This window comes from Balaenoptera borealis (genome assembly GCF_965194805.1).
Source record: "Balaenoptera borealis genome assembly, chromosome: 16".
Classification (NCBI taxonomy): domain Eukaryota; kingdom Metazoa; phylum Chordata; class Mammalia; order Artiodactyla; family Balaenopteridae; genus Balaenoptera; species Balaenoptera borealis.
Genome location: NC_138872.1, coordinates 50,996,621 through 51,270,180, shown reverse-complemented (window position 1 = coordinate 51,270,180; position 273,560 = coordinate 50,996,621). Strand labels below are relative to the sequence as shown.

General features: G+C 55.9%; 14 protein-coding genes and 1 long non-coding RNA gene across 52 annotated transcripts in view; 8 read left to right on the top strand and 7 right to left on the bottom strand.

Annotated features, from left to right (window-relative positions):
* The window catches only part of CRAMP1 (cramped chromatin regulator homolog 1), a 59,271-nt gene extending 58,570 nt beyond the window's left edge, over positions 1-701 (bottom strand). The window contains exon 1 of the mRNA XM_082362891.1: positions 437-701. The gene's annotated coding sequence lies outside the window, so the exon portion shown is untranslated. The remainder of the gene's footprint in view (positions 1-436) is intronic.
* Positions 702-837: 136 nt separating this feature from the next.
* IFT140 (intraflagellar transport 140) lies at positions 838-72,511 on the top strand. Of its 10 annotated transcripts, XM_082362881.1 has the most exons (32): positions 838-2,446; positions 3,203-3,261; positions 5,341-5,375; positions 6,130-6,199; positions 6,287-6,464; positions 8,817-9,038; positions 15,068-15,189; positions 15,321-15,463; positions 17,008-17,183; positions 18,094-18,185; positions 18,774-18,880; positions 19,564-19,709; positions 22,702-22,905; positions 23,039-23,111; positions 25,013-25,104; positions 29,967-30,094; positions 31,660-31,777; positions 34,130-34,260; positions 34,670-34,838; positions 35,936-36,067; positions 39,756-39,955; positions 58,662-58,839; positions 59,403-59,593; positions 59,884-59,979; positions 60,180-60,312; positions 60,388-60,531; positions 60,891-61,280; positions 64,252-64,458; positions 64,638-64,850; positions 64,922-65,088; positions 66,185-66,326; positions 71,729-72,511. In XM_082362881.1, the coding sequence occupies exons 5-32, from the start codon at positions 6,318-6,320 to the stop codon at positions 71,933-71,935; spliced, it is 4,470 nt and encodes a 1,489-aa protein (XP_082219007.1). In that variant the 5' UTR covers positions 838-2,446; positions 3,203-3,261; positions 5,341-5,375; positions 6,130-6,199; positions 6,287-6,317; the 3' UTR covers positions 71,936-72,511. The 10 variants fall into 10 exon arrangements, with proteins under 10 accessions (XP_082219007.1, XP_082219000.1, XP_082219004.1 ...); XM_082362874.1 differs by lacking the exons at positions 5,341-5,375; positions 6,130-6,199 and having other exon boundaries at positions 60,891-61,019; positions 61,098-61,280; XM_082362878.1 differs by lacking the exon at positions 5,341-5,375.
* On the top strand, positions 39,962-42,008 carry LOC309614503. The gene is made up of 2 exons (XR_014236202.1): positions 39,962-41,028; positions 41,232-42,008. It is a non-coding gene; the product is annotated as an uncharacterized lncRNA (long non-coding RNA).
* Positions 42,011-55,900, bottom strand: TMEM204 (transmembrane protein 204). Its single transcript, XM_082362938.1, has 3 exons — positions 55,033-55,900; positions 50,433-50,588; positions 42,011-42,744 (listed from the first exon to the last, which is right to left on the bottom strand). The coding sequence occupies exons 1-3, from the start codon at positions 55,307-55,309 to the stop codon at positions 42,500-42,502; spliced, it is 678 nt and encodes a 225-aa protein (XP_082219064.1). The 5' UTR covers positions 55,310-55,900; the 3' UTR covers positions 42,011-42,499.
* A 96-nt stretch (positions 72,512-72,607) lies between the features above and the next one.
* TELO2 (telomere maintenance 2) lies at positions 72,608-85,820 on the bottom strand. Of its 8 annotated transcripts, none has more exons than XM_082362897.1 (22): positions 85,687-85,820; positions 84,662-84,997; positions 83,871-84,148; positions 82,272-82,340; positions 81,846-81,914; positions 81,485-81,632; positions 80,007-80,109; positions 79,767-79,922; positions 79,440-79,581; positions 79,209-79,345; positions 78,631-78,710; positions 78,309-78,410; positions 78,003-78,091; positions 77,819-77,910; positions 77,507-77,623; positions 77,325-77,396; positions 75,964-76,128; positions 75,439-75,530; positions 74,730-74,829; positions 74,488-74,552; positions 74,155-74,270; positions 72,809-73,055 (listed from the first exon to the last, which is right to left on the bottom strand). In XM_082362897.1, the coding sequence occupies exons 2-22, from the start codon at positions 84,994-84,996 to the stop codon at positions 72,949-72,951; spliced, it is 2,634 nt and encodes an 877-aa protein (XP_082219023.1). In that variant the 5' UTR covers position 84,997; positions 85,687-85,820; the 3' UTR covers positions 72,809-72,948. The 8 variants fall into 8 exon arrangements, 6 of the variants coding, with proteins under 6 accessions (XP_082219022.1, XP_082219026.1, XP_082219021.1 ...); XM_082362899.1 differs by having other exon boundaries at positions 79,767-79,835; XM_082362896.1 differs by lacking the exon at positions 74,155-74,270 and having other exon boundaries at positions 72,608-73,055; positions 79,767-79,835.
* A 5,912-nt stretch (positions 85,821-91,732) lies between these two features.
* Positions 91,733-115,470, top strand: CLCN7 (chloride voltage-gated channel 7). Of its 9 annotated transcripts, none has more exons than XM_082359846.1 (25): positions 91,733-91,967; positions 99,029-99,100; positions 102,021-102,092; positions 102,187-102,252; positions 102,644-102,776; positions 103,009-103,118; positions 103,773-103,853; positions 104,740-104,802; positions 104,914-104,997; positions 105,502-105,595; positions 105,860-105,924; positions 106,318-106,434; positions 107,120-107,170; positions 107,382-107,572; positions 108,167-108,305; positions 109,112-109,205; positions 110,355-110,524; positions 111,797-111,848; positions 112,088-112,215; positions 112,402-112,487; positions 112,732-112,861; positions 113,426-113,485; positions 113,589-113,765; positions 114,029-114,109; positions 114,259-114,495. In XM_082359846.1, the coding sequence occupies exons 1-25, from the start codon at positions 91,815-91,817 to the stop codon at positions 114,343-114,345; spliced, it is 2,556 nt and encodes an 851-aa protein (XP_082215972.1). In that variant the 5' UTR covers positions 91,733-91,814; the 3' UTR covers positions 114,346-114,495. The 9 variants fall into 9 exon arrangements, 8 of the variants coding, with proteins under 8 accessions (XP_082215972.1, XP_082215969.1, XP_082215973.1 ...); XM_082359843.1 differs by having other exon boundaries at positions 91,734-91,967; positions 112,732-112,777; XM_082359847.1 differs by having other exon boundaries at positions 91,734-91,967; positions 107,120-107,174; positions 107,512-107,572.
* An 89-nt stretch (positions 115,471-115,559) lies between these two features.
* On the top strand, positions 115,560-124,804 carry CCDC154 (coiled-coil domain containing 154; the record flags this gene model as incomplete). The annotated part of the gene is given in 21 exon segments (XM_082359850.1): positions 115,560-117,134; positions 117,249-117,468; positions 117,557-117,679; positions 117,681-117,732; positions 117,920-117,966; positions 118,293-118,388; positions 118,739-118,862; positions 120,559-120,660; positions 120,733-120,861; positions 120,941-121,065; positions 121,415-121,541; positions 121,620-121,757; positions 122,787-122,816; positions 122,820-122,906; positions 122,981-123,057; positions 123,447-123,564; positions 123,997-124,083; positions 124,373-124,560; positions 124,678-124,756; positions 124,760-124,771; positions 124,775-124,804. Coding segments are annotated over 21 exon segments (2,001 nt in total). The 5' UTR covers positions 115,560-117,124.
* Positions 124,805-125,474: 670 nt separating this feature from the next.
* Positions 125,475-129,116, bottom strand: PERCC1 (proline and glutamate rich with coiled coil 1; the record flags this gene model as incomplete). Its single annotated transcript, XM_082359848.1, has 2 exons — positions 127,616-129,116; positions 125,475-126,321 (listed from the first exon to the last, which is right to left on the bottom strand). The coding sequence occupies exon 2, from the start codon at positions 126,276-126,278 to the stop codon at positions 125,475-125,477; it is 804 nt and encodes a 267-aa protein (XP_082215974.1). The 5' UTR covers positions 126,279-126,321; positions 127,616-129,116.
* Positions 129,117-134,078: 4,962 nt separating this feature from the next.
* Positions 134,079-135,147, top strand: UQCC4 (ubiquinol-cytochrome c reductase complex assembly factor 4). The gene is made up of 2 exons (XM_082359849.1): positions 134,079-134,228; positions 134,305-135,147. Exons 1-2 carry the CDS (start codon positions 134,197-134,199, stop codon positions 134,678-134,680), a joined length of 408 nt encoding a protein of 135 aa, XP_082215975.1. The 5' UTR covers positions 134,079-134,196; the 3' UTR covers positions 134,681-135,147.
* A 2,922-nt stretch (positions 135,148-138,069) lies between these two features.
* On the top strand, positions 138,070-183,121 carry UNKL (unk like zinc finger). 9 transcript variants are annotated; one of them, XM_082361068.1, is made up of 16 exons: positions 138,070-138,196; positions 139,481-139,690; positions 150,259-150,435; positions 150,782-150,915; positions 153,715-153,850; positions 155,288-155,405; positions 156,808-156,892; positions 157,437-157,522; positions 164,082-164,144; positions 170,209-170,386; positions 177,726-177,818; positions 178,638-178,865; positions 179,468-179,670; positions 179,757-180,014; positions 180,688-181,091; positions 181,358-181,462. In XM_082361068.1, the coding sequence occupies exons 1-15, from the start codon at positions 138,120-138,122 to the stop codon at positions 180,841-180,843; spliced, it is 2,202 nt and encodes a 733-aa protein (XP_082217194.1). In that variant the 5' UTR covers positions 138,070-138,119; the 3' UTR covers positions 180,844-181,091; positions 181,358-181,462. The 9 variants fall into 9 exon arrangements, with proteins under 9 accessions (XP_082217194.1, XP_082217195.1, XP_082217196.1 ...); XM_082361074.1 differs by having other exon boundaries at positions 138,119-138,196; positions 139,584-139,690; XM_082361069.1 differs by lacking the exon at positions 180,688-181,091 and having other exon boundaries at positions 181,358-183,121.
* Positions 183,099-200,395, bottom strand: GNPTG (N-acetylglucosamine-1-phosphate transferase subunit gamma). The gene is made up of 11 exons (XM_082361082.1): positions 200,264-200,395; positions 200,078-200,135; positions 199,926-199,993; positions 184,467-184,521; positions 184,315-184,398; positions 184,139-184,232; positions 183,957-184,071; positions 183,789-183,871; positions 183,578-183,709; positions 183,420-183,501; positions 183,099-183,325 (listed from the first exon to the last, which is right to left on the bottom strand). Exons 1-11 carry the CDS (start codon positions 200,313-200,315, stop codon positions 183,228-183,230), a joined length of 921 nt encoding a protein of 306 aa, XP_082217208.1. The 5' UTR covers positions 200,316-200,395; the 3' UTR covers positions 183,099-183,227.
* On the top strand, positions 200,396-203,006 carry TSR3 (TSR3 ribosome maturation factor). Of its 2 annotated transcripts, none has more exons than XM_082361084.1 (6): positions 200,396-200,584; positions 200,685-200,904; positions 201,263-201,456; positions 201,941-202,117; positions 202,292-202,355; positions 202,820-203,006. In XM_082361084.1, the coding sequence occupies exons 1-6, from the start codon at positions 200,473-200,475 to the stop codon at positions 202,839-202,841; spliced, it is 789 nt and encodes a 262-aa protein (XP_082217210.1). In that variant the 5' UTR covers positions 200,396-200,472; the 3' UTR covers positions 202,842-203,006. The 2 variants fall into 2 exon arrangements, with proteins under 2 accessions (XP_082217210.1, XP_082217209.1); XM_082361083.1 differs by having other exon boundaries at positions 200,397-200,584; positions 202,633-203,006.
* BAIAP3 (BAI1 associated protein 3) lies at positions 202,790-218,747 on the bottom strand. 3 transcript variants are annotated; one of them, XM_082361065.1, is made up of 34 exons: positions 218,661-218,747; positions 212,703-212,843; positions 212,362-212,449; positions 212,129-212,209; positions 211,701-211,808; positions 211,117-211,176; positions 210,919-210,985; positions 210,615-210,810; positions 210,322-210,366; positions 210,116-210,193; positions 209,902-210,004; positions 209,483-209,590; positions 209,295-209,390; positions 209,060-209,163; positions 208,700-208,820; positions 208,090-208,214; positions 207,906-207,996; positions 207,708-207,764; positions 207,500-207,597; positions 207,345-207,396; positions 207,126-207,256; positions 206,851-206,974; positions 206,629-206,772; positions 206,444-206,536; positions 206,148-206,339; positions 206,000-206,068; positions 205,823-205,902; positions 205,646-205,754; positions 205,158-205,229; positions 204,933-205,013; positions 204,728-204,848; positions 204,512-204,635; positions 204,225-204,430; positions 202,790-204,121 (listed from the first exon to the last, which is right to left on the bottom strand). In XM_082361065.1, the coding sequence occupies exons 2-34, from the start codon at positions 212,831-212,833 to the stop codon at positions 204,018-204,020; spliced, it is 3,459 nt and encodes a 1,152-aa protein (XP_082217191.1). In that variant the 5' UTR covers positions 212,834-212,843; positions 218,661-218,747; the 3' UTR covers positions 202,790-204,017. The 3 variants fall into 3 exon arrangements, with proteins under 3 accessions (XP_082217191.1, XP_082217193.1, XP_082217192.1); XM_082361067.1 differs by lacking the exon at positions 218,661-218,747 and adding an exon at positions 216,935-217,069; XM_082361066.1 differs by lacking the exon at positions 218,661-218,747 and adding an exon at positions 216,704-216,904.
* A 4,758-nt stretch (positions 218,748-223,505) lies between these two features.
* On the bottom strand, positions 223,506-239,058 carry UBE2I (ubiquitin conjugating enzyme E2 I). Of its 3 annotated transcripts, none has more exons than XM_082361087.1 (7): positions 239,036-239,058; positions 232,738-232,813; positions 232,483-232,566; positions 231,452-231,524; positions 226,852-226,961; positions 226,648-226,727; positions 223,506-224,131 (listed from the first exon to the last, which is right to left on the bottom strand). In XM_082361087.1, exons 2-7 carry the CDS (start codon positions 232,801-232,803, stop codon positions 224,068-224,070), a joined length of 477 nt encoding a protein of 158 aa, XP_082217213.1. In that variant the 5' UTR covers positions 232,804-232,813; positions 239,036-239,058; the 3' UTR covers positions 223,506-224,067. The 3 variants fall into 3 exon arrangements, with proteins under 3 accessions (XP_082217213.1, XP_082217211.1, XP_082217212.1); XM_082361085.1 differs by lacking the exon at positions 239,036-239,058 and adding an exon at positions 238,625-238,780; XM_082361086.1 differs by lacking the exon at positions 239,036-239,058 and adding an exon at positions 236,507-238,186.
* Positions 239,059-245,021: 5,963 nt separating this feature from the next.
* On the top strand, positions 245,022-270,498 carry LOC309613152 (tryptase-like; the record flags this gene model as incomplete). Its single annotated transcript, XM_082359708.1, is given in 9 exon segments — positions 245,022-245,113; positions 261,806-261,981; positions 264,485-264,672; positions 265,128-265,189; positions 265,407-265,512; positions 265,614-266,141; positions 268,580-268,753; positions 268,854-268,952; positions 268,954-270,498. Coding segments are annotated over 9 exon segments (1,515 nt in total). The 3' UTR covers positions 269,044-270,498.
* Positions 270,499-273,560: the final 3,062 nt, after the last annotated feature.

Below are 273,560 nucleotides of genomic sequence, written 5' to 3'. Positions count from 1 at the left end.
AACTGAATACAAAAGAACGTTGCTTTTCAGAATTAAAAGGATATTAACACATTTCAGAGTTTTCCCTGAAGGGAAAAGGAAAACATGGAGATGGAATCCTTTTACCGAATACCTCCAACCCTACTTCCTGACCGTACACACAGGTGGGATCACCTCAAACCCAATCCCGGCTGGACACCATTAGCCACATTCCGTGAAAGGAAAAGCAAAACCTTCCCTCTCCGGCGGATTTCTGGCTGCACACAAAGAGCGCTGTCAACGCAACACTTCTGAGTCCGAGCTCCCGCTAGCCGCCCCGACAAAGCACCGCGTACGTAACCACCGCCGCCAGGGCTTAGGCCACTTCTCCCTCAGCCCCGCTCCGGCTGGGAGCCGGGCCTCGCCGTGACAGCCGGTTGGGGCGGCCCACCGCACCCGAGCCGCAGCCTCCCGTCACCTTTTTCATCAAAGCCTCGCAGCAGCCTGGATTCCCGGGCCCCCCGGGGTCCTGTCGGGCAGCCCCGGCCCGCAAGCGCCAGTTGCTGAGAGGCCGCAACGCCGGTGTGGTCCTCCCGCCTTGGAAGCAGTCGCCGAGCGGTCCTCGCCCCGGCACGTCCCCTCCGCTGCCGGCGTGCGGCTGACGGGGCTGCGGGCGCCGGTGCTGCGGCCGCTCAGCCTCACAGAGGCCCAGCCCGCGGCGCACAGGAGCAGTTCCGGCTACGGCGGCCGGCGAAGTCCGCGGGACCGACGCGAGGGGCGGGGCCGGGGTGGCGGGAGCGCGGGGCGGGGCGGGGCGACGCGCGCGGGACCGAGCACGCCGAGGTTTCCAGCGGGCGCGCCCCCTCAGGGGCGCTCCCATTGGTCGGCGGCGGGAGCGCGCGCTTGCACGCACGGACGCTGGGCGGGGTCGGAGGGCGGGCCCGCAAAGCGGGTAATGTTGTGACGCCAGTCTCGCGGCAGTGCGGACTGGTACGTCTCTCCGGATTGGTGAATCGACAGCCAATAGAGTGAGAGCCTAGGCTGTGATTGGCCCGGGCCGTGTTGACGGATGCGTGAGAAGAAAACGCCGCCTGAGCTCAGAGTCTTGAATCCGGCGCGAACCGGGTTTTTAACTAAAAAGTGTAAAAGTGTAACTGAGGCAGATAAACACACCCTTTATTGGCTTGAATGCATGCTTTTAAAGTTCCTTAGCGTTGCGGCTGGTGCTGGGCACTTAGGTTGTTTTTCTTCGTTTAAGGAGAAAAAGGAGTGTTTTAAATTCTAGTGTTCATGGCCCCTGATAAGAGCGATGGTGTTTAAGGGTACAAACTTGTAAGGAGTAGTATCTAATGCACGGTATAATGGATACAGACAATAATATTGTACTATATGTAATGTGATAAGTATCTCTACATGCTACTCATATAATATACAAATGTATCAAAGCAACGTTCTGTATACCTTAAACTTACGCAATGTTAAATGTCAAATTTATTCAATAAAATTCTAGTGTTTATGAAAATGGGGGTTTTTTAAATAGAATTTTCCTTGTATGTGTGTGATCCAGCGCCTAGCTCCTCCGATTAGGTAGTACCTACATTTTCCTATTATTTTTTTATTTGTTTAACAGTGTGGACCTTTTTGCTTCTTTTTGCTATAGTAAGTTTTTTAAATAAATGACATTACTTTTTTTTTTTCCAAAATTAGTTTAACCCACCAGACCGTTATAGGCCAGGGCAGCACGTTGCTAATGCCTTAGGGAATGCAGTCCGCCGCGAGGGTTAGAAACCAGGTTAGTTTCTAACCGGATGAACTCGTATCGTTGGCTACTATTTTCTCTCCAATGGCGTCCATAAGGCCCCCAAAGCACTGAGCGCATGTCATAAGTTAACAGCTTCAAGGAACCATATTGAATCAACTGGCTTTACTCATAAATTCTTTTGAACGACACCCTCCTCGAGACAAAAAAGACAAAGCAGAGTCTAGCAAACCTTTTAGGGTCCAAAAGACCCAGCAATAAGATTAACCAGAGAAGAAAGAATCTTAAAGATGGCGTTCCGTTTCTTTCCCAGTCTCTCTGCTGCCTTCCTCCACCTGACTGACCTACGCGGTTGGAAACGTAACTACAGGTGCGGGTCCCTAGCCGGCCGTGTATTCCTATCATATCTAGAAGAATTTATCAGCTTCCCTTCTCTGCGCGGAAAGGCATATCCTGGCCTCTTGGCCCCCCTCTACGAGCTAGCGTTTTTAAGTCTAGATAGCGGCCGCGAAGTGGGTAAATTGCCCTGCAGCACCGCGGAGCTCGTCACCCGCTGGAAGAATCCTGCCCTCGGCTCCGCACGAACATTCCCGATCGTCTTCGGCTCTTTCCGGCCTCTCGTGGAGCTTCGGGCGGCCTCGGCGTCCTCTAGCTCAGCTTCGGCTGTATCCGCCTTGGGCTCGCAGCCGTTGTCCCGGCAACGCGCGGCGGCGCTGCGGCCCAGCCAAGGTGAGTGCGGTCCCCGGCCCCGGGCCCAGGAGCAGAGGATCTGGGGGCCAGGAGCCGGGAAGGAGGGCGACGACGAGGCGGGGCCGGGGAGGGGCTCGGGAGGCCGGGGCGGCTCGCGGTGTCGGGCGGTTCCGGGGGCCTGGAGCCTGGGGCCGGGAGGAGGGCAACGCCGAAGTGCGCGGGACCCCCTTCGCGCGCCCTCCCGGATTATTTTCGTCCAGAGATCCTGCTTGGGCCGAGCGCCCGAGCTTGTGGCTGGTCAGGCTGAGGCTTGGGGGTGCGGGGCGGGCGTCCGAACGGTCAGCGCGAGACAAGGACCACCTCCGGCGCAGACAGGTCTGACTGAGGGCCGCGTGGCTGTGCGAGGCCCGGAGGAGCTGACCCGGTGGCGAGGAGGCGGCTCCGGAGGCGCTCGCGGTAACACTGGGCCTGGGAGGGAATCAGAAAACCACCTTTTCTGCGCTGTCAGTCCTGCGGCCAGGGGAACCGCACGCATGGTCCAAACCAGAGATGGCGTTCCTTCTTGTCCATGGGATGCAGCTATGACCCTGCACTGCCAAGGCCCCGGGGGCTGTGGTGGGGGCGGTGGTGAGGCTTTTCGGGGTGGCCCCTAGTGCCCACACCTCTCCACTCTGCCGCCATTGCCTCTAAGTCCTCTGGTTCCCTCCCGCAGCATCTCCAAGCAGTAATGCAACTGAAGTGATCCTTAGTACCACGAGCCGCTCAATTGAAAGACCTTAACATTTTCTTTCCCAGAAGGTGGTTTAACGGAGGCGTAAAAACCTTGCACCGCTGGAGGTGAGAGGATCAAATCGGTGAGAACAAATGGAATTTTTTTCTTTTCCCCAAAATTTATATATTGCCAAATCGCCTTATGTTCTAGAGACCCTGAGTTTGTTTTAAGGAACAAAACAAACTTGTGTTTCTGAACTGATGCCATTAATAGATGCCATTAGGTCACTATTTTATTGTTAGTCATCTCTTCTCATTATGTTTTTTTTTTTTAATTAATTTATTTGGTTGTGCCGGGTCTTAATTGTGGCAAGCGGGCTCCTTAGTTGTGGCATGCAGACTCTTAGTTGTGGCATGCATGTGGGACCTAGTTCCCCGACCAGGGATTGAACTCGGGCCCCCTGCATTGGGAGTGCAGAGTGTTAACCAATGCACCACCAGGAAGTCCCCCTCCTTATGTTTACATTGGTAACTTCTTTTGTAATTATGCAGGTAATATTTATTCATTGTAGAAAAATGTTAAAACACAGGTGAAAGGAATGATGAGCAATCACATATACACTGTAAAAAAATAGACTCATTCACCCTGGACTTCACCCACCCTGGATTTAACCCCCTTTTTACAACTGTTCCAGGGCTGGGGATGCTCCGATGGCCCCTCACCCTGTGGGGCAGATAATCTGGTAGGGAGTGGAGGATGGTCAGTCAAACACACATTTACAGTAAACTCTGAATGCAGCAGTGGAGAAATGCAGGGTTCTATGAGGACTCTGGGCAGAAGCACTGGACAACCTAGAAATCAAGTCCAAGAGCTCAATGGTGGAAAAGAGGCTTCTTGAGTACCCAAAGCAGGGGTGTCGGGGAGAGAGCTTCTGGGAAAGCCCCAGGCAGGAAGAAAGTAATTTAAAGATCTTTCAGCATACTTGCTTTTTACAAAGTTATGTTTGAAATAAAAGATAGAGGAAATCAGGTTTAACTTTTTCAAGTGCTGTTATAATTCTTTCTCTATCATTACAACAAAATTAATATGTTACTCATTTTTCCAAGGCATATTTTCAGAAAGTAAACTTTTTAAACATGAATAAGAATTTCCCATAGCCCAGAATTTAGACCCTTGATTGGATGCAACACATTAAAACTCACTTTAAAAGGTTTCCTTGCTGCATTAAACTGCCCAGTTTTTAACCTGGTGTGTCTCGTTGTCAGTGGCTCTGTGTGAACATTTGCATGAAGTCTTTACTCAAGGAAGCCAGAGCCCTGACCAGTGTGCATGCCCCTAAGTGATGTGTGCAGGACCCAGATCCTGCCCTCTCCCCTGACTCCAGCCCCACATCCCCCTGCTCCTCTGGCCAGTGTCCAGCTGCTCCACTAGGAGTGCTGAATGGGTTGCTCTTCAGCTTGTGGTGGGTATATATCAGGGTATATATTCGTAAGAGAAAGATAAACATTTGAAATGTGACTGTTCATTTCTACCCACCTGCCTTCTAGCTTCTGGAAGAACAGGGTTTCCCTCTTTAGACCCAATCTGAGCCTTCATGGCTTCCTCTGATACAACTATTGTATTGCTAAAAGCAAATGGCATAGTCCATTCCCTACTCTAATGATAGAATTTTGCAGGTGCTGGATAACTTTTTTGCACAATTTTTTTGTTGTGGTTAAATATACATAATATAAGATTTACTATTTTAACCGTTTGTAAGTGTACAGTTCAGCAGCGGCATTAAGTACATTCACGTTGTTGTGCAGTCATCACCACCATCCATCTCCAGAATTTTTTTCATCTTCCCAAACTGAAACCTTGTATACAATAAACTCTAATACCCCATCCCTGCCTGCAGCAGGCCCTGTCAACTACCAACCTACTTTCTGTCTCTATGAATTTGATGACTCTAAGTACATTATATAAGTGAATCATACAGTATTTGTTCTTTTGTGTCTGGCTTATTTCACTTCTTCTAGGTTCATCTATGTTGTAACATGTGTCAGAATTTCATTCCATTTTAAGGCTGAATAATACTCCATTGTATGAATATACCACATTTTGTTTATTCATTCATTTGTCGATAGACATTTGGGTTGTGTCCACCTTTTTACTATGAATAACACTGCTATGAATATTGTGTTCAAATATCTGTTCAGATCCCTGCTTTCAATTCTTTTAGGTATATATCCAGAACTGGAATTGCTGAATTATATGGTAATTCTATGTTTGATATTTAGAGACCCACCATACTGTTTTCTACAGCATCTGTACCATTTTACACTCCTACCAAAAGTGCACAAAGGTTCCAATTGCTCCACATCCTCACCAAAACTTTTTACTTTCTGTTTTTCTGATAATAGCCATCCTAATGGGGATGAAGTTGAATAATTTTAAATGATAGCAAACCAACTCACAAATAGGCTTTTCTCTGCTAGTTAGCTTCCCCAAACTGACTGTAGGATGTGAAAAAGTGTGCAGTAGTCAGACTGTCATTCCATTCACCTTCCTACCCTTCCCACAAAGGGACAATATGCACATCTTTTCCAGGAAAGAAAGAAAGATGTTTAGTTCATGTAACTGATGAAGTTCATCTTCTCCCCAGTTGCTCTGGCTTTGCTTCTTTGACTCCCTAGCAAATGAATCCTTTTGCTCCTGACACCTCAGAGGAAGGCAGGGACAGCCTTGGTTTTCTATCAGAAATTGGGTGCTAGGTTTTTCTGTACATTTCTCTTCTGTGAAGCAGTTTGCTTTTTTTGTTTGTTTGTTTGTTTGTTTGGAAATGTTGCTTAACGGGGAGCTATAGAAATATAAGTTGTCCTTATTATGATTGGGATAAAAATGATCAAGGTTTACACATGTAGTCTAGTCCACGGGGCTTTTCTTTATTGTTTTGATGGCAGTATGTGTTATTCTTTTCCATCGTTCCAGGTCTAATCCCTTGCCTCTAATTGTATATTTTTCCTGTTAGAGACCTCTTCCACATAAAATTGCCTGTATTGGTCTGAAGGGGTGCTGATAAGTTGCCGAATGTCTTGTAGGTTTGTGATGCTTCTTTTTCCTAATTCTATATATAGTAGTTTTGTTTTGTTCAAGACCAACAGGACTTGGTTGTCTTTTCCCTCCAGGTTTCAGCCCTGACCAGGCCTGCATTTCGTCATGGCCCTCTACTTTGACCACCGCATAGAAGCCCCAGATGCAGTTGGGTCTCCCTCCCACATCAGTTGGCACCCTGTTCACCCATTCCTGGCAGTCGCTTCCATTAGCACAGCCTCAGGAGGCAGTGTGGATATATATCAGGAGCAAGTGAGTGCGGAAAGCAGCAATTCTGACTGCAGTAGCTTCTGGCTTTTGTCTCTCTTTTGTTTGTGTTTGTGTGTGTTTCTCACTGAGGTCCAAACTCCCAATATTATAAAAGCCCTATTATGTGAATAACTCTTTTACCCCTGCTATTTAGTTTTGGGGACATATTTAGGAATGCTCAAGGCAGAATCCACAGTCAATTCACGGTCACCAGCAGGGTTGTCTGTCCATCCTTCTCCAGCCTCCCGTTGGCCATTCGAAACTATTTGTTTCCTGGAGCTGCCATAACAAATTACCACAAACTGGGTGACTTAAAACAACAGAAATTTATTCTCTCATAGTTCTGGAGGCCAGAAGTCTCCAACAACAGGTTAGCAGGGCCCTGCCCTCTCCGAAGGCTCTAGTGGAGGATTTGTTCCGTGCTTCATATTAGCTTCCAGTGTAGCCAGCAGTCCTTGGTGCTCCTCGGCTGGGACCTGTATCACTCCAGCCTCTCCCTCCATCCTCACACAGCCACCTGCTCTGTGTGGCCATGTCTCTTTCCTCCTCACATAAGGGCACCAGTCGTACTGGACTAGGGCCCACTCTAATGACCTTGTCTTAACTTGATCATCTGCAAAGACCCTATTTTCAGATAAGGTCACATCACAAGTACCAGGGGTTAGGACTTCAACACATCTTTTTGGGGTGCACAATTCAATTCATAACAAACTTTCTAGACGCTCCTCCTACTTCACCAAGAAAGATGGATTTCCTTTCCCACTCCCTCCTCTGCCCTCTGCAGTCTCGATGTCACCCCTGAAATTTCACCCAAGCAGCCACACTCATCAGCGATGGCTACATAACGTGTCCTGCTGTCCCTGCCCCCCACACATTCCACCCTCCTGTAGGTCCTCCGGAGAGCACCCCCGAGGGTCTTCCTCACCCGGCCCCCTTCATCCAGGCCACCCCCTTCCCCGCCGGGCCCTCCAGCCTTCCCCCCGTCCCAGACAAGCCTGCCGTTGGCCCCCCTCAGAGCACATCCAGGCCTCTTCTCCCTCTTATTTCCTCCTCCTGGGGTTGCATTACCATCTATCAGTGGATGACTTACAAGCCTGCGGCTCCAGCCCACCAGTCCCCCCCAACCCCTTAGCAAGCCCTCCCCTCACGCTCCACAAAGGGCAAACCCTCCTGGTATGCTCATCTTGGTCTCATCCCAGGTGTGGGTCAGTATTTGGCCCCAGTGCCAAGCACAGTGTCGCCAACTATTTCAGAGTAGATGCCTCCCTTCTGGGAGTCAGACAGCTCTCCAATATGTATCATAAAATTTTCTTTAGAGTAAATATTATTAAATCCAAAATAATAGCAATTTTAGATTTTTTTTTCTGCACCGTGCAACTTGTGGGATCTTAGTTCCCCAACCAGGGATTGAACCTGGGCCACGGCAGTGAAAGTGCCAAGTCCTAACCACTGGACCACCAGGGAATTCCCTAGATAAAATTTTAAATTTTAGAAAAAATATACTGTTACAAAACAAAGTGTACTTCCTGTGTTTCTGATTGGCACAAGGAGACCATTAGGATTTCAAAATAATGATTTATTGGATGATAATGAGGTCACAGATGTAGCAGGTGTAACTGAGTTTGCTAGGAAGAGCCCAGTAGAAGTACTGAGAACAAACTGAATTAATCTCTGAAAACACGTTTATACCTTAAACCTACTGCCTTAGAAAATTCTAGAAAACACAAGAATATACCAGCATGTATTCAATTAGCTGTCACAGCAATGACATCATCACACATCACAGAGCTCCGGAAAACTGCACTGTACACTCATGAGAGAACGAGAGTTAACAGGGCAGATCATGTCTTCATATCATCCTGAACATGACTTTGGCATCGCAGACCGCAAAAACATTCTCGGGTCACCTCACTACACTTTGAGAACCTTGGGTCAACACACTTCACCCACTGGCCCACAGCTTCTTTTTGTAAATAAAGTTTTATTGAACTCCCTGGCGGTCCAGTGGTTAGGACTCAGAGCTTCCACTGCAGGGGGCCCAGGTTTGATCCCTGGTCAGGGAACTAAGATCCCGCAAGCCACACGGCATGGCCAAAAAAATAAATAAATAAAAATAGACGGAAAAAATTTTTAATAAAGTTTTATTGATAAACTGGTCCATGGGGTCAGTTGAATGTTTACGCTTTCATAGTTCAGCCGAGGCAAGATGGGTGTTTCTATGAAAATTAAATAGAATATTTCCTTAACAAACTGCTCATTATGTCCTCTAGCTGATGTCATTCCACTGATGAGGCAGAAATTCTTAGAGTAGCGGCCACTCCCCGTAAAATAAAGAATTTACCTCGTGTGTCACAGGGTGAGTGCGTGCCAGACACGCATATCGAGAGGTCGTTCCGGGTCACCTCCCTCTGCTGGCACCCGACGCGGCTGATCCTGGCTATTGGCTGGGAGACCGGAGAAGTGGTCATATTTAATAAGCAAGACAAGGAGCAGCATGCGGTCCCCCTGACGCAAATCGCCGACATCACCGTCCTCAACTGGAGCCCCAACGGGAACTGCCTGGTGTCGGGGGATAGGGTGAGCAGACATGCTGAGACACTGACTTCAGATCTCTGCATTGCCCTGTCCATGCTCTTAGGGACCAAATTATTAGAAACTTGGCAGTTGCCGAGTTCAACTGATTTTGTCGGCTGTCATGGCAGCTTTTGTTTTATATTGGGAGGAAGGTTTGAATGTTATATTCTACCATCTCACTCTGTGGCAAAAGTTTGTAATTTTTTAAATGAACGTTTCTAGGTACGTACATTCACAAAGATGGGGTGGTGCTTCATGTACCCCCAAACCCCACCTTCCCTGAGCACACCGCTTCGTTGCCTAGGAGTCCCTGGTGCTGATCATCTGGCCCAGGGCTTCCTAAGCAGGTCAGTTTGCCCCCAGGGGACACTTTGCTGTGTGTGGGGAGACTTTTTGTTGTCACAGTGGTGGTGGTGGGGTTGCTTTCTACTGGCATCTGGTGGGTGGAGGCCAGAGATACTGCTCAACATCCTCCGATGCTCAGGGCAGACCCCACAGCAGAGAATTACCAGCTCAAGAAGTCAACAGTACACAGGCTGAGAAACCTGGTCTAGACCTGTTTGATTCAAAAATGACAGCAGAAATTGTACCATGTGTTTATTTATTTTACATGTTTAAGGTAATACATTTACATGTTTCAAAGTTCAAAAAATACGAAAAGGTATATACTGTAAAGACTCTCCAGCCCCACCCCATCCACTCCCTCCCCTTCCCTACCCTCCAGCACCTACAGCTTCTTCAAGTCTCTCCAGCGCTCCTTCAGTACACACAGGAACACACAATGCATTCTCTCCCCGACTTCCAATTTTGAAAAATTTCAAACCTTTAGGGGAGTTGAAAGAACAGTACGAACAACACCCTTGTACCCTTCCCGTGAATTCAGTAGCTGTTAATGTTTTGACACATTTGCTCTCTCTGTATATCTGTATTTTTTCCCCACGTATTTGAGAGTTTGTCACAGACATCATACTTCATCCGTAAATGCTTTGGCATCGATCTCCTAGGAGCATAACCACGTGTGCTGTCACACTCAGGAGGGTGAAGCCCATGAACTGGTTTCCACTGCTGTGCCATCGGTGTGACAGCTTCTCCTGCTGTCCCAGTAACGTCTGTGCTGATTTTGTCCGTACCCAGAAGCCAGCCAAGCACCACGCTTTGCGTTTGGCCGTCATTTCTCTTTGGTCTCCTTTCATCAGAACTGGTCCCTGGTCTTGTCTTTTCTTTCTTCTCTCTCTTTTTTTTTTTTTTTTTTTTTGGTCTTTCATGACATCAACATTTTGAGGGGTCCAGGCTAGTTCCGTTGTAGAATGTCCCTTGGTTTAGATCTGTGTGGTTGTCTCCTCATGACTGCCTTTAGGTTAAACTTCTTGGCTGGGAGCTTCACACAGAGGGCGTCGTCTCTTTCCTATCTTCCTCAGTCCTTTTCACATGAGGGCAGTGCCCAGTGCACCCTGTTCTGTTTCTGGCTTTTCACCTGACACCGCGTCTTCCAGGTCTTTCCATGGTGGTGCACGGCGAACCTCCTTGCTCTCTTTTAACCTGCCCTTCATTACACCAACGTGTTATCATTTACTTCCCCAGCCTCTGTGGATAAATGGTCTCCAGTCCTTTGCTAGACAGTGACACAGTGGCTGGCCTCATGCTTTTGTCCTTTTGCACGTGTGAAAGTTTAGAGAGATTCCTGGAGGTGGGATCCAGGGCATGCGCTTGTGGTTTGGTGAGTGTCCCTACACCTCCCTCCATGGGGCTTGACCAGCTCCCACCAACCCACAAGCGTATCGTATCCAAGCTCAGAATTTTGCCTGGAAAAGTGCTATCTTGGTCGTGTTCTAGTTTGTGTTTCTCTTCCTCTTGAGAGTGAATATTACTTAGAAGAGCCATTTATACTTCCTTTCTGTTCATATCGCTCATCCACTGTTCTGTTTATCCTTTTGTCTGGATTTTTCTAGTCTATTCCCACCTAATGGCATTGCTCTGCCCCCAGATTCCTACTTCTTTGGTGATCTTTCCCACCTCCTTGCTCAGAAAATCCCCTAGAGGAATAAAAGAATTCAGGGTCATTGAATGCCATCATTCTCATCTTGCCTTTATTAAGAAGCAACTAACAGAGTAGATGACTCAGGCATGAAACAAAGCCCAGCTTGGCACTGACCAATTCTTGGAGTCAGGATTTAAGAACAAAAATACCTAGCACTTCTCTAAGAAAATCTACAACTGTGCTGGTCCTAATTTCATACTGGACTCAGGCAGGCAGAAAAGTAATAACAAATGAACAGACACGCTCAGAGCACTGACCTCTGAGACACCTGCTCGTAGGCTTGGCCCAGGGTCTTTTCCACTCTCCCACCAGAGACCCGGTTTGATTACCGTGAGACCGACCAAACCTGCTGAAGCAGGAAGACACATGTAATCTGCAGCCCTCAGAGTGTCCCGCGGTCTCCAGGGACAGGAGCAGAGCTGGCTTCCGACATCCGGAACCACAAGTGAGGTGTCTGCTGCCAGCGTCCACCTCTCAGGGCCCCTTCCTGCACAGCCGTCTCTCTCCTGTGCCATCCGTCCAGGAGGCTGCTGGAAACAAAGGAATCCACCCGCTCCAGTTTCACCCCAGAGATGACCTACCCTTCCTCCTCTGTCCCAAGTCCAGCTCAGGCCAGGTGCCGCCTGTGCAGCCACCCTTGGACCTGGGGCAGTGGGGAGATCTCTGGAAGAGGACACCAGGCGGACACTTGGTCGGTGAAGAAGCGGGGAGGACAATGCATGTCCAGGGCTCATCTCCCTCGCACTCTCCTGCTGGACAAGAGCTGAGGGCGAGGAGCAAGTGCACCTACACATGGGAAAGGGCAAGTCGCTTCCTGATCTCTGAGATAAACCATTAGTGAGCCAGCTGTGTGAAGTGACAATGTGTCCCAACAGTCGTATCTGGAGCCCTAACTTCACACTAGTCCCTTAGTACGTTCACCTCCTGCTCTGCACGGGACTGGTTTCCCACCTGAGGGTGAGACGCTCTCACTTTTCCTTCAAGTCTTACTGGATAAAGTTATTTGAATGAAGTGACCTGGAAGGAATGGCAGCGAGTAAAGAGACCACTCTGAACACAAAGGATCCCCCCCGTCAGGAGTACTAAGAGGTGCAAAAACCATTTAGAATTTAGGGGCAATGAGCAGGAGGCCCCGAAGAGGCATCTGCTTTGCCATCTTCTACTTGGCGTCTGCGTGTCTACCTGGTTACAGGAGACCTGAGGTGACCTCCTGTGGCTTCCCCTCCTCGTGTGTGTGTGTGTGTGTGTGTGTGTGTGTGTGTCCTTGTGTCAGAACAGGGGTCTGCAGTCGTCTGACTGAGCAGAAACCACTGCTCCAGGAGCTCCAAACGTTTCCATCCTTCAACTTCTTCCCCAGCACAACAGTCGGGGGATCTGGACGGGCCGAGTGCTCGAGTTTGTGTTCAGGAGCCCAGTGAGCTGTCAGCTGGAAGCTCGTGTATACTAATAAAACAGAGAATCATTTACTGTATTAAAAATTAAGTGCTGGACGGGAGTTCCCTGGCAGTCCGGTGGTTAGGACTCAGCATTTTCACTGCAGGGTCCTGTGTTCAATCCCTGTTTGGAGAGCTAAGGTCCCGCAAGCTGCGCAGCCGGGCCAAAAAGAAAAAAAAAGAAAAATTAAGTGCTGGGCGATTGCACTTGCAGGGCAGAGCAGAAGGCCATCTCCACAGAGGCCGTGTGTGCCTAGAACACACAGCAGGGCCCAACTGCTGGCTCCTCTAGGGAGGAGGCTAGGTGACGGGGAAGGAAGCCTTCCCATTTCTGCCTTTATGTGTGTGTTTCACTGTGCAAGCATTATTTTTTTTAATGTTATTTTAAGAGTAATTTGTAAACACAAAAAAACCAATAATGTTTTTATTCTTTTTTTTTTATAAATTTATTTATTTTATGTATTTATTTTTGGCTGTGTTGGGTCTTTGTTGCTGCACACGGGCTTTCTCTAGTTGCGGCGAGCGGGGGCTACTCTTCGTTGCAGTGCGTGGGCTTCTCACTGCGGTGGCTTCTCTCGTTGTGGAGCACGGGCTCTAGGTGCGCGGACTCAGTAATTGTGGCACACAGGCTCAGTAGTTGTGGTGCACGCGCTTAGTTGCTCTGCGGCATGTGGGATCTTCCTAGACCAGGGATTGAACCCGTGTCCCCTGCATTGGCAGGCGGATTCTCAACCACTGCGCCACCAGGGAAGCCCCAGTGTTTTTATTCTTATCTTTATAAAGCTGGCAAAGTCAAGAAGAATGTGTATAATAATATATGATTCAAATTCTATATATACTCATGTTACATACTATTTCTGATCTTATATACTTTTCTTAGAGGTCCACTGTACAAGTTGCTTTTTAAGGCCCACATTTTTTTTTTTTTTGGCCGTGCCACACAGCATGCAGGATCTTAGTTCCCTGACTAGGGATCGAACCCGTGTCCCCTGCAGTGGAAGCGTGGAGTCTTAACCACTGGGCTTCCAGGAACGTCCCAAGGCCCACATTATTTGAAAATCATATTCTTATATACAGTAAAGCAATGTTACCCAGCATTGGGGTAATGAAAGCGGCTTGAAAGAAGTGTGGGAAGATGACCTCACTGTCTGCTAAAACACCCACTGACCGTGAGCAGGAAACAGGCCTTGAGGACTGCTCGGGCAATGCAGCAAAGCGGCCTCAGGGTTCGAGGGAAGCACTGCCATTTGGCAAAGCTTAGCTTGTCACAGCCAGAAGCCCTCCTGGAAAATTGCTCCTGGACCAAGTCGTCTCCCTGGCAACTTGAACTTTTCTAGCAGTTGTCTGAGCCATTAATTTGAGATTTTGATGACTTTGATGTTGAACATATCGTACAGCTGGCACCCAGATCTTGGTTTCTGTTGGTTTCTTCCAATAAAAGGAACCAGGGCTCCTTGGAGAAATGGCTGATCCTCGGGCTGGGGCAGGACGGCAAGCCCGGAGGATCTGTAGGCCAGGACGTGAGGAGGTGCTCACAAACCCACAGTGATGGGTGCATCGAAGGGACAACAGAGCCGGAGGAAAGAGCTTCTGATGGCGGAGCTGGAACAATTTGAGTATCTAAACAAACAAGGGAATATTGGGTCATAACCCAGAGTAGAAAATAAATATCCATGTGTCCATCCATGCGTCCATATTGATGTAAATCTATGATTTAATAAATCAGTAAATGGTGGACAAGAGGCATATCTCTCCAGATGATCTAGGAGGTGAGACATAACTCCCCTTCCTCTGTGTGGGCTGCACACAGCGACTTCCTTCCAGGCAGGACAGGATGGAAGGAAGGAGGAACTCCCCAGTGAGGGAGGTCACAGACATGACCTCAGCAGACAGGTCACGCCGAGGGCAGGGAACCCTGATCCGACGTGTAGACAGCAGCACTTGACCTCTGGTCTTCCTCTCAAACCCACCACCCCGACAACAATGAGAAAAACAGACAAATCCCGCCGGAGGGACATTCTACAAAACCCCTGATCGGTCCTCCTCAACAGTGTCCAGGCGTCCAGAACAGGGGCATCTGAGCCACCGTCCCAGCCCAGGGGGGCCCAAGGAGACATGGCGACCAGATGTCTGTGGGGCCTGGACAGGGTCCCAGGGCAGGAAGAACTGAGGAGAGGTGAATGAAATACCAACTTTAATTAGTATCATGCACCACAGTAATGTAGGGTCAGTAATAGGAGAAGCTAGGTGTGAGGTATGGGACTTCTCTGAACTCTTTGCCACTTTTCCTTAAATCTGAATCTATTCCAAAATTAAAGATTTGTTTTAAAAACTGAACACGTGACACTTGTTATTTCCAGGGAGTATAGATGGGAAGGGGCACAGAGAGGAGTTTCTGGTTCCTTCATTGAACACTAGAATCGTTTTGAGTTTTTCATGGTGCACATATAGTAGTAGTATAATTTTAAAAGAAAAAAAGGAGTAAGCCTATGCTCTGTTGCACAGTGTTACCCTCACCCTCCACCAGTCACTTGCTAAGAATGTGACCTTGGGTTTTCCAGCTTGGTGTACTGCTCTTATGGAAGTTGGACCAAAGGGGTCGAGTACAAGGGGCACCGCTGCTGAAACACGAGTATGGAAAACACCTCACTCACTGCATCTTCCGGCTCCCCTCTCCCGGCGAGTAAGTAGAGCTCGGGTGGTGGCTGGCGGGGCCGGGGATTTGGCTCCTCCTGACACTGGAGGGGTCTCCTCTGTGGTTATACCACCTTCGTCCAGGGAGCAACGAGGAATCTCTGTCACATTTGCTCTTAGGGACCTCGTTCAGTTGGCGAAGGCAGCTGTGAGTGGTGATGAGAAAGCCCTGGACAAGTTTAACTGGAGGAAGAGTGGCTTTGGAAGTTTCCTGAAAATGGGACCTCAAGAGGGACTCTCATTCTTTGTCACCTTGACCGATGGTAAGACGCTCAGGTTGGGGTCTGGGGACACTGCAGTGTTTCGGAGTGTCTGGGAGATTATAAGTGAATGGATGGCGTTTCTGCATAAAATTGCAGGCTGTGCGCCACTCCCAGATGGATGCCTTAGCTGGCTTGTGCAAGTGTTTATCCAGGATCCAAAGGGTGGCTTCACCTTGACCTGATAGAGACAAATTGAGCTTTATTTGCGTTTGAAGGTTTCTCAGGAGGAAGCTGTCCAGGATGTGCAGCCCCAGATGAATCGATGCCAGGGGCACCCGGCGTGGTCTCCAAGCCAGCAGCCAGGCTCAGCTCTGGGGTGGGTGTGACCGGGGCACGCTGGACCAGCAGCCCTGGCAGGGCCGGGCCGTCCGTGCTGATTTAACATGGCTTCCCCACTGTGTGCTAGGAGGCAGGCGGCGGCCAGTAGATGCAGTGTGAGGTTCAGAGAGATAGAGGGTCTCGTACACTCACAAGACGTTCGTGAGTGCCTTCCCCCATGGGAAAGGGGCCCTTCCTGGGGTGATGGGGTTTGAGGACTGTGAGGCCAGGCAGCTTAACCGTGACAGGTGACAGCTGGGAGGGGCTGGGGCATTTGTCAGTTTAAAAGTAGAGAGACTTGGCATTTCAGGAGGGGAGTTGGAGGGACCCAACGTGGGCACTGTGGGTGTGGTGGGGGCCCTGAGGGAGGAAGGAGACGGTGGCAACTGGAGGCCTGGCTCTGCAGGGGGTGTCAGCACTGCCCCTGGTCAGCAGCCGTGCAACTGGGGCAGATGATCCCATGTCTTTGTGCCTTAGCTTCCGAACACGTACAGTGGGGATCAGGATAGTACCTGCCTCCAGAGCCTCTGCACACGGAGCCCGCACACATCTGTGCTCAGTAAATGCTAGTTACTGTTATGATTAGCCTCCAGACAACCTTGAACCTTTAAGCTTAATAAGAACTCAAGTTGTCCACTGGGAGTGAGATGGTAGGCGGCGTGAAGGGTGAGGAGGCTCCCAAGAGCAGCAGAATGAACCCAATCCCGAGAACTCACAGGAGGTGCTGCCACCGTGCTCAGAAGCCTGAAAGCAGAACCAAGAGACAGCTCGGGGGCAAGAGGAGCGTATCCAGGCTGGGAGGGGCCCTGGGGCCGAGGCGAGGGCCTGGGGAAGGCAAGAGGGTACAAGCCAGACGCCGGCCAGTGATACCCGGTACCTGGGATGGAGGGTGCAGGCCGAGGCTCCGGGGAGGGTCATAGTTAAGGCCCTGGCAGACGGGTGATGGATGTGTACCTAGGGGACTGAGATGACCAGAGCATGGAGGCTGTGCATCAGGAGGGTGGTCAGTGTGAGCGCTGGACAGTGGTGGAGGGAGGATGGCAGACACAGAGGTCCAGGCTGGACTGACCCAGAGATGGCAGACGCAGGGATCATGTGCCAGTGTTTTTAAAATGGCTTATTTGTAAATGGTTATGATGAAGATGTTTATGTTGAAAGTGTCCCTAAGTAGGTAGAATGGCTTCCAGGGAGTGTCCAGCCTCCATGGACACATCGCTTTCCCACAGGGACCGTGCACTACGTGGACGAGAAGGGCAGGACGGCCCGGGTGGCGTCCACGGACAGCTCCATTCAGACGCTGTTCTACCTGGAGAAGAGGGAGGTGCTGGTGGCAGTCACCGAGAGCCTGCTGCTGTGTCTGTTCACGGTGATGCCCGAGGGCGTGGCCGAGGAGGTGATGAAGGTGAGGAGGTGATGGGGGGGTGCCCCAGGGGGTCTCCAGCCTCTCTTGCCCACCTCACACACCCCTTCGTTTTGGTTGAGGAGTCTGTGTTTCAGGGCCACCACCAGAGCTTTAGCACCTTATTTATTGTGCACCATTGCGGTCACAGGTTGGGGAGACACCAGGCGACGGGGCCTCCCAGAGCCACAGGAGGTAGGGGGCTGTGGCGGGGACGCCTGGCTATGTGCAGACCTTGAGGGTTGTCACCAGTGTTCCCTCTGTGACACTACCGCTGGCCCACACATATGCATTGCTTTATCCGAGGGGTGTGTGACAATCACAACTCTGGACGCCCTGCCATCCGCATGGGTGCCTCGCCCCGGGCCGGGACACTCACTCGTGGGAGGACGCCAGGAGGCCTGGAGCGTTGGGTGTTGGTCAGGCAGCGCGTGCAGCTCCCTGAGAACTGCATGCCGCTCTCCTGCCACTTTCTTGGTTTACACCCAAGGATTCTGTGGTTCTCAGAGGACTCCGAACCTTCCCTAAGATGCTCTGGTCGATGCAGAAAAGTCGGTGTTCAGGGGTCCTTTGTGCACCTCTGTCTACACAGCAGTTGAAATGTGGTCACTGAGTCCTGTGAACCTGGGTTCAATCCCCCCTCAGCCCCTTGCTGGCAGGTTTTCTCTGCACACAGGCTGTGACAAGCTGCCTCACCCCACGCGGGGCACCCCTGTCATTAACTACGTAATGTGCAGTGGTCACTGCTTTGGCCTGAAAGGCTGGGGCTGCCCTTCCAAGTGTCCACAGCCACCCTCACTTCCTCCGCTTGGTGAGTCTGCGGGGAGTCACTGCCAAACAGAGAGTCCAGCCGCTGAACAGGGACCTGGTCTCGACGAGGGCGACGTGCTCCTTTCGGGTTGTTGTTGTGCAGGTAAAGCTGAGTGGAAATACGGGTCGCCGGGCAAACGTCGCCCTGATCAACGGCAGCCTTCTTGTGACCGCCACTGGGGAGGCGGTCCTCAGGTGAGATCCCAACTCTGCAGAGAGCACTGGGGTTGAAAATTCTGTCCCACACAGTCTCTTGAGTACACTTTGTATTGGAGTGTAACATGCATATAGAAAAATGCACAAATTATGATGAAGTGTTACTAATTGGGCACATCCATGTAACCAGCCCTGAGATGGAAGAACAGAACATATCAGAGACCCCAGGCGTTTCGCCCGCCCCTGCAGGGGTCACGCTGTCCTGACGTCTGCCTGCCTTTTTGATCCCCATGTAGATGGAATCCTGTGTCATGTTCTCTTGGGTCCGGCTGCTTTAGCTCATGTGACATTCAGGGGTTCTCCCTGGTTGGGTGCTTGGAATTCCTTTGTTCTCATCGTGACCTGGTGTCACACAGGAACCCTCTTTTATTAACAACTGCTCCCTTTGTTATGAACAACACGTAACATAGACAACGTAACAACGACATGCTTTTCTTCTCAGAGTCCAAAGGGCCGTGTCTCTTTCCTGATTTTTAAAGTTTGCTCTGCGAGTTGAACAAGACCCTCACAGCTGAGGGAAGCCCACTAACACAGTCCCCCCGTGGGACTTTCCTCCTTGCCTTGTAGATTCTGGGATTTAGAACGAGGAGAGAATTACGTACTGAGTCCAGAGGAGAAGTTTGGTTTTGAAAAAGGAGAGAATATAAACTGTGTTTCTTACTGTAAAGTCAAAGGTGAGACTTCCCAGTGTCAGAGGGAGAGCCCACCTCAGGCTTTGCTCTGGGCTGCGCAGTGATGACGTGGAACTCAGGGCTGTTCTAAGAACCATACCTCAGTTACAACTATGTCAGTCACTCGAGTACAGTCAGCCAAGAGCAAATAAGAGGCAGGAAAGCTGTGTTGTCCCACGTAGCGGTCAAGGAGTTTGGTCAGGAATGTGACCAGCCTGGCTGCGTGAATTGGTATCTGTTCCTCCTGAAACCTCAAGAAAAAGTCAGTGTGAGAAATATTAAATATATATGTGTACATGGATGTGCGTATGTGTACACACACGCACACACAAATATGACAGAAAGAATAGGAGATGCACCAGAGCAGCACTTTCGTGCCCGCTGAGTGCTAAGGGCTGTCTGGCATTGGGAAAGCAGCCCTGAACACAGGCAGGCAGGCTCCTCTCTCATGGGAGAAACCAGAGAGCAAGCAGCATCACCCCCCCAATCCCCCGTCCACACATGTACACACTGTGTCACTGCGAGTAGTGAACTCCTGCTAAGGAAGTCACGGCCAGGTAAGAGGCTGGGCAGTTCCTGGACAGAGGGCCGACGGGCTGGTATTTTAGAGAGGGTGGTCAGAGAAGGGAGCTTGCTGCTGTTTTTATTCCTTTTCAACTCAATGTGAACTTTCTTTTAACCTACAGGTCTTCTGGCAGCAGGTACCGATAAAGGGCGCGTAGCCATGTGGAGAAAAGTGCCAGGCCCCCAGAGCAGCCAAGGGGTGGAGGGCAAAGACAGGTGGACCCTTCAGATCCCCACTGAGCTCGAAGGAAACATCATGCAGATAAAGGTACGCCTCGACGGGGCACTGGGTGCACTCATTTTCTGCAGAAGTGGAGGCAGTAATTGCTCTGAACCTATTTTTGTCAGTTATTCAAATTAAGATAAAAAATAACAACAGTAAAATATTTTTAAAGGCCTTTTGGGTTTCAGAACTACAGATAAGGGACTGTGGATCTGTAGTAATCTATATCTTTTTAAATCTGTCTACCCGTCCATTTATCTCTATCATCTATTTATCTTATTTATTTATTTATTTGGCTGTGCCGCACGACTTGCGGAATCTTAGTTCCCCGACCAGGGATTGAACCTGCACCACAGCAGTGGAAGCGCCAAGTCCTAACCGCTGGACCGCCAGGGAATTCCCGCCCCAGCTTCCTCTTAATGCTCCAAACCTCCACTGTTTTCTGGTCATCCTGAGGCTTGAACTTGCCCATATTCTGTTTCAAACAAAGTCATTCTGTTGGGGAGCTTGCTGTTCTCGTGGACTGCCTTTCCCCTCAGGAAAAGATTTCTGAGTCACTGCTCCACAGCCTGGTAGTGGGGAGAGAAGCTGGCTTTCTGGGGTGACACCCTGCTTTGGGAGCTGGGAGCTGGGCACAGGAGCCTCTGGTCCCGGATGGCCTCTCCCAGAGAGGAGCAAGCTGGAGCGAGGGCCTGGGGGCCCAACGTGGTCTGGCTCCCGCTCCTGATGCAGAGCCTCCCTCCAACCCACCTGGACCTGGCCTCTGTGCCGGAGCTGGGGGAGTGAGAGATGCTGGCAGCCACCCCTCCCAGGAAAATGCCGGAGGAGAGGGAGCCCCGGTTTCTTGGCCAAACCTGCCTGCCGAGCTCACCTGCCACAGACTCTGCTCTTCTTACCAGACTTAGTAGACTTTCTTCAATAAGTCTTTCTTCATTTACTCTGTGCCCAATTCCCAGAGAAGTACATGGTTGTGTTTTCATAATTTTCACCAGTTATGCCTGTTATGTCCTCGGGGCTCCTCACCTGCCTTTCTGGAACTTGCCTCTCAGATCTGCTCTGTGTGAATTTTTTTTTGTTGTTTTTTTTTGTTTTAATTTTTGGCTGCACCAAGTGGCATGCAGGATCTTAGTTCCTCGATCAGGGATCGAACCCACGCCCCTTACAGTGGAAGTGCGACATCTTAACCACCGGACCGCCAGGGAAGTCCCTGAATTTTTTAAGATAAAGTTTACTTAATCTATACTAATCAGGAAATGAAAACTTACATGGTAAACAGTTTAGGGATACCTTAGAGCAATTTTGGGAATTACTTTTAGATCCTCATCTCAGGTCATAAATAAACATAGTTTCTGGATGAATTAACGAGTTAAATATTTTTAAAAGTTAGGTCAGGGACTTCCCTTGCGGTCCAGTGGTTAAGACTTCGCCTTCCAATGGAGGGGGTGTGGGTTCGATCCCTGGTTGGGGAGCTGAGATCCCACATGCCTTGCAGCCAAAAAACCAAAACATAAAACAGAAGCAATATTGTAACAAATTCAATAAAGACTTTAAAAATGGTCCATCTGTTAAAAACTGAAAATAAAATTTTAAAAATTAAAAGTTGGGTCAGAATAACTGGCTAAAAACACAGAATATAATCAGATCTGTAGAGAAAGTGTAACTTTCTTAGATTTTAAGTAATAAAAGCAGTTGCAAAAGCAGAGGGACAAGGTTGAGTCCATAAGAACATGTCACACCGGGCAATGTGAACAGGAAGGCTGGGATGAAAGGAAAACTGAGCTGGGTAAATATTCACTTTAAAGGGTTAATCTCTAAAACACCAAATTTTCCCAATTTTCAATGCATAATTTTTTTCTTCATTTGAATACCAATCCCAGTTGATGTGTACATTGAAAGTATTTTTGTTTTTTTGTGGGAGAAGAAAGGTGCTGTTTTAAACTGATGGCTCATCTTACCTTTAGTGATATCTTAGAATAAAGGACATGAAGAAAACTCACATTTATAAGAAAAATATTAAGAATGCCAATGGAGGGAATTCCCTGGTGGTCCAGTGGTTAGGAGTCAGTGCTTTCACTGTGGGAGCCCGGGTTCGATCCCTGGTCGGGGAACTAAGAGCCTGCATGCTGCACTGTGCGGCTGAAAAGAAAAGAATGTAAATGGATAAGTGATGAAGGAGAGTGCAGATAATTTACCTAAGGGTGGTTAGTAGAATCCATGGAAAACGTGTAACCTCAGTGATAATGAAAGCAATGCCCATTTTAAATAATAGTAAGAGCCACACTAACTTTCTTGAAAAACGTAAAAGAAAAATTGACTCAATAGACCATGTTCCTCAAAGAGAAGCCTCAATCTTGTAATTATTTCTTTCCAAATAAATCTACAAATTACATATTTATCCAGTGAAAATAAGGAGTTTCCCCCCCCCCCGGGGGAATTCAACACAATAATTCTAAACTCATTTGGGAGAGCAAATGGCCAAGAAAAAAATTTAAAAAGAATCAGACCATTTCTGTATCCTATACCAGAATATATCTGAAAGGTACAGCAATTAACACAGCATGCTTACTCAGGAATGGATAAATATATCAGTGCAGTGAAGTTGGAAATCCAGAAACGGATTTGTATGGATTTGGAAGTTTAATATGAAATTATGAAAGTGGTACTTGGCATCACTAGAGGAAGTCTGGATAGTTCACTACAGTGTGTAAATTTGCTTTCCATTTATAAAACATAGATGCCCCTAAGTTCATGTCAGTAAAGTAAACTCTAGAAGATGCTCAACCAGTCAGGATAGACATGAGCGAGAACAACCACACAAGTTTACCCCCTGGATCTAAACTCTGAGTGTTGTTATTTTAAAGTTTTTCTACAAATTACACGTTTTATACTTACAAATTTTTAAAATCATGTTTTTAAACAAGAAGAAGAAATAGTGCTTGGAAATTGTTTATGAATCCTCGTACTTATAACGTTGCCCTGACTGCACCTCTCCTTTCTGTTCGCACCTTGGGTTCTGTCTCTCAACGTGGGAATGAAGTGGGGCTCCAGGAAGAGCCTCCTGGCAGTGAACAGCATCAGCTCCGTGCTCATCCTCCGCGAGCAGGCCATGTCGTCCCACTTCCACCAGCAGGTGGCCGCAGTGCAGGTCTCCCCGAGCCTACTCAGCGTGTCCTTCCTGTCCACGGGGGTGATGCACAGCCTGCGTACAGACATGTACATCAGCGGAGTGTTCGCCACCAAGGTCACTGCCAGGGTGACCGTGGGCTTGGGCGGGATCATCGATGTAGACAGAAGACCTGGTCAGTTGTTAGGGTCATTCAGGACAACGAGGCCCAGACGGCCGGTTGCTTTTTAATTTCCGTGGTTCTTTGTAGGATGCTGTTGCCGTCTGGAATGGAAAACAGGTGGTGATCTTTGAGCCTTCTGGAGCCACATTACGAAGTGCAGGTAGGAGTCTTTTCAGCCCCACGAAGGGGACTCACATCTAATGGGGGTGGGTGCTGGTGCCTGTGGGGTGGGCAAAGGGCAGGCCCAGGGCCATGGGGAGACCCTCATGTCAGTTCTCGTGCCTGGGCCTGCGTTTCCAGAGCAAGTGCTGCCACTCTAGCCCTGTGCGGCCAGGGCCTCCCCGGCCTCCCTATAGAAGCCAGTTGAGGTAGTTAAGTGCAGCCAGATCTGGGGCCAGCAGCCCTCCTGGGCTCCAGGACGATGAAACAGCTCAGAAATAAGTCGGCATGAGTGTGAAGAACCACAGTGCTTTCTGGGGAAAGGAGTGCTACACACCTGACTTCTGAACTTCCTAGAGCACGCACAGCAGTGAGCCCGTGGGGTCTCGACCAAGGCCAACCTCTGTCTGAAAATTTCAGGGTGGATCTTCAGAGCCGTTCCACCCGTCCCATCCATCGCTCCGACTCTTTGTTTCACTTTATCTTCTGCTCTTTAGCACATGTCTGTATGAGTTACAGGGCTGCTGTAACAAGGACCACAAAACGAGTGGCTGTTTAGGAGTTATTCTCTCACAGTTCTTGAGGCCAGATGTCCAAAATTAGTTTCACTGGCCAAAATCAAGGTGCTGGCAGAGCCCCAGAGGCTCTAGGGAAGACTCTGCTCCTTGCTTCTTACAGCTTTTGGTGGCTGCCAGCAATCCTTGGCTTGGGGTCGCATCATTCCAGTCTCTGCCTCCACTGTCACGTTGTTCCTGTCTAAAAATCTCCCTCCCTCTTATAGAGACACTTGTGATTTCATTTGGGACCCATCTGCATAATCCAAGATAATCTCCCCATCTCAAGACCTTAACATCTTTGGCCATATAAGCTAATATTCATGGGTTTCAGGGATTAGGACCTGATCTCTTTGGGGACATCTTCCCACCAAGCACAGTGACCATCAGGACGTGCTCCTCGGCAAGATCTCCTTCTGCACAGTTCTTACCTTCACCCATCCTGACCTAGGCCCTCCCACCTCACAGGGGGACTCGTCATTGCACTGTTCCCAGGGTGATGCCCCCACGTGCTTGTTTGAATACCTCACACCTCCCTGGGGATGTTTTTCCACAGGTTATCACCTCTCTCCCTCATATTATTCCCTCACTTTTTTTTCCTCCTCTAACACTTCGTCACCTAAAGTTCCCTTAGAACACTTTTCCCACCCTGCCCTGTATCGTGCTGATAATTCACGTCTTCGCCTCTCTTCTACCATAGACCCCTTGAGGGGCAAGGGTGAACTTATCCTCCCAAGAGGATAGCACAACAGGTGCTGAGATATTTTGTTTTGTGTGTGTCATCATCTTCCTAACTAGATAAGAACCTGTCTAGAGCCAGAGACTAGAGCTTGTGGTCTCCAGAGTTCCACATAAGATAAGCAGAGGCTTGAACAATCATGCTGTCATAGATGCTGTGCTACTGGAAGCACCACTGCTAGATGGGAGAAAAGAGGAGAGACCACCAGTGACTGGTGAGGGCAGGGTGCCCAGCACTGAGTCCCCACACCTGGCTGTCACTGGCAGGTGTGGCCCTGGCAGGTCCTTGTGTCTCAGAGCCTCACTTTCCTCATCTGCAAGATAAAGAAAACACACCTTTCACAAGGCTATTGTGGGGGCCAAGGAAAATTAGGGAACACACATGAGGACACTTCTTGACTATACCGCAGCTCCGCCCCTTCTACCCGTCTCACCATGGTTCCTTCTTTACATCCTTAGTTGTAGAAGATCTTTTCTGCTAGGTTTCAGTCTTTCTCATCAATAGTTGCCCTACAAAAAGTTCTAGTTTTAGTGTGAGAATGCTTCTTAAACTCTAAGGAGCTATGACAAGACTAGCTGCTGCTGTCCTGACCTTTATCTTTAATTTTAGGTACCTTCCTGTGTGAGTCTCCAGTGTTAGCCATGCACGAAGAAAACGTTTATACAGTGGAGCCAAACCGAGTCCAAGTTCGAACCTGGCAGGTAAATTGCCGCTCTAGAGTGAGTGGCCTGTGACGTTAAAGACGATTAGAGCAGAGTTTAAAATGCCATCTCTAAATCAAGCCAGAGCTTTCTTAATGACTACACTCAGCCACATCAGATTGCCCCAACTAGGTGCTTGGTTGTAAAAATGGATTGTCGGATAGCCGCTCCATCGACAGCTCTTGTGACTTCAGAAGTCAGGAAGTGAGGCAGTGGCCTTTTGCAGTGAAAAGGACTACATGGCTGGACCTTGAGTGCATGGGGGTGTGAAATGGGAGGAAATTTTGCTGTGTTTAATGCGCATCTTGAGGGCTGAGGGGTCATCAGTTCAGGACATATCTTTAGGCAGACCTTTCCCTGCACGTGTCTGAGGGTGAGGCCAGGATGGGAGCAATGTGTGCCTCCAGGATGACAGGCCTTTAACACACCATTCTGTTCCCTCCGGGTGGTGTGCAGTAAGGAAACCCTGCCCATATCCCGCGCACACTTGCTGGACCCCCAGGGCTGACATGGTGTATTAGTTTCCTGAGCCTGCCATAACCAATGACCACAAACTTAGTGGCTTAAAACAATAGAAATTTATTTTCCTTGCAGTTCGGGAGGCCAGAAGTCCTAAATGTAGGTGTGGGCAAGGTTGGCTCCTTCTGTGGCTCTGAGGGCGAATTTGTCCCATGCCCCTTCCAGCTTTTGGTGTTGCTGGCATTCCTTGCATTCCTCAGCCTGTAAACAGATCACTCCAGTCTTTGCTTCCATCTTTACATGGCCTTCTCCCTGTATCTTAGAAGAACACTTACCCTTGGATTTAGGGTCCACCCTAATCCAGAGTTGTCTCCTTTTGAGATCCTTAATTATATCTGCAAAGACCCTTTTTCCAAGATACATCCAAGTGGATGTATCTTTCAGGGGCTACCATTCAGCCCAGTACATGCAACAGTGTTCTGCATCATGGTTGAGGACATTTGTTATGGTACTGGTTTTAGCTCTCAGTATGACTGCTTTGTCCAGCTCTGAGTTCTTTCCTAGGGTCCAGCATTTGATTTCCCAGGGCTGCCATGTCCGTGTCCTTGTACCTCACAGCCTGCACTTCCACTCTTGCATTCAGCAATTCCTGAAAGAGCTTCCATGCAGTTCTACTTTCTAGCAGGAGGGTCAGACAGTAAAGGAGCACACTGAAGTGTGGAGGTGGGTGGGAAGTATTGCAGGGGGTGGCATTGGAATAGAGACCTGACAAGTCAGGGAAGCGCCCGAAGCCCCACTCGCCTCCTGGGGCAAAGTGCAGGTGGAGGGAGCTGGGGCCTGGTGAGATACCTGCCCTGCTTCAGGTCAAAAGGGAGGCAGAGAGGCTGGAGGGAAGGAGGGATGGGCCTTGCATACTGCTGATAGTTGTGTAGGGGCATCAGCTGTGGACATAAAGCCGAGGCAGGGAGGGGCCCTCCTAACAAAAGATGAGGGAGCAGCTGGGTTATCAGAGGGGTGACCTGCGGAGCTGGAGAGTAGAGGCATGCAAGGAAAGAAGGAAAGGTCTGCAGGGAAGGGGCGAAAGGCATACTGGGAAAGAAGGATAGGCCTGCTGGAAAATGGGGGAATGGCATGCTGGGAAAGAATGATAGGTCTGATGGGAAGGAGCGAAAAGCATGCTGGGAAGGGGCAAGAGGCATACTGGGAAAGGGGTGAAAGGCATACTGGGAAAGGGGCAAAAGGCATAATGGGAAAGGGGCAATAAGGCATAATGGAAGAGAATGAAAGACCTGCTGGGAAAGGGCGAAAGGCATGCTGGGAAAGAAGGATAGGCCTGCTGGAGAAGGGGGCAAGGCATACTGGGAAAGAATGATAGGCCTGATGGGAAGGAGCAAAAGGCATGCTGGGAAAGAGGTGAAAGGTATACTGGGAGAGAATGATAGGCCTGTAGGAAGGGGTGAAATGCATACTGGGAAAGAAGCAAAGGCCTGCTGGGAAGGGGCAAAAGGCATGCTGGGGAAGGGGTGAAAGGCATACTGGGAAAGAATGATAGGCCTGCTGGGAAGTGGTGAAAGGCATACTGGGAAAGGGGGAAAAAATCAGCTGGAAATCATGGAGGGAACTTAGGAGCGTCTGACTGCAGACAGTCTAGAGTTTAGACTTTTTTGTTGATTTTTAGCTTAAGGAATATGTGACCATTGTGATTAGTAAAGTAATGCCAGCCTGTGAAAGGAATCCATTAGCACCTCTCCTCTCGTCGGAAAGGTGGAGTGTGTCTCCAGACCTTTCTCCCTGCCCGTGCATCCATGACACACAAACTGCAGTTGTTGCTGGTTTGTGTGGTGATGGGACAGCCGTTATGTACCTCATGGTTCTTGCAGAAGCTTCCTCCAGGCGGGAGCGCAGAGCCCCGCTGGTTCCTGTGCTTCCTGCGGGGCACTGCGAGGAGAGGTGGGAAGCTGAGCGGGGGCTAGTGTCTGACAGACACCCGTGGAGGCAAAGCCTCGGGGGACCAGGTGCAAGTTGGAAGGCAGGAGGTGTGGAGCCCGAGTGACACGGTGCGTTTTGGCTTGTTTTTTTCTTGGTTTTGTGTTTTCTTCCTAGAAGATCACTTCTGTGTGGGAAGGACTAGGGCAGCTGGTGAGCAGTGAAGGCGGGTAGGAGAGGCCACAGGTGAGAGGTCCGGGGGCTTGGAGCGGGGCAGTGGGCAGGGAGCCAGGCCAGAGTCTGCAGTTAGGGGCGTGGTGAGCAACTGGCATAGGAGGGAGGAACTGTGGACATTCTAGTTGTCTAGTTTGCGGGTCTGTGCTAATTGTGGAGCCTTAAGGTGGAAAGTACAGAAGCAGAGCAGGGCTGGGGGGGAAGGGTGCAAGTGTGAGGTGCCTCGGACACCCTTCAGAGATGTCCCGGTGTTACCTGAAAACCAGGTTCGCCTCTCGGTGGGTGTCAGCCAATAGACACAAGCAAGCTAAGATCGGGAGAAGGAAGGATTTATTATTACTTGCAGCCAGTAAGGAGAACACGGGGGATATTTCCCAAAACAGTGTCCCCCTGAACAGCAAAATTGGGGAAGTTTTAAGCTAAGGGTACAAGCATATTCACAAAGGAGTTTCAGCAGAGGAGAATTCAGGGTAGAATTGGGGCAAAGGTCAACAGAGTCCAAGCTCTTGTTGATTGAAGTCAGTGGGTAGGAGCCTTATTTCCTGCAGAACTCAAAGGTGTATTATTATGTATATCCCTTGAGGAACCAGGACCTGCCCCAAAGCTGCTCCTCCCTTGTTTCTGCATTCCCTCCCTAAGATCATGAATTACTGAGGCCTGTTCTAGGACCAGCACCATGGCCAGGCTTAGATCACAAAATGGCTTGGGCTAAAATGGGTCCTCTTATGTCAAGAAAACCAGTCCTGGTTGTCTTTCTCCAGGAACCTTCCCCCCAGCCTATATGTTTACACCAGAGCCAGCTGGAAACACTGCTCTGGAGGCAGGAGCCCGGGCCGCGCTCTGAAGCAGGGGATGGGAATTGGGACATATCATTGAGGCAATGTGGAAGGAGAGGAGGTCAGGTTTGCACTGCGTACAGTGTGTCAGGAGCGGCAGAGGAGAGGTCGAGCAGAGGAGGCTGAGACCCTCGCTCTGTCCTCACCAGTGAGCTGTCGCCTGTGACTGTTGTTTGCTTGTTGCACAAACATACACTAACCTCCCTGCTGGGTGCATCAACATGAAGATCAGATTCCTCAGCTTGGAACTCACCCCCATGCTGTTTATCCCTCACCCTGAGTTTCCTGGACAGGTTGTGCAGCTTCCTGGCCTGCTCCCCAAGTCTCTGTGCCTGGCACTAGGAGTCTACTAAGTCCTGTTGGGAACCCCCCACCCCGTCCCCGGTCGTCCAGCCGGCTCCCCGCTCCCCCTGCACTGGAACCAGGCCTCCACCTGCCTCCCGCTCACTGTTGGGGTGCCCTGCTCCCAGCCCAGCGCCATGCCAGACAGACACTCACTGGGCACTGCTTGAATTGAGCCAGGAGCCTCTCTCAGCTCCAAGGACAAGGGTCAGTCCATGCACAAGACACACGAAAGCCTAAGCTCTGTGCAGGCCTGACTGTGGTCACTCTTTCCAAAATGCTATTAAAGTAAGAGTGACACTTTAAAACATAAGTGATTTGAAATCACTTGTGGCTCAAAACCCTCCAGAGTCTTCCAACTTCACGTAGAACAAAATCTGACTCTCCACCTTGGCCTGCACTGATTACCCACTTGGCCTCTGCTCACTGCCCACCTCGGGGGCCACCCCTTGGCCACCACATCCCTTCCTGCTCTGCTGGCTCCTCCTTGTCCTGGAAAGCTGGGCTCAGCTCTCCAATAGGTGGCTCCTTCTCCCCAGTCTCAGTTCAGGTTTGCCCCCCAGACAAGACCCATTTCTCAGGCATTTACTGACGTATGATGTACACACAGGAAAGCGAGCATGTTGTGTGTGCAGCTCAGTGAGTTTTCACAGATGGATGTATCCGTGCCGCGACCACCATCCCTTCCGCTCACGGCCTCCCCCGGAGGTGACCACTTAGAGGACACTAGCCACACAGTCAGTTTCATTGGGGCTTTAACATAAGAACTTGCAGGCAGCACCTCCTGGACCAACCCAAGCAGGTGGAATTCAATGTCTTGCCACCTTGATAGTTTTGTTTTAGCATCCTGTCCGTCACCTGTCTACACTTGCTCAGGTTGAGTTACGTGTGTACTTGCTTGTTGACCTGGCTGCTATCTGTCTCCCCCTCTGAAAGTAAGCATCAGGGATCCCCCGAGGGCAGGGCCTCATCCTCCCCTCCCCGTGTGGGGTGAGACTCCAGCAGAGGGCAGGGCCCTGTGAATAAAGCCTCCCTGAATTCCCTGTTCCCTCCTTTTTTCTTCAGGGGACTGTGAAACAACTCCTGCCGTTTTCCGAGACAGAGGGGAACCCATGCTTCTTTGACATCTGTGGAAATTTCCTGGTTGTAGGGACAGACTTGGCTCACTTTAAAAGCTTTGATCTATCCCGAAGGTACAGTTTTTGTCCATATAAAGGTGTTATATTTTTAAAATTAGTCAGGAGGCAGTGTGGTGGGTAGAAAATGGAAAGGAGGCAGCAAACTGCTTATGTTCTCATTTCAACATTAATGTGCAACTTGCTTTTTTGAAATGCCTTATGTCTTGATTTAAATTCTTCATCTTTGCATGAAGGGGAAGGGACCAGCATCACTATGTGATGGACACATGACACAGGGCATTTGTCAAAATCCATAGAACTTTACAGCTCAAAGTGAGCCTTAATGTCTGCAAATTAAAAAAATCAGTTCAGGGGATCCCAGGATGGAATGCAGACGAGGCAGGACAACCCACCATTCGTGAGTGTGTGGAACTGCCTCCCTGGGAACCAGGTGCTGCCTGGGTCACCCTGGGACCGAGCGGGACCGTGAGACTAAGGGCTAAGGGGCCGCACGCGGCATGTGCTCTGCAGACGAAGTCAGTTCCCACGGGGCTCGGGGAGCAGTACCCACACTGCCGTCCAGGCTGGACGTGAGCAGCCGAGGGATGGGATGGGGGCCCGAGGGAGCCAGCTTCTCACCTGGGTGGGAGGTTCCAGATCAGCAGGGGTGGAGGCTGGAGTGACCCCTGTGCTGGTGCATCCAAGGTGGAGATGTGAGTCTGAAGCAGAGTGCAGCTTCACGTAGATGCAGGTGCATGCGTATAAAGATACCATGGCTATGAGGATACACAGCAGTCAGTATACACACAGCCTGGCCCTGTCAGCCGTGGGGGCCTGGGGGCAATGACACCCCAAGAGCAACGAGCACATTCCGTGCCCGGATCTGGGTCTCTAAGTCCTCCTGCAGTAAAGGGAACTGATCTCCTCGGAGAAATGATGCTGGGACCGATACTGGGACTGAAGCAGGAAATACACCAAATGAGCCTGGAGACTCTGTCCCAGCCCGGAGGGGCCCAGGGAGACGAGACAATTAAATGTCAAGTGGGGCCTGGACAGGGGCCTAGGACAGGCAGAGGACACTATGAGAAAAGTACGGAAATGTGAATAAAGCAAAAAAAAATCATGATGAGATACCTCTACAAGCCAGTGTTGTTTCTAATGGCAACAAACTGAAACAACTAAACAGGAGATTAGTTAAATAAATTTTAGTTTGTCCACACAGTGGAAAAGCACACAGCTGTAATGAAGTATGGGCAGCAGAGACCCCGGCCGCTGTGCTGTGGGGCCGATGAAGCATCCTTAATAAGCTGCTCCTGTGTGAGACAGGGACAAAATACGTATTTGTGTTTGTTCACAGAAACAGAACTTTAAAACCTCACCCACCAAATAGCAGATTGTTATGTTGTACAGCTGAAACTAAGATAACGTGTGTGTCAATTATACCTTGACAAAAAAAATGTGAAAATAAAAAATCATCCTATGTTCTGAGCTCAGCCCATTTCCCGGGTCTCACATTACCGAAGTGAGAGCAGTTGGGCCTAAGCGGAGCTCAGTCCTCTGGGCCCAGGTTCCAGGCCGCTAGGAGAAGGGGCGCCTGCCATCCCACGGCAGTGCCACTGAGACCGCATCCCTCCCCACAGAGAGGCGAAGGTGCACTGCAGCTGCAAGAGCCTGGCAGGGCTGGTCCCCGGCGTGGGGGGCATGGCCTCCCTCAGGTGCAACGCCAGCGGCAGCAAGATCAGCATCCTCCTCAGCAAGGTGGGTCCCCTCGTGCGCACGGCTCCTCCCACCCCTCCAGCTGGCCCTTCTGCGCCCCACACCCCGTGCCCTTGACGTCCCCTCCTCCCCGGGCGGGCGGAGTGGTGGGGGAGCTTTCTGTCTGGCCTCTCCTCTCGCCTGGGGCCACCCTTCACCTCCCCACCTTCCTTCACTCCCTGTTTCGTCAGCAGCAGTGGTTTCTGCTTTGCAGAGACCCTCACCTCTTCCCTTTTCTGCCTCTTTCCATCACCCGACTAAATTCTCTGGGCACCAGGGGTGACGACTGTGGAAGGACCTTGGAGCCTCTTGCTTAGAGAGACACACGATGTGGGTGTGAAGGAGGCAGGTGGCTGGGTCGCCTGTTCTGGAGGAGCTAGTGCCTTCCCACCCGGCAGTGTCTGTTCATGCTCTCCTCATGCATTCACTCACACATTCATTTGCTCACTCATTCATTCACTCATTCACTCACTCATTCACTCATTCGCTCACTTATTTATTCACTCATTCTCTCACTCGTTCATTCAAGAGTGGATTGCTGGTTGCCCTCCATGTACCACACACTTTGCTGGCCACTGGAAACACAAACTGATCGGTTAAATGGGGGAATCGGCCCCTCCCCTCGGATAAGCAGACTCGAGTAAATTTTTACAACCCTGGTGAGAGCTGAGAGGAGAGGTGCAGAACTGGAGGTCAGTGGTAGGTGGAACAGCTCTCAAGAGTTCCGGAGGCTTCCAGGGGAGGTGGAGGTTGAGCCCAGGTGTGGGCTCGCCGGGTGGGCAAGTGATGGGGGCACAGCCCCGCCAAGGCGTCAGAGTGCGACCCCGTGGCAGAAGCATGGCTTCGCCAAGGTCTCCGGTCACTGGCAGAGGGGGAAGCCCAGGCTGAGTGGTCCGTGGGCTATCACAAGGTGGAAGATCCCTTGGGGCCCATCACAGCCATACTTGGCTGTAGGGCAGGGAAGGACAGTGGCTGAGAGGAGCTGGGTGAGGAGCCTTTGGGGGACGGAGGGGGGTCCTGTCTGGTTGTTGAGTTAAGGCATTTGAAGGGCGGCCTGTGGGCAGTTAGACACAAGCCTGAGTCTCAGCTGGGAGGTCTGGCTGGAGGTGGGGGTCCTACCAGCCGGAGGCCCAGGGTGGACCCGGGGAGGCTGAGGGAGGGGAAGCAGCTGAGCTGATGGGGAGAGACAGGCAGGCACCGCACACCAGGCAGTCCCGGGTCACTCATTCCTTCAGTGGCCAGGACGCTGCCCAGGTGTCCATGCACAGGCAGGAGATGCCCACACAGGAGGTAGGCAGGGTATCGGGACGTGGTGCTGGGCAGTCCTGGGAAGGGCCTTTTCCTTGGTGCTGGGTGTGGACGCTGGTGAGAAGCGCGGACTGCTGAGTGACCATTGTCTCCAGAGGCCTGATTCTAAAGAGCAGAGCGAGCTTGAGGGAGCTCAACGCTCAGACCAGGGTCGGGAATGCTCGCCCTGGTGAAAGAAAAAATCAAAGAAAGAAAAGTTGAGCTAGGTTAAGGGGGCTTGCAGTGAAAGATAGCTCCCCTGCCCCACTGGCACTCCCCAGGGGAGGAGAGGCTGGGAGAAGCAGGAGGAGGAGGACGGGATGGAGCCCCTCTCCTTGCAGACCGGGGCGGGGTGGGGGTGGAGTCTGGGGTGGAGACTGAGTCCTGGCCCATCTTAACATGTCCCAGACGCTTCGTTGTTTGTCATTTTGCTTAGGGAATTGTGATGACTAGAAGCTTGCATTTTTATTTAGTCAAACCTATTGATGATTTTTAATTTGTGATTTCTTCCATTGCTCTTAAGCTTACAGTATTTTCTTTTGTCTAAGATATTGGTAATTTTTCATTTTCTTGCCTCTCTTTTCTTAAGCACATCCCTTTACCATCCCGGTATCTGTGGGAATAAAGGTTTAACTGTCTACGTGAGTTCTTGGCATTTTCCTCCAACAACCAAGCTGGTTCCCTTTTCTCAGCTTTTCTGAAGCTTCTCTATGGCGTTTACTTCATTTTTATTCACCTGCGTGAGAATTAGTTTATCAGAATCTCGGTCCCTCCTTGTCCCCATGGTTAATCCATCTCAGGTAAGATGACATCACGCTCACATCTGTATTAAGAACAGCTAGACAGCCATAGTCGACCTGCACAGTCCGAGAATTTGTCTTCAGTTTTCTGAAATTAGAAAGTAGTAAATCCATAGCCATTTCAGCAGGATGAACGTAAGCTGACGTTCGAATTACAAACGCTGGAGGCCCGCTCGTGGGAGGGGCCGGATGGATGACCCGGGCATCTCTTCCAGGCGTGTGGCTGTCAGTGGGCAGGTACCCTGAGCTCCAACTCTCTCTTCCCCAGGCTGACAACAGCCCCGATTCCAGAATCTGCTTCTACGACGTGGAAATGGACACAGTGACCATCCTCGACTTCAAGAGGGGACAGATAGATCAGAGAGAGACGTTGTCCTTTAATGGACAGGAGACAAAGAAGTAAGATTGTGGTTTGGGAGGATTTTGTTGGAAAAAATGTTGAAAACGATGTTCAGTTACTTGTTGGCTTCGAGGCAGGTTGTTGCTAAGTTTACTTCACACTTGGAAGAGCTCAGAGATCACGAGTGGTGGAAACCAGAGGTGAAATAGAAACAAACTCCCCTGGTCAGTCGGGGTGGATTTGAGTCTCTAATCTGTTTTCCAGGTTCTAAGGTTCTGGAGTCATGGGGTCAGAACTCGAGCTTCTGAAAGGGCTGCAACTCGAGTGTCCACAAGGGCAGCCTGAGTCTTAGGGCACAGAGGGCCCGTCAGCGTCTCTGTTGGCGTGGAGAGTGTTTCTGAAAACACAGTGGTCTTTCTTCAGGGCATTGATGTACCACGTGTGTGAGGGTCCGTCTCTCTCTTTCAGAAGCCAGGCCCTCGCGGATGAGAGGCTGACGAATCTCGTGCCCGTGAGCCACTTCTGGGATCAGAGTGAGCCCAGGCTGTTTGTGTGTGAAGCCGTGCAGGAAGTGCCGGGCGCCCCGCTGCAGTCAACAGACAGGAAGGCCCTGGGCGAGGCCAGCACGGGCCCCACGGTACCACACGCTGTCGCCTTTGTGTTTAGATTGGTGGGGACGTGGCAGGCTCTGTCTTCCCAACAGGTCCACAGGGAAGTCCTGGGGAATGGATTCAGGAGAGCGAGCGCCCACCCCCAGGATGCCGGGGGACACCTCTCCCCTCTGGGTTGACACTGAGAGCTGGCCCCACCCTCTGTCACGTGCCATTTTTTCTCGGCGGTTCAGAGCTCTTTATCAAAACAGTTAATGTGAACTTACCCCTTGATGTCAGCTCGTCCTGTGGGGTCCAGTTACTGAGGCTGACTCCTCAGTCATCCCCCGAACAATTGGCCCCCTTGCCCCTGTCTCCACCCCAACCCCCAGCTTTGCAGGGCCTCCCTCCCCAAAGCTGGTGACTCTCGGGCCCAGGACTCCAACACTTTCCAAGTCTTGGGTCCTGCAGGACACCCAGTGATAGCTGAGAAAGCCCGGGGGCTGCATGCGCCTCTCTGTGACCCAGTGGGATCTTTCGTAGGGTCCTCAGTAGGTCAGCAAAGGCCGGCCGGCCCTAGAGCTTCAGGTGACTTGTGTCCCTGCCAAAGGGACTTCCCTCCAGGACGTGAGAGGCTGGAGCCCCTGAGGCTACGCAGGCACTCACACAGCAGGGCAGCCACCAGCCCCTCAGCCTCCGCGTCTCCTGGGCAGAAGGTCTGTGGCCGAGTCCTGCAGGACAGGGTCCCGCCGAGCACCGGCCTCTCTGCTGTCCCTCCCTGAGAGCAGAGCAGAGTCTCCATGTCAAAGTCAAGAAACTGAAGGGGCTACTCTTGAAACACGGGAGCTCCTGAGCTTCACTCACCAGCGCGGGTGGAAGGGTTAGTCTTCACCACAAGGTCAGCGAGATGGGTCTAGTGGTTCCCAGGCCGGACGAGGTGCGTCCTCCAGGAGGGGAGTCAGAGAAGAGCGGAGCCTGGTGTGGTTGCTGTGTGCCCCGAGGAGGAAGGGGGTTATCTGTGTGCCCGTGTGTTGGCCCCTCTACTTTCTTTGTGTTTTATGTAAATATCCCAGCAGTGAAAATGGGATTGGGCGAGATTCAAGAAAGTTATTGCCAAACTAAGACAGAACGTCTCCCTCTGCAGGCAGACGTGCTGGTCCTGTCCTTCTTCGTCTCTGAAGAGCACGGCTTCCTGTTGCAGGACAGCTTCCTCCGGCCTCCCGTCTTCCAGACGCTCCTGGGAATCCAAGTGCCCCATTATTACTTCACGAGAAAGGTGGGAGCCTCCACATGCGCAGCCGTGTCTCAGGCCCTCCTCCCCACCGGGGCTCTTTCGTTAAACAAGCAAACCGTGTGCCCTGATTTGTCGCCTGAGATTCCCGCAGATCCGAGGTCTCTGTGTGGGGAAAGGCAGGCAGGCAGCAGTACTGCTGAGGGTTGTCCCTTCCGGCGTCCCCCAAAGGCACCGTACCCTTCCACTTTCCTGTCTTCTTTTTTAAAATTCTAGCTGGTTTTTTAAAAGTACGTATTCCTATATTTACTGTAGGAAATTCAGAAGCTTCAAATAAAGAAATAAAGACCAAGGATGCTGCAAATCTCCGTGGTCGCAGCCCCCAGAGATGGTCACTGGGAAAGGCTGGCGGACAGCCTTTCAGGAGAGGTTTTGTCCTTTGCCCACGTGTGTGTGCGTTACATACACTGGTTGTTTTTATTTTTTTTATTTTTATTTATTTTTTTGATGTGGACCGTTTTTAAAGTCTTCATTGAATTTGTTACACTATTGCTTCTGCTTTATGTTTTGGTGTTTTGGCCCTGAGGCATGTGGGATCTTAGCTCTCCCACCAGGGATCGAACCCGCACCCCCTGCATTGGAAGGCGAAGTCCCAACCACTGGACCACCAGGGAAGTCCCATGGGTGTGTTTTTAAATTTTTGATCAAACAGGGTTGTTTTCAGCACATGCCACCCACCCCCTCCCCCCACCGCCAACAAGGGTATTTTGGATGAGTTATTTGCCTTCCCTGGGACCTGGTCTCCACGTCCACGTGGTTCCTCCTAGACCTGAAATCAGCCATCCTCTGCCCTGAGATACTGTGCTGATCACAGGGGTGGGTGCATCTGTGGGGTAGGGGTGGCGGAATGTCCAGACCAGTTGAAACACTGGCTGAGCCACCTGTTCTCAGCTGGGCGCCAACACCGCCTACACAAAGGAGGCACGGCTGCGCTGGGACCTGAAGGCTGCAGCCTGTCGTTCGTGCCTTCCGTTCTGCAGAACTGCGAATGCGCTGGCCGCTGCTGCTCCTATTCTCATAAAATCTGCAGACTCCTCCCCTTCGTCAGCTCTTTGGGCTCCCCTGCCGCGTCTTTCTTTACTGTCATGTCGGAAGAAGGACTGAAGTATGTAGACTTTTACTGGGATTTTTTTGGCTCTTAGCGTAGGGTGATTTAAAATCAACCCTAAACATGAACTCTGTATTTTCTGCAGTTAGCAAGTGTTCCTTTTTTAGCCAGAGGTAAGGGCAGACCCCAGAGGACCCCCAGAGATGGCGGACATGCCATCTGAGCTTGGCTATCTCTGCTGGCTCCGGAGCTGAGGCCCCTTGCCTGTGTGAACGGCTGTCTGCTCAGAAGCCAGGACGCAGGTCTCCCCGGGCCCCTCCCAGGGTTATTACTGACCTGAAGAGGTTTGGCAGGAAGGCCCAGGGTGGGCTGTCTGCTCTTTGTTCTGTGACTGTCATGGGCGAGCCGTGTGGGTCTGTGGGTCTCAGGCTGTGCTGATGCCCTCGTGCAACGTGCCCCCCTGAGACCACAGGCCAGGGTTGCCCCTGGGAACAGCATCCCCAGCCATCGAGGTCGGCAGCGAATAGTCTTTTCTGCACTTTGACTTGTGATCCGATGCAGTGAACTTTGTGAGGCTGTGTGGTTTCGATTCCAGGAGCCCCTGCGCTCTGTCCATGCAGGTTTTCTGAGTTCCCTCTTTTGAATAGACCAGTGCCTCCAGACAAGCATTTTTCTGAATTTCATTCTTATTTAGTGCTTTTATACGTTTTCATTTCTCTTTGATTTGAGACTCAAAACGTAGAGACAGCCTTTGAGCTCCTTCTCTTGGGCGTCTCCCACGTCTTCACGCCTGGGCTTGTTTCCCGCAGTCTGAGTGCCGTCCTCCCCTCCGCCAGCCCCTCGGCTCTCTTCCCCCCGAGCATCCAGTCGGAGCTGCTGGCCCAGCAGAGGCCTGGGTGATGCTCCTCCCTGTTACCTGAGCTTTGCAGTTGCCCCAAGATGTGGTTTTCTTTGTTTTAAGCGACAGCTGTCTGTGTGCTGACACCTCCCGCCTCGCATGCTCCAGCTTTGTCGGGGGCCTGGCACGGCGTCAGCTCCTCGTTGGGGCAGCACGAACAGTCTTGTCTCCTGATGCTTGCGGTGAGGAAGTATTTCACTTACCTGTGTTTGCAACACAGGAAGTCTTATTCATTTGATCTCTCAGTGCGGCAGAGGAGAGGCCACGCAGCCTGTTTCCCTGAAGCGCCTGGCGTCCCGAGGTTCCTGTCCCCACACTCAAGGGTGTGATGTCAGTCGAACAGCCCTGGGCCCCCAGGTCCCACGTGTGTCCAGGGCAGGTGGCTCATCCCCTCGAGAGCAGAACACAAGGCGAGTGCTGGCGGGGGCACCGTGAGCCGTGACCGCGGGCGCACTTGTTTCTGTGAGAATTCCCGCATGTGCTCACGGGGAGCAGGGCTCTAATGAGGACGGGGCATCAGACCCACAGCAAGGCTGACGGAGGTCAGGCTGCTGTCTCGTGATCTGTGAAACCACAGCAGACAGCAAGTACCCCCATGGTTTTTGTGTCCACGTTTTCTGAAGGTTTCCCACTCAGTGCAAAATCAGCCCAAACTTGAGGACTCAGCTTCCTGCCGGATGTGACCCAGCCACTCGGCCACGAACCCTGACCAGGGCTGCTCCGGGCCTCTGCTTATGCTCTGCTCTGTGCCTGGAGGGTCTCCCTGTCCACACCTGGGTCTGATGAATCCTACCAGGGTTTCAAGGCCCAGATCAAGCGCCCCCAAAGTCGGGGGCTACAGTTGAACTTCAGAAGGATCCGTGACACAGGAGCTGCTGGGAACTGAGTCAGAGGCAGGTGGTGAAGGAGTCAGAGTCACAGCAGATACGAAACTGCCAGGGCGGGGGAGTGGGGTCCAAGGAGGTGGATCATGACCCCTCTTTACACGGGGGAGCCTGTGTAATCAGACGAATGGACGCTGCAGAGAGAGAGCAAGCCAGGTGGGAGACCGAGGGGGGGTGTGCAGGTCCAGCCCAGGGGCGAGTGGAGGGCATGGAACCCCGTCTAGCTGGGAGGAGGGAAGTGGACTTGAGGATTTGTGGCCGGAGCTGGCGCAGAAGGCATGGTCCAGACAGTGCACTAAACTGTGCTTGTGCTGGGACCACAGGATTTCCTTCCTCTGCCTGCATGGGGGGTGTGGCGGGGGGCCTGCACTAGGTGAAGGTTCTCCTGAGAAGCACCAGCAGAGGGCTCACCACCACTAATCCAGGTTACGTTTTGGAAACTTCTACTTGCAGTGATGCTGGCGTCGATTTTAATACCCTCTGCACACGTACACAGGTCTGACTTGATAGTAAAAGCTCTTTCTAGGAATTTTACAAACGGCCCTGGGAGGTAGGGATTTTCGCGCCTGTTCACGGCTCTTGAGCAGCTGATGTTAGTGCCTTAGCGGCTGGCAGGTCCCTGTGCGTCGACAACCTGCGTCATCCGCTGTCTGAAGCCAGAGCCCCAAGTTCTGGTAGCTTCAAGGGGCCTGCAGACATGTGTTGTGTTTGCCGAGAGCATTGCTGAATATGGGGTCTGTGTGCAGAGGGTGCCCGCAGCTGACGAGTACCCCCAGGGAGAGGCCCGGGGTGGGCCCTGGCTTTGCAGGGATCCACAAATAAACAGTGCCCTTTGTCGTTCAGCCAGGAGAAGTGGACCTCGAGGACCAGGTGGACTCCGGGTCCCAGCGCATCCCCCAGACGGTGGGCAGGAGGCCCCTGCGGGACTTCGTGGGTCTAGAGGACTGTGACAAGCCCACGCGGGACGCCATGCTCAACTTCACCTTCTTCCTGGCTGTCGGGGACATGGACGAAGCCTTCCGGTCCATCAAGCTCATCAAGAGGTGAGGGTTCTGCTCGCGAGGTGTGCGGCGCCCAGCTCCCTGCGGCCCTCCTTCAGGTCTCTTCCCTCCCCGCGAGTCTCATCGTCGCTGACTCTTCTTGGCATTCCTGGTGTCTCATGGGTTTTCTCTCAAGGAGATGCTGGTGCTGGTGGAAACCCGGTTGTATATGGGCACCTGGCTGGCCTCGCGATGCTCGGTGTCTCGTGGGCTGTGATTTAGTTGTTTTGATTTACTTTACAGTGGACACTTCCTAGTTGAAAGTTCTACAGTTGCTAAATATTTATAACATCTGTCTGTCCAGGAATAATTGCACTAAACAGAAAAGTGTTTTTTGTTTTTGGCTGCGTTGGTCTTCGTTGCTGCGCACGGGCTTTCTCTAGTTGCGGTGAACAGGGGCTACTCTTCCTTGCGGTGCGTAGGCTTCTCATTGCAGTGGCTTCTCTTGTTGCGGAGCACGGGCTCTAGGCGCACAAGCTTCAGTAGTTGTGGCACACAGGCTCAGTAGTTGTGGCTCACAGGCTCTAGAGCGCAGGCTCAGTAGTTGTGGCACACGGGGCTTAGTTGCTCTGCAGCATGTGGGATCTTCCCGGATGAGGGCTTGAACCCGTGTCCCCTGCATTGGCAGGCAAATTCTTAACCACTGTGCCACGAGGGAAGCCCTAAACAGAAAAGGTTTTGATAGTAAACTCTCAAAACGGCAGGCAAAATGCAATTAAAATTGCTCTAACTTGTCAATCAAGGGCTACCTATAAGCAGCTTCCTCTCTGTGCCTGTGAGAATTCAGAGCTTCTCAGGAGCATTTGACAGATTTTAATCGCCAAAGAGTAGGAAAACTATTGAAGGGTGAAATTCAAGTGGGAAGAGGAGGACGGGAGTTAGGGCACCCCAGCAGCCCTTGTCTGCAGTGATGGGTCTGTAACCCAGAAGCACCTTCCGAGCAGCCTGAGACCTGGTCTTGGTCCACAGCAGAGGGGCTTTTCCCTGCTGCAGGTGGGCAAGAGGCTCTTGATCAGGGAAGTGAAGAGTGGCTGGAGGCACTTTCCGTTTCATAGGAACTCGATCACAGACCGTAGGTGAGCACGTGGCCCATGCAGTATATGTAGTCGTGTACGTAACACTGCTGAGACTGTACAGCTTGAGGTGCCCGGGGGAGGAAGGGCAGCCCTTTGGGTCCCCTAGTGTGCTGGCTGTACCTCTGCCCTGAGCTGCGCTTACGTCCGTGGTCAGCCCAGACGTGCTTTTAAGTCATTCTCCGTTGCTTTATGTTTTTTTAAAGCAACAACCGGATCTACCTCTTGCTCTGACTAAAGACAAATTCCTGGGGCAGCGTGGCCTTCGAATTCCAGACTGGTCACCGCACATCGTCTGGGAGGTGGAGGCAGCAAAGCTAAATGTTTCTTAGAGGGTTGGCCTAGTGTGGGGGCAGCAGCCAGACAGTGACCACCCCCACGCTGCGGACTTTGCACGGTGTCCACCACCGCCCCTCGTTTCCTGGGCCGGAAGATGCGTTTCCCACCGCCAGGTGGCACGGGAACAAGCAGCTGCGCTCTCGGGGGACTGTCCTTGCAGGTGTGGCCGGGCAACCCAGCCCGGTCCCGGGGGACGTGGGCTGGTTTTGAGCCCCTGAGGCAGCTCTTAGGTGCTTGTGTTCAGCCTGGGGCTTAGTCCCTGCTACGGAGTCAGGTCCAGGGCTGCTGGCACCAGGTTGGTGCTGGGAAGGTCTTCTGTAGCCCACCAAGTTTGGCTGGATGCATTGAAGACTTTTCTAGGGAAAAAAGTGAATCAATCTCTGAAATTTAAGCCAATAGACTTTTTCCCTCATACTGCGCCAACTGTGGACCTGCCGTTGTCCAGCCAGCGCTTAGAGTCTGTAGAAACAGGGACTTCTGAACGGAAACATGAGTGAGCCATGAGTGGTCCCCAGCGCTCTGCCCCCGGGCCTATAAAATGTGTCAACCCTTCTCTGACTGCTGACCCACAAAGCTGCAGAAGAATAAGCCATATTCCTTCACCACGTGGCAGTGTAATGGATAAAACACAATTTTTAAACCGTGGTAAGAGGTTTGTGTTTTATTTTAACTTAGGAAGATAATCTGGAGTAAATGGACATCACTAACACAATCCTGTTGTAAAACCGTAACCATCTGACTGTAAATTCTGAGTCCCTGGAGGAAGATCACGGACAGTTCAGAACTCTTCCCTGTGTTCTGCTTTATCAAAGTAAATATGACCCAGGACGCCCCTCTTGGCAGATACAGAATAAATTATTCCCGGGCCAGGGCGGAGAGCGAGGCGGCTGCCATCCCGGACGTGCCTCTCCGGAGCTGGTCTCCAGGACAGGACATGCGCGAGCGTGAAGCGGGCCGTGGCGGGGTTGGGGGGGTGGGGGTGGGACGCAGCCGGTATGTGGTCACGCCCTGTGTTCGTGTATAACGTAGTGAATTTGTGTCGTACATGTGCTCTCATGGGAAGCCGCGCAGGCAGCGCCCTGCTTCCCAGATGGTCCCTGCGGTGGACGGAGCCCCGAGCGGCCTCCCGCCGCCCTCAGCACGGCGACTCCACGTAGTCGTTGTCCAGCCCGCGGCGGAAGCGTGCGGTCAGGGAGCGGCTGATGACGATGACGCGGGGGGCCATGCAGTCCTCCCTCCTGTGCAGGACGTTCCAGATGAGCATGGCTGCGGCCAGGGTGGCCAGCAGGCAGGCCCCGATGTTCAGGTAGCAAGACCAGGACAGGCTGGTGTACGGGCCGATTCTGTAGAACGTCACCAGCCCGATGACCAGAACAAAACCTGCGGATGAAGGACAGGGTGAGACAGGGAGCGGAGGAGGCTGCGGGTCCAGCCGTGGGGCCACTCCCACTTCTCCTCCCACCCAACCCTGTCCTCCTGGGTCTGAGAGCCCAGCTCCACTTGGTGCTGGTGCCTTGGGGTCGAGCTGAATTTTATGGGACTTTTGGGTCTGGTGGCTGTTGGGGGGGGCGTCTGCTCAATCCTGACCCCGGATGGTCATAGGGGCTCACGTGCTTCCTGTGACCTGGCAGGTGTCAGGCCACTTCCTTGGCCGCCCTCCCCATGGAGGTGACGGTGACACCCACTTCCTCACCCCGAACAGTCCAGCAGTAACTCCGTGGAAGGTCCGCTCTGGCTTATAAACGCCTAATTCATTCAAAGTGAAAGCAAACACAGATATTTTCTAAGTCTTACCTTGAAACAACTCAGATTTGTATTTAACTTAGTTTGAATTCCTGTTTTTAAGAGTTTTCTTATTCTTAATGTTTGCTTCCAGAGGAAATATTTTCTTTTAAAACCTGAGATGGCAGAGGGCCTGCACATTCGGGGTGGGGGGAGTGGGGGGAGTGGGGGGGGGAGCCGGACTGTGGCTGAATAGACTCGGCTGGTTCTAGAATGTCCCCCTCACCCACCCGGTCCCCTGCGGGTCTCCCTCCGTCCCTTCCTCTCTCCAGGTGACACGGGGGGTCCAGGACTGTGCACAGCGTCCTGTGTGGACTCAGTTAAGGCGGCCATGTCCCCTCTCGGTCAGCTGTTAATACCGTCACATCATCACTTCCATAGTTGTATCTTTAAGGAGCTCCAAAGACTTGATTTTATTAGTTCTTACAATAGGAAAACCAGGATTTCTCACCCAAGATCTGTCAGCTAGGCTAACAGGGCACTGATGTTTGAAAGAGTTCAGGTCTGAATCTGGGCTGGAAGCCCTGACGGCTGGGACGAGGCAGAGGGCTCGCTCCCCTCGCCCCATCCTGCCCCGTCCTTCTGAGTCTTGTTGAAAGAAGGCACAACAAGCTCCCTGGCTGGCAAAAAATGCCCAAAGACGTAGTGAAAACAAGGGAACACATAAAGTACTTTCATTTGCATTACACAAAACACAGGTCCTAATTCCTTCCCTCACGCAAAACTCGGTGGCACAAAATCGTGGGCAGAGGATGTACTCCTAGCTGGGAGAGAGGAATGCCAGAAGTTTCTTTTTGCCAGTGTGCATGACAAACAGAATTAGTTATTTTTAACAGAAAGGAAGTATCGAGAAGCTTTCCATGTATAAAAAGCTCCACAAAGTACCATAGAGGATTAGCACAGGGATTAGTCACCATCACCATTGTTTAGGACACAACCGGGGCAGTTAAGTGTTTAATTCATACTTTCTGGAAGGCGCAGAAATGCTTCCAGAATGCCTGTGTTTCTAGAAAACTCCAGCCTCTGCCCCAGCACTAAGTCATGACACAGCTATTAGAATCGTCAGCGGGCATCACTGCTGCCCTTTGCTCCGGGGCCACGCCAGGTCGTACATGATCTGGTTTCCTGAGGAAAGCCAGGAGGCCACAGGGAGTGGGGGACCAGCATGAACAGACGTGCAGATGTCACAGTGCAGGGCAGGTGGAGGGGCTGCAGCAGGCAGTTCGGCCTGGCCAGAGCCCAGGGCAGGAGACGAGACAAGTCCAGGAGGGGCTGGGAGTCCTGTCTGGACCACGCTGGGCCCCCGAGGGCCTTTGTCCTCCTCGGGCATGTTGGGTTCCAAGAAACGGACTCACCCTGGTCGCCACAGCAGAGGGCAGGGCTCCCTGGGCAACCTAGCCAAGGAGTTTGATGATCTCAGGGGAGTGGGGTCGGAGGAGCAACAGGCCACATGGACCAGCCTCCTGGCCTCAGCACAGATCTGCAGCGTCGTCCATCAGAAGGGAACGGGCGAAGGAACTGGGCCTCCGCACAGCCTCCAGGGCCATCGGCTGTCTGACATGGGGTTGGTTTGCGTCACTGAGAACAGAAGACCTTGAATTTACTGCAAGGCCGTCCAGTGGAGACTTGGCAATTGTGAGACCCCGACCTGGACAGGGCCTGACTGAGGAAAGCACGGGGCACGCCAGCAGGGCACACGCGTGGCCCTGGGACCTGCGACCCACTCCCAGGACTGTGCCCGAGTGAGACCCTGCTTGTCACAGGTCACAGGAAACATGACCGGGACCCCACATCAGAGCATCTGAAATGCGCATCCTCGGAGACGAGGTGCTGGGCCACGGGCCGCGGGGCGGACACGGCTGCTCTGTGCTTGGTTCAGACAGGCCCGGCCAACGGGCGGCCACCACTGACCGGGGCCGGAGACAGCACATATGGGCTTCTCGGTGTCACTTGTGTGTCTCCTGAGTCCTTTGTACATAAGGTTCATAGTAAGACAGTTAGAATATTCTAGAAGTGCAACTAACTTTACAGTCTTCTATTAACAAGCACTTCCTAAAGCGTGTCACGACTCTGGCCACGTGCCTCTCGTTGCCACGTTCCCACGGCTGTGCTGGTCGCCCTGTGGAGGCTGTAGAGGACACGCTTTAGCGTCTCCCGGCCCTCAAGACACGCCTGGCCTTGAGTCTGCTCACGCTGCGCGCTGGTCCCCCTACCTTTCCTGGCGCCGCCATCCTGAGCTCCATCTGCCTGGTGGGAGGGCGCCTCCTGTCCTCCTGTCCTGGCCCCTGAGTGCTCAGTTGGGCAGTCACCCACCCATTGATCCAGGTCTCCCCGTTTAGGATGAGGGCTGTGGGGGTGGGGGTGGGGGAGGCGCTGCGCCCTCCAGGCGGGGAACACCCACCCACTTGCCAGCGTCAGGGCTACTTATGGTTCTTAAGATCACATCGTCCGTTTTTTTTGGAAACAGGGCAGGCTGTTGCTTTGTTGCCGTCCTACTCAGCTTATTAACTTCCTCCGTATGTTTAGCTGTACGGCCTACAATGGAGAAGACTGTTTCTTATGTCACAAGATGAAAGAAGTGTGAATTCACATGTGAACAGACAGCCGGGCACAGCCGGGCACAGCCACCCACGTCTGCAAGCACAGCGGGAAGAGTGGTGGGGGTGACAGGCCGGGGGAGCGCGGAGCCTCTTGGAGGGACTTTTTACAGAGTGAAATGAACAGGCCAAGTCCCCCATCTCGTGCTTTGTCTTGAAAACGATTTCTCTAGCATCCAGCAGTGAGCGGTGTGGACGGGTTTCAAGCATCGAGGTGCTCCTTCTCCAGCCAGCGTTGCTCAGAGGCTGCACCTTCTTGCTGGTTGGTTTTTTTCCCAAGAGAAGTAGGAAGGAGAAGTCTAGTTCTGTACCGCAGTGTAAAAAAAGGTTAACAAAATTTACATCGATGTGACTTTACTCTGTGTCAAGACCAGTGTTGGCTTTTGCTTTATCTTAGTTCAACTTGGAACACGTACAGTCAGAGAAGGGATATGCTTCCCTAACATCAAAAAAAAATACATTTGTTCCTGAAGCAGGAAAATACAAAGAACTGACTGGAACAGTGGGCCCAGGTGCTGGGCCGTGGGTGGATGTCACAGTGGGGCTGGCTCAGGGACACGTGGACTCTGCCCTGGGCCAGTGGGGGCGGTGTGGCCTGAGCAGATGCATGGGACGCGGGGACCAAGCATGCGCCACGCGGCAATGGCAGAAAGCCACAGAGATGCGGAGAGGCAGCGGCTGCCTGCGCTGGCCGTGTGGGCACATCCTCCTGAAATCAAACTGGCCTTTTACTTTGATAAGGTTCTCTCGCCACAGCCAGCCTGAAGTGCGGTTTCTCCATTCTCCTGACGTTCAGGTCCCCATTCTCGTGAATTTTTCAGTGACATCGCTGTTTGTACAGAAACGAATCTAAGGGGAGAGTTTTTAGCAAATGCACGGACTTCTGCACGTGGAGTCAATTCCGTCCTCATGAACTTGTGTTTCCAAAGCAAATAGCCCCTTTCTGTGAGCCGGCGGCTGTGGCGCTGTGGTTCACAGTGCCCTCTCCTCTCTTCCTTCCTGCTGGCTTCCCAGGGCTCCACCGGCGGTCACAGGCCTTCCTCTGGAGTGGCCATCAAGCACACGCAGGGCCCACGGGTGGGAAGAGCATGTGGCTGAGCCCTGAGCCCTCAAGTAGCACACCTGCCTCAGCATCCACGGGGCAGCGCTGGCCAAGGCCCCGGAGCGTGTACAGGGCACTCGAGGCTCAGCTGTGAGCAGCAGAAGGTGGGGACAAGTGCCTCCCCCTTAGGGAGAGAGTCTAGGAAAGGAGAAGGCGACACTCTCCCCAGGGTGCGGGGCCAGGACTGGGCTTGGGAAGTGGGCTCAGAAGACAGGAAAGCGAAGCGTCTGGCCCAAGCCAAGTGCTGCTTTATAGTAAAGCACAGAAAGTGGTACGTTCCTATGAGCAGGTTTGCGAGAACAGCATGATCCCCACCAGCTCACGAGTAGCCAAGACAGACACCGTGCATCACCCCGACTGACCTTTCGGATGGTAAAGTCAGCCTTCTCACGGCGCGGAGTAAGCGGCCCTTAGGGTGTAAGTTTTTCATCATAAGAAAAAGTCTTAGGATTTCCAGAAGTGGAGAGGGGAAGCCTGCAGACGTGAAGCCCACAAGGTCCACGAAATGCCGCTCTTGAAATCATCCTCCTGGGTCTGAGGAGGGGTGGGCCAGGCTGGGGCTGGCGGACAGCTGCTGCGACCCCAGCGAACACAGTGCTTTCACAGGGTGTTCAGCTTATGGGTGGGGGTGGAATAAGGGACTGAAAGGAGTTTTTTCAACTTTAAGGTAAATTAAAATTACACTTGGAAAATTCTGCAAAGAAATTGCAAACTATTGCATGCGGTGGCCTGAGTTCAATAGAGCAAACCCGGTGAAACGGCTGGTAGTCACATTGTTGCCCTGCAAGAGCAGCGTTTCCTGGGTTCTCCCTGGCGTCTGGGACTGGGTCCTTTGGAGCCACAGCCCTGAGCAGCAGGGGCTGCCCTTTCACAGACCCAGGCTGGGCATCATGCAAGCGTGGTGGAAACGGCCAGAAACGGCCGTGGGATGAATGGGCGAGCGGCTGGCCTCCTGTCTCCTCCCGCTGGGGTGTTGCTCTCCGGCTGGTCCCGGCCTCCCGGGGAATCCGTGTGCTTCCCCCTTTCACGAGCACCTCTCTCCCCCCACCCACCCTCTGGCCCCAGCACTGGGGACTCAAGGTTCCCTTGCATAACAGGTACCAGCAGGCATTTCCCCCTCCTGGGACAGGATATCCTGGCGCCCTTCAGTCTCTCCCTGACTGTTTAAAACAGACCAGAGCACAGGAAAAAACCTAACTCTAAAATTAGCAGTGTGATAGAAGAAAGGCACAGAGCTGTGTTCTGTACTGTTTGTCAATGAAACAAGTCTAAACAGGGCCAAATGCATTTCCTTTTTGGGCACAGCAGACCCACTGTGGGTAACCGTCGGACACCATGGGGAGAGGGGGCCTGCGGAGGCAGAGGGACCATCTGAAGTGCCGCAGGTGCTGCTTGGGGCTTCTGGCTTTTTCCGTGGGCCTCTGCCTGTCTGACGGTTTTTGGACAGAGCCTGGTCCAACCTTTCCAGAGGCTGTGCTGGCCTGGAAATACTCAGGAAAGCAGCATGTGCCCCCAGCCCCCACTTGGCCAGGACAGCCCCTGAACCCCAGACCTTCGGCAGTGCCCCCCAACCCCCACCGATTGATGCAAGACAGTTTGATTTTAGTTAATGGGGGTTCCCCCGTTTCCATTTTTTTGGTGTGTTATTTGAAAACAACAATATTTTGTTCTGAAACAAGAGTTTACAGGAAGTAAGATGTCAGTTTTGACACCAAACCCACAATATTTTTTCTAATAATTCTAAGTAAGTGTCTCAAAGAAGTTTCTTAAGAAATGCAATGACAGATTTGATCATCCTGCTAGGAGAAGTTACTTTCAGAATCAAGAGCTGTTACTTTTATTCCTTTAATGCCACTAAAATATCTGTTTCTAATCCAGCTTTTCCAATCACATTGCAAAATCTTCCACTTCCTTCTTGAAGGGATGGAATTTCAGATGATCCCACGTGAGAGAGGTGGGTGGTTTCAGTGAGGCGGGGAAACTGCTTGATTTACAGCCCTAAGGTCAGCAGAGGGCAGGTGGGTGATTTTCCTACATGTGTGGCATTGGAACGTCCGTGTTTTTCCTCACAGTCCTAGAGGAGGGAGGAGGTGGAGGTCCGAGGTCCCGCTTCATGTACCTGGTTAACTCTCAGAATTGCCCCGGGCAGGGTGGGCATTACCCCATTTTGCAGTTGGGTGAACTGAGGTGTGGCTTTGCCCCGTTCACATGGCTGGTAAGCCGTAGGGCCGGACACAGTTCTGTTCTCCTGACATCAAAGCCTGCGCTCTTTCCTAGGCCCTGGCGACGCCCTCCGGCCTGCCCGGCCACAGGGAAGTGACTGGCCTTCTGTGAACAGGGCCTGTTTCCGAGTCCCACCCGGCACTTTCCAGCACGAGTGCTGCCAGCCTGTCAGCCGCATTCTGGAAATTGCGTTTCTCCAGGATGATGAGGGCCGGGATCCATTATTCCCCAAGTGATTCACTCGTACTTCCTGCCGTTCCTCCCGCCGCATGTGTTGGAACTGCACCCTCATGGTTGGGACACTGCCTTCTCCACTGAGCTGGAGAGGCAGGCGGTGGGCTGGTGACGTCCTGGCCCTTCCTCTGTCCCATCAGCCACCCGTCTGACCTTCCCCATAGGCAGCAGGAAACCTGAGCTCCCAGGTTCCTGTGATCATTAAACCTGGGCCAGTGAGACAGGCAGAGGGAGAGGGGAAACCAGCACAGACGCCCCTATGCTCCCTGGGGTGCCGGGTGGACACTTTGGGGCTTCCGTGGCCGTTGTGCAGAGCCTCCTGGAACAGTCCCATTCATCATCCACGGTGCTGCCACACTCGCCCTGTGAAGACTACAGTGTGCCCAGGCCCTGCCCCATTTCACCCTGCAGTCGCCCCCAGAGGCCAAGGCGGCTTCTGGATTGTTCGCTGATGGCCAAGGCCTCGCTGCTCTCCCCCACACTGCCCCCATCACGCTCGTCTGGCCCTGGTGTTGCATGTGCGTCCCTGTGTGCTTGGCGGGGTCCTCCACGCTTTGTCTGTGCTTCTTACAGGAGGGCCCTGCACACCCCAGCCGGGCCCCAGGAAGCTGCATTTATAACCGAGCGTGCAGGTCGCCAGCTGGGAACCATGTGTGCCCAGAACTCCCCGTCTGCTAACCGTTAGCCAGGAAGGCCATGGTGGCAGGCAAGGGGTCAGAAGGGCGCCTCCCTCTGCCCATGTGCCCAAGTGCCCACAGCAGGCTGCTGCACCCTCATGGGAGGAGCGTGAACCCAGGCCTCCTGCCACACAGGCTGCAGAGGGGCAAAGAAAACACCAGATGCCAAAGACTTTGGAAAGCAAAGCAGGTCACCGTGAGCCTCAGCACCTTGTCTTAGATGGGAAGGGCCAGGAGGCCTTGAGCAAACAGACACAAACCCATCTGGTTGCACCTCAGCGTTCCGCCCCTGTGTGTATTTCTGTTTTGCTGCTGCCCACAGTGATGGGTGGGGTGGGAGCGTGACCCACAGGGGTCGCCATGACTTTAGAAGCCACAGCCAACCTGCCAGCCCTGACAAGAGCTGGGGATGCGGCTGCTCAGCCTGGCGGGGGCCCGGGCGAGGATACTTACTTGCCAGCTGGAACGCAGCGGCCATGGCCTCCTCCCAGCACTGGGAATCGGGCGACATCAGGGGCAGGCCCGTCAGTCCCAGGACGAAGGTGAGCTGGCCCGCGGCAAGTGCCGCCGTGGCCACCAGGTTGCAGGCTCGCATCATGTCGAACTGCACTGTGAGGGGCCGGAGGGAGAGAAGCAGGCGGTCAGCACGGGCGAGGCCGCTCAAGACCGGGCTGCCTGCCCCTCCCGGGACTCCTCCCTCCATCTCACCGAGTCTCACCACTCCCTTCCCAGCCCCCACCTGCCCCTGGTCTCTGAGCGAGGCATTTGGAGGCTGTGCACACAGGGCAGAGGGAGGATGGGGCAGCCCGATGCTTGGACTGCAAAGGTGGGGGCCGTGGAGGTGTCATCGAGAGGCCATCAGGGGAGTCAACTTTCCCACCCATGTGCTGGAGGGCAAAGCCGTCCGCCGTGAAGTCAGGCCCCTTCCCCGTGGTCCTTCCATGCTGTAAAAGTGGCCCCCGCCCCCAGGCTTCAGGTGCAGCGCTGTCTGATTCATGCTCTGCGGGCAGGCGGCATTCACATTTAGCGCTTGTGGAGTCCAGAGTCTTGTGGGGGCGTTGTGCCGCTTCCTGCCACGGAGAGTCAGCTCCTCCTGCCCAGGGGTCTCGACCTGCTTCCCCCTGGCCTCCCTCCTGCTGTCTGGAGCTTGAGGGGTCTCACCCTTCCCAGATCCCAGGCCTGGCTCTGGACTGTGGTGCAGGGGCCCCGGGCTGCTGCGAAGTCAGAGCAGCCCTGAGGGTGGAGGGGCAGAGGGCTTCTGGGAGGAGAGCCTGGCACCGAGAGCCAAGGAGCATTCCCAGGCAGACAGATGGACGGACAGCGCCTCTGCCAGGGCTTGACGCTGCCCGTGACACTCTCGCCCGCTCCTTGCGCGGCCGCACACGCTCCGTGGGCCTCACTGCCGGGTGACCGAGCGCTCATGTTCTGGGTTCTGTAGTCTTCAAAGTTACCACAAAACATAGCTGCAGTCGCTGGGAACCCTGACCCTTTAAAACTCAGGGAGACGAGGAGCCAGGGGTGGGCGGTGCAGCCTGGTGAGCGCAGGGCTTCTGGCAGTGGTGTGGCAGCAGCTCTGGAGCAACTCGGAGAAAGGACAGAGGCTGGGCCGGAGAACAGAGCGGGCTCCCCGCACACGGGCTCAGACCCCTCCTCTCCCACAAGGCTGGGGCGGCAGGGCTGCTAGCGCTTGTGATTTGCAGAAACCTTCCTGGCTGCTCACGAGGTCTTCTCGGGTCCCCATGACCACACGTGGGAGCAGGAGGACACGTGGCTCCTCTGTCAGCACGGGGGCTCCGGTTGCTCGGGCCACAGACTCTGGAACACCAGCTGGCTTCCCGTGGAGGCTGCTGTTCATCACACTCTTCCTGCCTTTTTCACGCTGTTTTCTTTGCAACAATTTTTACCCTTCAAACGCCCGTACAGAAGGTCCTGCTACTCTAAGAGGTCATAGAGTTTGGACGTGGAGGTGGCCTCAGAGACGAGGGCTGTTAAAACGTGATGGGTGTTCACAACACAGGGCGGAACCGGGATCCACTCTGGGCCCAGGAATGTCCTTCCGGTTCCGGGGCCCAGCCTTGCAGGTGAGGAAAGACGTGCACCAACGGGCTGGCCATGCCGGGAGTGTCTGCGCTGCAGTGTGTTGGTGCTGGCACCACGAGGCCCTGCCCTCCCGGTGGCCCCGGCGGCTCTGAGCGCTCAGCCCCATGCCACACACCCTGGCAGCAATCCACCCTCCAAGCAGTCGAGCTGGGCCGCTGCCTAGTACCCAGGTGCCTGAGGCTGTAAAGGCTGAGGCGGCAGACTCTCCCCTTGGCCATGCCCCTTTTCCCAGCCACCCAGAGGGGACCAGTCCTCACTAGCACCCACCAAGCCTGGACATTTGACGGGTCCTCACACTTGCTGTGTGCGCGGCCTGGGCAGCAGCACTGGGTTTTGAGGAGCCATGAGAACGTGGCTGTGAGTGTCTGCCGGCTGGGCAGTCGTTGTGCCCCTTCCCACCCCAGTGCCCTGTGAGGCTGCCTCCCAGGAGACAGAGAGCAGCGGTCACCACAGGAGATTTAATTACGTGTTTGTTCATGTCCCCGCTGGCTTCAGGGAAAGGACACAGGTGCCCGACAAAATGCACAAAACTTGGAGAGATGAAAAGTGGCAGAGAGAACGGGGGCCAGAAAGCAAGACTGACTCCCGACCTGGGCTGTGAGGTACCCCCAGACCCCCACCTGATGAGTAACAAAAGTCACGGCCGCCGCACACGCCCAGTGAGCCAGTGTGGGGGAAGGGCCCTGTCCTCGAGGACGGGACCTGGTGTGACATGGGGCCAGCTGGAGGGCCTGCCCCAGGGTTGTCCCCTGACCCAGCATGCTCGGGACACCCTCACTACAGCTTGTTACGTTGGGGGACGGTGGTGTTGGCCCGATGCGCCAAGTGGCTGTGGCTCGGCTCTGTGGGCTCTGCCAGGACTTGGGCACAGAGCTGGCAGGAGCGTGGCTGCTGTCCCCGAGAGCTGCCCTGGCCACCTGCATCATGTCTGGAATCTCTAGGGTGAAGCAACACGAGTCTCGCCACCTCGGTACCCCCACACGGGGCTCGGGATGGACAGACGGAGGTGATGCTGTGGTCAAGGCCGCCCACTCCTCCTCCCTGTCCCTAGCCCGGCTGGAGGCTGGACCATCGGGGGCAAAGCCTGGGCTGGGGTTTTGCATGAGAGCTGATGAGACCGGGAGCTGGTTTGATTGAAGGGGGCAGCCCAGAAACCCAGCCAGAAGCCCCCAGCTCCGGAACCCCCGGGGCAGCAGTGCTCGGTCCCCAGGAGCTGGTGAGACATCTGCCAGCCCCTCTCCCTGGTCTCAGCCTCATTCACGAGAAGCTCCAAATACGTTTCCCTTGTTCTGGGAAAACCTCTGATGCTCAGGGCATCATTAAAGGTCAACTGCCACAGATGACGTGTTATGGCAGGAGGATGTTTTAAAAGTTGTTCAGGGGGCTTATCAGGTGGTCAGGGAGGGACAGCAAACAAGGGCAGGTGAGCGGGGTGCTGGGGACAGGCGGCAGGGTGGCTGTGTGGTCTGGAGGCAGAGAGCGTCCCGGCCCGTGTCTTCTTGGCGTGACCTGACCCGACCTGGCTCAGCAAGGGGGCGGGGGGACGGATGCCCGGAGGGGGCACCTGTGGGGCATTGGAGGCCTTGAGCCCAGGGCAGGGGCTGGGCTGACGTGGGACCTCCCCCCGGGGTGGAGGGTTGCTCTGTTGCGGAGGGGGGGGGGCGTGCGCAATGCACTTGTGGGGTGGGAGAGGCGTGGCCTGCGCGGAGCCCATGCTAGAGCCCCGGTCACTGGCTTTCACTGCTCCTCAGGACAGACCCAGAGCCCAGAGGGACCAGTCTGACCGGCAGGTCACAGTGACCCAAGTTCAGCTGACCTACCCAGCCCCCCCCAGGCCTCTGGTCTGAGAGCTCACAGAAGCTCATTGATTCATTCAGGCTCTTTGCCCTTTTTAAGGGAGGTTGTGGCTCTCTGCTTGCAAAGGCGGGGGCGGGCTGGCAAGCCAGCCACTCCCGATGGAAGACACCCCCAGGCTGTGCTGCGTGGGGGTCCACGTGCAAAGACGGGGTCGCGTCCCCTCAGGGACCTGAGCAGAGCCACATGCCTCCTGCAGCCTCAGTCTCTTTGCCTGTGAAGTGGAGGCAACATCCCCCCACTCCCATTCCCTCGTGGGTCAGGGTTCTGAGGGCCGTCATGCCTGAGTTGAGTGAGGCGTGCCCTCTGGAGCAGCCAGCAGAGGCCTGGCTGGAGCCACGTTTTCCTGAGGACAAGTGTCGTATTCAGAACAGGTGATGAGGTCTACGTGTTAGACTCTTGTCTGCAGTTTTAAAGGGTCGTCACTGGGGAGACCTTTGCCCATCGGCTGCTGTTGCCGTGTGTCTACACATTAGGTGACAAGCGTTTTCATATTTATGAACCTTCCGTCCCGTACACTCAAACCCTACCCCGCTTTCAAAGTCAAGTTCCCACCTTTCAGAGCTGTAATGGATCCTGTGCCGGACGTGACCAACCAGACAGGACCACTGGGCAGAGGGAGCCAGTCCCCTGCTCACAGGAGTCGGCTCTTCTCTGCCGTCTGAAGGCCATCAGTCTCCCACTCTCTCCTGGGCATCCCACCTACAGCCAGTCCCTGGAGGGTCTCCCTCTGTGCTGCCCACTGCCTTAACAACCCTGACAACTGTGGAATGAAGTCCAAACCCAGCCGCATGTTTTTAAGCTTCTTGTTTATTTTACTCATTAACAGTCTTTATTTTCCACCAGGAAAAACGTATTTTCCTTGCTTTGGTTAATGTATCCGTACTGTAGCTATGCATGACGGCAGAGAAAAAGCCCCCTCCCGCACAGGAAGAATTCTGTCCCAAAGGGGCCGGGGCAGGGTGGGCTTGGAGCTTGGGGCTCGCTTGTGTCCCCAAGAGCCAAGGTCGCCCCTGTGAGCAGAGCACCCATCACCCGTCAGCAGATGTGCCCGCATCCACAGCCGCTTTAAAGGAGGAAGGAAAATAAGCAGACTTACGTTTGACGGTGCCTCGCGACTCCTGGAAGCCCGCCGCCTCGGAGCCCCAGCCCAGGGCCTCGCAGTCCCTCATGTCCGCCTGCCCGGGCCTGGCCCCCGGGCTCGGCCCTCCCCTGGCCCTGTCCAGCCAGCAGGACCGCCACAGCCCCACGCTCCGCCTGCGCCCATCCTCCAGCGTCTGGTACACCCAGTTGGGGGTGAAGGCCGCTGCGTTGTTGAGAATGAGAGAGACGAGGGCCACCAGCACGGCCGTGGCCACCACTTTCTGGACAGTCATCGCGGACTGCAGTGCCGTCCCCTTGTCGTGGAGAAAGTCCCAGTCCCAGTCGGTCAGCTGCTGTCACCAGGGGTGGCTAGAGGACATCACCGCTCATGCTTGGAGGCGTCAGGAAGGCCCATGCGACAGGTGCGGGGGCGCCCGCCTCGCGGCCCTCCTTACCCTCCTTCCTGCACCTGGAGCAGGGCCAGGCCTGAGCTGAAGCCTTCGGAGCTGCCCATCCCGGGGAGGAAGCAGGGGCACCAGCGAGAGTCCAGAGTCGTGAGCGCGCCGTCTTCCTGGGAGGAGGAGGAGGCGAAGAGAACAGAAATCACTGGCGAGGCAGGCAGCAACGCGGGGTGCCCGGGCCTCACTCTCAGGACCAGTGCGGAGCGGGGCTCTGAGCAGGGCCGCTGGGAGCAGCGCAAGTGAGCCACTGGGGCCTCCGCTGCCTGAGCCCCTGCCCGGTGCCTCCGCCACCGAACAGCTGGTCCTGGAAAGCAAAAGGGTTGCTGCAGGGATGCGCGTGCGTGTGTGAGTGAGTGTGTGTGTGCCTCGCGCCTGCGTTTTCCCCCTGTCTCTCAGCAGAGAGGAAATGGTTGTTTTTGAGGCTGTTTTTGGTGAGCTGGAGGGCGTAGCCAACTGCAACAAATAGCAGCCAGACACTAACAGGATGTGTTTCCTGATAGGAAAAGCAGGGGGGCCTTCTTCTGGAGGCCTGCTCCGGGACCCTCCCCCGCCCTACCCACCTTCCCTGGAAGTGGAGGCCAGGGATGCTGGCCTGGCAGGCCCACAGGCCCCGCTGTCTGTCTCGACCCGGTGGCTCAGGGCGGGCAGGGCGCTGGTGACCAGTCGCCCACCTTGGGGACTGGGCGTCCCCCAGCCATCGGTCATTCCCCCAGCACATGGGTGCCACGCACCCATAGGTGCACAGCAGAGAAGGGCCAGTGTGGTGGGGAGGCCCCCTGGACTCCTCCACCTCCCAGCTGAGACCCTCACCCATGCTTGGAGACCTACCAGAGCAGGCCGTCGTCCTTGAGGTTCAAGAGGCTGGGTTCTGGACGAGCCGTGCACCCGGCAAGACCTGAGGGCCTGGGCCCTGTCTGCTGCTGACGGGGTGCGTGGGCAGTAAGGGCCCAGGTCCTGCACTGGGTGCCCTGCCCTGTGTCGCATAAGCCGTCAGGCTGAGGGGCGCTCAGAGAGCTAGTCATCTGCTCTGCTCAGATCCTCTGGGCTGCGACTCATTCAGCTGGGCCTGTGCTAAAACCAAACTGGTCGGCCCTGGAAGTCCCCGCCCCAAGTTTACATTCCTAAAAGGCAGGGGGTCTTTGGAGAATCAAGGTTCTCAAGAAACATCTGTCCATCAGTTCCGGGAGGAATTTTATGTCCTTTGGATTTTTCCCACCAGAGCTTGTAGCAAACATGTCAGCTGAGTTCTTGCCACTTTCCCTCTTCCCTCGGCTGTGCTGGAAGCAGGGCTGCCCCCCTGCTCCCCCTGCTCTCACTCCAGCCGCCCTGTGGGTGGGGAGGCACCTGGGGGTCTGTCAGCTCAGAAGACCCTGTGGGAGGGCAGCCCCTCTGAGGACTAGGGCTGGGGCTCCTGTGCACACAGTGCAGTAGATGGCCTCGAAAAGGAAGTTTTCCTCAAAGTTTCCATTAAAAGAGCATCAATTTCCCTCCTTAACTCATTAGAATCGCTTATCCTGAGCCAGTCTTTAAGTGGCTAATATCCGCTGAAAAGCAAGCAGGGGGTTTCAGGAACCGTAGCCCCTGCTTTGCTTGTCCTGGGAACAGCCCTTGGGCCAGCGCCATCCAGCTCTCTCCCGGGCTGGGCGGGGAGCAGGCCGGGCCACCTGCTGGGGCTCCTATCGGACCAGCCCCCAGCCTCGGGCTCGGGTGGAGTGGACAGCTGGGCTGGAGAGGGGGAGGGTGGCCGGCCTGGGAGCAGACCTTGAGTCAGGATGACCAAGTCCTTCAAGGACCCCCTCATCCATCGTGTGCCACCCCAGGGGCCCTTCCTGTTCTCCGCGGTCCAGGTCTTTGGCCCTGTCAAGGCCTCCCCTGCTCCTTCACGCGGACAAGCAGCAGTGTCATCTTAAGAGCAGAGACACACGGGAGGTTTGGACACAGTGTGTGTGCCACTTGGTGGGACGTGAAGCTGGGAGTGGTCAACCACTGCTCCGCCCCACCAGGGTCTCCACAGAGCAGCCCAAGAGGAGGGGCCTCTGGCTCGCTCTGGGAGCTTCTCAGAGGACAAGTCTTTCCCAAGAGTCGGGCCGCTCGGAGCCCATCTGCCCCTCACTTGACAGGGTGCAGATGCTACCGGACAGCAGGAAGCGCTCACGGCTCTGGTGGGGACTAGGCGGGTGTCCACATGGACTTTCGATTGGATGCACAGACCCCAGGACTCACATGGGGTAAAGCTGCCCATGGAGAGGCTGTCGGGAGTGGCTGGCACCCTGCTTCCGCGCTGATCGCCCAAGGGCTCCTTGAGAATGGACGGGTGGAGTCCGCAGTGACTCACGCATCCTGAGGGCCACCAGCCGCTCGCATCCCAGAAGTTACTTACTGGTCTGTTCTCCTCAGGGCTCTGGGGTCATCAGGGGACGGAGCCCCAGGAGGAGGGGCCCCAGAGCATCCTCCCTCCTGCCAGCGTCTTTTCTCAGGGAGGCCATCCTGGGTCTGAGGTTGTCCTGAGACCTGCTAGGGGGCGGGCAGGAGCCCCCATCAGCATTGGAGGGAGGGAGATGCTAGAAACCTCCAAACAAGGAAGGAAGACCCCGGCCCGAGCCTGTGCCAGAGGTGTCAGAAGGCAGCTCTGCAGGCCCGTCCCCGGGACCCCCGCCTCCATTCAGCACACGGCAAGGCCCACCTGGGTGTCATGCTTGTCCTCGTGGGAGTTGGGGGACCCCACTCCCCGCCTGACCCAGGGGCTCTGTGTGAGGGTGGAGGGAGCACTAGGAGTTCAGCCTGGCACAGAGGTGCCGGGTGCGGCGGGGGGGAGAAGCAAGTGTTCACTGAGGGGCACGGTGGGGCCTGGCAGCCTGCACAAGACACTCTCCAGGGTCTTCACAGGACCCCTTGCGGCCGAGGGAGGGAGCCTGCGCAAGGAGCAGGCACCAGGGCCAGCCGTGAGAGGTACACCAGCCCCTGCACCCCCGGCACACGGGTGTCTCACCCGTTTTCTTCCCGGGAGAGTATGTGGGCCCCAGTTTGCCACGTTGCTCTGTGGGTGAAGCTGTTGGGCTCGCACGCGGCCCCCTTCTCAGAGACCATGTGTCCAGCCAGGTCCCCGTGCTGCCTGGCACGGGTCTTGCTGGGGCCCGAGTCGTGAGAGCGGCAGCTCATTGGAGCCACGTGTCCTCCACTGCAGCAAGGCTGTCTGGGAGAACATGGCGCGCATGTGCGTGAAGACCCAGCGGCTGGATGTCGCCAAGGTGTGCCTGGGGCACATGGGCCATGCGCGCGGAGCCCGAGCGCTGCGGGAGGCTGAGCAGGAGCCAGAGCCAGAGGCCAGGGTGGCTGTGTTGGCCATACAGCTGGGCATGCTGGTGAGTGGGCACCACCCCGATGGGCAGGCCAGCCTCCCACGCACAGTGTGTGCTTGTCCAGGCCCTTGGGTTGCAGGGAACAGAAACCCCCTCAAACAAGCTGAGGCCAAAATGGGGGTGGGGGGGAGGGAGCCCCCTGCAGAGCCCCCGAGGCCACCCCGCTCCACGCCGGTCCTCTCCCTGCCTCCTGCGTGTTCGCGGAGCTCACGGCCCCTTGTACCCCTGTGGCCCAGAGAGGCCGATGGAAGTCGCGGGAGATGCAGGCCGAGTGGCCGGGCACTGTCGATAGGGGGGACAGTCGGGAGCAGACACCTATGGGTCTGATGGGGTCTGGGTGGAGCTCAGACCCCCTGGCTGACGGGCAGGCCTGCCCTCTCCAGTGTCATCTTGACCATCCCCGCCCATGCCCCAAAGTGTCCATTCCACCCAGGGTGTGTTGTGGTCTCAGTCATGGGTGGGTTGATGGCCCGGCCGCCCTGCCGCCCACCACGGTGGATCCCTGGTGACTTTCAGCTGCCGTTGGGGTCATCGTCGGTGCCGACAGGCAAACTTCCTTCCCTCAGGAGGACGCAGAGCATCTGTACAAGAAATGCGGGCGCTACGATCTCCTCAATAGGCTCCTGCAGGCCTCGGGCCAGTGGCAGAGGGCCATTGAGGTGGCTGAGCGACACGACCGCGTGCACCTGCGCACCACCTACTACAACTACGCCCGGCACCTGGAGGCCAGCGGGGACTGCAGCCTGGCCCTCAGCTAGTGAGCACGGGCGGGCAGCCAGGACCTCTTGTCTCTGCTGCCCCAGTGAGGGGGCCTCAGAGGTTCTCAGAGGAAGATCCGGGCCAGCTCCATCTCAGTGGGAGGCCTTCGGGGGGGGCCTGAGCTCTGTGCTTTAGGAGGAACTGCCAGGCCCTGGGTCTCTAGGCCGCAGCGCTGGTCGGGCCTGTGCCCCCCGGACAGTGCTAGTGGTGGAGCCCTTAGTCGGGTGCACAGGCCATAGAGCTGCAAGCTGAACCAGGGAGCGAGTGGCACTTTCTCTTCTCCCACAGCTACGAGAAATCAGACACACACCGCTTCGAGGTGCCACGGATGCTGGCGGAGGACCTGCAGGCCCTGGAGCTGTACATCAACAAGATGAAGGACAAGTGAGTGGCCAGGCCCGGGAGGTCTTCCCCCCAGAGCCTCACACGTCAGCTGGTCCTCAGGGCACCGGGCGGGGGCCTCCCCTGGGGACCTCACTCGGGCTCGTCCACCCAGCGTTCATGTCTCCTGGCTGCTGGTGTGGGACCCAGGGCTCACTTCCGGCGGGAGAGGAGCCTGAGGGAGCGCATGCGGCTCCTCGCAGGACCCTGTGGAGGTGGTGGGCCCAGTACCTGGAGAGCCAGGCCGAGATGGACGCTGCGCTTCGCTACTACGAACTGGCGCACGACTACTTCTCCCTGGTCCGCGTTTACTGCTTCCAGGGCAACATCCAGAAGGTAGGAGCCCCGGAGGGAGGCAGGCTGCTTGGCAGAGCGGGCTGCACGCAAAGCCCCTGTCCCTGGTGTCTCTAGGCCGCAGAGATAGCCAGCGAGACCGGGAACTGGGCGGCCTCCTACCACCTGGCCCGCCAGTACGAGAGCCAGGATGAGGTGCGGCAGGCCGTGCACTTCTACACGCGCGCCCAGGCCTTCAACAATGCCATCCGCCTTTGCAAGGTGAGCGCCCAGCCCCTGCCAGTGCCGCCGGGTGGGGGAGGCTGCTTCCCACCTTCTGTTGAGAGAGTTTCAAACAGAAGGTTAGAGACTCATGTCGTGAGTGTCATACCCCTACCCAGGCAGATGTCTACCTCTCACGCCTCACTCTGCCCAAGTGCGCTCGGGGATGCTCCCTGCTATCCAGGCTCCTGAGCAGCAGGGAGGCTGTTCACGCCTCGTACTCAGTAGACCTACCTAGGAAGCTGCCGGACGCTCTGCATCCATAAAAGTGTTCCAGCCCAGGGTCCCACTTCAGGAAAAGTCGAAAAGGCGGAGAGCCCTCATGTCAGGTAGTTCCCCAACGTTCTGTGCTCCCACAGGAGCACGGCCTGGATGACCAGCTTATGAACTTGGCCCTGCTGAGCTCCCCCAAGGACATGATCGAGGCCGCACGCTACTACGAGGAGAAGGGCGAGCAGATGGACCAGGCGGTCATGCTGTACCACAAGGTGAGGCCACCCGCCCCAGACCCCGGGCACAGTGGGGCGCCCAGACGGTGCTGCTCAGAGCTCCCCCACTGTCCACAGGCCGGCCACTTCTCCAAGGCCCTGGAGCTGGCCTTCGCCACACAGCAGTTTGTGGCCCTGCAGCTCGTGGCAGAGGACCTGGACGAGAAGTCAGACCCCGCCCTCCTGGCCCGCTGCTCCGACTTCTTCCTGGAGCACAGTCAGTACGAGAAAGCGGTGGAGCTGCTGCTGGCCGCCAAGAAGGTACGGGCCCTGCGGGCGGGCGGCCACCCTCACCAACCACGCTCACCAGGAAGGCCAGGCCGGCCTGTGCGGGACTCGCCGCCTGTTTCCAGTCATAGCCAAGGAGTCCACTTTCTTCTCTGTGTGTGTTGTAAAGGGCACATAACGTGAAAGTTACCATCTTAGGGGTTTTTGAGTGTACAGCTCAGTGGTGTTAAGCACATTCACGTGTTCATGCAGCTGATCTCCAAGATCCTACTGGTCTCGCAGAACTCAAACTCTTCTGGCCCCTGGCACGCGCCCTCCGCCTTTCTGTCTCTCTGAGTGTGAGTCTAGGGACGTGTGTCAGTGGAGTTGCTTGTCTTTGCGACTGGCTTCTCGCCCGAGCATAGTGTCCCCCAGGCCGTCCACGCTGCAGCGCGTTTTGGAAGGTCCCTGCTGTTTGAGACTGAACCGTATTCCTCTGCACGGACAGACCACACCTGGCTTGTCCAGCATCCACAGGTGGACGTTCGGGTTGCTTTTTTTTTTGGCCACACCAGCATGGCTTGTGGGATCTAGTTCCCCAACCAGGGATGGAACCTGGGCCCTCGGCAGTGAGAGCACAGAGTCCTAACCGCCAGGGAATTCTCTCTACCTTTTGACTGTTGTGAATAAGTGTGAATGTGCGAACATCTCTTCAAGACCCTGCTTTCAGTTCTTTGGGGAATTTATCCAGAGAGGCAAGTGCTGGGTCACATGGTAACTCTGCTCTAACATTTTGTGGAACCGCCATACTGTTTCCACGGCGGCTGAACCGTTTGATGCTCCCACCAGCAGAGCACCAGGGTCCCAGTTTCTCCACATCCTCCCCAACACTCCCTGTCTTCTAGTTTCTGATAGTAGCTGTCTTAATGGTTATGTGCACTAACCTTCCTTAAGGAGAAAAATTCCCCTTGATGGAAACTGAATGGAGATGTAGAAAATGGTTAGTCACCCAGAATCAGCCTGTCCTAATTGGAAGATCTTTTTTCCTGCAGCCAGAATCACGCGTGCAGTGTGGTCTCTCATTATGAGTGATAGGAGAATTCCTGAGCAAGTGAAAAGGCACACACACCACGTACTTGGTTAGAGAGACCTACTGACTGGCCTCCCTAAGGCCGCTTCAGACTGACTCTGACCCCAGAAAAAATACCACAGGGCTTCCTCTAGTTAGATAAGTGGATTCTGTAGTTTTACAGTGAAAACCAGATAAGCCAGAAGAGCCGAGAAAAATCTGAAAAGAAGAGTATAGCAAGAGGTGATTAAACCTCCCAGATCATAAACTATATCAGTGCTAGAATAATTGGGGTTTGGTGCGTGATTGGGCCTATAGATCAGTAGGAAATACTAGAAAATCCAGAAATAGAGCCACATACAGGTGCACATTTACATGTGGTGAAGGAGCATCTCACAACAGTGGGGATGAGCCCTTTGGTGAATGGGATTGACACAGCCAGGTGGCCACTTGGGAAAAGTGAAGTTAAATCCTTCTCACCTGCTGCGTCTGAGGAAACTGCAGGCAGGTCAGAGATCTAAGTGCATAGGGAGGCGGCCCAGTGCCACCAGAAGCCACATGTGTCTCGTATGACCTTGAAAGAGGGAAGACATTTTCTAAATACCACTCAAAACCCAACAGCCATAGTGGGAAAGACTGATCAATTTGACCAAATACAAATTTGAAAATAGCACATGGAAAACAGCATAAACAAAGCAAACATGAATAATAAAATGGGAAAAAATGTATTCTACCTATATCCCAAAAGGCCAATCTTCTTAATATGTATAGAGTTTCTATAAACCAATAAGAAATCTACCAGCAACTCAAGAGGAAGGACGAAGAATATGGTCAGTTTGTTTTAAAAAGGAAATCTGGATGGTTCCTGAATGTCCGATACACAGCCTCACTCATCGTCAGGGGAATACAGATCAGACGCGAGGAGATGCCATTGTTTGTGAATTAGGCTAGTAAAGTGAAAAGGCTAGAAAACCCGCCAGGTTCTAGTGGGAAACAGTTGTGCTCAGGCTGCGGGTGGGAACATGGCAGCGGCGCCTGCCACAGATGACGAGCACATCTTCCTTGGTCCAGCGCTTCCTATCGTCAGAAGTCATGCTAACAACACACTTATACACGCGTAAGTGGCATAGGCACAAGGGCCGCTGCACCTGCAGGACCGCCCCTCCGAGTCTGGGCAGGATGCCCTGCAGGTTGCCGGCACAGCCGTCAGCAGCATCTCCAAGACATAGTTCTCTTTCTTCCCAAGACACATTCTTTTTTTTAAATCCACAAAGGGCTGGTTTATTTTATTTTTTTAATTTATTTAATTTATTTTTGGCTGCATTGAGTCTTCGTTGTTGCGCACGGGGTTTCTCCAGTTGGGCGAGCAGGGGCTACTCTTCGTTGCGGTGCGCGGGCTTCTCATTGCGGTGTCTTCTCGTTGCGGAGCACGGGCCTAGGCACGCGGGCTTCAGTAGTTGTGGCTCGCGGGCTCTAGAGCGCTCTGGCTTCAGTAGTTGCAGCGCGTGGGCTCAGTAGTTGTGGTGCACGGGCTTAGTTGCTCCACGGCGTGTGGGATCTTCCCAGACCAGGGCTCGATCCCATGTCCCCTGCATTGGCAGGCAGATTCTTAACCACTGCACCACCAAGAAAGCCCCCCAAGACACATTCTTAAGTGAAGAATATACAATTTTTCTTGAATTTTTAAGGAAAGTTAATTAAACTCCTTACTTTGAAAACTTGAAAAGAATTATAGAAGAAAATTAGTTTCTGGTCTCTTTTTCCTCCCACAATGAATATAACATTCTTCTGGGCTGCACGTTTCCTTGGTTGCCTCTACAGTATCAATAGCAAGAGAAGGTCACGTGCCCCCACCTGGCCGCACTGTTCCCCCCCACCCCATCCCAGGTGGCGGGGAGGTGTGGCTCTCCCCCAGGCCACAGGTGACTGCCCCTTGGTTTCTGTGGCCCTTCCCAGTATCACGAAGCCCTGCAGCTCTGCCTGGAGCAGAACTTGACCATCACTGAGGAGATGGCCGAAAAGATGACGGTGTCCAAGGGCTGCAAGGAGCTGTCTGAAGAGTCCCGGCGTGAGCTGCTGGAGCAGATTGCCAGCTGCTGCATGCGCCAGGGCAACTACCACCTGGCCACCAAGAAGTACACGCAGGCAGGGGACAGGCTGAAGGTGAGTGCGGCCCGGCACATGGGTGCCCCGTGGGATGAGCTTCCAGGCAGGGCTCCGAGGGCGCCTGCCAAGACCTTGCAGCCCAGAGCTCGCTTGTCCTGAAGACACACCTGCAGCGTCGGGCGGGAGCTCTGTCCACCTTGCCAGGAAGGGGCCAGCCCGGCTCTTTCTCTGTCCAGGCCATGAGAGCACTGCTCAAGTCTGGGGACACTGAGAAAATCGTGTTCTTTGCGGGCGTCTCGAGGCAAAAGGAGATCTACATCATGGCAGCCAACTACCTGCAGTCCCTGGACTGGCAGAAGGACCCGGAGATCATGAAGAGCATCATCAGCTTCTACACCAAGGGCCGGGCCCTGGACCTCCTGGCCGGCTTCTACGATGCCTGTGCCCAGGTACCGACCCCCCACTTCCAGGGGCCCCGGGTGGGTGGGGGACCCATGGGTCCTGACGCCTCCTCGTGCAGGTAGAGATCGATGAGTACCAGAACTACGACAAGGCCCACGGGGCGCTGACTGAGGCCTACAAGTGCCTGTCCAAGGCCAAGGCCAGGATCCCACTGGACCAGGAGGCCAGGCTGGCGCAGCTGCAGAGCAAAATGGCACTGATGAAGCGCTTCATGCAGGCCCGCAGGTGCGTCAGCCGTGGGGCAGCACGGCACTTCCAGTGGACGTTCTTCTAAGGAACGCCTTGGACAGCTGGACGGGAAGGGCAGGGTGTGCCGTTGCTCTATGCACGTCGGGGCTCCTCTGGTTCCCGCAGAACCAGGCTGACTCTTGGGAGGTTGTTCCAGAAACAGCCGAGACCTTTGAGGGAGGAAAGTGGTGGTCGGGGGAGGCAGGTTGGTGTCAGGAGAGGCTGTGTCTGAGGGGAGCCCGGGGCCTGCTCAGGTGCATGCAGGGGTCCGGCAGGTGGTTCTGGGGAGGGGGCCCGTGGGGTGGAGGCTCGGGCAGCACGCCGCCTGTTTTAGGACAGGCCATAAATCCAAATGTGTCCGGGACCTCAGTTTTTACTTATTGGCAGCTCGTCCAGTGCTTCCAAGACCCTCGTGTGGGCAGCAGGGCTCAGCTTCTGCCTAAACCAATGAAAGCACTTTGCTTATCTGAGCAGAGGCTTTCCAAAGACTTCCAAAAACATTTTGAATGCTGTTTATGGAGTGGGGCTCTTTGAAGGGTGCTCCCCCACTCGGATGTGTAGGTTCAGGAACGTCAGGGCTGCAGGAGGGAGGGGGCTCAGCCACAGGGCAGGGTGCTTGGACAGAGGGAGGGGAATGCGGGGGCCAGAGGGCCGGCCTGTGGGGGACTCACAGGACCTCCTGGTCCCACCCCCGCCTGCACGCACCGCACCAGGCACTGCGGAGACCCTGGGCGTCACTGTGCTGGCCTTTGCCTGGGCTGCCCTCCCTGACTGCTTCCCCACAGTGACTCACCCCCTCCATGCCCTCGCCCCTCTGCCCCAGGTCACGCTCCAGGCTGCTCCCTGGGCGGGACTGGCATTGACAGGCCGTGCCCTCCAGAGTCTAGTGCAGCACCAGTATCAGCCCTGCGAGCGGTCAGTACATTTTGTTAAAACAAATTAGTGAATTTATGAATTGACTTAATAAAGAATTAATTTAGTTCACGGGAATTACCTTCTCAAAAGCTGCATCCTCCAGGCCGAGAGCCTGCCCTAACCCCTGACGTGCAGCCGTGCCCTGGGTTGGGGCTCAGAATGTCCGTGCTCCCAGCAGGACATACACCGAGGACCCCAAGGAGTCGGTCAGGCAGTGCAAGCTGCTCCTGGAGGAGCCAGACCTGGACAGCACCGTCCGCGTCGGGGATGTATACGGCTTCCTGGTAGAGCGCCACGTGCAGATGGAGGACCTGCAGACGGTGAGGCCGCACCTGGGGCTGATGGGGTTGCGGGTGATGGGGGTATCCCGGCTGCAGAGCCCCCTGCGGAGCTCGCAGTGGGGGAGGCACCTCCCCACGTTTCGATTTTCTTTTTGATTTTTCAGCCTTTCTTATTTTGAAATAATTTCAAACTGAGAAATTACAAGAATAATAGAACCCAGTCCTTTACCAGATTCACATTTTTTTAACGTTTTGCCACATTTATGTATTCATTATATGTTTTAAATTTTCTATTTTATACATAAAATGGGTATTTTCTGAGCCATTTGACAGGCACAGACATCCTTTCCTGCCCCTTCACTCCTCAGTTTGCTAATAACACTTGGGGTGCCCACCTCCTGGAGTTGAGAGAGTGTATGTAAGATGGGTGTCACTTCCTTAAATGTAGGATAGAATGTGTAAGTGAACCCGCTGGTCCTGGAGCTTTCTTTGTGGAAGGGTTTTGATAATTCAGTTTAACAGAGCAGTTCTCAAACATTTTGGTCTTGGGACCCCTTTACGCTGGGGAAGTTATTGAGGACCCTAAGAGCTTTCATTTATGTGGGTTATATCTACCAATATTTACTGTATTAGAAAATAAACTAATAAATTTGTAAAATATGTTAATTTACTTAAAAATAAAATAAACCCACTACACGGTAACATAGGTAACATTTTCATTTAAAATAACAGTATTTTTCAAAACAAAGACATCTAGTGAGAAAAGTAACTTTGTTTTACATTGTTGCAAATCTCTTTAATGTCTGACATAATACAGGACAGCCAGACTCTCCGTGTCTGCTTCTGCATTCACTGTGGCAAAATAAGTTGTTTTCACTGAAATATGAAATCTGTGATGAAAACGCAGCTTCACCCCAATGTGTAGGTGAGAAGGGGAGGACCTTGTAGCAGCCCTGTCAAGTATTCGCGGGTCTTAGACACCACACCACGCTCCACAAGTGGTGTTTGCTAAGTTAGTTGCAATGAGCAATCTGAAACCATGTCAGCGTGCTTTTTGTACTTGTTACCTTAAAACCCGTTGGTCTATCTTGCATCTTTTACACATACGTGATTTTGTAACATTATGGTGGTCGTTTGGAAAATACTGGTTCACTGGGTTGTGCAAATGTCAAAACATTTCATTACACACATCAGAGAAATCCTGTTGGCTAACATCACCAGCGATCTCATCAGGAAAGTCCAAGTGTTGGGTGGACATGCAGCTGGTGGTGGCTGCGATGTAGGTGGGTGTGTGGTGGTGTCTCACTGTGGCTGTAACGCACCCTGTCCGCGTGGCTGGCGGCGAGCCCCTGCTCAGGTCCCCTCCTGCGAGTGCTCACACCGTTCCCCTCGCTTCACTGCGTGTTTGTCTTCTTATTGTTGAGTGTGGCCTGGACGTTGTCTGCATCAGATGTGTGAGCTGCCGTGTTTTCTCCCCGTCTGTAGGGAGTTCCCTTTCATTCCTTGCCCTCCCCCTCCTTCTGGACTCCAGCCACTTGTATATATTGGCCCCTGGCTCAACTGATTCTCCTTTTCCCAGAATTTTTCCTGTTTTCATTTGGGGCGGTTGCTTTGCTGTTGCTGCAAGTTGACTGTCTTCCTTCTGCAGAGTCCGCTCTGCTGTTCCTCCGTCCGTAGTTTCACCTCCAGTGGGTCTGAACCGGCTCTCCTCCCTCCGTCTCCTGTGTCTCTTTACTCTGCTACTCTTTCCTCTGCCTTACTGAGCACGTGAAATATTTACTACTGTAAAGTCCTCGGCTCCCGTGTCAATTCCAGATGTCCCTATTGGTCGATTCTTCTCTTTGTTATGGTTCATATTTTCCTGCTTTGCAGGTCTGCAATTATTTATTGGATTCCAGACACTGTAAATGTTTTAGGTTGTCAAGTGATGGAGTCTGTGTGTGTGTTCTTTTCAATATTGTTGAGTTTTCTTCTGGGATGAGGGTAAGTTACTTGGAAACAAATTTGATCCTTTTGTGACTGTATTTGGGAAATCTGTAATTATTTTTCCTTCAAATATTTTTTTTCTGCCTTATTCTCTCTTTCTGGGCCTCCAGTTAAGTGTTAGGCCTTTTCATATTAAGTGGATACACATTTGTAATTGATGTTCATTGTTATTGATCTTTTCTTCCTATTACTTGAATTAGGTAACATGACTATCTTCAAATATACTGACTCTTCTTTGGCTATCTTCAATCCGCTGTTAACCTGTCCAGCAAATTTTTCATTGTAGATTTTGTATTTTTCAGTTCTAGAATTTATACTTAGTTCTTTTTCTTTTTATTTTTCTGCTAAAATTTCCTATTTATTGATTCATTAAGAATGAACACTTTATACTTTTTTTTTTTAAATTTATTTATTTATTTATTTTTGGCTGTGTTGGGTCTTCGTTTCTGCGCGAGGGCCTTCTCTAGTTGTGGCAAGCGGGGGCCACTCTTCATCGCGGTGCGCAGGCCTCTCACTGTTGCGGCCTCTCCTGTTGCCGAGCACAGGCTCCAGACGTGCAGGCTCAGTAGTTGTGGCTCACGGGCCCAGTTGCTCCGTGGCATGTGGGATCTTCCCAGACCAGGGCTCGAACCCATGTCCCCTGCATTGGCAGGCAGACTCTCAACCACTGTGCCACCAGGGAAACCCAACACTTTATACTCTTGAGCATAGTTGTAATTGCTGCTCCAAAGTCTGTGGCGCTAATTCAAACATCTGGATCATGTTGAGTTGGTCTCCATTATTTGTCTTTTCTCTTGAGTATAGGTGAGGTTTTCCTGTTTCTTTTTATGTCTAGCAGTTTTTTGTATCCCGGACATTGTGGATAACACATTGTAGAGACCCTGGCTTCTGCTATGTCCTCTTTCTGTCCTGTTTTCCTTAGGCAGCCACCTTTGTTGAGCTCAGAGTGTAAGCCCCCCCACCGTGGTGGGCGGCAGCGGGGCTCTCTGCTCAGTACATGGCTTTGCTCAGGCTCCTTGGCGTATGGCCGGTCCCCACCACATGCAGAGTCAAGGTCAAGCAGAGGTCAGGGCAGAGCCCACACTCGGAATCTGTCCGCTCCACGACTGTCTTCACCGTTTCCTCACATGCCAGCTGCTGTGGTGGATGCAGTTCTGATTCTGGTTCTTTTGGCCAGTAAGGGTGTGGTTTCTTTGTGCCTTTTACTTCCCCCAGTGGCCCTGACTGGGCCTCCCCGAGGCAGAAGTTACAACAAGCAGAAAACTCACCCAAGTGTTGGCTCCCCCAGCCCACCTGCCCACGGTTGTTCTCCAGAGCCTTTTGCATTTTGCCCAGTTTTTTTTTACATGAGTCCTTGTTACCTTAAAAGTGAGTTTTTTTTACGTGAGTCCTTGTTGTTTGGGAGGGGGGCTGTTCTAATGTGAGTTACCCTGCCCTCACCAGAAGCCTCTGTCCTCGTTCTTTTCGGTCTTAGTCCTCTAGTAACCAGCAGCAGAACCCCACCTGGCTGCATTTTCCCTTCATGTTCTAAAGGGCAGCACACAGACTGTGCTATAGTCCACGTGCTCTGCCCACGGCCTGTCCCTCACAGGTAGTTCCTGGTGAGGCTGCAGTGACCCCGAGGGACCCCCGCCTTCCTTTCCCAAGTGCTGGCAAACCCAGGATTGACAACTCATTCAGAAGAGTTGCCAGTGGGCCAGGCCGGCCTCCCGGGGTGCAGTTCCCAGTTTCCCAGGAAAGCCAAGCATCTGTGGCCCAGGTCTGGGGGGTCAGCACCATGAACTCAGACTTCCCGGCCCACTTGCTCACATCCTCCCGGCCCTGCCACTTCCACTCACCGACCCCTTTTGTTGTTGGGGAAACAGCTCTAAAGTGAATCCCAACAGGTTCCCTCTTTTTTGGAGAATAAAGCAAAAGTGGACTGCGGAGATGCTCAGACCACTGAATCCTCAAAATTAACAGAAAAATCACATTTCAAGTATTTCACCAAATTCTTTGTTGTCTCAAGCCTTGTTTGAAGCCCGTAGGATTTAGTAACTTTAAATTTTAAAAAATCTATAAATAAATTGAGAAAGGATAGGCCTGCATGAGTTTCCTCCCCGGGTGGGGGCAGGGGGCACAGAAGCCCCCGCTGCTGCTCCGGGGTCTCCCCGTCCCTGGGACGTCCCTCCCGCTCGGTCGTCATGGCCCCATCCTGAGTCCAGTCCTGACAGACTGCCGACCCTCCTTCTGGAGACGCTGTTTCCCTTGACCCCAGTGCACCTCTAGGCCCGGCTGTGTCGTTCCCCGCCCCCAGGTGTTCTCTCTGGCTTCCCCGCCGTCTCCCACCCCCTCCCCTCTGCGTAGGCTCCCCCACCCAAACCCCACAGCTGCCCAACTCCCTCCACCCTTGCTGGGCTGGGCTTCTCACCAAAGCGCCCACTGGCCTGGCTTGGTCCTCCTTGTACCTGTGTCCTGTGTGCCCAGCACGGCACCTGGCTCACAGCTGGCCCTCAGCAGACACCAAGGGGCGTCCCCTGGTGCCTGGATGTCTCCTTCCGTCGCTGGAGGGCTCCTGGGCACTTGCACACTGCATCCCCCATCCCTCCAAACACCCTATTTTATCTTTATGATCTTTATTGTTTATATCAGACAGTTATATCTGTCTGAAATAAGATCATTCTAAAATTTTATCATCTTTAAGAAATGCTAAGATGTGATTATTTCCTCATAAAGTCAAAAAGCTCCTTGAAATTTTGTTCATATTCTGAATTGATAGTGTACCCGCAGAAGCCACGTGAGGCCCTGTTCCAGCTCCTTGTGCTTGCACATGACCCTCCATGTGGGTGCAGGCAGGTAGAGCAAGTGTAAGCACACCCGTCCTGCCTCAGACCCCACCCCGAGCTGCTGTGCAGCCCCCGTGCCCCCCCCTACATATTCCCACTGGTAGGACCAGAGGAAGTCCTACAGGAAAACCACTGACAATCCCATAGTTCACCAGCCCCAGGCCAAGGACCACACACACATGAGACTCACTAACCACAGGCCAATTAACTGGGGTAAACTGGAGGCCTGGTCAAAATACACAAGACAAACCATCTGTATGTTGCTGCCGGCCCTCCGGCCCAACAAGCACACACCCCAGAGTGAATGAAACAGACGGGAGACATGAATCCATCCTTCCCTCGAGGTCTCCCTGTGTGCATCCAGGGTGGGCGGACCCTCCGGGGAGCGTGGTCCCCAGGCACACAGGGTCCTGGTAACAGGCTGCCCATGGGACTCCCTGGGGGAGCTCACAGCACTGACCACCGGAGCCTGAGCCTCGCTGCCCACAGATGCCACCAACGCTTGGGAAGGCCAAGAGGCCACCTGAGCCCCTTCACCAAAGGTGTCCCTCCCCTGTTCACTCTGCCCCCGGGCTGGGCCCCTTGTTCCCACTGTGCGCTGACCAGTCACGGCTGTTGTGTGTGACCCAGGCCTACAAGTACCTGGAGGAGATGCGGAAGAGCGTGCCCTCCACCAACGTATCGTACTACGTGAGCCAGCGCACTGTGGACGCCGTGCACCAGGGCTTGGGCATCCCTCTGATGTGCACCATGCCGGAGCAGATGCGCCACAACAGCGTGGAGGATCACAAGGAGATGGACGAGGAGGTGATGGAGGAGGTGGAGAATGGCCCCTGAAGGCCTGCTGCTGCCCAGGCTCTTCTGGGACTTACCAGTCATTGTCAGTAGCAGGAGCCCGACGTACCTGGTGAAAGTTTTGTGTCTGAGTCCGTAGGCAGAGCTGTGGGAAGATGCGCTAGCCTCCGAGGGGCATCAGGGGGAGGGTCTCTAAGCCACCCCTTCTGAGTCCCTGGCCCCTGCAGGGTTTTGTTTTAGCCCCTCGGCAGTCAAGGGAGTTGGTTCATTTTTCCCATGACATTCCCCCAAGTACAAGGTGTAAAGCCTAAGAAACTGAGGGTGTCCCCATATTCCCGCCCCCCCCCCTCCTGGCACCCACACAGGTTGCCCGGCAGTGCATCTGACTGGTTCCCACAGGACACCCCGTCCTGACCACAGGGAGCCAATGGTTGGCACTGGGCTGCAGCCAGAGGCTCTGTCTGTCTAGGCCGCGCCCTTTCCGTCACCAGCTCCCACCGTAAGGGGCCATCAGGGACAGCACCATGATGAGGGCGGGGGGGCTGTCTCATGCTTTCCCACCCCCAGCTCCACCCACCAGCTGCCGAAATTCTCCAAATAAAGTCTGTTTTCTCAGAGGCCCGTGTCCCCTTCCTGCCCCCATTTCCATGTCTCCCCTTCAGGGGACCGTGTGTGGACACCAGGCTCCCTGCAGGAGTGAAAACCACAAAGAGCTCCTGCACCTCTTTTATTCTTCCTTTTCTGTTGTTCTTAAAGTCCCTGGCCTTTAGGTGAGGAAGGGCTGGGGGCACATCGCTAAGAAGCCCCCAGGCCCAGTGGCCCCAGCTCTGCAGTCTGCAGGCTGCACGGAGGCACTGGGCTGAGCAGCTGTCCTGGAGCCCAAGCCTCAGAGGCCACGTCCCAGTCCCAGTCCGTGGCGGGCAGAACCCGAGGCCCTGATGCAGAGTCTTCGCTGAGCCGCAGACACTCCAGGCTGTACCAGCTGCACCTCCGCCCCACGTGCTGGCCCCCAGCCCGCACTCTTCCAGCGGGACATGCCTCCTGGGGGTCGGGGGCTAAGGAGAGGAGAGCGGGAGGAGCTTGTCTCGGAGCTTCTCCAGAAGCAGTAGTGCCTTCACTGCCAGCAGCCTGCAGTCCTCGTCTGGGTCCTTCTCGGCCACGTCTGCAAAGACAGAAATGGAAGCGTGGGCAGCATCACAGCACTGAGCGGGCCAGCCCTCTTCAGCTGCTCTCATTTGAGGCCTCCTGAATGAGCCCCGCGTGGCACCAGAACCTCCTCAGACACCGGCAAAGGGCTCCTTAGCACCTGGAGCTGGGAGCCCGGCCGGGGAGGCACCTGCACCCGCAGCACAAGGCCCCGAGCCGTCCCGACATACCGAATGCAGATGTGCTCAGACGCCCATGTGCGGGGGCTGGCCTGCAGGAGCCTAGGAAGCTCATGGGCTGCCTCGCCGGACAGCGTTGGCAGAAAGGGAGAGAAAGGCCACCATCAGAACCACCGGGCCTGCCAGGGTGGATGCAGATGAGCCGCGAGCCCTGAGGGTGGACACGGGCACGGTGGCTCTGAGGGCCGTGGCTCAAGTGCCCACAGGTGGGGGTACTACTGGCCACAGAGCCTTTTTAAAAAGAGCACACGTGGGCTTCCCTGGTGGCGCAGTGGTTGAGAGTCTGCCTGCCAATGCAGGGGACACGGGTTCGAGCCCTAGTCTGCGAGGATCCCACATGCCGCGGAGCAACTGGGCCCGTGAGCCACAACTACTGAGCCTGCGCGTCTGGAGCTTGTGCTCCGCAACAAGAGAGGCCACGACAGTGAGAGGCCCACGCACCGCGATGAAGAGTGGCCCCTGCTTGCCGCAACTAGAGAAGGCCCTCGCACAGAAACGAAGACCCAACACAGCCAAAAATAAATACATAAAAAAAACCCCACATGTGTGTGGGGAAGGGGTGGCCGCCAGAGAAAATGTGGCAAAATGTCAATCACCACTGTAACTTTGCTGAGGATGGAACTTTCCAGCATATACAGGTGCCACCCCCACGTCTGGGCGCCTTCCCTGCAGGACTCCCCAAAGTCAAAGTGACCTGACAGCAGCCATGTCCCCACCCCCACACTGAGGACACTCAGAACACAAACGGGAGCCACATGACGCTCATGCTGGGCTGGGGACTGGGCCACGCTGCCCACGAGCTGACAGCCCCCCGGCCCCTCCAGGCTGCACCAGCCTCCCGCCGCCTGGCCACAGTGACCCCGGCCTAGCAATCACCTCCCAGCCAGGACCGGGCCTCCAGCAGCTCGTCCAGCAGGTCTGCCAGCAGCCGCTCAGCCGGAACGCTGAGGAGGACGGCGGAGACAGCAGACAGCAAGCCCCGCCGCACATAGCTGCAGAGAAGGCAAGAGACTGAGCCGTGAGGAGCCGCAGCCTGGCGCCCTCCACCCAGGCCAGGGAAGCCCCGCCGGCCATTCCTGCTGCAGGAGCGCCCAGCCAGGCTGCCTCTTGGCCACCCCAGAAGCCGCCACCCACCTCCCACTGTCCACTTTCCAGCAGGATTCAGGACCCCCACCCCACCCAACTCCCCTCAGCCCTGTAGCTACTCACGCGTCACCATGGAAACGAAGGGCCCACACGAACTCCAGCAGGGCCTTGCCCATGGGCACAGCCACCTGAAACAGCACAAGCCAGTAGGCAGGGGTCCTGGCACACAGCAGTCCCCACCTTAGACCCCATCCTCAGGTCCAAACACTCCTGTCCCAAGGCAAGGCCCACAAGGGGACAGAACATGGCGCAGACCCCACAGGAGGTGAGCCATCAGATGCCAGGGGAACGGGGTCCCAGCTCACCGTGGTGTTCACAGCCAGGTACATCAGGGCCCCTAAGGTGTGGGCCAGTCTCCCAAGAACCAACTGGTCACCTCCCAAAAGGTCGAAAGTCACAAGAGGCCTACAACACAGAACCCAGCGAATGGTGCAGGACAGGTACTCAGGGCTGGCTCCCCAACCTCGTGGGCCACCAAGGGCACCCCAAGCCCCTGGACTCCCCTCCTCACTGCCTGTCCCCACGTGGCGCCCAGAGCCACAAGGAGAAGGCGTTGGACAGACTCCCCGTCACTTTGCAAGGCCGCCTGGTCAAGCCCGGGCCTGGATCAGGAAGCAGGACCGCTGCCTGCAGGGCCTCTGCAGCAAAGGGCTCCAGGCCCTTCCCTCTGTCCACAGAGCCTTGCACCCATGTGGCGATGGCTGGGGCATATCTGCACCCCGCTCGGGCTGAGGCAGGACAAGGATGCACACGGGGGCGGCAGGCCACGCCGGGTCGAGGCACCAGAGTGAGGCTCTGGCCCCGGCCCCACCATGAACCCAGCATCCGGAGGTGACGGAGACCCTGACGCCTAATGCCCTTATGTCACTTGACTTAAGCTACGAACAATCACAGCCAAGTTCCTGACCACCCTGAGCCCAAATCCCACCTTAGCCCCCACCCTAGGGACCCTCCCGCCCACGGGTGCCAGGGCTCCTGTTCCCCAAATCACAGGCCTCCAGAAAACTCGCTCACCTGTCAAAATGTTGAAGGAGAGGGAAGAAGAAGTAGCCAGCCACCGAGTTGAATTCGTTGGGGCCAACGGCTGGTGCCCGCCCCACAGAGCCCTGCCAAACACACGTGCTCGCAGGGCACAGGGCACAGCCCCGCCAGGGGACCTCACACCAGGGACACTTGGGGACACTTGGGAGGGGTGGTCCTGAGCACCAGAGGAGCGGGCACCACCCCCCACCCCCGGTGACGACTGAGAATGTCTCCAGACATGGCCCAACATCCCAGGGGAGCACGTTCAGCCCCGGCCTAGAGGGACCCCAATGACCCAGCACATGCCGGGCCAGTTGTTGCCGACAGAGAACCCTCAGGGCTGTTTTCACACCCACATCTGCATTCATGTTTTAAAGTCACTTCAACATGATGCCCTAACAGCATGTGTCACATCACTCAATTTGTACCAAAAACCCTCCCTTCACAGGACACTGTGATCGCTGTCCCCTCGGGGCAGAAGTCCCGCCCAAGAGGCCACCCCAGGGCCTGGCTGACCTTGGAAAACCGCCGGGTCTTGCGTCTGACGCGCTCCTCCACCACCGCCCGCCAGGCCGGGACCACAGCACCACCAGGCTGGGAGCCGGGGTCTGGGGAGCCCCGCTGGGGAGCCTTCCCAAGGCGCCCCGGCCGAGACAGCTCCTGGGCGGCCAGAGTCAGGACCTAGAAGAGAGGAGACACCCGGGGCAGCCGCCATCCCACTGGGGAAGGATGACATTTTCCAAATTTCAAGGTGAATCGGGTGCCCTCGAAGGCCCCGGCAGTCCTTGGCGGGGAGGTTCTGGGAACCCCATGCAAGTCAGTTCAAGTCCCTCAGGCTCACTTCACTTTGTGGGGGCACAGGAAGGAGGTGGGCGTGCCCCCTGCTGACGAGCCCGAAACCTTTGGTCACTTCTCCCAAAGCCCATCCAATCCCGCCACTCCCACCTCTCAGGAAAAGGGAAGGAACCCCGGCCCAGGCCATATGTGGACGGAGCCGGACCCAGAGGCCACACATGCGACCTTGTTTTTAGGAAGCACCCAGGACAGGCAGATGCACAGACAGAGCAGACTGACTGTGGGGCTGGGGGTGGGGGAGGGAGCATCTTGGGTTCTTTTGAGGGTGATGTGGGACGTCCTGAAAGCAGGTGGACGTGATGGTCACACGACGTCGGGAAAGTACCAAACGCCCCTGAACTGTATACACGGAAACGCTGAACTTTTTTTCAGCTTTGTCTTAGTCTCTGTGTCACTGTGACGAACACACGTGGTGTGATGTTCACCATGGTAATCATTGTTCAGTGCGGCTCAGCGGCACCAGGTAAACTCATGGTGCCGCTGTCACCACCAGCACCCCCAGAACCTTCTCATCCTCCCAAACTGAACCTCTGTCCCATTAAACCCTGACTCCCCACCCCTGCCCCAGCCCCTGGCACCCACCATCCACTCTCTTTCTCTGTGAATCTGATGGCTGCAGGGACCTCACGTAAGTGGAATTGTACGCTATTTGTCGTTTTGCGTCTGGCTTATTTCACTGAGCATGGTGTCATAATTTCGTTCCTTTTTAAGACCAAGTAATATTCCACTGTGTGAACCCACCACATTCTGCTTATCTTAAGACTGAATTTTACGGTGTGTGCATCATACCTCAGTAACGCTGTTATCTAAAACAAAGAATGCAGCCCCCGAAGCCCACGCTCTGTCAAGAAAACATCAGACAGACGCTGGTCCCAGCCTCTCAGGTCTGGCAACAAGGGGCTTGGGGAGGCCTGTGGTCCCATCCCTGTAGATTCTGGCAAATGCCTGCTCCCCCTCCAGGGGCTTTGCACCAGGTCTGCCAGTCCAGCCCTGATGAGTGGGACAGAGGCCCAGGCACTTACGTCCAGAATGTCCATGCGCTGCCGGAGGCTGTAGTTGAGGGCGTAGAACTGCGCGGTCAGGTACTCCGCCACCTAGGCCAGGCAGACAAGAGGCCTCTGAGGGCCACGATCCCGGAGACAGGGCTCCAGCACAGCCCCTGCTGGGGGCATGACCCGGGCTCCACTCAGCCGCGGGAACTCACCCGAGCCGGGTCTGTGACTGTGACGGCCACCAGGGTCCTCTGGCGCAGCCCCTCGAACCCTGCCACGGCCGTCTTCTCCTCCAGGTGCAGCAGCACCTTGGCCAGCTCCACGCTCACCTGCGCACGGGGTCGGGTGCTCGACAGAAGGGGCTTGTCTCGAGGAGCCTGGGCTGCGCCCTCCGCCCCCCACCCCAGCAGAGGCCCCGCTGCCAAGGCCCATGTGGGCCACATGGGGCTCCCTGAAGACACATGCCCTTGCCAAGCCATCATCCACCTCCTGCGACCGTGACAGCCCAGCCCTCATGCGCTCACCTCCTGAGTGGCAGCCGGGCTCCTGAAGATCAGCCCCTCGAGGGCCCGCAGGGCCGCCTCCCAGCGCTCCCAGTCCTCGGACCCGGTCAGAGCTGCCCAGAACCCACATGGTGCCTGAGTGAGGCGGAGCCGGCGGGCAGGGTAGGCAGCATGCAGGGGACCCGGGGCGGGGGCGGGGGCGCACCTTCCAAACAGCCCCGCACGTACGAGGGTGCCTTGCTGCTTCTCTGCTCCCTGTCTACCGACATGTCGTAGGGGACAAACTCATCATCGCTGAGGAAGAAGCACAGACACGCAGACCTGCCTGTCACCCGGGACTCACCCCCAGTCCCTGAAGCTTCGGGAATGGCTGCCGGGCTGAGAGCCCCGTGGGCTGATTTCCGGGTGGGAGGAGGACTCGTGAGGCAGAGGGAACCGGTGCCGCAAGGCCCACACCCTGAGGCGGGTCCCGCCAGGACCCTCGCACTCTCCCCCGTGGGGCTGCCCCCACCTGTCCAGCTCGGAGTCGGAGCCCTCAGGCCCAACCTGGGGGCCGCTGCGGTCCACAGTCTCTCTGTCAGGAGTCTCTCCACTGACCGGAGCGAAAGACGGGCTTTGGGGACAGAGAAGGATCCCTCAGGGGTGCCCCACAAGTCTCTCATCCCAGAACCCATGCTTCCCGAGGAAGCGCTCTCACCGCCCCCGCCCTCATCTTAGCTTCTGCCTCAGCGATAGCAGGACAGGAGTAACAGGTGTGCAGCAGCCACCCCACCTGGCCCACCATGCCCAGAGCGCCAGATGGGGACCAGGGACCAGGGCACGGAGACCCTCACCCCGCCTCCGAGGGGCCGTCAGCCGTGGGCTGGGGCATGGCCAAAGCCAGCATCTCGCGGGTCAGCTCATCCTCTTCATACTGCAACGCAGATGAGCTGGAGTTGGCTGGGACGGGAGCAGCAGGAGTGGTACAGCTGGGCCCCTGCGAGGCCCTCCCATCACAGCCCGCTGTCTGTGCTTCTGGCCTCTGGCAGCCAACGGTCTTTCAAGAGCAACTGTCCAGGTTTCCCCCTCTGCAGAGGGTGGCACTGGTGGGGCTGAAGGCTGGAGGGCCTGGGAATCCCCCAGACACAGAGCAGATGTGGCACCGTCTCCAAGGACATCCCAGAGGGCTCGGCAGACGGAGGGGAGGCCTGAGAGCCCCGTCTAGAGAATCCACCTGGGGACATGTGCTCAGGCGCCAGCTAAGGGGCTGCGCCTCCACTCCCCTCCCAGCCGCGGCCTCAGCAGGGCCACCAGGGCCAACTCGACACCAAGCACAGATGCTCCGTGGTCCTAGACACAGGCAGGCACGGTGACATTGGGGCAGGAGTGTCGGCAGCTCAGGAAGAGCACGGCGGGCGCAGCCCTTGCTCACCTGGAACTTCAGGGGAGGCCCCTCGGGGTGGATCCGGGCGCTGGCCACCTCAGCCACGATCATGCCCAAGCGGCGCACGGGGGGCAGGCTGCTGTCCAGGCGGCTCTTCACTCCCTCCATGAGGCTGGCCAACAACTCTGGAAGCACCGACGCGCATGGGCTGAGCTGGGTGGGGGGGGAATGGGGCTCCGGGGGGGGGCAGTGGGGATGGGGCACCCACCGCGTGCTCACCGTCCTGGCTGTCCCGGAGCTCTGCCTCCCCCAGGTGCGCCAGGCAGATGAGGATGGCCTTGCTGACGTAGCACTGCTGCACCAGGGGCATGTGGCGGATGGCGCTGCTGCTGCCCCACGTCTCCAGGAGCTCCTTCAGCGCCTGGTGGGTGGTAGGCCCAGCCTGGCAGACAGCCCCCGCCTCCCCAACGCATCCCGGGACCTCGTGGGCCTTGGTGCCCATGTCCCCACAGCCCCAGAGAGGCTCCGGCCAGCGCCCTCCACCCCAGGCAGGAACGCTCTCCCGACGGGGACTGAGGGTCCCTTACCTGCACAGGCAGCGCTTACCTGCATGAGGAGCGAGCGCCGCTGGCTGTCCATGGCCAGGTAGCCCAGCAGGCTCTGCAGCATGGGCATCTGCAACAGAGCCGGCATCCTCTCACCGTCTGCCAGGCAGACACCGCCCGCCCGGCCTGGGGAGCCCAGGGGCGGGACGGGTCTGGGCTGAAGGACAGCAACATGTCTGGGCAGCTGAGCACTGCTCCAGCCCCGCCTGCTGCAGCTACCACCCCCGGCCGGCACCCTCACCGTGCAGCTGTACTGTAGGAACAGCAGCTTCCGGGTCATCACAAACTGGGCCTTCTTACTCTTTGTCACCAGGTTCCCCAGCAGCCGTGAGAGGACTTCAGGCCTGTGAGGCACAGCAGTGGGGAGAGGGAAAAGCACAACTCCGAATCCCATGGATCCGCACTGGACCCCCGGGCTCCGCGCTAACCACCAGGGAGCTGGGCAGGTGCTTCAGCCCTGAGTCAGTCCTGAGTCTCCCTCCTCCCAGTAAATGTGGAAACCAGGGAGCCCAGCAACTGGACACAAGAGGACATCCTTGCCTGCCCCGACCAGTCCAGGTGAAATGCTCCGCCTAGACCAGGGCAGCCAGCTTTGTCTGTGAAGGGCCAGGCTGACAGGCCATCAGGCTCTGTAGAGACATGGTAGCCGAGAGCAGCGATGGCAGGTAGGTACACGGTTGAGTGTGACTGTTTGCTGATAAGACTTTACTTACAAAAACACAGTGAGCCACATTCGACCCAAAGGCCGTAGTCTGCAGATCCCAATCTAGACTGAGAGACCCCTGCTTCCTTTAGTGAGTGAGAGCTCAACACACCCTCCCGCCAGCACGGAAGCAGGTGAGGCTGTGTTCCCCTCCTCATCCCTCAAATCAAAGACGTGAAGGTTAAAAGAAAAAGAAAAAACAAGAAAACTGATAAAGTCGAGGAGAAAGACCCAGGCAAAGTGACCTACAGCCCTGGGGCAGACAGCACGACAGCCCCGGTGAGAGAAGGCTGAGCCCTACCCAGTGACCCACGGTATGCTGGGCTCACACAGCAGTTAGGACGTCTCAGCGAAGCCAAACCAGTGGTGCGGCCAGGACAGACCCGGGCCTGTGTTAAGGTGGGGGCGCCCCCTCACGAGGACCCTTCACACAGGCGAGTAAAAGACTCGAGCAGATGGTTCGTGATGCCTTCAAGACACACACACTCAGCCAGAATCAAAGAAATGTGAAGTCAAACAGGGAGGAAACATCTTTGGCAGAGAAACAGGCCCTTCGTGCCGGGAGACGGTCTGAAGACACGTGGATGACAACCAAGCGACCCAGCACTGCCCTTTCAGGAACGTGGCCCGCAGACCCCCTTGCTCACAGACACAGAGGTGGACAGGTACACAGGAAAGTCATCACAGCCACCAGGTGGGAGGAAGCTGCATTCCCCGCACACCCTTCTGCATGATTTGGGTTTTTTGAGAACAGGGACCCTCAGGCTGCAGAGAAGCCGCAGCCTCCGTCTCGGTCCAGCCAGGTGAGGACTGAGGGGCCCAGCCCAGCCGTCAGGAGTGGGAAAGATGGGCGTTTGCACGGCCAAACTCTACGAAATGACCGGCCACCAGACAGAGGGGCCACTGCCCACGTGCCATGAGTGTTGACCCCACATAGGCAGGAGTCGTTTGGATCCCCACCGCCCGCCCTCCTGGGGGAGAAGCGTTTGCAGCAGGAAGGATGCCTTACTTCTTACCCTGGGGCGGCCTCCACGAACCCCTTCAGCACGGCCTCCATGGCCCAGTCGGGCACGCGCTCCACCAGGCACCAGCAGACCCGCTGCCAGAGGCAGCTGCCCTGGGTAAGCACCGTCAGCCGGGGCACAAGCACGCCCAGAACCTCCTCTGAGGGGAAGCACACAGGGGCACTGAGCCTGGGGGCCATGGGGTGTCCAGTGTCTGCAGCCCACAGGCCCACCTGTCACAGAGCCAGGCCCCCACCCAGGGGTCCAGCAGGGCCAGACCCAGGCAAGGGGACCTCAGCAACTCCCCGCAAGGGATCCACACAGCCCACCCCTCCCGGGACGTGCCGCAGCTTCTCCCACGACGAACACTCACTCTGTCTCCCGTGGACGCAGGCTTTCCCCAGGACCTGAGACAGGAAGGAGACGGAGCAGTCCAGGCCACCTGGGACAGGAAGGAGACGGTGGTAAGGCCATCAACGCACACCTGGCCGAGCAGAGACAGACCTTGTTCCAGGCGGATCCCACGTTGTAAAACTGCCAACTTGTTCAGTCTAATTCCGACTTCACCAGCACTGTTTCCAGCTCAAAGAGCCAATGAAAATAACCATTTAAAAAGCATTATGTTCACAGTGATCCTATAAAGCAGGGACCACTGCGGGGCGCCGGGAGGTGTCAGCACCAGAGGGGCCCAGTGAAGAGGAGGAGCTCTAAGCACCACAGGGAGGAAATGAGGATGGAGGAACAAGGAGAGGGTGGGCGGCGGCAGCAGCCCCAGAAGAGCCAGGGTGATGGGACTGACCAGGAGACAGATGGCCCTGCACATGATGCAAATGCAGTATCTGAGATCTAAAGATGGGCGTTTGGGATCCTGCCAAGACAGAATTCAACGCAGCCACTCACAGGATGAAGGGGACATTGCTCCAGAGGCATTCAGAACACTCAGGCAGGCGGCCCCTCCCAGCCAGAGCAGGGGCTGGGCAGCCCTGCTGGAACCCCGCTTGGACGCTTGGGCTGGAGAAATGCAGGCGCACGCCTCCGCCTGCGTGGTTCCCTCACCCGAGACAGTAATGCTCAGGGACACATTAGGGGGAGCAGAGGGTGTGCAGACACAAGGGGGCTCCACAGAGCAGCACAGGCCTCACCCCTGCGGCCCCCTGCCGAGTGCCACCTGGCCGCCTCCCGGGGCAGCCACTAGCTGTGTGCGGTTAACCGTGGGCAGACAGGCGACCCCTCGTGACCCACGTCCACGAGGGCAGAACGGTCTGCGAGATGTGGGCACAACTCCAGCCCCAAGGACACAACACTTAGGTCTATTTCTCTCAACACACGTGAGGACCACCGGCCTGCATCAGCCACCACTCTGAGCGCCGGGTCGGCAGTGCGCACAAGCCCCGGCCCGCAGCTCACTCCGGGGAAGGGGGGGACGTCGGACAACAGGGCGGGGCCCCTCTGAGCACCTTAGAGGATGGCCGATTCCAGGGAGAGGACAAGCCAGCAGCTGCGACACTAAACAGGGTGATCAGGAAGGCGGCCCTGAGAAGAGGCACTCGAGGCCAGAGCACGAGGTGCCCCAAGCAGGAATGCCCGCCAGTCCAGAGCTGGGAGGAGGCGGGAGCAGAGATGCTGGAAGGTCCTGAGTGTGACTCATGGTAACAGCATCATGCAGTTGCTCAGCTCAGACAAGACAGGAGGGCACGTGGGAGGCTGTGGTAAGAATCCAGGCAAGATGAGGGGCTCGGGCCAGGGTGGGGGCAGTGCAGGGGCCAGGGCCGCAGGGAAGGCAGGGCCTCACTGGGGGAAAGGACGGTGGCTCGGACAGCCCGCCCGCTGTTCACCACCTGACACCCACCCCCACTCAGGCTGCCACGGCCCCCGGCTTCTCCCAGCTCTTGGAACACACACGTGGGGAAGCCATGTCCCTGATGCTCCAGAGACCATGATTAGTGGAGAGGGTGGGCAGGAAGCCGCTCCCATGGACCCCAGGTGCAGAGAGCTCCCTCAGAGTTGGCCCCCAGCACCGCCTCCAGACACCAGAGCATGAGGTCCTCCACCCACGATGACAAGGCCACGGGCACCGCAGCCGGCAGCCACCTTGGACGAACCCTCTTCACAGTAACAGCTTTTTGGTTTCCAGACTGTGGACGTTCCCTTATTCTGAGTGAGGGGCCGGGCGGTGAGCAGCCCCACCTGGACATCCAACCAAGGACTGCAGGGCTTACGGGTCAGCTCCACCTCCAAGGCAGCAGAGTTGTGGGTGAAACTTCACGGCTGGGTGGCTGCCGCCCCAGACATGCGATAACGTCTGACTGGACGATGGCACTGCCCAGAGATGGCAAAGTCCCCGGAGCCCTGGGAGGGGACGATGGCCTGAGGAGGCTGTTAGAAGAGGGGCCCTCACCTCGGAGAGAGTCCACGACCACCTGCAGCACCCGCAGGACTTCCTCGCCCAGCAGAGGGAAGTAGTTCTGAGGGAAGAATGTGGCCAGGTTCTCCCGCTGCAGACGGTTGCCCAGGAGATCGGGCAGGCCCACCACCTTGGTGAGAAGCGTCTCCTGGAGCAGGGGGAAGGCTGGCCCTGCCTGCTGCCGACACTGCCCCTCCATCACAGCGGCCATCCTGCCCACGCTCAGGAACCTGGCCAGCAGCCGTGCCATCTTCATCAGACGGAAGCTGGGGCTGAACCGAGAGCAGGTGTAAACAGCCTCGCTTCCTAGGGGGGGCATGAAAGCCTGCTGGCCCCACGCAGCTTCCCCACCTTGGAATCACCGGACCCACCAACTTCCACAGCAACTGCTGAAAACCCAGCTTCCCAATGACACAGCTTCCCCGCAAGGACCGTGGTGTGCTTGATGTTGAGGGAATGAGTTTGCTGGGGTGCCTCACACAGAGCTGGGGGCCACAGAGTGAAGGGGCCCCAGGAGGATGGCCACGCCCACTGCCTACCTAGACCACCTAAGCCCTGATGCAAACACTCCTGCTGCCCCCTGGCCCACACGGCAGGACTGAGGGCTAGGGCCTTCCCATCGCAGGAGATTAACGCAACCCGCTTTTAGTTCAGTGCTCTGACGTGCACAGGTTTTATTCCCTCACCTTTCAGGATGCCAAACTCTCACAGAATTCGGAGAACGCGTTGGTTCGAAATCCTTCAGGTGTTAAAGCGACCCCATAATCAGAGCCGGCCCAGCTCACCTGGCAGCACCCTCGATGGACTCCATCAGCACCAGGAAGGCTTGGTCAGCTGGGCCCTCTAGGAAGAAGCTGGCCCACAGCTCCTCCATTTGGCCGTCAGGCAGCAGCTCCAGCCAGTCGGGGCTCAGCTTGCCGACCAGACATCTGAGAAAGGTGGAAAAGTGGATCCTGGCAAACTCCTCCTGCTCCTCAGGGAGGGCTGAATTCTCCGTTTCACCAAGATAGCGCTTCAGGGACCCCAGGGTGCAGAAGATGCGGCCCCCATCCTCAGAAGATGAAAGGATGTGAACAGCCTCCCAGACGGTGAGCCGGACGGCAGAGACCTCAGGATCCATCCTGGAGTTCACAGGAAAGGCATGTGAGAAAGGAAGTCCAGGGAGCTGTCATCATCCACGTGGGACTCAGTCTCGGATAAGGAAGCACTTTTCACATACTCTCAGAAAGCCCCCTCTCCCGCCCTCGAGGAGGGAAGGTTTCATGGTCCAAGGCTTCCATGGTGCCCTCTGCAGTAGGGCAACCACGCCCCAGGTACCCATGTCTGGAGACATCTTAGATGTCATAATCGGAGGTGCTACTCTGCCTCTAGTGGGTGGCTGAGGCCAGGGATGCTGGTAAACATCCCATATACCCCATTACGCAGGACAGCCCCCACAACAGGAGTATCCAAACCCAAATGTCAAGGGAGCTGAGGTTGGGAAACTCATCAGCACTTCTAACTCCCTGACGCATCCACCTGTGGTTCACCTTGCCAAGCTCCCTTCCTTCCCAGAAACCAAAACCATCTGCAGGTAGCATTTACTTCGGGTCGGGCGCCCCTGCAGCACACGCGCCATTAAGTAGTCACCTGTCTGTCACCAGTGCACCCAGCCACTAGATCGGGATGCACTAGGGGCCAAAGAAGTGTCCCCACCGGCCTGGGCCTCCTCGCCCAGGCCGGTCCACGCGGGCTCCTTCTCGGGGCGTTGGAGACCGGCTAGCGATCGCCCGGCCCCGCGCCCGCTCCCCAGCGTGCGCCCGGAGCCCACCTAGTGGCGCGGCGGGCAGCGGTCCTCGGGGGACGGGATGGAGTGTCAGGGCGGGCGGGGACCTCCGGACGGGCAGCGGTCACAGGGAGGCGCGCACCCGCCGGGTCTACAGAGTCTCCAAGGCGCGCTGCGGCCCCGCTCGCTCCGCCAATACAGACCCGTCGCCGATTCGCCACAGCCCCCGAGGCCCCGCTCTGCGCTCGGTTCGCGGCCCAGCTCACGCGGCCGCAGAGCAAAAGTTCCCGGGGCCCTGGTAGAGCTGGTGCTGAATTTTTTGAGCCTGTGGCGCCTGTACCTAGGGGCAGCTGGTGACGAAGCTGCGGCGAACCTGCAAGCCGGAAGACGCGCGGGACGGGCGGCTGTATCTGCGCCTGCGCTGGGGCGGGGGCGGGGCACATGGGGGCGGGGCCCGAGTGGGCGTGGTTCCTGGTGGGCGGGGCAATGTGCTTTGGGCTTGCGCGGCGCGTGGCTTGGAGTCCAGCACTTCTGCGCCCGCCTGCCTTCCCTCAGCCTCTGCGTCGAGTTTTCCCGGAGTGACCTCTTCCCGCCCTTCCCCCGCTCGCGAGCCCCCATCTCTCCTGAGCTCACACGTGCGCGCCTCCACAAACTCCTACTGAGCACCAAACGCGTGTGCGGCCTCGCCGCCCGCCCAGAGGTATGGCCCGCTCTCCGCAGGCCGCGACCTTTGCAGGGAAACGCGCCACAGACTAGGATGAAGTCGCAACTGGGGTGATTTCGGGTATTGATGGGTGTCCTGGGACAGGTACTGCACCGTTCAGCACGGTAGCCACCAGCCACCGGGTCAGTTCCTCGGTTGCACTGTCCACGTGTCAAGGGCTCGATAGCCACCTGACACAATGCACAGCGTAGATATAGGACCTTCCGTCTTGGCAGAACGTCCTATGGCGACCTTGGGGAGCGATCTGGGAAGACTTCTCAAGGAGGTACTATTTCAGCCCAGAAGGCCGTTGAGGTGACATGGAAAACATTTATTCACTCAATATACATTAACTAATTGACTGCTGAGGCAGCAAGCACTCTTCCAGGGCACAGAATGAAGCAAAGTTCCTGTTCACACGTCAAGGGGGCAAATAAAGTACACATACAATATATCAGATGGCAGATAATGGTAAGAAAAATTAGGGAGGTTAAGAAAATGAGTGACCAAGAGCGGTCTCCTTTTAAAAGCTCCACCCTGGGTGCAGTTAGGAGAATGGACGGTAGGGGGCAACCGCGGATGCAGAAAGCCCGGAGGGGCGTCTGGTGCGTGGACAAGGGTGGGCCAGGTGGTAAGAAGGAGCTGACCTGGGCTGGACCGGATGGGTTGGACGTGGGTGCGAGGGAGCGAGGAGCGGAGGATGATGCCTTGCTGGGACTCTCCGAGAACTCCTCCCAGGCCGCTCCTGGACTAGAGCCCTCACTACCGTTTCCTACTACAGCTTCCTCCCTTCTCTATTCCCCACATTTTCCTGAATCCTGTTACCCAGTAACTTCTCAAGAGATCGTGCACAGAGGATAAATTTCTTAAGCCTTTGCATATCTGAAAAATGCCTTTATTCTTTGCTCCACGTAGATTCACATTTGAGCTAGATGCACAATTTTATCAGCGCTATGCTCTAACCATCTGGGCTAACCAGCCACTCTGACTGCTCAGTTTTAAATGAAAATCACTTTGCTGCTCTGTCTTTGGCAGCCAGCTTTGCTGCTGAGGTGGCCCACAGTCCTCTGGAGAAAGTCCCAATCCTTCGCACGTGACCAGGTTTTTCTCTCTGGACACATTTAGGATCTTCTCATCTGTGGTGTCTGACACTTGGCAAGATGAGCTTTGGAGTCAGGCCCCATTCCTTGACCTGGCGCTCTCTGCCACGTGGTCTTGAAATGATGGGTGCCCTTGTCTGCAGCACCTTCCTGTATTATCTTCCTAAAATTTCCTCCACTATATCCTGTAGTCTCACTCTCTAAGTTTCTTTTCATTGGATTGATCTCAATCCAATGTTTTCTCTCTTCTATCTCTTTGCCTTTTTGCCTTCTTTCTGACAAATTGCTTTAACTTCACCTTTTAGCTTTTCTGTTATACTTATCTATTTATTTGCATTTTATTTTATTTTTTTATTTAGTCATTTTATTACTTTTTTGATTTTTGGGAAAATCATAATTTTCATTTCCAAGAGCAACTTCTTCCTTTCTGATTATTTCTTTTTTCATAGCATCCGTTTCTTGCCTTGTGTTTTTTTGTTGTTGTTTTGTTTGTTTGTTTTGGCTGGGCCGCGAGGCATGCGGCATCTTAATTCCCTGACCAGGGATCAAACCCGCGCCCCCTGCAGTGGAAGTGCCAAGTCTTAACCACTGGACCGCCAGGGAAGTCCCCGTTTCTTGCCTTGTGGACACAAAGCTTTTCTTGTCTCTCTGAGAGTATTATTTAGAATGCCTTTGAGCCTTTCCTTGGCCCTCTGCACGTCTCCCAGTTTCTCTTCTGTTTGGGCAGATTTCTGTCTCACCTGTGGATGGGATTTTGTTTGGTGGGGTGCAGGGAAGCTCTTGCCCACGCTGTCAGTAAGTGCAGGTTTTCTGCCGGGGCTAAAGAAGCTCCCTCCCCTCTCCAGCCTGGGGGCAGGTGCCTGGCTTTGGCTGCTGCTTTCCAGAAGCTGGCAGAACCCTCAGACTCCCACAGTCCAATAGGTAGACATTTATTTCAATACCTTGTTGTTAGCATTACCCTTAAAATGAGTGAATTTTATGATATGTATGCTTTCCACTAAATTCTTTTTTAAAAAGAATGGATGATGAAAAAGATTGAAAGGAAAGCCCCGGTCTCTGTGCCCGGGGGCCTGCAGACCTGGAGTCTTTCTCCAGTGCAATGCTGTCCAATCCAACTATGACGTGAGTTCCATATTTAATTTTAAGTATTTTATAGCCATACTAAAAAAAGTAAAAAGAAACAGGTGAAGTTTATTTATTTATTTATTTGGCTGCTTTGGGTCTTAGTTGCAGCATGCAGGCTTCTCTCTAGTTGAGGCGCGTGGGCTCCAGAGCGCACGGGCTCAGTAGTTGCATTGCATGGGTCCCAGAGTGCATGAGCTTAGTTGCCCCACGGCGTGTGGGATCTTAGTTTCCCAACCAGGGATTGAACCCACGCCCCCTGCATTGGAAGGCAGGTTCTTAACCACTGGACCACCAGGGAAGTCCTGAAGTTAATTTTATTTATTTTTTATTTTTTAAAATAAATTTATTTGTTTATTTATTTATTAATTTATTTTTGACTGAGTTGGGTCTTTGCTGCTGCACGCAGGCTTTCTCTAGTTGGGGCGAGCAGGGGCTACTCTTTGTTGCAGTGCGCGGGCTTCTCATTGTGGTGGCTTCTCTTGTTGCGGAGCATGGGCTCTAGGCGTGCAGGCTTCAGTACTTGTGGCGTGCGGGCTCAGTAGCTGTGGTGCACGGGCTTAGTTGCTCCGCGGCATGTGGGATCGTCCCAGACCAGGGCTCGAACCCGTGTCCCCTGCATTGGCAGGCGGATTCTTAACCACTGCGCCACCAGGGAAGTCCCCAACCCATTTTAAAAGTGAGGAAACAGGGACTTCCCTCGTGGTTCTGTGATTAAGAATCCACCTGCCAATTCAGGGGACGCGGGTTCGAGCCCTGGTCCAGGAAGATCCCACATGCCGTGGAGCAACTAAGCCCGTGCGTGCCACAACTACTGAGCTCACGTGCTGCAACTACTGAAGCCTGCGTGCCTAGAGCCCCGTGCTCCGCAACAAGAGAAGCCACCACAATGAGAAGCCTGCGCACCACAACGAAGAGTAGCCTCCGCTCGCCAACTAGAGGAAGCCCCGCGTGCGGCAACGAAGACCCAATGCAGCCAAAAATAAATAAATTAATTTTTTTAAAAGTTGGAAAAGATAACTTTTTTTAAAAAAGTGAGGAAACAAACTAGAGAGGTCTGACAGAACCGCGAGGGGCCTGGTTTCAGCTCTGCATCGAGGAGGTGGCTGGAGGGCACTACTCCATGGGGAGGGGCCTGAAGTCAGTCCCTGGGGCCTCTTAGCAGTGCTCCCATCTCTGCAGAGCTGTCTGCCCCAGCAATCCCAGGCCTTCAGCTCAAAGACTTGGCCAGCCACCACCTGCCCCCCCCAACCCCCCCCCACCCCCGCCCCTGGTCCGTGAGTCAAGGTCAGGGGATGCATCCTAGGTCTGGAAACACCCCTGGGTGGCCACGGGAAGGTCCCGGAATCACGGACTTCTGCTTCCCCTGGCACTTCCCCAGGACGCGTCTATCTTCATGGAGAGCTGCCCTTCTCAAAGCGTCCTCTTTCCCAGGCTCCTCTGGCCTATTTTGGAGCCCTTGCTCCGTCTCACTCCATTGAGGTGGGAGAGATGACATCTTTTGGGGGGAAGACTTAATTTGATTAGGAAGTGTTTCTTGAGGTCCCTAGCACTAAAAGACCACGCAGGGTATTTCCCACCCTCCCCTCCCCCGCTTTCAGGTGCTTAAAACACCATGGGGGACCCAGGATATTTCACTTCTACAGCAGCATTTCTGCCAAGGTTCACAGACCCTAAAACGGTGGGAACTCGGCAGAAGCATCATGGCTATGGGCGGCCAGCCGCATCTCATCTGAGAGTCTCCACGAGGGCGGGGCGGCCTGGGAAAGGGCTTGGGGAGGAGCTTCATGGGAGCTCAGGTCGCTAGGAATTTGGGAAGGGCTGGCTTGTCCAGCCGAGGAGTCTGGGCTCTGTCAAGGGCAGCCCATCCAGGTTTTGAGCAGGGGAGTGTGAGCACGCATCTCACGTGATCCACCATCCCCGCTGAGTGAGTGGCATGAGCCACATCCACCTTGAACCCCATCAATCCCACCTTTGACCTGCGTCTGCTGTGTTCCTGAGTGGGGGGAGGACAGAAGGATCCAGAGGGGCTTCCCCAGCACCACCCCTCCGTCCCCGGGACTGTTCTTACTTCCCCATCGCTGTGTGCAGCTCTCCTCCTGCCTGGACGGTTTCACGCAAACCACACTCATCCACTTCGTTCAGTCAAACCAGCCCGGGACCAGCCCTGAGGCTCCTTGGGGCCGGTGCCAGCTTTACTCTGCAGCCTCTAGGCCCTCCTCCACAGACAGGGTCATCACGTGTTTGTCAACATCCCTCGAAAGGGCAAAGCCAGGTCACACTAAGGAGAAAACACGTTTTCTGAAAGAACGTTGTTCCTAGTATTTTCAAAAAATTGTTGCACAGTGATGGTGGGGAAAACTTAACAATCCTGTTGGGCTTCCTTCCTCTCATTTTGGTTTCAATTTTGGTTTTATTTTGAAAGATGTGAGGGAAGAGCCTATAAAGAACTTCTAAAATCTTTTTATTTTGAAAAGTTTCAAGTTTAAAGAAAAAAGTTACAAGAGGACTACATTGCACGTCATTTATATTTACCCCATATTCATCACCTGCTAACATCCTACCACATTTTCTTTCTCCCGCTATCGGTAGCTACGTATTGTGATTACCATTAGCTTGTGAATCATCTGAGACTACGTTGCAGACATCACATCACAACCCCTGAATATCTCAGTGTATGTCTCCTGAGAAAAAGGACTTTTCTGATATGACCGCCAGACAAAGATCACCCTTGGGGGACTGGGCGTAGCTGTAACACAGCTACCTAATGTACAGTGCAGGTCCAATCTTTGCCAGTTGTCCCCAAAATGCCAGGCCCACGAGCAGCCTTCAGTTGCCCGTCTCTTTAATCTTCCATCCAAGGCAGACACTCGGCCTTTCTTGGTCTTTCACGACGCTGACACTACGGGACGAGCTGGCTAGCTGTTTAGCAGGTGCCCCTCAATTTGGATTCATCTGCATTTTCCCCCTGGGATGGGATCAGTGGAGCGTTTTCCGCAGGAAGGCCACAGGGCTATGTTGTGTCCTCAGCACAACCGTTTGCTTCGTGGTGATCGGTCCTGACAGGCGGGTCCACCAGGCGGCGGGACTACAACTCCCAGAAGGCCGCGCGCGCCCCCGAGGCCGCCGCCGGGTCACGCGGGTGCCGTCTGGGCCACGTGACGGCCGTCCGGGTCACGTGGCCGCGGCGCGGGTCACGAGAACAAACACGGCCACGGCGCTGCCTGGCCGGTCCTCTGCGGCGGGACATGGCCAACGTCTCCAAAAAGGTGTCGTGGTCCGGACGCGACGTGGACGACGACGAGGCGGCGCCGCTGCTGCGGAGGACGGCGCGGCCCGGGGCGCCGGCCGGGGAGGCCACGCCGCTGCTGAACGGGGCCGGGCCCGCGACCGTCCGCGCGGTGAGCCCAGGGAGAGGCGGGCCGGGTCGGGTCCGCGCCGCGGTCGCCGGTGCCGGGAGCCGGGCCCGCGAGGACGCGGCGAATCCGTGCTCGGGCAGTCCTAGTGGCAGAGGCGGGAACGCGCCCCGGGTCCCGCTTGGTAAACGGCAGGGTGAGCTCGGAACCTGGGCCCCGGGGTTCTGGAGTCCTGGGAGGCGCTCGGCCCGGTGACTCGCGGGGTCGAGGAGCCGGCCCATTATCCTCGGTGTTAAGGAGCGTGGGAGAGCCCAGTTGCACGCTGCTGTCGAGTCCCGGCAGCATGAAGCTAATTTATCTCCTCACAGTTTATTCCTTAGTGGAGTTAAAGGGAAGGCAGATGGTCTTCTGCTTAGGTAACCTTTTCCTCTTCTTTTTTTTGGAATACTGTATACATGAGCAATTATTTTTACTGCGTCGCTTTTGAACCCCAAGAGATTTTAAGAGCTTAGGTTGCAGAGTTCGCTTTTGCAGTGGGAATATCTGGGGGACTTTACCTGGCTCCCTTCTTTACAGGGAGCGGGACAGGCCTTCAGGGCGACCTTAAGGAATGACAAGTATGTGCGTTCAGTTTCCCTTAGCACTTCATTAAAATTGAAGCACAGTGGTTGAAATGTGCTTTGCAGGTCAGCACAGAAGTTTGTGTCCTTAAGTGAATTTCCGTGTGTGTTAATTTTGAGTTAATGAACTTCTTTTGTTGATTGCTTGGCCTTACTCTGTTTTGTGATTGTTTTTTCGTTTTTCTCCTCCTATCCTAGATCTGTCCATTAAACACTTGTGTGGTGTTTAATGAGGAAGGACTCAAGCATCAGGCTGTTTCTCTAGAACTTATCTAGGTTTCCCCAGCTCCCAGAAATGCATCAGACAATGAAGGTCAAAGTCTGTTCCTTGAGTGGGATCTTCTGTTGAAGTGCTTTCTGGGTTTGCATGAGAAGTGACATGAAAGGGGCGAATTTGCAGTGGTAGGGATATGGATGTTTTGTTGATTTCTTCTCAGAACATTTGTTTCTTTTTTATTCTTTAAAAGAAGGTAATCTGAAGTTTACAAACCAGAAGTATGAAACTGGCTTGGCTTTAAGGGTGACAGGTAGAGAGATTGGAAGCTTCGAGTTTGAATTGGGGTTTATTTCGGGACTGAATGTGCTCAAGAGTTTCCCACTTTTCTTTATGCATAGACACAGGAGTTGGCTTTTTTTGAAATAACCTGTCGATCTCTTCCCTTAAAACTCATTCCCTTAAAAGAACCTTTGCGAGCTTTTTTGTTTGTTAGTTTGCATTTAATAAGTGACTAGCTGCTCTTAAACAATTTAAAACATAATTTATTGTGTGCCTGTCGTGTGCCCGGCTGCATGCAGTTTGCCTGGGACACAGAGGTGCATGATGCAGTTTCCTTCCTCCTGGCTCCAGGCTCCTGGAAAACCAGGCTCAGTGCTCTGTGAGGAAGGCGTGAGGGACCCCAAGGGCAGGAGAGGTCACACTGGGTCCAGTCTTGGAAGAGTGCATGATCCTCAGGCGGGTGAACAGAGGGGAAAGATAAAGGGAGTGAGCATTTGGGAAGTAAGTCGGAGTGGGGAGTGGAGGCTGGGGAAGGAACCGGGGTCGACCTGCAGGGGAGAGCTGCGGGCTTCGAATTTAGCTTTATCTTGTGGAAGAATCCTTCAGAAGCTGGAGAGTCCAGCCTTGAAGGATCCTTAGACGGCCTTGCGTGGATGGGGTGGCGGGGGGGCACTGGAGGCATTGGTGCTAGGAACTCTGCTCTGGACCAGCAGAGGCAAGTGCTGAAGCCTCCTGTGCCTCAGGCTCCTCACCAGCAGGAAAGCTAATATGCTTCCAGCCCCGAGCACCACCTGTCACAAGGTGGTAAACGCTAGTTACTCTCAGAGGTATTAAAAACGGCAGCTTGGAAGTGATCATCTCTGAGTTGCTGTTCCTGGGGCGACTTCCCTGCAGCTGACTGAACTCCTCGAGGCTGGCTTTCTTGCGGGAGGGTCGGCTCTGGACCAGAGGGCTGAGTTCGCTGCAGCAGACGGCGGCTTGTAAGCTGCCCTCAGACCAGGGTTGTTTGAATTAAAATGACAACCCAGGCCAACAACTGCTCTATGAGAATGTTCTGGTGAGCTGGACAGGAGAGCTTGTCTTGCCACCTCCTGGTCCTTCATGGTTTGTTGCAGGGCGTCCAGAGTTGGAGGCTGGTGTTCTTGCACCCGGCATGGGAACCTGCCAGGCACCATGAGGTGGCTGCTCTGGGCAGCCCCGGGCAGGGTGGGCTGGGGGCCGGCCTGAGCTCAGCCTCCATCTGGCTGGAACCAGGCCATTCAGGGTTGCTCTGCCCTCTCTCCGGCCCTCGGCCTGTCGTGCCTGAGTGTGGGGTGAGGGTGGGTCATCCAGCAAGTTGCTGCCCGTCCACCCCTGGGGCGAGGAGAGGGTGAGGTCAGCCAGCAAGTCATGGTCATGTGGGCAGCAGGAAGCAGAGTGTTTTGAAAACTTACAGAGGGAAATCTGAGCCAGAAACAGAGGCTCCGGGTGTGGGGGTGGGTATTTGCAGTGTTTGTAAATGCGGGTCCTTTCCAGGGACCTCAGCTTCGGGAAGCTCCGCCTGAGGCAGCCTGAGGGGTAGGACCCTCAGGTTAGTGTTTAGAATCAGTTTTGGGGATCTTACTCCTCTGGGAACTGGGGCATTCTGCCCTGGTGACCTGGAGCCACGGGCTATGGTCAGAGTATGGGGCGCCGGGAGGGGGTCATGTACAGGCAAGCTGCAGGGGCAGGTCATCACCATCCCCACCGGCCCCTTGAGCTCTGCTCAACGTAAGGGAGCACCCCGTCTTTCTCGTAGCTGGCTCCCAGCCCCAGGGCAGCCCCTCCAGGAAGTCCCTCTGCCTCAGCGCCCTGTGCTATCCTCCTCCTCCTCCTCCTCCCCCCTCCGCCCTCTTCCCTCCTCCCCCTCTCCTCTCCCCCTCCTCCCCCGCTTTGCAGAGTGCAGGCCCGGCCCCTCAGCTGACCCTCCCCAGAGGGCTCCTTCAGACCTTTAGTGGTACCTGCCCAGGTCTAGTGTGAGGGGCTCAGAGTCTGGGGGGGCAGGAGAGGATGTGGGCACCACCGGACAGTGCAGAGAGCTGAGGACCAGGGTGAGCCCAGCCTAGTCAGAGGGTCCTGGGAGGCCTCCCAGGCAGAGGCTGCAGCGCTCAGAAAGCCAGGTGCAGCGGCGGGGTTGTTCCCATCCGGCCCCCTCTGCACATCATTCATCAGGTCTCAGCCTAATGCGCCTCCCCAACCCCGAATCGGGCAGGCCTCTCCCTCAGGCTCTGTCATCGCCCTCAAAGCCTTTCTCACGGTTTACACTGACTTTTGTTTATGGGCAGCTTGGTTTTTCTGACTGTAAGCCCCTGGCTACGGAGGCCCTGTGCCCTCAGTGCTGGGGGACATTGGGCTGGGAGGGGTGGTTAAAATGCAAAGTGGCAGAGTGGGCGGCAGGCGGCTTTTAAATTGTCTGTGAACTTTGTTTTAATGATGGTAAAAGCACATAACACAATTTACCATCCTAACCATGTCTAAGTGTATAGTCTGGCAGCATGAGGTCCATCCACAGTGTCGTACCGCCGTCACCCCAGCACCTCCAGAACTTTCTCATCCTCCCAAACTGAACCTCTGTCCCAGTAAACACTGACTCCCCACTCCTCCCCCAGCCTTTGGCAAAGGCCATTCTGCTTTCTGTTTCTATGAATTTGATGTCTCATAGTGGTATCATAGGGTATTTGTTTTTTTGTGACTGGCTTCTTTCAGTGTCCTCCAGGTTCATCCATGCTGTAGCATGTGACAGGATTTCCCTGTTTTTAAGGCTGAATAATATTCCATTGTGTGGATGGACCACCGTAGGTTTATACATTCATCTGTCGATGGGCATTTGGGCTGCTTCCACCCCTTGGCTACTGTAAAAATGCTGCTATGCACGTGGGTGTACAAACACCTCTTTGAGACCCTGCTTTTCAGTTCACTTGGTTAGATACCCAGAGGTGGAATTGCTGGATCATAAGGTAATGCTATTTTTAATTTTTTGAGGAACCGCCATACTGTTTGCCACAGCAGCTGCTCCATATTAACACTCCCAGCAACTGTGCACAAGGGTTCCTGTTTCTGCACATCTTCACCAGTGCTTGTTATTCTGTTTTTTTACCCTGGTCATCCTCACAGCTGTGAGGTGGTATCTCATTGTGGTTTTGATCTTCATGTCCCAAGTCTTTGGCCTGTTTTTTTAATCCGCTTGTTTGTTGTTGTTGGGTTGTAGGGGTTCTTTACGTATTCTGGATATTAACCCTTCTTGGTTACATGATCTGTAATTTTCTTCCATTCTGTATGGCTAGTTCCTTTTCACTCTGTTCATTGTTTCCTTTGATACACAGAAGTTCTTCACTTTGATGTAGTACCATTTGCATATAAATTTTTAAATTTTTTAAGTAATTGTAGACTTACGGGAAGTTGAAAAGACAGTACAAGAGGGCCTGTGTGCCTTCCTCCAGTTTCCCAAGGTGGTTCCGTCTTACCTCACGGTAGTACCGTGCCGAACCCGGCATTGATTGTTGGCACAATGTGTGTGAGTAGCACCCTGCCATTGTCACACATGTGGATGTGTGTGAGCACGTCCATCAGTGCCTTTGTCCTGCCTCTTACAGTCACCCCCTCCCCCCCAAATCTGTCCTCCCTCCAGGTCTGACCTTTCGAGCACATCAGGTCTCTGGAACCACATGATCTGAAATCTTTCAGTTCTTTCGAAAGCATGGAGATTTCATCCAGGCTGTTGTGTGTATCAATAGTTTGAGGAACTACTAGTAATTAACTTGCATTTAAGAAAAGAGAAAGGAACAGAGACAACAGATTAATCACTGAACTTCCAGTAAATGGCTTTTTTCATCACAAAAGATATTTCCTAAGAGATGCCCATAAAGTTCAGAAAAGAGGTGAAGAAACCAGGAAGGTGCTGGAGGTGGGAGAGGGTGTGCCTGGGAGCTGTAGTGGGGGCGCCATCTCCGCATGAGCTCATTTCCGGGAGCTCATTTCCGGGTCCAGAGTGGAGCTGTCCGGTGCAGATGTGTGCTCACCTGGCGTCCTCCCGGCCGGGTGCTGAGGACCCGTTGTCACCTGAGCTAGTGAGTCCGTGCCACGTGGACCGTTCTGCCCCCCTCTCCCCCAGCCGTGTGCGTGGTCGCAGCTTGAGCCTCGCGGACTGTTTAGGTGGCAGAGGCGCTGCTCTGCAGGGGCTGACTTGGTGCGCCGGGAGTGATCACGGGGTGCAGTCCATCAGTGAAGAGTGAGATACAAACGGCCAGACCACCTGGTCTGTGGCCTCTGTCTGTTGGGTGGGACGGCAGATGGGTCTTCTGCTTTCACAGTCCGACTTTCAGTTCTGCATGTCTTTGCATGCCGTCTTCTCCGTGGAGACGTCCCTGTTCCGTGTTGCTGTGGACGGGCTGGCGACCGGCACACCTTTCCTGATGACTCGTGTATGCACGGGGAGCAGAGGCTGCAGCTCCAGGCCCCTTCCTGGGTTGAGTTCACTCTGGAACTGGGGTCCTTCTGGGCCAGCAGGCCAGGCACTCCTGCCTGTGCTTGAAGCTGGGGGCCCGCCCTGCCTTTCTCATCAGATTCAGCAGTTTGAGTGCATTGTCGATTGTTTTTAAGAAAGAAAACAGCTATGTTTCTTTTCTCACCCACCCATTGTACCGACGTTTGCCGTATATACATAGAGAAAAGTGGAGTCACACAGTGGAGCAGGATGATGGTCTAGTGAACACACCTGACAAGTTACCACCTGTCGTGGGGTGTGCAGTGCCCCCCGGAATGTCTCCACCCCTAACCTGGAACCCGTTTCTGAGACCTTTGCAGCTGTGGTCAAGTTATGATGTGGTCAGGCTGGTGTCCTCGTGGGAGAGGAGAGACGCGTGTGCACGTATACACGTACACATGAGGCCGGTGGCAACGGAGCAGAGGTTGGAGTGATGTGATCACAAGCCAGGGAATGAACACTAAGGATTGCCGGCATCCATCAGAGGCTGGAAAATCCTCCCCACGACCCTGAGAGGGGGCCCTCCCTGTTGACACCTCAAGTTTGGACTTGTGGCTCCAGAGCTTGGAGAGAACACGTTTCTTGTTTTTCAGATGCCTAGGCTGTGTGATTGGGCACAGCAGCCCCAGGAGGCTCAACATCCCCCAGTGGAGTCACCAGTGTCCCCAAAGCCTCCTCGTCCCCCCTACCCCTCAGTAACCACCAGTAGCAGTAGGGCTAGTGCTGCTGAATTAAATTTTCTGTGCTGGAGTCACTGTGTGCTCAGGGCTCTGGCATGGCGGGCTCCGCGGTCCTTGTTCCTGCACTGCTTCATGGTTTCCGCCAGAGGAGAGGCAGGGCAGGGCACCCAGCTGCATTTCAGAGGAGCACCAGGTCGTGTTTTCATGCCGTATGCTCCACACAGTGTTTGTGTCCTGCAGCGTGACTTGTTTCTCTGAAATGCATCTGTGAGAAGCCTGTGTTTTGTTCCCTAGTCCTGGCCTCCACCATGCCTGGCAGTGGGCGTGAGGGCAGTCACGTGCCAGGGTGTCCGTCCTCTGTGGTTGACCTGCCCCTGCGCCCAGGAGTGCAGCCCTGCTTCAGAAAGGTCCTGCCCTGGAAAGGGGCACGTATCTGGGGGGCCTGCCTGGTAGCCACTCAGTGTCATGATGGGGTTGAACAGAGAAAGATGGGGCTTGGAGGTGGGGGGATAGAAAGGCTCCTGGAGGAGGGGCCCTCAATCGCCAGGGTTTTCCAGGCCAGGGAAAGAGGGTGGTCAGGGGGACACTGTAGAACAGGGGAGGGTGGGGCTTCCCATCTGGAGGTTGGGCTCCTCAGTGACAGGCTGTGGGTCATGGGGATGGGCCTGGGGTCCAGCGCTGGCCCTGCTGGAGTCTCCCACACGGCAGGTGTGGCTCTGTGCTCCACAGGCAGGGCCAGGCGATGGGGTAGTGCACAGTGCAGCTCGGCCCCATAGCTAAGCGGCCTGTGATTTCTCTTCTGCTTCTAGTCGCCCCATTCAGCATTTTTCCGGATCGGACAGATGAGCAACGTGGAACTGGACGATGAGCTTCTGGACCCTGTGAGTGGTCGTCCTTTCCCATGTTTGGAGCTCCTGCTCATGCCAGGCCCCTTCCTGGGAAAGTCAGGCCTGCTCTTGTGGAGCCACAGCCTAGCAGAGGGCAGACGGGAAACCTGAACAAGAGGATGGCAGACAGTGGCGGTCCTGTGCAGAGCATGGGGACAGAGTGATGTGCAGACAGTGGCGTCTGCAGAGCCTGGGCGACCAGGGAAGGCTGCTCTGTGGGGCCCTGTCCCCTGAGGCTGCCCGATGAGCAGAGGTTGGGGAGTACATGTCAGGCCAGGACTGTTGAGCTAGCTGCTGTGTGCGGGCTGGGGGGCAGGTGCCATGGGCAGGTGTGGGGCCTGCAGGAGGGCGTCTCGGGGTGGTGGGCCCTTGGACATGGGTGATGTCCACTTCTCCTTCTCCTGTGCTGGGGTCGAACTGTCCAGCAGCTGTCCAGCAGCTGCCAGGGGAGCATTTCCCGAAACCCCCTCCCCCAGACTTGCACTTGACTTCCTCCTTGGAGGTGGCTCATGGTTCCGACTTGCATTTCGCTGAGGCTGCTGGTATCGTGTGTCCTTCGTGTTTTCTGGAGGAACTCTCTTCAGACCCCGTGCATGTTTCTTAATCAGGTTGTGTTTTTATAATGGAGCTGTAAGAGGTCTTCATATACTTTAAACACAAGTTGCTCATCAGTTACAGGATTTGCAAAAACTTCTGCTTGGTCCATAGGTGGTCTCCTCACTTTCTGCCAGTGTCCTTGGAAGCACAAAAGGTTTTAATTTTGATGAAGTTCATTTTATCTGTTTTCTGTTGCTTGTGCTTTGGGTGTCATGTCTAAGAAACCATCACCTAATCCAAGGTTACAAAGATTTGCTCATCTTTTCTTATAAGAGTTCCATAGTTTAGATCTTTGATCTGTTTTTCACTAATTTTGTACATGGTATGAGATAAGGGTCCAGATTCATTCTTTTGCACATGGATGCTCAGTTTTCCCAGCACCATTTCTTGAGAAAACTACTCTTTCCCTGTTGAATTGTCTCGGCACCGTTGTCGAAGGTCAGTTTTTGTGGGGGTTTTTTTTGTTTTTTTAAAATTTATTTATTTATTTTTGGCTGCATTGGGTCTGCATTACGGATTTGTTTCTGGGCTCTCAGTCTGTCCTTGCGCCCGGGCCACACTCTGTTAATGACTAGCTTTGTAGTAAGTTTCAAAAGTAGGAAGTTTGAATCATCCCATATCGTTTTTCTTTCTCAAGGAGGTTTTGGCCTTTCGAGATCCCTTGCGTATCTCCATGTGGGGTTTAGGCTCAGCTTGTCAGTTTCTTCAGAAACGTCAGCTGGAATTTAGAGGTGGCGTTGACTCTTAACATCAAATGTCCCGAGCCACAGTATAGCTTTACATTTATTAACGTCTTCAGTTTTTTTCAACAGTGTGTTGCAATTCTTGGCGTACAAGTCTTACACTTCTTTTGTTAAACGTATTTTAGGAATAAGTTTATTTTCTGTATCTTACTTTTTATGCTATTGTAAATAGAGTTGTTTTCTCAATTTCATTTTGGATCGTTCATTGCAAGTGCGTAGAAATACGTTTGATTTTGTATACTGTCTTATATCCTTCAATCTTACTAAATGTGTTATTAATACTAATTGTTTTTAGTGTACTTTCGGGGATTTTCTACACATAAGACCATGTCATCTGCAAAGAAGAGTTTCACTTCCTTTTTAATCTGGATGCCTTTCACTTTTCTCTCTTGCCTAATTGCCCTGCTGGTAGAACCTCCAGGACAGTGCTGAGTAGAAATGCCAGAGCAGGCATCCTTGTCTTGTTCCTGATCTCAGAGGAAGAGCTTCAGTCTTTCACCACTGAGCATGTTACCTGTGGGTTTTTTATAGGTGTCTTGATCAGGTTGAGGAAGTTCCCTTCATTCCTGGTTTATTGAGTGTTTTTATCATGAAGGGTTGAGTTTTGTCAGATGCTTTTTGTGACTATTGAGGTGTTCATTTCATGTGGACTTGGTCCTTTATTCTATTGGAACAGTATCAAACTGTTTTTACTTTCATACCGACTCACCCTCTGATTGTCCAGACACCACCTGAGTGTCCTGCAGGTCAGTTTGTTCTGACCCTAACTGCCCGGCATCCGTGCAGACCCACAGGCTGAGGGCTCAGTCCCACGAGACCCCCCGACCTCAGATGCCGGTGACAAGTCCAGGCTGTCACCTGTGCTTCTGACTGACCAGCTGTAAGTCGGGGTTCCCACGCCCCCTCCTTGGGTTCCATAACTTGCCAGAATGGCTTGCAGAACTCAGGGGAACACTTTGCTTATGTTACTGGTTTATCATAAAGGACATGACTTGAGAACAGCCAGGTGGGAGAGATGCCCTGGGAAGGTGTGGGAAGGGGTGCAGAGCCCCCATGCCCTCCCTAGGAGCCATCTTCCCAGCACCTCCACATTCACCAGCTGGAATCTCCCTGAACCCCTCCATTTGGGGTTTCTGTGGAGGCTGCATTACACAGGCAGGACTGATTAAATCCCTGGCTGTTAGAGGTGAGCTGCTTGCATCTCCAGCCCGCTAATCCCGTGATGGTCTTCCAGCCCCAGCCCAGACACACTCGTCACCCAGAGATGCCAAGGGGGTGGGTCAGAGGCCGGTGCCAGAACCTGGACGTGGACCACAGACATCTTTCACTAATTGCTTTTTGGGGGTCAACCCACCTTGTGTTCCTAGGATAAACCCGCCTGGCCGCGGTGTTGTGGGACCTGGCCTGCTGGTGTCCTGTGGAGGGTCTGTGTCTGCCAATTCCTGCCTTGTGCTTGTCTAGCTTTGGGCTCAGGAGAGTCCCTGCCCTGTGGGACGAGTGAGCATGGCCCCTTCCTCATTCTGGTTCATTCTTACATATGCTGGGTTGTCAAGTTCTGCCTCTTCCTCCCACAGGACACGGATCCCCTTCACCCCTTCCCCAAGGAGATCCCGCACAACGAGAAGCTTCTGTCCCTGAAGTATGAGGTGGGCCCCCCTGCTCCCTGCCCTCCCCCACGGTGGCCGACCTGAGCCCACAGGCTGGGGTCAGTCACCAGTGTGTCTGCTGCCCGGTCCGCAGAGCTTGGACTATGACAACAGCGAGAACCAGCTGTTCCTGGAGGAGGAGCGGCGCATCAATCACACAGTGAGTCTGGCGGGCACCTGGGCCTCATGGCCACGGTGTCCCCACCACCTCCCTCCCCTCTCGGCTCCAGCTGGTGTCCCGGAGTGAGCGCTGGCTGCTGCCCGGTGCGGAGACCCGTGCGGGTGTCACATCATTACCACTGAGGAGGCTGTTCTTAGGGGTGTCGGCTGTGGCGGCTGGAGCGTCAGCATCCGGTTATGACCGGGTTGGGGAGTGCCGTCCCACCAGTGCTCCACGGCCTCTGAGGTGTCGGTGGGGCTGCTCTTCCTGGGACTCAGTGTCCTGAGGGCAGCCCTGTGCGTGGTGGCAGTCACCAGAGCAGGCCACGACGGGACGTCCCGCCTCCGCACCCTCCTGTGACAGCGCCCCCCCCTTCTGCCCGCTGCCGCAGGCCTTCCGGACCGTGGAGATCAAGCGCTGGGTCATCTGTGCCATGATCGGGATCCTCACAGGCCTCGTGGCCTGCTTCATTGACATCGTGGTGGAGAAGCTGGCCGGCCTCAAGTACAGGGTCGTCAAGGACAGTATCCTTTGTCTGTGGTTGCCCGGAGCCAGCGGGTCCACAGGAGGAGCCCCCGCCCATGTTATGCCATCGGCCGGGGGACGTGACTGGGTGGGGGCTGCATGTTTGGGGGTCAGGCTGTGTGGTGACCCTGAGACACCTAGTAAGTGCTCCAGGCCCCAGAGTCCAGAGTGCAGCCCACTGGGGAGTGGCGCCTGGGTGACACCACCCCGCATGGTCCTTGACGAGCCCAGACATTGACAAGTTCACAGCGCGGGGTGGGCTGTCCTTCTCTCTCCTGCTGTGGGCCTCGCTCAATGTGGCCTTTGTGCTCCTGGGCTCTGTGATCGTCGCCTTCATAGAGGTAGGTGGGCCCCTCCACCACTCCCCGCCCCCCCCCCCGCCCCCCGCAGCGTCTGCCGGTGAGACTCACTGGCTAGACTGCAGTGGAGTCCTTGCTAGGCATCAGGCGGTTCAACCAAAACGAAGCCCACCTGGGCCTTCCAACCCTGGCCCTGGCGGCCATGCCCATCCACCCGCACAGCCTCTCGCCCACTTCACGCAGCAGGGAGCAGAGGCAGCACCCAGCCCAGGGGTCCGGGTGGAGGGACCCACCCGAGGGGTCAGACGCTCCTGGGGCACCCTTCCTTCCTGTGCCCCTTTGCTTTTCCCTCGGGGCATTGGAAGGAAGAAGGGGGCAGCGTCCAGGAGCTTCTGTCTGGGGTGCAGTGCAGTGTCCCCCAGAGGGTGCAACAGTGCTGGCCCCTCAGCGGGTGTGTGACGTGGGCCTCCATCATCCTGGGCACCTCCGCCTGCCTCGGGGACACTGAGCCCTCCCATGCCCGAGGTGTTTCCTCCCCTCGGTGGTTGCTCTGCGTATCAGTGGGGAGAGGTGATAAGCCCCTTCCCTGGGCGGCCTGGGCACTGCGTGGCACGTCTTCCTGGGCCTGGTGGCGGCGGCGGCGGCAGTGGCGGCTCACTCGGCCTGTGGACTCAGTGCTGGCGCCCCTCCTTCCAGCCGGTCGCTGCTGGCAGCGGGATCCCCCAGATCAAGTGCTTCCTCAACGGGGTGAAGATCCCCCATGTGGTCCGGCTCAAGGTGAGATGCGAGGCGGCCCCCCCGGGAGCTCAGGGCTCAGCCCAAGGGGCTTCCTTGCTGGGTGAGAAGCGTGTCATTTGTCCACCTCCGCCTCCAAAACTCGCCCAGACCCATGCTGTTTGCTGCTGACAAGCCTTCGTGTGGGTGTGCTGGCAGGTTTTATGTGAACTTTCTTTGTAAAATGGTAGAACTGTTGTACATTCTGAATGACGCAAAAATACTTGAAGGTACATCTGTCACGATTGCAACCACGTAGGCATATTTTAAGTTCCATACGGTGGTTAGTATTTCAGAATGAGAGTAGCTGTGTTGAGTGGTGAGTTTTTTCCTTTTTTCAGAATTTTCCTTAATCTCATTGTGCATGATCTTCTAGGTAACACACTGATTCCGAGGGGGTTGGGAGGTCAGGTTTCCTCCTGTGATCATTTCAGGGTGTGCAGCTGGCGTGCCTTGGTCTGGGGTTTGCTGGTGGTATCTCTCCTGCTCTATCTGGGGAGGAGGTACTCCGGGGAGCGGACAGGAGGGGGCAGTGCCTGTGCTCCATGCCCTGCAGCAGGAGGGCAGGGCCCGAGGTGGGTGCGGGTGCAGGAGCCTGGAGCCCGGAGCCTGGAGCCCAAGGACGGAGCGACAGCTGCTGTTTGCGTGTCTTGTGTGTGTACATGACCACCTGGGACAGAAGGGCTGAAGAGATGGGCGTCAGGAGAGCATCAGCTGCCAGCTCCCCCTCCTCCAGGACGTGCGCTGTGGGTGCTGGCCTCCTCTTTGGTGCTCATGCCTGCCAAGGGCTCACGTGATTAGGTCCCTTCCCGTGTGCAGTTTGTCGCTCAGGTTCTTGGACCACGTGTGGCCTTTAATCAGACTTGGTGCAATTTCTTTTGTGTTCCAGACCCTGGTGATCAAAGTGTCCGGCGTGATCCTGTCCGTGGTTGGGGGACTGGCTGTGGGGAAGGTAACGGAGTGCAGCTGCCCCTGCCTGAGTCACTCTGCACCCGCGGGGCCTGGGGCTGGTGTGTCCCCCCGGAGCCGCGCCCATCTGAACGCAGCCGTCTGTGCCTTCCAGGAGGGACCAATGATCCACTCGGGCTCCGTGATTGCTGCTGGGGTCTCCCAGGGGAGGTCCACGTCACTGAAGCGGGATTTCAAGGTGGGTCTTCCCTGCGCCCACGTCCATGCCCCCAGGGCTGGGCCCCTGCCTCCCCTGCAGCCTCCTTCCCTTCGCCTCTGAGGGTCCCTAGCATCCTGTCCGTGGGGGCATCCTGTTGCCTTGGTGCTCTGGGTGAGTGTGCATTTCTGTGAGGAAATGACCTGTAGCTGTAAGCTCACAGGAATGCGTGGCCTAGAGAGGTCGGGAAGGTCATGTGTGTGGGCTGCCGGTGCTCAGTTCTGGTCCTTCTTGCACAGACCTCGGCGTTTAAATATTGCTGTGAATGGGTTATTTTCTCTGGATGGTGGGCAGGCAAGCTGCCCGTGACCCCATTCTTCAGTCCGGCGGGTTGTGAGCCTCATGGTTGATGAGTGGCTTGTCCAGAGGCCTCCCCCCGTTCCTCCCTCCCCTCACCCCTCACTTTTGGGCCCACCTCCCCCCTTTCTGAGAGAAGTGCCTTTGCAGGCACTGGCTGAGATCCTCTTTCTATCTGTCTTGGTTCAGATCTTCGAGTACTTCCGCAGAGACACAGAGAAGCGGGACTTTGTCTCAGCAGGAGCTGCGGCTGGAGTGTCTGCTGCGTTTGGGGCCCCTGTGGGTGAGGAGGGTGGCCCTGCCTGGTCTGAGAGCTTGGTGACAGCCCATGTGGGGGGAGCCAGGCTCTCCCTGCTGTGAGAGGGGTGGTTTGGGGGTTTATGGACTCAGTGCCTGGTGAGGGTGTGGGGTGGGCTTCTCAAGAGGCCCCGATGGCTGCTTCTGTCGTGGGCTCGGTGCCCTGGGGTCTGGGGGCATGGGTGGCAGTGGGTGAGGGGCTGTCTGTGGCTGGGCAGGCACTTCAGGGCTGGGCCACTGGCTGTTCCAGGTGGGGTCCTGTTCAGCTTGGAGGAGGGTGCATCCTTCTGGAATCAGTTCCTGACGTGGAGAATCGTAAGTGCCTGGGACGGCCACCTTCCCAAGGTCGGGCAGCCCTGGCACTGGGCCTCCGTGGCTGGGTGGACGCGTGGCTCTCGGCCCACACTGTCGGGTCTGCACCTGAGCTTCCCATCCAGCTGGTGGGTCCCTGAGCCGTCAGCCTGCTTCTCCTCTGTCCTCATCGGGACCCCAGGCCCCACACACCTCCTTACCCCGGCCGAGCCAGTGGGACTCCAGGCCACCTTCCCTCAGCCTTCGGAGGGTCTAGGCGCCACCCAGGTGACAGGAGGGGAGACAGCCCTTTTGCTGCAGCCCCTCCCCACCCTCCGGCCCTGGGCTCAGCCTCTGTACACACTGCCGCAACTCATCACCACGGCTCTGACGGCACTCGTCTCTTTCCGCCTGCAGTTCTTTGCTTCCATGATTTCCACCTTCACCCTGAATTTCGTCTTAAGCATTTACCACGGAAACGTGTGGGATCTGTCCAGCCCCGGTCTCATCAATTTTGGAAGATTTGACACTGAGGTAACCCACTGCGTCGCCCCCTTTTTTCTCTGGTTCTTTCTATGAGCATGGCCCAGGTTGTTTACTCAAGGTTCAGCCTGAGAGCTGGGCTTCTGGAAAGGTCTAGCTGTTAGCGGTGGGATAGGGCCCTTGTTTGTGAGCACCGGGTGCTGGAGGTGCTCCAGGACGGTGCATGTGACCCGGCCGCGCAGGTTGGGGCGCCCGTCAGCCAACGGGCACTTTAGGGGTGGCTCAGGTGCCTGCAGACTGTCAGGCAGCATCACTAGACTGGTGGCCAGTGCTCCTGCAGCAGTTTCTGGAGGCCGAGAGGCGCAGGCAGCGTTTCTGGGGCGGCCTGCGCTGCGCGCTGCCATCACTGAGCCCAGGGAGCCGCTCGGGGGCTGGTCCTCACCCGTGGACGCGTCAGAGGTCCTGGGTGGCTAGGTCACCAGCATCCTCTCCCTTGCTCGTGGCCCCTCACTTACCCTTTGGCAAAAGCTCAGGCCGCCCCCCGGAGCCGCCGTGTGAGGAGGCAGGCGGTCTGCCCGAGCACCCGGCGTTTCTCTCTGGGGGCCTCCTCACCCTGCGGGGAAGCGCCAGGGTTCCCGTGCACAGGCGTGTCCTGTGAAACGTCCGGTCCCGAGTCTGAGCAGGAGCTGGTGGCAGTTTTCCTCACAGAAGGTCTGCTCTTACTCCCTCTGCACAGACGATGGTGTACACGATCCACGAGATCCCCATCTTCATCGCCATGGGCGTGGTGGGTAAGGGCCGTCCCCACGTGGGACAGTGCCAACCAGTGGGGACAGGGCCTGCGGGGCTCCAGGCCTGATCCAGCTTGGTGGGCCAGAGAAGCACGCGGTCTCCACCCCTGCTGGCTGTCCCAGGACCGCCCGGGGCAGCGGGGAGGGATCCCGACCCTGGGAGGACCGGAGCCTCACTCTGGCTGATGACAGCCCCTTGGGAAGCAGACGGACCTGGGCAACACTCCTTACTCTGAAAGCCCGTGGGACGTGAGCCCTCCACCCAGCGGCCGTTTGCTGCCTGGGCAGCCTGCTCCTCTTCCCGAGTCCCGGACACGCAGCTCCTTCCTTGTCCCAGGTGGCATTCTCGGAGCTGTGTTCAACGCCTTGAATTACTGGTTGACGATGTTTCGAATCAGGTGAGAAACCTGTTCAGGGACTGAGTTGAGAGGTGTGGCCACGCGGGGCATCTGAAAACTGACCGGTCATGGGCTCTTGCCCATGGGGCCATGTGGAAGCCACGTGCCAAGCACACTCCTCCACGGTGGTTTGTACGTGAGGGGACAGACCCACTCGGCAGGGGGACGGGTGGGGCCTGGAGGGTGGCCCCTGGCAGGGAAGGCACAGCCCATGGATCCGGCGCGGCCCTGGGTTGATGCTCTTCTGGGCCTCTCACGTCAGCGTCAGCGCGGTTTGTACGGGGCCATCCTGACCTGGGCACGTTTGGTCCAACACAGGTCCTCTGCTGTTAGGAGAGCCATCATGGGAGCTCTCTGGTTTTCTGAAGCCTTAGGGGTGGATCTTGGCATTCTTCTTTCTTGTCTTTTTGCACCAACTTAAAATGCAGTTGGGGAGCATCCGGGAGGCAGCCTGAGAGTATTCAGGAGCCAGGGCGGGTTGGTCATCAGATAAGCTCAGCATCCTGGACGGCTCTCCCGAGTCGCAGGCTCAAGTTGCCCTGGCTGCCACCCCAGCCATCCCACAGCTCGGTCCACCCTGGCTCTTTGCTCCAGGTACATCCACCGGCCCTGCCTTCAGGTGATCGAGGCCATGCTGGTGGCCGCCGTCACGGCCACGGTCGCCTTCGTGCTGATTTATTCGTCCCGGGATTGCCAGCCCCTGCAGGGGAGCTCCGTGTCCTATCCCCTCCAGGTAGGCGGCCGGGGCAGGGGCAGGGCGAGTCTTCCCAGACATGGGTGGGTGCCACGTCGGCCTGGGGTCTCACCCCGGTCCTTTCAGAGCAGCAGCCTGACAGGTTCTGCAAGGGGACTGCGGAGGTGGGGTTGTGGGCCTGCAGGCGGAAACTCACGTGCACACGCTTACCACGGCACAACTCCCCGCATCCCCTGTGCCCGTCAGTGACAAGCAGGTGAACACGGCATGGTCCGTCCACACAGTGGATTTCCTCAGTTGTAGGTAGGGTTGGAGCTCTGACACATGCTCCCACACAGATGAACCTGGCAAACACTGCTGAGTGAAAGAAGCCAGACAGCAAGGGCCACACATCGTGTGGTTTCTGTTTATGGGAAACGTCCAGAGCTGAAAGCGGTTGCTGGTTGCCAGTGGGTGTGGAGTGTGTACTCACAGGCCTGTCACAGATGTGGGTCTGGGGCACATGGCTGGCTCTGGTGGGGCTGTGGGGTTGACCCCCACAGCTTTGCGTGGAGCCCCTGCCCTGGTCAAGGCCTACAGGGGCCCACAGTCTGCCCAGTGAACTGTGGGAGCGTGCTCCAAACGTGAGCCTTTGGATCCCCACGTGCCCCAGGGACAGACTCGCCATGCAGCCCCTGCCTGGCCGGATGGCTTCTGAAGCCCTCACTGGGCCAGGGTCTGGCTCTTGGGTCCTGCCTCCCCTCCAAGAGAGCAGCCTGACCCCGCCTGTTGTGTGCTTGGTGCCTGATGCTGTCCAGGCCTGGACACTGTGTCCCACTGGCCTGTTCTCTTTCCTGACTTTGCAGCTCTTCTGTGCCGATGGCGAGTATAATTCGATGGCTGCAGCCTTCTTCAACACCCCAGAGAAGAGCGTGGTCAGCCTTTTCCACGACCCCCCAGGTGTGTGCCCATGCTCCGCACTCTGTGCTGTCAGCCACAGGTCCCCATGTGGGCCTGTCCCCTCTGGCCTGGTCTGCAGCCGGCCCACATACACTGGGTCCAGGCCTGGCTGATGGCTTCTGGCCGAGCCCCCACTGCCTCCCTGCAGGGCTGGGTGCACTGGAGCGCGGGAGCTGGCAGCCTGGGGTTGGCTGGTGGCCAGTGCTTGGGAGGGGCCCAGCCAGGCTCCCCACACGTCTCCTTCCCTCCCTGGAGGCCGTCCTGTCGTTCATTAAGACAGTCTCACCTCCCAGGATGAGTTTTTCTTGGCGCTGCTCGCAGAGGTCACTCTCAGTCAGAAAACAGCCTGGTGACTCGTATACCAGTGAGGCGCCTCGCCCAGCTTCACGTTCTTAATAACAAACAGGCTCAGACTGGGCACAGACCTGCTTCCACTTCCCCTGTTTTCGGTTCCACCGGGTGGGGTCGGGGAGGAGGGGCACACCCCTGAGATCCAGAGTGGCTGCTGCGACGTGCTTGCCCGTCTGTCTGTGGCTCTAGTTGTTTCCTATCATGCCAGTTCTGGGAACTCCCTGGTTGTCACATTTGCATATGCGTGTGTGTGTGTGTGTGTGTGTGTGTGTGCGCGTGCGTGTGCTGCGGGAGTTCACGCAATTTAACAGAAAGGCTTTTAAACGTGGGCGAGGCCGAGCCCCCAAAGATGCTGAGCGGGCCATACAGGCGTCTCCAGGCCCCCTGGGGGTGCTGGCTCTGGGGTTTGTGTGACGTCTTCCCATTTCTGGAGTCATCTGGTGCAGAGTGGTGGCCGTGGCGGCCATGGCCTCCCTCCTGCACCCTCCCCTGACCCCTGGTGGTCTCAGTGCCACCCGTTTCCATGCAGACCTCAGCAGCCACCTTCCCTTGGCCCAGGTCACCGTCCTGCTGGCAGCTCTGGGCCCCAGTGGCCCCAGCTCCCCTCTGCCCTGCCCACTGGGCTGCCGTGCTCACACTCTGAGTGCTGGGCCCCCAAGACCCGGCACCCTGGCCTCTGAGAAGGGGGTGACTCTGGGGGTCTGGGTGTGACCAGGAGGCTGTGACGGGCTGCTGGGCAGGCAGCTCCACCTGGGGTTGAGTCCATGTGGCAGGCCCTGGCCAGCGCCCTGTCCGCAGGCTCCTACAACCCCATGACGCTCGGCCTCTTCACCCTGGTCTACTTCTTCTTGGCCTGCTGGACCTACGGGCTCACGGTGTCGGCCGGTGTCTTCATCCCATCCCTGCTCATCGGAGCTGCCTGGGGCCGGCTCTTTGGCATCTCCCTGTCCTACCTCACCGGGGCCGCGGTGAGTGGGGATCTTAGGGGCCAGCTGGGCTGGGAGGAAGGGGCGGTGTTCCCGGTGCCCACTAGGGCCACTGTGGGCCAGAGTAGGGGTTGTGCATGCGTGTGGCCTTCAGGGAGGGCGCAGGTGTTGGGAGAGAGCGTGGTGTGGAAGGACGGGGCAGGTGCAGGAGTTGGGGCCTGGGCGTGCGGTGTCCAGGCCTTGGCCCCAGAGCTGCCTCCTGGCTTCCTCCTCCCACCTGCCTCCGTGGGCTCCTTGGTCTTTATTCTGTGAGTCTTCTAATTGCATCTTAGTTGTTCAAGTAAGACTTTAAAAAACTGTAAGAGACGCACAGCAAGCCTCCCCTCACTGGGTCCAGGTCATGTGTCCCAGGTTTCCTTACAGACACGGTTTTTAGTTTAGTTTGGTTTTTTTTTAATCGATACATGACTCATGTACCATAAACCAGTGGTCCCCAACCTTTTTTGGCACCAGGGACCGGTTTCGTGGAAGACAGTGCTCCTATGGATGGGGGTGGGGGGATGGTTCAGGCAGTAATGCGAGCGATGGGGAGCAGCAGATGAAGCTTCACTCGCTTGCCCACCGCCCACCTCCTGCTGTGCGGTCCAGTCCACGGCCCGGAGGTTGGGGACCACTGCCATAAACTCCCTCCTTCTGTAAGTGAACGGTTGGGTGGCTCTTTAGCCTGTTCGCAGAGCTGTGTAACCGTGATCGTTGCTTAGTTCCAGGATGTTCTCATCACCCCAAAAAGAAACCTGTCCCCATTAAGCAGTCACGTCTGTGTCCCCCTTCCCCAGCCCCTGGTGGCCATTGTCAGCTTTCTGCCTCCATGAATGTGCCTCTTCTGATTGTTGTAGATTCATGAAATCACACTTCATGGCCTTCTGTGTCTGTCCTCGTCATTGAGCACCATGTTTTCAGGGCTCATCCATGTTGTAGCACGAGTCTGATTTTCACTCCTTTTTAGGCTCCCTGGTGTGATGCAGGCATTTGTGCACGGACTCCGGTCACTGCACACACGCAGGGTGCCCCCCCCCCCGGCCCCGGCCGTAGTGTGCACCCTCCTGTCTTAGGCTGCCGAGTTCTGCAGGTGGCAGAGTTCATTCAGTGCATCCTTGAGCGGGCACAGCTAGGGTATTTACAAACTCAGGTGATGCTGCCGCAGACCATTTTTTGTGTAAACTGTAGGATTTCCTCCTGGGCCCAGTGCTGTCAGTGCATCTTGGTGGGTTTGGCTGCCACTTCCCCCGAGCATCCCCTCTGTCTTCCCTGCAGGTCTGGGCAGACCCCGGCAAGTACGCCCTGATGGGAGCAGCTGCCCAGCTGGGTGAGTGCTGGCTGCGGCATGGGCGTCCAGAGGTCAGGAGGGCCACTCCCCCAGTGTGTGGCTGGGCAGGGTCACTGTCCCCATCTGGTGCTATCTGGGGGGGCCGGTACACAGGGTTGCATGGACAGAGCGGGAGCTGCACAGGGAACACGGTAGGGGGACACGGGAGGGTCCGGCGGCACAGCCTGCAGAGGCTCGTGCCCCCCCAACCCTCCCTTCCCCTCCCCGCCTCCTGGCAGGTGGGATTGTGAGGATGACGCTGAGCCTGACAGTCATCATGATGGAGGCCACTAGCAACGTGACCTATGGCTTCCCCATCATGCTGGTGCTGATGACCGCCAAGATTGTGGGGGATGTCTTCATCGAGGTGCGGCCTGTGGGAGAGGCCGCCTGCCTTGCTTGCCCTCGCTCTGCGGCCCCTCCCCATGCCCCTGGCCTCGGAGCCTGAGGCTGGGAGAAAGACTGGCGGTCTGCGGCCGCCGCGAGGGAGGGGGCCCTGTGGAGGCTGCCCCGCAAGCAGCCTCTTGCATGGCCATGCCCGTCCTCTCCCCAGGGCCTGTACGACATGCACATCCAGCTGCAGAGTGTGCCCTTCCTGCACTGGGAAGCCCCAGTCACTTCACACTCGCTCACTGCCAGGTACCCCTCCCCGGGGCAGGCCTGCAGGCTGGGGGGCGGGTGCTGGACGCCCCGGGAGGCTTGGTGGGGGCAGCCTGGAGCAGGACGTGGGTGCAGGGCTGGTTCCCCCGGGGCAGCACCTGGGGGTCTGGGCTCCCGGCCCACCTCGTCTCCAGGTTTCCTCAGTCCGGCCACTTCCTGCATGTTGAGCTGTTCGGGAAGCTCCCTTGGCCCCGTGGGGGATCACAGCGTGGCTCTTCCACAGGGAGGTGATGAGCACACCAGTCACCTGTCTGCGGAGGAGGGAGAAGGTGGGCATCATTGTGGATGTGCTGAGCAGCACGGCGTCCAATCATAATGGCTTCCCCGTGGTGGAGGATGCCGATGGCACGCAGGTACCACCCAGCTGCAGGAAGCCGGGCTCGTCATCTGTGCCGGCGAGTGGGGCATGTTGGGGGGCTTGGTTCCCGTGAACGTGGACGCCCCGCTCTGGGGTTTCTGGTAGAGTTCTGCTGGTTACACGGCTGTGAAGACAGGTCCGTGTGAGCGCTGCGGCTTGGGTAGTTACTGATGCGCCTGTGTGTCCTGTGGTCACACCCCAAGCTGCACCCCCAGCTGAGGAGTCGCAGCTGTGCCTGTCAGGAGGTCCTGATGGAAGGTGCAGCGACGTCTGGGCCACGGTCTGCTTTTCGCCCCCACAAATGCTATGGTCTCTTGGCACTTCGTGATTGGGGTCCTGCCTCCCTCTCCTGGGCGTTTGGGGATCTGTGAGCCTGTGCAGGTGAAATGCCTGCAGCAGGGCCAGTGCCCATAGGCAGCCAGCATCACTGGGGACCCTGGCTGGAGCCCCCAGGCATCCCGGTGCTGTTGCCTGGCCCCTCTGGCCCAGCCGGCAGGGCGGGCCCTAGGTCCCAAGTCCCAGGTCCCGCGCAGACAAGGGTGTTTTGTTTCTTGTGCAGCCTGCCCGGCTCCAGGGCTTAATCCTACGCTCCCAGCTCATCGTCCTGCTCAAGCACAAGGTAGGCTGTCGGGGGTGGCGGGAGAAGGGGGTGGCAGGAGATGCCGGGCAGGGCCCTGGGCTCTGAGGCGCTGCCACCCACTGCCTGCCCCCCGCCCCCGCAGGTGTTCATAGAACGCTCTTGTATGGGCCTGCTACGGCGCCGGCTGCGGCTGAAGGACTTCCGCGATGCCTACCCGCGCTTCCCCCCCATACAGTCCATCCATGTGTCCCAGGACGAGCGGGAGTGCACCATGGACCTCTCCGAGTTCATGAACCCCTCCCCCTACACGGTGCCCCAGGTGCCGCAGGGGCGGTGGGGGGCAGGGGCCTGACCCCCACTTCCAGAGCCTCATGCAGCCACCACCCCTGGCGGCGTTCTGGCTTCACTGGCCATTGCGGACAGGGGTGGGGGGCGAGCTCTGTAGGAGGGTGGGGGTGGCTACAGAGCAGGATGTGCTGGCTGAGGCGGGGGTGTGGCAGGGGGGCGGCAGGTCCTGCCCCGCTCCTGTCCCGGGATGGGGCAGGGGCCGGCGGGCGAGCTGAAGCTGCGTCTACATTGCAGGAGGCGTCCCTCCCGCGGGTGTTCAAGCTGTTTCGGGCCCTGGGCCTCAGGCACCTGGTGGTGGTGGACAACTGCAATCAGGTGATCGGGGGAGCCCACTGCCTGCTGCCTACCAGCCTGCCTGCCCACCCGCAGGGCTCCCGCAGACTATGCTGTCCTCCGCACGCAGGACAGGGGCATCCACAGAGGCAGAGCCCGCTGGATCCCATGACCTGGCTTTGCTCCCACAGGTGGTCGGGCTGGTGACCAGGAAGGACCTCGCCAGGTACCGGCTTGGGAAGGGGGGCCTAGAGGAGCTCTCTCTGGCCCAGACGTGAGGCCCTGGCCCTGGCACCTCCCCCGGGGTGCCTGCCTCGCTCCCCAGGCAGCGGCGGATCCAGCGTCCTCCAGACCTCGGGGACAGCCCAGCCAGCGTGTGACACATGTGGTCTCTTCGTGTTCTCAGTGCTCCCCTCCCCCCCCCCGACCTCATTCCCTCACCCTCCAAGATTTCACACGCCAGCCTCCTGTTTCCTGACTTCGAGGAGTCAGTTTGTAGAACTGCTGTTCTCTTTCTGAGAGACCGCGAGTGTGCGTATGTATCTGCATGTGTGTGCACGTGTGACAGCTCGCAGGCTGGGCCCTGTGGGTCTGAGTACTGCAGCCCACAGGACGGGCCCATTGCCTGGAAGCAGTGCACCCTAAGCACCGCCAGCTGGAGGCCTGGGCGACTCGAGGCTGCAGCAGAGGCCTCTGGTCCTGTCTCTCTCAGCCCTCAGCTCAGTTTGCAGCCGTGAGATTTGGGGTCTGGGCAGAAACACAAGCTGGACTCATGAAGGCGAGGGCTCGGGGGAGCAGGACCACCTGGAGAGCAGACCCTGGAGCCGCACTCCCAGACACCAGTGCACCCTAAGCCACACCCACTTGGTGCAGTGGGCTCTGAGCCGGGGTCTGGGCCAAAGGGGAGAGCTGAGACCTTCCTGTGGGCCCGGATCCCCAAGTCCAGCCATGCCTCTATCACAGCACCCATGTGGACGGCACAGGGAAGGCGGGTCTTCTCAGCACACGGGGGCCCCACGGGCCACTGAGGACCCCCAGCCCCGAGAGATGTTCTGGGCAGCTCTGCTTCCAGTGTTGGGGGCAGGTGGTTTCTGGGATGAGCTGGCAAGCCCAGAGCAGGGATGCACCCCTCCCAGGCTGGCAGTGCCAGATTTGGGATCCTATGTCCCCAGTGCCCCATGGGACTTTTTTTCTAAAGCGACTCACGTCCCCAGCCCACTTCTGTGATGAGGTCCGTGGATGCCTTTGTGGTAGGTTGGCGGGCGCTCCACCTGAGTTTTAGCCCCTTTCAAGGGGATGGGGCCTTGAAAGGCCTCTTCCTGGCAGGGGAGCCCTCCATGGGGGCACAGGGGTCTAAGTGTGGGGATCTGAATGGGAGAAATAAAGGAATTGTACCCAGACAACCGGTGCCAGCTTCTTGTTCCCACCCAGCGTGGACCACGGTCCAGTTTCCCAGGATTCACAGGCCCACTTGGGGGCGGGGCAACCCAGGATGCGGCCCTCCTTCATGTGTGGTGCAGGTGGGCAGTGCCCCAGTGGGGACACCCCTGAGGGAGATGCAGGCGAGAGGCTCAGACACCCACAGGTGGGGAAGCACCTGGGGCCGCCCCACACCCATGGGAGGGAGGCCCCTGGCCACTGCATCCTTGTCCACATTGCTCCTGGGGCTGCTGCAGAGCCCTCGGGGAAGGCACTCTTTCCCTCCCCCTGCATCCTGGCCACCATCCTTGTCTGCAAGCTCAGGTGCACCCAAAACACGGGCCGCTCCGTCAGCACGCAGCCCTGCCTCACCCCTGCCCTGCTGGGCTCCAAGGTGTGTGGTGTGGCTGCGGGGCGTCGGGTTTCCTGGGCAAGGGGTTGCCTGTGAGACACTGACCTTGTCACAGGGAAGCCCCCCAACAGCCCTCGTGGGCGGGTCTGGGCAACAGTAGAGAGCAGGGCCACCTGGGCAGGGTGAGGCACCTGAGTGTCAGTGCTGGCCTGAAGCAAGACAGCCCACAGCGCACCCGGCTTCAGGACCCGGCGTGGGGAGAGCGCAGGCACTGTGTTCTCAGCTGCTTAGGTGTTGGTTATGTGTTGAGGGGGTGATATTTTAGGACTGGGTTAAATAAAGCAGACTGTTAAAATTCACTCCACCTGTCTCTCTCGCTGAGGTTGCTCAAATCACCAGTGCAGCTGCTCTGTGGCCGGCACCCTCTCTCGGTGGCTCTGCTCATGCCATGTCCCCCTGTGGCACCCTGTGCCCTCGGCCTGGTTGCTGGGCTGGCTGTGTTCAGCAGGTCCTGGGCTCCAGCCTCCCTGCTTGGGTTCTCTGACCAGAGGGCCAGTGATTGCTCCTGGGCCTCCCTCCCTTCCTGCCCAGGCCAGGGGGCTCCTGCCCGTGACAGGCCAGCAGCCACCCCTGCTGGCTGGCCAAGTGGTGCCCGCTCAGATCCTTCCAAAAATGGGCAGTTGGGGAGGCCTTGACGGAATGGGAAAGCTGAGGGCTCAGGTTCCACCGGCAGTTGGGCCGTGAAGTCAGGAGGTTCTGGTGAGAAAAAGAAGGTTCCAGAAGAGCGCCCACTGCCCTGCCTACCTTGGTTTTGTCTTGGAAGGAGAGATGTGAGGGCAGAGCTACCACTTCACACCTCACGTGCTCCCCCTGGATCCCAGAGCCTTCAGCTCTGACTTTTCCTGCCTCCCTCTGCCCTCCCCTACCCCCTCCCCCAACCGCCCTGGGGTCCAGCTGTGGGCAGCCGTGGGGTGCTAGGCCCAGGGCTTCTTGGCAACGGCCAAAACCACAGGCAGGGCTGTCGGTAAAGCTATATCAGGTGAGTTGAGGCGGAGCTGGGAGGACCACCAGGCAAGAGCCTGCACGAGGGTCTGGGCCACGTGGGACGGCTTTGCTTCCTGACCCCCAGCTCTCCTCAGAGCCCAGGCGCTCCATCTGGAGCTGGCCAGGCAGGCACTGTCCCATTCCTGCTGCCCAATGCTGTGTCCTCAGGTGGGGCCCTGGACCTTTCTGAGCCTGAGCTTCCTACATAGACAGAGCTGGGCCTCGCTGTGGGACCCAGCGGGATGAGCCACGGTGAGCTCAGTGGGCGCACTCAGCAAGGTTTTGGGTCCCTGTTACCCTGGGCTCCATTTGCGAGCATCTCCCCCCGTTGGCTCTAAAGGCAAACCCCAAGGTACCTTCTTATAGAGCCGGCAGACAGCAACCCCTCATCAGGGACCTCGCCACCCTCCCAGCCGGGCACCATCACCCCGGAGGACCTGGAGCTCCTCCTGGAGGAAGGGCTGGCCAGCTCCGAGCCCTTGAGTCTGGAAGAGATCTCGGAGAGATATGAGTCAATTTGCCTGCCTTCCACCGCTTCGGTCACAGAGCAGGACACCCCCAAGCGCTGGAAGCAGCTGGAGCAGTGGTGAGCCCCTTGGGGACCAGGGGCGGGGGAGCCACGTAGTCAGTGCCCCGCATATGCAGCCGACACAGCCCGTTCCTCACCCCACCAGGGTGGCCGACCTGCAGGCCGAGGTGGTGTTGCTGCGGGGACACAAGGCCTGCTGCGAGCACACCACGCTGAGCCTGCTGCGGGAGCTGCTGCAGGTGCACGCCTGCTTGCAGCTGCAGGACTCAGCTGAAGAGGCTGCAGCAGGCGGCTCAGGCCCCCGAGAAGGAGGCTCTCCAGGTGAGACGCGTCGGCTGGGAGGCGGCATCCCCGGGTGTCAGGGCAGCTGTTTCCTGGACCCTGAGCCCCACTCAGCCCCTGCTGCTCAGGCCAGGGCCTCGGGTCCCAGTCCGTGGGCCCCCGTGTCCGTGCTGGTCGAGCTGGGAGGGCCTCTCGCCTGCACTCAGCTCACCCCTCCACCTTGCAGTTCCCCAGCCTGCAGAACCAGAACCAGATGCAGACCCTGAACAAGAGGTACCCCTGCACCCTTGGAGCAGGCTTAACAGGAGGGAGAGGGGCTTTGGGGAAGCAGCGGCTGCTGCCAGGCCAGCCTGGGCATCAGCCCCTGGCTTTTGTTGCCTCCAATTTGGTATCTTGCTCAGGTAAGCAAACACATCCACGGCCCAACTCCAGAAGGTCAGGTTGCTGGAGCCCGGCAGGCTGTGGAGCCTGGGAAAGGGGCAGAAGGCTTGCTGCTGGGCCCCTTGGCTGAACCCCCACCCCAAAGGCTGCCCAGCCTGCTCCTGGCTGCCAGGAGGTGGCAGGGCAGGCCCCAGGCAGAAGCAGTTCTTGTGTGCCAGGCTGGTGGAGGTCCGGGAGGCCCTGACCCAGATCAGGAGGAAGCAGGCGCTCCAGGACTCTGAGCGGAAGGGCGCCGAGCAGGAGGCCAGCCTTAGGTGGGCCCCTCAGGAAGCTGTATCTGGACCCGCCGAGGGGTCGTGTGGGAGTCCTCAAGGAGGGCAGGTGACCCTCCAGCCCAGGGTCCCCACCCCCTCCCCTTCCCCGTCAGTCATGCTCACGGGGAGCCTAGCTCTCTCTGTCCCAGGTGGGGACACAGAGTGGGCTTCTGGCCTCTCTGTGTGTTTACCTGGGCAGGGTTGGACCTCCTGCTAGGTCAGCCTGGGCCCCCCGGATGCAGGCCTGGCCTGAAAAGGATTTGGTGTCCAGGGCCCCACCAGCCTCCCTGAGGCTCCCCATCAGGCCTCTGGCCGACTGGGCTGCTGTGACCTGCAGCCGTTGCCCCTAGGTGGTCTGAGCTGACCGAGAAGCTGAAGCAGGAGGAAAGGGACCGGGAGGTGACCTGTGGGGCCCTGCAGAAGAGCCAGGAGGAGGCCAGCCAGAGGGTGGACCATGAGGTGGCCAGGATGCAGGTACCCGGGAGGCCAGGGGCAGGCCCAGGCAGGGCTCTGGCATCAGCAGCCAGCAAGCTGCCAGCAAGACGGTCTGTGCAGGAGACCCCCAACTCTCCCCATCCCACATCTTCTCCACTGCTGGGGTCTTCCTTCACCCCAGCTCTCCTTTTGGCTCCGTTCATGTGTTTGGACCTGGTGGCCGACCCCCAAGTCCTACACTGTCCACTACGGTGGCCATTGGCCACGGGTGGCTCTGTATGTTGCAATTTAAAACTCAGTTCCTTGGTCACACGAGCCATATCGCAGTGCTCTGTCGCTACCTGTGGCTGGTGGCTGCCGATTTGGCTGTGCTGAGGTGGAGTGCGTCCTCCATCACAGAAAGTCCATCATTAGCACGAGTGCCATTGCGGCCACTGCTCCCCTTCCCCATGTGATCAGCACCCAGATCAAGAAATAGAATCTCATAGCCTGAGGCCCCTTCCTTGGCCATTTCCACCTTCAATGCTTCCCTCCGTGCAAAGTGGAAGTCCCTTCCTGAAGACACGTCTTCCGGTGGCCCTGCTCCCGGGCTGGTGCGTGTGGCCTAGAAGGTGGGGCAGGGGCCAGGGTGGGGTGCCTCTGGACCCAGCCTCTTCAGCTCTGCAAATAGAGACCAGGGACTGTGCCGCGTCCCCAGCTGCTGCCCTCATAGCTCAGCTGCCCAGCTCCATGCGTGCCCCTCCCGCTGCCCTGTGGGAAGCTGGTGCCTTGGCTCCATCGAGAGGCAGAGGCAACAACAGGGCCCGGGATCCCCGATGCCTGGCTGGCCTGCATCTCCCCAAGTGCGCCCTGGGGCTGGGGTCAGCGCCCTGCCACTGCTGCCTGGTTTTGTGAATAAAGTTTTATCGGCACATGGCCATTCGTTTACTGTTGCCCACGGCTGCTTTTGCACGGGAACCACAAAGCTGAGGGGTTATGACAGAGATCCTATGGCGCATAAACGCCAAACCTCTGCCTTCTGGTTCTTCACAGAAACAGCCGAGCCCTGCTCCGGTCACCCTGCGTGGGGCAGGGAGGCTGGTGGGGGCTAAGGGCACACCTGCTCTGGGCTGTGGGCAGCCCTCCCGGCCCTAGAAGGACTTGTGGCTGTGGAGAGGGTGCCTCGTGCCTGTGGGCCTAGACCCCGATCTCCTGCATCCAGACCCTTGGTGCAGCAGGAAAGGAGCTGATGGAGGGAGAAGAGAGAAGGGGTCCCACCCTGGGCCTGGAGGGCGAGGGCAGACAGTGTGTGTGTGCACACGTGTGAATGGGGATGTGCACACGTGCATGAGTGTGTGTTCATGTGTGAGCGTGTGCTCACATGTATACTCAGCCTCCTTGCCCGGGGCTCCTGGCAGGGGTATGATCCGATGGCTGCTCTGCCGCCTCCTCTGGTGGGATCTGGCAGTCACTGTGAGGACCATGTGTGTCCTGGGCCCGTGGAGCGTGGCCTTCAGACCCTTCACAGCCCTTGCGCCTGGCTCTCTGGGACATATGGCCCTTGCCTGCCCTGCCTTCCTTCCTGAGGAGGGTGTGACGGGCCCACCCCTGCAGGGCACACGGGACCAGGGTCCCCTCCGACAGAGATGGTTGGGCAGGAGAACAGCAAGTCCCTGATGGCACTGTGGGTATGGGGATGGGCGAGGGGGACGCCCATGGGGAGGTGCACGGTGACCATGTGGCCCCCACTCCACAGGCCCAGATGACCAAGCTCAGGGAGGAGATGAGCCTCCGCTTTCTCAGGAGGGAGGCCAAGCTATGCAGCTTCCTACAGAAGAGCTTTCTGGCCCTGGAGAAGGTAGGTGCCTGCCGACGGCAGGGCAACCAGTCCCCCTCTCCCCAGCTCACGGCGGGCGGGGTCTCCCCGCAGAGGATGAAGGCCTCAGAGAGCGCACGGCTGCGGGCGGAGAGCAGCCTGCAGGAGGAGCTGGAGAGCAAGTGGCAGCAACTCTGGGAGCTGGACACAGAGTGCACTCGGGCCCTGCAGGGGCAGAGGCAGGTGGGTGGCATGGCGGGCACTGGCACGGGCGGGGACCCGGCTGGAGCTGGGCAGGTCTCAGGCTGCCTCTGTCCGGCAGCAGGAAGAGTGCCACCTCCTGGAGCAGTGTCGGGGCCTGGACAAGGCTGTGGTCCAGCTGACCGAGTTCGTGCGTCAGAACCAAGCATCGCTGAGCCATGTCCTGCTGGCCGAGCAGAAGGCCTGGTGGGTGTCCGAGCGGGGCCTCAGGCGGGGCAGGTGAGAACAGCCCTGCTCCCCTGACCCCAACGTCCTGAGCCTGGCTCGAGGCCCAGTGGGGTGCCCTGGGGCAGAGAAGCTGCCCTTTAGTGGGGGGCTCCCATCCCTCCCCGAGCCTGTCCCTCGCGGGGGAGCTCTGAATGGCAGCGGTGGACACAGCCCCGTCTTGGTGGTCCCTGTGATGACCCTCATCCTCTCCCTGGGGGCACCTGTAAGGTTCTGAAGCCAGGAGCCGGGCTCGCTGCCCTGGCCCAATGCCAAGGGGTGGGCCAGCCTTGGCTGAGGGACAGTCTCTCTCAGTGGCACCCACCCCCAGGGATGCTAAGGGGCAGTTGGAGAACAGCCGGGCCGGGGAGCTGGCTACCTACCTACAGGAGAGCCTGGAGGCCATGCAGCTGGCCAGCGAGCTGGCCCAGCAGGAGATGCACAGTGCCCTGGAGCTGGTGAGGCGGCAGGGCCAGGGCCGGGCCCGCAGGGTTCCCCGCCTATGCAGGCAGTACACTCAGCCCGGCCTCCCACAGCTCCGAGAGAAGAGCCAGGCCCTGGAGGTGTCCGTGGCTGAGCTGGTCAGGCAGGTGAAGGACATGAGTGACCACTTCCTGGCCCTGAGCTGGAGGCTGGACCTGCAGGAGCAGACGCTGAGCCTGAGGCTGTGCGAGGTGAGTGCACAGAGCAGCCCGGGGAAGGTGCACCTAGATGGGAGGGGTCCTGCTGCCCCTCAGTGCGGCGGGTCCCAACCCACCCAACAGCTGTCCACAAGGCCCAGGGCCCCAACCACACGGGGTCTCCACTGAGTGACCAGCAAAGCAGCCTACACCTTTGGGTTCTTTTTGCTCTTTTTCTAACAGCTTTATTGAGGTTCAGTGCACACACCAGACAATTCCCCCTTTCAAAGTGTGTACTTCCGTGGTTCTTTGTGTATTCAGAGTCGTACAGCCACCACCACAATCACTTTTAGAACTTTTCCATCCCCCCAAAAGGAAACCCCGTGCATTAGAGGTCACAACCCCCTCTCCCAGCCCCTGGCAAACACTGGTCTGCTTTCCGTCTCTCTGGATTTGCCTGCGCTGGACATTTCGTATAAATGGAATCAAATGTTCTGTGGCCTTTTGTGAGCTTCTCTCGCTGAACGTTCCGTGTTTGAGGTTCATCCACTTTGTGGCATGTGTCAGTGCTCCTTTCCTTTTTATGGCTGTCACATTTCACTGTGTGGATGGACCATAGCTTATCCATTTGTCAGCTGATGGACACTGAGCTGGTGTCCTTCTGATGCCCTTAGTGCTGCCGTGAACACAGGTATACACCCTTTGGCAGCGGGGCTGGGTCCCCCATCCTGTGCGTGTAGGCCAGCTGCCTGTTCTCTGTCGCTGCCGACTCACAGGCAGCTGGGTCTGGCTCAGGGGAGGGAGTGAAGCCAGGCCTTCTTAGGGATGTGGCTCTGCCTAGCCTGGTGGCCCTGCCTGGGAGGACCAGGGCACGCAGACTGTGCCAGGCCAGGCCACCCAGGCTGTGTCCGGTCAGTGTGGACATGCTCCGAGTTGAGGCGGGGGCCCTGTGCCCTCCAGGAGCTCTGCTGCGTGGGTCTGGCCATCTCGGGTCTGACTATGGCTCCAGTGGGGCCAGTCTGTCTGCCTGTCCACCCTCCCTCTCTGGGCGGGTTCCAGCCCTCACTGGTGTCCGTGCCCCAGGTACAGAGTGAGTGGGGAGTTGCAGAGCAGTGATGGCAGGAAGGCCTGGCCCGGTGTCGAGAGGAGGCCGAGGCGCATCTACGGGAGGTGCAGCAGAGAGTGGACATCCTGCCCCAGCAGGTGGGTGAGGGCTGGGGTGGCCTCCCCCTCCCCGCTGTGCCCACCCTGAGCCGCCCACCGGCTCCGCATTTTAGATAGAGGCCGTCGCCAACAGGTGCATCCTTCACAAGAGTGACTCAGACCTCAAGATCTCCACCGAGGCCAAAGCCAGGTGAGGCCCCCGGCTCCCTGTCACAGCCTGGCAGGACCTTCAGGGACTGGGCTGGTCCCACCGCAGGAGGGCACAGCCATCTCAGAATGACCCTGCTGCTTCACAGGGCTTCCTGACAGTGGTCCATCCTCCCCAAGCCCCTGCACCTGTGGCAGCCCCGACCCCTCCCCACCCCAGGCCTGGCCCAGATTTGGGCTTGGCCCCGCTTTGGGCTTGGCCCCTGCTGGGGGCAGCCTTTCACTCTGTCACCTGCTGGGGACCCCCCAGTGCCCACTGGCGGGGCGGCAGTGCCAAGCACCCTATGCTCTGCCCAGGGCCTCCTCCCTCCAGCTGCCCCACCCCCCAGATGCCCCCCAGAGCCCGGCAGCCCCGGCCTCCTGTGCTCACAGAGAGTTCGAGGGCGAGGCCGTGAGGCAGGAGCTGGCTGCTCTGCTGTCCTCTGTGCATCTGCTCAGAGAGGGCAACCCCGGGCGGAAGATCGCCGAGATCCAGGGCAAGCTGGCCACGGTACCCCTGGGCCCCTGGGCCTGGCACACTGGGCGGGGGGCGGTTGGGGGCTGGCTCAGACAGGGGCAGACCTCCCCCAACCCAGGGAGGCTCAGATGCAGGACACCCCCCTGGGAGTGTGGGGGGCGAGGCTCATGGAACCAGCCGTCCTGCTGGGTGGCTCTGCACATATCAGCCTCTGGAAGTACCAAGTTGGGGCTCCTGTCTGGAGCCCCCAGATGCTGAGGTGCATCAGCAGTCAGTGAAAAGAGCAGCCCTGAGTTCTGGCCGGGTCCCCCCTCGTCATCGGGCTGAGTGATGCGGCCGGCTCCCACTGAGGGGTGAGGACCCATGTGTTGGAGGCCGGCTCCTGCCACGAGTGATTAGGGCGGGGGCCGCCCCCAGGTCTGCAGACTTCCTGCGTCTGTGCCCACGAATGGGGGCCGTGTTTAGTTTCAGAACCAAATGATGAAGTTGGAAAGCAGCATCCAGGACAACAAGACCATCCAGAATCTCAAGTTTAATACAGAAACCAAGCGGGTGAGAGGTGGCTCCTGAACTGGGCCCTGGCCATGCCCCCGCCCCCCCACCCAAGCTCCAGGACTTACCAGGCCCTGTGGGTGGGCCGCCTTTCTCTGTGCAGAGCCTGACTCCCAGCTGCCTTCACCACCCCCAGCCTGGCCACCCCCTAGCTTTTTGGTCTGCCCAGCCGTCTGTCTGCGTGTCTGGCCCAATCAGAGTTTCCGGGCAGATAAGGCCCAGCCTAGCCCGGTGGGAGATAAATCCCGTTGGCTGTCCCGCCCCTCTGGTCTGATTCCTGCATCCACAGCGCACAGAGGAGATGGCCACTCTGCGGTCAAGCGTGATGCACCTGTGGAGCGAGGAGGGCCCTTGGGCCCTGACACTAGGCAGCAGGAGGGTCCTCATGTCCCTGGTGAGGCAGCAGTTCTTCATCAAGGACGTGACCCCTGACGAGGTGGTCCCCGTGAACCACTGGGGCGTGTATCAGGCCGTGAGGTGGGCAGCGAGGAGCCGCCTTCCAGAGCCCCCTCCAGGCCCGGGTTCGGGGCTGGGCGGACCCCGAGGGCAGTGGGCGGAGGCAGGGTCCAGGCCGTGAGCCGTGTCTCTGGGCAGGTGGCTGCAGTGGAAAGCGGTCCTCATGAAGCTGGTGGCCCGGCGGAGGCCGAGGGCGGTCTGGGAGAAGCCCCTCGGCTAGAAGCCCGACCACTAGCTCTCGTCCCTGCCCCTTTCCCAGAAATAAACATGCCCGCCCCACACCTGTCAGAGGCTGGAGTTCCCTCCAGGGGTTCAGGAGGCCCTGGGCAGGGGAGTGGCCAAGAGGACCTTCCCTAGACTCCCAGAACCCCTGCTCCTGTCCTGGCTGCTGAGCCCCAGGCCCCACCGCTCCCCAGGGCCTCCCACCCACAGGCACTGCGGCCCAAGCCCCACCCGGAGCCAACAGCGCATTAGCTTGGCCACTCAGACGGTGACCCCCTTCCTGCCCCTCCAAGAAAGCCCTCACCCCCATGGTAGCTGGCCCTGCCACCTGCCGCGGGTGCCACGAGGAGGGGCCACCCTGGGGCCAGCTGGGCGGGCAGTGTGGAGGGCTGCCCTTCACCACTGACTGGAACTTTGGGGGCTGGTCCTTGAGGAAATGTGGCTTGCCCACTGCCAGCGTGTAGACGCCCTGAGCCCACTGCCTCCAAGAGGCTGCAGCTCCTGCCCCATCCTCCCTCCTCTGGGCAGAGCTCTTGGGTGGCCCCTGCCCATTCCCTGCCCTGGCCTGGGAAGTCCCTACCTGAGCTGATTTGTCCTCTGGTGGCTGCCCTGATTGGAGGTCCCCGAGGGCTCCTTTCAGGACAAGGACAGCAATAAGGAGAGTCCGGACCCTTGTTGCCCTCAGCTCACCCCCACTGATCCTTGCTCAATCGCTAGGCCTCGGCCAGTTGCACCCCCTCCAGGGCCTGGCCCCCCCAGCCCAGCAACTCGGGGCCGGCCTCTGCTGACCAGCTGGCCAGCAGGTCGCTGAAGTCAGGCGTGCCGGGGTGCAGCAGACCCAGGGGGCTGGGTGCCGGCTCCTTCCAGAAGGAGGGGGGAAGCTTCCTTTGGGTCATGGGGGTGATGTGGCCATACTTCTTCTCCAGCCTGAGTCGGCGGCCGGCCGCAGCCCTGGGCCCCGAGTACTGCCGCAGCCCGTAGTCGAAGAGCTCGGCCAGGGGTCCCAGCGGCTGCGGCCCTTCCCCACCGAGGCCCGGCCCGCACGCCTGCCCCTCAGGGGCCCCAGGGGAGCAGACCCCGGGCTCAGTGGCCTCGTTGTCTTCTGGGGCCTCGCCCTGGGCCAGGCGCACCAGGTTGGTGCAGGAGAGCTCCCTGGCTGAGCTGCTGGCCGTGTGGACATCAGCGTAGATGTCGCAGGTGTCGGGGTCCTGCCCCCGGTCCTTGTGGCCAAAGTACCGCTGGATGTCGCCACTGATGAGCTCGGAGAACCGCAGGAGCTGCAGCGGCGTCTCTGGGCCATTGGGGTCCAGAGGGGCCACTTCTGGGGCCCAACCTGAGCTCTGGGGGGCCGGGCTGTGGCCCTCTGGCCCCTCGACTTCCAGCTCCTCTTCCTCCTCCTCCTCCTCCTCCTCCTCCTCAGAAGTGTCTAGGGGCTCCGGGTCTGAGGGCAGGAAGGGCCCGTGGGACGGCAGAGGCAGCCGGAAGTCACAGAGAGGCCAGATCACGCCTGCGGCCATCTCTCCGCCGAGCTTCTGGGGGCTCTCGGGCAGTGGGCGCTAGCTGGGGGGGGAGGCGGAGAGGGGACAGGTTAGCTGTCAGGGCCCGCAGCCCTCCTAGGGGAATAGTCACTGCAGGCTTGGGGCGGGCGCTGAGCTCAGAGGCAGATGACATTTGGAGAGACGGAGGTGGTGGGCACTGTGGGCGGGGGGGCGTGGCAGGGGTGAGCTGCAGGGTGCAGGCCTCAGTCACCCGCCAGAGGAGGGTACATCCTGTCTTGTAGGGAGGGTGGCTGACAGTGCTGTGGGAATAGTGACTCGGAGAAAGAGAAGCAGGGCAGGTGGGAAGGGAGCCGGCCCAGGGGCTGGGCTTCGGGCAGGTTTGGGGCCTGGAGAGCAGAGCCCTCGTCCCAGCTCAGGGTCGCTGTAGCTCTTGATAAACAGGCTTGTTGATGTAGAGTCTGCCCAGGTGCAGGGTGGTGGGGGACTCCCTTGGCACACCCCCTCCCTGAGTGTCTGTGGTTGGCAGGGTCCCTCTGTGCCTGAAGTACCCATGCTGAGCCCGGGAGCCGGGCCTGGCTGCCTCGACCTGGGTGCTCTGTCCCTTGCAGTTTTGGGGGCTTCAGAGGCTTCAGGGGCTGTGAGAGTGAGCTCCGGGGGTCTTCGGGGGAGGGCAGAGCCATTTCTCTGTCCCCACAGTCGCAGGCTTCCCCGTGCTCCCTGTCGGGGGTGGGGGGCGGTGGTGACGTCACCTCTAGCATCTCTAACCTGGGGATGGGTCGGGGGGCTGGCAGGACCGGGGAGGGGGTGGGATTAGGGGAGCTGATTGTGAATGTGGGAGGCCGCCCCCAGAACAGGGACCCAGCTCCTCCACTGCAGGGAGGCAGGTGGGCCAGCCCTTGTACCAGGAGGCCTTCTAGCGGGAGCCCTGGGCAAGGGGGAGGAAGAAAGGGAAGGGGGGTTAGAGAGAAGGGGGGACTCCCAGCTTCAGGAAACCACTCCCCATGTGGGGGGAGGGGAGGGAAGTCCACAGGCCGCCCTCAGAGTCAGGGGGGCCTCTCAGACCTCCCCCTCCTCCCTCCCATCACGCTCTGCAGTTCTAGGGCCCTTCTTCTCTGTTGGGGTGAACAGTGGCCCCAGCGTTGGGCGTGGGCATGGCCGCTGGTGGGGAACCAAGACTCAGGTGCCCTCCTTTCCCTGGCCGTCCCACCTCGATGACCCAGCTCCGCTCAGCCCTGCTGTTGACCCCTCCCCGTGGGTGGGTGGTCCCCAAAGACCACCAGGGCAGAGGAACCCACAGCCTTCCCAGGACCTCCACCACCAGCACCCTCCCGCCCGCCGCCCAGCCTGGCTCCTACCTGCCGAGGCCTGCAGCTCCCGCTGGGCAGGCCCACCTCCACCTGGGCTCAAGCATTTATAGCCAAGCTCTGTGGCTGGCCGGGCTGGCAAATATTTGGTGACTGCATTGTCATCGCAGACTGGGCAAATAGAGCCCGTTTGCTTTAGCGCCCGGCAACCAGGGCCCCGCTGGGGGAAGCCTCAGCCTGCCCGGGGGACCGTGGAGTGTTTGCTGCTCGCCCAGCTGGCTCACACCCGGGGCCGAGGACCCTTATCTCCGCCGCTGATTGGGGCCCCGACCAAGCCTTGTCAAATAGGCGGAAAATTAAATTTCATGCTATTTTGACTCCTGGAGTAGCCTTCTCTAGAGGACATCCTGCTTCTGCAGTGCTCTGGGTGAACAGGCTCTGGGCCAGCAGCAGGACCTGGGAAGCCCCAGGAGGGCCAAGGACCACCAGCCAGGGCCCAGGTGGTGGGTTTATGCAGGTGGGGACCCCGGAGCCCCTGCCCAGCCCCCTCCTGCCACTTCCCACTGTTCCAGAGCTGCAGGTGCATTTGCAACAAACCCCATTGAATCACTGCTCCCCCAAGGGCTTCGTCCCCACGTCCAGGCTGAGGTGACACCTCCCTTCTCTGGCTTCTTTTTTAGCTCCTGTGCCTTCCCCTAAGGGGCTTAGTGGCCCCTCCAGCCCCGTGGGTCCTGCCCGGGGGCATCCTCATTGTGGTTACCACCCATCATTACAGCCCCTTCACCATGAGTCCCAGGAGTCCAGTCCAAGTTTCCCCGTCCCCGGAAACCGACCTCGGCCACAGCCACAGTTCTGTCCTGATACCCTGAGGTCTGATGACACTTGCCAGGTCCTGGTTGTGGGTCGGCCCTGCCCCAGCCTTAGCCAGCCTCTCTCTGACAGCCAAGACCTGGGGGAGGCTGGGGGTTGGGGTCCCCGGTGGCTCCCCAGGACTGCTGGGACCCCAGAATCCCTCTCTGCCCAGATACGGCCCCTGCCCCTCTGCCAGCCCAGGGAGCGCCCACCATGACCTGCCCAGGACCCAGGGCTGGACCTCAGCAGCTGTCCTGGCTGTAGCTGCAGTGCCCACTGCTGCCTATCGGGAACAGCCAGGGCCGGGGTCTGGGGAGGGGCTGGAGACCGGCCGGGCTGGGGTTAGCCCCGCAAGGTGGGGCCTCAGGGGCGCGAGGGAAGTGCTGGGCACAGGGGCCGGGCTGAGGAAGGCGAGACGCAGCCCTGTCATGGAGAAGGTCCTGGCCTTTGTGGCCAGAGGGGGGGGGGGGCTTCACGAAGGAGGTGGTTTGCAGGTGCTGATGGGGCAGGTGCTCACCCAGCCAAGCCGGGGGAAGTACAGGTGTTCCAGCAGAGGGGACAGCCTGGAAAGGAACCAGATCGCAAGGAGCTGGCACCCCTGTGGTCGGCTGAGTGATGGCCCCAAAGATGTCCACACCCTGATCCCTGGGAATTGCGTTGTCACCCCACTTGGCAAAGGGACCCAGTGGAGGTGACTGAGGTAAGGATCCTGAGATGGGAGATGGCCCTGGATTATCCAGTGGGCTTGTGTGTCACAGAGGGAAGCAGGAGGGTCTGAGTGGGGGTGGGGGCAGTTGTGGCGATGGAAGCAGAGGGTCACTGCTGGCTTTGAAGGTGGAGGGGCTGCAAGCCAAGGAATGGAGCAGCCTCTAAAATCCGGAAAACAAGGAGATTCTCCCCTGGAGCCTTCGGGGCGCAACCCTGCAGACACCTTGATTTGAGGCCAGGGAAACCCACTTGGGACCTCGGTCCTCCAGGACTGCACAACAAATCAGTGTTGTTTTAAGGCACTCAGTTTGTGCTCCCTGTTTCAGCAGCAACAGGAAGCCCAGAGCTGGAAGCGTTGGCTGGAAAGTGGGGTGGGTGGCACACAGGACCTCCTGGCCTGGCCCTGGAGCTCGGACCTTCCTCCTGTACTGGGAGCCAAGTCGGCCAGGGCCTCAGCTCTTCCCAGCATCACTGGAACCAAATCGCAGAGTGGCAGTGGGGCTTTTGCAGGAAAGAGGCCCCAGGGTGGTTTTCACCCCCCACCCCACAGGCCCACTTTTCCATCCTGGCCTCTGCCTCAGGCTGCCAGTCAGTGGAACTGGGGCTGTGGAAGGGGCTCTGGGTCCCAAGAGTGACCCAGCGAGGTGTCCATTCGTGCCAGCTGTGGGAAGACTCTTGAGACTCAACAGCCAGACTCTTGTCCTCCGGTGGCAGAATCCCAGTGCTTTTTTCTGCCTGACCAGAGACAAGGAGGAAACCCCAGTCTAGGATGGAGAGTTCTAGATTTCGGGAGAACCCAGAGCAGTCAGGTGTTTGGGGAGAGGAACCTCAGCAGCACAGTGTGGGGTGGGCCTTTGGACACAGGAGGCCTGAGACCGGAGACTTGGGGAGGGTGCCACTGCACCAGTCCTAGTGATCAACGATGGGGCCTAACAAGGCACAGTGTGTGGAGGTGAGGTTGGGAGACAGGCATGAGAGGGATTCAAGAAGCAGATCTTGGGTCTTAATGGAATTACCCCCTTCCTTGCCCTCCTGAGTCAGAGCCATGCTCAAGATAGACACAGGAGTCTGGTGGGTGGAGGCTGAACTCCAGCTTTTGTTACAGGTGAGGCTGGGCTGGGTTATGGCAGCCAGGGGGACCCTGGGTAGGTGGAGAGACGCACTTTCCCAGAATCACTGCCCACACATGTCCAGCCAGTATTGGGTGGCCAGCCAGTGCCAGGCCAAGTGGCATGGGTGTCCCAAGTCCCCTGTGCCCATGGGGGCTCCTGGGTGGGGCTGGGGGCTGAGGCACTCAGGCTGCCAGGCTTGGGGCCTGAGCATATGCCCTGGCATCTGCTCCCAGCCAGGCCCCCATTGTGGGCAGCATGGGGCCTTCAGAGCTCTGTGCCCACCCTGCCCCCACCAGCCCCCACCCCTGCTGTCAGGCCTCAGCCCCTGGGATAAAGGCTCTGCCTTTCCGAAGGTGGTGGCCCTGCCTGTCCCCATGCACCCCATATTGATCTTCCCAGGGAAAATCAATAGCTCCAATATGTCAGCTCTCAAGTGGCGCTACAGTAAATTACTCCCGCCATCAGGCACACAAGGGCTGCAGCCTCCCTCCCATTAGTGGGACATTAGTCCTCGTGTGAGGTTTCTCTGTGTGCTTTGAGATAATGAAGCCTGAGGTGTTGGTTTATGCCTCTGGGAGGAGGGGGACCTTGGACAAGAGCGGCATCGCTGGCAGTGCTGGGCACCTGTCACCCAGTGCCCTGCCGAGACTGCTGGGGTCAGGAAGGGGAGGGCCCTGGAGACACCAGGCCACTGGCCGCATCTGGCTGTGGCTTTTCCCACTCTGGGCTCCACTGCATCAGAAGGTCAAGCAAACCACAGCATTTGGGGCTGTTGTCGCCCTCCAGCCAGAGGCTGCCAGGGACACACGTGTCACTGAACAAGGTGGGTTTAAGCAAGGGAGAATTCACAGCCCGGAACGTGGGTGTCTCAGGAGGCAGGCATTAGAAAGGGCTCTGGATTCAGCCATTGTTGGGTGAGGGGCTCTGCTCTGGGCTGTGTGCTGTCAGCAAGCAGGGTAAGTGTGACTGGGCATCTGTATCAGTCTCCAGGGGCTGCCATAACAAAGGACCACCAACTGGTGGTTTAAAACAACAGAAGTTACTTTCTCACAGTTCTGGAGGCCAGAAATCTGAAACCATGAAGGCTCTGGGGGAGAATCTGTTCCAGGCCTTTCTCTTAGCTTCTGGTGTAGCCGGCAGTCCTCTGCGTTCCTTGGCTGGTGGCCGCATCACTCCAGTCTCTGCCTGCCTCTTCACATGGCCTGCTCCCCTGTGCGTCTCTGGGTCTTTTTTCCTCTTATAAGGACATCATTTAGGGCCCACCCTATCCATTATGACATAGTTTTAACTAATTACATCCACAAAGACCCTATTTCCAAATAGGGTCACGTGCTGAGGCTCCAGGGGGATAAGAATTTGGAGGGACATCATTCCACCCAGTATAGCATCTTTAATACATCTTCTCCAGAAGGAGGGCAGATGAGGCAAGGCTCCAGCCATGGTTGGTAAAGGACCAGGGTCCCTCCCATCAGCCAGGAAGGGGGTATTTGGTCTTTTTTGGGCCACTTCCATGTTTTGCCTGTGTTCAGATGTGATTATAAAGGGGTCTTGAGCCACCATGGTCACGGAGAGGCCTGGTCCAACACTGATGTTCTCTGAAATTGTTTACGTCCTACAGGAGAGCCCAGCTCTGAGCACCAGGCCAGCTCCCAGAGATCAAGGCCTGCTGTCCTCCTCAGACTCCACAGGACCCACGTCCTTTGCATCATGCCTTCACCTAGAATGGAGACCGGTGCCAGCAGGACCTGGGGACAGAGGAGAGGTCCACTGGACATGTGGATTTGCTAAGTCTTTGTTGTGGGCCTGCGCTGCTCCTCCCAGACTCTGGCCTCAGAGCACCCTAGGAGCCTGATGGCAGTAAAGGAGCCCTCCACTGCCTCAGAATGGAAGGACATTTCCATGCCGTCCCCTTATCAGTCTTAACAGCTGTCCCAGGGACCGGCAGAGGGCTTCCCAGGCATAGCACCAGTCCTGGAAGCAGCCTGTGAAGGACAGGAGATGCCCATTTTACAGCTGAGGAAGCAGAGGCTCGAGGGGTGCCTGTCTGAGGTGTCTTATTTCTGTCACCCATCCAAGGCAGTGGGACAGGTTTAGTGACCCTTTGGAGGCTGCCCTGCCTGGGGCTGAAGCCCTAGCCCCTGCCGTTGACCCCCAGCTCTGCACCCTCCTCTGCTGTCCCAGGGCAGCTTGTGCCCAGATGCCCTAAAACATACCAACCAGGTGGCTGCATCAGCTGCAGTCAGCAGCTCCACCCCAACCTCAGGCCTCTCTGATCTCCACCTCCTCCAGGAAGCCCTACAGGCTGCACACCAGAATGATTCTGGTCCATCCTCCTGCCCACAGTAGGTGCTCCTGGGGTTCCCTGTGGTCGAATTGGTTTGGCAGTGATTCTGGGTGGGGTTCTGGGGTGGAACAGGTTGGGTGGGGCCCAGTGAGGAGGACGTAGGCACACAGGTGCCTCTGTTGACACAGCAGCTCTGAACACAGTCCTGGCTTTGCAGCTGAGCCACCACCAGGCGTCCAGGTTTGGGCTTCCCAGGGTGGGGAGATCTCCCAGATGCTGCTGAGCTGGGAACACCTCCAGCCCACCACCCTTGCTTAAGTGTCTCTAGACTTCCTGAGGGGTGAAGAACTGGTCCCGAGGCTGGTGCTTCTCCTGCCAGAAAGCAGGTGCAGGAGATGCTCCAGAGGCAAAGATTCTGAACCAGGAGGCAGCACATTACAGCTGCCAACTAAAAATTGTCGCTTGTCACCTGGTTCTACAAGAATGAAGTCACCTGCCACTGCAGTCACTGACCTTCAACACACCCTTAAAGGAGTTCAGGGCAGAGATCAGGAATGAGGCCCTTTGTGCTCTGGCAAAAACTGGCAGAAAAACTCTCACGTCGTCACAGTTCACAAGGTGGCCTCTTAACCTGATTTTGTCACCGTCAACCCCCCCCGCCCCAGCACATCCCCACATCTCCACAGAGTCTGTGATGATGCCTGGGTGCTCCTACGTGGTCTCCAGACAGGACGGCTCAGCAGAGCCAGGGCTAGTTTGCCTTGAAGGCAGAAGGCTCCAGCAGCTTCCCTATGAAGTCAACTGGGGAACCGGGTAGACAGGAAGTCCCAGGACAGCCCGAGGGTGACCCTCCCGGCCTGACTCCTGAAGGTGGATGGGAAGGTTCCCCCCGAGCAGGCTGCAGCCTCCATCCACAAAGATGATGGCGTGCTAGGCTCTGCACTGGTGGTTCCGCTGGCCTGGAGAGACTTGTCCGAGTGCCTGCTGGCTTCCCGGTGACAGCCGTGGGCGTGCCCTGCTGCGGTGGGTGAGGGATGGCGGCCCTGCAGCTGAGCAGTGCGCAGAAATGCCTGTCCCGCAGGGTGGGTGGTGTAGACGCGGCTATTCGTGCGCAACACAGAGCAACACAACGCGCCAGGGCTGGGTGAGGGTCCGCGGCCATGGGGCGGGGGACACTAGTCGAGGGGACAAGATGACTCCGTGGCTGAAAATCCAATGAAAAGAGCAAAGCGGCGTCGCGAGGCCGCGGGGAGGAGGCGTTCAGGGGCTGCTCCTGCCCGGCGGGAGGGGTGTGGAGTGTGGGCCTAGGGCGCCGATCTCAGGCGAGCCCGGCCGACGGTGAGACCTGCGCTGAGGCGAGCTCGTCGGAGGACGACGCCCGCATCCCGTCCCCGCCGACCGGCCTCAAGCCCGGCGCGGAAGCCTAGGAACCTGCCCGCTAGTTCCTCTTCGGGCCGGCAGCGAACTACATTTCCCGGCATGCCCGCGCTGCCGGCCGGGGGCGGGCCTGCGACGGAAGAGGCCGCCGGAGGACGTGAGTCATTTCCGTTGCGCGAGTGGGTCCACGTTCTGTAGTCGTGAGCGGAGGCCAGGAACAGCGCGCGGCTTCCGGCTTCGTGCGACGGAAGTGACGCGACGCTGGGCGCGGCGGCGCCGAGTGCAGAGCCGGGGTCGCGATGAATTGCGTGCTATGTGCGCCGGCTGCTGGGTGAGCTCCGCGCGGTCTCGGCGGGACCTAGGGTGAGAGCGGCGGGAGGGCGCGCTCACTGTTCTCTCTCTTCCAGGGCCCTCCGGGTGCTGAGGCTCGTGCGCTGGCCTTTCCGAAGCCTGCATCCTCCGCCCGGTGGCCGGGCTCGTGCCCAGCCCGCGACCGAGGGTGAGGAAGAGGATGACCCTAACCGCCCCCTTCAGTTTTCCTCCAGCAAAGCCATCCCGTTCCGCTGGACAGTGAAGCACTCCCTGGGAAGGGAGCAGCAGCGGCCCTGGTGGAGGGTGCTGCCCTTCAGCCTGTGCCTCATGGTTCTGGTCATCTGGTGCTTCTTTAGGCAGGAGACCAGCGCGGACCGGTGGTTGAGACGGATGTTGGAAGAAGAGGTACCGGAGCCCACCGATCGTTCTGAAGAGCCTGGAACTCCGGTGGCCCATGGGGCGAGAACTTAATGGGGTGCCAGCAGCGAGGGGACAGATCTCAGTCTTTAGGCTTTGACGTCGCGTTTGACCGTTTCTGTCCTGGTTACGCTGAAGTCCAGACTGAAGGACTTGGATGGCGCGCCTGGCAAAGCTGACTCGTTGAAGGCAAAGCAGAATGTCAGCAAATCGGAACCGGCTCTTTGCCTGATACTTGTTGCCATCGAATACGTCCAAAAGACTTTTCAGGTCCATAGAAAGGGTTTTGGTTGCAGCGTGTGCTGTTGGATTTGTGATGTCTTTGTACAACATTATCACGTTTCCAAAGGGATGCTGGTGACACTTGTAATCCAGTGTGATCCACTTTGCAGGTCATTTGCTTTCTGAGACAGAATAACTAGCAGAAGAGTTAAACGTTTTGTTTTACAATGTACCGTGATGTGTATAAATTGATGTTAGTTTAACAGACTAACAATAAATATTAATTTGGTAATGTGGAATTAAGCCAATTTTTTTTTTTTTTTGCATTTCATTTAAAAAAGGGAGCCTTCTAGTCTTTTCAGTTCCTTTGTTTGTTTGTTTGTTTTTTCCAAAATAGGAACTGAGGAAAGAAACCTAAATGTAAATTGTGGAACACTTTCTCACCTCTCTTCCAGTTTTTAATTTTAGCAAGGCAACAACTTTCTGAGTGGAATAACATTGATAAATATTTTTATGGACAACTTAGAGGCAATATTTTGGGTATGTAAATGATATGTTTTCAAGTACTGCTTAGTAGGAAACTTTCTTAATTCTGGATTAAATACAAGATGCATAAAAGGGAAGATTTTATTTACTTAAGGTTCTAGTGGAACGTTTTATCTTGGCGTATCTTTGGTGCCAAAGTTAACTGGAAATTTCTCTCACTAGGATGGTTGAAGACCACTGACTGTATGGCAGTGTACTGGCTTCTCACAAGGCCTTGGCCAAGGTCTGGCCCGCCTTGGTAAATTATGCTTGTCAGGGAAGTGGTGCTAAGACAAGTATATTCATTTTTTTTAAAGATGAAGAGACCAAGATTCAGAAGGATTGACCTAATCATGGCTCAGGCTACATCGTTAGTTCCACTGGGAGCAAAGAACTAAGATGTCCTTTCTCTGACCTGGTGTGGTTGTGACCTACTTGGTTGTGAACCATTTTATTTGAGCAACAGTCATTCAAACCTGAACTCTGACTTTACTCTCACTAGCTCCTGCAGGAAAAAAAGTCAGAACTAACGAGAAGAAATTTTGTTTTAATTAAAAATAACTTTCACATGACCAAAGCAATATGATTTATCTGGAAAAATTAAACAGTATAATAAGCAAAAGGTAGAGAATCAGAAACAGTAATAATCTCACCACTAGAGGTAACTGCTGTGAGTACTGTTGGGCAGAAGATGGAGAAAACTGTATTTTAAAAAATCCAAGGAAAAGAGGTTACCTAAGTCGATGGCCTCATATCTTCCGAGCTGCTGAGGGTATTTTAACGTCTGGGTACTACCCCAGCCTTTTAAGGACATTCTTCAAAAGCATGAAAAATGACAATCTTTACAGCCTGTCACAGTTCTCTTTGCTCTCTTCAAGGAGGTGCCTCTTGGGTAGGCATCTTTTCTCCCACCTCTACAGCAAAGATCCCCAAATTTCTTTATCTTGAGCCCTTTTTTAAACTTACTTTTTTAAGCTCGAGGTGGCTCTCTATACTTCTCTACTGGACTTTACAGGTTCCTCAAGCTCCTTAGGTCCAAAACAGAGTTCAGCTCTCCCCAAACCTGTTTCTTTGCTCTGTATCCCTCCCAGCTCGGGACTTTGGAAATATCCTGAACTTCTGTCTCATTCCCTGCATCCTGGCAGTCTTCAAGATCTGTTTAGTCCTCCTCCAAAGAATTCATGGGCCTTGTTTAATTCTTCTGCTTGATTTTCTTCAAAAATATCATGTTGATTTTTTGCCATTTTAATTTCCAGGTTTAAATGTAATGTTTGTAGAGGTAGTAATTCCTTTAGACAATGTGAACATATAAAGAAGGTAGTCATTCATCCCACCAGCAAGTGATGGCTTATTTTACTGTATTACTTGTGTTTAAAAAAAACCCCAAAACTTACATGCTTGGGAACAAATGTATGGAACTGCAGTATCTTGCTTTGTTTTGTCACTTAAGTAGGAGCATTTTTCTTGTCATTAACAATTCTCAGGAAGCATTGTCATTCTCTGTGAGGTGCTCTTTAAGTTTTTGCCAAATAACTTTGATAATTATCTTTGTACATCTTTGTCTGAATCTCATTCTTTTCTAGGTTGGAGTTTCTAGAAATGGAACAGATTATTTTCCGTAAAGGTCAGTACCCCAGTACCCATTCGTCCTCCCAGCCACACTTCCTTTAAGGGCTTTTCTTGCTGCAGGTCACCAGCATTGTGGGTTGCTGTTCAGAACAACAAAAAGTCTGTCTGCTCCATGGGCTCTTCCTTGTTTTAATTTGCATTAAAACAAATTACTAGCGAGGATGAAAATTTTAAATAACTTCTCAGGAATTCCCTGGCGGTCCAGTGGTTAGGACTCTGAGATCTCAAACCGCGAGGCCCGGCCAAAAAAAAAGTTTCATGCTATATACTTACAAAACAATGTACTTTGGGCCTGGGTTCTCCCTCCCGAAATGCACACCCTGCTTCCTCCTCCAGGGCCAGATGAGCTGGGGCCCTGAGTGGTAGGGCTTACCGGGGGTGGCCCACCCTCTGTGCATCCCCGCCCACCCTGTTGGTGAAGAGGGCGTGTGTGTGTCTGTCTGTCACATATTACTCAATTCATCCATTTAAAGTATACAATTGATTTTTTAGTGTATTCGCAGGGGCAACCATTACCACGATGTAATTTTAGGGCATGTGTGTAAAAGAAACCCGCTACCCATGAGCAGTCAGGCCTCCTTCCCCCCTCTCTCCCCCACACCAAGCCCTAAGCAACTGGAGCCACTCTTTGCGGTCTCAGCACCCAACCCGGGGGTCATAGAACGAATGAAGGCGAGTGTGAGCAGCCTGGGCGCGCTGTCTCTACTTGGGACCTGTCGGGTCCGTCTCGGAGCCTGGAGCTGCTCAGGGCGCTGTCAGGGCGTTCAGAGCGCGTGGGGCAGCCGTGGTGGGTTGAAGGCGGCAGCCGGAACGGGACCAAGCAAGTGCAAGATGGGCTGTGAACGTGGACGCCGGGGGGGGCACGGTGGGTGGAGGTGTCCGGCCGAGGCGGCGGGCTCGGGGCATGGCGTGGTCTGCGGTGCGCGCGGGTCCCCGCTGGGCGCCTGGTGCTGGGAAGTTCACTGGGCCTCCGGTACTGCGCCGGGCGCCGGATGGGGGCGTGGCGGGGGCGTGGCCGTCCCGGCGGGGGGCGCGGGTGGGCTCCGCGAGGGGGGAGATCCGGAGGGGCGGGGGCGGGCCCGCGCGGCGCATGCGCGCTGCATTGTTTTGACTGAAAATGCCGTCGGTTTCGAAAGCGGCGGCGGCGGCGTTGAGCGGGTCCCCCCCGCAGACCGAGAAGCCGACCCACTACAGGTCAGTGCCCGGGCCGGCCGCGGCGGGGGCTGGGGCGGGGCAGGGGGCGGCCCCGCGCGCCCCCGGCCCGCGCCCCCGCGCCCCTGGGCCTGGGAGCTGCCTCCGGGTGCGGCCTGGGGCCCCGCGCCGCCCCTCTCCCCGTTCTCCCCGCCCCCTGCCTCTCCCTTGCAGCCCCCTGGCCAGCCGGCCCCCCAGCCTCCGCGCCGCGCGTGGACTCTGGGCTGGTGGACCACCATCCTACTCAGCTACCGCCGCCTGAGCTCAGGAGGCGGCGCCCAGGGTCTGGGGTGGCACCTGGGCTTGGGGGCTGGAGGACGAGGTCGGGGGTCCACGCGCCTGGGTTGGGGATCGGGGAACAGCGCCTGGGGTCGTGGGTCGGGGGCCGCCGAGAATGCGCCTGTAGTCGGGGATTGGGGACCGCGCCTGGGCTCGGGCGGAGGGCGGCCATCTGGACTCCGGCTGCCTCCTCCTGGGGTCAGGGATGGTACCGGGGCTTGGGGACCCGGGCGCTCCTGGAGTCGCGGTATAGCACCTCAAATTGGGGGTCGTGTCTGTGTTTTGCATGAGGAGGCTGTGCATGGGGTCTGAGGGATCGCGCCTGAGGTCCGGGAACTCGCCCGGGCTCCGGGTGGGGGAGGCCGTCAGGGATCGTCTGGAGTCGGAGTGGGTGTCACGCCTGAGATCGGAGATGGGGGGGGGCTGCGCCTGGGGCCAGGAGTCCGCGTCTGGATTCTGCGGGGTCGCGTCTGGGGTCGGGGACCGTGTCAGGGATTGGCAAACCATTCCTGGGACCCGAGGAACGCGACTGGGCTTGCGGGGGCGGGGTGGGGGGAGGGTGTCTGAACTCGGAGAGGTTGCATCTGAGGTTGGGGATCACACCTGGGGTCTGGGATGGATAGCGGCGCCTGGGGTCGGGGGTCGCACCTGGGGTCGGGGATGGGGGGTTTCGCCTGGGTTAGGGGATTGTGCCTGCGATTGGAGATGGGGGGCTGCGCCTGGGGTCCGGGGTCGCACCTGGAATCTGGGACCGTGCCTGGGATAGAAGATGGGGGTTTGCACCTGGAGTCGAAGGTCGCATCTGGGGTCGGGGTTGTGGGATCGTGCCCGGGGTCTGAGAAACGCGCCTGGGCCGGGGGAGGCGGGAAGGGGGTCGGCAGAGTGGGAGATCGCGCCTGGGGTCGGGGCCCTCGGGCGCACGGGATCTGACCCCTGCCCACGAGTCCTCGGGCCGCCCGCCGGCGGCGGTGGCAACGGAAGCGACCCCAACGCTGTTTGTCTTTTTAGGTATCTAAAGGAGTTTAGGACAGAGCAGTGCTCCCTGTTTGTGCAGCACAAGTGCACCCAGCACAGGCCATTTACCTGTTTCCATTGGCATTTCCTAAATCAGCGTCGGCGCAGACCGCTCCGCAGGCGCGACGGCACTTTTAACTACAGCCCGGACGTGTACTGCTCCAAGTACGACGAGGCCAGCGGCTTGTGCCCCGACGGCGACGAGTGAGTGTGCGCGGCCGCGCGGGGCAGCGTGGCCCCCACACCTGGGTGGGTGGCGGACCAGGGCTTTCCAGCACCTGGAACCTGCAGGGCCCAGACTTCACTCTGAAGTTTTCCCTTGACCGCTGGTCTTGGTGGGGACATTTCCCTATTTCTCGGCCAGTGCGGGAAGAACCGCATCTGGCTGGGGGATATCCCTGTACGGGACAAACCAATTTTGCTGCACTTCCCAGTTTTGATTGCCACCCAGTTCTGTAAATTCCCTGCATTAGAACCAACCCTTATGAGGTAAACCTTTTGAGTTTAGGACCATTTTGTAGTTGTCAGTTGCTTTTTGGTCAGAGAGCTTGTTAGAAGGTTTGCTCACATTGTGCAAATGTTTCTGGAATGGTTCCTTTCTTGCTGTTTATATGTTTATTTTTTAAAAAATTGATAGGAAAGTTATTTGTGTAGCACTTTTAAAGTTTAGGAAATCAAGGTTTTGTTTTGGTTGCCTTTTTTTTTTTCACAAGTTTCCTAATGGTGTTATGAACAGATGTCTTCATTTTGAAATATGTAGAATAGGAAAACACGGAAAGTACAAGTCAGATTGTACATTCATATAACTGGCAGAGATTGGTAGAGGGAGGTCTTGCTTTTTTCCTGTGGGCCGTTTGAGGAGGAGAAGAGCCTATCCATTCCCACCTGGAGGTGAGGTGGTGGCGCTGTGCCCCAGGGCCTCTTGGAAAGAGCAGCTTGTTCAGCTTCTGTTGGATCCTGGTCTGATCTGGGGGAGGCGCTGTAGGCTTCATCCCCTGACCCTCTGAAGGGAGGTGGTTCTCCAGGTATGGTCCCTTTTAAAGACAACTTTCACGCTGCTGCACAGGGAGACCCATGTGAATCTGTTCTTCGTTTTCAAAAATGCTTAGGTCAGGGAGTAAACTTTTGACCTATGGTGATCATCTTAAAAGCTTTATATATTTCCTGAAAGGTTTTTAATTGAACACCAGATAGTTAAATAGGGTTGTTGTTAAGGCAGCCTGGAGCCTGTGGAAATAATGTAGCCAGCTCCACTTTGGTTAAGATGGTATTATACTTCTGTGAAGTTTTAAAAGTGCATTATTTAATTGCATCTTGAGCTACTGTTTCCTGCAAATGGGTCTGCAGAAGAGAGATATTTTTGTCTAGCTAAGGCCTGGCCTCCGGTCCCTCATTTCCGTGGCCATGTCAGTCACCTCTCTGGACCTTAAGTCCTGAGTTGCCCCCAGGGGCCACTGCTGAGACCCTGGTGCAGGGATCCAGTCACCTAGCATGTCTGACCCCATTCCAGAGTCCAGGATGGGGGACTATTTGGACTATTTGGCAGTATTCACTGGTGAAGCTTTTTTTTTTTTTTTTTTGGCTGCACCGCATGGCATGTGGGATCTTAGTTCTCCCATGAGGGATCGAACCTGCACCCACTGCAGTAGAAGCATAGATTCTTAACCACTGGGCTGCCAGGGAAGTCCCCTCACTGGTGATGCTTTTAATGCATGAAAAGAAAGCATATATATTTTTTTAATTAATTAATTAATTTTATTTTTGGCTGCGTTCGGTCTTCGTTGCTGCGTGAGGGCTTTCTTTAGTTGCAGAGAGCGGGGGCTACTCTTTGTTGTGGTGCGTGGGCTTCTCATTTTGGTGGCTTCTCTTGTTGTGGAGCATGGGCTCTAGATGCGCGGGCTTCAGTAGTTGTGGCATGCAGTCTCAGTAGTTGTGGCTCGTGGGCTCTAGAGCGCAGGCTCAGTAGTTGTGGTGCACGGGCTTAGTTGCTCCCCAGCATATGGGATCTTCCCAGACCAGGGCTCGAACCCGTGTCCTTTGCATTGGCAGGCATATTCTTAACCACTGTGCCAGAAAGAAAGCATATTTTAACAGCTGTTTTGGGTTCTGGAGTCTGAATGTCCTGGTATGGATTTGGCCCCATTGCTGGACATCCAGGGTGGGGTCCAGTTCCTATGGAATGAAGAGTGCTGCAGTGGACACCTACCTGTGGATGGTCATTTTAAGCTAGACTCAAATATTAAATATTACAATTATTTATTGCAAAAACATTAACATGGGGAATTCCCTGGCGGTCCAGTGGTTAGGACTCCTGGCTTTCACTGCCGAGGGCCCAGGTTCAATCCCTGGTGGGGGAAATAAGATCCCACAAGCCACATGGTGCAGCCAAAAAAAAAAAAAAAAAAAAAATTAACATATAGCCCAAATAGCATGCAGGTTAGCAGGTTATCATTGAGAAGAAGAATGGGACTAAGATGGTTGTTTCATACTGTTTTGGGTGCATCCTGTGTACATGTACACACAGTATGAAAGTACACGTGTCTTATTAAAGATTTTGTTTGTGACTTTTAGTGAGCACATGAGATGACTTGCTTCAGCCCCATAGGAAGTGTTTGACAGGCCAGACATCTCCCCTGAGAATCTCTCCTTAGTAATTACCACTCATTCCATGGGAGATAGACTTTCCCAGAGTTTGTCCTGTTGAATTACATATTCTAGCTCATTCAGGGTTGCCATGGAATCTGTAAATAGATACTACTTTTCAGAGCGGGGTAAGGGCTTTCCTTTTATTTCAGTTCATTGGTTCTTGAAATGCCTATTTTGGGCATATGTACTAGCAACCTGTTATTGTAAATCATGAATATGTATCAGAGACCAAAGACCCTTCAGCCAATATCAGGTGACATAAGCATCCAAGTTCTTGGAGCTTGATGGGGGCGCTGTGGGGCTGAGCCGTGGGCGGGAGGGTGGGATCCCCAAGAGGCAACCCCTGATGTCAACTCCTGTCCTAGGCAGGTGGTCATTCTCCCCCCTTGCTGTCACCTCTCCTCCTGGGGCCCCCTCCCCTTCTGTCACCCCCTTTCATTTGCGGGCACTCTCCTCCCCCGCTGTCACACCCCCGCTGTCACCCCTTTTCATTGGCGGGTAGTCCGTCAGCCTTCCCCTCTCGCTGTCACCCTCCTTCCAGTGACCCCTCCCCATCTGTCACCTCCACCCCCTGTGAGTACTCCAGCTGTCATCTCTGGGTAGCCCCCTCATCTCCTCCTCCCCATGGGCACCCCCTCTGTCACCCCTTTTCCTCCGTGGGCAGTCACCCTCCCCCTCTCTCTGTCACCCCTCCTTCCGTGGCCCCTCCCCGTCCGCCACATCCCCCCACCCCCCCCACTCCCGCTGTCACCCTCCGCCGGCGGGCACCCTATGGCCGGGAAGGCCCCTCAGTGCTAGCGCCCCAGGTCCTCCCTTTCGCGGCGCCCTTTGTTCTGGCGGGCACGCCCCTTCCCCGGCGCGGGCCTCGATTGGCCGACAAGGTCACGTGAGCCCCGCCCCGCCCCCGTGGGAACTGGCCTCCCCGCGGCGCGGCTGGACCGCCTGGGTCTGCAGCTCGCTGCGCGCCCTCTGTAGTCGGCCAAGAGCGAGTCGGCCGAGCGGGCGCTGCCTCCGAGCTTGAGGGCGGGCCCACCCCACAGGGCCCACCCCACAGGGCCCACCCCACAGGGCCCACCCCACAGCGTCGCTGTTCCCACCCGTGCGGATCCGTCGCAGGTATTTCTCAGGCTGGGATTTTGAAGAAAGCGACGCTCGCTTGCCGGAGCGAAGCTTGGCCGGAGGTTTGTCGCGGTCCAGCCACATCCTGAAAGCTGCTCTGAGAGAGGCAGTGGGTGTGGACAGCCCCAGCCCCGCAGCTAGTCCTGTTCGCTGCGCAGGACCGTAGACCGTCAGGGCGGGTCTTCCCACCTGGAACCTAGGTGTGCTTCCCCTCCCAGGAGACCATGTGTCCGTTTTGTGCTTGTAAATGCATGTCAGGTGCGTTTACAGAGGTAGGTTCTGACGCATAAAAAGCAAAGGCCCTTCCAGGGGTCTGAGGGGCCCCTCCAGGGGAACATTTTCATTGGCAGACAATACAAGCAGTCCCCAACTATACGGAGTACAAAGTGACCATCCTCTTTCCTGATAACCCTCTTTCTGCCACAAGCAGGCAGTCCCTGGAGGCGGCCCTCCAGACCCCACATTTTATAGGTTTTCTTGGTTTTAATAAGAAGTGAGCCTGCCCCATTACTGTGCTATAACTTTCCAGATTGGCTCTAGAGATCTGCCTTGTTGTTGGTAGGGCTCCCTACCATGTTTTCACCTGGCAGGCCCGGCACGTCTCCCCACAGCTCCCTCCCTCCTCACTGCACGTTGCCTGGGACCTCCCACCCGTGAATCTGGGCACTGCGGGAGCTTGCTGATGTACAGAAACTTTTCTACATGCCCAAGTCTTGGTGTGCCTGCTGTGTCATACTTGTCCTTAGTCTGACTTGTCTGTTGAGAGATGCTCCTGCAATGTTTAATTTTAAAAAGTCAGGTGTCCTAGGACCTAAGGCTTAGGTGAAAGTCCGTTCACTTCAGGATGGTTATAAACTGTTGCTGTTTAAACTGACCATATAAGTGAACTCTGCTTGGGCATTTGGGGTGAGGTGAAAGCCAAGGGCAGGCCACGTTAGAACATAATATTTAGGAGTCACGGAGCTACTTAACAGTCTAGAGGAAGACACAGGCTTTACAAATCAGCCAACCTACGGAAAGGAATTACAATTAGGTGACTGAGTTGGACCTGTCAGAGACCAGTAGGTAGAAGAAGCAGAAGAACGTGAGAGTGATTGTAGCATTTCAGGCCCCCCTGCTTTGATTGAAGGGCCGGGGATGAGGAGGTGACTGGGAGGGAGCGCCTGGCACAGGGAGCTCTGGTGCTCCTTGGAGGCGAGTGGGGAGACGGCCTCGGCAGAGACAGGTTTCTCGGAGAGGGTGGCAGCTTTTTGGGCATAGAGGAGGGAGGTGGACTTGTTGCCGAGCTGATGGTCCATGTTAGGGATTAATGAGGGGTCGCTGGCCTGGCTCGAGAGTCCAGGGCAGCCCTTGGAAGCCAGAGGCTGGGGGTGCTGGGCTGAATGGATGGGTGTGTGGTCCACATGGGGTTAACTGGCAACCCCCCCACCCCTAGTGTCAGAGAAGACGGGGACACTCAAGCTTCTCCCCACAAGCCCCACCTTTTCGCCATCCCCAGTTGTCTGTGGCACACAGGTCTTCCTTTTCCCATTTTTCTGCTGCCACTCATTTTCCATATCTGCTGCTCGATTCTGGTCCAGTTCACACCTCAGTTATTTCTGTGCTGTATTCTGGTCCCCACCTATGCCTGAACTCCCTGAGGACTAGGAGAGAATCATGTTGTACTTGAGTGTCCGTCTCAGCCCAGTGGTTCTCCCAGTGCGGCCCCCAGATCAGCAGCAGCAGCATCACCTGGGAACTTGCCAGCAGTTTCTACCCAAGGTTCCTGCCGAGATCAGATGGTCTGGGGTTAGCAGACCATCCAGGTGGTTGTGATGCGCTCCAGCCTGGCTTGCTGACCAACGTTGATGTATAGTGGAACTGAGTTTGTGGGTCTACCTTTGTTTTGGGTGAGTTGCGGGAAGGAAGGGGATGATTTCTGGCTCTCCTGGAGACACAGGCAGCAGCCTCGAGCCCCTGCCGTGTTCCTCTTTACCCCTCCCTCCTAGTTTCAGTGGTTCCAGAGCATCATGGCAGACCTGTGTCTGGCATGTACTGGTGCATCACACCATCCATGGAGCCTTGTTTTAATTACACTGATTGGGTCACTAATTGTCATGGATGGTTTTGAGAACCACGGGTGCCACCCTGAATTTGACGGGCTGTGGAACCGAATCACATTACAGGTGCTGCAGGGCTGTCAGTGGCCCCCGGGATGGATGAGTGAACTCCTGTGGCGAGGAAGCATCTGCACGCGGTATTGGGCTGACCCCTGGGGTTCCCCCCAGCCTCTTCCCCGAGTCTACATTCTGCCATTGTGTTTTCTCTAAGGTTTTCCCTTTTGCCTCTTAGATGTTCTTAGGTGAAGCCATTTTCTTTTCATTAAATGTCCTCCAATATTTTAATCTTAGCTTATGCTTTGAAGTCATGTAATAATCAGAGGTGACATGCCCCTAATGAAATAATAGTGCCTGTTCGGTGCTCAGTGCTGGCGAGAGGGGGAACCTTGGCCGGGCTCTGGTTGCCACAATGATGGTACTGGCAAGGAAACGAAATGATGCTTAGAGCTGACCTGAGGGACCATTAGGGAACATGGGGAAATGGGGGAGGTGTCGCCCACCACATTCACTCCCCGGAGCTGTGGGGGTGCATGCAGCCTTTGCCACACCCTGCAGTTAGCGCATCGGCGATGCCTGTGGTCCGTGTGGTCCTGCTTCAGCACGGCTATGCGGACTGGGTTCCGTAGATAAACCAACAGGCAGTGCCTTGGCTCTGATGTGCTGGTCCCCCTCTCCCCAGACTCTGGAATTCTCTTGCTTTAACTTATAGTAGATTGTGAGTGTTTCTGAAGATTGGAACTGTTTTTGCAAAATGGCCATTTTCCTATTAAAGTCATTTTATTTTATTTTTTATTGTAGTAAAACATACATAACATTAAATTTATCATCTTAGCTTTTTTAAGTGTACAGTTTAGTGGAGTTAAGTCTATTTGCAGTGTTGTGCAGCCATCACCACCATCCACCTCCAGAACTTTTCCATCTTCAAACTGAAACTCTGTCCCCATGAAACAATAGCTCCTCCTTCCATAATTTTTGATACAAGCAGACGTATCTGTATTCTTGTTCCCCTCCCCCACCTTCCGATGTAAACCATAGGGTGCTACACTCCCTTTTCTTTTAAAATAAATTTATTTATTTATTTATTTAATTTTATTTTTGGCTGTGTTAGGTCTTTGTTGCTGTGCGCAGGCTTTCTCTAGTTGCGGCGAGCAAAGACTACTCTTTGTTGTGGTGCGCGGGCTTCTTATTGCAGTGGCTTCTCTTGTTGCGGAGCACAGGCTCTAGGCGCATGGGCTTCAGTAGTTGTGGCTCGTGGGCTCTAGAGCGCAGGCTCAGTAGTTGTGGCGCACGGGCTTAGTTGTTCCACAGCATGTGGGATCTTCCCGGACCAGGGCTCAAACCCATGTCCCTTGCATTGGCAGGCGGATTCTTAACCACTGTGACACCAGGGAAGTCCTGCACTCTGTCTTCTTAGTGCTTTTCCCTCACGGTACCACCTGGCGCCCCCTCCAAAGCCGTCCACACAGACTGCCCATTCCTCCAAGCCGCGCTGAGCTCCCTTGAAGTTTATCCCACAACTCGGTTGTCTCCCGCCTTTAGTGATTACGAACAAAACATCTTTTTATCTCTGTGTGCCAGTCTGTCTTTGGGGATTGCTGGGACGGAGGGTAATGGCACCTGTCCTCTTGGTGCCTGTCACTTGGCGTTCTTGCCAGCAGCAGTGTTGCTTTACCATAGCCCTGCTCCTGGGGTTTTGCCCGGGAACATGTGGGCCTCCAGGTGCATTTCTCTCATCAGAAGCAAGATGAGTGCCTCTCAGTGGTGGAGACCCTTTGCATTTTCTCTTTTGTAAGTTCCTTGTTTATTTCTCTAGCCCATTGTTCTGTGAGTTCCTGGCCTCTCTATTTCTACACGTTCTTTGTTAGTGATATTAGTCTATATATTAATGTGAAAAGTGGGAGGGGTTCCTTGTTCTAGAGCAGGTTCCTTGGTGTGGCAGAGACTGCTCCATGACAGCCTCACCTCTCTGGGGACCCAGAGACTGAGTTACACACCAGTGCTTGTGAGGAGATGCACAGGAGCTCTTGGAGGAGCTTAAAACGTAAGATGTAACTCTGTAGTGAGGGATTTTAATCAAGGCTGCATCAAAACCTAATATAGTAAAAATCCTAAGTAGATATTTGACCATTTCACTCATACGTCCTGAAAATGTTCCTTGGAACTTATCTTTGAGAACACGAAGGAGACAGCTCCTATTTGGGCACAGAGAGCACTGTCTGCACAGGCAGTGTTTCCTTTTTCTTGTCTGTATGTAATACAGTCATAATTCTTTAAGTTTTTTTCTTTTCTCTTTTCACAAGGTGGGGACCAGCTTGTCTCGTAAACTGCTTTCCCCATCTTCCGCTTTTCCTTTTTCTCACGGATCTTTGGTGATTGGCAACAACAGCTGGGATTGCCCCAGAAGTGTTTGTGCAGGGTTAATTGGAGGAATTGCCTCATTTTCAGTTCCCGCCACTCACAAGAGAGTGTGGTCATCCCCCCCACCTCGTGCCCATGTGAGGGACCCGAGGGGCTGGCTGTGTTTTGTCCTCTTGAACTGGGTGCTGTCACTCAGGTGTCGGCTTGTGAAATGCCACAGGCCATCCAGGTATGACCTGTGACACGCTTCCCTATAAGTGTGGTGTTGAAATTTCAACACATAGAGACCATCTCTCTCTCTCTCTTCTCTGTCTCCAATGGGCTTTGTTTAAAGTTGTGATAACATCCATAAAGTTTGCCATTTTAACCGTCTTTTAAATTAATTAATTAATTTATTTATTTTTGGCTGCGTTGCGTCTTCGTTGCTGCGTGCGGGCTTTCACTAGTTCTGGCGAGTGGGGGCTTCTCACTGCGGTGACTTCTCTTGTTGCGGAGCATGGGCTCTAGGCATGTAGGCTTCAGTAGTTGTGGCACATGGGCTCAGTGGTTGTGGCTCACGGGCTCTAGAGCGCAGGCTCAGTAGTTGTGGTGCACTTAACCATTTTTAAATGTGCGATTCAGTGGCATTAATTACATTCACAGTGTTGTACAACCATGACCGCCATCTATTTCCAGATTCTTCCTCCCAGACAGAAATTCTGTCCCATTACACAGTCACTCCCCCTCTGCCTCCCCCAGCCCCTGGCACCCACCCTCTACTTTCCTTTTTTTTTGTTTTGTTTTCTTTATTCTATTTATTATAGTCACATATTTAATACATATTTATTGACAATAAAAATGAGAAAATGCTTAGTATAATTTTTTTCAAACAACTTCTTTGAAACAGTAATATATTATTCTCTGTTTCATCAGCATGCTATAAGAAGATTTAGGTAGTACATGATATAGATTTTTTTTCTCTTTTTTTCTTCCTTTTTTTTTTTAACATCTTTATTAGAGTATAATTGCTTTACAATGGTGTGTCAGTTTCTGCTTTATAACAAAGTGAATCACTTATACATATACATATGTCCCCATAGCTCTTCCCTCTTGCATCTCCCTCCCTCCCACCCTCCCTATCCTACCCCCACCCTCTACTTTCTGTTGCTATGAATTTGACTGCTTTAGGGACCTCATGGGAATGGACCCACACAGTATTTGTCCTTTTGTGTCTGGCTTCTTTCACTTAACAGAATGTTTTCAAGGTTCATCCCTGTTGTAGCCTGTATCAGTGCTCATTCCACTGTCTGGATGGACCATGTTTTGTTCATCCATCCATCAGTTGGTGGACACTCGGGTTATTTCCAGCTTTAAGCTCTTGTGACTCGTGCTGCTGTAATTGTGGGGGCACATGTATCTTTGAGACCCCAGCTCTTCCGGGAGTGCATCTGGATCTTCTGGGCCCACAGTATTTGCCTTTTGCTTGGTTGGCTCCGGGGGACCCGGGAACTTGCCAGGGCATGGCGTCCTCTCTGTCCCACTCTTATGGCCTGCACACCCGGGGTGTTCCATAAGGTCTGGGGTGAGCTGTCCGAACTCTGAGCCTCTGTTTCTTCATCTTACCAGACGGGGGTTTAGACTGGTTGGTCCCTAAGTCGTTTTTTCTTTTACTTTTGGTCTTGTCCATCCATCTGTGCTCTGCATGGGGAGCCCCCCACCCCCACAGGTGCTCCCAGCACCCAGGTCCACGGCCTGCCAGGCAGCGAGGTGGGAGTGGACCTTTCCCAAGCCCCACACAGTGCTCCCCATCCATCTCTGGGAGTGATGGCCTTGTTTTTAGATCTGGGGACTTGCAGCTATGGCTCTGCCTCGGCCTTGGGCCACTCCGGGGCTGCTCAGAGTCCTTTGTGTATCCCCTCCCATTCTTCTGTGTCTCTGGCTCTTGTCTGGAGGGACTGACTTTAAGGCGGGCTCAGTTCCCTGCCCCATGTCTGCTGGAACCGTCCATGCCACCTCTGCCACTGCCACCTCCCTGCAGCGGGAGCCCTCACCCTAACCCTAACCCTTGCTGCTCAGGGAGCCGCGTGTGGCTCTCCCTGGGAGTGCGTGGCTCCGGGCCTTTGTGTGGCCTGTGGGATGCTGCCCCATCCGTGCCTCCCCCCAGCTGCTTCTCCCCAGCCTGTCTCCCCCAGCGTCCTCCTCCAGCCCTTCCAGGCTCCTCCACCTCCCTTGAGGGGTCCCTGAAAGCACCTGGACGGGGGACGGGAGAGGCCGCCAGCCCCTTACTTGATGGGGGAGCTTTGTTTTCCACTTTATTCAAAAGATTATGAAGGGTGATTTTCGGGTAACTTGGGTGTTGTATTTTTCTCCCATGTGTAATTGAGGGATTTGTGGGGGTCTGAGTGCCGTGGGGGAGGGTCTGGAGCAGGGACGGGTGCTCTGTCCAGTGCTGTTCATCCTCCGACTAGAGCAGGTGTTTGGGAAAAGGAGACAAGAACCAGCTGCCGGGAGCAGGTTGACACCGTGGTGGCCCCAGGGCCCAGACGGTGCGTGTCGTCTTCTGCTTCCCAGATGTCCGTACCTGCACCGGACGACCGGGGACACGGAGCGCAAGTATCACCTGCGCTACTACAAGACGGGCACGTGCATCCATGAGACGGATGCCCGGGGCCACTGCGTGAAGAACGGACTGCACTGTGCCTTCGCGCACGGCCCCCTGGACCTGCGGCCGCCCGTGTGTGACATCAGGTGAGTGGCCGTCCTGCCGGGAGCCGCTCTCCTCCCTGTGTTTCAGGCATTGCTTGCCTCAAGCAGCTCTTTCTGGGCCTTGATTTTACTCCTAACGAGAAAGCGACCCTTCTTCTCCCTCCTGACCCGGACCTGGGGGAGCTTGTGGCGTCTCGCACGCTCAGCTCTGAGGCTCTTGGGATTTGGGCCAAGACTGTCATCCCGGGACGGGGGCCCCAAGGCCGTGGGCTGCACGTCCTGAACCCTCACTAGGCGGCTTCGTAAGATGACAGAAGCCGGTGGCTGTCTCACCGTCAGAGGCTTCGGACAGGCTGCAGCACCGTGACCACATGCCGTTTGGTTGCAGGGAGCTGCAGGCCCAGGAAGCCCTGCAGAACGGCCAGCTCAGTGCTGGGGATGGCGTCCCTGACCTGCAACCTGGGGTCTTGGCCAGCCAGGCCCTGATGGAGAAGATCCTGGGCGAGGACCCCCGGTGGCAAGGTAACCCCGCAGCCGCTGCTGGGGCGGGGGGCTCGTCCCTGTCTGTAAAGTGCCCGCACGGTGGACCTCGTCGCCCCCTTTACAGGTCAGGAGGGGAGACCGAGGCTCCATTCGAGCACATCACCCTCAGCCCCTCCAGCAGCCTGTCTGGTCCCCAGGCTGCTCTGGGGGAGGGGCCTGCACGGCTGGCGCAGCTCCTGCCAGGTGTCTGGTCCCAGAGCCAGCCTGGTCCCCAGCAGCCTCCACAGATGATGGCTATGGGCAGTGAGGTTTGTTTAATTGTAAAATACCCATAATGTAAATTTGCCATTTTAACCATCAGAAAGTCACAGGTCCGTGGCATTTGGTGCACCACAGTGTTGTGCAACCATCAACTCTGTCTGGTTCCAGAACATTTCCATCACCTCGGACAGAAACCCGTGCCCATCAGTGGTCTCCCCTCCCCAGCCCTGGCATCCACTAGCCTGGCTATGTCTCCGTGGAGCTGCCTGTTTGGATGTTTCCCGAGGGTGGTGTGGTTTTAAGAGAACCCCCCTCGGTAATGCCGTGTCTCCTTGGACCGGCTTTGCTCTCACGCGCGTAAATGCTTCAAGGCCACGCTTACTTAAGCGGTGAATTCCCTACAAGGGTCTTTCCCCCGCCCGCTGAATCCTATGCCACCCTGGGCCCAGGGACGAATTAACAAAAGTGGCTGCACAGGCCTTCCTGATGCCCGGGCCTCAGGCCTGGCCCAGCAGGAGCGCTGAGGAGCCTGGCCTTCCATCGCGCCTGCGGTGTGGGGGGCCTGGACCCACAGCATATATGGGGGTCCCAGTGTCGCCATGTCCCTCTGGGGAGAGGCTTGCACAGAGGGAGGGCTGCGCCCACAGCTCCCTGCCTCGGGGCTTGTCCTTCTCGTGTCGCAGCCCCTCGGTCTCCCTGGTCCTGGACCACAGGCTCCACCTGTGAGCTCTGGCTGGTGGTGCAGGTGGGGGTACAGGTCCTCTCTTGTCACTGTCAGGCGGGCTGAGCTTGAAGAAGGAAAGTGGGAGGAGGCGCTGGGTCGGGTCTGGCCGGATAACTAACCCTCAGCACCCGTGGTTTGGATTTTTAGTTAGTAGATTTTATTTTTTAGGGAAGTTTTCGGTTAACAGAAAAATTGCACATCGTGAACGTCTTGTGTTGATGAGGTAACATTTGTTACAATTGACAACCAATGTTGATACATGATTATTAACTAACGGCACAGTTTACCCCTGCATTGTGCATTCTCTGGGTTTGGGCAAATGTATAAAGACACGGATCCTCCATTATGATGTCATGCAGGTAGTGTCACTGCTCTAAGATCCTCTGTGCTCCACTGCTGGTGACCACTGATCTTTCGCCCCATTGTTTTGTCATACAGTTGGGATCACACAGTGTGTAGCCTTTGCACTTAGTGCTGTGCATTCAGGGTTCCCTGTGTCTCTTTGGGGCTTGGTAGCGCCTTTCTTCTTTTTTTCTTCTCATATTATGTTAGCACCTTTCTTCTTATTGCTGAATAATTCTCCACGTCTGGGTGGACCGTTCATCCGTCACCCCCTAAAGGGCGTTCCGGAGCCCCTGTGACTCATGGGCACTGCCACGCCTCTCACTTCTTTGTGGTTCATGCCACTCAGCGCAGGACCTTGTGTCTGTTGGAGGTCCTCTGTCAATGCTTGTGAACAAGTGTCTTACAATTTTTATTTTCTTAAAATCGTCTTTTCTGTTTAAACTCCTTTTGTCCTCTCTGTGCCCTGCTGTGTGGTTCACTTCCCTTGTCATTTTGTCAGTTATTTGGAACTGAGTTTGGTGTGGGGGGGGGTGGTGCCATTAAATGTGGGTGTGGAAGTGTGTCCTGGGCGTGGCGCTGCGGCTGCCGGGGTTGGCTGGGCAACACACCCTCCCTCCGCCACTGTCTTCCCCTCCATGCCTTGAGGGTCAGCCCTGCTGGGCAAGTGTAATTAAAAACAATGGCGTTTGTAAAAAAAAAAAAAAAAAAATGGGGAGGGTCAATTATTACCCAACCCAAGAATGGGTATGATTTTCAAGAATCTCCGTTCATCCGTTACTGCTTTTAAATGACCCCTGGTGGTTTTTTTGTTTATTTTTGCTTTGAGATAAAATTCAGGTAACATGAAATTAACTACTTAAAACATAGACTTTATTTTTTTAGAGCAGTTTTAGGTTCCACATTGTGGAAAGTTCAGGGAGGCCTCACATATCTGGTACCTCCATACACACGGCAGCCCCCTTGCAGTGGGATGTTTGTCACAGCTGAGAGCCTGCATTGACATGTCAGCATCGCCCAGCACCCATCATTTACCTTGGGGTTAAAATGAGCCATTTTATTTATTTTTATTTATTTATTTTTAAAATTTGTATGGTACTTTATTGGGTGTAAAATGAGCCATTTTAAAGTGTATTTCGGAGGTTTTTAGTATGTTCACAGTGTTGTGCACCCATCACTTTTATCTGGTTCTAAAACTCTATCTAGTCTCCCCAAAGAAGCCCCGGCCCCTGATACCCACTAATCTACTTCCTGTCTATGGATTTGCCTGTTCCGGATGTTTCCTATAAGTAGAATCATACAACATGTGCCTTCTGTGTCTGCTTCTCTCACTGAGCATTGTGCGTTCAGATCGTTAAAGTCTCATCCACGTCGTAGCGCGTCAGTGCTTCACTCCACCACATGGATGGGCCACATGGCGTTTACCCATCATCTGCCGATGGACAGCTTTTGGCTGTGTGGCTGCCATGAGCACACATGTGCACGTTTCCGTGTGGACCCCTGTTTTTCAGATACCAACTTTGTGCTAGGCAGCTACAAGACAGAGCAGTGCCCCAAGCCGCCGCGCCTGTGCCGCCAGGGCTACGCATGCCCGCACTTCCACAACAGCAGGGACCGGCGGCGGGACCCCCGGAGGTTCCAGTACAGGTGAGCCTGGGCCACAGGCGCCGCAGGGCCCTGGCCGACTTCTCTGGTGTGGGCCCAGCCCGGCGGTCTCCTCTGTTCACACTCACGTCGGCTCGAGGCTCTAGTTTAGGCAGCCACCCCTCTGCTCCCTTCACTCTCCCCGGAGGCCCCGGTGTCCAGCCAGCCGGCAGGTGCGGTCAGGGCGTGGCTCCTCCATTTCCCCCCCTCCCCCGGCCTCCCTCCTGTGACCTGTGTGCCCCTGCCAGCAAGAGCGCCTGCTGGCAAGGAAGTGGCCCTTGCGAGGCTGAGAGTCCCGGTGCCCACAGCCTGACTTCACCCTCTCCGGAGGACTGATGTCCTCGGGGTGGTGGGTTTGGGCCTCACCTGCTGTCATGCACCTGGCAGTCCTGGTCTCTTCCTAGGCCGTCTCCTCCTCACTCCAGCTGCCCTCACCTTGGTGCCCAGCTTAGCCTCGGGTTTGCCAACTTGCTGGATGGACCCGGCACTTGGCGGGGTGGGGGACTGGGGACACGGAACCCCAGGGGTGCCTGGGCACCTTGGCCCTCACCTCGCTCCTCCCTTGGGTCCCGAGCTCTGTGTAGAGCTTGTTCTTGGAGCAAAGAGCCTCTCTCTAATAATTTGATGCCACCTCACCTGCCTGAGAGCCCTCACTTTCAGATAGAGAAAGTTGTTTTTATGACAGTCACTGTTCTGAGTAGTTTGAGTTGAGGGACAGAGAACCTTTGGCTTTTAGTCACCCGATGTCATCTTGAGAAGATGAAGTGAATTTACTGCGTATCAAAGGGATAGAAAATCGTAAAAAATAAAAGCTTTATTTCCCACAGATGATAATTTTTAAAATAAATCCAATACAATAAAGCTGCCAGGAAGTACCTGAAGATTAGAGGGTATTGGTTAGGGTTTTCATATTGTAGGACCAAAGTCTCAGGTTCAATTTTGAAACAGTCTCACGGGGAGACAGAGTGTGGTCCCCTTGTGGGCTGGGCGGGGGCTGGGCCTGGTCTTCTCCTGCTGCAGGAGGCCTGGCTGCGTCTCCGAGGTGCTTGTCACAGTGGCATCAGTGGCTCTGACTCAGAATCACTTCACATTTTGTGGAAAATGAAAACGGGCTCCCGAATGCTTTCTGGGTTCCACCAGGCACCTGCACTGCTTTTTTTTGGCCGCGCTCTGCAGCATGTGGGATCTTAGTTCCCTGACCAGGGATCGAACCCACTCCCCCTGCAGTGGAAGCGCAGAGTCCTAACCACTGGACGGCCAGGGAAATCCCCGCCCTGCTTTTTTTTTTGCCTGTCCTGGTGAGGAAAGGGCCAGTGCTTCCAGGGCTGGCACCCATGTCCCCTGGTGGTGCACGTGTTCTCAGCACTGTGCGGACAGCCTGATGCCCCAGGGCACGTGGGGAGGACATCCATCCTCTGCTGACTCCTCCTTGTCCCCCAGGTCCACCCCCTGCCCCAGCGTGAAGCACGGTGACGAGTGGGGCGAGCCCTCCAGGTGCGAGAGCGGGGACAGCTGTCAGTACTGCCACTCGCGCACAGAGCAGCAGTTCCACCCCGAGGTACGGGAGCATCCCCGGTCCAGGGACAGGCTCAAAGGACTCGCAGGGCTCAACACCTATGGTTCTTTACACGGAAAGAATGCGATTAAAATCAGCAAAGGATCAAGGCCACAGGGGCGGGTCCTGGGGAGACCAGGCACGCACTGTGGACGGTGTGTCCTCCTAGCCACCATGTGTGGCCGTATTTGTGGCCATACTCACAGTGCTGCCAGCTGGGAAGTCACCCAAGCCTTGGCATCTAGGGTTTTTACTGGGGGTCGGTCAGCAGACGTGGCTGACCTCAGTCTCTGGCCCCTGCAGAGGCTGAGCCAATGCTGGGTGGCCCAGGCCCACCTTAAGTCACTATGTGGCATGGCCCAGGGCCCCAGGTAAACAGAGACCCGACCAGGCAGGACATTCCAGGGGCTCAAACGTCACCTCCCTGAGCTGAGCCCGTCAAAGCCAGTCCTTCCTTTGGGGCATGTGGGTGTGGACAGGGAAGCCATGGAGTTAACCCTTTGCTGCACACTCGGATTTGTATTAAAAACGAACAAGCACACAAGGCCCCTGAGCCAACGGGAGAGCATCAGAGCACTGGGACCAGGAGGGTCAGGGCCAGGCTGGGAGCAGGCTCTGCGGTGAAGGAGCGCCCAGCTGTGCCCACTGGGGCACCTGGGCTCCAGGGAGGGGTGGGCTCCTGGTCTGAAAGGCTGTGGTGTTTTGTTTCTTAAAAGTTTCTTCTGTCTAGAGATTCAGTGCTTCAAAGCGTGCATAAAACAACACTTAGACTCCTGATATTTGTAGTTCTGAATTGGAGACCTTTTGAAATTGCTTTTGTTGGTGACCCTTAAAATTTCAGTGCAGGTGCTCAGGGGATGGTCAAAGAGCCACGGGGAATGAGCAGCGTTTCGGGCAGGGAAGGGGGCGGGTGGCAGCGCCCATGAGGGTGTCTGGGGCCTAGAGGCCGCTGTCCCTCCTGGGCAGGCTGTGCTGCGGGGCCACACCCTAGTGAAGCAGCCTTGGGTCTGGCCATGGAGTGGACGCATGTGGTCACTTAACAGGCATTTCTTGCGCACCTGCTGTATACCAGGCACTGAACCAGGTGCATCTTTCAGGAAATGCCAAGTGGACAAACTGACCTGATATGTGATTTCAAGGACAGGCGCTGCAGGAGCAGCCTCAGGCCCACACGGTTTCCCAGGCTGACTGGCCCTGCGCAGACAGGGCGTCCCGGGACTGCTGGGAGGAGTGGGGACGGGGAGTGCGGTGTCCACATCCCTCTTTTTCAGGATACCCCCTTGTGATTACCAGCTCTGGGCCTCCAGCTGGAAGGAGGAGGCCAGACCCAGCCAGCTCTGGGCCTCCCACAGAAACAGGTTTCCAGTCCAGCCTCTCTATTTGCTGTTTTATTTTCATTTCCTAGATCTACAAGTCTACCAAGTGCAACGACATGCGACAGACCGGGCACTGCCCTCGGGGCCCCTTCTGTGCTTTTGCACACGTGGAGAGTGAGTACCTTGGTGCACCCGGAGCAGGCAGGGCTCAGCCTCGGTCGGGGGCGGCTGGGAGGGTCGGCGGGGCTCTGGGCTTCATGGGGCTCAGCATGGCCCTGCCTCTGGGCACCCCAGGGCCGTGAGTGTAGTAATTTTGATGGCCAGGTGAGCCCATAAAAAGTCCCCAAAGGCAGAAACCGTGACGGGAAATGCACAGACACGGCCCTTCCTCCAGTGTTCCTGAGAGCTTCCTCTTAAAGCTTTTTGATTTGGGTTTCCTGTTCTTATGAGCATAGTTGCAAATTCTGATTTTACTGTTTTTTATTTTAATGGAGAGGGTGGCTTTTCCTGTTGAAATTTTCCATTACTTTCTGCTGTTGGAGTCGTTCATGATTTGCTCTGGAAGACGCCAGGGTCCCATGCGGTCAGCTCGGCTCACAGCGGCTCTGGCCGACCCGTTAGAGACTAGCACACGCTTGCCCTCCCTGATCTGTGGGGTCTCTTTAACCAAAGTCTCAGCCAGCAGCCACTCAAAGCCCGCCACCCCCTTTCTTGGCAGAGAGTCTTGGAATGGCCAGTGACTGGGGCTGCCGAGACCTCACCTCCGCCAGCGGCCCCGCGGCCCCAAGCGGGCAGCCCGGACACGTAAGTGGACGGCGTCCCGAGGAGGGTGCCCGCTCTGCTATTTGGTTTGAATCCAGTGTTAGGTACACAGATGGATGTGCTCTCTGGGTGAGATGGTTGGAGGCAGCCTGCCTGCAGGGTTGGCGGCTCCTTATAGAAGAGTCTAGAAGAGTCCTGGCTGAGTCCTGGCCCGGGTGTACTTGCCCAACCTTGCCTTTTGCCAGACACGCACATATTGGCCATGTGCGAGGCACGGTCTCTGGCTGAATGTGAAGAGGGGCCCTGAGTCCAGGGGGACCCCTGAAGGGCAGGAGAGGCGGGTCCCCAACGAGGTGCGAGGGCAGACCCAGGCGTCTCAGTGAGATTTGGGCAGTGAGAGATGGGGGGCCTGGTGGGTTAGGACCCTTGTGCCCATGCAGGTGGAGGGGACAATGGGGGGCTCCATCCTGCGTCCCGTCCATTGCTCTGGCATGGTCGTGGGCATGGTTGTGGGCTCCTTGGCTCTGCCTTACGTCTCTGAGGATGATCCTCTTCCTCGCACATGGTTTTATCTGCCGTGTTGGTGTCATTGAGGAGGTGGCCGCCTGGGATTGGTTCTAGGAAGGAAACTGGAAAAAACTCAGGTGTTTCCCCGCCCTGTCTTTCTTTCCACTTGTTGCTTTTCTGAAAAAAGAGAAGGACAGGCAAGGTGAGGACAGCTGAGGTGGGGTTTGCTTAGAGGAGCCCTGCCAGGCACACAGTTCATCACTGCTCCTTCAGCACGGAGGAGCGTTCGGGACCACCACTCTCTTCCAGTAGCAGAGCCGACGCTTGGCAGAGACAGAAGCTAGTCCCCTCCTCACCTTGGTGGCTCCCAGGGGGTGTGACAGTCGTGGTTTCAGGTGGTGGTCAGAGGGCCACTGGCTTGGCTCCCACTGAGGGCCAGGGTGGATGGATCCTTGGTGTGGCTTGTACCTGAGGAAGCAACAACTAGGGTGTTTGGACAGGGAAGCTGGGACCCTGCAGGAGGCGCCTCCGGCTGCTGGGCGGTGCCAGAACAGTGCGCCCACCCCTGCAGACAGACTCTCAGGGCATCCTTTGTCTTCTGTTAATTATTTTGCAACTTAAAAGTCACCGTGCTAGAACACATAGTGGGTTCCAGGGCTGGGGGAGGGGTGGCAGTGAGAGCTCAGCGGGGAGGGTTCCTCTGCGGATGGAAATGTCATGGAACTGGATAGAGGTGGGGATCGCACAACATCGTAAATGTGCCAAATGCCACTGAATCCTTCAGTTTAAAAAAATTACTCTTATGTTGTGTGAATTTCGTCGCAATTTTTAAAAAAACTAAAAAAAGTAATGAAGCATCCCGTTCGGGGCTGGCTCTGACTTTCGGGCCCAGGACATGGACGGCCTCAGGGCTGGCCTGGCAACACCATCTTCCTGCATGGTGTTGGGCTCCAGCTGTGTGTTGGGCGACTTTGGCTGAGCGGGAGCCCTGGTTTTGTCTCTCTTAGGTCCCCCGTTGCAGCAGCCCCGCAGGGAGGGCCCGGCAGCCCTGCCAGGTCTGAACGGGAAGATTGTGCAGGGGGAGGGCATTGTGCTTGGGGCGGGGGGGGCAAGGTTCTCATTCTCTCCTGGTTGCCCCCTCCATCCTGAGTATATTTGTTTGTGAGGATTGTCACAAGTCCCGAATCCAGCCTTGTGCACAGTGGGTGTTCCCGCTGCTTCCTTTTCAGTGTAGAGAGAGTCTGGGTGAACAGACAAACCATGAACCTCACCACGCATACTTCACCCTGGTGGGGGAGAGATGCCTGGAGTCTCATCACCTATAGATGTGGTCCTGGGTTTGAGGAGTCTGTCTTGGGTTTGAATCCCTCCTCTACCACTGGGGAGAGGGAAGCGGCTTCCCCACTGCTCGCTCCCGGCTGTGGGGCCCACGTAGCTGTGGGTCAGCTCTCGCTGCCGGCACCCTCTCCTCACTGTGTTGAGAACTGGCCACATCACGTGACCTGCTGGCATCTCTCAACAGAAGCACATAGTGAAATAATAGAAAATATGTATATTGGTCTCTTCTTCCCCCGGTTCCTCACACAGGACTCCAAGACCCTCATAATTCTTTTGTTCCAGTGAGGTGACTCTTGGTGGGCTCCCGGATGGGGCTGGTCACAAGAAAGACCAGGTGTGATTAGAAGCCTGGAACTTTCAGCCCTACCCCCATCCTCTGGGTAGGGGGAAGGGGCTGGAGATTGAGTCAATAATGGATCGTGCCTACGTGATGAGCCTCCATAAAAATCTCTAAAGTATGAGGTTTGGAGAGCATCCAGGTTGGGGAACACATCCATGTGCGGGAGGGTGGCACACCCCAGCTCCACGGGGATAGAAGCTCCTGCACTTGGGACCCCTCTGGACCTTGCCCGGAGTGCCTCTTCACCTGGCTGTGCATTTGTGTCCTTTATCACATCCTCTATTACATAATGAGCCAGTAAACATAGTTATGTGTTTCCTTGAGTTCTGCGAGCCCTTGTACGTGTTTCCTGGAGTTCTGTGAGCTATAGTACAATGGCTTGGGTTCCATTGTAGATGGAACCCAAGGAGGGGGTCATGGAAACCCTGGTTTACAGCTGGTCGGTCAGGTGCACAGGTGACAACTTGGGACTTGGATTGGCGTCTGAGGTGCAGGCGTGTCTCGTGGAACAGCCCTCAGCCTGTGGGGTCTGCGCTGCCTCCGGGTAGCGAGTGTCACAGAGGAGTTTTTCCTCTTCACCAGCCGTGGCTTTAGCACAACCTTTCTGCGTGCTGCCTCTCATGTCTGGCTTCAGACTCAGCTGAGTTCCTTTGGTGAGGCAGGGAGCTGGGCTGCTCTCCTGGGTGATGCCCACCCTGCTCCCCGGGTCAGGCTCCCAGCCCCACAGCTGCTTTAGGCAGGGTGCACCTCGATTCGCCCACCTCACAGGTCCTCAGTTACCCTGAGGTGGGGCGCGAGTGTGTCAGTGTAACCGTTTCAGAATGAACAGCAGCGCCTCGTGTGGCCACCACCTCTGCTCGTCCTTATGTGACACAGAACTCACTCAGGTGGGCCTAAGGCCAGGACTGGAAATTGAGGGAGAAGTTAAAATCCTCCAAGAAGTTACTGAGTCCGTTGTACTGCTCGCCGCATGACAGGCCAATAAGTCGAAAGATGAGTTGTTGGGGCAAGGAATAGCAACTTTATCCAGAAAGCCAGCAGACCGGGAGGACAGTGGACTAGTGTCCCAAAGAACCCAGTTAGAATTCAGGCTTCTTTTGTACTAAAAGGGGAGGGGGTATGGTTAGTTGTTGCAAACTTCTTGGAATCCTTTGTTCTCAAAGCTGTCCACATAGGTCTGGTCACATTCCTATAAACCTCCAACAAGATAAATGTTATGCTCTGTTTTGCAACTTTTTATCTCTGTATGAATGGAAAAGTGATAAACCTTTAAAGGTCAGAACTTTGAGAATGGGCTATCCTGTGTATTTCAGGCTATAGGCAACATTCTTTTAGTGATTAACTTGTAGCAAAAGCAATAGAATACAAAGGTTAAAGCAAAAGAAACAGTCCAATATGGAGTCAGATTTGTTCTTCCCTATTACAAAGTTTCCCTTAAAAAGATTCAAGCAAAGTGTTTCAGTGTGAAACATCCAGTCTTCCCCTGGAGGATCACGACATTGGAACTGGGAACTGGCTCGCCCTTCTGCCTGACATTTTCAGCACATGCTCAAATAGATTTTTTTTTTTTTTAAACAAATGGCTTTTATTTATTTATGGCTGTGTTGGGTCTTCGTTTCTGTGCGAGGGCTTTCTCTAGTTGCGGCAAGTGGGGGCCACTCTTCATCGCGGTGCGCGGGCCTCTCACTATCGCAGCCTCTCTTGTTGCGGAGCACAGGCTCCAGATGCACAGGCTCAGCAACTGTGGCTCATGGGCCTAGTTGCTCCGCGGCATGTGGGATCTTCCCAGACCAGGGCTCGAACCCGTGTCCCCTGCATTGGAAGGCAGACTCTCAACCACTGCGCCACCAGGGAAGCCTCGCTCAAATAGATTTTGAGCATCCAAGAATCATGTGGGATCTGAGGCGCTGGGGTCAGCTCGGGCCGCCTCTGGGCATGGGTTCAGGGGCATGTGGTTTGGTCGTGACCCTAAGGGAATACATCGATTGGGGTGTTTGGAGAAGCTCGGACCTCAGCATGGGTCTTGCTGTCCCAAACGAACCGTTTTCGTTTAAAGTGGGGGTGAGGAATAGAGGACAGCTTCCCTTCCCTATTTTCCTGAATCTCAGTCACCTTTGACAGCAGAACTGAACTTAAGTGAAAGAACTCTGTGCTCTGTCCGGGCAAGCTGCTCTCACCGGCCTCCCTCTTGCCCCATTCCAGAACATTCACGCACAGCTAGGTGCCTGCTCAGCGCACCTGAAAGCTCCTGTGTGATGGTGGGTTGCTGACGTTACAGAGCATGAGCTCCCCTGCCCGCCCAGCACAGGTGCAGGCACAGGAAAGAGTCAGGAGGGACCCTGGACGGGGACAAGGCCCCACGCAGGAGCTCTGGGACTTTATCCTGAAGGCAAGCAGAGCTGTTTCAGGACAACGTGGTTTCTTCGCAATGTAGCTTCTCCTTAGAGCGAGGGTCTCAGGTCCCTGGTCAGGGCCTTCGGAGGCCAACAACCAAATTGGGGTGGGGGCGGTCACTTCTGGGTGAAAGGAATGCAAGGAAACCAGAGAAACCAGGACGGGCTCAGAGTTGAGCTGGGCGTTGGGCATCAGGCAGGAGGAAGGGGCCCCAGTCAGGGCCTGTGTGGACATGGCTTCTTCTCTGCCTTCTGTGAGTCTTCTGGGTCCTTCTACAAATCCAGAAATCAAACAAGGAAGGGATGACCTGAGCCACCGCCACAAGTTCATGTTCACTTATCATAAGATTAGGCACAAAAACCAGAATAATACTCAGATCTAAAGAACGTTTTGGTGCAGTTTTCTTGTTTTGTTTTTTGTTTTTGTTTTTATTTTGGCTGTGTTGGGTCCTTGTTGCTGCGCATGGGCTTTCTCTAGTTGTGGCGAGCGGGGGCTACTTTTCATTGTGGTGCGTGGGCTTCTCATTGCGGTGGCTTCTCTTGTGGAGCACGGGCTCTAGGCACATGGGCTTTGGTAGTTGTGGCATGCAGGCCCTAGAGAGCATGGGCTTCAGTAGTTGCATCACATGGGCTCTAGGGTGCGTGGGCTTCAGTGGTTGTGGCGGGTGGGCTCAGTAGTTGTGGCTCGCGGGCTCTGAGTGCAGGCTCAGTAGTCATGGCACATGGGCTTAGTTGCTCTGTGGCATATGGGATCTTCCTGGACCATGGATTGAACCCATGTCCCCTGCATTGGCAGGCAGATTCTTAACCACTGCACCACCAGGGAAGTCCCTTGGTGCAGTTTTCATGCTTATGTTTGACCTGAGAGTACAGGCTCTGAGCTCTGCAGGCAAAGCCATCCTCGTGCAGTTTCCCCAGAAGGTGGCTCATGGGAGTCAGGATTTTTACATGCGAGGGAGAGGAAATAAACTGTTCCCTCTATCCATTAGGTTTAGTGTCTGGGGTCCCGCAAATTAAACTGACCAAAGGCAAATTAACTGGAGAAAATGTTTATTACTTATGCATTTGGAGGCTAGACCTGGGGGCTTAACTACCCTTTTAACAAAGAGCGATAAATTGTGGAGAAGTGACAAGACAAAAGGGGTTTCTGCTTACAGGGAACTAAATTTGGGAAGGTAAAGATACGGGGGAAATAAGGGAAGATGCGGGTTATTTTAGTTTGTTGTGAGGCTCAGCCTCCTGCAGTCCTTTGGGTGATTAGCGTTCTCAGGTGGTTAAGCTGTTCCCTTCCTCTTGGGAGGGAAGGGATCGCCTTTATGAAGGGAAATTTATAGGCTGTCTCCAGGCAGAAAGGGGGAGGGCAGAGAATAGCCTTCCAGGAAATCATCTGCCTCAGGTGTTGGACTTTCCACGACTTTCCCGGCTCTGGAGATGCAGCCCTGCCTGCGAGGCTCTGTTTGGGGTACGCCGTTGTGGGTTCAGGGAGCTCTCACCTGCCTTCACACGGACCAGCCAGGAGCGCAGAGATCCACATCAGGTGTAGGAACTGGAATCCAAGAAAACTGATGCAGAGGCAGCAGATTTGAAAGCCTTTCTGTTTCATGGACTTCAGTCCTCGGCCTTTTCTTTCCCCCCCCCCTTTTATTTATTTGTTTGTTTGTTTATTTATTTTTGGCTGTGTTGGGTCTTTGTTGCGGTGCGCGGGCTTCTCACTATGGTGGCTTTTCTTGTTGAGGAGCACAGGCTCTAGGCGCGCAGGCTTCAGTAGTTGTGGCTTGCAGGCTTCAAGAGTGCAGGCTTAGTATTTGAGGCGCACAGGCTTAGTTGCTCCGCGGCATGTGGGATATTCCTGGACCAGGGCTCGAACCTGTGTCCCCTGCATTGGCAGGCGGATTCTTAACCACTGCACCACCAGGGAAGTCCCAGTCCTCGGCCTTTTCTGCCTTCCGAGCAAAGCTTAGGTCTCTGTGTGTTTTTAATCAGCTGCTTTTTCTTCCAACAGCCAGTGCTTTTTCTGTTGCAGGCAAAGCGGAGAGATTCACCTGCTGAAGGCAGCCAGAAGGCCAGCGAGCAGGACAGTAAGCAGGTACTACCCGAGGCGAGATTTCACGTTCTCTTTGTGACTAGACCGCTGCCTGTGTAGCCCGTCACTTACCCCTGACTCACGCCGTGACCTGGTTAACATCCATTTGTAAAACAGCTACATTCTTATATTCTTCTTAAAGTCATCTGTTCCGTATGTCCTTTGTTTTAATGTTTTAAAAAGTGTGCCGTACCTTGGAAACAACAGAACCAAAACCTCTTAAAGTTTTCCCCACGGGGAAATAAGAGGTGCCCTTCGTGGCCCTTCTGTGTGAGTGTCCCCGGGGCAGCCGTGACAAAGCTCCACAGACCGAGGCTTAAACAACACGCAGTGATTCCGTCCAGTGCCCGAAGTTGGAGACGAGGGCGTCAGCAAGGTTGGTTCCTTCTGGGGACCTCCGTTCTCGGCCTGCAGGCGCCGTCTTCTCTCTGTGTCTGTGTCTGTCTCCAGTGGTCCCTTTTCCATCAGGATATCAGTGCTATTGATCAGGACCCACCCTATCAACCTCGTCTTAACTTGATTCCCTCGGTAAAGACCCTGACTCTAAGCAGGTCCCGTTCAGAGGTGCTGGGGGTCAGGACCCCAACATCTGAGTTCTGGGGGCACAGTTGAGCCCACGGCAGCGTCCAGGGTGAGCCTGGCTTGGTCTCCCTCTCTCGGGTCACAATCTGGAGTTGTTTTCACCTCTGAGGGAACTAGTGATCAGGAACCTAGTGATCAACGCATTCTTTCTCCTCCAAGGGAGGCTACATGGGGGCTTCCCGCCGTGCCCCCCCCCACCCCCAGGCTTCTGCTGAGTCAGGCCCTTTCTCTCTGTTCTGTGCGACATAGCTTCCTGTACGCTTGGTAAACCAAGTTGTTGGAGAAACAGGTTTTTTTCTCTGGACACAAGGATGCTTGTTTTCCTGTCACTGTAAATAGACAGCGGGAGCTTTACACGCTCTGGAAGGCCTGGGCTGGGCGGGGTGCGCAGCGAGCACTCACTCTGGCCGCTTGTCACCTGTCTCTGCTCTGAGCTTTATTTTAAATTCCCAAGTGGACAGGCCCTCACAGTTCCTTTTCTTCTGGTTTTCTTAGTGCCCTGAGGGTACTTCCTGGGGGATTTTTCAGAGCAAGATGTTCAGGCACTTTTTTTCCATTAGAAGCTTCTGAAGCACGTTTTTGAAATCAGCAGGGTGGTTGAAAGTAAAAATACAACCCAGTTATCTTGTCATTTTTTTTTTTTTAAAGAGATTGAAATCGAGAAGTTGTTCATTAAGAATCTGAAACATGAAATGTTAACAGTAGTGTAGCCAACAGGGTACGTGGCCGCAGTCTCAGGGCTGAGGAGGAAGGGCCTGGAAAGGAGTGGGGCTCACGGCGGGGGAGCCCAAGAGGGCCGGGAGGTTCCCAGTGTGTGAGCCGCCCTCTGCCTTGGGCGCTGTGAGTAGACTGGCCAAGTTCATCCACCAGCCAGCACTCACCTGGACCCAGAGACCCCCTCTGTCCTGTCCCAAAGCCAGGCCCGGTTGGAAAGCCAGAGGGCCCCTAGGCCAGGTTAGCTGGTCCCAGCATTTCCCCTGGGACCCCCGAGGTTCCCGCTGTGTTTGAAGGGTTGGCTGGAATGCCCAGTGGACGCCGTGGCTGTGAGGCCAGCCTGGTGGCTCTCTCGGGTGAACGGTGCTCAGCTGCTGCTCCGGGGACCCCTTCCCTGCATGTGGGCGCTGTCCGTTCTGGCTGGAGGAGAATGCTGGCCACCTGTCCCTGGGACCTCCCATCTCCTCTGAGGCGGCTGCAGGACCCCGTGTCCCTGGGCCTCAGCAGCAGCTCTTGTTTCTGGGGCTTCGATCATTGGGTCAGAGTGGGGAGCACAGGGCGTGTGGTGTTTTCCTTGATAAACTGAGGCGGTTCAGTTTGCTGGTTAGCCCGGCCCACTCCCCAGTGTCCGTCTTCCTTCCCAGGGGGCCGCTTCCTTAGACACCCCCTGCTTGCCGGGCGGCACTTGGTGGTTCCTGCCGAGGAAAGCAGCTCCGTGCTGTGGCCTCCCATCGCTGCAGAGTCCAGGCTCCGAGACCATGGAGACAGTGTCCACAGTGCGCAGACCCCAGCCCTCCAGGACTCGCTCTGTCCCACCCTGAGAGGCAGCCAGTGGTGTCACCCCGTGAGAGCAGTGCAATTGGAGGACTCAGTTCTCAGCGAACAGGCGGGCTTTCCAAGTTGTCAGTCTGATGAGTCCCCAGGTCACCCCAAGCTTCCCCTAGCACACGAGTGTGTCTGTGCTACTCAAAAACAGGCAGATGGGAAAGCTTCCTGACTTTGGGATTGGCAACAATTTCATGGATGTGACACCAAAAGCACAGGCAACAGAAGAGAAAATAGATAAATGAGACTTCATTGAAATTAAAAACTTTCGTGCATCAAAGGACACTATCAACAAACAGAGTGAAAAGACAGCTCATGGAATGGGAAAAATATCTGCAAATTATTTATCTGATAAGGGGTTAATATTCAGAACATAGAAAGAACTCCTACAACTCAACATCAACAAAACAAGCAACCTGATTAAAAAATGGGCAAAGGGGCTTCCCTGGTGGCGCAGTGGTTGAGAATCTGCCTGCTAATGCAGGGGACACGGGTTCGAGCCCTGGTCTGGGAAGATCCCACATGCCGTGGAGCAGCTGGGCCCGTGAGCCACAACTACTGAGCCTGCGCGTCTGGAGCCTGTGCTCCGCAACAAGAGAGGCCACGATAGTGAGAGGCCCGCGCACCGCGATGAAGAGTGGCCCCCGCTTGCCACAACTAGAGAAAGCCCTCGCACAGAAATGAAGACCCAACACAGCCAAAAATAAATAAATAAATTTTTTTAAAAACTGGGCAAAGGACTTGAGTAGACATTTCTCCAAAGAAGATACACAAATAGCCCACAAGCACATGAAAAGATGCTCAATACCAGTGGTCTTTAGGAACATGCAAACCAAAACCACCATGAGGTACCACTTTACGCCCATTAGGGGACAGCTGCTATTAAAAAAGCAAAACAGAATAACAGGTGTTGGCAATGATGTAGAGAAGTTGAAGATTTTTTGCATTGCCGGTAAGAATGTAAAATGGTGCAGCCGCTGTGGAAAACAGTATGGTGTTTCCTTGAAAAATTAAAAATAGAATTACCTTATGATCCAGCAATCCCATTTCTGGGTATATACCCAAATGAATTGCAAGCGGTGTCTCGAAGAGGTATTTGTACACCCATTTTCACAGCAGCATTATTCATGAAGCCAGAAGTTGTGAGCAACCCAAGTGCCCATTGGCGGATGAATGGATGAGCATAATGTGGTCCATCCATACAGTGGAATATTATCCAGCCATAAAAAGGAAGGAAATCCCATCACATGCTACAACATGGGTCAACCCTGAAGACTGTGTTAGCTCAGGCTGCCATAACAAAACACTAGACTGGCTGGCTAACATACCGGAAATTTATTTTCTCACAGTTCTGGAGGCTGGACATCCAAGATCAAAGTGTAGGCAGGTGTGGCGCAGACGGCTGGCGTCTTGCTGTGTGCCTGCACATCCTTTCCTCTGTGCCTGTGCATCCCTGGAGTCCCTTCCTCTTATAAGGACACCAGACCTATCGGATCAGAACCCCCTCTTATGACCTCATTTAACCTGTCACCTTAAAGGCCCGATCTCTAGATACAGTCACATTGGAGGTTAGGGCTTGAACATTCGGATTTTGGGGGGACACAGACATTCAGTCCACAGCAAAGACATTATGCTCAGTGAAATAAGCTAGACACGAAGGACAAATCCTGGGACTTCCCTGGCAGTCCAGTGGTTAAGACTCCTCACTTCCACTGCAGGGAATGAGGGTTCGATCCTTGGTTGGGGAACCAAGATTCTACATGCTGCGAGGAGCGGCCCTACAGTGGGATGCCCCCCACCCCATACAGTGGGATCCTGTATGATCCCGCTTATATGAGGTCCCTGCAGCTGTCAAATTCATAGAGACAGAGAGTGGAAGGGTGGGTGTCAGGGGCTCGGGGAGGGTAGGGAGTTAGTGTTTAATAGGACAGAGTTTCAGTCTGGGAAGATGAGAAAGTTCTGGAGATGATGGTAGTGATGGCTGCACAGCTGTCAATGTATTTAATGCTGCTGGATTGTACGCTTAACAGTGGTAAGATGGTCAATGCTATGTTATGTGTATTTTACCACGAAAAAAGAGAAACCGTGCAGACAAAGCTGGCGTAAGGAGGGGCATGGCCCCCCCATTTTGCTGTGTCATGTCTGGCTCCCCTGGTGACAGAGACCCCACTCTCCACCCATCCTGGTACATCTGTAACCACCATGGGTGGCCTCAGGGAAAGGACCAACCAGGATGTTGTCATCGATTTTCAGGACAAAGTGTCACCTGATGTCTTCAAGGGGGCACGTGCTCCTGCAGTATGAATTTTTTGGGTGGGTGAAGTCATGGCAGCTCCCAGCCAGGCTCCATGCGTGGGGTTTAACATGGAGTGTCTGCAGTGCCATGGGTAGGTTCCTGCCATTCCTACCTCGCCCGGGGACGGGGCAGTGGCTGCAGCGGGAGAGAGGAGGAAGGCCTGTGGTCACACCTCCCATGGCTGGAGGGATGGAAAGCCGGGTTGTGGATGGGCAGGTGGGCCCACCTCTGAGCCGAAGCCCAGGGAGAGCTGGGGGGCGTTGCTCTCCAGACCTCTGTAGTTTGAGTTACTATTTTTAAGTTTTAGTCTCAAGCATACAATGGCGATCAGTCCCAGGGTCTCTGCAGTCATGGAGCAATGGGTTGTCACCTGGGGCCTCTCTTGAGCAAAGCCAGTTGCTGGGGGTAGACCGTGAACGCCAAGAAGGAGGCCTCAGGGCTGGGAACACTTGCTCGGAGAAGCTATTCTGTGCCAGATTGGTCTCTTACACACTGTTCAGTGACTTTCCTTTTTATTATGAGAATTTCACTAGGAACCCACCTCCTGCACTTGGTCTTATAGCACCCCTTCCCTCCCCCTGCCACGGTTAACTTTTCCTATATTATTTTGAGGCAAAACCCAGACGACATACCATTTCATTTTAGTATAGCTTCTGACTCCTGATTTCCTAGCAACCTCTGAGTGTGCACCCAGACATGACTGTGTACGATGTGGAAAGCCCTGAGGTCTGACTTCGTAGGTCTTTCCTGGTTCATTTTTATCACATCCTTTTCTGTGCACAGTGCCCTCCACGTTACTGGCTATTCATCCAAAATTGTGCCAATTCTTTTAATCTATCAAGTAAAGATAATGTGAATTGCCCCAATCTTTTTCTTTTGTTGGGTAACGAGGTCATAGGATTATTTTTTTTTAAATAAATTTTATTTATTTATTTATTTATTTTTGGCTGCTTTGCGTCTTCGTTGCTGCACGCGGGCTTTCTCTAGTTGCGGTGAGCGGGGGCTACTCTTCGTTGCGGTGCATGGGCTTCTCATTGCAGTGGCTTCTCTTGTTGCGGAGCACAGGCTCTAGGCACGCAGCTTTAGTAGTTGTGGCACGTGGGCTCTAGAGCTCAGGCTCAGTAGTTGTGGCGCACGGGCTTAGTTGCTCCGCAGCATTTGGGATCTTCCCGGACCAGGGCTCGAACCTGTGTTCCCTGCGTTGGCAGGTGGATTCTTAACCACTGCGCCACCAGGGAAGCCCCTCACAGGATTATTTTATCGACGTCTTCAGAAGCAGTGCTGGCTTTCTGCTCACGTCTGTGGTGGGTTGTTTTTAGGCTGCCGCATCTGCTTGTGAATGTCCTTCTCTGAATCATTATTATCATGATTCTTATTATCATCATTAGATGGGACACGCCCTGGATACATTTGTTCCCATCCCTGGGTGATCGACAGCTCATGATTCTGCTGTCACAGTTATTGTAACTAACCAGATGTTTAAAGCCCCTCTAGAATCTCTGGAAAAGTAGTCAACTTTCTTTGTTTTGTTTTGGGGATAAAAGTAGGCCAGCCCATCCGTCTCGATTCTGTCATTCTCTGTCACTGTGCTGCCATCACGTTGCTGTCCCCGAGCAGGGCGCTGGCTTATCTTGTTATGTCTTTGCACAGGGCCACCTGGCGGTGTTGGCAGTGGGTCACCCCCTCGCTCCCAGTGTGAGTTCCAGCCTCGCATCCAGCCTGGCATCCAGCACTGGCTCAGGCGGCTCCTCGCCCACTGCTCTGCCCACTGTCTCGGCTCGTGCCCACCCTCTTGACCCCACTGGCAGCGCCGTCGAGGCGGTCCCAGGTAAGTCCGGGGCTCTGCTCCCATCTCCCCGACGCCTCTTTGCACTTCCCTTGACGCCTTCCAGTATGCATGGTGTATGCTCACGCTCAGTTTGTAGAAGAGCGTTTTCGGTCACCTGCCACTTCGGCTGTGTTGCCCGTGGTCTAGGAAATGCCTGCCTCGCTGGGGGCCTTGGGCTGCAGAGGGGATGAGGAGCCCTCAGGCGGGGCAGCTGGACGGGCCCCACAGGGCAAGGCAGGGCGGGCAGTGCCACCCAGCCTGAGACCACCAAGAACAGGAGGCTTCAGAGAAATGGGGGTTGTGAGGGGTGGTGAGGGCACCTGAAGACGGGGGACGGTGACAAGGGTGAGGAGCGGGGATGAGGTCACAAGGCATGGGCATGGCTACCGGCTGCAGAGGGGTCCTTGGCCGCTGGGAGTCCTTGAGGGTTTGTGGACTGATGACTGGTGTGATTGGACCCGGGGGACCTGTCTGGCAGCTGGATGGAGGCACAGAGCCCAGGTTGGGGCTGTCGTGAAAGCTAAGGGAAGAGTGGAGCTGGCGGGCGAGACGGTGCCTGCCAGGGCCATACGGGTCACCTGGCCCTCTCAGGCCACGTCTGGGTGCACCTGGCTGCACCAATAATACTAGCCAGTTTTGGGAAGTAACGGAATCCTCAGAACTGCCCTCTGGCCCCAGGAGGAGGGCCCTAGCTGGCCTTTCTGCTGTTGGGACCCAGGACCCAGAGTGCACACCCCACCTGCTTTGGGGCTAACAGGTGTAGACTGGATTGTTTTTCCATGTAGTTTCATTCAGGTTGTATCCTTACTAATGCACTGCATGAATAGAAGGGGTAAACGCTGAAATAAACAGGTGCTGGTTCCAGATTTTCTGTGTTTAATGGATTCAGTGGAATCATTTCAGGGCCACTGGGCAGGTTCCTTTCTTTTGCCTTCCACTTCATATGAACAGGCGGGAACCTCCGGAGTTCATTGCCGGGTGGCTGGCAAAGGGTGGAAAGACTAGATCGACTGTGGAGGGACCTCAGGGCTGTGGGCAGCTGACTCTAAGTGACCTCCGAGGGCAGGGTCACAGCCTGTTCATCCTGACCCGCATGGCGTTGGGTTGAGCGTGTTTTACCTGAGTGGGGTCCGGCCTGAGCCGCGGCAGGTGGGCAGGGTAGGAGCAACCGGCCGGCGGCAGGGCTCGGGACTTGCCGCGGAGACCCCACTTTAACCTGAACAAAGCAGCCCGGCCCCGCGATGGTTTTCGCACAACCTGGGTCCGGGGTCCCGGCACGCCGCCTCGCAGCGCCGGGAGGGGCAGGTGCTGGTAAGAGGAGGTGGCGTGCCCCGCCGGGGGCCCATACACCGGGCCTTGGAGACGCGGGGATCCGAGGACAGGGAGCCGCGGGGCCCGAACACTCTCACCAGCCCGCACAGCGCCAGCCAGGTGCGACGGGGCGGGGCCAGGGGCGGGGCAACCTAAGGCTTGCGTCACCGGTGTGGGGCGGAGTATGTCGGGGGCGGGGGCATCCCGAGGCTTGCGTCATCCGGGCGGGGCAAGTCGGGGGCGGGTCGATCTAACATTTGCGTCACCAGGGGCGGGGCCGGCGCGGGCCGGGCGGGGCGCGGGCCGTGTTTGAATCGGCGGCGGTGGCGGCCGCAGCAGTGCGGGGCGCCGGACGCTGGGACGGTGAGTCAGCATCGTCAGTCCCGCGCCGTCAGGGTGCGGGTCGTCGTTACCCGGAGCTGCAGACAGAGCGGTGCGCCAACTCTCTCTGCTAGGTACGCCTTCCTCCGCCCCAGGTGCGCCTTCCCTTCTCCCCAGGTGGGCCAACTCCCGTCCCTCCAGGTGGGCCAAATCCGCTCCCATGTGAGGTGCGTCTCCCCCTCCTCCCCTCCCCCCGATCTTTCCCCTCCCCTCCCGGTGCTCCTCTTACCGGTCTGCGGTACCCGCGCCCCGGGCCAGGTGTGACAGCCAGGGGTTGGTACCAAGATCTTCGGGGTTGCGGAATGAGGCGAATACAAACATCCCCCCTTTAGGAACCTGCTCTGCAGAGGCGCCCGCTGCTTCCCTGCGTGGGCGCCAGCCGCGGGCTTCTCCAGGGAAGCCTGCATCGCCTAGCGGAGGTGGGTCTCTCACTCCCCGATGAGGACGGGGTTCCTGCCTTGTCCTGTTGCGAATCGAATCGCCGCCTGCACTGTCGGAAACTCAGACCAGCAGTGAGCGGGTTTGCCAGGTGCTTCTCCATCCTCTAGTTAGGGGAAGGACAGCCCGCCAGGGGGCATCCTGCCCCCTCCCCGTGGGTGCAGGGGAGCACCCCCACGTCAGGGGTTCCCCATTCTGGCCTCTAATTCGAGCACTGACTGTGTGCATTGTTCCCGTGTGTCCCATGGTCCTGGGGACCTGGGCACCTCTTGAATGTGCTGTGTCACGTCGGAAACCGAGCTTTGCCAGGGCCATTACTCAGCAGCTTTCAGCTAATTGCTCGTTAACATCTGGGCGGTTACTGGTACTTTGGCAAGGCGGGCTCCGGGTCACATGGCACAGTTTACCTAACTGGGTTCACATAGATTTTGAGTGTTAAGTTAGTTCTTCCTTTAAGAGAACGTCTCAGAAGACCTGGGTCTGATCTCAGGGAACAGTGGGGTGTGTAATAGGATAAGAGACATAGTGCTGGTGAAAAAGTGGGCCAGGACACCTCCTGGGAGCGCCAGTGACCGCCGCCACCCCCCCAACCCCCGCCTCCGCAACACAGGCTGTGGTTTGTCAGGTGAGAGTTGGCCCCTGTTGTGCCCTGCCTGCACCTGAGCAGGGCAGGGCAACAGAGGTGCCCCTTTATGCTGAGTCATTGGGTGGGGGTGGGGGAGTGGGATGAGATAAATCACTTCAAGGTGAGAAAAGGCTCCTGTACTCAGTTTATTTCTATCCATACGTCCATCCCTTCCTTCATTTTATGTGCCTTTGTTATTCAAAAAATGTTTATGGAACTCTGCCAGCTTTGAAGCAGACCACCCCTAACCTGATCCCACCACTCCAGGTGCGAAGGGCTAAGTCCATATTGTCAGGTCCTCCTGACCAGCATGTCCAGGACGGGAGCTCAGGACCTCAGGCAGAGCAGATGTGCCAGGCCAGCACAGGGAGCATGGGTGGTGGTGGCAGGTCAGGCGTGCAGTGGGCGGGTCAGGGTGCTTGCTGTCAGTGGGTGAGTCTGCACATCGGCCAGCAGTGGTCCAGGCCTGGGCTGGACTGCACAGTCCAGGTGACATGCAGGGATGGAGGAAGGGGTGATTCTGAGAAGGGTTTTGGGGGCTAGGCAGGAGTTTTCTCAGGACTAGTGGGGCTAATGGAAGCTGTGGCAGGCTGTATCCCACAGCAGTGTCATGGCTTAAAGACAAAGGAGGAGCCATTGCTGGGGTGGGGAGGGGAAGGGTGGGAAAGGGTCCTGCTGGGGAAGTGTGGACTGGCTCGCCGAGTAGTACATCCTTTCTGGGAGGCAGGACTCAGGACATGAAAGGGTTGGCATCACAGAAAGGTTACTCCTGGGACAGAGCAGGTCGGGGTGAGGGGGCAGCCTGCAGAGATGGCTAGAGCTGGGAGCCCTAACTGGTGTGGGTCAGGGGATGAGGAGTTGAGGGCTCCGCTGGGCTTCTGCTCAGTATGTGGGCCCCGGTGCACCAGCTCAAAGGAGGCACCTGTGTGCGGTTTGATAAGGAGCCAATGCTGCAGTGGGGCCACTCCTGCTAGGAGGAGGCAGTGTGGCCGTGCTGGGGGACGGCTGGGGCGTCTGCAGGTGAGCACTGCAGAAGTCACCTGTGTCCGGGTGTGGACCAGGCACAGGAGGGGCTGCCGGCCTCCCATGGAGGGTGGGAGGGCCAGGAGGTGGCCCCAGGCAGGGGAGGGAAGAGGGACAGGGCCGCCTTTGACCGGAGGGGTTTGGGTGCACAGTGCAGGGCTGGAAGGCAAGGCTGGGGCGACAGTTTAAAGAGTGAGCTGGAAACTGGGGACAGCAACAAGGAGGGGGTCACCCGACTAGGGGCGGATTTGGGTGAGGGGCTGCAGGGCCTGTGGTCATGTCCTGGGGAGCAGGTGGGAGCCAGAGGCTGTACCCCCTGTGCGGAGTTCACATTAACAGGAGACAGGTCTGTCTGTGGAAGGGTCCTGACAGGTCTGGGCCCCTAGGTCTGCGGGAGGCACCGTTCGAGCACCACAGCACGGCCTGGAGAGGACAGGTCGGTGTGTGTGTGGGGGGTGTTTCCAGGTGGTCTCGATTGTTGTGAGTTAAATTATGTGCTCCCCAAAAGATATGCCTCTGTCCTAAACTCCCCGTCCCTGTACCTGGGAATGTGACCTTATTTAGAAACAAGTCTTTGCAGGGAATTACCTGGTGGACCAGTGGTTAGGACTCCACGCTTTCACTGCCACGGGCCTGGGTTCAATCCCTGGTTGGGGAACTAAGATCCTGCAAGCTGTGCGGTGCTGCCAAAAAAAAAGAAACAAGTCTCTGCAGATGTAATTAAGGTAAAATGAGGCCATTAGGATGGGCCCTAATTTGATATGACCGGTGTCCTTATAAGAAGGAAATTTGGACACAGAAACACAGGGGAGGGAAGACCACATGAGAGGACAGAGGCAGAGGTGGGGCTGGTGTGTCCACAAGCCAGGGAACGCCAAGGACTGCCAGCAGAAGAGGCAGGAGGGAGGGTCCCTGGAGCCTCAGCGGGAGCCCAGCCCTGTGCACCTTGACCTCAGCCTCTGGCCTCGGAGTGGATTTGCATGAGTGGAATTGTGTTGCTTGAGGCCGCCTGGTGTGTGGTGCTTGGTTTTGGCGGCTCCTGGACACGAATGGCCCTGCGTGCTTTTAGATGTCAGGAGGAGGCTTCCTGGGGAGCAGGAGGCACTTGCTGCAAAGAAGCGTTGAGAAGCAGGGCCGGGAGGGGGCACCCACAGAGGGGAGTGGAGGCCCCAGGAGGAAAGGGGGACTGTGCAGGCCAGAGGCGGGTGCTGCCCCCACGGTCCCAGCCCCACTGTCTCCCTGAGGCAGTCTTGTCAGTCTTTTCTTCCTGTCACCACTCTTGCATCAGGCCACCTTCCAGTCACCTCCATCCTTGGATGTGGTCATCGGGTGCGTCACATGAAACTGTTGGCGGGGCTGGTCCAGCTGTGCAGGCGCTATTGTCACAGTTGGGGCAGCGCTGTGAGCAGCGCTTCATGTCTTCCTGCCGCTCCCCCAGGACTGAGGAGCTTGGGGTGCTGCCAGCCCAGGGCCTGCATCGATGTCCACAGCGCCCGGTGTCACAGGCTCAGCCCCTTTGGCCTCCTCACACCCCAGAGCAGAGGTGGAAAATCCAGGGGCCCTGGCCCGGTTGCCACCCTATGTGTTCACCAGCCCTTCAGATAGTTCTTCCTGCAGTGCGGTACAGTCGGGGGATCCCTCTGGGCCGAGGGAGCCTGTGCCCCATTCCGTGCTCCTGGCTGTCGTTGCCAGTGGGGCCAGGACCAGGTCATGTGTGCAGGTGGCGGGGATGAAACAGGGAAGGAAACAGACGCGGGGACCCCTTGTCCGCCTTCCCGGGTGCGCATGGTAGCCTCGCCCTGGGGCAGAAGCTGCACTGGGACCCCAGTGGGCCGCTAAGCGCTGGCATCGGGTGGCAGCCCTCCCCGTGGTTGGCTCAGTGGTCCCCATGGGGCCCAGGCAGGGAAGGGATGGGGCTGCCCATTGGGCTGGACCCCAAGTCTGCTCTGCATGTGTCTGGCTCCCGACTCCTCAGAAGTCACACGTCTCCTGCCCCGTTTTTCCCCCTGAGTGTGGTAGAGGGTCTTTCATTTGAAAGGCAGCAGCCCTCTCCCTGGGCGTGGGTCTCTCTGTTCCAGAGGCACGGTCTCATCCCCTCGCCCTCTTTTTTTTTTTTAATAAATTTATTTGTTTATTTATTTATTTTTGGCTGCATTGGGTCTTCGTTGCTGCCGTGGGCTTTCTCTAGTTGTGGCGAGCAGGGGCTTCTCATTGTGGTGGCTTCTCTTGTTGCAGAGCATGGGCTCTAGGCGCATGGGCTTCAGTAGTTGTGGCTCGCGGGCTCTAGAGCACAGGCTCAGTAGTTGTGGTGCATGGGCTTAGTTGCTCTGCGGCATGTGGGATCTTCCCGGACCAGGGATTGAACCCGTGTCCCCTGCATTGGCAGGCGGATTCTTAACCACTGTGCCACCAGGGAATCCCTACCTTGCCCTCTTGACTCTTGGATCAAATGCAGCCACCCCAGCCTCCCGGCTCCTCCTTCCTTTGCTCCTGGGGGTCTGGCTGAGCCCCAGGAGGTGGGGGGGCGTAGTCAGAGCTGAGCTTCCTCCTCTCTGAGGTGGGTCTGACTTGATGCTGCTCGTTGGGTTGGACACTGTCCAGGGACTCTGACATTTGGCACCAGGCAGCTGGGGGCGGGGCAGAGGTGGGAGGCTGACCCAGAGCAGGCAGTTCTGACGAGGGTCCCCGTGGTCCACCCCTGGGCTGGGGGCATTGAGTGCCTTTGTGGCCTCTTGAAATGGGACTTGGTGCATCTGACCAGGCGTCATGGGGCACTGAGGGGCCCTGCGGCCAGCAGGGGGCACGGGACTGGGCCACACAGGAGAGGCCCGCCTGCCTCCTGGAAGGGGTGCTTTGGGAGAGCAGACCCCAGAGGCGGGTTGGGGAGAAAGGTTCTGAGGTGGCAGAGCTCCTGTGTGCTGTGCCTTCGATGTCACCACGGTTTGCTGCGGACCTGCCTGTGACTTTGTGCTGGGGAGGTCTCTCTGGCCCCACGCTGTGTCCCAGGAGCTCCTGCAGCCCCTCCCCTCGGTTCCCAGGCCACACCTTCCCTGAGTCGACCCTCTGGGGCTGTGGGAACTTTGGGGGTTGGCAGGCCTGACCTCAGCCACCCCAAGACAGCTTCCTGCTTGTTGTCAGGTCCCCAGGGTACAGGACCCCAGGAGGGAGTGTCAGGTGGGGTCAGCGCCGATGGGGCCATGTTCCATTCCCCTGTCCCTTTAACAGACAGGCCTGGGGGGCACCGAGGGCCACAGCAGAACACCCAGCTCAGTGCCCCAGGGGAGAACGGATGTGGGTCTCTGCTGTGACCCGGCTGAGGAAGTCAGCGCAGGTGCCACCTGAGTCGTCCGTGAGCTGCTTTCCCCTGGACGTCGCTGTCCTGGAATATTCTTTACTAGTCAAGCATGTTTATTTGGTCAGTTTTACCAAATGATTAGGAGTTGAGTCAGTGAGATGAGGGCTGTGTTGCTGAGGCTAGTAGATTGGCCCCAAGCCCAGACTGGTCCCCTCCGCCACGAGAGCCTGGCTTTCCCCCGCGATGACGCCGGTTCTGTTCTGCAGGATCCTCTTTAGACCTTCACCTCGGCGACATCAGCCTCGTGCCCCCAGATAAGGACCTGGAGGAGCACGACAGCCGTGACCTCGGACCCACAGGTAGTGCCTGCACCTGGTGCTTTCTGGGGCCTTCTGTTGTGGCTCTAAGGTGGGAGGGGTCCTGTCTCCCTCCCTGCCGCCCCCACCCTGAGGTCCCTGCAGAGATGGGGGTCAGGCCTTCGTGTCCCTTCTCAGATGTTTAACCACTGCATTGGCATGAAGACAAATGTGTTAACATTAGGTACTGAATCATTCTGTTTGACCTAAAAGTTTATCTTTTTTCTTCTGTTATTTTTTTAAAGATTTATTTATTATTTATTCAATTAATTTATTTTTGGCTGTGTCGGGTCTTAGTTGAGGCATGCGGGATATTTCATTGTGGCGCACAGGCTTCTCTCTAGTTGTGGCGTGTGGGTTTTCTCTCTCTAGTTGTGGTGCATGGGCTCTGTAGTTTGCGGCATGGAGGGTCTCTAGTTGAGGCGCTCGGGCTCAGTAATTGTGGCACGAGGGCTTAGTTGCCCTGAGGCATGTGGGATCTTAGTCCCCTGACCAGGGATCCAACCGCATCTCCTTCATTGTAAGGTAGATTCTTTACCACTGGACCACCAGGGAAATCCCTCTTCTATTATTAAAATAAACCATTTCTGGGGGGCCCAAAAAGTACTGGGACCACCATGCCCATGGACAGGTCGGCCGGGCAGGGCCTAGTGGGTGTCTGAGCAGTGAGGGGTGCAGCCACACCTCCCTGGGTGGGGGTCCCCCCAGCGCTCCCACCCCCGGTGTCCACCCGCTCCATCAGCTCGGAGCGGTGCTGGGGGATTCCTGGGACAGAGGATCTCGCTCCGCCCCTCGCTAACCTGGCCCCTCCGCCCCACACAGGTCAGCGGTCTCTGGGGGGCTCGGCGCCCGTGGCCATCCCAGGCTGCCTGCCCCGCTCCCCGTCCCTGCAGTCCTCATCGTCCCTGTCCGCCTCCCCACTCGGCTCCTTCTCCCAGTCCCTGTCGGGGCCACTCGTCTCCTCAGCCATGACGCCCCCCCAGCAGCCGCCAGCCCTCAAGTCGGAGCCCCGAGCGCTGGGCCCCCCAGCCCCGTCCTACAACTCCTTCGGTGAGTGGGGCTCTTGGGGCTCCAGGTGCGGGAGGCGGCCACAGCGCGGCGCATCCCGTCCCCGGTGTCTGCTGCTCGGCGGAAGGTGCCCTGGGCAGGGGGCCTGGGGTTTGCACCTGAACCTCTGTGGGGGTGTCAGTGTGCCTGGGACCCCGAGCCGCTCTCGTGACACCACCACGGCGAGACCTGCCTCACCCGCAGGCTGCGGGGGTGTGACATCGCCAGAGACCAAGCTCAGAACCAGACGGATTTGCAAAAACAGGAAACTTGATTTAAATTTCTTTCCTTGAAAAATGTTATCTTATGCGATCTGTTTTGTTTTAAAAGAGTTGATATTTTAAAGTATCTATTTTAATTTCTAATGACACATGTATGTCAATGGATGTCACCCATGCAAACAAAAACCCTTTGGGGTCCTCCAGATTCTAAGTGCGTAAAGGGTTCTGGGACGAGAGTCTGAGCACTGCTGCCCCCACGATGCAGCCACAGAAACGGATTTGTTTCCTTTGCTGGTGGAGAGATCGGGGTCCCCAGAGCTTGCCGGGGAGATGCTTGTGAGGTCCCAGCACAAGCAGGCTGACATCCGGCTCCTCCACACTCAGGCTTGAATGGCGTCCCCGGCAGCATCTGGGACTTTGTCTCTGGCAGCTTCTCTCCCAGCCCGTCCCCCATCCTGAATGCTGGCCCCACGGCCTCTTCAGGTGCGAGTCCAAACAGTGCCGAGCTGGCCCGGGTCAGGCGGCAGCTGGATGAGGCCAAGAGGAAGATCCGGCAGTGGGAGGAGTCCTGGCAACAGGTGAAGCAGGTGAGCGTGGGGAGGGGCTGCCGCGCAGGTGAGAGGGGCGCGTGTGGCGGCTGCTGGCCGCCATCACTGCAGCCCCTGGGTTTCAGGCCTGTGACGCGTGGCAGCGGGAGGCCAAGGAGGCCAAGGAGCGGGCGCTCGCGGCCGACAGCGCCCGGCAGCTGGCGCTGCAGAAGAAGGAGGAGGTGGAGGCCCAGTTCCGACGGCTGCAGGAGGAGCTGGAGGGCCGGGGCTTGGCCTCCGCGCTCCCCGGCCTGCGCGGCTGCGGCGACATCGGCGCCATCCCCCTGCCGAAGCTGCATTCGCTGCAGAGTCAGCTGCGCCTCGATTTGGAAGCAGTGGATGGGGTGAGTCCGGGTCTCGTTTTCAAGGCACTGGAGGGGGTGCATGGAGGTGGTGGGGAGCTGGCCGAGCAGCTTCTGTCCACTCCCACCTCTCCTCTTGGCGGCCGTGCCCTCGTGGACAGGGGCCACATCGCCTCATGCGGCTGGAGCTCTGGTGTTGTCTGGGGCACCTCCCTGGGTCGCCCTCCAGGGTCCCTGGTCACCCCCTTGCCTGATGTAGCGTGAAAGCCGCTGCCCTCAGCTTAGTGGGAAAATGCTTCCACACCTGGGCATTTTGTTAGAACCTGGGGCATTGGGAAGGCTCCACAGCCCTGCCTCTCACACACCGTCCCCCCAACCCCGGCTCATGGCCCAGGCCGCTGGGATGCACACCTCTCATCCGTCTCCAAGGCGCCATCATCCAGGTTTTGGCTGCTGTCGGCCGGAGGCTGGGTCCCAAGTCAGGGTCCATCCTGACCCGGCCCCTCCGTGTGGCCACCTGCCTGGCTACCCTTCCCATACCATGTGGTGGCTCTGGCCCTGGGAGCCCGTCCCCACCCAAGGGTCTCTTGGTGAAGCCTCTCCCACCCAATCTTTTCGTTCCTGGGTGGCTCCCAGCAGGGGAGTCCACCCCACCCTGACCCTGGGCCCGGCCTGGGTGGGGGCGGGGTACCCCCTGACTGCGTCTCCCCCGCAGGTGATCTTCCAGCTGCGAGCGAAGCAGTGCGGGGTGTGCGGGGAGCGGGCCCACAGCGCTGTCCTGCGGCCCTGCCAGCATCGTGTGCTCTGCGAGCCGTGTGCGGCCAGCGCACCCGAGTGCCCCTACTGCGCGGGCCAGCCCCTGCCCTGGTGACGGCCGCCTTGTCGCCCGCCTCCTGGTGCCACCGACGTCGGGACCCCAGCCCCAAACAGACCACCCACGGTCTCGTACTCTCCTCACAGACCCTGAAGGCCCCATGGGGCTCGGCGGGCAGGGTGACTCTGCGGGGTTTGTGGTCCTGACGCCACTGTGACCGGATCCTGGGAGTTCACGTCCCGAGAAGCACTTTGTAGACGGAAGAGTTTAGGCAGACGTTCCGAGTTGCTATAAGCTGCTTTGAGGTTCATGTTTTTAATATGCGATAATATGAAGCTTTATACGTGTACTGTGAACAGAGTATTTCCTATCGGTCTATTGTTAATCCATAGTACGGTAAACACATTAGGTTTCGTATCTGAAATTAGTACTTATGAAGTGAGCATTTATCTAGTAGTGAGAAATGCCTAGGATTTTTACAGTTTCCAAATTAAGTGCAAACTAATAGTATTTATAGCAGAGTGATTATTGAGAGACACATATACATGTAGATGTTTTTAATTTTATGAAGGGAACTCATTTCCTGAACACGTGCACATTAACTGGAGCGTCAGTGACAGCGCCCCGCGCCTGCGGCCTCCCGCTCAAGTGCCTGCGCCTAGGAAAGCCAAGGAGCTGCGTGCTGTCCTTTCTCCCCTGGACTTGGTCAGCGCGGTGACAGTGAGCAGGGCAGTGGGGTGGGGGACCCGACGGGGCGGGCGTCACACTGACTGTGCAGAGCCGTGTGGTGCTCCCCCTTCCCAGAGCTTGCTGGCGGGCGTCCTGTCTGGAGCCTCTCTCCACCCACGTGGGAGACCCTAGCCAGCCTCCAGGGCGACACTGCACCGGATCTGTTTGTCCAGGTGTTATGTTCCAGGGACCATGGGGTTGGGGAGGACCCGGCCGCCGTGCGGGGGCGGGGTGGCAGAAAGGCTGCTGGGAACGGGTCAGATTTTAGTGCCGGCTTCAGTCTGTTCTGTCTGCATTGGGTCACTTTCCCTAGGAATCTGGGAGGAAGTAAAACCTGCCTGTAGTTGATCCAGACTTTGCTCGTGGCAGATCCAGATTGGCATGAGAATCTTCCCAGAGTCTGCCGCCAGGCGTGGAGCAGGGGCTGGGCCCTGGCCCGGAAGGGACGGGATGCCCCCTGCTTGGGGCTGTGCCAAAGACTTTATATAGCATTTTTTAAGTGCAAGGTGACTAGGTAAAAATTTTTATCAGTGACCAAATTAGAATGTATTTACTATAGTGAGAAGTTTAAGACCTTTTTTTTTTAACATAAGACAAACTGATAGGAAAGCTGTCATTTTTTAAGGTGGGTCCATGGCATCGTGCAGCTCGCCCGCTGCTAAAGGTTAACTATATGACTTGGTTGTAGTGAATCTACTTTGTTTCTAATTATACTGATAATGATTAGCTCTTAGAAATTACGTATATTTTGTGCTACTGTTATCACTGTTTAAAATTCTTTATTTTATTAATATTTATGCACTTGTTTCCCATTTCAGGCCTTTGGGCTTTTGGGGGGAAAACAGGACAATGTTTGTTATTGACATCTAGCCTCGATATTTTCAAATTATAAACAAGAACAATTAAGCTTTAGGTGTATTTATAAGCTATTCCGGTCAGTTCTTTCTGTGGGGTTCGGGGGGGTGGAGGCGCCCCCTCCCAGGCACTCGCTGGCTCTGAGGACAGGTGTGTGGTGGGAAGACCAAAGAACCACCCAGAGTGGAGCTCCTGGGGCTACCTCGGGGCCCTCCCACCCCTGCTGCCTGGCCGCGGTGGCCCTGGTTTTCTGAGGGGGCCACCCATGCTGGGCTCGGCCAGGCTCAGCCAGGCTCAGCGTCTCAGGGTGTCACCGCCCCGCACTTGGGTGATGAAGGGGGGCGCTGGGTGTAGCAGCTGAAGCTGCGTGGTGCTCGGCGAGGCCGTTCTTGTTGCCGAATCTGTCAGCTCCTGAGTGTTCAGTATTAGCGGTGATGTTACATTGTCACACCATTTGTGTAACTGTGGTCAGCAGAAGACCACGACTCAGTGTGGATGCTTCATGTGGATTAATTTATGGAAGCCCCATTCTGTATGTCTGTTTTGAGTATTTAGAGGAGAATGTTATTGGAATGGAATTTTCTTAACCCAGAAGGTAGTATTTATAATGCATAATCATTTACTTGTAGTGAATTGTTTAAAGTTAACACTTGTTCAAATTTTTTTACACTATAGCATTTATGCAATGGTTTACAGAATTCATGGAATTATTTTTATCAGTAGGGAAATTAATTAAAACTTTGAATCTTTATTTTGTCTGCATCTTTGCGCACAACCCCGAGAGCCTGCTGGCACAGAAGGAACAGAGGAAGGTGTCCTCTGGCTGAGACCTGTCGCCCTGCTCCTCCTGCCCCAGATCACAGGGTGTTCCCACGCAGTCCAGGGTCGCCTCGTAGCAGCTCTGCTGTCTTGTCCGTGGGTGTCCTGGGACCCAAGTGCTCAGAGCTGGAAGTTTCTGCCAAAACACCAGGCAGCAGGAGGTCAGGACCTGACCTGCAGGGCGGCAGGTCCCAAGGTGGGCTCAGCCCCAACCCCCGGGCACAGCTGACCTGCAGGCTTCACGTAGGGGAGGCTGTGCTGGGTCAGTATGCTTTTAAGTCTTTTCATCTCCTTTGACAGGGCTTTATGTGCCTAGAACAGGAGTTGAAAGGGAGCAGTCAGGCCCTTGGTGGGAGGCCAGTCCCGGGCCTGGGAGCACCGTCTGTACCTCGTTACAGCTCTCCAGCGTTTGAAACACCAGGCCCTTGGCACCTCCTTCCTGCTGCACCGATTCACTTTGTTCTGGAGTCTTTAAATAACCAGCATCCTCAAAAATCGCCCTGAGCGACTTCTCGTAGCCCTGCAGGTGGAGGACGAGGAGGGAGCACTGCTGCAGCTGCACTGCTCCCCGCCCAGGCGGCGCCCGCCCTGTCGCTCACCTGGGACGTGATCAGCTCATCCGCCAGATCCTGCTCCACCCGGTCCCACCTCTGCTGCAGGGCCATGGGCAGGGCCGGGTACACTGAGAATCCAACAGAAACCAGACTGAGCTGAGCCCCTCTGCCCCCAACGCCCCCCAGTGCCCCCCCGCCGGCCCTGGTGCCCACCTAACAAGGAGTGGGGGTGGCAGACGAGGGGCGTCTCGAACGTCAGTGCGTAGACACAGGTGCTTGGCTCAGACACGTGGGCCAACCGGTTGGTTTTGCCACAAGTGAGCTCCACCTGGGGGGAAACCCTGGTGAGCGGGTGGGGGGAGCGGGCCCCAATCCCACCCTCCCGCCCAGCTCACCTTGCTCTGCCGGCTCCGGGAGTGGCAGGAGTCACCGTCCCTCATCCACATGCCCCTGAAGGTGTTGTTGGCGATTTCCCACTCGTGCCAGATGCTGGGGAGGAGCAGAGTGGGTGAGGCTGTGGTGGGGGGGACAGTGGACAGGTGGAGCCGCAGCCACCCCCAGCGCCGCTCACCCGAGGATCCCACTGTAGGCGTTCCAGCGGAAGGTCTGCTCGTGCTGCGTCACGTTGTGGAACGGGCAGAGCTCGTACTTGTACCTGGGGGCACAGCGCTGTCAGGGGGGGGGTCCCAGGCCCTGGCCACGCCTACCCCTGCCCTCACTCACGTGGACTCCACCAGGCTGAAGCACTTGCCAGAAAGTCTGGAGAGATGCACGGGCCCTGAAAGGGGAGAGCATGGCCCGCTGAAGCGTGGTGCGAAGAGCAGGCGTGCAGAAACCCACAGAACCAGGGCTATTTAGGAAAAGATCCGGTAGTTTAAACTTTAAAACTGGAGCAAAAGAGTTGGAGCAACATCAGCAAAGTACCAGACCAGGAAGCTCCAAGCTCATATCCCTGTGAAAACATCAAGTGAACCCCTACAAACCAGCTGAGCTAACCCAGTTCTGGAAATCAGGCCTACAGCAACCAAGTGAGCACCACACAGCAAAGCCACCACCCCAGCGTGGTCGTGAGGAGCAGGCTGACCTCATCTGCAACATCCCAGCCTAGCTGGGGGCTGCCGGGAGGACTGGTCTCTGTTTTGCCCAACTCAGATCACCAGGCAGGAAAGGGAGCTGCTCATGAAGGCTGCAGGGGGGCAAGGGGTTATGGTTGGACACACACAACAGGACATCCAGGACCTGAGGAGGAGCTGGGGTGAGACTCTTGGAGAACCAAAGACATCCAGGAGCAGCCTGCACACAGCTGCCCCTAGACTCCGAACACACCCAGCCTGGTGGTGAAGGCCGCCCCAGCACGGGGCCAGGCTGCAAAGAAACCGCAGCCTCTTCAAAGGAAAACCCAACAGAACCACCTGGGAGAAGCCCAGACACTGGACTGATAGAAGACTTCAGTTAAACACATGTCTGAAATATGCTTAAGGACCTGGAGGGAAACGCAAAGAACTAAAGTATATCAGGCAAATGACATGTAGGCAGAGAGACAAACAGTATCGAAAGGAACCAAAAAAATCTGGAGCTGAAAAATACAACTGAAATAAATCCACAAAAGGGGTTAACAGATTTTGAGCAGAGAAAAGAACCAGTGAAGAGACGGCAGGACACACAGTGGGAGTCCCTGAAGGAGGAGAGGGGCAGAGAGAGTATCTGAGGAAATGACTCTCCCAACTTGACAAAACACATGCATCTACACATCCAAGCAGCTCACTGAACTCCAAGTACAATAAACTCAGAGAGACCCACACCAAGACACAAAAGAAAACTGTCAAAAACCAAGTCCAAAGCAGCAAGAAGTGACTCATCACATCAAGGGATCCTTAATAAGATTATCCGCCCATTTCTCTGCCACACTCCAGAGGCCAGAAAGCTGTGGGATGGAAGAAAAAACTGTCAACTGAGGAGTCTACATCCAGGAAACTATCCTCCAAAAATGAGGGCAAAATCAAGACACTCCCAGATAAACAAAAGCTGAGGGACTTCGTTACCACGAGACCTGCCCTGGAGGGAGTCCTTCCAGTAAAGGCAAATACACTGCCAAACCCAAAGCAGTATGTGATTCTGATCTGCAAATCTACAGGGTTTAAAAAGATGCATAAAAATAATTACAAATTACATTTAAAGAGGTAATTTCTGAAATCAATAACAAAGTTGGGGGAGGGACAGAGCTGTACAGGAGAAGTCTTTGAATTTATACCAATTTCAATCACGTACAAATTAGACTTAATGGCTTTATGATTGTATGTAATCCCCTGGCAACCGTAGAGGAAATAGCTACACAGAATAATACACAAAAGTAAAAAGGACGTCAAAACACGTCACTTAGAAGTCAACAAAAAGGAATGGAGGGAATGAGGGACAAAAAAACTATAAGACAAATTTTGCTGTTTTGTTTCCTCTAAATCCTTCCTTATCAATGACTACTTTAAATGTAAACAGATTAAACTCTCCCATTCAAAAGGCACAGATTGGCCAAATGGGTAAAAAAAATGTGATCCAACTATATATACTGTTTGTAAGAGACGCATTTAAGATCAAAGACACAAGCAGGCTGAAAGTGAAAGGATGGAAAAAGATATGCAAATAATGAGAGAGCAGGGATGGCCACACTAGTATCAGACAAAATAGACTTTCAGGGACTTCCCTGCTGGTCCAGTGGTTAGGAATCTGCCTTCCAATGCAGGGGACGCGAGTTCGATCCCTGGTCAGAGAACTAAGATCCCCCATGCCTCGGGGCAACTAAGCCTGCATGCCGCAACTACTGAGCCTGTGCACCACTACTAGGTAGCCCACGCACCACAACTAGAGAGAGGCCTGCGCTGCAACAAAGAGCCCACTCGCTGCAACAAAAGATCCCGCATGCCGAAATGAAGATCCCTGCCACAACTGTGGCCTGACAGACCCGATGCAGCCAAAAAAGAAAAAAAACGATTATCAGTCAAACACTGTTAAAGGAGATAAAGAAAGACATTATTCATTGATAAAAAGGTCCATTCACCAAGATTATAACAATTACAAACATATGGGCACCAAACACCAGAGCTTGAAAACAAAGCAAGCATTGAAAACTGAAGGGAGTAACAGGCAGTTCTACAATCCTTGGACATTCAACACCCCACTTGAAAGGACACAGAGGACCTGAACAACACTAAAACCACCAGACCTAATCGACATATACAGAATAACCCACCCAACAACAGCAGAAATTACATTTTTTAAGTGTACGTGGAACATTCTCCAGGACACACCATATGTTAGGCCACTTAATAAACTTAAAAAGACTGAAATCATAGTTTCTTTTCTGAACACAATGGAAACCAGAAATCAATAGCAAAAGCAATGTGGGAAATCCACAAACATATGGAAATTAACACAATCTTAAAGAACCAATGGCTCAAAGAATTCACAAGGGAAACTTGTTTTTGTTTCAAAATATTTTCTAAATACAAGGTACCAAAAATTATCAGATACAGTGAAAGCAATGCTAAGAGGGAAATTAACAGCTGTAAACATATTCAAAACAAGATCTCAAATCAATAACCTAACTTTTACACTTTAAGAAACTAGAAAAAGAAAGCTAGCAAGCTGGACTTCCCTGGCGGTCCAGTGGTTAAGACTCCACACTTCCAATGCAGGGGGTGTGGGTTCAATCCCTGGTTGGGGAACTAAGATCCCACATGCTGCATGGCACAGCAAAAAAAAAAAACAAAAAACCCCCAAAAAACTAGCAAGCAAAAGGAAGAAAATAAAGATTAAAGCAGAGATAAATAAAACAAAGAAAAATCAAAAACCAGAAGTTGGTTCTTTGAAAAGATCAACAAAATCAACAAACCTTTAAACTAGATTTACTGTAACAAAAAAGAAGATGGGCTTCCCTGGTGGGGCAGTGGTTAAAAATCTGCCTCCCAATGCAAGAGACATGGGTTCGAGCCCTGGTCCGGGAAGATCCCACATGCTGCGGAGCAACTAAGCCCGTGTGCCACAACTACTGAGCCTGTGCTCTAGAGTCCATGAGCCACAACTACTGAGGCAAGCCTGCGTGCCTAGAGCCCATGCTCTGTGACAAGAGAAGCCACTGCAATGAGAAGCCCACACACCACAACGAAGAGTAGCCCCACTTGCCGCAACTATAGAAAGCCCGTGTGCAGCAACAAAGACCCAACATGGCCCAAAATAATTAATTAAAAAAAAAATTCAAATTACTAAAATCATAAACAAAAGGAGGGACATTACTACCAATTTTACAGAAATAAAAAGGATTACAAGAAAATACTATGAAAATTGAAGAAGGGGGAACACCTCTTGACTCAGTTCTATGAGGCCAGCATTCCCCTGATACCAAAGCCAAAAAGATACCTGACGAGAAAGGAAAACTACAGACGTCAACATCCCTTGTGAATGTCAGTGCAAAAATCCTGAACAAAATACTGGCAAACTGAAATCAGCAGCACATTAAAAGGATTCTACAGTGTGAAGAAGTGGGGTTTGTTCCTGGAATGTAAGGATGGTTTAAAAAAAAAGTTTTTTTTTAATGTAATACACCCCATTAACAGAATAAAGGGGGGGAAATTATCATCCAAATTGTTGCAGAAAAAAGCACCTATCAAAATTCAACACTGTTTCATGATGAAAACACTCAACAAAGGAGGATTAGGAGGAAACTTCCTCAACGCAATAAAGGCCATATATGCAAAACCCACAGTGAATATCTTACTGAACGGTGAAAGACTGAAAAAGCTTTCCTCCCAAAAGCGGGAACAACACAAGGAAGCTCTCAGCCCTGCTATTCACTATTCGACATTGTACTGGAGGTTCTAGCCAGAGCAATTAGGCAAAAAAAAGGAAAGGCATCTTAATTAGGAAGGAAGAAGTAAAATTACAATGTGGTGTTTGCAGATGACATGATCATATATATAGAAAACCCTAAAGAGTCCACAGAAATCTATTAGAGCTACTAAATTCAGCAAAGTTGTAGGATACAGAAGTGACACTAAAAACCAGTTGTGTTTCTATACAACAACCCAACAGACAACACAAAAAGGAAATTCAATGAAACAATTCCAGGGATTTCCCTGGTGGCCCAGTGGTTAAGACTCTGCGCTCCCAAGGCAGGGAGCCCAGGTTCGATCCCTGGTCAGGGAACTAGATCCCACATGCCACAATGAAGATCCCACATGCAGCAACAAAGATGGATTCCCAAAGGACCCCAAATAGTCAAAACTATATTGAAATAGAAAAGTTGAAGGACTCACAATTAGTGATTTCAAAGCTTACTTCAAGGGGAATTCCCTGGTGGTCTAGTGGTTAGGACTTGGTGCTCCCACTGCCAGGGTCCCAGGTTTGATCCCTGGTTGAGGAACTAAGATCCCACAAGACGCACAACACCGTCAAAAAAAAAAACAAAAACAAAACCCAAAAAACCCCACAAAGCTTACTTCAAAGCCACAGTAATTAAACCAGTGCAGTATCAGTAGAAAGACAGACGTGTAGACCAATGAAACAGAACAGAGAGCCCAGAAACAAACCCTTGAATATATGCTCAAAGGATCTGTCAGGGTGCTGAAACCATTCAGTGGGGGAAAGGACATACTTCTCAACAAATGGAGTCGGGAAGCCGGATGTTCATATGCACAGGAATGAAACTGGACCCTTACCTCACACCATGTACAGAAATTAACTTAAAATGGATCAGAGGCTGAAACTACAAAACATAAGGGGAAATCTTTGACATTGGCTTTGTGCTTTGGAAATGATTTCTTGGATATGACATCAAAGGCAAAGGCACCAAAAGGAAAACTAGATAAATGGGACTTCAGAATTTAAAACTTTGCAAGGAAGTGTTGAAAGACAACCTACAGAAAGTGAGAAAGTATTTGCAGATCACATTTCTAACAAGGGTAATATCCAGAACATATAAAGAACTCCTATTAACAGCAACAGCAACGCCCCAAACAACCCAATTAAAAAATGGACCAAGGATTACTAGACATTTTTCTGAAGAAGTGAAAAATAAGTAAATACAAATAAAATCCACTATGAGATATCACCTCACATCCATTAGGATGGCTACTATCCAACAACAACAACAACAACAACACAGAAAAGAATAAATGTTGGTGAGGATGTGGAGAAACTGAAACCTTTGTGCACTGTTGGCGGGAATGTAAAACGGTGCAGCGCTGTTGAAAACAGTTTGGTGGTTCCTCATAAAGCTTAAATGTAGATTTACAGGATACAGCAAATCGACTCCTGGGTATGTGAACGGAAAGCAGGAACTCAGATGCTGCACACCCATGTTCAGATCAGCATTATTCACAGTAACCAAAAAGTAAAAACAACCCAAGTGTACACTGACAGATGAATAAGCAGAATGTAGTACATATGTGCAATGGAATATTATTCAGCCTTAAAAAGGAAGGAAATCCTGCCACATAAATGAACCTTCAAGATACTCTGCTAAGTGAAATACGCCAGTCACAAAAGGACAAGAATTATATGATTCCACTTACATGAGGTACTTAGTTCATTCGAGCTGCTATAACAAAATACCACTGGGTAATTTTACAACTACAGAAATTTATTTTTCACAGTTCTGTGGGGGTTTGAAGCCCAAGATCAGGGCACCAGCACAGTCGAGTTCTAGTTCACAGAGGGTGCCTTCTCACTGTGTCTTCACATGGTAGAAGGGCCTAGGGATCTCTGGAGCCTCTTTATATTATAAGGGCATCAATCCCATTCTTGAGGGCTCCACCCTCAAGACTCAAGCATCTTCCAAAGACCTCAACTCCTAACACCATCATCTTTTTCAGTTATGATGTCAACCTGTGAATTTCAACCTGTGTACACACAGTGACCACAGCAGGGATCTAGAGTCATTAAATTCATAGAGACAGAAAGTAGAATGTTGGGGGCCAGAGGCTGGGAGGGGTGCGGAGTTGTTTAATGGGGACAGAGGTTCAGTTTGGGAAGATGAAAAAGTTCTGGGGATGATAGAGGTGATGTTTGCCCAACAATATGGATGTGTTTAATGCCTCTTAACTAAACATCTAATAATGGTTAAAATGGTAAATTTTATGTATATTTTACCACAGTAAAGAGGGCAATTCATATTTTCTTATATTAGCAAAAAGAAACACCAGAAGACTAAACATAAAATAACAACAAACAGAATCAAGGCAGTATGGGACTTCCCTGGTGGTACAGTAGTTAAGAATCCACCTGCCAATGCAAGGGCCACAGGTTCGATCCCTAGTCTGGGAAGATCCCACATGCCTCGGAGCAACTAAGCCCATGCACCACAACTACTGAGCCTGCATGCCTAGAGCCCGTGCTTCGCAACAAGAGAAGCCACTGCCATGAGAAGCCCGCACACCGCAACAAAGAGTAGCCCCCGCTCGCTGCAACTAGAGAAAGCCCACGTGCAGCAACGAAGACCCAATGCAGCCAGATAAATACATACATATATACATACAAAGAGTCAAGGCAGTATGGCACTGGCATAAAAACAGAGTCCAGAAATAAAGCCACACATATACAGTCAATTAATTTACAACAAAGAAGCCAAGGATATACAATGAGGAAAGGATAGTCTCTTCAATAAACGGTGCTGGTTAAACTGGACCACTATCTTACACCATACACAAAAATTTAAGTTGACTGTAAGACCAGAAACTATGAAACTCCTAGAAGAAAACATAGGTGGTAAGCTCTTTGACATCAGTCTCAGTGATGATTTTCAAAATCTGACTCCCCAAACAAAAGCAAAAATAAACAAATGGGACGATATCAAACTACAAAGGTGTGCACAGCCAAGGAAACAATCAACAAAATGAAAGGCAACCTACTGAATGGGATAAAACATCTAGCAAATCATATACATAAGGGGGTAATATCCAAAATGTGTAAAGAACTCACACAATTCAATAGCAAAAAAACAAACAATCCAATTAAAAAATGGGCAGAGGGTCTGAATAGACATTTTTCCAAAGAAGACAAAGAGATGGCCAACAGGCACATGAAAAGATGCTCAGCATCATTAATCATCAGGGAAATGCAAATCAAAACCACAATGAGATACCACCTCACACCTGTCGGAACAGCCACTATAAAAAAGACAAATAACAAGTGTTGGCGAGGATGTGGAGAAAAGGAAAACCTGCACACTGTTGGCAGGAATGGAAATTGGTGCGGCCACTATGGAAAACAGGATGGAGGTTCCCACCAAAATTAAATATAGAACTACCCTATAATCCAGCAATTCCACTTCTGGGTATTATCCAAAGAAAACAAAATCACTAACTCGGAAAAATATCTCCACCCCCCTGTTCACAGCAGCATTGTTTACAATAGTCAAGATATGGAAACTACCTAAGTGTCCGCTGATGGATAAAGAAGGTGGGGTACACATATACAACAGAGTATTATTCAGCCATAAAACAAGAAATTGCCATCTGAAACACGGATGGACATTTAGGGCATTATCCTAAGTGAAATATGTCAGAGAAAGACAAATACATTATGATCTCACTTATGTGGAAAACAAAACACCAAGCTTATAGATACAAAGAACAGATCAGTGTTTGCCAGAAGCAGGGGACTGGGGGGGGGGGGACACAAAGTGAGTGAAAATGGTCAAAAAATATAAACTTCCAGTAATAAATAAGTCCTGAGGATATAATGTACAGCACAGTGACTACAGTTAATAATATTGAATTGCGTATCTGAAAGTTGCTAAGAAAGTAAATCTTTTTTTAAAAATTGAAGTATAGTCGATTTACAATGTTGTGCTAAATTTCTGCTGTACAGCAAAGTGATTCAGTTACACATACTTTTCCATAATGCTTTATCATAGGATATTGAATATAGTTCTCTGTGCTACACAGTTAGGACCTTGTTGTTTATCCATTCTATATATAAAAGCTTACATCTGCTAACCCCAAACTCCCACTCCATTTCTCCCCCAACACCCCCCCTTAGCAACCACAACTCTGTTCTCTATGTCTGAGTCTGTTTTTGTTGTGTAGATATGTTCATTTGTGTCATATTTAGATTCCACATATAAGTGATATATGGTATTTGTCTTTCTCCTTCTGACTTAACTTCACTTAGTATGATAATCTCTAGTTGCATCCACGTTGCTACAAATGGCATTATTTCGTTCTTTTTTTATAGCTGAGTAGTATTCCATTGTATATATGTACCACATCTTAAGAAAGTAAATCTTAAACGTCCTCTCCAAAGAAGACATACAGATGGCCAAGAGGCACATGAAAAGCTGCTCAACATCACTAATTATTAGAGAAACGCAAATCAAAACTACAATGAGGTATCACCTCCCACCGGTTAGAATGGGCATCATCAGAAAATCTACAAATGCTGGAGAGGGTGTGGAGAAAAGGGAACCCTCTTGCACTCTTGGTGGGAATGTAAACTGATACAGCCACTATGGAGAACAGTATGGAGGTTCCTTAAAAAACTAAAAATAGAATTACCATATGACCCAGCAATCTTACTACTGGGCATATACCCAGAGAAAACCATAATTCAAAAAGACACATGCACCCCAATGTTCACTGCAGCACTGTTTACAACAGCCAGGTCATGGAAGCAACCTAAATGTCCATAAACAGACAAATGGATAAAGAAGATGTGGTACATACATACAATGGAACATTACTCAGCCATAAAAAGGAACGAAATTGGGTCATTTGTAGAGACGTGGATGGACCTAGAGACGGTCATAGAGTGAAATAAGTCAAAAAAACAAATATCGTATATTAACGCATATATGTGGAATCTAGAAAAAGTTACAGATTAACTGGTTTGCAAGGCAAAAATAGAGACACACGGCTTCCCTGGTGGCGCAGTGGATAGGAATCTGCCTCCCAATGCAGGGGACACAGGTTCGATCCCTGGTCCGGGAGGATCCCACATGCCACGGAGCAACTAAGCCCGTGCGCCATGACTGCTGAGCCTGCGCTCTGGAGCCCGTGAGCCACAACTACTGAAGCCTGCGTGTCTAGAGCCCGTGCTCTGCAACGGGAGAGGCCACCGCAATGAGGCCACCGCAATGTCGGTCCTGGGTGAGCTCCGCCCATGCACCGTAACGAGGAGTGGCCCCCGCTCGCTGCAGCTGGAGAGGGCCCGCGCACAGCAACAAAGACCCAACACAGCCAAAAATAAATAAATTAAAAAAAAAAAAAGAGACACAGATGTAGAGAACATATGGACACCAAGGGGGGAAGCGGGGGTGGGGTGTGGGCGGTGGTGGTGGGATGAAGTGGGAGATTGGGATTGACATGTATACACTAATATGTATAAAATAGATAAGTAATAAAAACCTGCTGTATAAAAAAAAATTTTTTTTTAAATCTTAAACGTCTTCATCACAAGAAGAAAAAAAGTTTTTGGTAACTATGTGGTGTCAGAGAATAACTAGACTTATTCCCATCATTTTGCAAAATATACAAACAGTGAATCATTATGTTGTATACCTGAAACTAATACGTCAATTATACCTTAAAACAAACAAACAAAACAGCAAATGGCCCTGGACAGGGAGCACAAGGTAGGAAGGAGAGCTCGGGGCGTATCTGTCCTAAGGTTTACATGTGAACCACGTAGGCATGCTAATGTGCTCAAAAGTAAAATAAAAGGATGACATTAAAGCCCCTACAGCTGAAATCAAAGCAAACGAACTGAACTATACACAATTAGTAACGTCACTTCACCGGAAGAAGAATCACTCTCAGTGATTTAAGAACAAGTACTATTAATGAGTTAATAGCAGTAATGCCATATTAGTTTTCAGGCCATTATATATGTGCTGTAGAATAGAGCAAATGACCATATGACGATACCAGGTATCAGAAGTCACAGCCACTAACATGGGACCAAGTCTCCTACAGATCCCACTGTAGAGAACGTCTGAAGGCCTGAGGCTGTAGAGGGGACTGAGGGGCGGGGCCGGCTTGGAAGAAGAGGGCACTGATTCCTGTGGGTTCCCGCCTAGGGCAGGCAATGGCATAACCCGCCCCAGTCTCTGGCCATAGGATCTGGGACAGAGGGAGCCAACCCAGCAGCTGGAAAGCGTGGGGTGGTATCAAAAAGGACGGCGGGGGTGGAGGGAGGGAAGCCTGCCCGGCTCTCTGGCTGAGCCCTGCATGCATGAACCACCAAGCAGGGGGGGTCGGTCCTGGGTGAGCTCCTCCCAGCCAGCTGCCTCAGCACACCACATTCTCCCAAGGGGAGAGCCGGGCCAAGGGTGTATCCAAAAGTATCAGACATACAACAAAGCAGGCAAATGCGACCCACCCCCAAGAGAACAGGCAAACATAGGAGACTGACCCCAACAAACACAGATGATGTTGGAAGTAGAAGAGGATTTTAAAGCAGCTATTGCAACTATGTTCCAGGGTGTAAAGTAAAACATGGTAATAAAGAGATAGGGAATCTCAGCAGATAAATAGAAATTAGAAAAAGAACAGAAACTCTAGAAATGAAAAGAGTCAGAAATAATTAACAATTTAAATCCAGCAATATATAAAACATATGTATTCACTGTGCCCAAGTGGAGCTTACTCCAAGAACACAGTGTTGGCTCAACATTCAAACACCAATGCTACCCACTATGTAAACAGCCTAAATGAGAAAATCCATCATCCTCTCGATAGGTTTAAAAAAAGCATTTGACAGAACCCAACACCCATTCATGGTAAAAACTCGGCAACCAGGAACAGCAGGGAAGGTCCTCCACCTGAGAAAGGGCTACAAATGCCCCTCTGCAGACCGTGAACTGAAGATGGGAGACCGAGGCCAGGTGGGGGGGGACACCTCTCCTCACTGCTCTCCCGAAATTGGAGGCCCACCCAGGGTGAAGGCACACAACTGTACTCCAGCTAATAGATGAAGAAACGTTAAACACCACGGGAATGCAATGAACAAAATCCAGAATGTGTGAAACAAGTGACCCAGTTTCCTCAATAAATTGCAAGGAAATGGAGGGCATCTATAGATTCAAGGAAACTGAAGCACACGTGGGTGTGTGTCAAGCACACACAACACACAGACCTTCCATACTGACTCAGACAAACCAACCACCTATTAAAAATTATGAGATTGGGGCTTCCCCGGTGGCGCAGTGGTTGAGAATCCGCCTGCCAATGCAGGGGACATGGGTTCGATCCCTGGTCCGGGAAGATCCCACATGCCGCGGAGCAACTAAGCTCGTGTGCCACAACTACTGAGCCTGTGCTCTAGAGCCCGTGAGCCACAAATACTGAGCCCGCATGCCGCAACTACTGAAGCCCGCGCGCCTAGAGCCCGTGCTCCACAACGAGAGAAGACACTGCAATGAGAAGCCCGCGCACCGCAACGAAGAGTAGCCCCCGCTCGCCGCAACTAGAGAAAGCCCGCGCACAGCAACGAAGACCCAACACAGCCAAAATAAAAAAATTTTAAAAAGTTAAAAAAAGAAAATAGGGGCTTCCCTGGTGGCGCAGTGGTTGAGAGTCTGCCTGCTGATGCGGGGGACACGGGTTCGAGCCCTGGTCTGGGAGGATCCCACATGCCACGGAGCAACCGGGCCCGTGGGCCACAACTGCTGAGCCTGCGCATCTGGAGCCTGTGCTCCGCAACAAGAGAGGCCGCGAGAGTGAGAGGCCCGTGCACCGCGATGAAGAGTGGCCCCCACTCGCCACAACTAGAGAAAGCCTTCGCACAGAAACGAAGACCCAACACACCCAAAAATAAATTAATTAATAAATAAATTTAAAAAAAAAAGAAAAAGAAAATAAAGGGGAAAATAAAAACCCTGTAATACTGCATTTCAAGTTAAAACTTAAAATCACATCGGTTTCATCTATTCTTCCAGCACAAATACATCTATGTGTGTGCATGCTTTTTACCTTGAAATAATCATAGACTTATAACTGTAGTGCATCACTAAAACTAGGAAATTGACGTTGGCACTATACAACTGACTACAAACCGTACACGGATTTCAGTTTTTGTATGTGTTCAGCAATATGAAAAAGCCACTGATACATGCAACAACACAGATGAATCCCAAAAACATGATGCTGAGGAAGACTCCAGACGTGGGAGTGTATGCTGACTTCTTCAGCTGAAATCCAAGCACGAATGACACTATTCTAAAGCAATAGAAGCCAGAGAGTGATGGGGTGGGGGATTTAAAAGGGACACATAGGAATCGTCTGGGTGGTGGAAATGTTCTCAGTCTTGTTTGGGGGTGGTGATTACATGCATGTGCTCAATTTACAAACTTTATCAAACTGAACATGTCAATTTTACCTCAGTAAAAATAAGGTTTGAGGGACTTCCCTGGTGGCGCAGTGGTTAAGAATCCGCCTGCCAATGGAGGGGACACAGGTTCGATCCCTGGTCCGGGAAGATCCCACATGTCGCAGAGCAACTAAGCCCATGCGCCATAACTACCGAGCCTGCGCCTGCACTCTAGGGCCCACGAGCCACAACTACTGAAGCCCGCGCACCTAGAGCCCGTGCTCCGCAACAAGAGAAGCCACTACAGTGAGAAGCCCACACACCGCAACGAAGAGTAGCCCCCGCTTGCCGCAACTAGAGAAAGCCCACGCAGAGCAACGAAGACCCATCGTGGCCAAAAATAAATAAAATTTAAAAAAATAAAAAAATAGGGTTTGAATCTGAGCCAGAAAGGGATGGGTGGGGGGGATTTAAAAGGGACACGTAGGAATCTTCTGGGTGGTGGAAATGTTCTCAGTCTTGTTTGGGGGTGGTGATTACATTCATGTGCTCAATTTACAAACTTTATCAAACTGAACATGTCAATTATACCTCAATAAAAATAGGGTTTAAATCTGACCCAATAATGATATTCAAAAAGGAAAGAGAAAGAAAGGGGGGGAAAGGGAACACTTCTCTTTACCAGAGACCACCAGCAAACAATAAATGCAGAAGGCATGAGAGAAGCAGAGCTCTGCACTCCTCTACCCAATCAGACTGAACCGGGAGGCCACCGGGGGCAGCACGTCCACTCAGCACCAAAGGAGTGCTCACGGACAGCACGCTGAGGGCAGAGGGAGAAACCTGCCTCCCACCGCTAGACCCTGGCAGCACTCAGCCGCAGTCGACTGCGGCCCTCTGACACGATGCCTACCTACAAAGTATTTGTGCCCAAACTGCTTAACCTGACTGTAATCAAGCTTCCAGGCCATTTACAGAATATACTAGGGAAAGCAGAACAAGTTAATGACCTCATAAACCGGACAGATCTGGTCAAACATCCTGTAAGACAACTGGCCCGGCACATAACCCCTTGACTGATTCCTGTGTGGGGTGGGTCCTGGGACAGCTGTAGAAGGCATTCCTGAGACAACAGGAAAATGTGGATGTGAACTGGTTATATTATAGAATTTCTTCTAACTTGGGGAGTGGGAGATCCATACTGTAAATATTTAGGAATAAAGCGTCATGATGTCTGTAACTGACTTTCAAATGGTTCAGCAAAATGAAAGTTCACTTTTTTCAAAGTGAAAACGAGAAGAAGATAAAGCAAAATGTCAACTCTTGTACTGAGGGGGAGAGTATGCTGCTGTTCACAGCCACATTCCTCCATTTTTCTATTCAATATTTTCACAGTAAAAAGCTGGAATCGAGTTGTTTAGCGTGAAAGCTCACAGCTGTACCCTCTATCTCTGATCTCACCATACCCCTGCGGCCAATACCTCTGGCCCTGGAATCCTTGCTCAAGGCCTTTATTTGGCCACTCCTTTTGCTAGACCCCTCTTCCCCAGATATCCACATCCCTTACTCCTGTTCCCCTTCAACTTTTGAACAAAATTTCACTTCTCAGTCTTTTCCTGAATCCATTTAAAACGGCAATCCCCAAAACAACCCCCCCCAAACACTCACTCTTCTCTGCTTTCCATACCTACAGAGTGTTTTTCACCATCAAGCATTCTACATTTTACCTACTTTTTTGTTTATGGCCTACCTACCCCCCCATTACTGTCAACTACATGAGGACACTGTATGTTTTGTTCATTTCTACATCCCCAGCACAGACACACTCTGACATGTGGTAGTATTCAAGAAAAAAAGATCTTGGGACTTCCCTCGTGGTGCAGTGGTTAAGAATCTGCCTGCCAATGCAGGGGACACGGGTTCGAGCCCTTGTCCGGGAAGACCCCACATGCCGCGGAGCAACTAAGCCTGTGTGCCACAACTACTGAGCCCGCGTGCCACAACTACTGAAGCCCGCACTCCTAGAGCCTGTGCTCCGCAACAAGAGAAGCCACTGCAAAGAGAAGCCACTGCAATGAGAAGCCTGTGCACCGCAACTAACAGTAGACCCCAATCGCCACAACTAGAGAAAGTCCGTGCACAGCAACGAAGACCCAACGCAGCCAAAAAAATTCTTGGATTTTTGTTTGTTATATTTAATACTCATTTAACAACCCAGCAGTTCCACTTCTTAGATCCTGTCTCAGGAAACCACTCACAGAAGGGTAGAAGGAGGCAGTCCCTGGAGGGATGTTCTCCTCAGCAATGTTTCTAGTGACCAAAAACCATAAACAACACTTTGCTAGACAACAAAAGAATGCAGAGCCATCCTATGGAATACTAAACACCAAGTGAAAAGAGTGAAAACCCACATCCACTGTGAAGAAACACCGTGAGCGACAACAGCAAGTGAGCACACCTGTATAGTAGTACTGCTCAAAAAAAGGCAAACATCACAAAAAAAATTTAAACAAACACACACAAAACTACACGTTTTTTCTTGTAAAAGCATAAAAAACATTTGGAAAGACAAACACCGAACTGTAACAGAAATCACCTCTAGCGAAAAAAATTAAGGACTATATCCGGGATAACTATTCAACTTGGTACAATCACAGTCTGGAATGTTAGCGCGCACTTAAAAATAATTTTAGAATTATTGACAAACGACAACATGAGCCTCCAGGCCCTAACTTTCAAGGCCCCTCATCCGAGGCTTCCCTCCCTCCCTGGCCCCCCTGGAGCAGGCTCCCGAGAGCTGACGCGGCCCACCGGTCGGGAAGCCAGGCCAGCTCCCTGCTCCCTCCCAGGCCCCCAGCACGCCCGCGGCCAGGGCCCCGAACTCACCAGACACGGGTGAAGGATCTCTCCTGGGCTGGAGGCGACTGGTCTGGGGCAGGAACGGGTTGTTGAGCCTGAGAGAAGCGGCACAGTCAGGGGGAACCGGGCCCGGACCGCCGCGGGAACCCCCCGCCGCCGCTCCCCGCGAGGCCGCTCACCCGAACGTGTTGGGCTCTTCCACAACCTTCATCTTGGCGGCACCTGCGGGCGCGGGCCCTACGGGGAACAGGCAGTGAGGAGGCGGGCGTGCGGCGGGGGCGCGGGGACGGAGAGGAGGGGGCTCCGGGACGCAGGGGCCTGGGCATGGGTGGAGGGGCGCGGGCGTCGGCAACCCGGACACTAACCGCGCGTTGCGAGCCCGAGCAGCAGCACGAAACGCGCCAACCCTGCCACCATCGCGCTGCCGCCGCCGCCGTCGCCGCGCGTGGTCACGTGAGCGCACTTGTCACATGAACGCCGGAACCGGAAATGACGTCCGGCTCCTGCGCAGAGGCGCGTCTCGGCTGCCTGAGAAGTTGGGAGCGGGCGGGACTCTCGGTCCCTGCTCCCAGCCATGGGCCGCCGCAGGGCAGTGCGTGGGCCGGGGGCCGAAGGTGGCCGCACTCGGCGCCCCGCGGGCCGCTCTCTGGAGGTTTTCGCCGAGGAGGTGGGCGCCGCGCTGCGCGGTGAGTGGGGCGTGATCCGGAGCGGGGGCGGGGGTCGGAGGCCCAGGGTCGGGTCGCGGAGCCGCGGCTGAGGCCGGGTCCCCTTCTGTGCCCGGTGTAGCGTCCGTGGAGCCAGAGGCGGCCGAGGACGAGGGCGTCCCGGGCCCTGCACAGCTGCCCTGCGCTCTGGCCATGTGGGAGCTGGGCCACTGCGACCCCCGGCGCTGCACCGGCCGCAAGCTGGCGCGCCTGGGACTGGTGCGCTGCCTACGTCTGGGCCACAGGTTCGGCGGCCTCGTGCTCAGCCCCGTGGGCTCCCAGTACGTGTCCCCCGCAGACAGGTAGGCGGGAGAGGACAGGGTGTAGGAGTGGGGAGGGCGGGGTGCCTCCTGGGACTCTTTTCTTAATGAGTCCCCTACTCTGGCGCATCCTTCTTTAAAGCGCGCACTTGTTTGCACTGATCTATCTAGTTTGCCCCCATTACCTAGGGCAGAGTCCAGGATGCAGCAGGTTTCAGTAAACGTTTGTTGAGTGAATAAATGAGCTTTATCGAGGAACACCTCCCCCCCCAGCTGCCTCAAAAGCTTGGCCCATGAGAGTCCTTGGGGGTCACTGGGATGGGGAAATGATGCCCCTGAATCCCCAGTGGGGCCAGCACCAAGTTGACCCCAGAACCAAGCCCTACGCTGCTCCTGGCAGACAGTTGGTGGCACGGTCCGGGGTCGCCGTCATCGACTGCTCCTGGGCCAGACTGGATGAGACTCCGTTTGGGAAGATGCGAGGGAGCCACTTGCGGATCCTGCCCCACCTGGTGGCTGCCAACCCTGTGAACTATGGCCGGCCTTGCAGGCTCTCCTGCGTGGAGGCCTTCGCTGCTACCTTCTGCATCCTGGGTGAGTGTCGGGGCCTGGCAGCCTGGAGTCTGGCTGTGCTCCCAGCAGTGTGTTTTCTGCTGCAAGTCCCAGGAGGAGCATGACCATGTACGGGGAGGTGGCCAGGGTTTCATCCTAACTTCCACTTAAGTCCTCGCCATGCCGGGTTGAGGTGGAGGCAAAACACATCGCTGGCCTACAAGCACTCGTATTTGGCCCTCGTTGTCAGGGCACCACCGCCCTGAGAGTCCTTTGTTACCACAGCTCACCCCCAGAGACCTTATGGTCCACATGGAGGCCCAGGTGGGTGGCCCTGTGAGACTCCCTGTGGGGAGAGGGACTTAATGGGCTACTGAGGCAGAGGCTGGTGAGTGGGCATGGGCTGTCTGGACCGTGGGAAAGTGTCAGCGGGACTTTTAGTTCCTGGGACAGAAGGAACCAGCTCCAAGGGTAACAGGAGAGGGATTGTCCACATCCTTGGAATTCCTGTTTCCTGCACCAACAGGTTTTTCAGACCTTGCTGTCATTTTGCTACGGAAGTTCAAGTGGGGCAAGGGCTTCCTAGACCTGAACCGCCAGCTCCTGGACAAGTATGCAGCCTGCAGTGGCCCAGAGGAGGTGCTGCAGGCAGAGCAGGAGTTCCTGGCCCACACCAAGGAGCCTGAGGAAGAGGAGGAAATCGGTGAGGCCTGGCACAGACACAAGCCCCCTGGGTGGGAGCCAGCACCCTCCAGGCCTGCCACCTCCTTTGAGAAGCCTGGGGGTTGGGGGGAGCCTTCCTGCCACAGCTGTGGGATGTTTGGTTCTGCTCCAGGCTCACCTACAGGTCGCTTTCCTCTTTGATTCCTCGATTCAGATCCCTTTGATGTGGATTCAGGGCGAGAGTTTGCAAACCCCAACAGGCCCGTGTCTGGCCCCCGGTAGGTCCTTGGGCTTCCCAAGTTTCATGACAGCTCAGACCCAGGGCTCCCCTCCGCCTCTGGCCTCAGCCACTCCTGCTGCAGGGTGGGGTGGTGTCCTAAACAACACCAGGATGCCTTTCCGAGTGCGGAGAAGGGAAGGTGGATGTCCTGATGGAGAGACTTCAGTTTTGAGAGGACAGGGAATAGGAATCTGTCCTCAGCTTGGGGGCTTTGGTGAGTGAGTGGGGAGGGGTGTTACCTCAGACTGGCCAGTGAACGCACCCCTCCCTCCCAGGCTGCCCAGAGACAGGGCTGACAGTGACACCGAGGAGGAGTCTGAGGAACTTGGGCCTGACCCCGAGGATGGGGGAGGCAGCAGCAGCAGCCCTGAAGAGACGGAGGCCAGGGTCCCCACAGAGATTTGGAAAGGAATCAAGAAACGGCAGAGAGACTGAAAGTTGCAGACATGTGTATTTTACAAGGCGGAGTGACGAGGACATCTAGAGATGGCAGTGGAACTTGCGGGAACACACACAGGCCTGGTGGCCTCAGCCCCTGCAGCTGCCAGCAGGACTGGACTCTGTCTGGGTTTTCTCCCTGTGCTTCTAACCCGGCCTTGCTCTGGGTCCTGCCTCAGAGCCCTCCCAATGAAGCTGCAAGCCAAGGAGATCCCTGTGTGAGCCTCTGCTTCTCTGCGCTTGGCCTGTGGGTTTGGGGGGACCCTCAGCCTCTAGTGAGGCAGACCCTGCCTAGAAGAGTCTGGGGTGTGGGGATGGGGCTGCGGGGTAGGTCTTGTGTGGGCACCCATGCGTTCGTGAAAAGAAACGCCAGATAGCTGGCCAGTTGGCATGGAGCCCCTTACACTGACCACCCTTGAGTGACATCCTCAGCCAGAGACCCTGGGCCTGTCAGCTGGGTGGGGACTGGAGACCTGTGCAGCTCTCAGGCAAACCACCCTCCACATGCCTTCTGGGGTGGAGGGTCCCTGGAGAAGGATGGGGACACTGCACATGTTCACCCTCTCCCTCCAAAGCCTGGATTGTCCAGACTCAAAACGCAGACCTTCCTGCCTCTTCACCTAGTGAGGCCTTGCCCCAGCCCTGGAGAGACGAGGACAGAACCTCCTTTAGGACAGGGCTCTCCTGTGTAGCACTGGTGACATTTAGGAGTGAACCATTCTTTGTTGGGGGGGGGGGGGAGGGTTCATGGCAGGATGTCAAGCCTGGTCTCTACCCACTGGTGCCAATAGCACAGCCTTCACCCACTCCCCAAATGTGACTGACTACCAAAAATGTCTCCAGGCAGCACCTAATGTCCCCTGGGGGGCAAGGCTGCCCCACTGAGAGCCCTGCTTTTAAGACCAGCGCCCTCCTGCCCTGTGGCTCTGGAACCTGAGGCAAGGCCTGTTCTCTCTGCTCCAGGGTTTGGGGGGCAGCTGCTGGCCAGGCCTCGCCCAGTTGGCCATCCAGATCCAGTGGGGTGGGGTTTACTGGGCACAGGGGGTTCACAGCACACACCACAGAGACACGGCCAGGGCAAAAGGGAGCCCAGGGAGTCCAGCCACAGCAAACACACCATGAAGCAGGGGAAGGGGCACCACGATCCCGGCTGCACAAAGCTGACCACGGCGAGAGAACAACACGGGGACTTGGGGAGGGCCTGGCTGGCGGCCGCAGGGGCTCAGGGGTCCGCCTCCATGTACTTCTCCAGCTCCTTGAGTCTCTTGACAAACTCCTGCGCCTCCTTGTTGTTGCGGCCCTCCAGCATCCTAAGCGCCGATCTCACTGCGGGCGGGTGGAGAGGGGACGGGACGGGGCCGGGCCAGCGTCAGCCCCGGCTGGCCCCGCCCTCAACCCCGCCCCCGCCCCCGCCCCGCCCCTCACTCACCCTGGGCTCTGGGCCGGCGCAGGTGCAGGGTGACCGGCTGCCCGGCCCTCGCGCTCCCTCCCACCTGGGGCCTCGCGACGCCGCCAATGCTGCCCAGGCCCAGGGCTGCCTCCCCCGCGAAGTCGTTGGTGGACAGCCAATCGTGGTCCATGACGGTGAACAGCACGCAGGCGCCCCGGCGGCGGCAGGCCTCTGCGGGCACGGAGCTGGGGGCGGGGGAGGCGGGTGGTGGTCACCTGGAACCCTGCTCCCGGCTCCTGACGGGCAGGGCAGGGAGGGACACTCACAAGTAGAAGAGCTCGTCGTACACGGGGTGCAGCGTTCGGCTCTTGACCTGGGTCCTCTGACTGCGGACCAGAGGGAAAAGGTGCGGCGGGCCCAGCTCCACGATCACAAAGGGGTCGCTCAGGCCTAGGGACACGGCTGTGAGCGGACCACGCCGCCGTCCCCGCCGTCCCCGCCAGCCCCGCCTCGCCCCGCCCCGCCGCACCCCTCCCCCGCACCGTTGGCGTCCAGGGGGAGCAGGTCGGCGGCGTGCAGCACCTCCACCGCCAGCCGCTGTTCGGCTGCCTCGTAGTGGCAGCGGACACTCAGGCGCCCAAACCGGTTGTGCTCCAGGGATCTCTGCGGAAAGGCCAGGGGGCCGATGAGCCGGAGCCCGGGGACTCCCGGAGGCGGGGCCTCGTGCCCGCACCTGGGCCGCGCTACCTGCTTGAGCTTGTCCAAGTAGTACTGCTCGATGCACTCCCGGGTGGAGCACTGGTGCAGGCGCAGCTCCTCTTCCAGCCTCTGCAGGAAGGAGGAGGCCCCTGGTGATGCCGGCAGCTCCTCATGGCCCCATTTCACGTGTGGGGCGTGGATGAACTCAAACTTGGGTCTCTGGTGTCCGCCCCTCCCCCTTCCTCTGTCAGAGGCCCCAGGGCCAAACTTCACCTTGTAGCTTCCGTCCCTCAGGCTCTCCAGGGGTAAACCCTGGCCCTCAGCGTGGAAAAAATTGACCAGGGCCTGCGGCAGGGCAAGAAGGGAGAGATATCAGGGGCGAGGTGGGTGCTGGGGACCGAGAGTGGAGACAAATGGAGCCTTGAGCAGCACCCAGCTCGGGCTCTCGGGAGCCCAGGGCAGAGCCACTCACACCTGGGGCGCATCAGAAGCCCCCAGGAAGCTTGGGAAAATGTCAGTGCCTGAGGCCAGATAGCTGTCTTAACAGGTGGCCCAGGTGCTTCTGACACAGGTGGGCTGGGGGAAGGAGATGCTGCCCTGGTGGGTTCCCAGAGGAGGGGTGTCCAGGGAAGGCCTGGCGTCCCAGCAGGGTGCAGCAGGGCAGCTGGGAAGGGTCAGCAGGCTTGTCACCCTGGGCCTGGGGTTGGGGGGAGCCAGGAACTGGGAGCTGCAGCAGAAAGGGCTCTTCCACATGGCCCTACCTCCAGCGTGAAGTGGAAGCGCCCATAGAAGTCGGCAGACACGTCACGGTTTGCGCCCAGAGCCTGCAGAATAGCCTGTAGCAGCAGCTCCCAGAGGGCCTCCAGCACCCTGTAGGGACACTCGGCATCTGTGACTGGACACTGGGCCAGCCCTGCTCCACCTGCCTGGGACCATACCTGCTCAGGTTCTCCTTCACTAGTGAGGCGTTCAGCAGAGCCAGCTTCTCATCCAGGTACTTCAGGAGCGGGGCCATGGCCTGCAGGCAGGGTCCTCAGGCTGGGACTGAGCCTGGGCCCCCACCCCACACACACATTCCCCGCCATGCCCAAGCCCTCACCTGGCCGGGCACTCACCTCCTCGTTCTGGATGGAGTCAGGTGAGAGGCTGATGTGCTGCACGTACTTCCTGATGTCACCCACCATCTGCGGGAGGACGGCGTTCAGCACCAAGTTGGGGTGCAGGGAGGGGGCAGCCAGGTCCCGCCCCACCATCCCTGCCCACCTTGGAGGTCAGGTGTGCCGTCACGGTTCGGGCCTCCCGCTGCAGGTCCTCATCCAGGGCCTGCATGCAGCTGAGCAGGGGGCGCGGGAGCACACCCTCGAGCCCTGGAGCCCCCTCCGGCCACACCAGGCCACGCAGCGCCTGGTCAGCAGCCTTGCGCAGGAGCTCCACGTCGTTGAGGACCACGCAGAGCTGGGAAGGTGTGCCGGACATGTGTGGGTTGGCAGTCGGGTGGTGGCCCCACCGCACCTCCTCCTCCCCGCAACTGGACCCTCCCCGCCCGCCTGTCGGCTCACTGGCTCGCTCACTGCCTCGCCCGCTGCCCCAGGCTGAGTGTCCACCTTCTTCCGCAGCAGCTCTGTGTAGAAGAGGGCAGCTTCACACAGGTCCTGGGGTGGAAGATGGGGGCTCAGGAGCTGTGGGCCATGTCCCCTGGCCCTGTTGCCCCTCCAGACCCCGATCTCCTCTCGGGAGTCCCCACCTGGCTGAGCTGGGTGCCCAGCCCCTGGGCCTGGGCAGGGTCTGGCCATGCCAGGCGGGCCCACAGCTCCTGCATGTGGCTGAAGCAGAGGCTTGCAGTGGCTGCGGAGCTGCTGTGCTTGGAGGAGGAATCCATGGGCTCCAGCTAGGAAGCAGGAGGAAGCCTTGGTTGTGAGGGTGCCCCGGATGAGCCCAGCACCCTCAGGCCTGGATGCTCACTCACTGTGTCCACATCCACGGCTCCCTGAAGCCTCCACTTGGCTTGGTCCCGCAGCACCTGCAGCCAAAGCTTCACAGCGGGCAGGAACGGGGCATGGATGCCAGCCAGGGCAAGGGAGCGGCTGTCCCTGCAGCAGAAGGCCAGTCAGAGCTCGCCCCAACTCAGACACCTTGAGCCAACATGTCCGAGGTTCCTAGCCTAAGGAGGCCCGGGGGAGAGTCTCTTGCACAGAGCCCTCCAAGAGGAGACTGGAGGACAGGTGGGGGCAGGGCACCCACCGGCCTGGGATGCTGCTCCAGAAGCGCTGGATGTCTGCCAGGGTCAGGTAGAGCTCAAAAAGCCCTGAGGCCACCTCGAGGGTCATCTTAGGGCTCAGCTCCTCCGTCAGCACCCACGCCTCTTCTGCCACCTGCCCAGGAGGGTGGAGTCAGACTGCCAACAACAGGAAACCCAGGCCCCTTCCCAGCCAGGGGGCTCTCCCCAGGCCGCCTCCTCACCAGACGCTCCAGCTGCCGAAAGGTGAGGGTGAAGAAGTCGACCTTGATGATGCTGCAAAGGACACACCTCAGACATCTGCTCTCCCTGCTCCCCAGCCCAGCAGCAGCACTTGAGGGGCTGGGTGCAGGGGCAGCAGGGAGAGCGCTGGCCCCACCTGTGGAAGAGGCTGGCGTAGATGCCATAGCAGGACTGCAGGTCCTCGTAGACAGCGTCAGCCAGCTTGACCAGCCCTGCAAGGCGCTGTGGCCCCGGCTGCAAGGAAGCCCAGCACACTGACCTTCTGGCCTGCACCCACATGCTGCCCCCCTCCCCTTCCCTGAGCCACACCTGCTTCCCCTGACCCATGCCCCCCTGAGTCACACCTGCTCACGAGGACTCTGGGAGTTCAGGAGCTTGTCGAACCATTCACGGTTGCCTCTCTGCAAGGGAAGCCACCGAGGCAGAATGGTGGGTGGGAGGGAAGAAGGACAACAAAGTGTGTGTGGTACAGCAGGTCCAGGCAGGGGCAGGGGCACGGGCAGGGCCGGAGCAGTTAGCCCAGACCAAGCTACCAGACACACCTTCAGGGCAGCAGCAATGTCCATGTTTAGCTCCGTCTCGAAGGGGCAGATCTCAAAGGAAGGCTGGAAGAGCTGCAGCTTGCCAAGACACCTGGGCGACCCGTCACCCGCTGACTGGGGGTGCCCCACCCAGTCCCCTACCCCTACCCACACCCCCACCCCTCGTGCCAGCGGCTGCACCCACTTCAACAGCAGCTCCAGGCGGTAGACGGCTGTGCTGTTGGTGGCAGGGAAGTAGTCTCGGAGCTGGCGCAGCAGCCGAAGCCCAAACTCAGAGAAGGCGGAGAAGCTGTCTGCCAGTCCCTCCTCCTGGGGGACAGGGCCCTTAAGAACTGACTCCTGAGTGCCCGCTCCACGGCAGAACCAGCCAGTCTACAAGGTTCTGCCCTGAGGAGCACCCTCCCTACCACCACCTCCAACCCCACTGGCCTTGCAGTGATGACCTCTCCAGCCCCTGCCTCCGCAGCTCCCCCTGGAGGCACAGACGCCCTCAGGGTCTTTGCACTACCAGCTGTGCCTCCTGCGAGCTGGCCCACTCCCTCTGTTGCTCGCGGGGCTGAAGCGGCACGGCCTCCCTCCCTCGGGACTCCATCAAGGTATCGCACACCCGATCCTGGGACCGCACAGCACGTGCTCTCTCCCAGGTCCCGCAATTTGTCCGTTTGTTTTTAACCACCTACCGCACCCGCAGGCTGTGCACCCCACCAGGGCAGGACTCTGGCCGTCCCTGCCTGCCCCAGCCTGAGCAACTCCACAGCACACCCCCCAGGAACAGCATTTTCAGCCGAGCCCACCTGCTCCTGGGGCAGCGAGGCTGCCTCCTCCCAGTGTGCCTGCATATCTTCCAGCAGCCCCAGCAGGTAGCCGTAGTCCAGGGTGCGAGTCTGATGGTGGCGGCTGCTGACCTGCCAGTGCCTGCGGGGCCCCAGCCCAGGGTCAGGGCAGCGGCCTGGGGGCCGGGACCGGGAGGAAACCGGCGCCCCTCCAACTCACAGCACAGCCCCTTTCCGGGCCCCGCCCCCCCAGTGCCCCTCCCCTCGCGACACGGCCCCGCCCATGTACTTGCAGTTTCGCCCGCCGAGGCTCTGCCCCTCCCGCCGCCCTTCCGCCGCGTCGGGGCCCTGCCCTCTTGCGGCGCGGCCTCGCCCACTCACAGCACAGCCAGCTGCAGCGCCGACAGGTTGCTCTGCGCGCCGTGCAGGCAGAGCACGGTGGCCGCAGGCCCGCTGAGCTCACCGCGCCAGCTGCTCGAGTTGGGCTGGGGGACGGGCCGGGCGTGGGTGGAGGCGGGAGACCCCCATCCCCTCTCGGCCCCCAGGTCCCCGGCCTCCCCCTCTCGCCCTCCCCACGCCGCGCCTGGCTGCCCCGGGGGCCCGAGGGCGGCGCTACCTCCTCGGCTCGGTGCTCGAACTGCAGCAGACGGCTGAGCAGCAGCAGGTAGGACAGGAAGCCCGAGCGCCCGCGCTGGCTCATGCTCGTGTCCCTCTGGAACGCAGGGCCCGCCGGTCACCAGCCCTGCCCAAGCCCATGGGCTGGGGCGCAGGGCCGCAGGGCGGGGGTCCCCCTTGGCTTCCCACCTGTGTGGTGATCAGCTTGAGGACCAGCTGGCAGTCCCCCTGCACGCGGGAGGCGCTGGAGCGCGGTTCCAGTTTGAACCAGCGGTCCTCACCAGCCACGGGCACCTCCTGGGGAAAGGGGGTTCAGATTGGCGATTCTGCCTCCCTCTTCCTCCCGCACAGACTGTCTGCAGGACCGTGGGGAGAAAACAGGCCTCCGCTTCCCACTGAACATGGGTAACCAGCACAGGGAGCGCTTAGGGGTGCCTGGACCCCTGGAGGCTCTCCCTCCCCCACTCCTCCCAGCATGGTGCCCCCGCAGCCCCAGAAAGATGGGAGACTGTTGGGGGAATCACAGGACATAGCCAGCAGCAGTATCGCAGGAAGGCGGGGCACCCATGAGCAGGTGTTCCATGAGTGACGCCCTGACACCCACTCACCCGGATGGGTATGTTGAGGCACCCCAGGAAGTCATCGGTGTGGTCCTCCGTGGGCCCTGCTGTCCCATTTGCGCGGGCAGACTTGACAATCTGTTTGAAATACCTGGGAGCAGTAGGGTGAGCGTCACACCTGTGGTCCCTGAGGAGCCACCACCTTCTGGCCCCCGTGGCCGAGCTGTGAGTGTCAGGGGCACAAGGGTCCCACCTGCCATACCTGCTCATGCCCTTTAGGCCAATGACTTCATTCAGCTTCCTGCACGCTTCCACCAGGGACACGTCATCATCATGATCCCTAAGGGTGGGGCGAGGTGGGGGTACCTGGCTGGTCTGGAGCCCAGCCTGGCCCTGACTGCCCCCTCCCGCTCTCCCCAGACCAGAGGCGCCCACATCCCCTGCCCTGCAGGGCACAGGGGCCTATACCAGATGTCCAGGTGCAGCTGGTCGGTGCTGACATCCTCAATCTCACTATAAGGAGAACAGAGAGATACCCTTTAGGGTCCAGGTGATCCTCTGCCCGGAGCTGGGGCAGGGACCATTTCTGAGCCTCAGTCTCCTCGTCTGGAAAATGGGCATAGGACCAGCCCCTCAGTTCCCTGGGGCAGGCACTGAGACCACATACAGGCACAGCTGCCACATGCAACCCCAGGATCAGCCTGGCACTGCAGCAGACCCTGCCCAACCACCCTGCCACCCAGCTGGACGAGGGGCCTTACAAGAGGAAGTGCTCCTTCCACACGGGGTTCAGGGTGCTGCTCTTGACCTCGGTGACCTGGATGCACTTGGCCGGCAGTGGGCCACCACGCTTGCTGCCCTTGCGGAAGCTGAAGCGCTGCTCCTTATGTGGGCCCGGCTCCCTCAGGGTGCCTGAGGCCGGCAGGATGCCCAGCATGCAGTACGGGTCACTGAAACCTGGGACACGGCAGGTGCCTCAGCCCCTGACCCCTGACCCCAGGCCCCCCCGTGACCCCCACACCTGAGCTAGCCAACGTCCCGGCTGAGCTAGCCAACCCCACTCACCGTTGGGGTCTTTGGCCAGCAGGTTCTTGGCACGCATGACGGAGACTTTCAGGGCATATGTGGGAGCCTGTGGGTGGGTGGGGGTGTGAGGGCCTCTCGGGGCTCAGCATGGACCCAGCCCTGTGCCCCCTCCACCCCAAGCCCCTGCACACGAGCACTGCGCTGGTCAGCGTCTGCCCAGGTGGGCGGCAGCCTCACCTTGGCCTTCTTCACACGCTCCATGGCCTCAGCATGTTCCTCGGGGCTGGTGCCGAACACCTGCACAGGGCGGACAGGTGTGAGGGCCCAGGTACCGCTGAAGCAGGGCTGACTATCGTCCTGGGGGCCTCACGGGGTTGGGGGAGCACACACAGGTGAAGAATAAAGGTGTCTGTCCATCTGTTGGTTTGTCCTTTCTACTTTTTTCTGTGTGTCTGTCTGTCCATCCTTCTTTGTATGTCCTGTATCTGTCTGTCTACCTGTCACTTCGTGTGTTCTTTATATCTGTCTCTGTGTTTATCTGTCTGTCTTTGTGTTCTTCTGTTTGAATGTGTCTGTGGGTCTGTCCATCACTCCATCTTTCTGGGTATGCCTGTCAGCCTATTTGTGTCTGCCTGTGCGTGTGTGTGTGTGTGTGTGTGTGTGTGTGTGTGTGTGTGTGTGTGTGTCTTGTGTACATGGGGCAAATCTGTGTGTGTTGTTCAGGTGATAGTGACATAAGCAGGTGGGGGAAAGTGTCTCAGTCCTCCCCAGAGATGGGGAGGGGCCAGGCCAGGACGGTGGGTGGGGCCAATGGGGTTCACCTGCTGCAGGTAGCTCAGTAGGACCTCCTGGTCATCCACCTGGTCGGGGCCCATGGTCCCTGCCCGGTAAAGGACTGTGTACAAGGCTTCCTCATAAAGCATCTCCACCTGCAGGTGGGGAGGGGAGCACATGCTGAGTCCCGGCCACCCTGTCCCTGTCTCTCCTCAGCCCCGGGCTCTGGCCACAGGGGATCTCAGGCTCCTTGAGTCCACCCTGTGTGCCCAGCCCCCAGCAGCTCCTCCCACTGGCAGAGCCAAACCCTGCCTCTGTGCCTTTGCACCTAGCAGGCCCTCCACTGGGGGTCCCTCCTCACCCCTGACCTCTGCTCGCTTCCATGGGAAGGCCTGGCCCACCCACCCCAGACCCTAAGTCTGGCACACAGAGGTACTTACAGCCCCTCCTGGGGCCAGGACCCCTTCCCCCTTACCTCCTCTTGGGTCAGGGCTCTAAGGCCACGGCTGGGGTCCACGGGCTCTGTGGGGGCTGGGGAGCTACTGCGCAGGAGGACCTGTGAAGGGCACCGGGTGAGGGCCTCTGTGGCTCCCAGGGCCAGTGGGGTGGGGAATGCTCCAGGGAGGGAGGGAGTGGAGGGCGGAGGGGCAGGTGGGGAGGCCTGGCCCAGCGCCCCATGCCAGGCAGCAGTGCCCGTGCTATCCGCACCTCGGGGCACGGCAGGCCCTGTCTGCCTTCCCCCTTCTTCAGGATGAGGCGCATCTGGGCGAAGAACTCCACACCATCTCCGGGTTTCCTGCCAAGAAAGCCCAGACTCGGGGTCAGCAGACCCTCCCCGAAGCTACAGCTCACGGCACGTGCCGGCCCACACGACTCAAGGGTCTCTGCACGTCTGGGGGCGAGGTATGATGCCCTCCATGGCCTTGGGTTCAGAGCCTCCTGGGCTCCCCCCAGGGGCCATGCTGGGCAGCTGGTGTGTGAGGTCAGTGAAGGAAGGGGGGCCAGATCAGGTGACCATGACCGTGCGGAGCGGGCTGTGGGGCACCCACCAGGCCCCAGCCGCGGGCTCCTGAACTTCGGTGCTGCTGCTCGCCGGCTCCTCCTCAGTCCTCCGGCGGAAGGACGGGCACACCTGTACCTGCCTGAGCACGCTGCTCTTGATCTCCAGCAAGGTGGACATGGTGGGTGGCCTGCGGGCAGAGAGCACAGCCACGGCCTCCGGTCGGGCCACTTGTTCATTCACTGGCGTGGCCATACTGTCCCCAATGATCAAATCAGATGCCACCCTGAGCAATGACTGAGGTGTCCCCGTTACTCAGAGGTGCCCACTGCTGGGGTCATGGGCTTCAGCCCCTCCCAGGGCTGCAGACTTGCTCAGTCCAAGCCCTATCCCTTCCACAGGTTCTGGCCACCCAGACCAGAATGACTAGTACTGAGCTGGCTTCAGGGGATGCCCGGAGCCCATTCCTCACTCGACACAGAGGATCCCTCTCCGTCCCAGCGTGGTACCTGGGCTGCTCCAGTCAGGATGCTACGTGGCGGCTCAGCTGCCATGGCAACATGGGCAATTGGAGCCGGACAGGAGAGTGAGCGGGGGCTGTGGCCCCACAACCCACACTTGCCAGAAGAGGAGTAGGCCCTGCTCTGGGGACACCTTCCTGTACAGGTGGCTAGGCCCTGGGATGCCCCTGAGGGGCAAGCAGCTCTCACTGCCAACTCCAGTTCCCCCGGCCTGACCAGCCTTTTCTGTTACACCCACACACGTCCTCCAGGGGTCTCAGTGTCCCCTGCAGACCCCGCTGGGAAGGGCAAGATGATAGCTAAGCCACCAAGGGCCCCTGAGCCTGCCTCTTCCACCCCATGGCCCGGCCCAGGCACCCACCTCTCCCCTGGGTCAGGCAACAACCTCCAGACCTGGGCCCCCTGGATCCCCAGGGTGGTCTTCTGTTTCCCCGTTGAAAACCATCAGGGCAGAGTGAAGACCCTTTCCTGGGCCACCTCTGCCACTCAGTGCCACCCCTCGGGCTCCCTGCCCCAGGCTTGCCGGCCTCTTGTGCAGGACACACCGTGCTCCCCTTGGCCCACCTGGGGGCCTTCGCACTGTCTGGGTCCCCTCATTGTCCACTCTTGAGCCCCCCCACCGCCCCCGCAGGGCCAGGCACATCAGCCTGAGCCTGCCATTTTCATTTGACAAAATAGGAAATGGGGACCCAGCCAGATCCAACTCTACTTGCCCCGATCTCATGGGCACTTAGCAGTGGGAGAGCCAGGTGAGACCCGCCCCTGCCCTGTGCGCCCGCTGCTCAGGGGCTGGGCCTGTGCTTGTGCAAGTCTCCGTTTACCAGCGCTGCCCCTTCCTGGACGCTTATGCTCTGCTGGGAGAGCCGGGGCCAGGCACGCCTGCCACCTTGTGGGTCCTAAACAGACTTTTTGAGCAAACCAGGTCTGTCTCTGGGTGGGCCCGGGCTGCCATCCCTGGTCTGCGACCCCCACCAGCTCTCAGCTCCTCGTCCTGCTCCCTGATCCTCTAACCCCGGACCTGTGGGGCCCAGGGGACACTGGGCTCAGAGGGTGTCATCTGGCCAGACATGAGAGCTGGGGACAGGGAAGGCAGGTGGCTCCCCCCACCATACCTGTCAGCACCTGCCCCGGGGGGCCTCTACCCAAGATGGGGGCTCCGCAGCCTCTGCATGCACTTCCCGAAGCTGTCACCCTACAGCCAGCAGTGAGGTCCCAAGGGGGCTGGGCGTCACGGGCCCCCTTTTCCTCTCTAGCTGAGTGGAAGAGGCTGCTCCCCCCACAGCCCCCCAAAGCCAGGGAGCAGCCACTGCTTTAGCTGTTGCCAGGGCAACCGCCAGCTGCGTCTGCATGTGACAGGGGCTCCGGGGCTCACATTCCCAGAGATGAAGATGACGCAGGAGCCAAGTGGCCTGAGCTGCAGGGTGGGGGGCTTTCTCTGTGAGAACGAAATGTTCAAGGCAAGGCAGGCCACCTCCCCTGATAATCCTCAGACCAGCCCTGGAGAGGGGGTGCCACTCTGCTCCCCCACCTAGACGAGGAAACTGAGGCCCCGGGGTTAGGAACCCACCCAAGGCCACAGAGCCAGCAGGAGGCCCAGGATGGAGTCGAGGTCTCCCCAGCTCTGGTGTCCGAGCGCTAAGCTCTTGGCTCGGCTTGAGTCTCGGGGTCCATCCAGATGGGCTGGCCTTCCCCTGTGCTGCGCGGCCCCTCCCTGCTCCCTTCCTCAGCCCATTGCCAGGACGGGGCAATAGTGGCGTCTGGGTGTAGGGGTCCAGGAGAGATGGCTCATCCTGAGAGCCCAGAAATTCCCTTTGTTCTCCTGGAAACCCTGGGCCGCCTGAGCAGTGATGACCTCACTGCACCCAACAGCCTGGGAGCCAGCCAGCACCTCCCCCAGAGCTGCCTTTGACAGTGGGCATGTGGCCGACCCTCAGGAAGCAGTCACTGGCTGCAGGGGCCCTCAGTCTGTACAGGGCAGAGTGAGCTGGGTACAGGGCTGCAGGGGACCCCCCATCTGTCTGACGGGCCCCATGGAATTCCTTCCTGAGTTCTCCATTTCTCGGTCCCAGGTCTGGCCGGCAGCTCAGAGCAGGACATGCCTGCACCCCTGCGCATGCCTGGCCACCAGTTCCCATTTATCCAACGAACAAAGTGACGCGGGCCAAGGAGCTGAACGCCACACAGGCACTGGGCCCAGCTGAAAGTGACAGGCCCGCCATGTTCCCGGGCTGTGCCCAAGGCCCAGGGTTGAATGGGAAATGATAATTTGCAAAGTGGATGTCACTGTCCCATTTCACATCCCAGAGCTGGGGTGAGCTGCCCTGAGCCAGGCCTCGAGCCCAGGGCTCAAAGCCAAGCTGTCTCCTGCTAGCCCACTGGGGAGCCGGGGTGGCACTGAAGCAGGTAGGTCTGGGGCAGCTGAGCTGAACTGGAGGGCCAGCTCTCTCTCTAGTCAGAGTTCCCAGTGGCCAACCGGCCACCCTTGGAGTGAATAAACACCTTCAGGGCGCTGGGGCCTTCTTACTGAAATCAGTCCCTGGAGACTTAGGGGTCGGGGGTCCACTGATGCCGCCGTGGGCATGTATAAGGAGGGGGTGGCAGGATGTCTGGCCCCACCAGCTAGCTGTCCCTGCTGCCCTCTTGGTCTTCTCTTCCCAGCCCAGCCCCTACCTGACCCCCCTCACTCTTCCTATAGGATTTCCGGCTCCCACCTCTCCGTGTCCTCATTGACTCTGCACACAGTGCTCCCCTGCACACAGCACGGCTGCAGTGCCCCACTGCAAGTCACCTGGCGTGCCCATTACAAATATTAGGGTCTCATCCCCACTTAATCCCCAGGGATGGACCTGGGAATCTGTATTGTAACCAACTCTGTAGGTGGACCTAGAGCTCTGAAGCCTGAGACCAGCTGTAAAAGGCTAGCTAGATGCTTCTAGAATGAACGCATTTAAAATGAAATCCTCCGAGGTTCCCTCCCTCCCACTTGGCCAGGCCGGCCCCCTCTTACCTGTCTTCCCTCACCTGTTCACGCGGCGTTCCTCCCTCCCACTTCTCTCAGTGACCTCCCCTCTCGCCCCTTCCTCCCGTCCCCCCTCTTCCCGAAGCTCCCTGTGAGAACCTCGGGCCCCCCAGTTCTGTCGGGGTGTTTCTCTCATTGGTGGGCGCTCGGTTCGGGGGCAGTTTGGAAACCTGGTGAGGGTGTATTTTTTTTGGACCCACCCAGACGTCTGGAGGGATTTGGGGAAAGCAAGGGGTCCTGCCAGGATCGGCAGGAGGGGGACGGAACTGGGCTCTAGGGGCGTCTTCCTCCCTGGAGGGTTGGCTGGGAAACCCCGCAGAGCGTCTCGGAGCGGGGTTGGGGGGGTGGTTCTCGGCCCCGGCCCACCTGCGGCTTCCCCCGGGGATGGCGCGCCGGGTAGGAGCGGGGTCACCCTGCGCACCCCGGGAGCCGGCGGCGGACGGTGGTCCTGGAGTCCCGCGCCCCCCGCGGCAGGGAGGTTTGGTCCCCCCGCCCCTGCGCAGTGCGCACCCCGCTCCCGCCGGGTCCTGCTTCCGCGCTCCAAGGGCCGCAAGAGCGAGGGTCGCTCCTCCAAGCGCACGCCGGCCTCCGTCTCCCCGGGGCAGACGGCGCGTCTTCTCCACCTCCCGGGGCCCGGGGTGGCGGCGAGCGCGGCGCGGGAGCTGGACCGGCGGCTCTCCTGTACGTCGGCTGGGCGCCGGGCCGAGCTTCGACGGCCGGGCGGGAGCCCGCGGCACTCACCGTGGGCCGGGCGGCTGAGGAGTGGGGACAGTGCTCCTGCGGGTGCCGCGCTCGGCACCGGTTCCGCAGCTTTGGCTGCGCAACCGCTCGCAGCTCCCCGAGCAGACAACACAGCGCGGGCGCAGCGGCTGCAGGGGCCGGGGGCGGGGCCGGGCCTGCTCGCCCCGCCCCGCCCCGCCCCGCCCCGCCCCGCCGCCCCGGGCCCGCTTCCGCCCCGCCCCCGCCTCCCTTGAGTCCCACCACCGCGACCCCGCCGCAAGGGGCGCCGGGCGAGGATCCCTGCGACCCCCGTGCTCTGCCGGACACCCCCTCCCCCAAGGGGCGGTGTTCGGGGCTGTCAGTCAACCCACAGGTGGGTGCAGTGCGGGAGCAGGATCTGCTCTGCGTCAGGACCCCCTCCTGGGGGCCCCAGGGAAGCCAGAGTCGCCGAAACGGAACAAGATATGCCCGGGTCCGCAGCGCAGACTTTTCTGGAAAGCCTGCGCAGTCATCTGCGAAGTCGCCCTACCAGCCCAGCGCTGTCCCCAACACAAACATGGAGCGGACCTTGGTCTGGGGCCTAATCGCTCTTCTTCTCAGAAGGGACAGTCCGCACCCGGGGCAAGGGGGTGCTGCAGGCACCAACCCGGGATGCCCACAACAATCCTGATCACCTGTTGGGATGATCGACCCCATGGCCCTTGCTGGGTTGCCCCTCCGGCTGGAACTGCCATCATAGGCTGGACCCCCTCTAGCGCCGTTCCCAGCCCATCCTCAGTGCCCCTCCACCGCACCGTGGTCACCTGGAGAGCTTGTAAAAACAGATTGCTCGGCCCACCCCGGACCTGCTGATTCCCAAAGTCTGGGCTGGGGCCCCATCACCTGAGGCTCCTCCCACCACACTTGGAGAACCCTGGGGGCTGCTCAGAGGTTCTGAACTTGTCAGAGATGCACAGGGTCCCTGTATGCCAGCCCTGCCTTTGGCGGATCCTGCTGGACCCTCAGAGAACCTTGTACTTGGGGATCAAGACTGTGGTTTGGGGCTTCCCTGGTGGCGCAGTGGTTGAGAGTCTGCCTGCCAGTGCAGGGGACACGGGTTCGAGCCCTGGTCTGGGAAGATCCCACATGCCGCGGAGCGGCTAGGCCCGTGAGCCACAATTGCTGAGCCTGCGCGTCTGGAGCCTGTGCTCCGCAGCAAGAGAGGCTGCGATGGTGGGAGGCCTGCGCACCGCGATGAAGAGTGGCCCCCACTTGCCGCAACTGGAGAAAGCCCTCACACAGAAACGAAGACCCAACACAGCCATAAATAAATAAATAAATAAATAAACCGAAAAGTTAAAAAAAATAAATAAATAAAAAAAGACTGTGGTTTGGAGAAGTTTTCACCCCAAAGACCTCGTCTCTAATGGAGGGACTCCAGGCCAGATGGGGAACAGACAAACCTGGAACCCACTTCAGCTCAGACCCAGGGGCAAAAGACAGTTGGCTCTGGGGAGGCCAGGGGTCAGTTGAACTTAGGAGAGGGCCAGAGTCTGGAGGAGCAGAGTTCCAGAACAGAGCTGCATGCTGAGAGGCAGCCCACCTGTGCTTTCTTCATTCCCCAGTCCAGAGGAGACCAGGCGCTTCCCCTCGCCCCAGGATGGGGCTGCCACCTGTCTCAATTTCTAGACCCAGACTCACAGCCATGCCATGCGTGCCTGTCTGTTCAGGATGAGACACAGAACCACCTGGTTCGGGGAAGACAGACCTGCAGGGTGGGAGACGGCACTGAAGGGTGGGTTCTCCTTCTGGAAGTTCTGGCCCCAGGCCCTGCTTCCATCCTGACCCAGCACAGCCAGGCAGATGGGGGCGGGGGTGCTCAGGAAATGCACAATGGCTTGGGACAGATGAGTCAGGTGAGCAGGGGAGGGGCCTGGATCCCATGCCACCAGCTGCCCCTTGGCTTCCTTCTGCAGGGGATGGGAATGGGTTGGGTGCAGCTAATGTCCTTCCCTGGGGATTTGGCAGGTCCTGAGCCAGGGTCTTGTAGCTGATGCCCCCCCACCTCTGCAGTCTTGCATCAGGTTCTGCCAACCTGTTGGAACAAACACTGCCTGGTTGCCATGGTGACCCTAATGGCTTTGGGGTGAAGAGATGAGAGTCTGCAGCTGCTGTAAACAGGAAGTTAGGAGGGGCAGCTGCCAGTGGAGGGGGCCTCTACTCACACCCTCATCCCAAGCTCTGAGGGGAGCTAAGGGGCTGGGGGCCAGCGATGTCACGAAGGTGCACCAGCCCCTAGGACTAACACCACGCAGCCTGTCGGGGCAGAGGGCGCCAGGAGACCTCACCACTCTCTTTTGCAGGTAGGGAAACTGAGGCCCAGAGAGGCCTAGAGAGGGGAAAGGGCCTGTCCAGGGCTACACAGCAACAGGCTGGGTCCCAAGCCCAGCTCTGGGCTTCTGTTTCCCCAGGAAAGCATAATCCTCAGGGTCCTTCCCTCCACAAACATTTCCTGGGGAGGGAGTGATGGTCCCGTTCGTGCCGATCCCTTTATTCTCCCCCAACCTCCTGGGTCAGACTCCTGCCCTGCCACACTCCTCCGCTGCCTTGGGCCTCAGTTTCCCTCAATAGTAAAACGGAGATAGCAGCAGCAGAGCCCACCTCTCAGCAGGGGGAGGGGATGGTCTTACCGTGGAGCAAGTGCTGGTTAGAGTCAGCTGCAGCTCCTCCAGTCCACGGGGGATGGGAACTGGTGCCACCATTGCCCAGGACCCTCCAGTGGCCTTGGGAGGGGCTCTTTCCTTCAGGGACTCAGTTTTGGCCTCCGCGGGTTGGAGGTTTAAGCTCATCCTTGTGTGATCCCACAGCCAGGAGAGGACAGGGAGGGACGCCCCTTGCCCCGTGCCTGCGCCCCAGGCCTGGAGCTGAAGGATTTACCTTGGCCCCCTTGCCCCAGGTCCCCCACAGCGGTTCTGAGCTCGAAGGGCTGTGAGGGGGCAGCTCAGGGCATGCACAGGAGTTAGGGCACAAGACACCCTGCCTATGGGGATCAGGGCTCAGTGGGTCTTGTGGGGAGGTGGGTTTGCTCGTGGAGCTTCCAGCTGGAAAGGGTCTGGCAGACAGGGTGAGTGGCTTTTCCTCCTTAGGGCCAGGAGAAAAACACCAGGCTCTGGGCAAACACTCTGATGGCTGCTGATGGGCAGGGAGAAGGTGCCTCAGAGGTGAGAGGCATCCTGGTAAGTCCAGGGCACTGCCATCACTTTTAATAATGCATGAAATCATGCCCTATGGTGGCAGCCCTTGGAATTGCAGGCACAGCCTCCTAGCAGTCAGGCTCCTCCCACAGCTCTCTGACCCCCATAGCACCTGTCGGAGGACAATGGCAGGAAAAGCGGGAAGGGAGGTGGACCACAGGGAACTCATGGGCACATAGCCCGGGGATTCGGGTCAGGGTCCCTGCCTGCCCTGGGCTGGAGGACCCTGAGGGACTGCAGGAATCTGTCCCATTGCCTGTGCTATCCTGGGTGGTTCTGCCAGCAGAAGTGGTGGCTCCAGGTGAGAGGGGGTCTGGCCCACATGTGACCCCTTGCCTGGGGCACTTAACCAGAAGCCCAGTGGGGGTCCTGCTGCCAGCACCTGCGCAGGTGGAGCCTGTGCCAGGCTGGGTGCTCTGAGGCCTCAGGCCCAAGGTTTTCGTGGGGCTGGGGGTGGGGACAGAGCAGCAGCCCAGCCAGGGCTCTGCAGGTCTCCTTGAGGCCCAGGCGACCGGCGGCAGAGCTGGGAATGGGTCAGGTGCCTGGCTCCTCCACGCACATCCCTCTGCACACAGGAGGCTGAGGCACTCATCCTGACTCTGGGGCCCCAGATTCCTTCCTCAAGGCAAGAAAGACCCCCTTGGGATGGGTCACCTGTAAGAGCAGAGGCTGGGAGGGAAGGACCCAGGCTGGGGCCCTGCAACTTTCTTTTGCTGCTCCCTCATTATTTTCTTCTAAAAGCTCAGATAAAACAGCTTCCTGACTGAGGCCCGAGGCTTTGGGCAAGTGGCAAAGTCCGTAGGGTCTGAGGAACTAAGTGTGGATGGAACCCAGTGCTCTAGCTCCTCCGCCAGGCCCATGGCCTCTGCAGATGGGGTCACAGTAGTCTGAAGGCCTCCAGATGAGCCTCCTGACCACTGAGGCAGGACACCCCCAGGCTCAGCACCAGGGTCAGCTGGGGACAGATCTGGACCAGCACTCCTTGGGCCCCTCCCCACTGGAGCTGGCTTAGACCAGTTGGAGCCGGCCCAAGTCAGTGCTCAGGGGCCCTCCAACCTGGCAACACGTCACCATGGCAACCTCAAACTGGAGGCAGGGCCTGATGTATATGGTAGGAGGGCTTTGGGCCGCCTGGTCAGGGAGCAAGGTGGCCTCATGGGGGTGGGCAGGTGTGAGGACACGGTACTGACTTGGCCAGGACAGTCCAGGGAGGCCGGGGGAGACCCCCAGGGACCCAGAGCCCAGCCAGGAGCCTATCTGGGCTCCAGGCAGAGTGGTTCCTGGGGAGAAAGGCTCCCAGCTTGTCCCACCTGTGGTCAAGTTCTCCTAGAAGCCCCAACGCTGGGTTCCTTGCTCTGCACCTGTGTAACAGCCTGGCCCAAGCCAGTCTTGGACACACTGTTCCAGGGGCCTGGTCAGGGTCTGAGCCAAGGGCTCACAGGCACCTTGGCACCGTGAGGACAGTATCCTGGTGCCCCGGGGAGGTCCACTGTGGCAGTTAGAAGGAGGTCCCCATGGGGGGAACCTGCTCCAGCAGGCCAGGGATGTACAGGCGAGACTCGGGGGACAGGGCCAGGGGTCAGTGCAGAATGTGGGCCCAGCCTTGGCTACCCACGTCCCAGCCTCAGAGGCACAGACCGGGGGATTCAACCTTGGCTCTAGGGAATGTCACCCTCTGCCACTTGCGGGTCACTGAGCGTCTGATGCTGGAAGCCGAGGGAGGAGGCGGCTCCAGCAGCTCCTGGGCCGGCAGCACAGGACCCTGGAATTGGCCAGCCTGGCTCCCCTGACACCGAGCATGAGGCAGCCTGTGCGGACGGAGCAGGAAAAGGACACCCTGCAGGCGGCAGTTAGTGGAAATGTTTTAATTAGAGGATTTTTAGATACAGTGGTTAATCTATTGCCCACAATTCCTCACTAATTATTAGGCACCTCATGCTGGGAACACACGCTCTTCCCTTACAGTAGAAACAGGATCATCGCATTTCATAGTTCTTGTGTTACAAGATTCACATCTTTGTTAAGCCAAGGACTGTGGCACAAAAGGACATTTCATTAGCCGAAGTCACGACAATTTGCTAGAAACACTGATTACTTTAGAATGCTTTAACTAGAAAATATATTGAATTTCCATATATATTACCATATACATGTATAACTATTACTAGGAGTAGTTCGGTCATTACAAAATAAGACATTCTGGGAGAGGCTACAAATACACAACCCGTTGGATCCCCCCAAGGCCCTCTGTGCCCAACACATTGCGGACATCAAACTGGGAGCTCAGCAACTCGACACATCCAGCTCAGTGAGCTGGGAAGGAAGGCACTGGGGCCTTGAGCCATAGGTGCTGTGGGCTCAGGGGCCCCCAACTTCCACCACGATCCTGTTGCCGGGTCACGTTTTCCAAGGCGAGCCTTGGCCCTTCCTGACCAGGGGCCCGGGTGACCAGTCCTCCTCAAGCTCTTATGGGGATCACCCCGCCCCTGGGTCTGTGGGCCGGAGCCACAGGTACAGGGGTCCCCCAGCGAGGGTCTTCAGGGTGGGAGGGCAGGCCGGCTCCAGGCCTCGTTGGGACCCGGAGGCCAAGTACCCGCCTTGGTAGTGCCGGGGTGCAGGACACGGGCCCGGCCCCCTCTGCCACTTCCCGGCTCCATCTTCGGCACCTCCAGCTGAGCCGGGACCCAGGCCCGCTTCCGACAGCATTGAGGATGTCGAAGTTCTGCAGCGGCCTCATCCGCAGTGCTTTGAGAGCGGCCTCCAGGCAGAGCAGGATGCTTCAGGAAAAGGGAAGAGCTTGAGGGGCAGGCGGTGGCCGGGTTGCTGCTCTTTCAGGCTGTCCTGGTACCAGGACCACCTGCGTCTGGCGGGGACACGGGGACGCTGATGCGCGAGCACAGGAGTGGGGGTTGGTGGGAGTTGCGGGGAGGGATGGCGCAGGTGCTACATGTAGAGGCTGGGGCAGCTGCTGAGGCCAGGGCGCTGCTGGGCAAGAGGAGGCCACACGCCTCACCCACAGGCTGGGCTCCATTGCCAGGGCCCAGCCACCCTCAGCCGCCTGCGATGGCACTGAGGGGGCGAGATGCTTGAACGGCAGTCCTCCCCGGGCCCGCCTGGCCTGGGTTAGGCATCTCGTCCTCCTGATGGCCCAGGCGGTGCAAGCTTTACAAGGGTCTCGATGCCAGTTCCAACCTGACCAGACCAGAACTCTCTAGCACTCTGCAACCCAGAGCCCTGGCATCGGGGGGGGGGGGGGGAAGAATACACAGCACTATTTACAGAGGATGGGGCCGAGTGTGGGGTGCTGGGCACACTGAGGTCACCTCCTCACTTTTAATGATGATAATGCAACAAAAACCTTTATATAAACAGTTTATTTACTCTAAACAGCAACACAGACAAACGCCATATAAACACAAAGGAAGTGATGCGGAAACGCGACGCTGGCTGACTGTGGATCTGAGGCTCGTAAGCAACACAAGCCGGGCTCTGGGAGAGGAGGCGGCAGGGCGGGGCAGATCTGATTTTCTGTTTCGTGCAGCCAGCTGAAGGCTAAGTGCAGCTCTAGACGGCGTGAAGCATGCCTGCATCCGCGAGCAAAGGAACTAGCTCCTTGGGACTCATTGAAGTATAAAAGTTTGTAATTTTACAGCAGTTGAAATACTGACATCAATATTAAAATAAAAGCAAGTTTTACATAACAATCAAAAATACAAAAGACTGAAGGAAGAGACCCTGTATGAAAAACTGGGCGATTCAGCGAGCCGAGACTGTACCAGTGGCGGAAATGGAAAATGGCGCCCGCCCAACCCTCCCCAGGTGACCAGTAATTGTAGAGAGCAACGTTAGGTTTGCAAAAATGTTGTAAACAAGTTCTTGCCACACCAATCCCTTCCTTTTTATGATGCCACAGGTCGCTGCTTATGAGGGAGCAAACTTCTTGGCTTGTGCTCGAACCCTTTTCTCGTATTCCACTCTGTTTTGGCTGAGAAGGTCAAAAGAGAGACATGTTAGAAGGTGCGGCCGCTGCCCGAGGGCGCCCAGGAAGCCTGGAGCGCGCATGGGTGAGGAGGTCTCGGGGGCACCGGTCCTGGGCCAAACTGGGAGGAGGGTGAGCCCTGTGGGTTTGCCGGTCTAGCCAGCGACCAGCAGCTTCTTTCCCTACCTCTGAGGCAGCATCCATCATACTCGTCACTGGAGGAAACAGATCTCCCAGTACCATCTGCTTCAAAACCAGACACAAACCTCTGGGGGGTTTGCCCTCGGCTCTCAGTACCGCGGGAGAAGGTGCGAGCAGCTTACGGCGGCCAGGCAGGACCCCAGCTGGGGCTCTAGGGTGAGAACCACCGCTGATAAAAGGGGCCAGTGTGCATCACCCAGAGGGGAGACATTTGCAGACAGGGTTCCTGGATACCCAGTGCTGGGGCTGGTCAGTGACCCTCACGAAGGTGTGCAAAGCCCCTGATAAGAAAGTCAGGGGTCCTTCCAAACTGTGCTGTGCAACCAGTGAGGCCCCTCAGAGCGCAGCCCACGGCCTGAGGCCGTGTAACCACAGCCCGAGGCCGTGTAACCACAGCCCAGGCGTGGGGTGGCTGAAGCTCCTCAGCTGCACCACGGTGCCGACGGCTCCAGTGCCCAGGACCCTGCCTGTGGCCTCCCTGGGGAATGGCTGCAGCGCCAGCAGCGGGAGAGGCAGAGCTGCCGGTGCGGCCCTGTGCTGGTCCGGCGCCAAGGAGGCTGGTGTGGCCCTGAGAGCTGGAGAGCGAGGTCACAGGACCAGCGCCTACAGTGGTCTGAGCGCACCCACCCCCGGCCCCTGACCTTTGACCCTGGCTCCCAGTGTTGTGTCAAGCCCAGGCCACCACAGCCCCAGGGCGGAGGCAGTGGCTGGGGGGGCTTTGGAAGGAGTGGGCAGAACAGCCAAATCCAGCTCCGCCACTGACCAAGTGAAGGCCGGGATGGGGCTGCAGGCACCTGCCAGCGTAGGACGTGCCCTGTGACCTTTTGGAAGCAAGGTGGGAACGCAGGCAGACCCCACCAGCCTGGGCCAGCACCGACCACTCAACCAGAAGAGCCTCGGCGCCTGACGGTGCAGAGCCGTGTCCCATGGTACCTCGGCCACACGCCGCTGCCACCAACACAGGAGACCCAGGAAAACCCGGCTCTGCTCTATGAGCAGCAAGGAGACATCTCGGGCTCGAGGGCCACGCACCTCTGTCGTAAGGGCTCAAGCTCAAACGAGTACCCCAGTGGCCTTATTTACAAAGGGTGCGCGCCAATGGGGCGCGGCAGTGAAAGCACACAGCGCCCAGCTTGAGGTCAGGGCAGGAGTCGCTCACGCTCCACTCGAACCACTGAGCAATGCCCCCTGGCGGGGAGCCCCAGGGAGGAGGCCAGATTGAAGTCCGGAGGGGGTGGGCCAGGGGGCTCTGGGACCTTGGCCCTGCCGGGGGGTGTCTCCTGCCCTTAGACAACACTGGGCTGGGCCCAGAGACCTGACCCATCTTGGGAAGAGAAATACCTCTCCTGCAACGTGGTGCTTCTCTCGGGTGGACTCGGAACAGCTGGGGTGCTGGCTGCTCAGAGCAGCCCGAGGACAGTCTCAGCCTCCGCTTTACCCTCCACCTCCCACTCCAGATGCCCTCCAGGAAGGAACAGGCCCCTGCCTGGCCTCTCCTGAGGGCCAGCCCCTTGGATCCCAGGCCACTGGGGCACCTGGGCACTGTCCCCAGAAAATGCTACACTCCGTTCCCCAGTTCCCCTCAGGTGTGGGCCTGGGTTTCTAAACGTGGGCAGATGGAGCAGTGGGCGTCAGGGCCCCAGCCTAGCTTAAGGCCCCGTCCAGACCAGCCTGGGGAGGACCACAGGCCCACGCGCCACGTTTAACCACTGCTCACCCCAACTACGTCATACCAGGCCTCCTCCCTCATCGTGGAGAGTGGACGCAGGACCCACGTGCCATGCGGGGAAGGACCAGGCATGGAGTGGACGCCTGGCACTGGGGGGTGGGGAGGTAGGGATCACAGCAGCTGGGTGGCCAAGAGCAACCTGATCATCACGCCCCCGCTGACCACCCCCATGGGAGGCACCACACCGAGGCGGGACCAGGAAGAGGGGCTGGAGATGCGGAGAGCAGCAGGAGGGCCGAGGTGGGAGGTCTGGGGTCCCTGGTTGAACTGGGTTGTTGGGACATCCCTCCCTCAGGGCCCCACTCAGGGCGACGTTCCCTCTGAGCTGGACCAGAGTCTCAGGGCCGGCCCGGACACAGCTCAGACACAAAGTGGCCAACACCTGAGCTCCGCTTCCTGACAACCCCCCCCACCCTCCCCGCCACGGGTCACCTGTTTCTGCACACGCAGCTCCCGTGGCTGCAGGACAGCCCGGCTGCCGTGTCTCACCCCCCGACCGCTGCCTCCCAGCCAGGCTGTCAGGGGCAGCCTAGACCAGACTTTAGGGAGGCCAAGAAGAAGTTGCAGCAAACGGGGCTGGATTGCTACTAACCAGTAGATCGTGTAGGCCTCTGCTTGAGCTGGGTCTTGGATATTTGGTTCATTTAGAAGTTCCTGTATTCCTAATAAGATCTGCGTAAGAGACAAAACAAACACAGCAAGGTGGGAGGCCAGCGTGCTGAAAGGCAAACTTTCCCGGGATGGAGGACCACTGGCCCTCGGGCCCTGAAGGGTGGAGGGAGCTCGCACTCCATACCTGCTTAATCGTGATGGCCGGCCTCCAGTCCTTGTCCTCCTCCAGGATGGACAGGCACACTGTGCCCGAGGGGTACACGTTCGGATGAAATAACGGTGGTTCAAACTTGCCTGGAGCAAAGGGAATGAAAGAAACATGTTTCTGGTGGCAGGTGTCTTCCTACCAAGTAATGTCCTGCCCTGACGGTGCCTCTCCCCCTACACTGGGGCACCTGGCTGGTCACCAGGCACCTGGCCAAGAACTACTTAGAAAAACGAAACTGGGCTCTAGGTGGGAGGAGGTGGGAGGAGTAAGCAGTCACCTTCCTGACAGACTCAGAGGGGAAGCCACGTGCTCCTAGGACCCCACCCGGGGTGGCTGGCATTCAGAGCACAGAGCCCCGGATGGCTGCCCCCATGTCCTCCCAGCCAGGCTGTGGCCTGACTCAGGAAGATGGGAAGGGGCCACTGCAGCAGGTGAGGAGGGTCCTGCGGGAGAGCCAAGGGCAGAAACTCAGAGGCCCTTCCAAACAAGTGGCCATTTTCAAAGCAGATCATCCTGCTTCAAAACAGAGGCTTTTAGGACCCCACATTCTTTCTTCAAAAACAAAATAACACAAAGCAAAAAAAGTTAATTTTCTTAAAAAAAAGAAAAAAAGAATACATGTAGGAAATTTGAAAACATAAAAGAGCAGAGAGGGACTTCCCTGATGGTCCAGTGGTTAGGACTCTGCGCTTCCACTGCAGGAGATGTGGGTTCAATCCCTGGTTGGGGAACTAAGATCCTGCATGCCTTGTGACACGGACAAAAAGAATAAAGAAAAAAGGAAAAAAAAAAAAAAAAAAGGCAGGACAAAATTGCTGTAATGAGCCCCACCCAGGGTCCATTAACTCACCTAACGTGTTAGTGTTTTTCTCTCATCTGGGCGCTTTCCCCCTTTCTCTTGATTTTTAAAACATTATTTAATTATACCCAAAAAAGTTCAGCAACTGTAGTACACTTGATGAATTACCAAAAATGAACACACCCACTCATACCAACAGCTTCCAGAAAACTCCCTCCCTCACCTGCCTCATTATCCCAACTTGTACACCTGCCCCGCCTCCAGACCAGGACTCGCGGCTCTACACCCAGGGGTCAGTTTGCACCTTGCTGCCGCACAGGGCTCGCTGGGAGAAGCTGCCCATGGACTTGTCCACCCCACCGTAGGTGCACATCTGAGCTACTACGACTGAAGCTGCAAACACTCCTGAACGTGAATTCTGGTGCACGTGTGTATTTCAACGTGAAAATGCTGGGTTGCAAGGTGTCCGTGTTGAACTTGAGTAGATATTGCTCATTTCCACAGCGGCTGTACCAACTTACATGCCATCAGCAGGGTCTGCATGCTCCCACACTTTGTGACTTTGCCAGCCCCTGGTGGTGTCAGGCACCCTGATAAAATGACAGTGGTTGCCTCTCATGGTTCTGATTTGCATTTTCCTTTCACTCCCTGCGACACACTTGCTGCTTCTTTGGAGAAGCTCTTCTTTAAACCTCTCACACGCTTTTCTTGTTGACTTGCAGATGCTCTTTATATACGTAGGACACAGGCCCTTTGTCAGTTATTTGTCTCCCAGCACCCCCCCAGCCCCTCACCCCCGTCTCAGGTCACTGGCTGCCTTCCCTCTGCACCAGGTCACCCTCCTGACTCCTAACACTGCCATCACATGGACTGTTGACCTCCACAAACGGAACATGGTCCAGCTCCTCGGCATCTGGGAGACTCACTCATGTCACAAACACTCACAGACTCTTCCTTCTCTCTGCTGCAGACTGTCCCACTGTTCATGTGTCCGTTCTACTGTGAACAGACACCTGCGCTGCCCCCAGCTTTTCCCGGACACACGCCGCCCAGGCCTTTCGGTGTGCACACTTTCACTGGGTCTCTCCTCAGTGAACAGCCGGTCCCAGAGCAGGCGTTAAGTGTGGCCTCAGTAGACAAACTGAGAGCTTTCCGAGGGAAGTGCTCTCTAGAGCTGGGCCCCTCCCTCCCCGCTGCCTGCCTGTTCCCGCTGGGTTGTCACTTGCAGGGTCTGGTGATGAGGTCAGGCACCTTCCCCTGTGCCCACTGGCTGGGTGGAGAGCCTCTTTTGTGAAGGGCCTGAGCTAATGGCGGTTTACCCTTTCTCACTGAAGTGCAGATGCTCTTGATGTATTTGGAACGAGAACTGACAAACACATCCCATTTCTCTCCTCCTCACTCTCACTGGTGTCTCCTGGTGAGGAGATGGTCTTGATTTAAAGGCAGTCCAGCTCATCCTTTCTCTCCTTATGGTTAAAGTGCTCTCAGCCCGCCCACGTGATGGAGAGGTCCTCCCGTCGCCTCCACAGCTGTACTTCCCACCGGGCACCAAGATGCGCAGGAGAGCAAGCTCTCCTTCCACTGGGCCCCCACACCTCCCAGAGTCCTCTGTCATCAGCCAAGCCTGTATACGGCTGGCCTCTCTGGACTCTGCCTTGCAGGCCTGCATCTCAGTGTCCCTGCAGCAAGTCTCAGCCCGCTTTCCATCTTGCTGTCCTACGGGTCTGGGTGCTCTTCTCACCCAAGCAGCCTCAGCCTAGGCCTCACAATCCCCCCCCACAAATCTCCAAGGGCATGGCTGTTCTCAGCACCCTGCATTTCCTGCATTTTAGAGTCTGTGTGACAGTTTCCAAAAAAGTCTGCTTGTGTTGTGACTGGGATCACACTGAACCTGCAGAAGAGCTGGGAGAGAACAGGCACATGCACTCACAGTCTTCCAAGCTGTGCACACAGCCTGTCCTGCCAGGGATCAAGGCTGCCTCTGATCCTTGCAGAAACATCTGATCATTTTCAGCGGAGAGGTCTTTTTTGTTGGCCACGCCTCGGGGCTTGTCCTTGGATCTTAGTTCCCCGAGCAGGGATTGAACCCACGCCCTCGGCAGTGAAAGTTGGACCAGAGAATTCCCTTTTAAATTTATATTTATTTATTTTTTTGGCTACATTGGGTCTCAGTTGCAGCACGTGGGATCTTTGTTGGGCATGCAAGATATTTCGTTGCAGCGTGCAGGCTTCTCTCTAGTTGTGGTGTGCGGGTTTTCTCTCTCTAGCTGTGGCACGCAGGCTCCAGAGGGTGTGGGCTCTGTAGTTTGCGGCACGCAGGCTCAGTAGTTGTGGTGCACGGGCTTAGCTGCCCCGCAGCATGTGGGATCTTAGTTCCCTGACCAGAGATCGAACCCATGTCCCCTGCTTTGGAATGTGGATTCTTTACCACTGGACCACCAGGGAAGTCTCCCCTCTTTTAAATTAAATAAAAAATTTTGTGAATTAGTCTTTTATTCAGCAATCTTAGACTCAGAGAAAGATTGTCTGCAGTCTTGTCTTCCAGTTCTTCTGCTGGGATTTCTTTTTCTTGCCTGGCTCTATCTTCTTGGAATTCCAATACAATGTAGAATAGAAGTGATGAAAGTAGCTACAATGTCTCATTTCTTGATTAAAGATACTCTTTTTTTAAAAATTAATTAATTTCTTTGGGCAGCATTGGGTCTATGTTGCTGCACACAGGCTTTCTCTAGTTGCAGCGAGAGGGGGCTACTCTTTTGTTGCAGTGCGCGGGCTTCTCATTGCGGTGGCTTCTCTTGTTGCGGAGCACGGGCTCCAGGCGCGCGGGCTCCAGAGTGAAGGCTCAGTAGTTGTGGCACATGGGCTTAGCTGCTCTGTAGCATGTGGGATCTTCCCAGACCAGGGATCAAACCCATGTCGCCTGCGTTGGCAGGCGGATTCTTAACCACTACGCCATCAGGGAAGTCCCTGATTAAAGATATTCTTTAAGGTAATACCTGTACGTGGCAAAAAAATTCAAACAGCAAAGAACCACCCCAAATGAAATAAGTCTCCATCCCAGTGGTTAACTGTTAGTTTTAGAAATTCTTCTGGTTGTGCCTTTGTAACAGACATCTTGAATTACTGACCACCAGAGTGAACGCTGACACAGTCTTGCCCCACCACGTGCCGGGGGCACTCTTCACATGCTGGGGTATGCGTTAACACACCCAATTAACCAGAGACAGATAGCATTTGCTGATTTCCAGCTACAAAAGGGGAGGGACCTGGGGCCCCTTCTGAGTTTTGCTGAAATGTGTTCCCACGGTCTGGCCACAGCACTATCTCAGATGCAGCCTCGGCCCTTTCTTCCTGCCGCCTTCTCTGGAGACTTCAGCACGCTATCCACTCAGGGTGCACACGCTGCACCACATAAGTATCAAATTCTAACAAGCAACAAAACCCTCTGGGGGGGTGAGGCTCTGGACCGCGGTCCTTCTGCACGTCTACCCCTTCCAGGGCTGGATCTCGGTGGCACTAAGGGCCCACCTCCCAGTGATGAGAGCTGGGATTCTGGGTCTGACACTGGGCCTATTATGTGCACCTCCAGCCACTGGGGGTACAAACAGACTCAAATCCACAGCCAGTCCCAAGGATCAGAGTCCCTGGAGCCACCCCAGGAGCAGAGCAGGACATAACTGAAGCTCCACAGTCCCAAGCTCTCTGAAGAGGACCTTAGATCTCTCTGCTAGAACAAGGCAGAAGCCAACCGACTTCTGAGGACTGCGTTCTACTTACATTTCGGAGGTGAGGATGGATAATCGTCTTTGAACAGCATCCGTAGTTTAAACAAGCCTCCTTCCCACGGAGTCTGTTGGGAAATAAAACTGTGATCAGGTGTGCTGCGGGCCTCTGCGGCGGGCTGGGCCCAGGAGGGGCAAGGGGCTTGCTCTGGCTGCACCCCAGGACGGTGAGGGCCCCCCAGAGGCGGCTCCTAATGGCTCACAGCCCACCACCAGGACTGTTGGGGCCTCCATGACCCCGAGTTGGAAAGGGCCTTCCTTGGAGAGATAGGGGGCCCTGGGGGGCTCCCCCCAACACTGAGTGTGTACAGTGAAGACTTGGCAGGGGACTCCCCTGGGGGGCATTCTGTGAGTCTCCTCCCTCAGGTCCCATGGGTCCCTGGGCAACCTCCCAGTTCCACAGCCCAGCACCCCTCCCCACCCACCACCCCCAGGCCTACTCTTGCTGTATGTTTACAACCAACCATGGTAGGAGAAAATGGAGACGATGAAGCCCTGTCATCACCCAGACACCTCAGGAGTCTCCTCCTTCCTTCCACTTCACCCAAGAGACCCTCCCTCCCAAACGCTTCCAACGTGCCAGTCCTAACGTACCCAGGCACACTCAGGTGAGCGGAGGAGGCAGCACCGTGGCCCATGAGTGCAGGACACGCGGGGCCCCACATGGCTGTCTTAGGTGGCTGATGCCTGGCCTCTGTGTCTAAGGATCTGCAGGTGTCCCAGGCTCAAGACCCACACCCCCCGCGCCTCAGAGCATCGCCATGTCCGGGCTGCTTCAACCTCAGCCCCCCTCCACCCCCTCCAGGGCTCCTCCTGCTCCTGGGACGTGGCAGGGGGGCTGCATGATGCCACCCCTCCCCATCTGCTACAGCCCAGCTCCTTTCTGAATTAAGACTGCCCGGAGGGCCACATGTCACCCTAACCTTGTCCCCCTGGCCAGGGGATGGGACCATGGCCCGCGTGACCATCACAATCATCACACACACTTGAACCTGAGTCCTTCTGAAGGGGGGCAGCCCCTCTTACCCCCTTCTTCCCGGGAATGGCGCACTCCCAGTTCATGAGGTTCATCGTGCCGTCGGGATTTTTTGTTGGGACGGCCACAAAACCCTGAGAGGAAACAACACAGGGCACATCAGTGCCATGGCAGCCGGTTCCCTGCTCCCGGGATAAACCCGCCAGCATCAGCCCAGAGGCCAAATGGCTAACCCACAGGGACCTGAGGTTCTCGTCAAGGGGAAACCATCACCCTGCCACACGCAGAAGTAAAGCTTTCCTTACAAACGGGTGGTCTTTTCTCCAAGCTTTCCTCTCCTGGGCGAGTCTGCTGAGGGCGATCCCCGACATGTTTGCGTCCCTAGAAGAGACGGGCAGAGTGTGCGATGAGCACCGGCAGCCATGGGCCCTCTGCCCCCTCACCCCGTACCCGGCCCAGCCCAACAGACTCGCTTCCAAGAAGCAGGGAAACCAAGGCTCCCACCCGGCCCCACACGCCGCTCTGGACAAGCTGTCACAGCTCCCCCACCCTGGGGGGGGGGGGCGGCGCTCCCAGCCTCCTGGTGCAGGCAGCTCACCAGGGAAGAGGGAGCGGGTCTCCCATCCCCAGGCCCCTATGGCATGCGCTGTGACCTGCATTTCATGGTGACACAGAGCTCCAGAGAAGCAAAGCCCCAGGCCCAGCTCACACAGCTGCCAGGTGCTGCGTGGGGAGGGGGCGCCGTGCACTCCCAGCAGCCACCTGCCCACTAGCCCTGCCCTCTTTGTCCTGTGGCACCCGCTGGAGTGACAGGAACCCCAATTCCACCAGACTCCGTAGCAGAGGCAGGGACAAGATGGGGACGTCCAGAGCGCGGGCCTGAGACCTGGGAGGGGCAGTCACTGAGTGCTCCCCTCTGCCAGTGCAGGGATGTGGGGTTGCTGGCAGGCCTCCGGCCCAGCATCGGGGGCTCAGAATCTAGACTCAGGCCCGGCCAGGAGGAGAGCCCTGGTCCTGGAAGGCAACCAAGAGGAAGGCAGCCCTGGGCAGAGAGCAGTTTAACCATGCAACGGGTGGGGGCTGCACAAGTCCAGAGGCAGCACCCCCCCCACCCCAGCATCCAACAGACCCACCTGTCACCAGGCCTGGGGGCTCGGGCCTTCCCTGGCCCCTGCCACTTTCTCATCCTACAGCCCCACCCTAGGACCCGCTGCCACTCTGCCTGTTGTGAGTGGGCCAAGACCTGTCTCCCAGTGACTTTGGGGAAGTCAACAAAAGGGGGAGGAGGCCCTGCAGCCAGGCTACTCAAAACTCCTGGTCTCTCCAGAATATTGGCTCCCCTGCACCTCTGGACCACAGACCCTCAGGGCTTGGCGGCATCAGCCATTCAGATTCATTGCCCGGAGCCGTCAGCCCATCTCCCAGGTGCTGCTGATGCAGCATACAGACCAGACCGCCAGGCATGTGGCACTCTATCGTAACCCCTGCTGCCCTCGACCTCCTGCCCACGAGAACGCGACCCTTAGGGACTTCCCTGATGATCCAGTGGTTAAGAATCTGCCTTCCAATGCACAGGACGCGGGTAAGATCCCTGATGGGGGAACTAAGGTCCCACGTGCCGCGGGGCAACTAAGCCCACACGCCACAACTAAGACCCGAAAACTTGCTGGAAAATTTGATCCCAAGTGTGTTTGCTGGTCTTCAGAGTCCATGGGAACATTAAAGGTACCCTGAATCAAGTATTTCCATTAAGCAAGCCTTTAACAAGACCGAGGAGAGTGAATCCTACACGAGCATGGCCGGTGGCTTGCCCCCACCCTGCAGGCTTGCACTGGAGGGCCTGGGGACAGGCCCCCTCTGCACCTCTGGCAGGGAAGAGGTCCAGCACCTCGAGTTCCCTCGGACAACACGGGGCACCCTTCGCAACCACAACACGGCTCTCAACCAGGCACAGAAGAACAAACTTCTGACAAACACAGAACTGGAAACCAGCCGTGCTTCCCAGCTGTGCCGGCCCTGACCCAAAGTTGGGGACCACCAAGCCCGTTTTAGACCTGAGAAGGGAAGATCAGAAGTAACCTGCCCACTGAGGGAAGAGCCTCAACTCAAACCCAGGGGGTCTTCCCACTCCCGGCAGGAGGGCTGCTCCTCTCTGCAGCCCCTGCCTCATAATCACTCCTGCAGCCCCCTCCCTTGGCTCAGGCTGACCCCCAAGTGCTCCAGCAATCCAAATCAAAACCTTGTCCCAGCATCTGCTGGGACACTCTGCCCCCAGGCCTCAAACAACACAAACACGCCCATGTTCCTGCAGGAGAGGTGGGGTCAGGTCAACAATGCAACAGCAGACCAGCCGATCACTGGGGCCCTGGGCGGCTACCTCACTGGGCACCAGTTACAAGGGCACGTCCCCAGGCCCAGTGGCCCCATGGAGCCAGGAACTCTGCGGGGATCTGGCTCTTGGACGACTCCCCAAGAAGTAAGCATAGCGGGGGGGGGGGGCAGGTTTGGGATGGCCACCGCGGCCTCCAGCATCACCCAGGAGCCCAGGTCCCAGGAAGTGGGGTGAGTTACTGCAAAACACCAGAGCAACGGGATGTGGTGTGTCATCAAGAAACACATATACTCATGTCATCGTGAAAAAAAGCGAGGATCAAAAATCAAAGCCTGGGGCTTCCCTGGTGGCGCAGTGGTTGAGAATCTGCCTGCCAATGCAGGGGACACGGGTTCGAGCCCTGGTCTGGGAGGATCCCACATGCCGCGGAGCAACTAGGCCCGTGAGCCACAACTACTGAGCCTGCGCGGCTGGAGCCTGTGCTCCGCAACAAGAGAGGCCGCGATAGTGAGAGGCCCGCGCACCGCGATGAAGAGTGGCCCCCGCTTGCCGCAGCTAGAGAAAGCCCTTGCACAGAAACGAAGACCCAACTCAGCCAAAAATAGATAAATAAATAATAAAAATAAAGGAATTCCTTTTAAAAAAAAAAAAAAAAAAAAAAAAAAAAAAAAAAAATCAAAGCCTGGGCTTCCCTGGTGACACAGTGGTTAAGAATCCGCCTGCCAATGCAGGGGACATGGGTTCGAGCCCTGGTCGAGCACATGCCACGGAGCAACTAAGCCCCTGCACCACAACTACTGAGCCTGCACTCTAGAGCCCGTGCTCCACAAGAGAAGCCACAATGAAAAGCCCGCACACGGCAACGAAGAGAAGTCCCAGCTCGCCACAACTAGAGAAAGCCCGCGTGCAGCAACAAAGACCCAACACAGACAAAAATAAATAAAATAAATAAATTTATATTTAAAAAAAAATCAAAGCCCCCCACTCAGCAGGCATGGTGACAGGAGCTGTTGCCCTGGCGGCACTCTGACCCGAGCACACCTTCTAAAAGGCTATAACCCTGCCCAACCTCAAGATTAAGTCCAAGACAAGTAACACCAGGCCTGCACCCAAAACAGAATTTCTCTTTGCCACCCCCCAACCCCAGAGCTCTGGTCTGCCCGCTTCCTCCCCATCCGTGGACCCGACCATCAGGAACATGTCTAGGATCTCCTTCCCAGGATGGCACACCTTTGTCTGCTATTTTCATTCATTCATGCAACATAAATTGACGAATGGTTATGAGTGTCGCTGCCCGGATGGCTGACATGGGGAGAAGTGCTAGGTGCCAGGAGACACAAAGCAGGATGACTACGAGACGGGCGGCACCTGGGTCCTAATGGTGGTCAGGTGGCTGCCTGGACACAGCCTGCAGCAATGGGCTCAGTGCAGGAAGAGAAGAAAGAGCCGGAAGGGTGGGCACTGGTCCTGAGGGCCTGGGATTGCCTGAGGGAGGCGGGGAGACGCAGGGGATCAGGGCACAGGAGAGTGCCAGCCGCTTTTGTCTTTAAGACTCTCTCTTGTCGGAGGCTAGGGCAGTAACCCCCGAGTCTGAAAAACCTTCATTCCTGAGACTTTCTCAAACCCTTCAAATGGCTCTTCTAAAGAGAACTCAACCCCACCTCATCCCCAGGGCTGGTGGGAACGACCCCCCCCACAGGGGGCTTGAGAGATGTGGAGGATGTCCACAGCAAGCCCCTCACCAGCCAGGGCAGAGCACGCAGCATAGGCTGGCGGCCACCTCTGAACTAATGAACGCAGAAATTCAGCAGCAGAAGACAAGCAGCTGGCGTGAGGTTCCTGAGTCTGTGCTCGGCCAGGTGTCAAGACTGGTTTCTGGAGCCCCAGGGCAGCGCTCTGGACGCCGAGGATCCGTGGATTCCGGAATGGGCAAGCCAGCACTCGGGCGGCTCTGGAGGGGCAGGGCTGGGCCAGGACGCAGGCGAGGCCAGCAGGGCAATCCTGAGCACCGCCTGTCTGCTGACCGCGTGCCAGGACCCCACCACAGGCCACCTCTTCTGCTGACAACGGACAAAGCTGCCTCTGCAGGCCCTGTCCAAGCACCAGCTGTGGTTGTCTCAGGTGCGAAAGGTAATGGGGGGTGGGTCCCCACAGAAGTTCCTGCAGCCCCTTCCTTAGGGGTGCCAATGGACCAGAGCGGGAACCAAAAAGACCGCTTCCACCACCAGGGCAAACAGCCACAGGTGCACACCTGCACTGTCCCAGGCAGAGGTCTGGCCTCCTGCTCCCCAGAAGAAAGCAGCCAATTTGGTACATTTTAATTACAACATGGAGCCACTCCTTCAGAATCCCACTTAGGATCGAATCTGCCTTCCCCAAACGACAGAGAGGCACTTAAGGAGCAGTTAAGTGTTACTAGACGCTTTAGAACAGCAAAATCATTAAGATATGAAGATAAGATATCTATGAACTGCTAGAGAGAGCCTGCAGGGGAGGACCCGGGTTCTCCAGGGAGACCCTGGAAATCTGCCGTCATCTTCTTCCAGATCAGGCTGTACTTGAACCCGCTCTTCTAGTTGACAGCACAGACTTCAGAGCCACTTACTGGCTGCACATGTGGGCGAGTGGCTTCTCTCCCCCACCCTCAACCTTCTCACCTGTAAAATGGACAATAGCACTGTGACCCCCACAGGTTGACTGGGGATAAAACTGATAAAGGATCAGAAGCCCTGGATGGGTCTTTTTCACCCAAACGTAAACTCCCCAGGGGAAGCCACTAGCTTCACCTGATGCAGGCACCCTGCACTCAGGAGACACTCCAGACCAGGTGCAGTTCTCTGTTCTTTCCTGACATTACTTCCTAGGACCCCAGGCCGTTTCTGAAGCAAGGCCCCAAACCCCCAGCAAGACTCACCAGACAAAGGTGCAACAAGATACAGAATTCACGCCTAAACCACCCGAAAGGCCATAAACAAGTCAGGACAAACTTGGGATCCATCTCCCTTTTCTGTTGGATAGGTTTTCTACCCAAAGGCACGGTTTCCTTAAGAGCAAGAAACATTTAGGACTACAGGCTTTAAAAGGAGACCAACAAAAGCCAGCTCCGCAAACACAGAACAGTAACTTTGCTAACTGAGGAACTAAGCTTACTTCCAAATCATACAAACCAGACCAACTAATTCCGTGATTTAGGAGCAGGTGCTAGTCGTTACCATGATCCCAGCTAATCATTGCCTCGCCTTCCTCCTACTCGCCTAACTACCAGTTCCAGCCTCCGTGCAATTGGTACAAAGCAGGCTTGAGAGTGAATCTCCCCGTAAAGGGGAGTGCTAACACTCAGTGTCCCACCAACTGGGAGCGGAGCTCCGGAGGCGCAAGAGCTCGGACTTGTTTTCATTTCTAGACATCACACGCCACCCCCCAAACGCGCCCGCGTTTCTGCAGCGCGCGGCTTTGCACTCTTTGTGCGGTGCGTCCTCTCCCGGGCTGGAACGCGCCACAGGTTCGCGCGCACACCTTGACCCCGGAAACGCTCCGCCTTGGCGGAGGGCTCGGCGCTCCTGTCACCGCGGCCCGAGCGGCGGGCGCCGTCTGCGGCCCCGGACGCGACTCGCGCGCCGCGACCTGCCCGAGCGCGCGCCCGAGCGAACGTCCCCCGCCCCCCCGGGCCGCGGCTCGGGCCGCGGGCCGGTGAGCCCAACGGGCCGGCCCCCGCCACGGCGTCAGCAGCCCGGGGCGGGCCGGTTCCCGGGAGCGGGCCGGGCCGCGGGTGGAGGGCGCCCGCCCGGCCGGGCCCGACGGCGGCGGAGGCCGCGGCCCGCCGAGGCCTGGCCCCCGGCCCGTCCGCCCCGCGCGCTCACCTCGGGCGGCCGCGGCCCGGCGAGCGAGGCGGACGAGACGGCGGCGGCGGCGCTCCCTTTGTCTCGGGACTTCCCTCCCGAGCCCGCTCCGCGCGCAGCCCGAGCGCTCGAGGACCCCGGCGCGGGCGGGGCGGGGCGGGGCCTGCGAGGCCTGCCCGCCGCGCGCCTGCCCCGCAACCCGTTGCCGCCGCCGCACGCCCCGCGCCGCCCGCTAGGCCGTTCGCCGCCCGCCGCCCGCGTTGCGCCGCCGCGCGCCCGCGCCCCGGGCCCGGCCCGGGAGCCCGGCCCGGGGGCGGCTTTCCAGTCAGGCGGCGCCCTGGACACCTGCGCCCTTAAAGGAGCCGCGTCCCCGATGTGAGGGAGCGTCTGCAAACTCCCCCTCGCGGGGCACGCGTCCACCCGAGGACACACCGGCGAGCGGCGGGGTAACGGGGAGGCCGAGATCTCCAAGGGCTCCCCGGATGCCCCGCGGGCACCTCCCCGGGCACGGCTCCCAGAGGTCTCCTTGAGGCTAGGATCCGGGGCCGGGGAGCAAAGACCACTGAGGCCTAGGGATCCCCGAAGCGTCGCAGCAAGGTGACGATCCCTCGCGTACGGCCCGCTGTGAAGCCCCTTGCAATTGGCCAGTTCGGGGCTCTGGGCGGGGCGTTTATCGAATCTGCCCAATGAGCAGACCCCGTACAAAAGGCCGAGTGCTGGCCCGACCGACGGAAGGAGAAGTGTGGACGCTCCCTAACCCGGGGGCTGGCCCTGGGGGGAGGGGCGTCGGGGCTGCGAGCGGGTGGGGGAGGGGAAGGGAGGCCGGCCGAATCACGGCCCCATCCCTGCCGTCCCGGTCTCGGGTCCACCCTGAACCTGTGTGCGAACGCGGGTCCTTCCCGGCCACGCTGGGCGCCTCCCCGTCGGGCGGCCCCTGACCCCTGTCCCCCGGCTCGCGGTGGGAGAGGGCGCTTTCCAAGGTCAGGCCGCCCCGCCCTTGGGCGCTTTGGGATCAGGTGGCGAGAGGTGTCCCGGGCCCCGACCCGGGCCGCGCGGCCGGTGCAGGGCTCCTGGCGGCCCTGGACAGCAGAGGGGGCTTGCTTTCATTCACTGCTTCTTTCCTTTTCACAGTCTCCCTCTGTCTCCTTCCTCCTTCCTCCTTCCTCCCTCCATTTCCTTGCATTCCTCCTCCCCACCCCAGTCCCCTAGTTGGCACTGTGCTGGGACTGTTGGCCTCCAGGGCAGGGACCCTAGGTCTGGTGTCCCAAGGCCCACATCTGGCCCAAAGCTCTCAGCGGGTGTTTAGTGGATGAATTGCGTGTGCTCCCAGCAGTTCTGTTATTCTGGGGGAGTACAGTGAGGAAGGCCACAAGCCCTGAGATGGGGGGTGGGCAGCGGTGTGTGTGTCGGGGGTAGTCTGCTGGGTCTGGTGGCTCTGTTGGGCTGGAGAGGGGGTCTGTCTAGGGTACTTCCTGGTCAGCAGTGGCCCAACGAGAGGGCCTGGTTATAGTGATTGGGGTCCCAGGTAACCAAGGCCAGAGGGCCCGGCCCCCTTGAGCCGCATGTGAGCATTCCAAGTCTCTCCTAGGCTCTGAAGTCCAGAGGGGCTGCCCACTCCTGGGTCCCCACAGTGACCCAGTGTGGGCCTGGTCTGAGGTGCTGCCTCACTTTGTCCCTCCATTGAGGCAAATGCCAGGATCAGGGATTGTCTGAGACATCTGTTCTCTGGGTCCCCAGCCCTGGTTCGCTGGCTCTGAGTGGTCCTGGAAGTGTGCATTTTAACAAGTGCCCCAGGTGGGCCTGCTGCACAGCACCTGGCTGCAGAGCTCCACTTTGAGGAACCCCAGGAGCATGGGCCTCAGGTGCCAGTGCCATCTTTCTTGTGAGGATACCAGGAGGTTTGCACAGGGCTGCATGAGGAAGGCACCCAGCAAGTAGCCGTGGCCAGTGAAAGGTGATGGCCATTGCTGGAGGAAGGAGAGGAGAACTAGGGGCCCACATGGGCTCTGCACAGCTAAGGGGGCAAAGAGAGGGTAGGGCTCACAGTGAGGTGGGGGGAGGTGGGCTGGAGGGGTGATGGTGGGTATAGTGTGAGGAGGCAGACTGGAAGTGGCATGTGGTTGTGGAGGGCCTGGGCCTGATCCTGTGGGCCATGGGGAGCCATAGAAGGTTGTGGAGCAGGAGATGCAAGACAAGGTCCTGGTTCTTTGTGGTGAGGGGACATCCGGAGGTGGCGGAGGTGTGGCCCTCAGCCCAGGTGGCTGAGTTCCAACCAGCAGAGAGAACTCCTATCCCAGTGGAAGGTGGTGTGGGGTCCTCATGCTGGGGGGGAGAGAGGGTGCTGGGATCGTTGGAGAGAGGAGGGACGTTTAGCTGGAGGGTGGGTTGGAGGAGGGTAGGGGGTGGGCAGGCTCTGGAATCCTCAGCCTTCAGAAGCCTTCTGTGGAATCCTCAGCCTTCAGAAGCCTTCTGTGAGCAGCCTGCACCCCTGCACACAGGTTCTCCATGGTGGCCTCTCGGTGGTCCCCTCATCAGTCATTCACAAACGTGTATCCAGAACTGATACTCCGTGAAGAAGCACACTGCCATGTTGTAGGTAGGGCCACATGGCATGGAACAGGGGGTGACATCCAGGAACTGAGAATGGCCCCCCACTGACAGCCAGCAAGAAAGCAGGGACCCCAAGTCTTCAATAGCAAGAAGCTGACAGCTGCCAACAACCAGGGAGTCTGCGGGAGACCCTGAGCCCCAAGAGGATGGGAGAAGGTGACCCCAGTCTTCCGAGACCCTGAGCAGGGGACCCCACTAAGCCAGGGCTTCTGATGCACAGAAACCAAGATTAAAAAAAAAAAAGGTGCCTTCTTTAAAGCCACTGAGTTTGTGGTGACTTGTTACACAGCAAGCGCTGACTAAAGCACCTGGGTTAGACAGGGAGGTCTCTGAGGAGGCGACCTCCAAACAGGCCTGTGGGGAGGGCTGGGGGAAGAGCCTTCCCGGCAGAAAGAGCGGGAGGTGGGGTGAGTAGGGAAAGGCCAGTGTGTATGGGGCAGAGCAAGCAGGCGGGAGGGGAGGAGGGGAAGGGGTGGGGTGGGACAGTCAGTTGAGACCAGACCACAAGTGACATTTCCACTGTGCTGGGGAGTTTGCTGTGTCCAAAGTGCAACAGTTCTCGTGAGAGAGGGGGGATTTGATTGGGTCCAGCTCCCTGGGTACAAAGGAGAAACTGAGGCTTGCAGAGGGGGAGGGCTTTGTACAGTGTCAGTGAATATGAAGCCCTGGGGAAGGATTCTGGCTGACTGAGCCAGGTCATGTGCCCACCATGTGGGGAGGGGGTAAGTGTGATTGGGAGCTGCCTAAAGTAGGGGCACCCCCAGCTCCTCCAGGTGCCTGCTGAGGGTTAGGCCATGGGAGGTTTGTGTGCAAGGGCTGCTGCTCCAGGGGCTGGGTTAAAAAGGAAGAAAGTCCACATGCAAAAGAGTGAAGTTGGATCCCTACCTCACACCACATACAAAACCAACTCAAAGACCTAAACATAAAAGCTAAAACTATAAAACTCGTAGAAGAAAACGGGAAAACCTTCATGACACTGAATTTGGCAATTATTTCTTGGATGTGACACCAAAAGCACAGGCAGGTAAAGGAAAAAACTAGATGAATCCAACTTCATCAAGAGTTAAAACTTTTGGGACTTCCCTGGTGGCGCAGTGATTGAGAATCCCCCTGCCAATGCAGGGGACACGGGTTCGATCCCTGGTCCGGGAAGATCCCCCATGCTGCAGAGCAACTAAGCCCATGTGCCTGAGCCCATGTGTACTGAGCCTGCACACCTAGAACCTGTGCTCCACAACAAGAGAAGCCACTGCAACTAGAGAAGCCACCGCAATGAGAAGCCAACTCAATGAGAAGCCTGCGCACTGCAACGAAGAGTAGCCCCCGCTTGCCACAACTAGAGAAAGCCCGCACACAGCAAGGAAGACCCAATGCAGCCAAAAATAAATAAATAAATTTATTTAAAAAAAAAAAAAAAAGATTGAAAACTTTTGTGCATCGAAGGACATTATTGACAGAGTAAAAAGGCAACCCATAGAATAGGAGAAAATATTTGCAAATTACGTATCTGATAAGGGGTTAATATTTAGAATATATAAAGAACTCCTACAACTCAACATCAACAAAACAAACCCAGTTCAAAAATGGGCAAAGTGTCTGAAAAGACATTTCTCCAAAGAAGACATACAAATGGCCAATAAGCACGTGAAAAGATGCTCAACACCACTAGTCACTAGAGAAATGCAGATCAAACCCCTCTAAAATACCACCTCACACCCATTGGATGGTAATTTTAAAAACAAACAAACTGGACTTCCCTGGCCTCCAGTGGTTAATTAAGACTGCGCTTTCACTGCAGGGGGTATGGGTTCGAACCCCGGTCAGGGAAGTTCTGCATGCTGCTGCGGTGCGGCAAATAAATAAATAAATAAATAAATACAGGAAATAATGAGCATTGGCAAGAATGTGGAGAAATGGGAAACCTTGTGCATTGCTGGTGGTTATGTAAAATGATGCAGTTGCTGTGGAAAAATCTGGAAGGCGGGAAGGCCAGGGGTTTGGGAAGGGCTGCATCTGTTTCCCTGAGCTTGGGAACAGCCCTCGGAGGATGAGGAGCCCCATCTTTCGGCTCTGGGGGTATATGTGGATTGCAGGGGGTGCTGGGAGGCACTGGATGGGTGCCCACATCTCCCCAAAGTCTCCCTCTCCTCAGGCCCAGCCCCAGTGCCCTCTGCTTCGTCCTCCAGGCTCTGGTGGGCAGTGCTGCCCTCAGGCTCTCCAGGTCCATAGAGGACACCCCCTGAGTCTCTGACAGTCTCCCCCACTGCAGTCCAGTTGAGCCAGGCTGAGCCCTTCACAAGATGTTCCTAAGTAGCAGTGACTCAGCTGTGACGGGTTCTACTGCTCCCTTTTCAAGGGGCTCCCCTTGCAAGCTCCCCGAGGGAACCCTCTGACCTGAAAGGGCTGGGGCACCTCTCAGACCCCCGCATGGCTCCTCAGGCCCTGGCCTGGCCCCACAGGGCCCAGAGGATGCTTTCTAGAGGCCCAAGCTGGGATGCTGGGGCCGTGTGATAGTGTCACCCCTCCATCTGTGCAAGTGTTAACCCGGTCAGGGCCCCCGAGCTTGCTTGTCTCATCCACTGGATGGTTTTGTACATTAGAACAGGAAGGAGCAAAGTCTGGGACTGTCTCTGATTGCCTGTGCCGTGACCTGTGGGTGTGATTGCTTTTCTGTGTCCCAAATGAGAAAGGAAGATGGTCGTTGGATGCCCATCACTGCCGGCTGCCAAATCGCCACTGTCACCGAAGAGAGAGGCTGGGATCAGGCTGGGTGCTCAGAACTTGGCGGAGGGTGGAGCCCCTGCTGTGTGTCCCTCCCAGAGCCCAGGTGGTGGGACTGGGAGAGGGCGAGTCTCTACTTCTGCTCCCTCCGGCCTGCAGAGAGCTGAGCCACCAGGATGAGAAATATTTGATTGTCAGGAGATTTCCGTGAGTGGAGAATAAGGTTGCCTGGGGCAGCTGGACATCCTCTTCACTGCTGTGTAGGAAGAACGTTGCACTAACAGAGCTTGGGCCCCAACCCCCGTGAAACAGATGGAGGACGCGTCGGGTGGGGGCCTCCTTCTCTCTCCAGGTGACTTCCCAACTGGTCATACGTTCATTCACTCCCTCCCTCCCTGGTCATTGAGCGTGGGGCCAAAGAAGGGTTGGTTGGTTTTTATTTCATCTTAAGATTGGAGAATATGTTTGCTACCGCAAGACAGTGAGAGAGAGAGAGAGAGAGAGGCACGGATCGAGAGCACACGTGAGCTGGGCACACAGTGGAGGGACCTGGCTTCCACCCCCCCGCAGGTGCACACGCCCCTGGAGGCATTTCCAGAGGCCCCCCTCCCAGCCTGAGCCTTGCTTCAGCACCTCCCCCTATCAGACTCAGTCCTCCACATCTAAATAGGCATTCTGGGGACGCCAGAGCCGCTGCCAGCATTCTTCCTCGCCCACCTGGGCAGGTCAAGTCCCCTCCTCTCGTCCCTCCCCACCAACCCCCCGCAGCAGCTCTGCCTCAAAGGATGAAGCTGAGACACCGAGTCGCTCCCGCCTCCAGGCCTCTGCTCGCTGTCCCCTCCGCCGGCCTCCCTTCCTCTCCCCCAACACCGCAGCCAGGTGGCTCACTCCCCCCCTCCCCTCCTACCTGCTCTAAATCCCAGCCCCCTCCCTGCCTCCTCCCAGCTCTGGAAGGCCTTCCCCGCTGGAGCTACAACCCTCGGTTTGGGGGGCTCCCTCCCAACCTGCGCCCAGGTAGGGGGAGGAGTTTATAATGTGTCAGGCGGAAGAACCAGGAAACAGCGCTTACCTGGCTCGGCTTGTTCCGATGCGGCAGCGGCGCTTCCCCGCCCTGCGCTCGGCCGCCAGGTGGCAGCAAAGCGCCGCCTCTCCGCCCCCGCCCCGCGGCTGCAGCAGCAGGTAAGGCAGGTTCGACCCTCGCCCAACCCGTTATGCGCCAGGTGCTGCGGCGGCAGGCTAGCCATTTGTTTGCTCACTCAGCTGGCAAATAAGCGTGATGAAAGGAGGCTTCCCATCACAGCTGAATAGGGGCTGGGTCCCTATGCCTTGCACCCAAAGAAATACAGTGCAAACCTGACCATGCTTTGAGTTTGAAGCCTGATAAGGTTACCTGCCAAGATTTTGGCTGCACCTGTCCTTTCTTGTTAAAGTGGGGGTGGGTGGGGGGGTGGGAGGGGTCGAGGATGACAGGACTTGGAGATGTGTTAAAGCAACCACAGTAGCTAGGGACTTCCCTGGCTGTCCAGTGGTTAGGACTTCTCTCTTCCACCACAGGGGGTACAGGTTCAATTCCTGGTGGGGGAACCAAGATCCCACATGCTGTGTGGCCAAAATAAAGTAACCACAGTGGCCCAAAGGGAAACCTTTCTCTTTGTCTTAATCTGAGGGATTCTACAAGAAACCGGTATGTCTCCTTCATTCTATAATTCAATGTTTTTTTTAAACACAGGCTCCTTGAGCCCCCAGAACCATCTGTTGACACGTGTTCTCTGTGTCCCCACTCTGAATGATTTGCTTAGAGTCAAAGCCAACATGCTCCAAGGCCATTTTGATTCATCCCTTCCCAGTTTCCTGGTGCTCAGACTCCACATTCTGGACTCCAGGTCCCAGTGATGCTCAGGACCAAGCGTGTGTGTCCCTGAAGTTGACCGGGGTCTCTGTGTCTGGTAGCCTGACCTTGAGGAGAGGGACAGTCTCAGGGGGCAGATGCATGGCCCAGAGCCCTGAGGCAGGGAGGGCAGCCCAGCCTTGTCATGGGCTCCCCTGCCACCTTCCCTGTCACCAGGGCCCCTGTCCGACAGGGCCTCTCCCAGGGGCTGACGGCTACTTTTGCCACTTCCCTGGCCTTGCCCACCACTCCCCACCTGGCAGGCTGTGATGCCACTTATAGGGCTCAGGCAGAGGAGCCTGCGGAGGAGTGGATATGGAGCAGGATGGCGGAGGCAGCTTGTTAAGTAGCCCAGAACAGTGGGGTGAAGGCAGCTGGGAGTCAGGCAATACGGGGGTGGGGGTGGCCCACCACCCGCAGTTTGGGTTTAACACTGAAAGTCCCTTCCCATAGGACCCAGCAATCCCACTATTAGGCGTAGATGCAAAAGAATTGAAACCAGTCACTCACACTAAAATGTGTACACATATGGTCACAGCATTGCTGTTCATGACAGGCAAAAAGCGGGAGCAACTCACAGGCTCGTCAGCGGAAGATGGATCAGCAGACTGCTCCATCCAGACAGTGGAGCATCGTCAGGCCCCACACCCCGCACCACGTGGACGCGCCTGGCAACGTGCTGAGCGAGGCAAGCCAGACACTAAAAACCACAGAGCGTGTGTCTCCACCGGGCGAAGTGTTCAGAACAGGGTAATCCACAGACAGACAGGAAGCGGATCGGTGGTCACCAGGGGCTGGGGGCGAGGAGGAATGGGGAGCAACGGATTCATGGGGATGGGGTTCCTTTTGGGGCTTGGAAATGTTCTGGAACCAGAAAGAGGTGGGTGTTGCACAACATTGTGAATGCACTAAATGCCACTGAATCCTTCACCTTAAATGATTACAATGGCGAATTTTATATTGTGTGTTTTATAATAATAATGGTAATAATAATACTGTAATAATGTCCTGAAATCTCACCTCCTGGGAGTCCCCTCAGTCTGGACAGGTCAGGATGGCAGGTCACCACCATATACAGACTGGGACGGAGCACGCGTGGAGGTCGATGTTGACCTCGGCAGAGCAGCTGCGGGGCTGCAGGGTGAGAGGCAGGAGGGAGGTGGGGAGGACGAGGAAGCAGCTCGCGTGGACCAGAGAGCGCAGTAGAGAGGAAGCTGGAGGAAGGTGCCAGTCAGGGGAGAGTGTTTGTTGTTTTGTTTCTAAATCCGAGCAATTTGAGTTGTGTTTGAATGCTGATAAGAAACTCAGTTGGTGCCATGCATTAAAAAAAACTTTTTTTTTCTAAATAGGGAAAGAGGAATATTCTCAGCAAGAATGACCCAAGAAGAGGTAAGTAACTTCATAAACAAACACCAAAACCTGAAAAGCTGGTTGGCCAAGGGAAACCAGAGGCCAATGATTCACAGCAGAGGAATGAGATCGGGGTAACAGAGGGGAAACTGAGGCCCGCCCAGGGTGCGGCGGGGTCTTTGGGTGTGGGGTCACCGGGCAGGGCTTGGCGAGCCCTCCCTGCCGAGTTTCTGGGTCCAGATGGGTCTCACTGAGCCTCTCCGTGCCCTTGCAAGGAGTGGTGTGTGAGCAGGAGAGCTTGGGGAGCAAAGCTGTAGAAGAAGAGTGGGGGGAACCCCACAGGACACTGCCTCCTGCCCGGGTTGAGGGGTGGCGCCCAGATTCCGAGATCACTCAGGGTGCGAGGCGGGACTGGGTGCTCACACTGTCTGCTCTGGGCTGAATTGTGACCCTGCCAATCTGTTATGTTAAAGCCACACTGGTCCTGCACCTCCCGCCTCCAGAGCTGTGAGAAGTAAATGTCTGTAGTTTGTTACGGGGCCGAGCAGACTGAGGCACCATCCACTGCTGTGAGGCCTGGGTGACTGTCCACTGTCCTTCCATGTGTCCGGCCCTTTGGCTGCCCACCTATGGGGCCTGCTATTTAAGTGGTGCCCCCTGGTGGTCTGCAGAGGGCAGAGAGCTGAGAGCTGAGCAGGGGTGCCTGCGGGGGGGGGGGGGGGGGGGGAGAAGTGGCAGGCGGGTGCAGAGGGGCCTGAGAAATCCTTGGAGCAGCTCCCGGTCAGCGGTGCAGCAGCCCTGAGGTGGGGGAGTGTCTTATTCAGGCCACTTTCATGGTGCTCAGCGCAGGAAGAGAGCCTGGGGAGAGGCGTGTTGAATCAATGAACAAATGAATGAATCATGTGGGGCTCTCAGAAAGGAGGGCTCAGAAGTCCTAGAGGTGGGAGGACGGGAGGACGCGTTACCAAGGCCTGGCAGGAGGGAACGGCACTCCCGCAGCCGGGGAGGAACTGGGAGCACAGGGCAGGAGTGTTCTGCCTGTTTCACACCAGCCCGATCCTGAGGCAGAGAGAGCGTGTGGGAGGGCCTCTTCGCACCTGGGATGGATCTCCTGGCTGGAGTGGGGGTGTGGAGTGGGGGAGTGGCGGTTGTGAGGTGGGAGAAAGCCCAGCCTGTGCCCCAGCCCCAGTCCTGTGTGCTGAATGCTCAGGAGGTCTGAATAGACCACAAGCCTAGGGGCACAGATTTCCAGTGCCAGCTCTACCCGGTGAGACCCTGGGAAGATCATGCCTTCACAGCACCAAGTCGTACAGCCCAGGCAGCAGGGCCACTTGGACTAGCCTGAGTCTGCTGTGGGGCCCCTTCTTGCTGGGCTCCACTCAGAATTGGCAGTTGATAATGGGTCCTCACTTGATAACGGATTGGTGCAGCATTCCCAGTGTGGTCCACACACCTCCAGAACCAGAGGTGCTGCTGAGCGCTGTGCTGCTTTGTTGACAGCAGGAGGTGCAACATGGAAGTTGTCCTTTTTCTTGGAAGGGATGTCCCCGGACGCCCCCAAAGCACTGTACCCTCAAAAACTCATCAATGAACCACACCCCTGGCAGGCGTGTGTCTTACCAAGTCCCATCATCATGATGTCATCAACGGGACGGCTGGATGCTCCAGGGCAAGACCATGTGCGTGCACTGCAGTCCCCCCAAGGCAAATGCTTCCATCCTCCTTGCTGATGAGGATTGGAAGGAACACGCCCACCAGATCCGTAGCCACATTCCAGGTGCCAAAGGCTTGTTGATCTGTCCTGGTGAAGATTCCAGCCCAGCATCTACAGTCGAAGTTACCAAATATCCACCAGGATCCGTGTGGTTTTTGCAGGGCTGTAGTGGTGTATTCAGGGGACGTGATGAGGACCACCCTGCATCACTGCAGTCTTGAGTGTGGCCTGGTCTTGGCTGGTCCTGCTGGATGTCCTGTTGCATCTGACTTACAGACTTGGCTGGGAGAGGAGAAGGCCTTCCCACCATAAAGGCTCCACAGCGGATCTGAAAGTTTCCTCTGGGAAAATGGGGCTCACTGCTCTCTGTCCTCCTTCCCCTGAGTCCTGGGATGGAGGAGGCGGCACCTCTTGATGGACAGCAGTACATAGTCAGAATCTGGCAACAATGCTTCATTTTCACCGTTTTCTTTTTTTTTTTTTTTGTGGCCACACCACACGGCATGTGGGATCTTAGTTCCCCGACCAGGGATGGAACCTGTGCCCCCTGCATTGAGAACTCAGAGTCTTAACCACTGGACCTCCAGGGAAGTCCCCATTTTCACTGTTTTTTAAAAAAAATTTAATTTAATTTATTTTTTATACAGCAGGTTCTTATTAGTTATCCATTTTATACATATTAGAGTATATATGTCAATCCCAATCTCCCAGTTCATCACACCACCAACCCCCGCCCCCCCCGCCACTTTCCCCCCTTGGTGTCCATACGTTTGATCTCTACATCTGTGTCTGTATTTCTGCCCTGCAGACTGGTTCATCTGTACCATTTTTCTAGGTTCCACATATATGTGTTAATATACGATATTTGTTTTTCTCTTTCTGACTTACTTCACTCTGTATGACAGTCTCTAGGTCCATCCATGTCTCTACAAATGACCCAATTTCGTTCCTTTTTATGGCTGAGTAATATTCCATTGTATATATGTACCACTTCTTTTTTATCCATTCGTCTGTCGATGGGCATTTAGGTTGCTTCCATGACCTGGCTATTGTAAATAGTGCTGCAATGAACATTGGGGTGCATGTGTCTTTTTGAATTATGGTTTTCTCAGGGTATATGCCCTGAGTGGTGGTGGGATTGCTGGGTCATATCGTAGTTCTATTTTTAGTTTTTTAAGGAACCTCCATACTGTTCTCCATAGTGGCTCTATCAATTTACATTCCCACCAACAGTGCAAGAGGGTTCCCTCTTCTCCATACCCTCTCCAGCATTTGTTGTTTGTAGATTTTCTGATGATGCCCATTCTAACTGGTGTGAGATGATACCTCATTATAGTTTTGATTTGCATTTCTCTAATAATTAGTGATGTTGAGAAGTTTCATGTGCTTTTTGGCCATCTGTATGTCTTCTTTGGAGAAATATCTATTTAGGTCTTCTGCCCATTTTTTGATTGGGTTGTTTGTTTTTTTAATATTGAGCTGCATGAGCTGTTTATATATTTTGGAGATTAATCCTTTGTCCGTTGATTCGTTTGCAAATATTTTCTCCCATTCTGAGGGTTGTCTTTTCGTCTTGTTTGTAGTTTCCTTTGCTGTGCAAAAGCTTTGAAGTTTCATTAGGTCCCACTTGTTTATTTTTGTTTTTATTTCCATTACTCTAGGAGGTGGATCAAAAAAGATCTTGCTGTGATTTATGTCAAAGAGTGTTCTTCCTATGTTTTCCTCTAAGAGTTTTAAGTGTCCAGTCTTACATTTAGGTCTCTAATCCATTTTGAGTTTATTTTTCACCGTTTTAACCTTTGTGTTGTAGTTCTATTTATGACAAGTGACACTGGCCTTCCGTTTCTGATTGTGCTATACAGTTTTTGTTTTTAATCCAGATCTTAGCTAAACATTTGAACACATTTAAAGACAAAACGTGGGGCAGAGATGGGGGAGGGTAAGGACTCCCAGGAGCAGCTGCCTTTGCTCTTTGCCGCCCCCTGGTGGCTGCATCCTGCCGGACACCCTCCCCTGGGCAGTTTTTTTGGCCTCTGGGTGGTGTAAACGGAGTGTCCCCTCCGTGCCCGGTCCCCGCCCCCCACGCCCCCAGGGACCAGAGACAAACCGGAGACACGGCCCTGCCCCCAAGAGCTCCCGGGGGAAACGGCCAGAGATGGGCCGGAGTGGACGGAAGTGCGCCCCGCCACCCCCGCCCGGCTCAGCGCTGAGCTGTGGGGGCCCCTCCCAGGGCACGGGGTCCTGAGCCCAGAGCCGCGCCTGCAGGTGGGCTGTGGTGGGTGGGACATGGGGACAAGCTTCCGCAGGACAGCGGGGCCCTGACCGCCTGCGCACTGACTGCTCGCTGCCTGTTAAGATGCTTAAAACGGGGACTTCCCTGGTGGTCCAGTGGTTGGGACTTTGCCTCCCAATGCAGGGGGTGTGGGTTCAATCCCTCGCTGGGGGAGCCGAGATTCCCACATGCCTCGCGGCCAAAAAACCGAAACATAAAACAGAAGCAATATTGTAACAAATTCAACAAAGACTTTAAAAATTGTCCACAGCAAAAAAAAAAAACAACAAAAAACTTAAAAAAAAAAATGGGGCCAGCAGTTACTCCTCCAGGCCACACGGGGGCGCGCGGGCCTGGAGGAGGGGCGTGGCCAAGGTCGGGCCGGAGGTGGGAACAGTCTCTTGACCCCGGGCGGCTCTGCAGGTGGGGGCGCCCGGACAGGCGCTGTAAACTCTACCCACCGCCGATTTTTAAACTCGTGCTCCAGGGACGGGCTTTAGGGCTACGGAAACTGCTCACATTTGCGTGCCGAACCCTCGCTGGTCACTAACTGAAACGTCTGCACTGAGTTGGCTGACTCAAACAGACCAGGGACTTGAGAGGGGGAAAAAAGATCTTGGTTATAAAGTTCCACCTTCGCGCGCATGGTTCTTGTGGACACTTGTAGTGTGAAGTGTGCTGCTGGCCCCGTCTGCACCCTTGACCTCTAGCATTGCAATGTTCCTCCTGCCCTCGGAGCCAGGTGTGGGGGTGACCCCGGGGCTGTGGAGAGGAGGGGAGGAAGCCTGGTGGACAGACAGAAGGTCTGCGGGCAGAGAGGATGCGTCTCCTCATATCTCAGACCCGCCTGCCTCAGGGAAGGTGAATCAGGACCCAGAGGGAAAGACCGAGGGCCCTGCTCCTTGTGCTGGGTTTGAGCGGTTGGGATTTATACTCCTGGGGTGTGAAATCGCCCAGTCCTTCCCACCCGCCTTTGCTGCGCCCCCTGGTGGAACCCTGCTGCAACACTCGCTGGGGCAGGAGGGCCTCCCTGCCAGCCCGCCCCCAGGTGTTTGCTGTGGTCCCGTCTAGGGTCAGGTTCCCTCCAACCAGAGCTGGAGTCGGGGATTCCTCCTCTCACTCAGCGTGAAGCCTGGGGAGTCCAGCCACATCTCTGAGTTAACTTCTCACGTGCTGCTGCTTCTTCCATATGCTGCTCGCATCTTGATGATTTGTGATCTCATTCTCCATGAGGGAATCTTCTCTGGGCTCCCTGCCCGGGGTGCAAACGTTGGGCCAGGGCACAGGCACGCCTCACTTCACTAAGTACCAGGCCGATGACCGTGCTTGTCGCCACCCCACTGCAGTGGGTTGAATGTTGACCCCCAAAGATCTGTCCGTGTTGTCACCTCTGGGACCAGTGGGTGTTACATCATACGGCAAACGATGTGATGACGGCTCTTGAGAGGAGGAGCCTGTCTTGGTTTCACGTGTGGACGTGAATGCAACCGAATGCATCTTAATAATAGACACACGTAGGGGACATGGAGGCAACGTGGATATGGAGGCAGAGACAGCAGTGATGTGGCCATCACGCCAATAAAAAAAGAGAAAATTAACACATTTCTGTTGTTTTCAGCCATCAGTTTGGTGCTTGTTACAGCAGCCATTGGAAACGAGTCCACTCACCTTGGAACCGAGAGCGCCCGTTTCTCTGCGTTCCCCCAAATTTTGTTGTTACCTAGGTTTTAAATTTTTCCTTTCTGACGGTTGATCTTTAGAATTCTGCACCAATATCCTGCTTGCATTATTTCAATACCTGTAAAGTCTCTTTTAAAAAAGGCAGCTTTAATGAGGTGTAATTTAATAACACTCATCAGCGTTAAGTGTACAATGTGATGAGTTTTTGACAGAAGTACACAATCACACAAGACTTCACGTTCGACCTGGTTGATGTGGCAGAGAAATTAGTGAGCAGCTCAGCCCTCTGTCCTGGTGTCCTTGCTGCCCTGAGCCATTTCCCCTCAACGCCAGGCCTCGGCCGCCCTCTGTCACGGGGCTCCCAGCCCCCATCTCACACGTCCTTCTACTGCCAGGGTATTATTTTGTTTCGGCCGGTGTATTGTTTTCCTGGGGCTGCTGTAACAAAGTATCACAAACCGGATGACTTAAAAGAACAGAAATTAATTTTTTCAAGGTTCTGGAGGCCAAAATTCTGGAATTGAGGTGCGAGCAGGTGGGTTCTTTGCAGAGGCTCTGAGGGAGCACTTGCTCCAGCCCCCCTGGCTTCTCCCAGCTCCTGGCCGTCCTTGGCATCCTCTGTCCTGTGGACACATCACTCCACCCTCTGCCTCTGTCTTCTCTCCTAAGGATGCCCTAATCCAGTATGACCTCGACTTGTTACACCTGCAAAGACCCTATTTTCGAATAAGGTCCTCTTCTGAGGTTCCGGGTGGACAGGATTTTTGCGGATGCTATTCCAACCCACTGAGTCTGGGAGAGGGAGCCAGGAGTCTATGGGGCCCTATTTCCCGCCAGGTGGAAGCTGCACTCCCAGCATCCTTTCCTGAAATCCCTCTTCTGCTTGAGTCAGCGAAGTCAGTGTCTGAGGCTGGCACCCAGGTGTCACTGACCAAGGAGTCAGCCAGAGGTGTGGCCAGGGGACTGCCATGGGTGTGATGCAGGGTGGCACATGGGCAGGGGCCAGCAAGAGACCTGTCCCCCCACCCTGATCCTGTAGGTCTGCCCGGCTTACTGGGTGATACGTAACTTCCAACCCAGACGTTCCTGCACGTCTACCCCACGGCCATGCAGCCACACACGGCTTCCTAAGGCTGCGGCCCCGGTGCATGGTCAGTGGGTCGTGCGCCCCAATTCATCCCCTCCACCCTGCTCTGCCCACACCTGCAGCAGTTGTCACACGTGGATGTGTCCCCAGGACTTGCAGGGTGTCCTCACAGATGCCAGATGTTCTCACCTTCCTTCCTCTGCCCCTGGGTGACAGAAGGCCCTGCAGGCCCGGGTGGTGGGGGTCGCTGGTGTCCTGTGTCTCAGCCGAGCGAAGGGCCCACTCCTCTCTCCCGTGGACATGGTGGGCGGATGGAGAGGGTTGCTCCTGCCACTTTCTCCCCGAGGACTCTACCTGGCAACTGGATGTGCAGCGTCTCCTGTGACATCTCACGCCGGCCCATCTGACGGTGCCTTCACTCTGCATTCTGCTCTGTGGACGCCCGGCCCCACTGGTCACCTCCACACCTGCCCCCTCCCCCAGCTCGCCCTCTTTGCCTTGAGCCTGTCTTAGACTTTCTTTTCTACCCCCTAGTTAATTACAAGCAATTTAAAATAGACTTTGGGACTTCCCTGTTGGCACCGTGGTTAAGAATCGGCCTGCCAATTCAGGGGACATGGGTTCAATCCCAGGTCCGGGAAGATCCCACATGCCACGGAGCAACTAAGCCCATGTACCACGACTACTGAAGCCTGCGTGCCTAGAGCCCGTGCTCTGCAACAAGAGAAGCCACTGCAATGAGAAGCCTGTGCACCGCAACGAAGAGTAGCCCCTGCTTGCCGCAACTACAGAAAGCCCGCGCGCAGCAGCGAAGACCCAACATAGGCAAAAAATATATATTTATATATATATAAACTAAACTTTATTCTTTTTTAAAAAATATATTTATTTATTTATTTTGGTTGCACTGGGTCTTAGTTGTGGCATGTGGACTCTTAGTTGCGGTATGCATGCGGGATCTAGTTCCCCAACCAGGTATCGAACCCAGGCCCCCTGCACTGGGAGCATGGAGTCTTACCCACTGGACCACCAGGGAAGTCCCTAGACTTTATTCTTTAAGAGCATTTTTTTTTCTTTTGGCCATGCCATGTGGCTTGCAGGATATCAGTTCCCCGACCAGGGATTGAATTAGAGCCCTTGACAGTGAAAGCCCAGAATCCTAACCACTAGGCCTCCAGGGAATTCCCAAGAGCATTTTTAGATTTAGAGAAAAACTGTGTCAGGAAATCCAGGTCTCACACAGTTTTCTGTGACCATCCTCACCCTGAGGTGCCCATGTTAGGACTGATGATCCGATACAGACACAGGCTTGCTGGCTGAAGCCCCACCACCACCCTCGTCTACCCCCAGGCTGGCTCCATGTCATGCCCTCTGTGGGTCCGACAAAGGTATGTATCCTCCCTACACGACACCTTCCCTGGATGATCCCCACCAGGCCGGGTCCCCTCTGACCCTGTCAGCCCCTGGGGATGCTTTTCCTGCATCAAGTTCCAACCTGACAATTACAGAAGAGCATCTTGTTTAAAAAGTTTTGTGGGGGGATGTCCAGCCCCTCCCCAAGAAGAGACCAGATGAACTCCCTGCAGAACGCTCCAGAGGGGCACAGCCAACATTCAGGACTCCCCACCCCACCCCCTCCTTTCTTATATAACTCCAAAACATGGGGTCCCTGTCGGGCAGCTGAGACACTACGACCACAGCCAGCCGACGAAGGTGACCCATATAACCCAGCACCCCGAGTTCAACCAGAGCCTGTCGGCCTTGGCGGGGCACAGACATCACCCTGCTGAACATGGAGGCCCCTCGCTCTCCGAGCACAACAGCCTGGTCTTCCTCCTGCCTGCCTGGCCAGGCAGGACCTGAGCTCTCCCCCACCTCCCACGCCCCAGGGGCAGACATCGCCCCTCATTTTGAGACAGAAAAGCCCAGGCTCGGAGAGGTCAAGAGCCTTGCTGAGGGCCCACAGCACCCGTTTCTGAGGCTCCCGTGATCTGCCTGCCCTGCATCTGCAGCCAGGAGGCTGGAGCCCAGAGGGGATGGGGTTTCCCCCCTGAATAGTGGCAGTTTCTCTCCCCTCCCCCATATCAGACACGCCCTGGGCTGGAGAGCCAGGCAGCTTCCCCATCTCCCAGAATCGAGAGGTGTTTTGTTTCCACTTTCCACACTTTAATGTCGGTTTTCTGCTCATGAAATGTGATATTGGCTTTCCATTTCTGACAGCAATGTGATTTTAAAATTCCAGGTTTCATTCAACATTTGAACAAATTTAAAGACAAAACGTGGGGCAGAGATGAGGGAGGGTAAGGACTCCCAGGAGCAGCTGCCTTTGCTCTTTGCCGCCCCCTGGTGGCCGCACCCTGCCGGACACCCTCCCCTGGGCAGTTTTCTGTTGGCGTCTGGGTGGTGCAAACAGATTGTCCACTTTGTGCCCGGCCCCCCACCCCCCACCCCCCGGGGGCCAGAGACAAACTGGAGACCCGGCCTTGCCCTCAAGGGCTCCCGGGAAGGCTGGTGCTTTGGAGTAAACGGCTGGAGAGGGGTCGGAATGGAGGAAAGTGCAGTTCCCCGACCCCTCCCCAGGCCGGGCTCAGCGCTGAGCTGTGGGGACCCCTCCTAGGGCGCCGGGGCCTGAGCCCCGAGCCGCGCCTGCAGGTGGGCTGTGGTGGGTGGGAAACGGGGACAGATTTCAGCAGTGACACCTGGATGGTGACAGGTGCTGGGAGATGCTGACTACCCTGCAGCAGAGGGTCCTGAGCTCCCTCCCCTTCCTTCTGGGGCATTTAGGGGCTCCCCCCCTGAAGCAGGGGGAAGGACATAATGGCCGGCCATCTGCACGGTCCCCCCTTCCTCCAGGGCCTGGGGGGAGGTGGGGCCATGCCAGGACGTTGGTGCAACTGTTGAGGGAGTGACCCGGGGCCTGGTTCATGGCATCCCGCCCAGGTCTCCAGGGATGACTGGCTGCGTAGCCACCATCACTACAGGGGTGCCACGGCCTCCCGCGGGCCCTGGCACCCCTCCTCCTCGGGTTCCCTCCATCACGGGATCCCAGGGTGCATGCAAGGCCCTTCCCTGTGCTGCTCCCCTTGTTCCTGGAACTCCATTTCTCCTTCCTTCCCTGGCACATGGGGAGGCGTGTAGCTGATCACCCTAGTCTGTGCCCCTGTAGTGACTGTCCCCCCAAAGTGGGTCATGCACCCCTGCCTGTGGGAATCAGGCTTGGCCACACGGCCTGTCCGGGAACAGAAGCAAGAGGCCGACTCACCTTCCCGCAGCCCTGGGACGCGCTGTGTGGTCAGCGGTGGCTCCTCCAGAGATGCCCTCCACACATTCCTTTGGGGAGACCCGGCTGCCCCCGCTGCTGGGAGGGCTGCGGGCAGGCCCCTCACCCTTCATCTCTAAGGGACGGCTGGGGGGCCGCTCACCAAGTCCAGGCCCCCTTCTGGGCGTCCATATCCCGTACCGGATGACAGGAGGTTATATAGGTCCCCCCAGCCTCCTGCCTGGGGCCTCCCTGCTCCCAAACCCCATGTGGCGTCGGCTGAGCCCTTGACTGCCTGGCAGCCCAGCTTCTCCCTCTGCCTGGTCCTGCCCTCCTCCCCACCCGCATAAAACTCCCTGCGTGCTAGTCCCGCCTGAGTGGGGGCTTCCTGAGCCCGACCCATAGCAGCTGGAGCCAGGCAGGGCCCGAGGTGGCCACTCTGGGGCGGGGTCTTGGAGCTGGGCCCGCACACTGATGGTGGGTAGCACGAGACTGCAGTGTGGGGTCCAGCTGTGCTGGGGGAGCAGGCAGTGTGAGAAATTGGGGAGGATGGGGGCTTTGGGGCCCAGGAGCTTGGCAGTGATTGTAAACCCAGTGGAGGTGCCCGTTAAAAGATAAGAAGCTGGGAGCGATTAACCAGCAATTAAAGGCTGAGAGTGAGCGCAGCCCGGCCCCTGAGGGCTCAGGGCAGAGAAAGCGGGGTCCACTCGCCAAGGCCAGGGCCTGGGTGGGAAGAAGCGGGGCCTCCCTCCGGGGCTGACTCCCCAGAAACCTCCTGCACACTGCCCTCTGTCTACCTGCAGCAGGGACCTTGGGGTGCATGCTCTGAGTCTCTGCATGCCAAGCACCCCTCCACTCCGCCTGCACCCTGGGGGTAGAGGATTCTGAGCCCCCTCCCTCGTTTCCAGTCTCTTGAGATGTGTGACGTCACTCTTGTGGAGAAAGCAGGACGTTTTCAGAGTGTGACCCCAGGAACTCCCTTGGAGTCACCCAGAATGGCTAGCTGTGTCTGATGGCTCCACGGTTGCAACTTTGCAACTTCTCCCAAACGCTGGGCTGTTCCAGAGCTTGGCTTCTCATGCAATGGCTCCCTGGGAGCCCATGGGCTCCAGGCGGCTGGCCTTCCGTGGAGTGGCGTTCCGGTAACAGCTGCCTCCCCAGCTGAGGCGGCTTATGCCTGAGTCACAGCTGTTTGCTTTTCTGTCCGGCTGTTCGGCTGTTCCCGAGAGATTGCCCTGGGGGAAGGGCAGGCAGCTGGGGCAGGCACAGCCCTTGGTGCAGCCAGGACAGGGCCACCTTGAGCTCACTTCTCTTTTCAGGTTGTCAAGAGAATAGGAAAGGCCCCTTCTTTGTCTTTTTGTTCCATTTTCTAAGAAGTTTCCTTGAATTGATTTTCCAACTCTTTTATGGAATGTTTAATTTGTTATATTTTTAATTTTCACGGGCACCTGGTTGTTCTCTATTTCATATTAAAAGAACACAGTGGGACTTCCCTGGTGGCGCAGTGGTTAAGAATCCGCCTGCCAATGCAGGGGACATGGGTTCGAGCCCTGGTCCCGGAAGATCCCACATGCCGCGGAGCAGGTAAACCTGTGTGCCACAGCTACTGAGCCTGCCCTAAAGAGCCTGCGAGCCACAACTACTGAAGCCCACATGCCTAGAGCCTGCTCATCGCAATGAAGAGTAGCCCCCGCTCACCGCAACTAGAGAAATCCCGCGCACAGCAACAAAGACACAACGCAGCCAAAAATAAATAAATAAATAAGTTTATATTAAAAAAACACACAGTATGTAGTTCTTGTTTCACAAAAGCAGCATCTTCTCCCTGAGTTTCCTTAAACTTCTAATTCTCTCCATTGTTAGTTGAATAGCTTTGAATAACTTGTTTTGGTTTGTTTTTATACTTTGGTTTCCAACTCTCTAATTCACCGCTTTCCCGGGACCCCCAACTGTTTCCTTCATATTTAAGAATAAATCCCTAGACCCTCCTACACTGTGGGTGGGAATGTAAATTGGTGCAACCACTATGGAAAACAGTTTGGAGGTTCCTCAGAAAACTAAAAATAGAGTTACCATATGATCCAGCAATCCTACTCCTGGGCATATACCCAGACAAAACTATAATTCAAAAAGATACATGCACCCCAATGTTCATTGCAGCACTGTTTACAGTAGCCAAGACATGGAAACAACCTGGATGTCCATCAACAGATGAATGAATAAAGAAGATGTGGTATATAAATATACAGTGGAATACTACTCAGCCATAAAAAGGAATGACATAATGCCATTTGCAGCAACATGGCTGGACCTAGAGATAATCATACTAAGTGAAGTAAGTCAGAAAGAGAAAGACAAACACCATATGATATCACTTATATGTGGAATCTAAAATACGACACAAATGAACTCATCTATGAAACAGACTCACAGATATAGAGAACAGGCTTGTGGTTGCCAAGGGGAAGGGGGAGTGGGGGAGGGATGGAGTGGGAGTTTGCGGTTAGCAGATGCAAACTATTACATTTAGAATGGATAAACAACAAGGTCCTACCATATAGCACAGAGAACTATATTCGACATCCTGTAATAAACCATAATGGAAAAGACTATGAAAAAGAATGTATGTATATGTATAACTGAATCACTGTGCCATACAGCAGAAATTAACACAACACTGTAAATCAACTATACTTCAAAAAAAAAAAAAGAAAAAGAGTGAGGGGGTTCCCTGGCGGTCCAGTGATTAGGACTTGGTGCTTTCACTACCATGGCCCTGGGTTCAGTCCCTGGTCAGGGAACTGAGATCTCACAAGCTGCACAGCCCGGCCAAAAAAAGAGAAAAAAGATAAAAAGAATAAATCCCTAGGTTTTAAGGGTGGTTTATGTCCAAAGCTCCCAGAATAGCCAAGGGTATTTTCCTAATGGACGAGAACAACTGTGTTTATCAAAAGTTCAATAAGAGTGAGACTCTCAGGTGATGGATTGAACCTGTCACCCTCATTGGGCTTGTCGACTATTTTGTTTTATTCTAAGATGACTAGGCAAGAAACTGGGCTTCCCAGATGCCATCCCCATGTTTGTTGGTCTTTTCTGGGACCCACAGTCACCTAGGGCTGGATCTTTCAGCCTCCTCCTTGGGGCATGACCCTGGGTTCGGGAGGGGGAAGGGGGCTGGGGTCCTGACCTCCTAATCCTTTTTTTATTTTTTGGCCAATCCATGCAGCATGTGGGATCTTGGTCCCCCGATCAGGGATCTAACCCATCTGTGCCCCCTGCAGTGGAAGCTCGGATTCTTAACCACTGGACCACCAGGGAAGTCCCCCAACCTCCTAATCCTTCTGTGTTCAGCCTCATGCCTCTCTGCCACCCTCCTCCGTGCTGGGTGGTCCTAAGCCTTGAGTCTGGCACTTTCTGCCAAGAGTAAATCTGGGCCCGTGTCCCAGGTGGGCAACTCATCGTCCCGCCCGAGGAGGCTCTGAAGCTCTGTGACCAGAATTTCAAACAACCTCCCTGTTCACAGACCCTGTGTGGACACTGTCTTTCCAGCCCCCTCGCCTGGGTCCCTTGGAACACGGCGGCTCCTTCACCGGGTGTCCTCCTAGCAGAGTGAGGGGGCTTCAACCACCAGCAAAGCGGGCTGTGCTCCCCCGGCCCCGCTTCTCCATCTCCTCCATCCGGTGTCCAGATGCTTGCTTGTTGCCCGTCTGACATCGCTGCTGTGGCCCCTTTCTTCATCCCCCTGAGTCGATGCTGTTTAAATATTTATTTATTTGGTTGCGCCGGTCTTAGTTGTGGCAGGTGGGCACCTTAGTTGTGGCATGTGAACTCTTAGTTACAGCATGTGGGAATCTAGTTCCCTGACCAGGGATCGAACCCGGGCCCCCTGCTTTGGGACCATGGAGCCTTAACCACTGTGCCACCAGGAAAGTCCCTCGATGCCATTTATCTGCAGCCGCTTTGCCGTCTCTGTGGCTGGGGTTTAGGGGGTGAGCTCGAGAGCCAGTGCGTCCACCGCCGTGTGTTTGGAAGGCCCTGGTCTTCACCGTGACAACGTTGTGACACCGGCTGCCCCGTGCTCTGCTTTGTGGCCTCCGTGGACGTCCTCCCCTGTGTTTCCCTCAAGACAAGCTAGGTAATCACTTCAACATTCATGAAAACGACCGGATTCTCCTGCAGTTCATGTCACATTGGAGTTTTGAAGAGTTGACATTTGATGACAGTAACCTTGCATGACATTTTGTTTTCCTTTTCAGGAGAGTTTTGTAGTCATCACGGACTCTGAACATTCCTCATAAAGCTATTATGGGGGGTGCGGTGCTGCGGATGCTGCTGTAAACCGAGTCCTTACCATTACGGCCCCTCCCAGTTGTTACTGGGAAACAAGAATGAGTTTCTTCTTTCTCTACTTATTTGTGTTTAAAACATTTATCTTCCTTCTCGACACTTTAAGAAACTTAATTTAAAAACCTCTTCAGTTGAGGCTTTTGGGTTTTCCGGTAAGAAAATCATATTACTTGCCAATAATAGTCGTGAGACATTTTTCCCACAACCCTCAAACCTCTTATTTCTGGTTCTGGCATATCCGAGGGTGACGTTCAGATGCTGTCTTTGCCCCCAGGGACCTCTCACGGGGCTCCTCTCAGAAGCTGTGGTCACCGGCCCTGGGGGACGGGAAGTCTGGCCCCAGCATCAGGCTTGGCCCTGAGGGCCTGTGGCTTCTTGCTGTCACCTCTGTGACTCGTCCTGTCAGCTGGACCCTGGGAACAGGCCCCAAACTCACATCCACTACAGCCGGTGAGCAGAGGACGAGGGGAGGAAGCCCCTCACCCACCCAGAGCTTGTGCCCCAGGGCCTGCAGGACCCCACCCTCCTGTACGCAGACTCCCCCTCCCTGCTGGCCCCCCAGCCATTTTGGATCATGGTTGTTTCCTGAGTATTTCCTGGGATTCTGGGCCCCCCTGGAGTAACCAGGATCTTGGCAAGGATGATGGTGACTCTGGCCCTAAGAGGGAGAGAGGGTCTCTGGAGACTTGGCCTCGCCTCGGTGCAGTGCTGTACCTGGAAGGGAACCTGGCTCCAGATAGGGGTGGTGAGCTGTCAGAGGGCTGCAGTTGCCCCAGCTTTCTGGAGTGACCACCTACCTGTGCTGGGGCCACCGCTGCGGCCGCTCACCCCCCCAGCCCTGGGCGGGAAGCAGGGTGCTGCCGGCACGAGCTGAAGGCGTACCCTCCAGGGTGTTCGGGGCCCCCGATACCAGCTCTTCACCTCACCTGGCGTCCTCCACTGTCCCCCTGTCCTGAGACTCTCCCACCTGGCCCCGCCCTCAGCTGAGAAGTAGAGGCCAGACTGTGCCCTAACGTGGGGCTCGGGTCGAGGGATTATCCAGGACCCCTGCCTCCCTCTGTAGCTCATGAAAAGCAGGCTCTGGGTTGTGTCCTTACCTGTGGGTGTGGCCAAGGCAGCCGGTGGGTGAGATCTTCCTGGTGGGGGCATCAAGGTTAGGGAAGGTGGTGGGGGGCTTAAAACAGCAGGAAGGCACCCTCACAGTCTGCAGGCCAGGAGTCCAAACCAAGGTGTCCGGGCGGCTCCGGGGAGGACGCCTCCAGCTTCCGGTGATGCCGGCATCCAACCTCTGCCTCTGTGGTCACACGGCCATCCCCTCTGTGTGTCTCCCAGCGTCTCCACCTCTTCTTACAAGGACACCGATCACTGGATCGAGCGGCCACCTACTCCAGTCTGACCAGGAGGTACAGGGGTCACGTCAGTTGAATACTTAGGGGTCCCGAGCCGGGGCATGGGCAACACCATCTTCAAAGTAGCAGACGGACGGCGGTGTCCTGCAGCTCTCACCTTTGGGAGAGAAACTCATTGGCCATCAGCCCTTGCAGAGCGAGCAAGACGGGCCCGTGGGAAAGTGGTCTCGGTGGAGAGGTGGGGGTTGTGCCTTTCACCAGGGCTGATTTAGCTACTGTTGCCACCGATGTCCCACCGCCCAGCAACGGGCACCAGCGCCAAGCCCTGAATGGCACAGCGGCCCATGTCGGCCCCTTCCACTCCTGGAGGGACCAGAGGTTTGTTCTGATGGGAATGGACACATGTCTGCGTATGGTTTTGCAGAAACTCGGCCGGCACCACGATCCGAGACCTACAGTGGTGTCTGAATCCCACATAACGTGGCGTCAGCACACAGACACGCTCTGCAGTTTAGGAGGCTAGAGAGAGGGCCCACGGCCGGGCGCCGGCTGGTCACACCCTGGGAGCCGTTGGCTTGACAGCGCAGTGCGGTGGCCTGCAGCGGCCACTCAGTGGCAATGCGTCACGGGACAGACCGTCCTCTAGGACAAAGTGCAGATGGAATTGCAGGCCTTCTCTGGAGCTGTGTTTCCAACAGGGGGAATCAGTCTGGGGGCCACAGGGGGAGTGGGGGTTCCGCCCACTGTCACTCTCAGTGGGGAACTTGTGCTCCCGGTGCCCCCAAGACTGGACTCTGCAGGGTCAGGGGTCGAGGTCCCTCAAAGGGTCACACTTTCACCAGGGGGTATTGAAATCGAAGTGACGGCCGATGCCTGGCCGTGCTTTGGTTTTTGTCCAGAGGCCAGTGGGCAAGAAGAAAGGGCACCATCTTGGTAGGGACAATGACACCAACCAACAGGAACAGGGCTGCTGTGTCACAATGGGGGGCAGGGGGGATGAGGGGCACTCTCCTGGCACCCCTGCATCAATTGTGATGGCATGGGGACATGCAGCCACCTGGCTGAAGACATCCATGTAACCAGACGGAGCTCAGACCCTCAGGGATGGGGGTCTAGGTTGTGCCACCAGGTGAGTCCCAGAGTCCACAGGTCATAGCCAAGGGGGGTCTAGATGGACTGTGGAGGGGCCCTGGTGGTCCCTGATGTGGCCACAGCAGCTGTCGGCTGCACCCTGAGCCTCTGCTCCCAGTTGTCCCGGGAAGAGAGGTCCCCACTGTCCTGCAGCAGCTGTCCCCACACACGACACAGCACAGTGGACTGTGCTGGACAGAGTGGGCCACCATGTCCCCCTTCTGGGCAGTCCTTGCTGACCGGTGTCTGCTGGGGCTGGCAGCTCCTTCATGGCCGCCTCACCCCCACTGGTCCCTTCCTGGCTAATCCAGGACAGTGTAAGGGCCAGCATTTTGTCCCCGTGAGGGCCGTGCAAACCCTGGACATCCCCCTGGGTGGTGGTCAGCCCTGCATTGCCCTTTGGCCTTTCCCTCGGCCCAGGCTGGTTCCATCCACCTGCCTTCCACGGCCCGTCCCTGGCTCGTTCCCTGCAGGTCGCACTGTCTCAGCGACAGCTTCCGAGAATCCCACCTGCAGAGCAGATGGGTGCCGTGTCCCTCAGCTGGTGGCAGTGAGGGTGGCCCAGGCCATGGGCCAGTCAGATTTCGGTGATGAGGGTGGCAGCCTGCTGTGCTCTAGTCGGATGGTGGAGTGCTCCAGCTGGCTTGCTGAGTTCAGTGGTGTCAGGGGGCTGCCTCATGGCTCAAGCGGCCCAGCCCCTGGTGTCTGCTGCCCCTCATCCAGCCAGCCTGGGCCGGTGCTCCAGGACTTCTTCCAGCAAACCTGCATCTTCTTCACATTCTTTTGGGCCTGTTTCCACTGACTTGGTTGTGTGTTTGCAGCTGAGATTTGTGCAGTCTCAGCGTGGATGTTGCTGGCGGGGGCGAGGGCAGGTCTGCCAGGATGCAGGGCGAGGGCCTGGTAGGAGCTCCTCAATGACTGTTGATCAACTCACCAACCTCGGTCCTCGCGGGGCCCGAGAAAGGCGGAGCTTCACAGCCACCTCATCCCCCCACCAAGGGGGCAAAGGGGCTCAGAGAGGCCGGAGAGGAGTGAGGGGAGCACCCACCAGGTGAGGCCCCCCCCCCCGGCCCTGCTTCTCCATCCCCACCTGGGGTCCTGGCCCTCCCCCCGCAGATGCTGTGGTTGCTGTTCCTGACCCTCTCAGGCCTGGGGGGGCTCCGTGCCTCTGTCCCCGGGTGAGTCCTGACTCCCTGTCCCTGTCCCTTGCCCCGGCCGCCCAGACCCCTCAGCATCAGCTCAGTGGGTGATGGTCCTGGGAGGGACTGAGTGTGAGAGGCCGTGCTGGGGTCCTTGACAGTCCCCCCCCTTGGCTTCCCAGATCCCGACCTGGGGAGGGAGCGGAAGGGTACCGTGGGGGTGCGTGATGCCCCTGCCGGCCGGTGGCCGTGGCAGGTCCACCTCTGACCGCATAGTAAGGGGCGTGAGCAGTGGCAGCACGTGTGTGGGGCTCTCTCGTCCACCCCCGGTGGGTGCTGACCGCTGTCCACTGCACTGGACGGTGAGTCAATCAGCCCACTGCCCCCTTGGCCAGGGGCAGTGGGGGTGGGGGACACAGAGGGGTGGTGGGGAGTGGGCAGGGGGCTGGGCGCTGGGCTGCAGGCAAAGCCACGTCTCTGCCAGCGGCCAGCTGGATTCCTGCTGCGGGGCAGGCCAGGCCCCGCCCCCCAGCCTCCTCTGAGAAGCTCCGGTCTCCCCTCCCCCAGGGAAAACTTGCAGGCTTATGACGTCAGGGTCCAAGTCGGGCAGCTGAGACTCTATGACCATGACCCGCTGACAAAGGTGAAGCAGATCATCCGACATCCCAAGTTCAACTACAGCCTGTCTGCTGAGGGGGGCGGGGACATCGCCCTGCTGAGACTGGAGGCCCCTGTGATGCTCTCCCATCACATCCACGTGGTCTCGCTCCCGCCTGCCTCACTGAGGGTCCCCGAGAGGAAGATGTGCTGGGTGACCGGCTGGGGCTACATGAGACTCGGCGGTAAGGCTCTGGGAGACCTGGTGGGTGTGTGTGGAGACTGCAGGGTAGCCCGCTGGACAGGTGCTTGTGGCTTTGCTGAAAATGCTTTATTCTCTGTGATTTGGGGGAATCCTCTCCATGTTTATTGTGGTAAAATATACCCAACAAAATTTTACCATTTTGATGATTTTTAACTGTACAATTCAGTGGCATGAAGTACGTTCACATGGTTGCATGACTATCACCACCATCCGTCACCAGAACATCCTCCCAAACAGAAGTTCCGTCCCCATTAAGCACTCACTCCCCCTCCCCCAGCCTCTGGCGACCACCATCTACTTTCTATCTCTGTGGATTTTCCTGTTCTGGATGCTTCATATAAATGGAATCATACAATGTGTGGTCTTTTGTGTCTGGCTTCTCTCACTGAGCATGTTTTCAAGGCTCGTCCACGTTGTAGTGAGTGTGAGTGCTTCATTCCTTTTTTTTAAAATAAATTTATTTTAATTGTTTATTTATTTATTTTTGGCTGCGTTGGGTCTTCGTTGCTGCGCGCGGGGTTTCTCTAGTTGCGGTGAGTGGGGGCTGCTCTTCATTGCGGTGTCTGGTCTTCTCATTGCAGTGGCTTCTCTTATTGCAGAGCCCGGGCTCTAGGCGCACGGGCTTCAATAGTTGTGGCACATGGGCTCAGTAGTTGTGGCTCGCGGGCTCTAGAGCGCAGGCTCAGGAGTTGTGGCACACGGGCTTAGTTGCTCCAGGGCATGTGGGATCTTCCCGGACCAGGGCTCGAACCCGTGTCCCCTGCATTGGCAGGAGGATTCTTTTTTTTTTTTTTTTTTTTAAATTTTATTTATTTATTTATTTATCTATTTTTGACTGTGTTGGGTCTTCGTTTCTGTGCTAGGGCTTTCTCTAGTTGCGGCAAGCGGGGGCCACTCTTCATCGCGGTGCGCGGACCTCTCACTTTCGCGGCCTCTCTTGTTGCGGAGCACAGGCTCCAGACGCGCAGGCTCAGCAGTTGTGGCTCACGGGCCTAGTTGCTCCGCGGCATGTGGGATCTTCCCAAACCAGGGCTCGAACCCGTGTCCCCTGCATTGGCAGGCAGATTCTCAACCACTGTGCCACCAGGGAAGCCCGGCAGGAGGATTCTTAACCACTGCACCACCAGGGAAGCCCTTCATTCCTTTTTTATGGCTGAGTAATATTCCACAGTATGGATAGACCACATTCCGTTGATGGACACCTGAGTGTTTTCCATTTTTTGGCTCCTGAGAATCACACTGCTGTGAGCCTGAGGCTACCAGCACCTGTTAGAGCATCTGTTTTCAATTCTTCTGGGTCTATACTAGGCCCAGAATTTCTGGGTCATATGCTAATTCTATGTTTGATCTTTTGAGGGGAATTCCCCTTTGAACCTGAATGTGCACAGGGCCAGGGTCTCGGATGGGCAGGTTCGTGGACACTGGGGACTCGGGGCCTTTATTCTCTGCCAGGCCACAACAGGCACTCCCATGGTTCTCACACAGTCCTCACCGTGACCGCTGGGAGGTGTTTGGACCTTGACTGTCCTCCTGTAGATGAACAAACCTGGGATTGAGAAGCTGGGGCCTACTCCTGGGCATATATCCAGAGAAAACCATAATTCAAAAAGATACATGCACCCCAATGTTCATTGCAGCACTATTTACAATAGCCAAGACATGGAAGCAACCTAAATGTCCATTGACAGATGAATGGATAAAGAAGATGTGGTACATATACACAATGGAATAATACTCAGCCATAAAAAAGAATGAAATAATGCCATTTGCAGCGACATGGATGGACCTAAAGATTGTCATACTGGTGAAGTAAGTCAGACAGAGAAAGACAAATATCATGTGATATCGCTTATATGTGGAATCTAATAAAAATGGTACAAATGAACCTATTTACAAAACAGAAATAGAGTCACAGATGTAGAAAACAAACTTATGGTTACCAAGGGGGAAAGGGCTAGGGAGGGATAAATTGGGAGATTGGGATTGACATATACATGCTATTATATATAAATAGATAACTAATAAGAACCCACTGTATAGCACAGGGAACTCTACTCAGTACTCTCTAATGATCTACATGGGAAAAGAATGTAAAAAAGAGTGGATATATGTATATGTATAACTGATTCACTTTGCTATACACCTGAAATGAACACAACATTATAAATCAACTATACTCCAATAAAAATTAACTAAAAAAAAAGAGAGAAACTGGGGCCTGCTGTGGTCTCAGGTGTCAGAAGGTGAACATTTGAACCCATCTGGCTCAGAGCACTTCTTCAGGACAAGCCCTTGATCCATCCCTTTCCAGGGAAAAAGAATTCCTGGGAGAACATGCTGCCCTTGGTTGTCTTGTCCTTAGGCTTATGGAGCCAGATTCTAGTTGATGGAGCCCTGTGTCCTGGAGCTGGAAGGGTTTAATGGCCGTGGGGAAGCTGAGTCCCAAGGCCAGGGGTGGCTGGTTCTAGACCCCAGGGTCAGGGCTGGCAGTGGGGCCCCTGTGCCCTCCACAGACCCAGTGGAGCCCCACACCAGCTGGGGCAGAATGAGTACCTGCACTCTCCTAGCCCCTCCCTGCAGCGCCACTGCCCCCGCCCTACCACCTGCAGGAGGTGAAGGTGCCCATCGTGGGGAACGAGATCTGTAACCAGCGCTATCAGAACTCTTCTGCAGACACCACCAACCAGATCATCCAGGAGGACATGCTGTGCGCAGGGAGCGAGGGCCGGGACTCCTGCCAGGTGGGACCCCAGGCCCACCTGTCCTCCGGCTCCTCCCAGCCCACAAAGCTCCATCGCAGGGGCGTGTGGAGGTGCTCGCTGAGGGCTGCCTTTCCCACAGGGTGACTCCGGGGGCCCCCTGGTGTGCAGCTGGAATGGCACCTGGGTCCAGGTGGGGGTCGTGAGCTGGGGAGATGTCTGTGGCCATCGCGACTTCCCTGGGGATCTACACTCGGGTAACGAGCTACGTCTCCTGGATCCGCCAGTACGTCCCCCAGACCCTAGATGGGGCCGGGGTAGGGTCTGCATGATGGGGAGATGGGTAACTTTCCCTGCAGACACCCTGCTTCTTCCCCAGTGCCAGCCTTGTCCTCCCAAACCTCCCCTTCACCTCACCACCCGAGACCCTCCTGCCCTCCTAGCCCCCCTGTTTGGGGAGGGAGAGACGGGAAGAAGCTCTGAATGCTGGTGTCTCTCAGCAGTGGGGTGGCCCGCAGCCTCCTGCTCACCCTCTGTTTCCCATTAAACTTGGAAAAGCCAGCTCCTGGCTGTGGTTTGGGATAGTGGCATGGACGCATCTTGGTGTTGGCTGAGGGAGCAGTGGGGGGGGCCTCCCTGAGGGGTCCCTGGGCTCTGGCATCAGGCTGGGTTCCCACGTCTGGGTATGGGGACGTTTTCCCGGGAACCTTTCTGGGAGCTCAGGTGGGTTAACCCCAGTGTCTGTACCTTTCCACCGGGAATGGCAGCGAGTTTGTTCTGATAACCAGCCCCACCTACCTGGCCCGGTGATGTTGATTCAGGACACTCACCCACAAGACTGGGGTCTAGAGAGTGTAGGAGGAGTTTTAATCCAGGAGGTGTAAAGGTGACCCTGAATCCTGCCCACCTGTGCCCGTTTCAGGGATGCAAGGTGAGCGTGGCCCTCACCCCTGCCTGGTTGAGGTCAGAGCTGCAGGTGATGGAGGGTCCACCCCCCAGGGACCGGCCATCCTGTGAGACACTTTTACCTGACCTCATTTCTCTCCCTGAGGCTCAGGACTCAGCTGTGGAAAGTCAGTCCCACCTGGGGCCTGGAGGTGCCTGGGGACACACGGATCCTGCCCCGTTCTGTAGCATCCACAAGCTTGGGGTCCAGGAGAGTATGGGCCCCAGGCCATGGCGAGGTCCACTCTGGAGGAGCTAGGATTCTCTCTCCTCCCTCTCCACGCCTTTGTCCAGACCTGGATCCCGGGGGCAGGAAGCCACCCTGGCCTGTGCCCCAGGGACACGAGGCCTGAGGCTCAGGACGCTGTGTGCTGGGTTCTTAGGGGCCAGGGCTGTGACGGGGAGGGGGACAGCCCTGGGGTAAGGAGCCACCCCCTCCATGAAATGGGCGCACGTTTCCCCAGACAGGCAGAGGAGGCCCTCCCCATCCTGGAGGGCCCCTGTGGGCACCTTCAAACCACAGGGAACAACCCCACGAGACTGTGGAGGGCCTGTACCCATGGTGGGTAGCCTCGGACGTGGCCAGACAGTGGGTGGAGACCACCACCGTTGGAAGCAGGCGGTTCCCAGAGGGAAAAGGCACCGGGATGCTGGGCCCCCAAGGCCGGGAGCTGAACCCCCTCTGATGTAGCACTCCTGAGGGTCTGGTCCCTGGGGAGGGCCCGGCCGGGACTGGCGGGCTAAGGCTGAGCGGGGCCACACTTGACCATCCCAGCACTGGGCACTGCTCCAGGAGCTGCGCTACATTTACCGCTGCAGAATTCACCTGCTGCCCACCTGCCCCTGGGCGCACCCCCCCCCGCCCCTGTCCCCCAAAGGACCTTCCTGGACAGGCCTGACAGATGAGCCAAGTGACCTGCAGTTCCACCTGAGACCACACGGGGCAGCCAAGCACTCACCCTCCAGGAGGAAGGGGGAGGGGCAGGCTGCCCAGAGTCAATCTGACCTGAAGTGGGAGGAAGCACGACCCCAGAACAGTCAGTAATAGGTCCTGATGCTAATAGAGGAAGTCCTCCCTCCCTGTTCTTTGGAATTGTCTGTGCTATCGCTGGCCCAAAGGAATTCTGTATTACTTTTAGAAAATCGCATTAAAGTCAATGAAAAAAATCCAGTTGGGATTTACACTGGAATCACACTGAATCTGCAGGTCACTTGGAGAAAGATTAGCATCTCCATGATATGTTGTCCTCTCCAAGACCAAGATCTATCTCTCCATCAATTTAGGTCTCTTCAGAAACGCATCCGAATAGTACATCCATGTTCATAGCAGCACTATTCACAATAGTTCAAAGATGGAAGCGACCCAAGTGTCCATTGACGGATGAATGGATAAGCAAAACGTGGTCCATACGTACAGTGGAACATTATTCAGGCTAAAAAGGAAGGAAATTGGGACACAGGCTACAACATGGGTGAACCTTGAGGACATTATGCTGAGTGAAATAAGCCAGTCATAAAAGGACAAACACTCTATGATCCTACTTCTATGAGATCCCTAGAGGAGTCAAATCCACAGAGACAAAAAGTAGAATAGTGGTCGCCAGCGTCTGGGGGAGGGGGATGGGGAGATAGTGTTTAATGGGAACAGAGTTCAGTTTTACAAAATGAATAGAGTTCTGGAGAGGATGGTGGGGATGGTTGTACAACAATACGAATGTATTTAATACCACTGAACTGTATGCTTAAAGTGTTTAAGATGATAAATGTTATGTGTATTTTACCACAATAAAAACTTGGAAAAATCTTAATAATGTATTACAGTTTCTCTTTTTAGAGTTCTTGCACCCCTTTTAACAGATTTACTCCTAGAGACTCTGAAAATGGTGTTTTCTCATTAGACTTTCTAGTTGTTTGCTGATGGTATATAAAAAGGCGACACTTTTTTTCCCTCTTTTCATTACACTTGTTAGGACTTCCAGTACCATGGTAAATAAAAGTGGGGGTAGTATTCCTTGGCTTATTTTTTTGTTTGTTTTATAGAAGAAACTTCTAATCATTATCCACTTAGGGTAATGTTTCCTCTAGGTTTTTATTTTTATAAATGTGCTTTACTAGGTAAAGGCAATTCCTTGTAATACTTGTGACTAAGAGATTTATTCTTCTACCTAATGAATTGAATGATATTTTTGGGTGTTTATTGAGATGATCATATGATTTCTCTGTTTCAGTCTGTCCACGTGGTGGATTACATTCATGGACTATTATTAATAAGCCAGACTTGAATTCCTGCACACACCCAGCCTGGTCATGTTATCTTGTGTTCCCAGGTGGGTACGACTTATTAATTTTTAGAACCCTGTTGATGTTTACATTTTCCTTTCTTATTATGATTTTAATCTGGTGTCGACATCAGTCTTATGGTGATATTTTAGAATAGGATGTGTAAGGCTCCCTCTTTCCCTCTCTTTGGGGAAGACTTTGTATAAAATTGGGCTGATCAATTGCTTGAAATTTTGGTAGAGCTCATTTTTAAAATATCCATGCCTGGAGCTTTTATTTTTCCCTTAAGATTTTTTGTATGGTCCCAGTTTCATGATTATTTTCACAAATTGTTGTTTCCATGATCTCTCTGTAGGGTCTGGTTTATTGAGGTGTAAGGGACATCCAGTAAAATTTGTCAGCTTTAGGGTACAGATCTGTGAGCTCTGACAGATGCACCACTGCACTGAAGGTGTAGAACAATGACCTCACTCCAAAAAATCCCCGTGTACCCCTTTGCGGCCACCACGCTCCCAGCCCCAGCCTCTGGCCTCTGGGCTGCAACCATTGTGCAACCCTCTTCCCTGCATGGACACACTGCTGCTGTTTGCTTACCTCTCATTTATTTTTACTTGAAGTTTCTTGCTTTCTTTTTTTTTCACCTGAATTTACCGGTTTAGGACATTGGTATTGTTTCAGGTTTTTGGTGATTATGCATAAGGCCAACCTGAACCTTTTATATAGGTTTTCATGGGAATGTGCTTCCATTTCCCTTGTTCACAGAAAGCCTGTGTTTTGCTTCATCCTCACTAGCCCTTGGCTTTGTCAATGGCATTAAAATGCCATTTTAAGGGGTTTGCTTTTATTTTAATTGGCATTTTCCTAATGACTAAGGCCATTGAGCATTTTCATGTGCTTATTTGCCATCCTCATAGCTTCTCTTGCAAACTGTTTACATCTTTTGAGCAATTTCTCTAATTGAGTTTTTGTTTTCTCATGATGGTATTTGGGGAATTCTTTATATGTTCTGGTTACAAGTATTTTATGCTTTGCAATTATTTTCTCCCTGTGACTCCTCCTCCCATTTTCTTAGGAGTGATTTTTGAGGAACATAGGTTCTAAATTGTGGTGAAGTCAATTTATCCCAAATTTTCTTTTTATGAATCATGCTATCCTTTGGCTAGTATTTGCTTGTAATATCTTTTTCCATCCTTTTACTTTCCACATTTGCTTCTCTCTTGTAAACCGTGTACATCCGCATGTGTTTCTGATACCCACCTTCAACAGTGGTGTTTTAACTGTTGACTTCACTGTTGTTGCATTTATATAATCACCTATATGGTCAGACTGGTTTCTCCCACCTTAATTTACTCATTTATACTGTTCCAATATTTGTGTCTTTTCCTCCTTCTCCCCTTTCTTCTAGAACAGACGTCTGTACGTAACCTCAATAAGAGAAGACATTTATCAGCTGCTCACATCTCCTGGGCTCACATCCCCTCGAATCTGGCATCTTGATATCATCTAGACTGTTAATTCTGGGTTACTGTGGTTCTCTCTTCTCTTTCTCTCTGACATGATCTATTTTAGCAAGATAACAGTAGGCTTGATGATGAGGTTTGATTTCCTTTGCCAAATATCTCTC

Coding starts and splice junctions, on each gene's coding strand:
- IFT140 (XM_082362880.1), top strand. CDS start 6,318: ATGGCCCTCTACTTTGACCACCGCATAGAAGCCCCAGATGCAGTTGGG. Junction 18,186..18,773: donor ACTGGGGAGGCGGTCCTCAG/GTGAGATCCCAA, acceptor CTTGCCTTGTAG/ATTCTGGGATTTAGAACGAG. Junction 58,840..59,402: donor CCATACAGCTGGGCATGCTG/GTGAGTGGGCAC, acceptor TCCTTCCCTCAG/GAGGACGCAGAGCATCTGTA.
- TMEM204 (XM_082362938.1), bottom strand. CDS start 55,309: ATGACTGTCCAGAAAGTGGTGGCCACGGCCGTGCTGGTGGCCCTCGTC. Junction 50,589..55,032: donor GTCGCGAGGCACCGTCAAAC/GTAAGTCTGCTT, acceptor GGCCCCTCACAG/TGCAGTTCGACATGATGCGA. Junction 42,745..50,432: donor CGCTGCGTTCCAGCTGGCAA/GTAAGTATCCTC, acceptor CTTCATCCGCAG/GTTTTGTTCTGGTCATCGGG.
- TELO2 (XM_082362895.1), bottom strand. CDS start 84,996: ATGGATCCTGAGGTCTCTGCCGTCCGGCTCACCGTCTGGGAGGCTGTT. Junction 77,911..78,002: donor CGTGCGGGGCTGTTTGGAAG/GTGCGCCCCCGC, acceptor GGTTCTGGGCAG/CTCTGACCGGGTCCGAGGAC. Junction 73,056..74,487: donor CTTCGTTTCCATGGTGACGC/GTGAGTAGCTAC, acceptor CTGTCTTTGCAG/ACGTGGCCGAGAAGGACCCA.
- CLCN7 (XM_082359846.1), top strand. CDS start 91,815: ATGGCCAACGTCTCCAAAAAGGTGTCGTGGTCCGGACGCGACGTGGAC. Junction 91,968..99,028: donor GGCCCGCGACCGTCCGCGCG/GTGAGCCCAGGG, acceptor TTCTGCTTCTAG/TCGCCCCATTCAGCATTTTT. Junction 109,206..110,354: donor CCTTTTCCACGACCCCCCAG/GTGTGTGCCCAT, acceptor CCCTGTCCGCAG/GCTCCTACAACCCCATGACG.
- UQCC4 (XM_082359849.1), top strand. CDS start 134,197: ATGAATTGCGTGCTATGTGCGCCGGCTGCTGG. Junction 134,229..134,304: donor CTATGTGCGCCGGCTGCTGG/GTGAGCTCCGCG, acceptor TCTCTCTTCCAG/GGCCCTCCGGGTGCTGAGGC.
- UNKL (XM_082361076.1), top strand. CDS start 138,120: ATGCCGTCGGTTTCGAAAGCGGCGGCGGCGGCGTTGAGCGGGTCCCCC. Junction 150,436..150,781: donor CCGCCCGTGTGTGACATCAG/GTGAGTGGCCGT, acceptor GTTTGGTTGCAG/GGAGCTGCAGGCCCAGGAAG. Junction 157,523..164,081: donor CAAGCGGGCAGCCCGGACAC/GTAAGTGGACGG, acceptor TTTCTGTTGCAG/GCAAAGCGGAGAGATTCACC.
- GNPTG (XM_082361082.1), bottom strand. CDS start 200,315: ATGGTGGCAGGGTTGGCGCGTTTCGTGCTGCTGCTCGGGCTCGCAACG. Junction 184,522..199,925: donor AGATCCTTCACCCGTGTCTG/GTGAGTTCGGGG, acceptor CTCCCCTTTCAG/GGCCCGTGCATCTCTCCAGA. Junction 183,326..183,419: donor CCCCTACGTGAAGCCTGCAG/GTCAGCTGTGCC, acceptor GTGTTTTGGCAG/AAACTTCCAGCTCTGAGCAC.
- TSR3 (XM_082361083.1), top strand. CDS start 200,473: ATGGGCCGCCGCAGGGCAGTGCGTGGGCCGGGGGCCGAAGGTGGCCGC. Junction 201,457..201,940: donor TGCTACCTTCTGCATCCTGG/GTGAGTGTCGGG, acceptor CTGCACCAACAG/GTTTTTCAGACCTTGCTGTC. Junction 202,356..202,632: donor AGGCCCGTGTCTGGCCCCCG/GTAGGTCCTTGG, acceptor CCTCCCTCCCAG/GCTGCCCAGAGACAGGGCTG.
- BAIAP3 (XM_082361065.1), bottom strand. CDS start 212,833: ATGTCCACCTTGCTGGAGATCAAGAGCAGCGTGCTCAGGCAGGTACAG. Junction 206,975..207,125: donor TGGAGCAGCATCCCAGGCCG/GTGGGTGCCCTG, acceptor CTTCTGCTGCAG/GGACAGCCGCTCCCTTGCCC. Junction 204,431..204,511: donor TACGACGAGCTCTTCTACTT/GTGAGTGTCCCT, acceptor CCCCGCCCCCAG/CTCCGTGCCCGCAGAGGCCT.
- UBE2I (XM_082361087.1), bottom strand. CDS start 232,803: ATGTCGGGGATCGCCCTCAGCAGACTCGCCCAGGAGAGGAAAGCTTGG. Junction 232,567..232,737: donor GGAGAAAAGACCACCCGTTT/GTAAGGAAAGCT, acceptor GTTTCCTCTCAG/GGTTTTGTGGCCGTCCCAAC. Junction 231,525..232,482: donor CCATTCCCGGGAAGAAGGGG/GTAAGAGGGGCT, acceptor ATTTCCCAACAG/ACTCCGTGGGAAGGAGGCTT.